General features: G+C 35.7%; 16 protein-coding genes across 30 annotated transcripts in view; 8 read left to right on the forward strand and 8 right to left on the reverse strand.

Moving 5' to 3' along the window:
- Window positions 1–3,462: 3,462 nt before the first annotated feature.
- LOC124641834 (neurofilament heavy polypeptide-like) lies at window positions 3,463–37,412 on the reverse strand. 4 transcript variants are annotated; one of them, XM_047180070.1, is made up of 11 exons: window positions 37,242–37,412; window positions 15,819–15,876; window positions 15,289–15,630; window positions 14,530–14,661; window positions 13,802–13,870; window positions 12,011–12,248; window positions 11,193–11,312; window positions 10,263–10,454; window positions 8,172–8,362; window positions 5,479–7,717; window positions 3,463–4,512 (listed from the first exon to the last, which is right to left on the reverse strand). In XM_047180070.1, the coding sequence occupies exons 2-10, from the start codon at window positions 15,867–15,869 to the stop codon at window positions 7,538–7,540; spliced, it is 1,515 nt and encodes a 504-aa protein (XP_047036026.1). In that variant the 5' UTR covers window positions 15,870–15,876; window positions 37,242–37,412; the 3' UTR covers window positions 3,463–4,512; window positions 5,479–7,537. The 4 variants fall into 4 exon arrangements, with proteins under 4 accessions (XP_047036026.1, XP_047036024.1, XP_047036027.1 ...); XM_047180068.1 differs by having other exon boundaries at window positions 14,365–14,661; XM_047180071.1 differs by lacking the exon at window positions 13,802–13,870.
- A 3,463-nt stretch (window positions 37,413–40,875) lies between these two features.
- Window positions 40,876–45,172, forward strand: LOC124641865 (nucleolar protein 12). Its single transcript, XM_047180113.1, has 6 exons — window positions 40,876–42,268; window positions 42,471–42,600; window positions 43,040–43,253; window positions 43,615–44,177; window positions 44,488–44,598; window positions 45,027–45,172. The coding sequence occupies exons 1-6, from the start codon at window positions 40,980–40,982 to the stop codon at window positions 45,087–45,089; spliced, it is 2,370 nt and encodes a 789-aa protein (XP_047036069.1). The 5' UTR covers window positions 40,876–40,979; the 3' UTR covers window positions 45,090–45,172.
- A 560-nt stretch (window positions 45,173–45,732) lies between these two features.
- Window positions 45,733–140,887, reverse strand: LOC124641764 (ABC transporter G family member 20). Of its 4 annotated transcripts, none has more exons than XM_047179957.1 (16): window positions 140,660–140,887; window positions 127,062–127,127; window positions 79,823–79,916; window positions 74,877–74,995; window positions 69,955–70,073; window positions 69,398–69,593; window positions 61,179–61,380; window positions 58,596–58,710; window positions 52,587–52,762; window positions 52,105–52,164; window positions 51,516–51,671; window positions 50,826–51,057; window positions 50,361–50,485; window positions 49,876–50,000; window positions 48,640–48,884; window positions 45,733–47,811 (listed from the first exon to the last, which is right to left on the reverse strand). In XM_047179957.1, exons 2-16 carry the CDS (start codon window positions 127,121–127,123, stop codon window positions 47,489–47,491), a joined length of 2,349 nt encoding a protein of 782 aa, XP_047035913.1. In that variant the 5' UTR covers window positions 127,124–127,127; window positions 140,660–140,887; the 3' UTR covers window positions 45,733–47,488. The 4 variants fall into 4 exon arrangements, with proteins under 4 accessions (XP_047035913.1, XP_047035912.1, XP_047035914.1 ...); XM_047179956.1 differs by having other exon boundaries at window positions 52,587–52,801; XM_047179958.1 differs by lacking the exons at window positions 127,062–127,127; window positions 140,660–140,887 and adding an exon at window positions 111,803–112,019 and having other exon boundaries at window positions 52,587–52,801.
- A 1,841-nt stretch (window positions 140,888–142,728) lies between these two features.
- Window positions 142,729–143,550, forward strand: LOC124641765 (28S ribosomal protein S18c, mitochondrial). The gene is made up of 2 exons (XM_047179960.1): window positions 142,729–142,917; window positions 143,110–143,550. The coding sequence occupies exons 1-2, from the start codon at window positions 142,881–142,883 to the stop codon at window positions 143,481–143,483; spliced, it is 411 nt and encodes a 136-aa protein (XP_047035916.1). The 5' UTR covers window positions 142,729–142,880; the 3' UTR covers window positions 143,484–143,550.
- A 364-nt stretch (window positions 143,551–143,914) lies between these two features.
- Window positions 143,915–145,569, reverse strand: LOC124641842. The gene has a single exon (XM_047180080.1). It carries the CDS (start codon window positions 145,462–145,464, stop codon window positions 143,980–143,982), a length of 1,485 nt encoding a protein of 494 aa, XP_047036036.1. The 5' UTR covers window positions 145,465–145,569; the 3' UTR covers window positions 143,915–143,979.
- Window positions 145,570–146,129: 560 nt separating this feature from the next.
- Window positions 146,130–148,415, forward strand: LOC124641843 (succinate dehydrogenase [ubiquinone] iron-sulfur subunit, mitochondrial-like). Its single transcript, XM_047180081.1, has one exon. It carries the CDS (start codon window positions 146,462–146,464, stop codon window positions 147,308–147,310), a length of 849 nt encoding a protein of 282 aa, XP_047036037.1. The 5' UTR covers window positions 146,130–146,461; the 3' UTR covers window positions 147,311–148,415.
- Window positions 148,416–158,563: 10,148 nt separating this feature from the next.
- On the reverse strand, window positions 158,564–168,285 carry LOC124641838 (biorientation of chromosomes in cell division protein 1-like 1). Of its 3 annotated transcripts, XR_006985711.1 has the most exons (6): window positions 168,048–168,285; window positions 166,604–166,764; window positions 162,781–166,112; window positions 162,274–162,375; window positions 158,767–161,967; window positions 158,564–158,719 (listed from the first exon to the last, which is right to left on the reverse strand). XR_006985711.1 is itself a non-coding variant. In XM_047180075.1 (5 exons), the coding sequence occupies exons 1-5, from the start codon at window positions 168,132–168,134 to the stop codon at window positions 161,777–161,779; spliced, it is 3,873 nt and encodes a 1,290-aa protein (XP_047036031.1). In that variant the 5' UTR covers window positions 168,135–168,285; the 3' UTR covers window positions 158,564–161,776. The 3 variants fall into 3 exon arrangements, 1 of the variants encoding a protein (XP_047036031.1); XR_006985712.1 differs by lacking the exon at window positions 162,274–162,375; XM_047180075.1 differs by having other exon boundaries at window positions 158,564–161,967.
- Window positions 168,286–169,193: 908 nt separating this feature from the next.
- LOC124641783 lies at window positions 169,194–173,303 on the forward strand. Its single transcript, XM_047179993.1, has 3 exons — window positions 169,194–169,369; window positions 171,438–171,829; window positions 172,216–173,303. The coding sequence occupies exons 1-3, from the start codon at window positions 169,282–169,284 to the stop codon at window positions 172,384–172,386; spliced, it is 651 nt and encodes a 216-aa protein (XP_047035949.1). The 5' UTR covers window positions 169,194–169,281; the 3' UTR covers window positions 172,387–173,303.
- Window positions 169,404–171,077, forward strand: LOC124641781 (glutamyl-tRNA(Gln) amidotransferase subunit A, mitochondrial). Its single transcript, XM_047179991.1, has one exon. It carries the CDS (start codon window positions 169,547–169,549, stop codon window positions 171,035–171,037), a length of 1,491 nt encoding a protein of 496 aa, XP_047035947.1. The 5' UTR covers window positions 169,404–169,546; the 3' UTR covers window positions 171,038–171,077.
- Window positions 173,304–173,933: 630 nt separating the features above from the next.
- On the reverse strand, window positions 173,934–189,826 carry LOC124641782 (upstream activation factor subunit spp27). The gene is made up of 4 exons (XM_047179992.1): window positions 189,641–189,826; window positions 188,384–188,661; window positions 178,443–178,520; window positions 173,934–175,061 (listed from the first exon to the last, which is right to left on the reverse strand). The coding sequence occupies exons 1-4, from the start codon at window positions 189,693–189,695 to the stop codon at window positions 174,789–174,791; spliced, it is 684 nt and encodes a 227-aa protein (XP_047035948.1). The 5' UTR covers window positions 189,696–189,826; the 3' UTR covers window positions 173,934–174,788.
- Window positions 189,827–191,367: 1,541 nt separating this feature from the next.
- Window positions 191,368–199,331, reverse strand: LOC124642102 (cilia- and flagella-associated protein 206-like). Of its 2 annotated transcripts, XM_047180408.1 has the most exons (12): window positions 198,974–199,331; window positions 198,505–198,746; window positions 198,110–198,287; window positions 197,777–197,951; window positions 197,354–197,546; window positions 196,900–197,070; window positions 196,353–196,463; window positions 196,067–196,209; window positions 195,811–195,935; window positions 195,564–195,673; window positions 195,102–195,333; window positions 191,368–191,503 (listed from the first exon to the last, which is right to left on the reverse strand). In XM_047180408.1, exons 1-12 carry the CDS (start codon window positions 199,179–199,181, stop codon window positions 191,379–191,381), a joined length of 2,013 nt encoding a protein of 670 aa, XP_047036364.1. In that variant the 5' UTR covers window positions 199,182–199,331; the 3' UTR covers window positions 191,368–191,378. The 2 variants fall into 2 exon arrangements, with proteins under 2 accessions (XP_047036364.1, XP_047036363.1); XM_047180407.1 differs by lacking the exon at window positions 191,368–191,503 and adding an exon at window positions 192,163–194,328 and having other exon boundaries at window positions 198,505–199,331.
- Window positions 199,332–199,646: 315 nt separating this feature from the next.
- Window positions 199,647–213,409, forward strand: LOC124642109 (nucleolar protein 14 homolog). The gene is made up of 10 exons (XM_047180417.1): window positions 199,647–199,998; window positions 200,203–200,396; window positions 200,819–200,910; window positions 201,223–201,551; window positions 208,842–208,987; window positions 209,337–209,452; window positions 209,741–210,318; window positions 210,489–211,483; window positions 211,776–211,931; window positions 213,277–213,409. The coding sequence occupies exons 1-10, from the start codon at window positions 199,804–199,806 to the stop codon at window positions 213,365–213,367; spliced, it is 2,892 nt and encodes a 963-aa protein (XP_047036373.1). The 5' UTR covers window positions 199,647–199,803; the 3' UTR covers window positions 213,368–213,409.
- Window positions 207,300–208,661, forward strand: LOC124642110. Its single transcript, XM_047180418.1, has one exon. It carries the CDS (start codon window positions 207,356–207,358, stop codon window positions 208,448–208,450), a length of 1,095 nt encoding a protein of 364 aa, XP_047036374.1. The 5' UTR covers window positions 207,300–207,355; the 3' UTR covers window positions 208,451–208,661.
- On the reverse strand, window positions 213,364–217,059 carry LOC124642112 (translocator protein-like). Of its 3 annotated transcripts, none has more exons than XM_047180423.1 (4): window positions 216,921–217,059; window positions 215,779–216,018; window positions 214,991–215,085; window positions 213,364–214,527 (listed from the first exon to the last, which is right to left on the reverse strand). In XM_047180423.1, exons 2-4 carry the CDS (start codon window positions 216,011–216,013, stop codon window positions 214,339–214,341), a joined length of 519 nt encoding a protein of 172 aa, XP_047036379.1. In that variant the 5' UTR covers window positions 216,014–216,018; window positions 216,921–217,059; the 3' UTR covers window positions 213,364–214,338. The 3 variants fall into 3 exon arrangements, with proteins under 3 accessions (XP_047036379.1, XP_047036380.1, XP_047036382.1); XM_047180424.1 differs by lacking the exon at window positions 216,921–217,059 and adding an exon at window positions 216,384–216,456; XM_047180426.1 differs by lacking the exon at window positions 216,921–217,059 and adding an exon at window positions 216,299–216,319.
- Window positions 216,728–222,213, forward strand: LOC124642111 (translocator protein-like). 4 transcript variants are annotated; one of them, XM_047180421.1, is made up of 5 exons: window positions 216,728–216,886; window positions 218,323–218,573; window positions 220,466–220,560; window positions 221,167–221,366; window positions 221,700–222,213. In XM_047180421.1, exons 2-4 carry the CDS (start codon window positions 218,336–218,338, stop codon window positions 221,362–221,364), a joined length of 531 nt encoding a protein of 176 aa, XP_047036377.1. In that variant the 5' UTR covers window positions 216,728–216,886; window positions 218,323–218,335; the 3' UTR covers window positions 221,365–221,366; window positions 221,700–222,213. The 4 variants fall into 4 exon arrangements, with proteins under 4 accessions (XP_047036377.1, XP_047036376.1, XP_047036378.1 ...); XM_047180420.1 differs by having other exon boundaries at window positions 216,744–216,884; window positions 218,316–218,573; XM_047180422.1 differs by lacking the exon at window positions 216,728–216,886 and adding an exon at window positions 216,946–217,083.
- Window positions 222,214–255,911: 33,698 nt separating this feature from the next.
- Window positions 255,912–263,099, reverse strand: part of LOC124641688 — a 12,141-nt gene continuing 4,953 nt past the window's right edge. The window contains exons 7-12 of the mRNA XM_047179857.1: window positions 262,448–262,630; window positions 261,978–262,128; window positions 260,119–260,290; window positions 257,037–257,169; window positions 256,542–256,672; window positions 255,912–256,107 (exon numbers count right to left, since the gene is read on the reverse strand). Of these exons, the coding sequence (XP_047035813.1) occupies window positions 255,912–256,107; window positions 256,542–256,672; window positions 257,037–257,169; window positions 260,119–260,290; window positions 261,978–262,128; window positions 262,448–262,630 (966 nt within the window). The remainder of the gene's footprint in view (window positions 256,108–256,541; window positions 256,673–257,036; window positions 257,170–260,118; window positions 260,291–261,977; window positions 262,129–262,447; window positions 262,631–263,099) is intronic.

A 263,099-nucleotide genomic window follows, 5' to 3' on the forward strand; every position in this document is an offset into this window, starting at 1 on the left:
TTTTCCAAATAACAATAAATTAGAGACTGTCCCAGCTAGCAAGGACTATAAATGTATATCAACTTGTACTGATTATAGTCTTTTCATTTATAAACTCATCTTCATTTTAAGCATGGTTCAAGTTTTTTCATTTACTTTATAAACGAAAAGACTATAAGGATAATCCTCTGGAAACTTGATTTGCCCATTGGGTGTAACTCACCCCTCGAAAGAAGTAGATTCATTCAAATCGTCTAGGTGTATTTATTTATTAGCCCATTTATGAATGTTGTAATAAAAAGAAAATAAAATATACTTACAATGTAATGCTGAGGACAAAAACGGTATATTCGTGAAGAGAGGAAAATGCAAGCGTCTGTTAGGCAATACCAAGCGCAGCTCAAGTTGTGTAATGAGTTGTCGACATCCACTTTACTTGTTGTTTTGTGAACAAAATATTATTTAGTAGATATACAGTCATGACACAACTAATTAAAGACACTGTTGGAATCTTAACTTACCAGGACTTTTCATCTGTATTTCTTTTTTCAGATTGCCGTTGAAACTTTCTTTTCTATTTTAAAATATTTAAAAGGGCATTGTGAAATGTTAAAACTAACGACTATATTCAATAATCCTCCGCGACTAATTTTTTTTTTCGCTTTATCCGAATCTCGGGCTGTATGATCCATAACGAGGTCTGGCCATCTAATTAAAGACACTACATTTGCTCAGAGGAAGAAATACAAATCATTAATATTATTGAAGTTACCTTTCTACAATAACATTCCCTACACTATAATATAATTAAACATTTCAATAAGTATTTATATTTCGTTTATTTCCTTTTACCTCAATAACAGAACGACATCCCTGAACGAGCAAACGGTCAGTTTTGTAGAAGTCGCTAAGGGAATTTTCTTCCATGCTTAATTAAAATCTGTGTAAAATTGATCGACGTTCCATGTACGACTTATTTCCATGGTATTTTCCGCGTATTACAAGTTTTTGTTTCATTGGATTTGCAATAGGCCAAACCAAAACCGTCATAAGTTGCCCGATCAAAGAGTAATTTTTACTACTCTTGCAGTATTTTTCAGAACTTTTCTAATTTGGAAAGTCCTAATGACCGGTAAATTATGCTTAGTTTATAACAATATGCTTGTTTCTGAAATATTATAGTACTTGAATTCGCCTATTTTTAATAATACCTTTCTGAAGGGTCTTACACTAAGCAGTGGCGAGCAGCCCCACACTATAACATTTTCGCCTCCTACGTTTGAGTACTTTCTTGGTGTACTTTAGTTCCATCACATGTTTTGGAGGTGACTAAAATCATTTTTTTTTTAGAATTTATCCAATCCCTTTATTTTATCAGATAAAAAAATCATTTTTCAATATTTGTTCAGAGCAACTTTCACCTTTGTTAGAAAACGCTAACTACAGTACGGACACGCGGTGCTTTTCCAAAAGTAACATCTTCCGATACACATGCACTACAGGTTTTCCCGATCCGGCTGTCATCTTAAAGTTCTGCAGAAACAATTTTCGTCCTTTTTAGCATCAGATGACGACGAAAAAAATAGTATCGAATAATGTGAATAGTTCTCTAATTCCTTATTTACACCACTGTAAAGTCTGTTTGCGGACAAGTTTTCCTACGCGTCGGTTTTCAGTTGTTCTCAAAACTTTGACTTTTAAGTGAGATTAACAAGGCATCTTTAATAATAAATTTATTACCATGTCCTTATTACAATTCAAGTGGTATGAATGAATCCGCATGACAAAACTTTATTTAAAAAAGCCTAAAACATTTTACTTACCAGAATTTTTGTTTTAGTCGTATTGATTAGACTAAATTGAAAAATTTTAATGAAGGGAACCTAAAGTATAACCTAATTTGTGTTCTCATAAATATTTTACTCACTTTTAAAAAAACTGTGGCGACTATTTCTATCTTTCGTTTTTTTTCTTAACTCGGCTTTTACTGTCTTTAATTAGCTGACCAGCCAAGAATCCGCTACAAAAGTTAATGTTCAGTTTCCATAGAGCGTTAAATCTAAAGTATTGAAGAAAGTAAATATTTTTTGTCCTTGATTTAAAGAATACAATGTAATGTTTGTTTTAATAATAATAACATTACATTTTATACCGTGCTTAAGCTCATGTCAGTAACATAACTATTTGTTTCACTTCGAGTCGGGGGGTGTCTTTAATTAGTTGACCATGACTGTATAGTTGAATTTCATCAGGTTCACAATAGGCATGATGACAAATTTTTAAATTCCTTTGTATGATGTAGGTATACGTCTATTTTATATGAAAAATTATTAATTTTAAGAAAATGCGAAGTTTTTTTATCAAATAATTGCATTTTTCTCTGTCCATTTTGAATCCGGCGCGAAAACGCTTGTCAGTGTCATGTCGTCACTTGTGACGTCACGACTGAAATTACAAGACGCAAGTAAACAACGCTCGTGCAAATAATTAAGTTTTTTGTGTTATTAAATATGAATTCGAAAGGGCATAGGTGTTGTGGGGTCCCCCAGTGTAAGAACACATCCAAAACAACTCCTGATAAGTTATTTGTGTACGTTCCTCACAATAAAAAAATACGAAACAAGTGGCTTAGACTTGCAAGGCGAGATTCAAAAGCAATATTGCCCAGGGTACAACTTTATTTTTGTGAAGATCGCTTTGATGTAAGTTATTACATAGTTCTCTAGATTCTAGCATAGTTTATAATGTAAATAACTATTTCGAGGTTAGGTTTCATCACTCATTGTTTTTTAATTAAACTAGTATACTTACATGGAAGTTTTAACATTTCTAAATTCAGCTGAACAAAAATCTTTATTTGATGCCAAAAACTTTCCCAGCATTATGATATCAATTCTAGGCAAATTAGCGCTGTTTGCCTTGATAAATCCGGGCTCCATAACTCGTGTTATAAACAATTAATTAATTAAAAACAAAGATCGCAGTGGAAGTTCACAATAACGAAATGTGACGTTCGCGCGCTTTCGCGCGAGTTGTTTCGAGAGATGACGTCACGAGCTCTGATTGGTGTTCAAGATATCATGGCGGATTGCCTTATTTCGTAATTTTATTTTATAAAAATACATATTATAATAATCACATTATTAATAAAGAAAACAATGCGCGTTTTATATTCCAAGCTTCAAGTTTAATTTAATAAATATATTATTTTAATGATTTTTGATTACTGTCATCATGCCTATTCAATAGGAGTTATAATAACAATTGATTGCTAAAATGTAATATTAGGAACTAGCTGTTTCCCGTGGTTTCACCCGTGTCGAAACAACTTACCGTAGCCTGAAATACAGCCTTCGTTACTCAGGGATAGGGTAACTTTTCAAGTTGATTTATGTAACCCTTGACATTTTTAAGTGCATTGTGTTAAAACTACAATGATCAATTAGAAAAAAAGCTCAATTTGGGTGAAATAAAACCAAAAAATTGGATTGCAATGATTTATTTATCAAAATTTGCAGTTTCTATAATCATTATAGTTTTATACAATTCAATTAAACTAAACTAGACCTTAACTAAGCCAAACGAAAACAATGATTTCCTAACAACGTTGAGTTTCAAACAATATTTCGCTACTTCTGTACAATAAGTTTTATCAAATTGAAGTCACTCTTCCTTTTAGGTAAAGTATAGATTTTACATACTAACATCAAAAATGTATAGAACACACAATCCTCAAAGGTTCTATTGAGCTTTCTGCTTAAGAGTATTTTCTTGACTATCCGTCGGTTGCACCATAAAAGTTAAAGCTTCATTAAATCTATTGCTATCACTTATTATCTTGTTGACAAAGAAATAGACAGCTATAGATTTAGAGAAACTTTAATAGACCTTTGTGCAACTGACGGTATGTATCAAATCTATGTTCAAACATTCTATATTAATATCGATACCACATTAAATGTTTGAAACGCAACGACAACACTACAAGCAGGGACAGTCAAAATACTGCCTTTAATTCTATTGCTATATTCTAGCTTTTCCTAGAAATATCTAGCTTTCTCGTTCAACGAGAAAACTTATTTAAAACCAAACCTTTCAATTTTAAATTTTAAGGCATTTAAATTAACCAGTATTAAAACTGTCCCTTACACCCACATCTACACTCGTAATAATACTTATTGCGATCAAAAACTACAATCTAATTTAAGTCTATTTTTATAAAAATAGAAATTCTATCGAATCTGAAACACTTATACAACCTTTTTGTATTCGGCAGTGCTTTTTTATTCGAAAAAAAATATTAGGACATCATTTCATGCCTTTTTGATGCAAAATAATAACTTTTCGGACGTAACAGACATAATAGAGGTCAAGTTTATTTAAAAATCTGATTTGTATCTACAGTTTACATTTCAAGACACACACATTCAAATAGAAATAAGCAAAAAAAACACTAAATCATTTCTGGAAGATATTCTGTAAGTAAAATAAATGTCACTTTGTGAACACAATATTGCGCGATGGTATAACATTATAGTTCGGCCATTCAGAGAATGCGTTCCTGACACGTCGCGATTGAACTGACGACGTAACTTTGCAATGGCGTTGCAGTTACGATAAAAATATTTTTGCTGGTTGTTTACCGTTTTAACAATTGAGGAGCATTAAAACAACATTATTATATCAATAATCAATGAATGTTATAATTTTGTGCCAAACTGAGTGTCAAATAACTTGGTAAACAATATTTTTCTAAATCTATACTGCGCTATTACAAGGTTATGTCAGCGGTTTATATTTTGTAGTGCTGTGCTAAAAATAACAGGCAAGTATCGTAATCTGTTCTTATACAGTTATAATATAAAATAATACGTTTTGATTTTCTTTTTAAGAATTGGAAAATAATGGACTATAAGACTTAATTATAACGTTTATGAAATATAAAAATAAAACTATGACCAAACCGCATTTTTATACTTAGATTAAAAATGGTAACCCCAAATGGCGTTATGGGCCGCCATTTTGTGACGCTAAAACAGTCGTCCGTTGTCGTTTCGTGCGCATAGACCACGTTTTTCAAGTGTTTTCGATCTGTTTTTATTTGATTACCCGGCTTTTGTTAGACCGAGATATCAGGATTGATTCTGTTATTGATAATAATATAATTATACATGTAGGCGAAGATGATGATGAAGACACCACCTCCTCAAGCAAATCGGAGTCTGATTAATATTCTGTTCGCACATTCAATTCAATGTACTTGTAACAAAGAATAAATAAAACAATTTTATTATATGAATATTACCTTTTTTTGGTTTCCACTTAAATAACTAAAATATAAAACAAATGATTCCGCCAATTTAAAACGAAAATAATCTTAAAATAATGCGGCGGTTCATTTTGAAGGAACGGTAACGAACTCAGTGTTATGTTGTGCCCATCACTAGTCGTGACTAACTGATAGGTGTCAGGAACGCATTCTCTGAACGGCCGAAGTATAGTGGTCTGATGGCAATCATTCGGTGGTTCTAATTTCTACTGTCATGAGAGAAAATAATAAAACATTTTATAGGATGAAACTGACTGAAAAAAAAGCACGAAAATTAATTTCAGGAGTGGTAATATCATAAAAATGATTAACTAAATAACGTAAGGATGATTTGTTAGTACCTTCTAACGTTTTTAAAATAAAAAATCCTGTATATTTGTATGATTGAAGTTTATTAAAAAATGCACAATATGTTGGGAACATAATAATTGTTCATTCTTTGGGTAGCCTTATAGTAATGTTCAATAATAAAAATAGAATTCCTGAAACCATATATTTACAGTTTCATTACCTAAGTATTAAACTAGCACACTTGGACATGTTTAGGACTAGAAATGAACATACATTTTTGAAACCACATTAAGGACAAGGCATTATTTTGATAAATTTTATAATATAACATTGTACATTTTAATTATTCGCGAAGACCACAATTAAAATTATTTTAAAAATAAATTGAATTTTGCAGATTAATTCAGCATCTAAAACATGCTGAGATGAAATCCACAAAATTGAGTTTATTTTTGACACGATTCTTGCCTTGTTGCATGAACTAATTTGTAGTCCCCAACATGCCCAATATAAAGTCAGTAGATAAAACGATAAAATAATTTTGCAAGTGAAACCACACATACATAATAATATTATGTACAAAACATTGCCGTTATATACTTGTCTTTTACATCTAATCATCATATATCTATTTACTATATTACAGTTTTATGTAGTTTGATTTGTTTTACAATGGAGTCTGTTTTGAGCCAGAATTTGATTCTCCCATTGACAAGATATATGAGAATCAAGTAGTGATTTTAATAGACTACAAGAAAGTCTTTCAAATTATATAATAATTGAATTTATAGTAGAACTTGTTAAGCCAACAAATGACTGACCGATTCCGATCTCTCAAAAAGAGAATTGTGTACCTAGCTACAGAAAGGTACATTTCACTCTGATTTTGATTATTAAAATATAATACATCAACACAATCAAATTGCCGGTAGGTTTGTGATTATTACATAAACACAATTGAGAGAAATCAGGTGATTGATAAAATTGATCTAATTTCGTACACTCTTACAACCATGATTTAGACTAATTTGTAGATATTTTTTTTTTATAAATTATAGCACAAAACAGACTCCAAGAACAATACTTACAAATCGGACGACGGCTTTTAGCGTCGAAGTGACCCTATGCCGTTTATAAGGAGAAAACACTCATTGTTTGATATAAGGGTACAAATATTTCTCACACACTTGTTATAAAACTTATCTAAGCTTCAGTGTTTATTCATAATACACATTTACTTAACAAATCAAGATCCAAACTTCATTTCAAACATGTTAAATAGTGAGGAATAGATTTATTAAGCAATAGTATTATAAATAATACATTTAAGCTATATTTAGATAGTCTATTTACTATCTTTAAATACGTCTTTGTACGTAACTGAGTGCATAAAATGCAAAATATTTGTCACTTCATATCTTCGCAAACGAGTCCTCTATGATACAACTTCTTACTTTGATAAAATTCTCTTCATATATCCCCTCTAAGGCATTATTATCTGGCTTACGTAAAACTTGAATATTTTCTCAGGTAGATATTCTGTAGATTGCATTCATGAGTGAAACTGTAGTTTGAGCTTTCATAAAGTTCACCGGCGAATCTTTACCACATCGCTCTGATATTGATAAAGTAGACTCGTGAAGAAGTTCTTTAAATTGTCTTATTGTTGATTTGCCTGCCTACTAGACAGGCATTTGACATATATAACTTGACATCTACCTAGCCTTTTGCCAACTACATTATGGTCGTCTTCCAGTTTAACCGAATGCAGCCGAGTACCAGCTGAGTGAGTAGTAGTAGTGTTTTGTAAATAGTACAATTCAATCTTTAGTAAGCAAACCAACAGGTAGATACGTTATTGAAATCCACAGATCAGATAAAACCTCAGTATACTTCTCATATATAGCTATCCAAAGCCAGATGTAACATACCTCCCCCTTACATGATGACACAGCGCTTGTTGTCCTGCGTGGAGGCCAGCGGCACGGCGATGGGGTCGGTGGGGGCGGGGGCGGGGGCGGCGGGGGTGGAAGTTGACGCCTTGAGGCACTCGGGGTCGAAGGGCTCGGGGGATGCTACTGGAGCGCAGAGAGGTAAGTCTGTGTTGATGCCTACGATCTGTGGAACAAAATATTATGTTTAGGAAAAAATTTAAATGCAATATAATAATTAACATACCAATCAAATAAAAAAATATTTAAAACAGCTAAATTCTATCATTCGACATGTTATTAAGAATGCTAAAAACTTCGATTAGATTAACTGATTTTGTTCTGAAAGCGAGATGAAGCCGGGTCATAATAATTAATTTTAGTTGTCAGGGCCCGGCGTGTTACCTGCCGCGGTACTTATTCGTGCCTACCCCTGTTTGTGTTTGACTTAGAGCTGATTGTTCAATCATTAGATAACCTCTAACTGAGGAATAAATATGGCGGTTTGACATATTTTCTATACAAAAGCTGCCAAAACTTCAAACTTATTCTTCAGATAAAAGTTATCTGGTGATTGGACAATCAGCCCCTGGTTACTCAATTAGTTCTACATCAAGTAATGTACACTTGGTGCCACTTACCGGAGCATTCCGTCTCTGCACAGTGGCCCTGCGGAAGGGCTGCGCCAGCCTGTCCAGCACTCGCATGCGCTTGCTGGCGCCGTGCTCGGTGGCCTCGGTGGCTTGTTCTACGTCATCGTGTTCCGGCTTGCGCTTGCGTCCTACTACTGTGCCTGTGGGGCGGGAGGTGGCGTCTGACAGGGGGGATGTTACTGGAATAGAAGAAACATATAAATGTAACGGGTTTATTACAAAACTTTTATTGTTTATACAGCAAACAATCACATTATCAGTATAGCAATATATATGTCACCGTAAGATTACAAACATCGTTAGATTACAATCTATCTCGAGAGATTGTAAACTGTCGAATTATTGTAAACTGTAACACCTGATTGCAATTTAACGCATTATTTTTCGCTATATTATAATCTATCGATGAGAAATTGTCAAATTGTCAACTGTCCGAAAGCTCTCCCTGATTGGTCAGTCTTTTTGTAAGATCGAGAGCGATGTAGAGCGGTCAAATTGTCAACTGGCGTAGAACGGAATGCATCTTGCGCGCTGATTGGTAGAACGTCAAAAAAGACAATGTTCTTTGCAACTCCCGGTGTCACAGCTCTTTGACGTGCAAAAATAAGTGACGGTTTAATTTTTTATAAAATCAAAAATTGTACTTAATTTTTAAGACTCAAATTACACACAATTAAAAATTGTATAAAAAATTGAAGTTAGTGACGAAAACGAATCGCTGCAAAACCGACTCCACGTAGTCTTGTCTGCCCTACCCCTAGAGTGCAATTCAAAACCGCGTAGGCGCGGAGGGGCGAGGCGGCCTGCGAGCTGAGGCGCAGGTAGTTTCAGCGCTCGCCGCCGCGGCTGAGGCTGGCCGGCTCTGCCGGCCAGCAAGCCGAAGCTGCGGTGGTGAGCGTGAAAACCATCTGCGACGATAAGCTCGCATGGGACCGCCGGAGCCCCGCAGCGCCGGAGCCGTGACAGAAGTTATGCTTGCTGCATGTTGCATGCTTACTTCCATGCTGGGTCAATTAATATGGGATGTGTTATATTTTAAACAAAAAACTCAGTAGGTACGAGTTAAAAAATTAGAAGGTAAATAAATATTTTTATGATGTCATTTAATAGTATTGAAGAAGTTTACTGTTAGAATGCATGCTACAAATTTAGATGCAAAAAAATAACCATCATGCTGAGTTGTATTTAGAGTGGAAGATAACTCGTGGCTAAGATAGTATTATTTAGATGCTCGACGCTTTATTAATTGTGGCTGACTTAGTAATTTAGAAGGCAACATACATTTTTGGGGGCGAATAATGATATTAAAAAGAAGCCTGTTTAATTAGCACCCCTTTTATTTTATTTTTAAATATTAGTTTGTATTTGAAGACAAAATACCTAACTGTATTTTTATAAGAGTTATTTTTATATAAATTTAATACTTGAAGAATTTTTGAAGAGCATTTATTTTATTTAACTGACACCTCTATTTCATTCCTAACTCTACGGGAACTCCATGGGAACAGAACGGCTGGTCGTGATTGGTCGATCTTACAAAAAGACTGACCAATCAGAGAGAGCTTTCGGACAGTTGACAATTTGACAATTTCTCATCGATAGATTATAATATAGCGAAAAATAATGCGTTAAATTGCAATCAGATGTTACGGTTCACAATAATTCGACAGTTTACAATCTCTCGAGATAGATTGTAATCTAACGATGTTTGTAATCTTACGGTAACATATATAAGGCATCACGCGCACTGCTGTTATGTTTACGAGCATGTGGGGCCTACTGCCATCTTGGGACCGGCAAACGGCAATGCAATACTATATATTCTTCGCGCCCTCGCTAATTAAGTTATTTTTTGGTAAATAAATCACACTCTCCAATCTCTAGTTACCACTTAGTATTATAAACCTAACTTTCATACACTATGTAATAGTTCAGAAATACCAGAAGCTGAGCAAACTAACGACCAATTCTTTTTTTTTGTTTTAAATCATTTACTTATAGAGGATTTTTATCTTTTTACGGATACCAGAAGACAAAACGTACTACGAAAACCACTATAATAATTTAAAATGTCCTCACCACTAGCGCCAGCATTGGACCGCACACTCCTGTTAGCCGCGACGTGTTTGAGAGTGATCTCCTTGAGCTGCTTGTAGGACGAGCGGCCGCGGATGCTGCGGAGCCCGCGCAGGTACGAGCTGTCGTCTAGAGGAGCGTCTTCGAGGAATGAGGATGTCTCCGTTATGTCCATCTCCATTGTTGTGTTGTTGCCTAGAAAATCAAAAGAAAAATATTAATATAGGAGTATGGCAATAAGTAGTGAAGGAAATCCTAACTAATATTATAAATGTGAAAGTAACTCTGTCTGTCTGTCTGTCTGTCTGTCTTTTCTTCACGCCTAAACTACTGAACCGATTTGTGTGAAATTTGGTACAGACATAGTTTGGAACTTGAGAAAGGACATAGGATAGTTTTTATTTCAAAAAAAAAAAAAATATTCCGGACATATAGCGCCATCTATTGGTCAAACCAAAAATATGCCGGAAGTCACTATTCCATGCGAACGAAGTCGCGGGCAAAAGCTAGTGTGTAATAAAAGCATAAGATGAAAATAAGTTTATTTTGTTATTTATTTGCACAACACGCAATCTTGAAAATAATTACAATATTTTGACTGGAAAGAAGAAGCAATGGTCAACCTGTAAGGTGAAGACAGTTAGTCCAATTCACGAGAAAGTTCCCTTGGAACGAGGTGCATTGTAAAGCGTAAGATAAGGCTAAGGTAAGATTTCTATGGAGGTATACTGGACCAAAGTCAAAAATATTCTTTCCTTGGTTAAACAGTGTCTAAAAGTCAAACACTCTATCATTGGATGATTTTTTAGAATTAGACTTTTCCCTGGTTATCACAGGATATACTGAATTTCTTTACGAGAAGCAGAAAACAACCAGAAATTTCCCGAGACGAGAGTGAAACTAACAAATAGTAAGTAAATAAATTATTCTCACCAGTATAATTAGCCTGCAGCGAGGTGTTGGTCTGGTCAGCAAGCCTCATGCTGCGGCGGTAGGGCGACACCTTGACGCGGGACTTGGAGAAGTTCGTGTCCGGCTTGCGGGACTCCTCGCCTGCAACGTGACGTCACACTACACATAACGTTAACGTATCCCATGGCTTATGTGCTAGGGGAGATGAAGGTGTGATTTATTTTTGGAATATAGACTTTCCATTTTTTAAATTCCAGTCGAAACTTTTTGTAAAAATAAACATTTTGGGAGGCAGAAATAGATATTGAATAAGTTTGTGTGATATTGAATTCTTTGAATAAGTTTTCGTCCTGTACAGAAAAAGCAAAAAATGAATTTTCGCGGTTTGTAAACCGTCCCTATGCTATTTACAAATAGGTTCATAATTGTGGTAAGTAGAGGGAAAATAAAGATAATATAAATGAACTTTACAAATAAAACCTAATGATTTTAATGTTACTAGGAAGATTAATTCAAAAATTTATGATTTCAATGTTTCCAATGGTTAGAAACCTGATTGAAATTGTAATCCACAAGCCCAATGTACAATTAGACAATGTTTGTGTTATGCAAACATTAATTCACTCCTTTCCGATTCCAACATAATTCTATCACAAAAACTATTCCTATTCTTATAGTTACATTCATCATCATTGGCCACAGAGCATCTAGGTCAGATGGTTGTGGCAGTGCTTGTCTATGCGGTTATTAGTGCCGCAAGCTCTTTCTTTTATGGCTGAATAAGCCATAGTGACGTTACAGCAAATTATTTACATAATCTAGTTATAACAATAACTTACCCTCATTAGAAGGCACTTCAAGCGTAACTTCCACCACATCATCCTTCTCCTTATCCTCTTTCGCAGCATCCTCATCTTTCTCATCCACCTTCTCCAGTCCATCCTGGGATTTCTTCGGGGAGTCCTTCTTGGGGTCTGGCTTCTTACCCTCCTGGGGTTTAGGCGAATTGGAAGAACGAAGGCGGCGGTCTGTGGGTGGTGCTGTGTCCTCTTTGAGTTTCAACAGTTTGTCTTTGGGCTGAAAATGGTGGGGAGGAATCGTTTGAGAATTTGTTTATTTATTTCGGGCGTTGAGGCCCATATCGATAGGTACATAATTTATGTAAAACTATATACATCTACATAAACGGTACCTAATAACTAATGCAGTGTGTTGCGTGTGTTTTTGGAGTGTATTATGCTACCTATCTTGTCTTAGCTGAAATGACGCGCAGTAGTGGGTACAGCATTTTAAGTGTGCATATGTTATGGTGTACTGCAATTTATGTAGCGGTAATGGGGCGCGTCGTTTCAACTTCGACGGGGTGTACATTTTATTGGTAAGTTTTGAGTATAAAATACGGAGTGGACAATGTCTATCATGATTGTAGTTGTTCTTTGTAGTGAAGTCCCAGTGTTTAGACACCCATGCATGAATCTTATCGTTGCCCATGCATTAAATTTTGTAAAATAAGTGAGAGAGTGATTAAGAGTTTGTTAAGAAATAGTTGTGTAATTATGATTGATCAAAAAACGAGTTCAAATTGAAAGTTTATAAATGTGCAAGTGAGTAATATGTTTTCAGTATGTCCATAAAAAATATCCTCAACCCTAAACAACCTGTATGAAATCTCTTCACCAATATATCACTATGTACATTATATTTACAGTAAATTATCATAATACACAATTAGGTCAGTGGTGTTAGTACAAATATGTGCAAGTTAACACACATTGTGCTGCATGTTAGCTGTGCAAATATGCACAGCGGCGCTCTATGAGTGTGGAAATTATAATGCTATTTACAGTATTAGAGGCAAATTTTAGGAATACCGTGATTTGCACTAGATTTAGTATATTATCAGAAAATTACATTTATAAACTATTGAATTTATTATATTTTGAATAAGTTATTATGTATAAATAAGATGGTAAGTAGTCATAAAAATTTTAATCTGATTTTAATCTTAATATAGATTTAGATAACAGTATTTTTCTCAATTTTTTACACATAAATGTGTCTAGGTCTAGAATGTCAAGGTTTTGTCTAGCTGCTCTTCATCTAAACACCCTATTTATAATTTTAAACTTAATTCTTTGTAAATGCATTTATTGCCACACTCATAAAAATATATTCATAACACAGAGAAGTCAACAAATGAAGTGTCCATGTGCTGCAGTCTGACAGTCAATATAGGTCAAAACTTTTGTCTTATTGCAATAAGAATCCAATCTCTTCAGTATTGATTCTTATTAAACATGTTAAAAAATAACCCTCTGGCATGTTAAAAAATATCCTCTCTACCCTTTTGGCGTAGACGGGTAAAAAAGACATTGCTCACAGATATTCTGATGTCAAAAATACTACACAACTAAGACTGGGCACAACTTGCAGGATATCACATTGACAGGATTACATAAATTGATTCTTAATAATCCGTCTTTTAGTCATATAAAGAAAGTTTAACAAGTCGTCATGTCTACAAAGACGAACATATTTTCACAACATGCCGAATGCAGCTTATATTAAAGTACACCGAGCACTCATTCGTCCACTCCTCCGTGACATACACATAGAATGCCGCGACTTACTTCGTCCGCTTCCTTGTCCGGCTTGTCGGACGCGGGGCGGGGAGTCTCGGGGGTTCGCGTCGCTTTCACCTTTACCAACAACGCTATTAGTTTAGTTAGGGGATGGACAAACAATGGGACTTACTGATGAACTGGCAACACCAAAATTTATTCACATGCAGTAACTACCATGATAAATTAATATATTTGGGTGGTAATTGCCAGTTCGCAGTAAGAAATGAACACAAAATGACACCACAAAACGAAATTATCACCAGAAACCAAAATAATCAACTATTTTCTAAGAAAAAAAAATCATCATACACCTCTAGGAATGTGACTCTAGTATTTCAAATTATGAAAAATATAAAGTTTCTGACGGTACTGTCACATGAAACGACAGAAATCGGTTTAGTAGATTAAAGGACCTGCACCAACCATCAATGTTACTATCACACTCTCATTTAATCGATTTACTATTCCAAAAATCTGAATAAAAAATCGACTAAAACATCCAATCAAAAAATAAAAAAAAACGATTAAAGAAAAACGAAGAAAGCACAACAGGTACCGAATAAAGGTACCTGCGATCGGCGCGTGAGACTCCTACTGGGGCCGTTCTCCGGCGTCGGCAGTTCGAAACAATCCCCGTCAGACGTATCTTCGTATGTCAGCTCCGGGAACAAATCGTCTTGGTCGTTGTCATCAATGACGAGCATTACGTCATCGTCCTCCGAGTCCGCACTCACCGTTCCGTTGAGAACGTCATCGGTCCCGTTCGTACCCAGTGTGACGTCTGAAACGCCATTGTGAGCTAGGCCCCGCCCGTTCTGTTTTGTCTTAGTAGGTTCTGGCTTTTTGGCGTCCGATTTTTCTGCTGGCTGGAATTTTTAAATTTTGATTGTACCAAAAGCAAAGCATGATTATAGTTGTTGATGTTTTTACAGGTATGTACAGAAAGAGGATTTTGCGCGCATATAAAATAAACAGCATTTAAAAGAGTCAGGTTTCAGGAAGGTATACCAAACTGCTTTTGTCATTTACCAAGGTCTATAGTTGAGAACAGGATTCGGAAAGGATAGATAGGACAATGATGGTTGGAACAAGGTGTTTAACAGTGTAGGAGTAAACGATAGGGTGTGTAAAGTTATCGGCACGGATATTGAGCTCTCGGCGGAAGAGTGGGGATCGCTTTGCGCACTGTACACATAAGGCAATAAACCAATAAATCGCTTCTGCGCAGGTGAAGGTCAGGGCTCAATATCCCTGCCGATGATTATATGTATTAAGCGTAATCTGTTGATGAATGAGGAAGGTATTATACAAATGAATGGCAACTACGAGAATTTTTACCATACTGCAGAATTCATTAAATATTTACTTTTTTTATTCAACCGAAATCTAAAATAAACTGATTCTATTTACACAAATTTAAATACTTTAAGCATTTTAAAAAGCTACATATAAATTAATAAAACGCAGCCAATCCGAAAAGGAAAACAAGGTACCTTTGCAGTTTTATCCTCTTTGCTGGCATCTGCTTTACTCTTCTCAGGCTGTGGTTCATTCTTCTTAACTTCTTCTTTACTCTGCTTCTTATCTGCACTCTTGTCTGGTTTCTCAGCAGCTTTCTTATCTACTGCTTTATCTTGTTTCTCTGCTTTCTTGTCACCACCTTTATCAGGCTTATTATCATTCTTCTCCGGTTTTTCCGCTGGTTTCTCTGCAACCTTCTCTACGGGTTTCTCTGTTTTGTCTGCAGGTTTGTCCGTTACCTTTTCGGCAGCCTGTTTTTCTTTTTCGGCGTTCGCTGCCATTTTCTTTTTCATTTCTTTAACTGGACTATTGCTCTGTGAATGAAAAGGGGAATGTATTAATTAAGTTGAAATACCAGGAAGTAGCTAAGCTTAGGTTTTGTTTGGTATGTGAACAAGATTAGTAGATAGAGCCGCGTACAATGGCTTCCGTAAAGAATTTGTATGAAGACAATGTGTAAGGAATTAGTTTGTTGTAATAGATTTTCTAGAATGGACTGTACCTTTTCTTTTTCTTCACTGACCGCTGTTTTGCGGGACACCTTCTGGCTCATGATTTATCTGAAACAAGAACAGCAGATTGTTAATTTCTGTAGAGGTACAGCAGTTTTGGGAAATTAAGCTAACTCAATAACCTAGTAGAAAATATTTAGACAGTAACACGAAATAAGAATTTTTTGTTAAGGAAAAGGTCTGAAAAATCGTTATTGAATTAATGCAAAGTAGTTAATTAAAATATCGTACTACTGCGGTTCAAAATTTACATAATTATTATAAATTGCATAACGGTGGTAAGCACGTATTCAAATAAGATACAAGGCAAACAGTCACGCCTAATGTCCTAGCTAGACTATTGTGTACATAGACATTAGAATATCCTTTTAGTATTTCAGACGTGTTACGTTATATTCAACACACTTTCACGTATTGCGTTAGTCACATTGAGGTTAGGAGAAACTGAAATTTTATTTTAAATGCTATGGCAGTTTTCTTGGTGGCTGCATATAAGTTAAACGAAACACTTTTTTTTAAAGAAAACCTTAGACTTTATATTCAGTGACACTAACAAAATTCGGTAACCATTCCCGCCATTTCGAAATCAACACTCCATTTTTTACCTCATCATGACCCTAAGAAATTCCACCCAATCATCATCTGCCTTACAAGGTGAATTGAACAAAATTATCAGTTTGGACCATCAAATTGCTTTAATGACATGCACTTTAAGAAAGGTATTATCAAGGTCGTGGCTATGGGAGCTTTCTCGGGGAATATTAGCTCCCTTCTAACAGAAATAGAGGCAACGGGTGAATGAACTCGGACGCACACATACGTAGCGGCGATGCTTGACGTGTGGTCCAAGTTTAAATTACTTACATAATTAACAACTCTTCTAGATAGGAAAATTATTTTGATTTACTGTAGTGGTATTTTAGCGGTATGTTGTATTTAAATATTCGTTCCATTCAATCAATAAAATTACCGAAAGAAACATATTTCTTCATAGGTTGATCACTTAACTTTATTTTTTATTATCATGACCACTTTGTAAGGTGCAAATAAAACTATTTGGACAGTTTTAGAACTCACTTGCAAAACATAGGTACTTATTCTCTGCGGTAATTTGAATTTAAATCAGAATTACCTACAGGATTTCAATTAATGTTGGTGATAGCTAAAAAAATATTATATACACCCCGTCCCGCTACCTTCCCTCTCTTGCACCACCCACCAACAGGCACTCACAAAGGCCATCAGCGCAAGGGCCGTTCATTTACCACTTGTACTAACACCGATGATATCCACCTAACACAGATATATTTATACATAGACGTAAGTACATCAAATCATGATCACTATCCGAGTTTGTTGCCGTGCGCGTATTATACCGAATTAGATTTATTTTATGTTTGGCAAAAGTAGTTTTCTCGGGACATCATATTCTTCCGAATGCCATTAAGCCACATGTTCTAAGATAGACTTATGTTTCCTTCTAGCTTGTATTATTAAAAGGAGTCTGATTAATGATGTTTCATTATTAGAACCTGTGATAATTTAGCACTCAGTCTTATAGCAAACTGGAGGGACAGTCTGTGATTTTCTGTTAGGGTCCATCAGGTACTAAAGATGAACTTCTTGACTATAATGATTTTTATTTTCAATGAGTTATAATTAGGTACTGAAATAGTAATTTTGTCGTCGTAAGTAATTTTCTCCTAATTCAACCTAAATCCAACCTTTCCACAGCTAGTGTTATAAAAGATTTTGTTTATTTATATCAGTAGTTAATATAGAAACCGCTATTTAAGTAGGTGATGACAGGTTTATTAATGGCATGTTTTGAAATAGAACACTTGTTACACAAGTATAGGGAAGTGAGAGCACACGACATGTTGACTGATGGTTTGAATCCATATAGGATTTTAGGAAAAAAATCTAACAAATTTTGGTTCTCACATTCTCATTTTAATAGATTTTTGACAGCATTATGGTCAGGTACTGTAAGTCTTTTACTTAATTTACTTACGTCGTCAAAGTTTCAATCATAATTACATATTGGGATGTTCAGATTTAAAAGAAGTTAAGAATCCTACTAATATTATAAACGCGAAAGTTTGTATGTATGGATGTTTGTTACTCTTTCACGCAAAAACTACTGAATGGATTTTAATGAAACTTTACAATAATATAGCTTATACATCAGAATAACACATAGGCTACAATTTGTAAACATATTGTTCGAAATACTAAACCTGCGCAGACCAAGTCGCGGGCACCAGCTAGTAATCTCATAAATGGATAGTTTTTAACAGATAGAAAATAAGGTCGTTAACAATGCAACGTTAATAAGGCAATGAAACCCATTTTCAATGATGAATGATTGATGACATTCTGACAGATACGTTCCTCCATCCAATAAAGGGTTTAGAATGGGATCTGATAATTAGTTTTTTTGTTATTTTAAAAGAAGAGAACCATTTATATATTTTTTTTATTGATAAATAATGAAGTTATTTTGGCAATCATAAATGAATTAATTTGGGAACTATATTTTTTGTCACCAAAATTTATATCTGTCATCAAGTTGTATCACCTAATAAATAGATCTATCGCCACGAAATATTTTCGTTCTCAGATAAACAAAGAGTGTTCCCAGGTATGAATTACCAAATTATTGTTAATATAATTTGTAAAATATGAGATGGATTACCAATAAAATTGTAGTGCATTACATGAATATAAACTTGGTTCGTATAATAATAGTTATATTACTTAAATAATAGCTTGGTGCTCAAAATGGTAGATCTGTCACCAAATAAATCGATTAATCGATCCCTGACTGCGACTCCTTTTTATTTGTTATTTTGTCATCAATACAGCAGTTACATTTTATTTCATTCAGTTATTAAAATAATGTATTCGTTACCAATTTAATACATCAGTTTATAATTTTAATGAAAATATGTTCAAAGGGAAGAGGAAGGAAAGGGAGATTGATTTTGATGACTATAAAGTTCAATGGTTCAGCAAATGGAGAGTGGGTCTACCGCACAATATTGATTGGATACATGGAAAATGCAACTGCCCTGCGTTTTATTTACAAAAATTATATGTGCAAGCATATTATCGGATTAGCCATACGCTTTAAGCTGGCCAACACTCCACCAGAAACAAAAAATCTACTTATCGGCCAGAAAAGGAAAAGGGGGCGCCCTTCAAAATCCAAACCTGCGCTGATTATTTAGTGATTGTTATTTTTAACAATAAATATTGATTATTTTGACTTTAATTAAGTGTTTTATTTACTATTCAGCTAGACATTTAATTTAAATATATTTATACTACCTGTGGAAATTAAGACCCTTGGGGGAGGCACATGGCCAGTTAAGTAGTAGACTCTTTTGGTTGAAAGGATGATGACGACCACCATACATTTTTAGACCTTCATGAAATTTTCTAGTGATATAATATATGATTTATTGGTGATCTCTTTAAATTAGTTTGCTTAAATACTATTAGGACAAACCTATTATAATACATACAAAACCATTCATTTGGGACTTGACCCCATATCTCCATGATTTTCGGTAATTTATAGTGGAATTGATTTTATATTGTTTGGTGACTACATTTTGGTGACAAATCTACTACTTTGAGGGCAAACCCTATTATTGAAGAAACACAAAATGAATTAAATTGGTGACAGCTTAAATCATACCCAATTAATTTATGTTAAAAGACGGTTGTGTTGAATAGTTTAGTAGATTTTCAGTGTATGCTAGCACAGTTTAAATTGACGTACAACATAAATATTTATACAGTTTCCACAATCCTATTCAAATACCGCATAAAGTGGTTCTAGCCAAATAAAAATTCTTTTGATGTTAACGAAACGATTTTTATGGATTATATTCCAAAAGTTTACATTTAAAGACTCTAAGCTGAGGAAATGAGTTTAGACTGCTTTTAATGTAATGTTTAGATCAAAGTTTTTCACAAAACGAGTTATTTTTAAGAAATTATATATTTTTGTTACATGTTTTCTCCTATAAACTTTCACTTCAACTAAACACACCTGTACTCATCCCGGGTCATCTACGATTAGTTCCGATGTGCGTAAGCCTTAAACGAACAAACAGTTAAATGTTTCGAATTTTTAACACTCGAAAAGAATATTAAAAACACTACTTACACGACACTATCGAAGCCGCTTACGATCCTGAATAACTCAACGAAATATCACAATCACAGCCCACTACGAAAAAACAACTAGCTTCAAAAAGTCTAGACTGAAAGTTCGGTCTACTATCACTGCACCTTGCTGCCTACACGGTGGACTAAATGCATTGCAATGCACTCCCAAATTCGTCGCACATTGTGAAAGATCATTAGGTAAGCAAAATCAATCATAAATAATAACAATGAAACTCGTATTTGTAGTTATCAAGGTATGACAAACTGGTTTTTGTACAATGTACTACGTGGGTGATTCATGAGGTTGCAATTCTCGTAATGAGCTTTCTGACAAAGCTTTTTAAGGATACTTTTATCATACCCGTGAGTCTTTCCAAAGCTATGATAAATGCTTCTCGTTATCCATTAGTTTTCAAGCGAAACACTGATAGCCCGGAATTCATGATTCAAGAGGCAAAACTATACGTACTTTGTGGGATGGGATTACAAGTGTCTACAAACATGCAGAGTAACTCAAACTTGGCTGCAAAATAGCACTTTTTAAACGACAAAATTTACAAAACACAGCCCTAAGACACCCCTCATCACTTCGTATGTCGACTGCAAGCAAGCAATACCTCCTATCTGACATTTTTGACCTTTAGATTTACCTTTAGATTTTGATCTTTAGATTGACCTTTAGATTCAAAATAAAAACAAAAAACTTTATTAATCAATACTATGCTTAGTAAAAGAAAACTTGGATTTTCAGTATCTCATTATACCTTCCTCGGAATTTTTATTGTTCCCCTTTAAAATCCACCCGGAGTCAGATAGGAGGTATTGCTTGCTTGCAGTCGATGTGTTTTTGCCAGGATGAAGAAATGGCACATTAAACTCCCCTGCAAAGAGTTTAGACATACGTTTCACGTTTTGAAGTTCTAGAACATATCGTAGTATGTTCTTCTGAATGATTTCCATAGCAATACGTGCGTAATCTCAAGATATCTACCGTTATCGGTGTACAGTTCACGTGGTTAATGTGTGTCAACGCGGAATGCCTGATAGCGACATGCAACATGCGTTTTGTTTATATTCCGGACTTGGAGATAAAGTGCACGTTGTCATGCGTACTATTTGTGTGTATTGCATAATTATAAGTGTCACTGATGCGTGGAGTACCTAGTTTCGATCAAATGCTTCAACTCGAGTTACAATCTCAGAATAATTTTAATACAGTGAAAATGATTGATATATTTTGCGCCCTCTCAATCAAGCTTTTTTTGGCTGTTTACGCAGTAGGTTACCAAGTTTTTACTTTAGGTTATTCCAAGAAATCCACAGGTAACTGAATGCGAAAGTATTAAGTTGGCATCTTTAGAGAAAATCGAAAGGAAAGTGAAGAAATCGAACTTAACATTCTGGTGGTATACAGGAAAATTCACTACACTATGTTAAGTATTAGCAATGAAAGTGAGCAATTTAGTGCTTCTTTGGTTTCTTCTTAAGGAGAGCAGTGTTATCAAGTTTTCTAGTGCAAAGGAACAACGCGGTCAATACAAACTTCACTAGAAACGAAAAGAGTCAAGTTTTCTAGGGCTAACGAATATGTATAACGCGGTCAGTAGGCACAAACTTAACCACTCAACTTCAGCTTACCTAGTTACTCTATGTAATTGGTGTTAGAAAGAAAAGGGCAACGCCCTAAAGTAGCATAGGTTCAAGTAAGGCAGGTGTCACGATCAATTAGTAAAAGTGTGTTGACGAGCTCGTGTTAAATTATTTACAGCGGATGTGATTACACTTCGCATGTGTTTGTAGAGTATGCTAAGAGAAACTGCCTGACTACTGCTGTAACTGGGGAGTTTGTTGTGTCAGTTTTTCTTCTCAAAAACAGAGGAAGTGATCCGGTCCTATGTAAATTTTGACATACGAGAGGTGCTGGTTTGGCTTTTTTTGATAAATGCTTTTAAGTGAGTGACTTCTATTTTAGCAGCTTGTTAAAATCTATTTTTTAGATCTTTGAAGTTAAAATTAAGCAATTCTAAACTATCTTCCAATAGAGTCAGTTCGACATAGAATATCTGAACAATTCAATATTTACGGCAATACAGCTAGAACACATAAACCCAAACACAGTTTACCATTGTCTTCGAACAGATAACTAGTGCACACATCGTACCTAGAACAATTAGGTCCTTCATGTACTTACGTGTAAGTAGACTTCACCAGGAGGCCTTTGTCCAGCAGTGGACGTCTTACAAGTGGCTGAAACGACGACGAAAGGTTTCCTCAATAAGTTTACCATTATGAAGCAAGCTACTAGTGCCTTCAAGATACGATCGAAGAGACAAATGGCTGCCTTCATACCAGCGAAGTTATTTGGCGAAAACCTTCAAAGGGACGGATCAATACCTTGCATAACATGAAAAACAAAGCATAGCTATTCTATTAGTAGATAGACTTCATACAACCTTGACGTATAAGTTACGTAACAAGGATGGGACAAAAAACTACGCTAATGATTTTTTATAATGAGCAAAATTGGTTAAAGACACGCGTGGGTGATTAGTTTTGCATATTCACTTCATTTTTATGGGTAAACAGGTCAGGACACCTGTTTAAGTAGATGCTTATATGATAATATGATATTGAGGTGTTTCGTGGACAGAGAATAAGACAAGCGAGATATGGATAAGGTAATCGCTATTATGGTTCAGGCTTCTCAAAGAACGCAGCACTCCTTAAAGAAAACTAGGTTAGGTATGGTCAGTAGGAAACTCTATAACTATGCCCTAGCTAGAGTTAGCTTTTAAGTAAAGGCAAAGGAAACAGGTTTTCCTCAAGTCTTCAAACATCGAAGATTAAGTTATGTTAATTCTCAAGTATGTAGATATTTTAAGATGTGTAAATAAATTGCACATTTTAAAATGTGTTATACCCAAACAATAAATACTTGACACTTTGTCATCCGAACACGAAACGAGAAAGTCTAGGCCACCGATATAACACTAATTTAGAAACCTAAACAAACATAGTCATTGTATTGCAAATATATTTAGCAATATGTCAAGACTCGCTTTTTAATATTATGTATGGCCTAAACACTGAGTCATTGACGAAAATATATTCTTTACTTAGCCTCATTTGGATGTTATTTAAATGTGTATTAGCAAGTTGTAATGCATTAATATTAGTGGCGTAATGTGTTAATTTCTCTCAGATGTCTATGACTGAACTTTTTTGTTTTACAGCATCTTTCTCGTATAATTTCGGAAAATTCATGGATTTTTTATAGAATTCATCACAATAATTTGATTAAAGCTTAGATATGATTAATCTGATGCAATGGAATGGGGTGATGAGATATACACATAATTTATTCTTCATGTTGTTAATTATTATAATGATTCTATGAATATCACACGAAATATCTGTGTGAAAAGAATCTAACAATATTTCTACAAAAGTAACAAACATCAGAAAAAAGCTAAGTGCCTTAACTTTCACATTTTTCAGACTTAACCTGCAATCAGACAAGACCCAGACAGTTCACAGTTAGATGAAATTGAACAGTACTTTTAACAAATTGACCAAGCCACTGAAAACTATTGTCCTATTTTTTGCAAATGGTCAGTTATTTTTTTCCATTTTGTTGCAGATTCGTCTGGTGCATTGATCTCTGGTGGTCGAGGTGCATTAGCGAACATTTTTGGAACAGTTAAATGATTTCACAGTTCTATGGATGAATGGGCAAACGAAAGCTTTCGATGCAGACTTGATGCTGAAAAGTTTGTCTGGAGACTTATTTTTTTTTGTATTATAAAAACAAATAGACACACAGCTTTCTTTCAAAAACATTGAAGCTATTGAAATATGATTCAGGTAAAAAAAATACTTGAAACTAAGAACATCAAACAAATCTACCAGTTCATCATAATACCAGTCAATTAGCACTCAGCAACACAATACATGTGATTGTAGTTTTTTTGGGCGGCTGCCATAAGGGTCAACGGACTACGTAATGATCCAACATAGCGTCCTTTGGACAAAACATTGGCCAAGGCTTAATCATCAAACACATTTTATAATTTTAATAAAATTAAGTACAGCGGCTTATGTGCTTCTCAATCTATCAAAAAAAGTTAATATGGCTACCAGACTTGTTGCTTATCATGGTTTGGTGGCATCAATACTCAGATTCGGAATAATATTTTGGGGAAATTGTAGTCTGAGAGAACAGGTATTCAAAGCCCAAAAAAGGTGCATAAGAGCTATGTGTAACATGAAAGTAACAGACAGCTGTGTGCCTGCATTTAAGTCCCTAAACTTACTAACACTTCCATCACTGTACATTTTCGAAATAGCTGTCTTTGTAAAATCAAATATGAAACTTTTTACTAAATTGTCAGAAAATAGGAAAAGGCCACTAAGAAGGCAATATACCAACAACTTGTGTGTTAATGAGCATAAGACAGCTTTGTATAAGAAAAGTGTTTTAGGAATGTGCCCGATTATATTTAACAAAATACCAGATAGCATTAAAAATGAACCCATGTCAATATTTAAAAAAAAGTTAACTTCCTACTTATTAAATAAATGTTATTATTCCATCTCTGAATTTATAAATGATAAAATAGACCTTTCATAATATCCAATTTTAATATTGTAATTAACCTAATGTACTAACGTAGTTAACCTATTGTAATTAATCAATGATTCTATTTTTGCATGCCTAAGTTAAGGTAGAATGTACAAGGATCGCCAATTGCATTTTTGTAACATCTGTATTTATATTGTACCTACATTCCGTTGCAAATAAACTATTATTCTATTCTATTCTATTCTATTCTACGAGAGTAAAGTGTTTTCCATATATGGAGTTTTATAAATCTAGTCTTTGTTATCAGTTGTAAGATCTATCTAATTTTATAGGGCTGATCTAAAAAACTTGCTCTATGTGCAACAAGTTATTTGTGATTTTTGAAAGTGTTTGCAGTATGCATCTCATATATTTATCCAGCTTCGAGGGGGTAATCCTACATTGGGCCAATGTTTGCATATTGGACGTACACATTGAAGATTGTACAGTAATGGATTTCTAATGGCGTGCCGCTAACGGATTAGTAATTTATTTAATTTTAAATATGATAACGGTTTGAATATGATTGACATGCCGTGAAGACATATAATTTATTATGATAGTCTATTGGAATCAACGTCTCGTTAAATGAAAAAACTTTAAAAATAGAGGATACAAAGTACAGAATTGGAGACCACGGACTAGCAAGCGTAGCGTAGGACATCCACCAACAAGGTGGACAGACGACCTTATAAAGGTCGCCGGAAGACGCTGGATGCAGGTCGCCTCCAACAGGTATCTGTGAAGATCTAAGGGGGAGGCCTATGTTCAGCAGTGGACGTCCTATGGCTGAGATGATGATGATGATGAAAGTATAGAATTTATCATCTTCCAAGCCTTTTCCCAACTGCATAATATTGGGGTTGGCTTTCATTCTAACCCAGTGCAACTGAGTAACAGTGTTGGAAGACTGGATAAACTCTAATTTCTGATTCAAATCTCAGTTAGTCACAACTTGAAATTACACACATCCACACAGACATCTATATAAAAAAAATTAATTGTTGTTCGTTAGTCTGATTAAAACTCGAGAACGGCTGGGCCGATTTAGCTGATTTTGGTTTTAAAATGTTTGTAGAGGTCCAGGGAAGGTTTGAACGATACGAAGTTCGCGGGATCAGCTAGTCTTAAATAAACTCTAGCTTATCAATAAAACACACAGTAAATCCCAATAGCCCTTCAAATACAAAGGGCTTTTCAACTGCGAAGAACTTCAGTGGTCACGACGTGTATTGAAAGATTGAAAGGACAGAGTAAATAGAACTCCGTATGCTAAATAAAGGTAAATATTACCATGTTACTGTAAATAGACTAGCGGGAGCGTTTGGCACGTTAACATCTTGCAAATGTCAAGTGTCAATAAGTTCTTGCTTGTGAATAAGTGAGGAATATCTTATGAACTGATGTATAACTTCCATGTACATAGCAATTTAAAGAGATGAAATGTAACATATTAGCATAAATTAGAAATACAAGTGCTCAGGACCCTCGACGGGTCATTTTTATATTCCGTAACAAAAAACAGTGAAGACTGAACATAGAAAGACTTTGTCTTAACTTTCTGCAATTAAAAGTTATCGACAGAATAGTCGGAAATGTACGTGACTGGGGAGAAAACCTGTTACTTCTTTATTAGTTTGACTAGCATTCCGAAGTTTATTATCAACTGGTGAATGCCAGTGATTTTTCGAGTCTCCTGAGACATCTAATAGGAACTACATATAAAAAGTTAAACTGCTGTCTGCTCCTTCGATTTCCAATGTCTCTATACCGACCATACCAACGCACTCAGAGACATTTACTGGTTAATTAAAAAAGGATTTCTGTGTCAATCCGTCACTAAGGAGTGACTTAAGTAATCATTATATGTCTCTGAGAGCGAGGGTTAATCAAAACAGTTTAAAAATGACTAATTACAATTAATATAAGAATTAATCTTCTACCAAAAAGGACCCCCAATTCGAAATTATCACAGTATGAATGACATAACCGTATTCGGCAGCGTGACAGCATGTAAAGCCAGCATTAAGCTGTGTTCAGACAGGAAGGCGGCCTATTGAGGTATGCGCGAGCGCACTGATGCGCACATGATATGCATCACAATGCGCTACGTGCAGTGTGCTCATGTCCTTAGGGAACGGTTAAGTGTTATTGGGTGTGATTGAGAGTACAATTTATTTATTGGTGCGATCGGTGGGGTCGTTCGTCGTTTCGCCCCACAAGCGATTGGCACCGCGGTGCCAATCGACGAAGTACATTTTTTGAATGGGTCGATTCGCCCCGCGGTGCCAATCGACGAACTACACATTTGGAATGGGTTGATTCGCCCCACAATATGAAACAGTTCTTCTTTTGAAATTGTGATTGTAGTTAGAGGAGATAAGCAGTTTTTATTATAACATTTTCTGTGGAGTATCATTACCTACTGAAGTTTTATCCATACTTCAAAACCGAAAAAATGCATTTTTGTATCTGAACTTTTGAACTTTTCTGGCACCCAGTTTCATCTTATGATGTACGACGCTACCGCAAGCAGTGCCGTTTAAGGGAGCAAGACGTACTCACTGCTACACAACTCAATATCAAGATCAATTATTATCAGTTCTCGCTAAGTAGTGGTCCTTATTAACTATAATAAATTCAAGGCAAAAGAATTTAAAAAAATACAATGCATGTATCACGTCAGTAATCAACGACCACTTTATTTGAAGCGGGTGGAACAACTAATTAGTCAGAATATTTTCGAAGTTCGCATAAAGTACTTTCTCTAATATTCGGGTTGTCGGAAGCCAGTAACTCTGACACCAGTCTAACCAAAGGGTTGCCCGGGTAACTGGGTTGGGGGGGGGTCAGATAGGGCAGTCGCTCCTTATAAAGCACTGGTACTCAGATACATCCGGTTAGACTGGAAGCCGACCCCAACATAGGGAATATTGAGAAAAAGGCTCGGAGGATGAGGATGAATTTGTCTAAAATGCTGAACTCCTAGTACCCAATATAAGATAGTTAAAATAATCTCAATTCTGATGCAAAAAGTAAATATAAAAAAAAACATTTTTTTATTAGGTATCTACACAGTAGTAACAAAGTTTATATTAAGAGTCCATTATTCTAGACCAAGTATTTTGCTTATAATATTTTTGATGAAAATTATGAAAAAGATCTAAGTCTTTTGGCATCCTGACGATTTTGAGCTGTGAAAAATTTCACAACTACCAGATTTCAGGAAAAATATTAAAGTGGGTCGATTTACCTACGTTACTTTCTTCTCATGGTAATCTGGCCCGTGCTTTTCAGGCCGAGTTTTCCCAACTGTTAATATTCCTAGAGTTTTACACAATTCACTCACATTTACACTTTTGCTCTCCTGGTAGATGATGTCAATTTTCGTATCGACTGTACAAATAAATAATTGGAATTGACGATATTTGAAATAAATTAACCAAATGTTTCACTGCATGGTGCAAATCGACCTATGCTTAAGATACCTTGGGCCATTCGCCCCGAATAAAACAAAAACAAAAACTGTGGTGCGAATCGACCCATTCAAAAACTGTACTTCGTCGATTGGCACCGCGGTGCCAATCGCTTGTGGGGCGAAACGACGAACGACCCGATCGGTGGCCTATCCTGTTCTAGTCTTTATATGAAGTATGTTGTTGTGAATGACAGTTGAAGATAGTTGAATGAAGTTTAACATTTCGGGGTTATGAAAAATGATGTAATGATCAACAAATAGACGTATTTTTGTTAATACTTGAGTAATGCGAGATTAATTTCCAAACTTGAATAAAAAATCCACTTTATAAAACCCAGCGTTATTTTAAATTCAGCATTTAAAAAAACGCTGCATCAATTTTTCCTTGGAACTATATTTTTTGTCACCAAAATTTATATTTGTCATCAAGTTGTATCACCTAATAAATAGATCTATCGCCACGAAATATTTTCGTTCTCAGATAAACAAAGAGTGTTCCCAGGTATGAATTAGCAAATTATTGTTAATATAATGTGTAAAATATGAGATGGATTACCAATAAAATTGTAGTGCATTACATGAATATAAACTTCGTTCTTATAATAATAGTTTTATTACTTAAATAATAGCTTGGTGCTCAAAATGGTAGATCTGTCACCAAATAAATCGATTAATCGATCCCTGACTGCGACTCCTTTTTATTTGTTATTTTGTCACCAATACAGTAGTTACATTTTATTTCGTTCAGTTATTAAAATAATGTATTCGTTACCAATTTAATACATCAGTTTATAATTTTAATAAAAATATGTTCAAAGGGAAGAGGAAGGGAAGGGAGACAAATTGGCGCGCTTTCGGGCCTCAACGAATGGGTTGTAGGTTGGTTGTAGGTACGATCATACGATGCGGGGCGCGGGCAGTGAGATTTTTAACAATAAATATTGATTATTTTGACTTTGATTAATTGTTTTATTTACTATTCAGCTAGAAATTTAATTTAAATATATTTATACTACCTGTGGAAACTAAAGCCCTTGGGGGGAGGCACATGGCCAGTTAAGTAGTAGACTCTTTTGGTTGAAATGATGATGACGACCACCCTACATTTTTAGACCTTCATGAAATTTTCTAGTGATATAATATATGATTTATTGGTGATCTCTTTAAATTAGTTTGCTTAAATACTATTAGGACAAACCTATTATAATACATACAAAATCATTTATTTGGTACTTGACCCCATATCTCCATGATTTTCGGTAATTTATTGTGGAAATGATTTTATATTGTTTGGTGACTACATTTGGTGACAAATCTACTATTTTGAGGGCAAACCCTATTATTTAAGAAACACAAAATGAATTAAATTGGTGACAGCTTAAATCATACCCTTTTTCCTTCAACACCGTTATAATGCATGTGTATTGTTTACATTTCAATATTTTCCCTACAAGTCTGCTCCGAATAGATAAGACAAACAAGTTCTACAGTTGTTTATGGAAACCATCAAGTTTTCCTATACCAGTCACGAGCCAACTTGTGAAAGTACTCTTTACTTGCTCAGACATCGTACGTGCAATTGTTTAAATATTTTGTTATTAAACAAGGCATTAATCATTAGAATGTAGAATGTATGTATTTTTCAATATCAATAATAATTAGTAAATAAACTATTCACTGGATGATACAAGTGATTGAACAGCTTTTGATTCACATTCAAAACTATCGATAAATCTATTTTGAGTAGATACTTGGTCAAGACGTTTATGATGTAATTCCAAGTTAGCAAGACAATACATTACAATGTAGGACACAGACACAGACAAATATTAATTTCAATGCAGTTTCTACGTGTTAAGAAGTAATACATCTCTGCCACCTCTATTATGTTCCAACTACGCCCCACAAATGCACACTGCAAGCTATTGACAATGCACTTACATGGCTCGTCAGCTTCCAAAGGATTTGCAAGTAAATGTACGAGCACTAATAGGTTTCAATGACCTCTAGTAACCCCTGTTCGGAATACGAGGTTTCTTACAAAGTAAAGGTATCTCAATTATGTTGCAAATTGTTGAGGAATATAGTAGGAAGGTTGCATGTCATTTCAAAAATGTTTAAATTCAAACAAAATGAGTCTCGAAAAAATACCAACACCTATAAAAAATGTACTAGGTACTTACTAAAAACTTGTTTGTAATAAGATAAGCATTTTACAACCCACATAGCACACCTTACTATTTTAATCAAGAAGCAATATACTCGTATACATAATAACAAGTAACAAGACTCATTCATTGAAAACTATGTTTTATCATTCTTTACAAGTCGGTATAACAAAACAATGCTAATACCATACATTTGTGTAACAATCGTTAGTCGTTAATGGACGTACTACTATGGTTAAACCCATTCAGTAATTGGAGCATTGGATAAAGTGAACGGAATGATTGCTAATGTTTACACATTGATTATCAATTTGATACGATATTTGTGTATGCAGGTGGCTTTAAAATTGATTTAGGTACCAGCTAAAAATTTGAAAATTCCTTTGGCCGATTATTTATTTAATAAGTTTGTTGTATAAATCATCGACCAAAGGCTCAAGTTTTATTCTGTAAGTAATCCGACTGGAACATACCAAAAAGGATTAAAGAGCACTTTACTAACTGGAATTAAAAATCACTGGAACAAAAAGCGTTCACCCTTTCGACAACAGACTATAAAAACAAAAACCCATCGTATATTATTACAAAAAACGAAGACCGGTAGTTCACTTGTTGAGCACGCCTGCGTGCGCGGGCGCCGTCACACTTCACTCGTTACGAAGGGACGGGCGATACCATTTAAATCTAGTCCTGCTTGAACTAATTGGAGATAAGGCGTTGTACCTTGCCCTTTTAGACACAAAAATTTAATCCTAAAATGAAAAGGACGGATTATGAGCCTGACACCCATAAAATGAAAATAGAAAACTCCTAGGGATCAAAATAGCGTAACTTCGGAAGATATACAAGAAATCAATCATTAAAGGTATGAAAGGCAACTTGGATGCTTTCTATTCTTGTCTAGAAATCGACTCGACCATACTTGTTAACGATTTCAAACGTCTTCAAAACATATTAAGGAAGAGTTTTGTTACGGTAGATTACTATGTCTCGGCTCATTGGTTCGAAAGGCCGGCCTATCTCGCTCCCTGATTTAACTAATTGAGCTGTTACTGCCATACTTTGTGGATTCAATATTGGGTCAACTATGACGGATATCTCATCTTGATATACAATCTTATATGGTTAACGGTGTGTAACACAGTTAAAGATAATCTGAAGCGAATACTGGAGTAAATGCTATAGATAGAGCAATACTTGTTTCTAAATATCATTTAGTAGAACTCCCACACCCAATCCATTCATGGTTATATCGCTTAAATCGCAAATAAACTAGCCCTTCACAAGGCATACAGTACTTATTGTGCAGTTACTCTTTATTCGTTTTTGATACAATCCTAATCGCTTTGTTGTGAACAAAATCAGTAGGTGACTCAGTTATTCCAAGTTTAAAAAGGGCAGAACATTAATTTTGTGGGAGATCTAAATTTTATGATGCAGCTTTACTTTAATTTTAACTTTACATTATCATCGCCCTTTTTATCGTCTCATGCTGGGCACCGGCCTCCAATCACACAGAGAAAGTTTGAGCGTTTATCAAACTTTACAGTCCTTGCCTGGCAAATATAAATATGCCCAATGCAATCAAGGAATCCAGTAACAAATCACACACACTATGGGATCTTTAAACGGCCACAATTTCTTTGCAACACGATACGAAGACATGGTACGTGCAATTTATGTTGATGAATGATGTGGGGGGGGCCGAGCGGCGTCCAAGGTCGTGCAAAAAAAGTCTACCGTCTGGACAGTACCGTGATTGGTTAGAAGTTGGCACCATTGATTATGTGAAGGCGTATTTTTTCCTCCTGTTGCTAGTTGGTATCTATGAGGAAAGTATTAGAGCTTTACTCGTCATGCTTTGCTATATAAAAATCGAATCTGTATTGTCTGACTTTATTGGCTCTTTTTGGACAAAGATTCATTAGAACGGAAAACTCTAGGATATTTGCAGTGTTATTACAATTCACATCAGGATAAGTTCAGATGAAGGCACTTTCTGGAGGACAGTGAACCTCTCCTGGGTAGTTTTTAACGCGAGGCAGCAAAATAGGGTAAATACGCCAAATGTCGGCCTCCCCCCAAACTTCGGCCGTCTGTACATTTTCAGCTTGCATTCATTCAAAAGGTAATTAAGTGTTAGTTTTGCTCCTCGAATTGCAACCTTGGTTTATACTCTATACGTACAAATCGTTACTATCCGATTCTGTCACTTACTCTTCTCATACTGAGCGTCAGTAGCGATTGCGCCGTTGAAACATCAAATTCGCACGTAAAGTAGCTTACTCGAAGTGAATACTCACATTTTGGGGATTGATATTAGAACGATAAAACATTTATTTATTTTTGTTTTAAGCTTGATTATCACTAATGGGTTATTTTTACTATATTTTAAGATAGTTTTTTCAGCGTTTTGCGTATATTTTTCAAGGAAAAATAGGAGGCCGCCATTAGGACAACAGTTTTGACTTAAAACCGGAGTCTCGGCCGTGGCCGACTTAAAGCAAATGCAGTCTATTTTATAAATTCCTATTGTACTAATTTCGTTGGCTTAACAAGAGAATTTGCAAAGCTTATAGGCAAATAGATCTATTTTACGTTTAATAGCCAAATAACGGCCGGGGTGATATTAGTTGAATCTCGAGAAATAAGGTACAAGAAATAGGGGCCGACATTAGAATCGTAAATAATCGTAATGTCGACCAGCCTCCAACTCAAGCGCCACTATACAGGCTGATGAAAAAATACTTTTATATTTTTTCATTTTCTCAAAATGAAATAATTTATTTATTATAATTCATTATATCGTATAGAAGTTAAGTTTAAATGTAAGAGTTGACAGTATTGTAGGCATGTTTATGGTAGCTTTATAGTTTGATACTTGCTATCCATTAAACCGTTCTTATTAGCTTAAAAAATATGAATGGTTGGTCGTGAATACGACTTTTTTTGTTTAGGGGAAACAAAAAAATATTTTACTATAAATTAAACAAATACAATTATAGTTCGGCCATTCAGAGAATGCGTTCCTGACACGTCGCGATTGAACTGACGACGTAACTTTGCAATGGCGTTGCAGTTACGATAAAAATATTTTTGCTGGTTGTTTACCGTTTTAACAATTGAGGAGCATTAAAACAACATTATTATATCAATAATCAATGAATGTTATAATTTTGTGCCAAACTGAGTGTCAAATAACTTGGTAAACAATATTTTTCTAAATCTATACTGCGCTATTACAAGGTTATGTCAGCGGTTTATATTTTGTAGTGCTGTGCTAAAAATAACAGGCAAGTATCGTAATCTGTTCTTATACAGTTATAATATAAAATAATACGTTTTGATTTTCTTTTTAAGAATTGGAAAATAATGGACTATAAGACTTAATTATAACGTTTATGAAATATAAAAATAAAACTATGACCAAACCGCATTTTTATACTTAGATTAAAAATGGTAACCCCAAATGGCGTTATGGGCCGCCATTTTGTGACGCTAAAACAGTCGTCCGTTGTCGTTTCGTGCGCATAGACCACGTTTTTCAAGTGTTTTCGATCTGTTTTTATTTGATTACCCGGCTTTTGTTAGACCGAGATATCAGGATTGATTCTGTTATTGATAATAATATAATTATACATGTAGGCGAAGATGATGATGAAGACACCACCTCCTCAAGCAAATCGGAGTCTGATTAATATTCTGTTCGCACATTCAATTCAATGTACTTGTAACAAAGAATAAATAAAACAATTTTATTATATGAATATTACCTTTTTTGGTTTCCACTTAAATAACTAAAATATAAAACAAATGATTCCGCCAATTTAAAACGAAAATAATCTTAAAATAATGCGGCGGTTCATTTTGAAGGAACGGTAACGAACTCAGTGTTATGTTGTGCCCATCACTAGTCGTGACTAACTGATAGGTGTCAGGAACGCATTCTCTGAACGGCCGAAGTATACAAATGTATACTTAGTATTATATTATAATTCTGCTAAAATAAATCATGTTAATAATATTTGTCACTGCCTTAATTTAAAACAGCCTATACCCGGCCGACATTTGGAAAAAACGCGACCGACCTTGGGCCGTGAATGGCCGACTTTAGGGTTTTTCTGTTCTCGACGCATCTAAGCCTTATTACTTTTTTCTTTTCGTAGAAATATCAATCTTATGCCTATAAACATGACATAGATTAATCAAACTATCCAAAACCGCATCAAAAACTATCTTTCGTTGGAAACTGACGGTGCTATAGCGAACCGCAAGCAGAAAATCGCTAAGGGGGCCGACATTTGGCGTATTTACCCTACACACTAGTTAACAATTTCATTAAAAGAATAGTGCTCATTACACAATACAAGAATATCTACCTCGTGTTCAATAGTGGCGACAATCATAGCCACGTGGGTGACTAATTATGTCGTCTCGCGCCTAAGTAGTGTTCTCTTTAGTCACGCAATGTACCACAAAGTAGTACGGACACTTCAAGGATAAATACCTTGGAAAAATCAAGGGAAAATTTACACCAAGAATGTTGAATTGTAGTACCAAAATCAAGTTTGAAATGTCTCGTGTTAAATGGCTTTAGATTCTTCAAAACATTGTAATATTTGTAGTACTATGAACACATTGTTAAAAACGCGTGTAACTAAAGGTGTGAATTTAGCTGAACCATAGAAAATCGTAAATTCCTGTACGAGTAGTTCTCATGTTACCAGTTCTTTTTTTTATGATGTAGGTTTTAAAACTATTTTTTGTTTGAAACATATTATGTTTCAGTATATTGTTGGATACTGAAAGTATTAATTTCATAAAAGAGTTTATTCAAGTTATATTAACAAAAAACTTGGTAAGAATAGGCAAGTTTTTAACTTTTTCGTGGTTTTTATTTACCAAAGACGTTTGACTGCTTTCTGAATAATATATACACATAGGATTTATCCCCAAACTCTTGAGGATCCACACGCAAAGTTTCCGAAAATGCCGAACATGCTTTTTACATGAATAATACCTATTCAAGTGGGCTGTTTACTTCAATAAAAAACATGGATAAGAAAGCTGCAGATAGACGTAACCAGTAAACTTCAAGTCTCCCCATCTTTATTGAGAGACGGGACGCAGTTTTTTTGCGCACTTGGCGCGCAAAACGCCAAAATGGGTTTATGGTTTCTTTTTTTCTTTACGAATTTGTGCAAGGAGTCAAGACCTTCTTTTTGTAAACATACAAGTGAATCCTTTTTTTTGCCTCTTAACCTGTTGTAAAATTTCGTAATGGAAATAATGTATGGTAAACTCCTCAATAATTACTTAAAATATTTCGTAATATTTTTTTGCAATAAAGATTTATTGTGATAAATTGTAGGAAGTATTTACACATTAACCTTGACTTTGTGCTGTATTTTAATGAGTTAATAAAAAATTGTTGCTATGGTACAGTCCAAACCATTGTCTTTTTTGTAGTTTCAATTAACATAATTCAATATGAACCATTAACAATAACTGATAATTTAAATTAATCTTAGCCAATTCACTCACCATACTTGTCTTATTATTGTAAACTTTCAAAACACAGAAAATAAATAAAATCCATTTATATTATCTTCAATAAATTAAAAAAATAAAGAACATTTGTTAAATATTACTTTGACATAAATGCAAAACGATTTTAAAATCTTTATCTGCTTAATAAATCCTTCTACACTGCAAACTCTGTAGTTGTAAACGCAACTTTATCAGTACGCAATATAAACAAAGTAAAAGATAGATAAAGAGGTTACGGACAGGTGCGGCCAAGATAAGTACTGTTATCTGATTGGCCACGGTCATCATCATTCATGATTTAAATCTCACGGAATAAGAAATAAAGGATGGACTTTCTTGATCAGATTAACCTGTTGTATGCCAGAGGACAGACATACGCAAGGCACAAATTGATTCTCTATTGTTTTAAAATTAGTGTCATAGAAGCAATTAAAGATTTGTACTGTTTTTTTATTGATTACTGTATTATGTTGGGAAGTAAATGCAGGAGACATTTTAAATTATTAAGCTAAAGCAAAGCCAAGACATAATCAATTTAACATAAATTGAATCACTTGCATCAACAATTTCTGAACATTTCACTAAAATAAGTTAGTGATATATTAAAATCTTAACAGTAACTTACACAAAACGACTACTGTATATCCATTTACGTCTCATTTACTTCCATACAAGGAAAATGATACCACAATACAGTTTACCGGAACACATTCAACTAAGTTTGTAAATAAACAGTTAACTGTTTTGTTAGATTATCAAGGAAACGTAAAACACACTTCACGAATTTGCAATAGGTGGACGATAGCATCGACTATTATTGTCGGCAATGCAAATAATTTTGTAGCTAAAATGTCAAGGCAAATCTAGATTAGCATCACAGAAGTTTTATACTTTAAAAATAAAAGAAAAACCACGTTGTCTTAGCATCGTAATCGAGCTATGAGCAGTGTAAAACAAGTTCTTATTTCAATATAGCTTCATAGTTTATAATGTTATACAGCCTAAGGTCAAAACAGGCTGAAAAAAACAACACCATTATTTCATTTCCTAGTCACGAATAAAGAGATCCAATTTCATTCAATTCTGTTACGTTTTACAAGGAATAGATTAGTGAAATAATGTAATTTGAGCACACTGCAAGATCGGTTTAAATTACTATATACGAACGTAATTAGAAAGACCGACGCAAACTTGTACTGGGCGTGCGCAATGTATAACCTACATAATAATTAAATACGTTTGTCAACATAAAACATGAATAACTAATTGTTTTAGGTACTTTCCGGCAAATTTTGATAACAATTCCAAGTGTTGTATTCAAGTTGGACAAATAAAAAAACATACATTGAAATGATGGCGGGCGGCACAATGGCGCGCTCAACGTTTGTTAATAAAAAACAATGAATATACTCACGCTTGATGATAAAAATCCACACACACTGTAAAATAACACTGTACGAACCAAATATCACCAGATTTGGCGTGTAACGATCAAACAAAACTAATTATTATCGAGAAAGCGTCGCTGAAACACATCGTTTTTCCGGAATAATTGGTATTGCCAGAATTCCAAAAACAAATTCCATGGCATACCGCACAGAGTTGCCACATGAGATTATTATAACTACCCAAATATTAATTAAGTACTGTTCTTTATCCAGTGTCCTAAATGGACTTTTATGCACCACGTACTCGATCCAAGCTTGTTCCCGTATCAGATGGGATTTATTCTTGGCCACCCTAGGCATGAGTACGCGTGAACATGAGGCCGCGAGCAGAGTAAGAGTGGTTTTGTATTACTTTGAGGAAAAATGCACCCTCCATCCTGATACTGTTTATATTTTATTATTTTTACATCACACTAACTATAGCTTGGCAAAAAAGAGTGTGGAATAAATGAGGTCAGCACTATCGCACCTGTGGCAACCCGGAATACTACGACTCACAGATTTTGATATTTGTTATTTTTGGAGATATTCAATCCTAAGTAGGCGATGTCCCTGGGACACTTCAATGTCCAGTATTAACGATGTTAACAATTTTTATTTGATTTTGATTTTTAGTTCCAACTGTCACCGCGTCAGACTCTTTTTTGCCAAGCTGTACAACATTAAATGGTTGGGTATTAGAGTCTGGCCAACGAAAGCTGACCACGAATTAATTTCTAAAGTTTTGATATGGCAATATTTTAGAACTGTCAAAATTGTCCCATTGACGTTTCTTAATAAAGTCGGTTTGTTATTTTATTTCATCCTATTTTCATTGGTTTTGTGTAAAATAATGCCGAAAACAATCAAAAGTTCGACGAGAAAGCTTCTATTTACTATGATTGACAAATATAAAGACCTACAAAGTGATTTGAATCAGAAATTTGCAGAGAAAATACGACGACTGGATTCAATCATTTCACTTTTAGGTTAGTTTTTTGAATTTCCATTGAAACATCTTGATACTTTTGACTTATTTGCAAAAAACGCAATAGTTTTCACGGTGTATCTACTTTTCAGATAATATTAACGGGGACAACGGCAACGAGGAAACAAAACTTACAATTGCGGAAACAGTAAAGAAATTGAAAACTCTCGAAAATAATGAAATGTTTGCAAGTGAAACACAGTACTTAGAAAAAATATCTTCAATGACAGGTTCACTACATTAATTAAAAAATTATAGATTTATCAGTCAACTTATAAGATCTATGCTTTGAGAAAAAAATGTCTTAAACCAAATGTTTTTTTTTTGTTTTTTATATATTATTGGTCTTATGGGTATTATGGTATTATTATACTCTTACACAATTTTTGTACTTGTTCTTTTCAGATATAAGTGTGAAGACCTTAAGAAGAATTAAAATTGAAGGGTCTAAAAATCAAGGACAGTGGGATACTCCAGGAAAAAAACGTCCACATTCAGCAACAGTTTCTAATTTGGATAATTTTGACATTTCTGCTATAAGAAACAAAATAAACTCATTTTATGCAGTAAAAAAACAAGTCCCAACACTGAGAAGCCTGCACAATGAACTGAAGGAAGCAATTGGATTTATGGGATGTCGTGAAACCCTTAGAAATGTTTTACATAAGAACGGATTTGACTTCCAAAACAATAAAAATGAACGGGCTTTACTCACAGAAAAATATGAAATTGCAGCATGGAGACACAGATTCTTGAGAACAATACATCAAAAGAGACTAGAAGGTAAACAGATTATTTACCTTGATGAGACATATGTACATCAGAACTATAAAGTCAAAAAATCGTGGCAAGGACCTTCAACAAGTGGTGTCACAACAAAAATTTCATCGGGTAAAAGGCATATCATTGTGCATGCGGGATCGGAGGAAGGATTCGTGCCAGGCGCATTATTGGTATTTAGTACAAAATCCAAATCAGCTGACTACCATGATGATATGAATTCTACCAACTTCATGAAATGGTTTGAAGAAATGTTGCTACCAAATCTCACAAAACCCAGCGTACTTGTGATGGACAATGCAAGTTATCATGTAAAACAAGTGAACAAACCCCCTACTATGTCTGATTCTAAATCTAATCTCCGTATATGGCTTCAAGAGAATAATATTCATTTTGAAGAATATCATACGAAATCAGAACTAATGTGTCTAGTGAAAGATAATAAACCTGCAGTTATTTACGAAGCAGAAGAAGCCCTAAAAAAATACAGTCATATCTTGAATCACGAAATTTTGTTGCTGCCACCGTATCATTGCGACCTCAACGCCATTGAGCTTGTATGGAGTGAGGCAAAGAGAAAAGTGGCAAGTAGAAATATAGGTATACCAGGGTCGGAAATGCAAAATTTAATAAAAGAATGTTTTGCATCAATAACGGCCAATGACTGGAAGAAGTACACCGATCATGTACTTCATGTTGAAGAGCAATACAAATTAAGGGATCGTCTTATTGATACCGAACTTGAACCCTTCATAATAAATGTTGGAGGCACTAGCAGTAGCAGTGAAGCCAATTCTATAATATCAGGTGTAGAGTACTTGGAATCCGATTTCAATTATGACTCCTAACTCCTTCATTGTGTTGATATAGTTGTATCGGTGCTATCTATTCCATCGAATAAACGTTTTGTAATAACTTTTTTTTTAATTCATCCCTGTGGACTTCAATGCATGCAGAAGTTAAAAAATGCCATACCCTGGCTATGCTATGGCATTTTTAGGGTTTCGTACCCAAAGGGTAAAACGGGACCTTATTGTTTTCGCTCCTCTGTCCGTCCGTCCGTCCGTCTGTCACCAGGCTGTATCTCATGGACCGTGATAGTTAGAGAGTTGAAATTTTCACGGATGATGTATTTCTGTTGCCGCTATACCAACAAATACTGAAAACTAGAATAAAATAAATATTTCGGGGGGCTCCCATACTCATTTTTGCTCGATATCTATATATAAATATATGTATGTTTATAGAATAATAGTTTGGATGGTACGGAACTCTACGAGCGCGAGTCCGACTCGCACTTGGCCGGTTTTTAAATAATGTTATTACAGTCGTAATGTTCTGATATGAAACATTGATATAAATATCGCTATAAATAACAAGTATCAACTCCGTTTAAGCAGCGTATAGCCGGGGTTGTCAGCTCTTGATTTTTTAAAATTGCCGCCTTTTTTCTTGGACAGCTTTCGTTGGCCAGACTCTATATAGTGGGTCCATTACATATGTTATGAAACTGACTAATTATTTTTGTATACAAATAAGGTAAATTAATTTTCTATTTGGCAACACATTTAGTGTTGTCAATTTCTGGATTTTTCCATAATTTGGGGAAAATAAACTATTTGAAACACAAAATACTTTGATGTCGCAATTTGTTGAGTAATTTATGACTTACCTATGGTTATTTTTAAAAGCATAAGACGAGAAAGGTTCGGTACAGGTAAAAAACATAACGTAAGTGAAAACAACAAATATGTTTTGGTGAATATAATTTGTGTCATCAACAAAAAATTTTCACAACATAACAGTAAAACTATGGGGAAAATGTTTTCAAAGTTTTTGCAACACCTTACATTAGCTGTCACAAAATGTCAAAATAAAATAACCAAAATTACCATGTGCGTTTCGGCGACACACGGTATTTGATCTATAAATAACTAATTTATGTGATTATTGTGCCATGGATTACGTGGTAGGCAGCGTGGCAGCCCTAATTACCGGAAACGTGACACCAAGCAGACCTAGACTGCTGAAAAGAGCCTTAACACCCACAAAACACCAGCCTTCACCGAACGTTACTCCTAAGAGTGAATTTGTAGAAGATAGATCCATATTTCTGTCTCCCAGTATGCAGAAGAAGAAGGCTATAGTCAAGAAGTCTCCCAAGAGGATATTCCAAAATCCTGACCCTGAGGCGATGGAAAATGGTGAGGGAAATACTAGTTTATCTAGCCCTAAGGCAGACAAAGTTAAAAAACATTTAAAGGATGATTTAGAAGCTGACACTTCTAATCAAAGCCTGACTAAATCACCCAAAATCAAAGGTAATAAAAGAGATTCAACAACAGTTCAAGAAATTAACACAAGTGTTACTGAACAAAATGTAAATGAAAGTACACCTAAGAAGAAGAAAAAGAAACATAATTCTGAGTCAGATAGTACACAGAACGTAAGTACTGAACCTACTGAGCATACAGAGGTTACACCCACAGGAAAAAGTCCAAAAAAGAACAAGCAGAGACGTAAATCCGTAGTAGACATAGAAGCAAATAAAGAAAATGACAACTCCGAAACACAAAATGCTGAGGAAAATCCTACAGAACAGAAAAATACATCTAAAATCACAGAAACTGCCCAAACGAATAACACTACACCTAAAAAGAAAAACAAGAAAAGAAAGAAAAAATCAAAAGCACAAACTGCTCAAAGCACAGTAGTAGAAGCCACTGAAAATAAAGAAACCACACCAGAGGAAACAAATAAAGAAAATATACAAAAAGAAAATCAAGAGACACCTAAAAAGAAAAATAAGAAACGCAAGAAATCAAAAGGACCTCAAAATAAACCGGAAATCATGGAGACAGATGAACCAGCAGTAATTGAAAATCGAGAAGAAAGTGATGATGAAGATATAGAATCTACAAACAAAGTCAATCCTAACGCAATCACGGATAAAGAGTCAGATTCTGAACATGACTCTGATGATGAAATAGAATCAGAAAATGAAGAAATTAACAAGAAAGTGTTAGAAGAAGAAAAAGCTGATGCTAGCTCAGATGATGAGGAAGAAGAGGAAAAAGTAGAGAAAGTGGAGAAGAAAGAAGAACAGAAGGAAGAGAGTGGAGTAGAGAGAATCACTGAGGATGAGATTAAGAGAACTCTCTTTGTAGGCAATGTGCCTTTTAGTGCTAAATGTAAGAAGGAGGTTAAGAAGATATTCAGCAAACATGGACAAATAGAAACAATAAGGTAAAGTTTTATTTTCTACCTACATATTCACTGACTAATAAAATCTGTAACATGATCTTTACAGCAAACTACTTCAAAATATAGCCATACATATAAAATATAGCATTACTGCTAGCAAGATCTTATAGAATATCCAGAAAGACAAAAACAATTCTTTACAAGCATTTTTATTTCTTCGAATTTATTATTTTTGTGTTTCCAGGATCCGCACAGTGCCCATTAAAGATGGTCGCTACACGCCGAAGCTAGCTGTCATCAAGAATGAGCTCCACCCTGAGAGGACAACTGTCAATGTGTACATTAAGTACGCTGATGAAGCTTCCATTGAAAAGGTGAACATTTATATAAATTACTATCCGTTTTACCGGGGTTTCATCCACCTCCTCGGCAACTACTGCACGTACCAGTATTAAACTATGTTACTCGAGAAGAATGTAGGTTTCCACCAGTGGAATAATTTTTCAGAGTCGTTTTAGTTTTCTAACGATTTGAACTAATCCATGCACCCAGGTAAAAAGGTAACTGTTGTCAGACTCTAAACCTGCAAGGCAACTGAATTTTTGCTCAACCTAATCCAACATTATGAGGCATCATCGTCTCATGGAAATCTGTAATATTAGCTGGCAATGTGACTTATTTCTTAAAAATATCAAATTAGCTAGCTTTTGAATTCAGCTACACCACGTTTTTCATACCTTAAATGTAATCGAAAACTCAATGATCAATTATTTTAAATCTAAATTCCAACATCAATGAACATTATTCTTCCAGGCGCTATCAGAAAACAACACACTCCTCAACGAGAACCACCTCCGAGTGTCCCGCAGCAGCAGCACAGGAGCTGAGCACGACCCTCGCTGCTCCGTCTTCATCGGCAACTTACCGTTTGCCATGGAAGATGAAGCATTGAGGGAGAAGTTCGAGAAGTGTGGGGCAATACATTCTGTCAGGATTATTAGGGATAAGAAGACTAATGCTGGGAAAGGTAAAGTATTGTTTATAAAACTTTTTGTTATTTACCTATTCCTGAGCAACAACAGATGTTGTTTGTAGCGTCACTCTTCCCAGTCATAACACTTAGTAAGTGGTGAAGGTAGGACGTTTTTGGAGACTGTCTTATGTAATACTGACTTTCAAAAATTGCTAATTTCTAGCTTACTTTGAATAAATGCGTTTTAATTTCATTTATAAAATAGTGAGCTGCAAATACCGAGGCTGTATGTAGGTAACATTCTTGTGTAAAAATTTTGTGTTTTTGTTTGTTGTTTCCAAAGTCCAGAAACATATGTATCTGACATTTTACTTAAATGGTTAACTTAAATTACACAGTACCAATTTCATTCCAGGTTTCGGTTACGTAAACTTCGAGTCAAAAGACGGCGTCGAACTAGCACTAGCGTTAACAGAAGAAGATTTAACTGTCAAGAACAGAATATTACGCGTCAAACGATGCACACAAGTAACAAACAAAAAGAAACCGGTACAAACTGGTAACAACCAGAATAACCAGCCACGAGGGGGTTTCAAAGGAAATAACAACCAGTTTAACCAACAGAGAGGTGGTTTTAGAAATAATGATAATAACCAGAGAGCTGGATTCAGAAATAATGATAACCAAAACAACCAGCAGAGAGGGAATTTCAGGCCAGGTTTTAACCGGGACAACCAGAGAGGTGATTTCAGATCTGGGAATAACCAAATGAACCAGCAAAGGAGTGGTCCTCCCAACCGTAATAATCAGGGTAACAGTCAAGGTAATAGACAGAGAAATGCAATGGGTGGTGGAAATAATCAGAATAATCAAAGAGGAGGGTTCAATAAGTTTGGTGCACAAAGGAACCAGTCACAGAAAGATGATGAGGGGCGCGAGGGAGCACACAGGAGGGTCATGAATAAGAGGAAGAATGAGGTAACTAACATGTCTAGTTATTTTAATATTGATAGGGGCTTATGTTTAGAGTAATACTTAATTTTCAAAAAAGTGATAAAGATATATTTTTTCAAGTAATAGAGACAAACCACACTAGAAATAAAGTCAAATGTAAATCTGTACAATATTTTCCCGCGGTTCACCCGCGTTTCGTGGGAACTGCTGCCCATACGGGAATAAAATATAGCCTATTGTACTCTTAAACATTGTAGAGCTATCTATCAGTGAAAGAATTTTGGAAAGATTACCCCCCATATACAAACGTCAAATTCTTAATTTATTTTTATAGGAAGGAGAAGGCGGCAATGGACCTCCAAACAAGAAACAGAAAGATATGACTCAACCCAGAGAAAAGAAAACCAGGAAGGAATTCGTTGGTATGACTGCTGAAAAGAAAAAGGTGATGTCCATACCCACTTTTTCATTTCCCAGTTAAAAAATAGTAGCGTTTAGTTACCCTTATGTGTGAAATCTATATAATATGAGCTTGATCTTTAATAAAAAGTAAAACATAACTTTCCCCCACATTATCATGATTCACGAATGTAAATCTCAAAAAGAAACGACACAATAATAGTTTTATCGATCTTAAAGAAACCTTTTCAATGTGATAATTAAACACTAAACATAGTCAGACTAAGTTATATTTTAATACTCAGCACTCAAGACATAATTATTACGTAATATTTCAAAGACACCAAAAAGAGAGTAACTTTGACCTACAACCATTTTGATTTTGCATTTTATTATGTAGGTGTTCCACAAGGTCACATGCTGGGTCCTTTACTGTTTTTTTTAAGGTGTCTAATAAAAGTATTTCCTTTTCAGAAACGCAAGGTTGACAAAGGACAAAAGAAAAAGAAGGCTTTAAGCGAGATTTTAACGAAATAGTGTGATGTGATACAATGATTCCAACTGTATGTAACTTATTGTTTTATTATGTTCATTAAAATTTAATTTTAAGACATACAAAATTTAGTTTTGTTGCTCTATCTATACCCAAAGTTTTTAATAAATAGTGCTATATTCTGAACTAGCTTCTGCCAGCGGTTTCACCCGCATCCCGTGGGAACTACTTCCCGTACCGGGATAAAAAGTAGCCTATAGCCTTCCTCGATAAATTGGCTATCTAACACTGAAATAAATTTTCAAATCGGACCAGTAGTTCTTGAGATTAGCGTGTTCAAACAAACAAACAAACTCTTCAGCTTTATAATATTAATATAGAAGAATACGTGAGCGTATTTGTTAATATGTACCAAAGTTAGCCCACATTACATATCTTTAGCTTGTCTTAGCTCGGCCGCTTATGCTTTAAATCAGATAAGGCAGCTAACGGACTTAGAAACAGCTAGACTGGTATATTTTAGTTACTTCCACAGCATCATGTCGTATGGAATTCTACTGTGGTGACGAGCTGGCATTGAATGCACATTATTTTATCTTGCAGTAGGTGCATTCACTTTCTAATCCATGCAATAACCAAGGTGCAACGATGCTGTAAACTTCGGTAAATAAATAAAAGTACAAAAAATATTTGGTACAGTATTTATTGTATAGTTGTCATTACAAAAATGTCAATGTTAGCAAAAATAATCACAGTCTGACACTTCTAAGATACAATAATTAATTCTACATGCAATCGATACACTCGACACCGACCGATTTACACAACTATTCGATGTAACATTTGCTAAGCGACATCTCTAGACCAAAATACATATAAAAAGGATATTTTATACAAAACTCCACATATAACTTAAAATCTAGACTCTACCTACCGTTTCTAGACTCCGTAACAACCTAACTTACTGTACATCACTAAAATCTATAAAATGATGTGACCATTGATTTCATCATAGATTTTGAATACCATAAAGTTTGTGTTGCCGTTTAAAAAACAAGATGGCGCTGCCGTTTACTCAATAATTATTATTTTACCAATTTCTCAGTCATATTTTTATATTCACACAGATAATAACAGAGTCAACTTAAAATAATAATCACTAAGCATTTAAAGTTCAAACCAGTTTTCTTTTTATTTTGTTCCAAAAAAGGTTTTTCGAAAAAAGTCCTTATACACCATTATGTTTATGGCACCATCTTATTCTATGGTAACTCGTTTATCAGGTATTTTCAACATTGAATGTCAAAATCTTACATATAATGTCCCTTACCGATGATAGTGATGAATTCCTGTGTTTATTTCGAGATAAGCATGTTTAAACATGCGGAGATTTGATAGTATTTTTTTTACATTGGCAACACTAATTTTCAAAATGATAGCAATACAGATTATTTAACATAAATAACTTAAGTATCCAAGATTTTTATTCTTGCATTTGAAAAATATCTCCCGTAATAAACACAAGAAAACAAATTAACCCTAAAAAGCGTTGGACCAATCATTATTGCTAACATTCCCGTTAACCCTAAGAAGTAAAACTTGACACTAACGCATAAATACAAGCTACTATTTACATTCCGACTAACAGTCAATTAGCTATAAGAACTAGGTAATTAAAAAATAGTTTTGTTCGATATTTGAGCAAAATATATGTTTATGAGGACTTGAAAGATAAAAAAAGTATATCTCACGTTATTAAATAAGAAATCAGACCAATTTTTCAATTTAATTGATTAGTTAATCGTGCTTTTTACAAATTGTAAATTGATGTTCAAAAGATGTAAGTACTTTCAGCAGAAAAGTCCTCAAAATCTTAAAAAGTGATCTATTTAATCTGCCATACAATATTAGACTTTATGGGCACTGCATAGATTACTTTTTCAGTTACATATTTGGAAAGCAAGTCGTACACTCTCGACATTTGGTGGTAACAGACATAAGCGTGAAATAGGCGTTTTGTAAAAACACCTCGTTTTTTTCTCTCTCGATTTTTTTTGTATTTTTTATTTTTTTCACAACTTATTTTTTTTAATTCGACAGTGTACTGACTGACTTTGAGTCTCCCTTCACCTTTTACATGAAGAAATAGATACTGACTATAGTAAAGGCGTGGTCCGTGAATATCTAAGTCCTATCGTAAGCCGAGTGTTCATAATAATTTACAAATATTCGTGTTTGCATTTTTGTTTGATCATATATTTTATTACAATCGGATTTTTCAATACAAATAAAATGATTTTATAATAGCTCACGATAGTATAACTCCATTTTTAAATGCTACTCTAAAACAGATACATTTAGAAAAATCTAAAGGACGGACTTTAGTCGACAAGCGACTTTCAAATAGCGGACCAGTGCCTTATTGAGCAAATGCAATGGCAAACTAGTTTCTTTTGAACTTCAAAATGGTTAACGTGACGATTAGGAATAAGGCTATCCAGGCTAGGGTTGATACGAAGCCCATGTAGACCTCAGGGTCAGTGATAGGCCACCCTCGGGTCAGGATAGACCGGAGGGAGTTGGTGGCGAGGGTTAAGGGTAGGCAGAGGGACACGTATCGGAGGACCCAAGGCATGCCCTCGATGGGCCAGATGACTCCACTCAGTAGGAGCGTGGGGTAGAATGAACCGAGGGCCAGTTGGATCGCGTTTCGTTCTAGCTCGCAAGCCGCTGATATTACGAAGCCGAAACACATGCCGCAGAGACCTGCAAATAATAATGTTATGTTAATTAATTTCGGTTTAAATTAAACATCTTATGATAAATAATACCTTGTGAATTTAAATGGCAAAAAAACTTTATGACATCGGTTTATACAACCTTGAAAATTATTAATAAAAAAAAACATTAGCATATTCTTCATCTTTGACTTTAAAATCTACGATTTTTTTGGTTCCTTAAGAACTGGTACTATGATGAGATGACCCATAGGTACGTTAAATGACAGCAAAAAATTACACATTTTCCGAGAATATTATCGTAATTCCATGAAAAACGATGCGTCATGACACGACAATTATGTACAGACATTAGCTAATGAGTAGAAAAACTGCTGTAATATCATTACTTGGTCACACTGGTCGTTAGAGTATTATGTGCAATATACCAGCGTAAATACTGTGATTGCAAAAACATAACGTCATTTAATAGGATCGCTTAAGTTTGATAGTATGTTAGGGATACTCTGAGAACCTATGTTTAGTCTCCATGTAATAGATGATGATAAATGATAGTGATGACAAGCCGTTTAGCTTTTACCTACGATTAAGAAAACTGGAATATTATTATTGTTTAAAGAGTTTCTTGTTCGGTTAATCTCTATAAGACCTCCGTTTTGGAGTTACTCGTGCCCTTTTTGGAATTCCAACTTTTGGATTCTAAAGTCATTCCATCATGGATCATCATATTGCTATTCTTAGTTTGCCCTTTCTTTACACCAAGAATGTAATCCTACCTCATTGCAATGATGCTAACGTTATCAGCCTTTCTAACTTCTACCAAAAAAAAAACATAATAAAGTACATGTTTACTTACCCTGCAACAAAGTCAGCATAATAACGAACACGATATTGCCATTATTCTTGACGCCGAACACGGAGATCATGAATATGAGCACGAGAGCGGTCTGCCCGCACATGACCACGAACTGAGTGACCACGTGAGAGAACAGGATCTCCCCGGGAGACACGCCGGCGACCCACGACCTGTCGAGCAGACCCTCCATACGTTCCACGATGAGCGCTGATGATGTGAGGGCGACGGCTAAGAAGAAGACGATGCTGGAAGATAAGGGGGTCTTGGTTAGTTTTGGATATCTTTTTGGGTTCAATGTAAGTTTTGATGTTTCGTAAGAATGTTTTAAATAGGTCTGTAAGATGTAAAAAAAACCCTTGACTATTATTTAAAATGGAAAACGATAAAAAGTAGTAGTTGCAAATATGGTGGATTTCAGTATATGCAGATGTGTGTCTTTTATTGTTTTCACAGAGAGACATACATAGTTATTGCAGTACAGAGTAGTGGTTTACATAATTGCATCTGCATCGTATTTATTTTCTTTTTGTAATTAAAAATTGGTGTCTCTTTGTCTACTGGTCTAAATCAATGGCGTAGTTTTAAGATGTATTTTCAGAATTATAAAAAACCGGCCAAGTGCGAGTCGGACTCGTGCACGAAGGGTTCCGTAAATTACAGTTAAATCAACCTATCTCAAAAACTATAAGAGATACTTTGATCAAACCAAAAATCGTTGAAAGAGTTAATTAGCATGCATCACCTCTATTTTTTTTAGAATTTTATACCCCGTAGTTATAAAAATAGAGGGGGGGGGACATACTTTTTACGACTTTGAGAGCTGATATCTCAAAAACCGTTCACTTTAAGAAAAATGTTTTTTAGAAAACTTTATATCATTTTAAAAGACCTTTCCATTGATACCCCACACGGGTATGTACATCGAAAAAAAAAATTTCATCCCTCAGTTACATGTATGGGGGGCCCCACCCCCAATTCTTTTTTTTACTATTTAGTGTCATATTTTTGTAGCGGTTCATACAACACATATTCCCATCAAATTTCATCACTGTAGTACTTATAGTTTCCGAGTAAATCGGCTGTGACAGACGGACAGACGGACAGACGGACATGACGAAACTATAAGGGTTCCGTTTTTGCCATTTTGGCTACGGAACCCTAAAAAAGGACTCTTTATTAGTTTAATCAATGAAGGTCTTAAAAATCTCCCAAATAGTGTAATATGTTGTCACTTACGTCAATATAACTCCTGGCGCGACGAAGTCAGTGAAGGAGGGGTTCTTGTTGCCGTAGATGGGGTCCATAAAGTCGATGGGGATGTCTCCAAGCTTCGGGTTGTAGTGGCATGTCTCCAACAAGTCCTGTGATAAAGATGCATAGATTTAGGATTAAGACATAGATTTATGAAAATATCGAGTAGGAAACTCATCTTTTGATTCCGTGTAGTTTAATCAAAGTGTGCATTGGGGGACTTCCCTAATGATTATGGTTAATTAATTGAAAGCTTTTCCTCCAAAGGCATCATATACCTTTTATTGTCCGCATAGTCTGGTGATCAATTGTCTCATATATCCTTTTGGAGAAACCTATAGGATGCTGAGACTGGAGACAGTGAAGGGGGTGATCATCTTTTCTGATGAATGGGTGATAGTCATTTATCCTTACTTATTTCCTTTGTTTCTCATCATTTCACATTACTAGATCCATTGAATGATAGTTACCTTAGCGAAGTCCCTGTACGAGAACTGTATGTCCCTGTTGAGCATGAGACCGATCTGTTGGTTGGACATGTCCAGCCACACCTGCACCTCCGACGACGTGATGGTCTCGTTGTCGGCCGTGTCCGCTGTGGAGTCACGTGTTTTATTGTTAGAACATCAATTTGAAAAGTTGCAGAAAATAATATGACAAAAAGCAAGTTCGATGTATTTGGCCAAGAATCTAGACTGCAACACAAGATCATCGATCTATCTCTTCTAATTTGGAGATGCTTTCCAGCAAAACATTTTTCTGATCAATATTTTTCTATTACTATTGGGGAGACCATCAAAGGACTTCCTGTTAGGTGGAAGGTAAATTACCAGGAATTGTCGTACTCTTTAAGAACTCTCTTGGGTTGTTAGTTGATATGTAATAGCTCGACTGCTATCTATCCTTAACTTCTAATCTAAGTGCTCAAAACTCACCTAAAGCCAATCTCGCAACAAGCGAATCAGTATAATTCTCATTGAAGTACAGCGCTCCCCAAGCCTCTCCATCTTCGACCGCCCGGAGAGCGTCCGTCAAGTTCGCATAATACTCCTTTATAGTGTGGTTGTTCAGATTATCCAGGTAGCGACAAGAGAGGTTCTTCATGGAGCAGGACGCGTTGTAGGGACAGTAGCCGTCTAGGATGTGCACGTCGTCGTTTACTATGGCCTGGGGAGAAGAAGTAAGGTTAAGTTAGCCTGTTGTTGGGATTTTGGAAAACGAAATGGGTCTGATAGTTTTGCAAGTTTTGCTTTCGGTGTGACTTTTGGTGATAGAAGTTAATGGTGACCTCATTTTATGTAGGCCTACCACCTCTGTTAAAGTGTGACATCATGACAAGTCGATCGATTTAAGAATCGATTGTAGTTGACTGATAGTCTAATTCGTACTTTGGATCTTAAAACTAAATGAAGATTATGTCGACGTTTGTTGACAACAATTGATTTGTATGACCTCCCCCCAGTCCAGTCTAGATTGAAGAGACCAGATAAGCAATTGTTCCATGTAAAATACTGGTACTCAGATCGTTGACGTTGGCAAAAGTCTAAGCAAATGATGACCTCCCAAATTCATTCTACAATCGCTACATAAGTAAACCTAAACAAAACACCCATCCTTCAACTTACCAGCTTCAACCCGCTCGGATCTCGTCCAATCGCGAGACAGAACAGTATGACCTGCATGACCGGCAGCACGAAGATGAACAGCATGACGCCGATGTTACGCCACATCCTCAGGAAGTTCTTCTGAATCAGCGCCTTTATCTTGCCTCGAGATGTAAACTGGAATGGAGATAGGTAGGAGATTATTATGTGAATGTTGGTAAAACTAAAATTGACTTGAAAGGTAAAAGAAAATTTATTTTGTTATGTATCTTGTACGTTGTCTTCTGTAAGGTTTAGGAGCAAATATATATGCTTCTTCTTCTTTTTATCCTATACTCAAAGTTATTTGGAGTAAGCTCAACGTGTGTTCCGCTTCCATTCTCTGTTATACGTAATCCTAACATTGACTAGGGGAGGTATTATAAGCTAAAATTATGATGATGATGCCACGTAGAGAAACTATTTTCAGTTTTTAAGTTTCTTTATCCCCATTTTAGTTTTAAGTGTATCTATGTCCAATTATGTGGAAATCTTTCTACAAAAATCATACTTGGTCATTATTAATACATTAGTTAATTTGCTACGTGTGTTGTATAAAGTCAATACTTACATTAAGACAGTCTCCGCAGTCCTCGCAGTCAGGTGTCACGTCTGTCACCTTGCCAGGAATCTGAAACGTGATGAGAATTGCGTTAGTACATATGTAATGGCAGTCTAAAGTCCAAGACAATCTTGAAGATAACAAGAGCAATTACAAGGAGCTTTTTTTCTCCTCAACCACACGAAGAAAAATGGAGCTATTCTGTTATATCTAATTTCTAACATTGAAGTTTTTTTACTAGTTCATCTTTTAGCTGTATTCGTTTGGGTCTTTATACTCAAAACAGATACATCCTAACTTCAATTTAAGACCAAATCAAATCTGATAAAAGACAATATTTCCGCTACAAACAAAACATTAAATAGAATATGCGAAAGGAGAACTTCGTCGCCTAGCACTCAACAATTTATTTTACATTATGTCTTTACTTTTATTTGATTACAAGGTAATTTGAAGTTTGTAAAAATAGAATCCCAATCCTCAATACTCACATCACCATTAGACCCGGCTCCATGGTCGACAATGAGCACCTCTTTACTCTGATGGAAGACCAGCCCCACAACCTGAGCATCCTCAGCCGCATAAGGTGCTTCCTCCCTCTTCGACATTTTGTTAAGCCCTAGGGCTCCGCCCGTCACGTTCAGCTCGACAACTTGATTGGCCTGGCCTGGAAGAGAATTTACGTTTTGTTGGCTAGGTTGCTCCACTGAAAGTAAAGGGTTCAAGACTTTAGACTTCGGTAGGTGATACCTTAGTTAATCTAAAGTGCAAGGTGTGTTTGTGCCTGTGATTTTTAAGGTGGTGGGTGGCGTTTTTACCTTGTGCGAGTGGGGTGTATGCATTAATGGTAAGGTTTATGTATTAAAGTAACGTGACGGTGCGACGATCCAGGATTGGGTGTATGGTATAGGTAATGTTTGAAGATGGTGAAGTCCTTGAGCAATCGATGGCATATCTTAGAAATATTTTCCTATTTAGGATCTCCTAGGTTCATTTCTAGATGCAACATTAGTAAAATTATTGGAATGTGTGGTGATGTTTCCGAAGTATGCGATAGAGGTACGAGAATGGTTCGATTGCTATATCTTTGGCCACATGCGTCCATCACATTCCTTTGCAAAATAGATATTTTCTACATGATCCAAACTCCTAAATCCCGAGTTTTAAATAGTTTAAATAAATTACGCCTACAAAATTCCGGTATTCAAACATACGTACCTAACTACACCTCCTTTACATAGCATCTGAAGAAGTCTGTTTTTATTGTCCCAAGTCTGTTTTTCTAGTTAACAACAAAGCAATGTTTCGCTGTCACATGCAATGAGCTAGAACTGCACGTGGCTACTTCGTGGCTCCGACGGAGAGAGTGGCTACTGTGCTACACTTGAGTGGTTAACTTAACTCTGTTGTTTCATGGTGTATGATTGGATAGCATACGGTTTTAATGTGTGCTATAGTTTCATATAACTAGCATCGTGTCGGTTCGACTTAAAAAAACAACATTGGGAATGTATAGATAGATAGGTACGTAGTGCAAAAACGAATGCATTGGAAATTATGTTTTATTTCCAGGGATGTATAGTTAGATTTCAAACGACTTTAGGCCCGGAGTTCATCTAAGTAAGGGTTCTTTATTTCACTAATGTATGTAGGTAATAGAAGACGAGCATATTGAGGTCTAAAGGCAAGAAATACATTGCTCACAAATACAACTAAAATACATAATTCCACAAGAAAAACTTGAAATGATCCTGACCCAAAAACCAATGTTACAATTCTCAGCAATTGAAAACTACTACTCAACCAAGAGGTTAATTTACATAATTAAACGTAACTTATAATCACGATCATGGACAATAATAAGAAAACCCAGGTGAATCAGTTCACTAAACAATGGATTGCCTTGATCTAACAATTTTCCATACAAACGTCAATATAGGTAGTTACTGCAACATTTATAACTAGCCGTTTTCCCGCGGTCTCACCCGCGTCCCGTAGGAACTACTGCCCGTACTGGGACAAAATATAGCCCTTGTGTCTCGGGAAGAGTGTAGCTTTCTAACAGTGAAAGAATTTTTAAAATCGGTTCAGTAGTTTCGGAGTCTTGAGGGTACAAACAAAGAAATGTTTTCTCTTTATTGCATTGGAATAGATTATACAAGTATAGATTAGCTAATTAATTAACAGAGCAATTTTTTATTAGAATAAAATAAGGGTCGGGGTTAAAGGGCTTGAACTGTTTTAAATTTTACTGAAACAAAGAACTTTTACAGTATTTTTGGTAACCTAACTATTTGGGTCTGCTAGTCTGACCATTTAGTTAATGAATGATGCTGAATTAATGTTGGTTTTGAATTTCTAATTGTCTGTATCTAGACTATTTAGCATTTTATCTAAATAATGAAATCTAAAATGTAAATAGTAAGTTATGTCAGGACCTTTTATAATAAATATCTAGTTATTAGGTGTGTAAGGACTTGATACCCTTTGTTTTTTTTATTCAAATGCAAGTTACAAAAACAAAGAACTCTATACAATTTAATAACAACCAAACATGTTTAGTATCTCACAAACATACTACCTCGCATACAAAACGCTTATTAGACATTTTAATATTATATACTCCATCAATAAAGTGATTATGTTCCTCTTACGGCACAAATAATGTTGTCCTTACACTATTCGTCAATGACAATGTACAATGACATGTGTGTATAACACGGAGGAAGGAAACAGCGGAGATGCCGTAAGGAAGGTAGGTCAGGCGCCTTCTTGTAGGTCAAGTTATATAGGTCAAGGTATCAGTTACTAGAACTAGCGAGAAATTTGAGCTCAAAACTACTCTGTCAAAGATTGGTCTTGATTGTTTGATGATTTTATTTTGAAAATAATGGGCAGGTTCATAGAAGGCGTTATGGGCGAGGCTAGTAACGTTCCTCGTCTTCCGAACACCCGCATTTTTCGAGCCTTAGGAGATTTTGCGTTATAACATCTCCGCTAGTCATTTTGTTCTCCATGGCTTGGTAACATTACTATTCCTTGAAATATGTCTCTATTTGTCATCCTTATTATAATGAAATATTATATAAATATTGAAATATTATATTATAATGATTTATGTTCTAAAGATCATGTTAAATAGACATGGTAAAAAAAATGATTATTTTTTATATTTAACCGTCATCTTTTCGAGGAATTTAAGTGTTTGCTATTAGTCATTTAGTTGTAGGCTAAAGGTTGATCGACCTGAGTTCCAAAGGTTGTTTTTATTTATGCAAGTCATTGGGTGATTAAACTAAAATCTAATTAAACAACTTTCAAATATGTATTTGTTATCCACTCTGAGGACCTTCAAAACCGCATTTTATTACCGACTTTTTTGTACGGTAGGACATCCCTACCAAATATGGACAGGTGGTACCTAAAATTATTTATCGGTACATTCACTTTATTCCTTTTAAACACTTATAGAATTTTACAATAGACCTCGACGCAGTAGACAGTTAATTAAATACACAAGAATGCTACTCAAAACTTAAACTATTGATTTTCTCCTCATGAATAATTTACCCTTGACCACAAAAGACCTTTGACCCCCATTCTCGAAGATGGGCAACTAAATAAAATTACCGTTTATGACGAAAATAATTCTCTGAACAATAGTAGCCGTGTTTACGACTGGACCTTGCATTGTGCATCGATTTCGTAAGGCCGAGCGAGCACGCAAGCCGTGTAGTAAGTAGCTAGTGATGGGCAGTGTCGATAAAGCCGAATTCGGTCTAGGATTTGGCTTGCCGACTTTTTTATTGGGAATATTTTAGCGATTGGCATGTTTTAAAAATACTTTTTAGTGATTAGGGTGCGTAAAAAATTTGAAAGAACTACTTATTTTTGTATGAAGCGTTCAATAAACATTTAGACTATCTTATATAAGTAACTCTACAACTTTTAAAAATGTATTTATGTAGCACAGATAAGTTAATTAATTACTTTCATGAAATTCCGTTTTTTTGGCCGAAATTCTTACACAACTTAAATATTTCGTCCATCTCTAATAGAAACATTAACTTGTAAAGCAATGAAGTTATTTTGCAATAACAACTGCAATATTACTAGATAGAATTAACATAGTTTACGATGTAAATGTATGTTTTACAACTTTCGGAAAAATATTAGAATAGATACATATGTATTTGATATTATATTTCAGCCATAATTCGGACATAAATCACATAATTGTATCATCACGGTTTCACTCGCTTCTCGAGACAACTACTTCTCGTACAAAAATAACAGTAGCGTATTCGATATACCTATAAGCTAAAATACGGCCCATTTTTATCAAAATCCAATTGGTAGATTTTGCATAAAAAAAGAACAAACTCCGTACATACAAACGTTTGTGTTTATAATATCAAAATCCCTTCTATTTTATAGGCTTTTTGGAATTCTCTCTGAAACCCTTTTAAATAATCTGCAAAATATATGTAGCCGTTACTGAGGTATTCTTGGTAATATGGCGAGCGTTGAACCTTAATCACGGCCATAACATAAGCATGTGATTTGAAGCCTCATTAATATTTTACAACCTCACCATTATTTTAATATTGCTTGGAAATGTGACCAATTTTACTGAAATTGGTCAACAACGGCTGGCCAGTAAGGAGACTTGAAACTTCGCGTGTTAAAGTCGAATTACTTATTATGCTAAATAATTGGGATTGTTACTCAGTTTGTAGTACAAGGTCTTAGATAGAAACAGTTGAGTATATTAGAGTATTTCTTAAAAAAAAACTTGGAAAAATCTGGATTATCACGCCATCTTATAGTATCTAGAAATAAAAATGGCAAATGAAACTGCCACTTAACACTTGGACTATGAACCTAATAAAATATTTATATTGGCAATGAATGGATAATATTCATATAAGTATGAAATCAAATAAACTAATAAACATTCAGAAATAAATTGCACAATATAGGTGTTTAAAAATTGAAAAGCAAAATGTATACTTTCTAAAATATTAATGTTCTGATATTTCATAAGATTAAGAGTTTCATGTATCATTATTCAGTGTTACATTTATCTTCAACTGAACCTGACGCACAAATTTCAATAAAGATACAAAGGAGTAAGTATGAGCGGCGTTCTTATACCTATCTTTATCAAAGAGAAGGCATCTGCATGGCTTGGAGTCATCATACCGGTGTTTTACAAGGAGCGACTGCCTATCTGACCTCCTCAACCCAGTTACCCCGGCAACCCACCCAATGGTTGCCAGACTTACTGGCTTCTGACTACCCTATCAACTGCCAAAGACGTTCAATGACAGTTCAAAGCCGGCCTCCGGTTGTTTATATTCTCCAAGTTTGTCCCCAACCCCAATGGGCAACAAAGCTATAAATTATAACGCAACTATGCGATCATAAACACGTGAGAGTTGGAAACACGAGTTTACGTTCGATAACTATTTGAGTGGCCGATAATAATGTTTATAGGCGTTTACACAATGAAGGACGCAGAGGATTGTGAGAAAACCCTGAGCGGCTTTGGTTACCTAACTATTATGACATGAGTATCTTCATTCAATATCAGCTATATTTGTTACATTGCTAGAAAAATGTAAGAGGCATTATTGTTAATTATCACGATTACTCTTGTGAAGATATATTGATTTTGTGACTTAACGACATCTTCGTCGTCGTACCCTGTTCTCAAGTTACTTGTGGTCGGAGCGATATATTTTCCGCTTCCAACTGTTATGCTAATATTCTCTCTTCTTTTTCCCTGTCTTCAAACTATCATATTACAATTTTGCAAAGGCACAAAAGATGATGCCTACATCACTACTTGGTACCTACCTATGCCGCTTGATTCTAAATACCTCGTCTGCCTATTCACTGTCCGTCAATGGTTACAAATGAATGAACCCCAATATCAAAACAAACAAATTCGCAACCATTTATCCTAATGCCTAGTCATGTTTTGACAGGTGTCAACTACACATCAAGTTCACATCGCGCGCTATAAATATTGATAGTCCACGTGGGAACAGCTGCTTCATATGTTTTGATCCCTTCATGCAATTATTATATCATTCATTCATTAAGCATGGGAGATGTTACGTTTGCAATGTTTTAGTTTTTATCGATAATCTGGGTAATGACTTTATGTCCAACCCTATGTGAGGGTAAGACCAGGTGGGTGATTTATGAAAATAATAATTACTAACTACTGTTATAAACTTTACTCCGTGTTTATTCATACGCCTTCCCCTTACTAATACACAGGGAGTAATTTTGCTCCTAGTTTAAATCAATGAAAATGGCTGGTTATTCCTTTCTTATGCCTCATGTTACTTCAATCCATGTTTATTAATAAGTTCACTATTCATGATTTTGTGCATTGTGCGATCAATCTAATTTTGACAGTGAGACAAAGTATGTTACAAAATGCGTGTGATGTTCTGTGCCAGTACAAATATGTATATGTTAATTACCTTGCTTCCTAGACAGCTTGAGGAACACATCTTCCAAGGATATGCAGCTGTACATCTGTAGTAGTGCCTGTGGTGACTCCTCGGCCAGGAGACGACCACTCCTCATAAGACCAATCTGGAAGAAGACATATGTATAGTAAGGTGCTTGAAGACATTTGTATAAATACTTATTCACGAAGACAATTATAATAATGATAATATCATAGCCGATTGTCAGCCAGGGCAACTTTTCTCATATAAGGAGATCACAGACACGGATACATTATAGATTATAGTGCACAAGCATTTGAGCAGACAGCAATCGGACACGACCGGAGAAAAATCATTACCGACGTAAGCGTGCTCTCTTATGTACGGGGAGACGAATATAGATAAAAATAATAATGTCAAAAGCACAAAGTTATTGAAAGATATTATGTATTTAATTTCAGGTAGTACTATCTTTCTACAATAATTCGAAGTTATTTGGCGTGAACTGTAACTTAATATTCTTGTTTACAACGAAAACATCAAGCATCTATATAAAATCTAAAGTCATTAACGTGGTTAAATAGCCATTCCAGCGTAACTAATCAGATAATCACGTAGAATATTCTCATAGTTTTTGCGAATAACGTCAAAATCTCGTCATAATATGAAAAAAATGTTTATGTTATGTTTTTGTTTCTATCTTCATTAGAAACTGTGGTCCATTAAGATGTTTTATCTAATAGTGTGGTTGCTACATTAAGTTCTATGACAGAAACTGACCATACGTCAAAATTGATAAAAGCTCTTCATAAAAATATAAAATGCCCATTTTTAGATTTTTATGAAGAGCTTTTAGACGGAAATTTGAATTGACAAGTTCATAGTTAAGGACAAGTGGTCATATTTTAGTAAGTAAATGTAAAAAAATCTAGTCTACCATATGCCTTGTCGATCTGTATTATCATTTTTGATATTTCCTGTTTCGGAAACCTGAATTTTGAATTTAAATTTGAATTTGAATTTAAATTTGTCATATTTTTTTATTTTTAAGCACCACATCGGCTCGCAAATCCAAGTGTTGACATTTTTTATTTAAATTGATTAATTAATTATCAAAAATTCTTGATAGACATGTTTTCGTATCAATTTTCGAGCTTTATACTGAAGTCTATTTTAACTTCATGTTGTTTCATCTCTATTTCCACCATCAAGTAAAAACAGTTCTAAGGCTTCACAGTTGACTCTAAACTTCACTTGTTACAAAATAAAAATATATAAAAACAGTGTAACGTAGTGAACATTATGCGTACGATATGCTAATGTTACGAGGAAGTCTATGGACCACCATTAGTAAGTTTTTTGATACGAAAACACGATTTTTTCAAGGAAACAGCATTCCGGAAATATTTTGTATAGTAATGTGTGTAGCTGTTGTAATATTATATTTTTTTACTTTACACAATATTAATATTGTAAGAGAAAAAAGCTTTTTTTCTTGTAAGTTTGTATGTTGTAATCTCCGCAAAATAACGCTAATTCTGTGTATGGAATTCTTGTTACTTCTTAAAGTCCTTGTGATAGATTTTATTAATATTCTTTACAAGGTTAAGGTAATAATAATTGGTTAATAATAAAATCCTCCATCAATAAAGCATGAAAAAAACAAATTTTTAGACATTTACATATTTCCGGGGCTGCGGGTTGTTCGAAAGAGATACCGCGGCCCTGGTACATAAAAGGCCTATGACGGAACACGACGGTTTTTAGTCAGTAAGAGTCTGACACTCCCTCACCGCTGCTAACCCACAGCGGGAGGGGTCATTTGATGATTTTTGACGTCGGAAAAAAAAAAAAAAAAAGACATTTACATATTTTGTTTCCATCGTTATTATATGACAAGTAACATTGACTCGAACCTTCAACTAAGATTAACAAAAACTACAAGATTTTTTTCTCAAAATTTTGCAATTTTTTGCCATTTTAACATAATGTTTACATAATACCCGTGACTTTTTTTGTTATATCATTTGTAAAGTTGTATTTTTGAAAATTCTAGCTACCTATTAGTATTTTTTTTTTATATTTTTTTGTGATTATATAACTTGTTCTAAAACACTCAGATGCATCCGGTTAGATTGTTAGCTAACTTCAACATATTTGGGAAAAGGCTAGGCAGTTGATGATAACTTGTTCTAGTACATCTTAGATAAACATTGTTACAAACACGACGAGAGACAAGATATGCGACAATGATAGTGTGACTTTCATGGAATCATTTACATAAGTTCTTTCAAAGAAATACACATCTGGACACCATTAACTGTGTAGTTAAAGATGAAACAATTAACCTCAGGAAACCTGGACTTAAAGGTCGAAAATAGCCAATCCACCTTGGGCAAGTGTGGTGATTAACGCTCATTCCTTCTCTGTATAAGAAAGAAGCCTATATCCTGCAGTGGGACATATAAAAAAGACTGATGATCATCACCATTATCATTTTCCGAGCCTTTTCCCAACTATGTTGGGGTCGGCTTCCAGTCTAACCGTATGCATCTGAGTACCAGTGTTTTTAACAAAGACTGATGATGAAACCAACTCGACATAGGTACTCACACAATGCGCCTGCCGAGCTTCTTCAATATAATGCGTGGTGATGATAACCGTCTTGTCGCCGGAGCTGGTGATGCGTACGAGGTGCGTCCAGATGGACTGGCGCAGCAGTGGGTCCACTCCCACGGTGGGCTCGTCCAGGATCAGGAGTTCAGGGTCGTGCATGAGGGCTACGGCGAAGGAGACTCGGCGTTGTTGACCACCGCTGGGGAAGAATATTGGTGATTAGTAACATTGTAATGAGATCTTCAGCAGCAGACGTCCTATGGCTGAGATGATGAACATTGTAATATGAACTTAGATTGGTGACGTACTTGTATGACAGGAAACTTGGAATATGAAAAGCACACAGTACAGTCCCACCTTTGTACATATTATTGCTTATTGCACTCACAGAGCAACAAAATCACACGAAAAGTGTTGTAAGCTAGGCTAGCGTTATGTTACTGTTTTTAAAAAGAGTCCATAAAGTCCATAGAGTTTTTTGACTAAGGCAGGCTTTGGAGGATGGACTAATTAACCAAATATTACGATCATCATCATCAACAACAACATAGTTTTTGGAACCGGTACTAAATGATTCATACCAGAAATACCCATTACCTAATGCATCAATTAATAATGCTAAAATCAGAATAAGGTGAACGATCAATGCGTTTATTAGTCCCAAATTAGGATTAAGGACGGATATTTAGGTAGCTATGGAAAATTCAATGCAACTGCCAACTTGACCTGGGTTTTTTCCAAAACATTTCTACCACAAGATCAAATCAGTTATGTATTGCCGTGGACTTTTCGCCTGACCACTGGTCAATTTTGGCATTTAAAAACCTATGGCTCTATTCAAAGAAAACCCTTTATAGATATAACCTTCATGGAAAGCATAATATCGTTTATTTAAGACCATGAGGGCAAAGTTTTTTTCTCTAATGAATAAGCAAAAAGGAACCAAATAGTGGAACCAGATAGTACATATGAACGCCTTTCTTATTTCAAAAAAAAAAGTGAAACGTTACGCAGATATATTATGATTATACAAACACAACGTAACGTGTTACTCAATCGTTATCTCAATTGTGATGTCTCTGTAATCGATTAAATTCTTCATCTACACCACTACTATTTCATAGAAGTAATTTTACGAGTGAAAGATTCGTTTGGCTGATTAATGATTTTGCACGCTCATAAAATGTTGCTATACAGCTGAAAAAAATGGTAAGATGACATTGTCATGCATTGTCATGATATTCATATTGTGTAAGTATGCTCAATTCGTCTTTTTCCTATAATTTTGGGATGAGCTTCCAGTCTCAAGGGGCGTAGCTGCGTATCAATACATGGAGCTCTGACCTCAACCCATTTATCCGGGCAACTCAATACCCCGAGATAAGACTGGTTGTCAGACTTTCTGGCTTCTGACAACCCTTATCGGTTACTAAAGATGTTCAAATGACAGCCAGAACCCACCGATTTAACTTGCCTTCCTTATGAAAAGTGCTCTATTATAGCTCATTTAAAGAAAATGGGGTTTTGGAAAGACTCGACCAAAGTTAACAGCCTGTTATCAATCATTATTAGGATCTTCAGAAACATAGCAAAAGAAATTATCTCAAACAATAACAATATCTCGTGATACAAAACAGTAAAGTCATATGAGATTTCACCTTTCGAAAATTTGTCTGACAGCTATTGTCGAACGTAAGTATTGCGAAATGTGATTGCGCAATATCATGACTTTTGAATCTGTCTAATGAAAGACGCGATTCAAATGAAGTTTTTTTGATGTAGTAGTTATAGATTAATAGATTTTCATGGTATTTATTTATTACGCATTCATTGTGGAAGGTAGGTATGTATATTACCTGAAGAAGTTTGTGAAGGTGTACTTAACAAAACTTGATATAACTTTACGAGGGGGACAAAATATTTTGAACAGTTTATAATTCACTATTAAAGTTTCTTGACCACTAAGGAATAAACGCAATATCGTATTTTATTTACCGTTTAATAATTCAGCAAAGGTATTAATAAGAAATTACTTCCTATTCAGTTCACAATGACCAGCACATAATATTTAGGTAAGAAAACCTTTATCGGTCAAGCACCCACACACAACCCGTCGAGCCTTCATTCAATGCAAGTTTTTTTACGCATATAATAGTACAATAGAATGTTTTTGTCTACAAGTACCAATAAACATAAACATCTATAATACGAACTGGGAACTCCCAGTTCATTGAACTGTGGAAACAAAACACTACCGTTGATACTGAAACTGTTTAAATAACATACCTACTAGTTGCTAGCCAGCATGGTTTCACCTGTGTCCCGAGGGAACTACATCCAGCACTCGGATAAAATATAAATACAAAAGGAAAAGATAATATTGGATAGATATGTCCACGTTTTAATTTAACACTGGCAACTCAGCTGCATTCGGTGAGACTGGAAGCCGATCCCATAATTGAGAAAAGGCTAAGCAGATGATCTATATCTACGTTTATGCTCAGAGGTACAAGTACCTACGTCTTCTCAAAATTTGAAAGTAGGTACTGAAATAACTTAATGTCGTCATATTTCCTTAATATGTTTCTTGTTAATTTCCTTATTAATAAGATTATCTTTTGACGCAACTACATAGCTTTGGTTAAAGGAAAATATCGTGGGAACGTAATTCGCCGAATTCACTAAAAACCTTGAGCAAGTTGTGGTGCAATGCTCTTGCCTTGTTTGTGAGAGTAAATGAGCTGATAAAGTAAATGGTCCTATGCATTTTTATATTCTTATTTGTAGCGATAATCTTCACAGCACCTTTTTTTTTTTTAACGACGTCAAAAATCTTCAAATGACCCCTCCCGCTGTGGGTTAGCAGCGGTGAGGAAGTGTCAGATTCTTACTGACTAAAAACCGTCGTGTTCCGTCATAGGCCTTTTATGTGCCAGGGCCGCGGTATCTCTTTCGAACAACCCGCAGCCCCGGCAGGCCTTGGTCCTGCTGGGCCCCGCTGGGGTTGCTGACATCTCTTTGAGGAGCGCGTGGAACAACGCGCGCCGTCGACACGGGTCTGTCGTCTAAGCAGACAGAGGGACGATGAGCCACCCGAACTCACCGCCCACAGACCCACGCCTACGGTGGCCGGGAGTCATCATGCGACACCCGGCGCCCATGGTGTCTACCTGGTCCAGCGCGGCGGCCGGGATGAGAGGTGCGAACTCTCTGGCGTTCCGCCTCCTCCTTCTCGAGCATGACCGCTTCGCAGAAGGAGGCGACGGCATCCCATTCCCTCTCGGTCTTCACAGCACCTTCGAGACACTTATTTCTTTAATCTCTACCAATTCTTAATGCAAAATTAATTGTCTGCCTGTAACATATTTGTTGTAAAATTTCGTTTTTTTTCTTCCAGACCCCTTTGATTACCAGGGCCGAGGTACTTAACTCTTTCGTACAATCCCGTAGCCCCGGCAGGAAAATTACAAATTCTACACTTAGGCCTGACAGTAAGGCTAATTGTTATTTGATTGCATGAAATAGTTCTTTCAAAACACCGAATTTGTTTCAATTACATTCCTCAAGAATTACTTAATTTATCAAAATCTGTGCGCTGGTAAAACCCCACATTAATATATCTTCTATTTAGTATGAAATGGAGACTAAGAAACCGCCGAGTTACCCAACAGTTGTCACGTAATCTTGCTTGCTTGAAAGTTATGATCACATTCAGTTTAATACGGATCTAGCAGCACTTGGCATTTCTCAAGTCCACTGTTCTTGTGACCCCAAATATTAGGATGTCAAGTGGTATAAACTACTATTCAAATTAGGCTGGTAAAACAGCACTTTTCGGACATCGAAACAAACACCAGAAATGCCCCTTCATCACTTCCTATGGGATTTGCGGAGAAAAATTGGCGTAACGAAAATCAACACATGTCTGTCTATTAGGTTTAAAAAATTAGGTGGATTCATATTTATAAAAAATCCAATAACAAATTATTTGCAAAAAAAAAATAGCACTAGCACTCTGAAACTTGAACGTCCAAAATAATCAACAGTTGTTTTTAGGACACTGAGGCTTTGACGGTGATTTTAGGCCTAAATGATACCCAAATTAATAGACTTTGGTTTAACAAAACCAACTAATAACATTTTAGGCCTCAATGATACTCAAATTAACAGACATTGGCATAAGTAGCACAACTAAGTTACAACAATATATGATAAATCAACAATTATCTGTATCACTAATTGTTTCCAAGATTATCTTATTATTCAATAACATTCATGACAATCCTTCGTCACGCGTGTAAGTTCACAGAGCGCGTGTCGTATGTCTAAAGCACGTGCATTTGTCACGCTTGCTGCCGGGAAAATGTACACTAATGTCTATCATTGTTTGTTTAGTTTTCTAGGGACATTGTTTTTTGTTTTTGTAGTGTTTGTGGGTAATTAGTGTGGGAAAATGTTTAAGATGGTGTGAAGAAGTTCTTCGTTTCGTTCGAATCGGTTATTCAATTTTGCAAGTTGGACAATATATTTTGAGAACGCTGCGCTGGAGGCATTTCCAAACTGACTTACCTTGCCTAAATAATAATAAAAAAAAACTTGTACTATTGATTGATTGATTAACTATTGATAGAGAAAATATGACTTTGTAAATATTTGTAATCTAAAAGAATCGTAATAATTAACGACTGATTCTTCAACGATTGCTTTTAATAATTTTATCCGATTTCCCCAAAAATAAGACTCTAGTCAAACTAGACCGCGCATATTTATCAAACTAATTTATTTTTTATATTTATCTATCTAATTTATTTATATGCGTAATTTTCAAAAATGTCAAAATTAACACATTATTTAAAATTCGAAATCCGTATTTTCCCATTAAAATAATCTTAACACCACCCCATTTGTATGTAAAACGTAATTTAATTTTACGATTACTGTGCGCAAACAATTTAGTCTGTTCACACAATCTTTGTATTATCGTAGCCCATAGTTGTAATCGTAAAATTATCGTAAACATGCATACTATTGGGTAACCAGTTACATATAATATTGAACTGTTGCATATAATTTTTACTATAACATTTTCTTTACACCGAAGCCAGAAAATCTGACAGTCTTACCAAGGAGTATTGAGTTGCCCGCAGTAACTGGGTTGAGGAGGTCAGATAGGCAGTCGGTTTATGTAAAGCACTAGTGCTCAACTGCTTTTGGTTAGACTGGAAGCTGATCTCAACATAGTTTGGATAAGCTGGGCAGATGTTTTTTAAGTACAGGAATCTCTAAAATTATCAATATCTTGGTGCAGTTGACCGCTATATTTTAATGTTATTTTAATTGATATTTAATTGGTCTGCCGTGGTTATACTCCGTTCAATATCAATTTGTCAGTACATTGCTATTAATTATTGCATAATAATCAAGTAGTGGAATCACTGAACATCAATATGTTTGTGATTAAAAAGAAAAATGTGTTTTTTGAAGTACCTATCTACATAAACGGAATACAGAAAATTTTAAACTTTTGCAGGATTCTAAATAAATTGTATTATTTTAAGCAACCAATTAAAGAGCATATGCATCTATCATGGCGTTTGATTATTGCTAATTTATTATTTTACGTCTGAGCTCGATAGGTTAATCGTAAGAATTTTGCGGAAAATTATAGATCATGTTATTTCCCGGTGATATCTACAATCCTAGAATGTTTGTCTGTTATTTTATTCCGAGAACAACCAGATTGACGCAAAATTTTACAGAAATACAGTCTTTGTAAAGGTCTATTTGCATAAATAGATACAAAATGAGATGTTAAACTATGAGTCAAGTTAGTGGAGATACCTGTTAGTAATATTTGTGAAGATTTTATGTGTACATAAGTAGGTACATAATAGATTATCGTCATGGTTTTTTCTCTGAAGGGATTGATGTGGTATTTTTCCATAAATTGTTGGAAATCTATGGGCCTACATAATGAATCTTAGAAGTCGGGACGTTTTCTGAGTAATCACTGTAGATTTGGAATCGATGTCTGTAATAATCTGTTAAACTGATTTTAGTGAAATTGACGTAAGGGAAGCTGGGTGAATACGATATTATTTTTAGCCAATCGGGAAGAGTTTCAGGATGTAAGAGCAAATACGGGAAAGCTATTTATGTATACAGAAAACTAAAAAATAATGACTACCCACATTTTTATTATAATTACGTTCGTTTTACCCAATTATAGTAATTAAGATTACCACAGATCTCGTGTTAACTTCCGTTTCCGTGTGTTTGCGTCAAGTGTTCACTATTTTATAAACAGTGCGCACGCGCAGAGCGCATGTCATTATTGTAAGTAGGTAAAGAGAGTGCAACAGGTATAGAATATTTACTAATATTCTTAGAAATTGCGGACACTAAAACCTAAATCGGTTTGCATCAAATAGACACCTACTTAATTTTTCAAAAAATGCAAGAATATTATGTTCTTAATCAATTTATGCTGTAAAATCTCTCATATTTTCTAGCTCTCTTATAATCAATCGACATAGTGTGACATTATTTATGCCTAGCCTTTTTCAAAGACTTTTGGTCGGCTTCCAGTCTAAACAAATGCAGCTAAGTACCAGATTTTTACATAGAGCGAGTGCCTCTTCAAACGCAGTTACCCCGACTACCCAATATTCCTCAGTAAGACTGGCTGTCGGACTTTCTGGCTTCCGATCAGTAAAGTGTAAATATCTGTGGCAGTCCACAGATATTTAAATGTGCCTTCCGAAACATGGAGAAACTATTCTCGGTAATACATCCACAGAATGACCGCGCCAAGCGTTGCTTGACCTTTTGAACGTAAAAAAATATACTGCAAAAAGCTATGAACGTCTGTAATATTGACAGCAAATACCATGTGACGTCACAAGCCCATATAAGTATACCAGTGTTTAAAGTGTACATAACAAAATTCACACACCAACCTTCCTGTCGCACCGCAAATACTTAGTTACTAACAGAATTACACACATTTTTGTGTAGATACATAAGTAATAATTTAAATAGTGGTTTTTGGTGTTATACCGATCTTCTGAAATGATACTGGATTTTCCGGTTTCATTCAAATCAGATAGGACGATCTTGTCGGTTTTTAAGACACCCGGTCTTGTGTTTTGCTTTTTGTTACAAAATATATTTCTACTTTGACTATGGGGTAAGTTGATTGACTATTTTATGTGTCAGAGTTGCTGACTCTACTATAGATATTAGAAGAATGAATGAAGGTTGTAAGCATTTCTACTCCGACATTAGGACTGCGTTTTTGGCACCCTATGTATGGTTTTATTTTTATTTTATTTATCTTATTTCACCAGGTAATCATCTTATATGCTAAGCCCCACAAAACCGTTGCAATGGTTTGACTGTGGGGTCAATGTGAATGTGGGATTAAACTTAAGTTGAAAGGCTTAATATGTTTGTGCTTAGTACGTTACCTACCCTTAAACCCTTCAAAGAAAGGGGAGTCATGATGTCATAAGTTGATTGATAGACCTTTTCAAATAGCATTGGTCTATTAAGGTCGGCACATGGACTCAATTACAAAAGGCCTTATAAATTTTAATTTATTACTTTTGAACTCACTTGTTCCAACCTCGTTATAGGCCTTAATGATAAAGTAAACATTTCAGAAACGTTTGTTTAGTGTTTGTATGGTTTACCTCTTAATACTGGACTTTGTAATGTAGGTGCAAAGTGCTATGTAGGTAGAAACACATCATGACTTTACGACATGTTAATTAAATATAGGTACGCAGTTTATTATTATTTTACTGTAAGAAGATAACGTTGTAGTCTGCCAATTCGGAGCTTTGTTAAAAAATGTGTAAAGAAGTTTTTCATTGCATGTTGGTCTTGATTCCAGAATAAGGGAAAGAGGGACCTATCCATTAAAACAAGGCATCTAGATATTGCCAGCGGTTTCCTGAAGTATCAATATATTACTACCGAGTGAAATCATCCAGTATTCGTTTAGCCGTTTGCAAAGCCTCTCACAAAGTTTCGCCTTTATAATGTTAGCCTAATACACCGCTAATTTGGAATCCAAACAAAATCACAGTTAAAACATTCCTATTTCTACAAAGTAGTGCCTGATTCTATACTTTATCTAAAGTCACAGAAGCTGTAAAAACCAAGCCACATGCCACATTAGAACATAAATGGGATTATTCCAATAGACTTACCTAAGATTCTTAACCATCCTATTCTCGCTGGGCAGGTCGAGGAAGTCGAGGAGGAACCGCAGTCGCTCCACGATCTCCCTGGTCTCCATGCCGAAGATCCAGCCGAAGTACATCATCGTCTCCTTGATGGTGAACTCCCCGTAGAGAGCTATCTCTTGCGGCATGTAGCCTACTCGCTTGCCTGGGACTCCCGATCCTGGGGGAAGGAGATGTATTAGAAATGTGATAGAAAACTGGAAATACATAATACTTTCGGAGAGTTTATTTCATTATTTTATACATACGCCAAAAAAGTATGGGTAGAAGGTGTTTTTAAAGGAAAAAGAAATCGTAATAGATTAACTAGATTAATGTTGGAGCAAAAGAAGAAGTCAAATACTATATAGTAAACTACATATTGATAAACATTATCGTAGTTACTGTTATTGTAATTTATTGTAGTACGACAAGGAATGCATTGGCGCATATTCTCCTTTTCATTTCGGTTGATATAATACGCTTTTGGACCATTCCCAAAGTAGTCGAACAATTACAGGCAATTCTGGACCTAGGCTTACCTTTGGTGCCAGGTTTTCCTCCGAGCACCCATATCTCTCCGCTGTTAAGTTTCCGCCTGCCCACGATGCAGGACAGCAGGGTCGTCTTGCCGCACCCTGAAGCTCCCAGAAGACCGTATCTGTGGAAGTAGACACACTATTAGTGATTGAACTGATGGAGAAGTAGACGAACTTAGCTGATGAAAGTGGTTAGATGAAAATGTTATGATAGGTAATTAAAAATAGTAGCACATAAGTAGATATGAGGAAGTAGGATAATGTCATACCTACACGTTTTATTTTACTTCTATGTATTTAAATGTATGGAAATGTCGTGGATTTTCCAAAACCATCACAGTGACACCTACAAAAGTTCTAAACAGTGGGATTGTATTACTATTTCAAGTAAAAGTAGCAGCTATTTTGAAAGTTAACCACTAAACAGATGTTACACTAAAAATGTGACCAAAAAAACACTCTTGAATTATTCAGCAACATATCTAGGCCATCATCAAAATTCTAGCTCATTCCATTGCACCACTAACATAAAATCTCAGCCATCACACGAGCATTTCCTAAAACCGTCCGAGATCGCAACGGTCGGCCGCGCAAGCGCATAGCGCAACGCACACGAGGACGAAGCATTTGCGAAACAACACCATTTACATTCTATTCCATACTAAACCAACTTATTCATACAGTCACATACACTTTTATGTCTACTGCGATAAGGTTGATTTTCCTCTGTATTTTTTTCCACATGGTCAGTGGTGGTCTTCGTTTGGTGACTCAAGAAAATGCGTTCGTAAAAGCTCTTATGTAGACGCAATAAGGTGGGTTTTTGTTAGCAATTGGCTATAGGATGGACAGTTAAGTGGTTTCTTCATTGGTTTAAGGAAAAGACGGTATTACAGTATGTGGAGGAAGGAGACAATTGTAGGCAGTCGCTGTGACTTATTTCTCAATGCTTCGAGGATGTCGTGTGCTTAGTGGCTGCGTCACGCCTGCTCGCAAGGGTGACGGAAGGATAGAAGAGCTTATATTTATGCAACTCCATATGTAAAGTAGGTAACCTTGCTGGACATATAAGTACCTCTCATTATTTACACTAGTGATTGTTGTTTTATTTGTATCCTAAGGAAACACTTCAGTCTTTTAGATAATGTGTTTTACGAAGTTTTCCAAGTTTTAGTCTATTTCCATACTACATATCATCAAAAACATTTCAGCTTTTTTATCATGAAAGACGAGCTACTTGTGTTACCATAATATTACCTAATATTCCATAACCATAATTGGTAATATCAACAAAATCATAGACCCGTAGAGGTCACTACATTTGGCGCCAAACTGCTAATAATTTCCATTAACTAAACACGAGTTATTCAGATGTATAGTAAAAACATTCATCAATATACATATATTCTTGATAATCCACCATTTTTAGGGTTCCGTAGCCAAAATGGCAAAAACGGAACCCTTATAGTTTCGTCATGTCCGTCTGTCCGTCTGTCCGTCTGTCCGTCTGTCACAGCCGATTTACTCGGAAACTATAAGTACTACAGTGATGAAATTTGATGGGAATATGTGTTGTATGAACCGCTACAAAAATATGACACTAAATAGTAAAAAAAAGAATTGGGGGTGGGGCCCCCCATACATGTAACTGAGGGATGAAATTTTTTTTTTCGATGTACATACCCGTGTGGGGTATCAATGGAAAGGTCTTTTAAAATGATATAAAGTTTTCTAAAAAACATTTTTCTTAAAGTGAACGGTTTTTGAGATATCAGCTCTCAAAGTCGTAAAAAGTATGTCCCCCCCCCTCTATTTTTATAACTACGGGGTATAAAATTCTAAAAAAAATAGAGGTGATGCATGCTAATTAACTCTTTCAACGATTTTTGGTTTGATCAAAGTATCTCTTATAGTTTTTGAGATAGGTTGATTTAACTGTAATTTACGGAACCCTTCGTGCACGAGTCCGACTCGCACTTGGCCGGTTTTTTGTGGCAAATATCAGTATTCAGTTTTTTGTGATACATCTTCGATTTTTAAGACGTCAATACAAGCTATTAATATTATATTAGTTGTAAGGTGTCCTGTTACAGTATTTGGAACTTTGAACTTTATTTCTATCGACAGTTATGTATTTTTGCTTTTAGTTGGTCATTTTATTCGCAGCTTTTAGTAGCTTAGGAAAACTACCGTCAACTTGAACAAAAAATACTACCTACAGATTTCATACCAAGTTTCTGACAGATACTCTTAAATCATGTACACTTTGTGTATTCATCGTTAAATACAAAAATGTTTTTAGACATCAATCTGTGATCCCTAATCTTTTGGAACAGCTCAAAAAACATGTACTTAGTATCCCCCTACTCATTAAACACGACCTCAATATCCCAACATAAAATTGGGTTGTAATTCGTATGTCATCCACATACAATCCATGAAAGGATTGCTATCTTGTCAGCACACTGTCTGTATGCACCAGATAGGGTAGGACAATACCCAGGGCCGGATTCCCATACTAAGTCTTAAAAACTATGTTAACTATTAACTAAATTGTATGACGCTTGAAACGGTAATTTCAGAAACGAGCCTTCGTTGCTCATCCATGGTTCAATAATTTGTGTTTACACTTTAGAAGGGGCTTAAGCATCAGTCTCGAGTTTGCTTCGGTCCTATCTGCCTCATCTAGTTCTCAAAAAAATAGGTTTGTGTAAAGTGTTTTTGTAAAACTCACTAACAAAAATAAAATATGCTTTACCAAACGTGTTCAGCACAGAAAAAGTTTCTCATCGACTGTTCGGGGTTCTTATAACACCTAATTTCGCGTCCCACAAACAAGGGGCCCGCAGCAACTACTACTCTTGCTACACCACAATCCGGGCCTGCCACCAGCATCATAAAAGTCACCAGCATTGTATGAATCTTGACGTCAGGGCGACTTCCTGATGGCATATTGTAATCACTACGTACTATTGTTACGTCGACATCAGGCCTTCATCGGGCCTATTGGCTTTGCGTCTGAATGTGGTCGTCGACTGTTTGCTTCCAGTTAAGGTATGATTATAGGCCTGTTAATGTTCATTGGTTGTTGACAAAGCCTTTGTTTTATTCGTAGTGTCGAGAAATGATCTGGAAGTTTCCATTCAGCTTCTTCTTATCGAGTAAGCTGCTGGTTTAATCACTAATGTTAAAGATTTCTCGAAAACGCTTGACGGACTCGAAAACTAAGAATTCCAAAACTATAAATAGTACCCACCAAATTGACACCTTTATCCATAGACAAATAACACACCTCTAATAAATTCAACGTACACAAACATAATAAAACCAATATTATTTTTATATGGTAAACATAATTATATTGCAGCCATACGTCAATAATAAAGGCACTCCTAGATGATCGGCGTTTGACGTCAGCGGCTGTCGTCGTAAGGACCTTTTGACGTTTGTCTATGAGCGATCATAGACTAATTGCTATCATTTGTTTTTATTAGTTTATGTCATTGTACTTTGAAATGGCAAGTTCTAGAAAAAAAGTAAAAAGTTCTAAAAGAAAGTAGTAGGAAAGTTCTAGGTCTATTGTTTTATGAGCAAACCATGGTGTAAGTCAAAATAATTAAATTACAGTCGAAAATGTCATGAGTTACCGTTGGAACCTCTTATTCTTGTTTAACAAACCATTACGTAGAAATATGTATAATGATATGCTGTTCCGGGCATTTCAATCAATTTAGGAAAAACAAGGCTTTTTAAATACAACCCACAAATGGCTTTTTAAATACAAGGCTCAAGTCCACCGTCAAAATAAGCGTCAGCTTTCTTAAAACATGTTTACTATGAATTTTCACGTTCCAAAGTAAACAATAGTTTTAAGAAAACTTTCGGTAACATAATAATAATCTTAGCCAGCTCTCATCTTTCATAAGAGACCAGAGGTAGCCCGGAAGATGTTCATTTTCCCTATTGCCAAAACTGCAAGTCTTAATGGATACTTCACTCAATCATTAGGGAAGTAAGTCCGATCTCTGAATATCCTCACTACGTGCTGATAATCGTCTCGAGTAATCGATTGTTACATTACAATTATTATAATAACGCTTGTCAGAGGTTAATAATCGTTTGTTCGACGCCCTTGCTACTTTGGCATCATGCCATACTTCCTAGTTTGATCTCTATGTGTAGATATATATGATTAGTACTGCTCCGCGGTTTTATCTGAACTTCTACCAATACACCAGTATTGCATACTTATTAACTTTTGCTCAGTAGTGATTCTTCTTCTTTCGTGTCGATGACATGTCATATATTGAGACTACACTTTGTCAGCCCAATATGCCGCCACAGCGAGAGCACGGCCGGATGCGCTCATTAGGTCCTGCCTCGAGCAAGTTTATCAGTAGTGATAGAGAAATGTAATAATTTTCTCAATACTTGGTTTAGCTTCAGTTCCAGAGATTTGTTCGACAAACAAATAAATAGACGGAATTCAAGCTTTACTTATATACATCTATACTAAGCATCTATATTATAATCTCTTGGATATCTACAAGGAAACTTAGATCTTAGATAGAGGTCCGTTATCTGATGTGGCTTCGATCCAGGACTTTGTTTGTCTAGCATAAGTTAAAGATGGATAACGAGATATCTAAGAAATGCTTTGGCAATAACAAATAATTGATTAACAATCAATAACAAGCAAACAGACAATTTAGATGTTCAAAAACAGATGTTAGATGAAAACTTTCTGTATTTGGATACAAAGATAATGTGCAATCGTTCATCTAAACACACGAGTATGGCGCACCTGCTTTCGTGAGATAAATAAATCTACATCTCATCTTGTATTATCATCTCGTTCTAGAAAAATCTGGTAAGCATGTTGGTATCATTTCCATAGAATGAGGAATATTAAATATGATACTTACATGGTGCCCTTAGCGACTGTCATGTTGAGGTTGCTGAGCACGTGGTTGGGTCGCTTCTTGGAGCCATAGTGCTTGAACGCGTGCCGCACACACACCGCCTGTTGACGTTTCTGCCACACCTGAGAATTGTACAGCTTACATTAGTTTCTAGGTAACTTTAATACAGCGTCTTCCAGCGATTTCACTGGTGTCCCGCGTTCCCTAAATACAGCAGAAATAACCTATAGCCTTCCTTGATAAATAAAACTACCTTATACTGAAATATCAATAAATAAATAATATAAATATTAATATATATAAATAATCAAATAATTGAAAACATCTATCAATAATTATAATTTTAAATAAGCTCTAGCTTCTAAACTACTAACAATATTTCGGAAGTATGTTAACACGAAATGTTTCATTTGGAAAGGTTTTTCAAATAATATATAATTTGTTACTAAAAAAGTAATGGATTAGCTTGACAGAACCTACCGATAATATAATCTTAGAAAAGCTCTAGCTTTTAAAGTACTAACAATTTGTCGGAGTTATGCTAATACAACCTTGCGCTTAAAAAGATCTTTTGATTGAAATATGGCTCATAACTTCAAGTGAGATGTTATTCCTTAACACAATGTAAAGTATCAATAATATGCCTTAGGTCAGTTATGTCTTCCAAAATACTAAGAATCGGTAAGTGGTATGTTAAGACGGAATATAAAATAAATAATATATTAATTGAGCCTAAAATTTCTGATTTCTTATTTATCATGATCAACAAATAATTCACTTATCAAAGACAAATCTGACTCCAGTAAAATTTGTTTAGTATTATATTAAAACAAAGATAAGGCACGCGCTATCAACGACTATGTTATCGAAATAATAACAATTGTAATACGATACCCATTTGTTTCACGTTCTACTAGCGGCACTGTGCCTTACAATGGGTTTTTAAAAGACTTCCCAAATAGGAGGAACTTATGTATGTTCACCGGACACTCAAAGACGCCTGCCGTGATTTTTGGCTTCACAATAACAATGACTAGATATTCGTCCACGGCAGCTGTTTTTAAATAGATCAGCCAGCTGCGCAGGACATATTATAGTACACAAGCATTTGATATAGGTGCACTCCCTATTCCTTCACTCTCATAGCGCGATGGAACAGCAATCCGACACGACTGGAGAGAGATCAGGCACAGGAAAGACATTGGTTCGAGTCATTTTCACCATATACAATAGAAGGAGGGACATGTGATTGCCGGCGGCGGTGCAGGAAGCATGTTGTCTGCTTTTTGCTGATGATCTGAAACTGTCACGCGTGGTGAGGGACGTCACTGATCCTGAAGTGCTCCAGGAGAATATAGATAAAGTAACCAAATGGAGCCAGGAAAATAAACTTTACTTCAATATCTCCAAGTGTTCAGTGATGTCATTCACTCGTGCCCGAAACCCACGACATCATCGGTATGAAATGGAGGGGGAGCCGTTAAAAAGAGTCGAGGAAGTTAGAGACTTGGGAGTTTGTTTTTCAACTGATTTAAATTTTAGGAAACATGTAGTGACCATATGTAGCAGGGCATATAGAAATTTAGGTTTTATTGTACGACAAGCGCATGATTTCAACAACATGAAGGCTTTACAAATTCTTTATGATGCTCTGGTAAGAAGTCACTTAGAATACTGTGCAGCCGTTTGGGGACCTAGTGAGGCCAAGTACAAATTCATGTTAGAGAGAATCCAAAATAAGTTCGCAAGATTTCTCTACTTAAAGCTTTATCGGGTGTACCCAGGTTATCCGTTACTATACCCGACACTTTTTGTGTTAGGCATGGTAGGATATTTTAAACTGGAGACGAGGCGAGAAGTGGCACTGGCCTCATATCTATTTAAGGTGTTACGTGGTAAAATATGTAATCCTGATATCTTGGGCGAAATTCGGTTTTGTGTACCGGATGAATACGTGGGGCGACGGCGAAGGCCGCCGCTGATGGAGGTGCCGCGCGCGCGCACCAACCTGCTGCAGCGAGCGCCGCTGACGCGCGCCGTTCGCACGCTTAATGCCATAGCCAACCGGCTGGATTTATTTACGTGCTCGCTGAATGACTTCACTGTAGTCGCTTACAGGGTGGTAAGCTACGAATCTAGTTAAGTTTGTATATGTTGATTTGTGATGTATGTGTTTTTTAGTTTAGTTTAGAATAAATTAATAAGAACCCATCTGCCGCATTAGGCAAGTCCTGTAAGGGTAGATGTAAGGTTGTGTAAATAAATAAATAAATAAATAAATGTCTCCCTAATTGGATAGAAGGTTCCAAAAATAAAAGGATAACAAGGCAAGAAAGATAAGCATTGTCCCTAAGACTCAGAAAACCCATCAACAATAACCTTAAGGAAATCACATTCCCCTTAATCAATGGTATCACCAAATGAGTCAAGGCTTATAAACAATCAGCCATCGACAACCATCTTCCTCATCACACCCTTATGGCATGTAAGTATCTATTGTGCTTAGTGCACCAGTACTCCGAAGTCAAGTGATTCATTTGCATGACAAAAATTGTAGGCTGATGACCTTTAGTTAGAATTGGTAAGACAAAGGAAAATAGGGGGAAAGCCGATTGACAAAAATTTCATTAGACCTCTCTATTGTTTGTCTGTTAGAATTGAACAGGATAAAGCTTTTTAATATTTTGAAATACCTATTATAACACCAAATGCTAAAGAAAATGCTTTTCAATCATATAAAGACAAAGCATGTACGACTTGACATTGAATTTAACAAAAAACAACGAAGTCATAATTTGGCAACTTAACGGTGGCCCGGAAAACTTACGCGCCTTGCTAAAAGCACTAAGGAAATCCTTTTTTCCTTTTGCCAAAAATGTAGTAATGTCAAGCAATGACTAAATCAAATCGTGACTAATATTCTTGATTTTTGTCCTCTACAAACCCTAGGCTCCTCAGCTTTTAGCCACTGTTCCGCTTACGTCCCGAGGGACTAGGGCTGCCATCTCGAATTTCGTCAAACCCGGACAAACATTTAAAAAAACCCGGACATTTGGCATAAATCGCATTTTTTCCCCGAACGAGTACGATTTTTTTAAAACAATATAATACCTAATTTGTAATCCGTTTACTATTAACATATACTTAAATTCAATGAGGTGCTTCTTTCATGAAAAGTGTCCGGGTTTTCCCCGGACACTTCTTGAAACCCCGCCCGGACGGCCCCCGGACGGCCTCCAAACGAGGACAAATCCGGGGAAACCCGGACGGATGGCAGCCCTACGAGGGACCTACTTGCCGCACCATGTTACAGAAATATAGGAGGTTTTTAATGATATTCGATCGGAACTCGTCACGGGTTGATGTAACCTGTGTATTAGTTCATCCTTACCATGGAAATGGGGTTTCACAAAATGGATATCAATGATAAAAGAAAACAAAGGAAAAAATTCGAGATCATCATAAGTTAAATCTTATTAATTACCCGAGTGTTAATGACTGATAATATTTTTTTATTTAATATCAAAATCCGTTATCAGACTTTTTGATATGATTATTATTTTTAGATAACTTGCATACATGCAATTTCATTCATGTTTTATGAAATCAACGAACACTATCGCGTTGACACTACTCGTTAAAGCAATAATTCTTTGTATTTAAACTATTAAAAAATGTATTATAACTGAAAACAAAATAATTTGGCTATCAATGCAATCATGTCCAAAATGCTGGCTATACGTTCACAAGCAGCACCCACCAAATCTGTCTGTATATTCGCGATAAACTCAAAAACTGCTACTCAGATTTTCATGCTGTTTAAGTTATTTAGATTGGAATAAAAGAAAATAAACTGTAGTAACTACTTCAAAGAAGATAAAAGGAACTATCATCAGATTTCTCTTTGATAGACCGCCGACCGGTTTAATTACGAGTACACTATAATAGTTAACTACAGTCGTTTGGACAATAGTTAATTATGCAACGCACCATGTAAGTACGGCGATTGACATAGTTTAAACTTATGTAGTAAGTAGTTAAAGAGAGAAATCTGCGGTTGATAATAGTTGTTGGGTTTGGACTAGATGTAATCAGAAACAAGAACAAAAAAATCTAGAGTAATATTTTGTTTGTTCGTTTAAAGTTTAAAGGCTCCCAAACTACTGAACTGATATCAAAAATTCTTTCATTACTGGGAAACTACACTCTTCCTAAATATAATAGGCTATATTTTCGACTGATACAGGCAGAAGTTCTCACGGAACGTGGGTGAAACCGCGGAAAACGGCTATTAAGAAATAAAATTAATGAGGGTAAGGCATGATGAATATGATATTAGGATATTCTTAAAAGCGAGGTGTACCTAGTCTTTAAGTTAGTTTGACGATTTAAAAGTATCTTTTTTATTTGTGTACGTGACAAAAGTCATGTTTCCTAGACTTCGATTAAAGATGAATGTCTCGTAATTATTTGTATCGTTAATTAATTATGTCACGTTATTACAAATTGATTGTTTCTCCAATTTGCTAATGCCTTTTATTTAATTTACGAAAATCTTTTTATAACCTCATAGTTCTGTGTTCTCTTGTACTTCATATGGAATAATTAAATCTTTTGGTTATTTATCCGCAGAAGGGCACAGGCCTCTTCGCATACAGAAAATGAAAGAGGGTTAATCACCAGACCTGCTCATGGCCGATTGGCAATTTCAGACTTCAGTTTTGCTTTAGATATTTTCTTTCACACATTTACTACTTGTCTTTGCTGTCCAAAATATACCACAGACGACAGCACATTAACCTAACCCAATAGATTTTCAACCTCCTCTCAATAGACGAAGGTTAATGTTCGATTGGTATAATGTGACAGATTCAGGTAGGTTGACCCAATGGCGCCTATACATATAACTTAGAAGAGTTACATAAGTATTGAAGCTTTTATATACTAACCGAGCTCTCTTGTTTTTCGAAAGGCGGTGAGAACTGTATCTGGCTCATCTTAGACTCCTTCGCGTCGCCCATTGGCGACGGAGGCGAGGTCTCTCTGTAAACAAAAGAAAAACAACGTTAGTGCTATTGATACAAGGTAACAATTACATAATAGTGGAGTTACGACAAAGAATATCAACTAGGGATGAAAAGGTCTGATGACACAATTATGTAATTTTAAACTACAGTTTAAATAAGAGGAAGGATGTTTATTTGTAGCAGTGTGTTTATTTATTTTTTCATTCTTTCGACTTTCATCGTTTATTAATTTGCTCGGTTTCGTGTTCAGTAATTTTATCTTTCTGAAACAAGAGATGTCAACAGTGTCCGAAAGTTAATACCAAAACAGTTTAAGAATAATTTAAACAATAAATTCACTTTACAAAGAATAAACAAAAACATGTTTTACCAAGTTAATTGTGTTAATCATCTCTGTGACCCAGAAATTCCAGGAAAATTGCAGAAAGTGGCACATTGAGGCATCAATCAGTCAGAAACCACCTTGACATGAGATGAGTCAGAATGTCACCTTCATAACCAAGCGTTTAAACCACAGTTTTAACCAATGGTGCAATCTGCCTCTTGACTTATGGTTGCAAGGTATAAAGTTGTGGCATCAAAGTTGTATTATTTTCAAGGTAATTCGGCAATTTTAAGAGTCAATATTTCGAAAAATTAAAAAAAAAAAATGGTTTTCAACTATTACTATTTCAACTTATGCATACTTTTCTCAGGTTCAAAAAATGAAACTTCATTGTAACTAGGTCAAAACGTATATCAGAATCATATCACATTCAATACAGAACGTAGACGCAAGCAATTAAACCAAATTAAATCATAGAAAAGCAACGTAACACACATGACGTAACGCTTAAAATAATGTAAGTACATAATGCAATATTTACATAATAATACTTTTATACACATGCGTACATTTGGCACTTTTAAACGCGGATGTGAGCCGTTTTCATTTTGCAAAGAGCTAATAAAATCTGAATAATTTTATTATACAATAGTTTTAGAGTTATTTTATGTTTTTAGTAGGTTTTATGATTGTGAATGTGACGGAGGTATATTATGGGATTATCATGGTCATATTTCAAGATTAGCAAGGCCACTACATTTGAAAAATGCGTGATGAATTCAAGATAAGTAATGCATCAGTCATGCAAGTCAGAATAACAATTAGTTATCATGTGAATTGAGAAGAGTAAAACTGGATACAAATCATTCAGTTTTCATTCGATTAGTGCCAACTTCAGGTGCTTTTGAAGCGTCAAGTGATAGGTTCTCATTTGTTAAAAAACTTGCAATTGCTTAACAGCACCACTAAGTTAATTCCATTGAACTTCTAATGGAAAACTACACAAACTCATGCAATAAGCTATATTAAATGTGCATACAAAAACCAATGACGTTACAATCGGCATATTTTTAGCCTTTTAAAGGCTTAAGATACATCGCAGAAAAAACCCGGGGCTAAGGTCAATAACCTTGGATGTAAACTGGACTGGTTTACTGTAGTTTGTAGTTTGAAGGATCTACTTGAACTTTATGTGTTGATGTTAAAATTACCGCAATACCGCTAGGATCTTATAGTGCATCATGGCTAACTGTATTCTGAATACATAAAATAGATAGTGATAAAATATGGTGAAGATAATAAGGATATAATAATTTTCAGCGTACATATTCAGATAACAGTGAGGCAAATTAAGTTGACTTTTCCATTTGTGAAATGATCTTTAAAATAGATAAAAGAAAACTTCTTCAGGGTACGTATTCATCATAGTTGGCTAGTAGATTTAATTTATGAATCAGTTTCAATTCATAATTAAAGGATTATTGCAAGTGGAAAACTAGATTATTAAGATTAATTTACAGAGAAGTTAGCCTCGAATTTACACTTTCAGTATAAATAAAAACTTTTCCAAAACATTTTCAGCATAGACTTTTCCTTACAATACAACGCAGATACACCTGACCTGATTATCAAAATTGAACCACAAAACCAATTACATAAAGTTGTTTATCGAGTGCTAAACCGCGTCATAAACCGAGATGTGTAAACTGGTTACATGTTCTTCCGCCATTTTGTCTTCCTACTACACATTATGACATATTACAGCATCGTATTGTCGCCTTGTTCACAATAGTTAAGCTGTGTAATATTTCCTTAAATGTTGGAAATATAAATGCGGGATTACACCGGTTTGTTGGACAAATGCGGCATAAATGTGCCTACTGGTATATCTCCTCGGTCTAGCAAAATGAGTGCAAACATTTCAGAAATGTCCGCGAGATTGTAATCTTTCTTCCCGAACACATGCTCCGCATGTAAGCATTTTTTGCAATGTGTGCACAAACTTGATGGAATCACAATCTTGGCTGAAAACCAGCAGTTGTAGAATGTTAACTAAGTAAATACAGCTTCTAAATCATGGGCTTCGCAGTTTTACTGAAAGAATGGCAAAATACAGTCCTGTTCTTGATACGTTATTAAATTAGATACGTTATTTAATTACTAATTTATTCACGAAGATCAATTCTAATTAACTCCCAGAGGAACTCATTAACTTATAATTTTATTGAGACATATCTTAACAGTGATTTAGCCGAGACTAGAACAAACAACAATTCCACGTGGAGTAGTTATTAGAACTTATTCGTGACGTTTTCCTTCTCAGAAAATATGTAACCTAGAACCACAAACGTAGTATCGTGACGACATATTCCACGAAAGAAGATCGGATAAATATCGAGACACGATTCGATACCTACATACTTATTTATAAAGTGACATGGTATATAACTAACTAGGTATCTTCCTGTAACACAACTCTAGTAGTTATCTTACGCAGTTAACGATTTTATCAATGATTGGTATGATAATATAATTAATATTGAAGTTGTATAGTGCCTTCATAAATAGCATGTATCTTGGCAAATATGGAATCAGCTCTTTGGCAGATCAGTAGATTCGTTAAGAAGATATTTTTAACGTACAGTCTATCGGCTAACGTTTGACTATTTTCCCTCACATAGGTAGTTTCTTATTTAACTATACATTATCCAGGAAACATCATCCATATACACATAAGTCGATTATCGATGCACTACTCGAACGTCATATCGATTAAACTCACTCGTATTGTGATGAAACGTCGTACGTATCAAGGTCACAATGACTCAGTAGACAGTAGTGCAAGTCCGCGCAAATCACGTACGGGAGTGTGAGAGACATTGAAAACGAGAGCGTTTTTTGTATACGACGATAAATTGTATAGTTGGCGTTTTGTATGTTGGTGATGACAAAAAAATCGTATTGTTCACACTGATAGACACACTGGAAAGAGATTTTGTAGGTTAGGCATAGAAAGTATTCTGGGATGTTTCTAGAGGTCTATGAAAGAGTTATACCTACCTATTTTCTTTTGAATAGATTGGAAAAGTTAAAGAGTAAAACGATAGGTTTCAAGTATTTGCACGTTTTAATTTGAAATTCGTACGTCCATAAATAAACTAACTGAACAATATAAAATAATTTAAGCCGTTCTTTTTAAAATACATACCACAGAGCTATAAGTTGCAACCCATCACACATCACAGATGATGCATTTCAATTAGTCCACGTTTCTAATTTACAAGGTATTAACAAACGTGTCAACAAATCTAAAGGCCGGTTTACACTTTGCGAAGTGTGAAGTGATAAGTGTTAAGCGTTAACTTTACGCGATAAGTCTCAAGTGTTAAGTAGTCTTTTCCATCTCCGTTTACACAGTGTTTAGGAAGAAGCTCATAGTGGTACTGTCCGTTGTGCATAGTGTCTCTAGAAATGGAAGATGAACAGAGCCTAATATTGAGACAAATAATTAAGGAGATTGTATCTGTTGTGGTATCTGATATAGAAAATGAACTCAATTTTGAAATCGGGAATTCCCATCGCTTCACTCAGTTTCAATAGGGCCGCATCTCTCAACTGTTTGTTTTTAAATTCTGCGCACTTTACATTGTATAGGCATTCAAACTTTATGTATTCTTGTACGAATTTTAAAGTATGTTGTTCCGTCCACTTCATTTTCGCTTTGAACTTGACACTGCGCACTTAACACACACGTATTTACACACTGATTAGTATAGGCAAATTGCGAGAGAGGGTAGTAGAAAAGTTGAGAGGGGGTAGTCACTTAACAACAAAAATAGACCTTGATTCTATTCACTCGCACTAATCAATAAGTACTAATCGCACGTATCACTTAACACTAATCACTTTACGCTTCCGTTCACACCTTGATTACTAAACACCTGCACTAATCACCTGCAGTGTTAACTTAACAAAGTGTAAACCGGGCATAAGAACATAGCTAACCAGTCAACTAATAAATTACTTTAAAACAAAGAGACCACTTAGCTTAGTAATACTAGGAGTCCATGAAAGAAAAGAAGTAGAAGCAATCTTAACTCCAACATCAAATTAATATCGTCTCGTCTCTCACGCACGCTGTCAAGGACAATACGTCAAAGAGAGACGGCAACATACTAATCAGGTTCGTATCGTAATCGTAATTTCGCCACGCGACCGTGAGGGCATGTCAAAACGTTGGACGCGACTGGAATCAAAATGGACGATGTCTGACTAGAATTAATTTGTTAGGACAAAGGTTTTCAATGCCTCTGATGTGTAATTAATGTTTAGGAATATTTTAAAGAGGTTCTAATGTTATTTATCAAATGTGTATAGTAAGTTCAACTCAGTCTTGCGCGCGTCCTTATGTGTGGGTAACCCTTGTACATACACAGTGACTTTGTGTGCGTGACAAGAGGTACAGTCGGGTACAAATACAGTTATTTAGGGGTTACGGCTGTTTAAAGAAAAACAGTTATTACGTAATTTAATGTTTATTTATTTATAATGATTCTGAATCGCTACTTGAAAAATCAAATGATGAATTTTCGGATTCGCTACTCTCACCGAGGTAAATTATAAATTTTGACTCCATGTCAAAATGTCTATAGTATTTTTCTTTTTTCTTTTGTACATGTCGACAAGTATTACCCAACATCCCTTCATCAATATGACTTAAACGTTCATTTATGAGTTTCATTATTTCCGTCTTATTTTGGTCGACATTATGCGAAGCAATATTATTTTTTAAAATTCCTCACACATTTTGTTTACATTATTATACTAGATTATACGTCTTTTTACATTCTTAGTCCACACTTTTATTTATTGTCCGCGTACCCCGAGCTAGAAAATATGTAAGGAGTATTTAATTCATCTAAGATATTTCACCTCATTTATTTCTTAGATACTGTCAACGTCAATTTGAAAAAACTTATGAGAAAATAATGAAAAACTGTAAAATGTAATAATAAAAAGCTTTGAATGTTGTTTCATTTTTTGAAACGCTACCTGACTCCTTAAACATTTTCTCCGTGAAGAACTAGACATTTTCGTAAACGACTGTACCCATAACAAAAAGCGATAAGAACACGTCATGCTCGGTCGACGTTACTGTCATACAAATGAAAGTTGTATATTTACAAGCCGACGCACACATAGGGCCGCGCGCAAATCTGAGTTGAACTATCTATACCTTACCAGATGTCATCATCATCCTCCGAGCCCAACTATGTCGGCTTCCAGTCTAACCGGATATAAATAAGTATCAGTGCTTTACAAGGAGCAACTGCCCTATCTGGCCACCTCAACCCAGTTACCCAGGCAACCCAATACCCCTTGGTTAGACTTGATTGGTGGTTTGGTTGGTTGTACCTTACCAGATGATACAACCGATATTAAAATATATTCTGACCTCTACAACGTCATGCCAAAAACCAGATTTGAGCAAAATGATTTTATCGCCTTGGAATTCCGAAACCTTAAAAAGGTAGACCCATATTAAGAAAAAAAGCGAAAACAGTATGCTAATTTTGCAAACCACCATGCTTTTTTTTGAATTAAACACCATGCTTTAATTAAAACTTTTATAATAAACAGACTCCATTGAAAAAATATTGGATTAAAATATACTCATAATCTTAAAAGTATTTTTATATCTCAAGATAAAATACATACCTACATGCATGAGGTTTTTGAATAAGAACTGCTGCTTCTCTGAGATTGATACAAACGTTATAAACGGCTAATTGTTTTTCCAATTAATTGTAATAAATATAAACATAGTGTTCGCAGTAATATGGTTGCTGGAGGAAACATCGGAGGTCGCTCGTGAAACGCTACACTCGCACGCTTGGGTGATCACTTGCGATATTCTTGATTTTATGAGCGCCTGGTACTTGCTGGGGCGGTTTCTTGGAAAATTCTTTTTTATTTCTATTCTTGATTGTATCTTTGTTTAATTTAGTTTGTAAATATAGTATTTTAGAAGTAGAATAGTAAGTTTGTATATAAATGTATTATTATAATATGTACTGTGTAAATATGTAATATGTATAGGTAAATGGATCAACGTTAACTATTTAATTAGAGAATATCTCAGTTACTGTTGATGAAATATGTTAGCCTGGTACTAAAAATTATATGCTAGACTCATATAAAAATACTTATTTTCGAATATTAAGAAACCAGGGAAGCTGATTTCAAAACGTACCTAATAAAAATATTAATTAGACAATAACACCGGGCGTAATTAACTTACGGCCAGTTTCTTCATCAAAAGTTAAAGTTAAAGTTATGGCTAAAGTAATGTCTAAAGTAAAAGTAACGGTTAAATTCAATTTTTCTATTCGTTTTGCTGTCACTTTAGCCTTGAAAAAACGAATTTGACCGTAACTTTTACTTTAGACATTACTTTAACTTTAACTTTTGATGAAGAAACTGGCCGTTAGCAATAAAAAATTAAGTATAAGAAGTAGAATTTTCACATACCACGGACTATATTTTTAAAACAATACACAATTTACCACATATCTAAACAATAGACAATGTACCTAAATCTCAATATACTTCTGCCTTTTCCCCCGCGGATTCGCCCGCGTCCCGTGGTAACTACTGCCAGAACCGGAATAAAACATTACCTACATATGTTACTCGGGAAAAGAGTAGCTTTTCAACAGGGAAAGAATTTTCAAATCGCTCTCGCAGAGTCGGAGCCTATCCGCACACTACAGTCGAAACAGTCGGCTGACAATTGGCTCTAAAGTTGGATTTTTCATCGAAAATCGTGAATTCAATCAAAGTTTCTAGTCGATCTGATACCGGTCAGATACTTGATCATTGTCATGCATGCACTACCATTCTATCTATTCTGAATGTCAGCCGACTAAAGTATTCAGTGCGCGGGTACTCTAAGTTCTTGGTGATCTTGGAAATGCGGCAGTTAATTAAATAAAACAGTTTAACGAAAAATATATCCTGAATGCACTTGAATGTCACAAAAACATCCGCAAATCCAACAGACATGCAGATAATATTGCCTTATTTCCTAGAACGTCAATAAAAACTAGATTGTTCAGTTAAACACATGTTTTTCTCAAGTAATGACAGATCATTGCGACATTACCTGTGGGGTCAGCATGGTTCAAAGTCAAGTGTATGCAGGCGATATTAAATTATTAGAACAAGGAAAAATATGTGCATGTAAAGTTTCTATAAGTGTCACTTATCTATCTTAGTTATTCTACATTAGTATAACAAAGAGGAAACATTTTGTTAGAGATAAACGGACGTTTATATTGTCGGAATATCCAGTTTAGTTAATGTGCGAATACTCATGGTCTCTGTAGTATAAAAATTATAATATTTATATTCAGTCTTTAATACAGCAAATGTAGATCTTAGTACTGAAAGTACCTACTCATAAGTTACTTAGTAACACGTCCTATAAAAACTTATGAGCAACGATCAATGTTAAAGTTCAAGTACAAAAACTATCTACGTAAGTGCATAATGAATTGAATACAAACTTAAAATGTAATGTGAATATATAATGTAATGTCTTATCTATTGAAAATGTGGATCCTTTGGATCTATTGAAAATAGCTGTTTTTATTAATGCATAGTGACAAACAAAACAACAAAAGTGTTAATTAAGGTAGTCAGAACGTAAAATATAAGCCAATCTATGCTATAACACTAATGAGGAATCATTTCTTGTTCGTACTTAATGCTCCAAACCTATAAAACCGATTTGAAAAATAATTTCACTATTGGGAAGCTATCCCCAAGTAACATAGGCTACATAAGGGGAAGAAGATTCCCCGGTACCTACCTACACGGGTGAAACCGTGGGGAAACCGCTAGTAATAAATATAACGCAAAGTTCGTGTCTTAAAAACATGAAGAATCCGCAGATACCTATATAAAAATAGATTGCACTTAATATAAACTTAGTTACAATAAATATTTATCTAATTAATTCATGTAATTATAAAAGGTATATATTTAATTTATTATAAGGAATTATTCACATAGATTCTTTTTATTAGTATAAAGTTGCACATTTGCTCTACCCCATCAAATCACTCTTTCACTCTAAGGTTGGCTGGAAGAGAACCCAACACTGGGTTAAGCTCGCCATTGTACATTATCTCTCTATATTCAGTGTGTCTCTCTGTATTTATGTGTGCAATAAAGAATAATAATCTATTTGATGACATTTCAAAACGCGATATTTCCCAGTATGTTGCATTAACGATAATATTATGACGTACGCAATGATTCATAAGTAATATGTTTTCCCTATCAATTAATTACCGATACTACGGGATTATATTGTATGTCTTACTTTTAATAATATGTATTTACTGATAAGGGGTCAAGTTCAATGCTCTTGTCTGGTAATGGATTAACGTATTTATTGAGTATGTTTATTTATTAATCATGTTTCTTAATCCTACTTGTAATAATAGGTACTTTTATTAAAAATTTTGACAGACAAAAAGTAAAGAAAATTCTAATGAGAGGTGAATTTTTATCTGACATTGAGAGAAAAACAAAAGATGTTTGTATTAAAATCAGCCACATTATACCAATAAGTAATTTCGCAAAACTATTATTGTAATAGCTTGGACAATTGCATTAGTATGGAGATAATTTATCAATAGGAAATAAAAAGAAAATATTGTTAACATTACTTAGGTAGGTAGGTACTACTGAAACAAAACATTTCTAACTTTCTTTTTTATTTTTTATTTTTTCCATGAACTTTGAAGACGCAAATATAGGGATTTTTATATGCGTAGAAGTAATGGAACACATTTAATTATGTTAATAAAACCATCATAAGTAAAAATTAACTAATTTAATTTTAATTTTCATCTCATAATTGCAGGTTTTCTCAGAAACACAACAGTGAAAGTAAAGATCTTATCCGATAGCGCGAAAGGGTATGCTCCGGTGGTTCCGTGTCGAAACCATAGGAGGAAGGTATATTACCGAAGAAAGATTCTAACTTTATTGTAAGAAAATGTGTCTGTGACTTGATGTTAAAAGCTACTGACATCTCAGATACCTATGAGTACCGAGTAGTATAAAGATATTTGGCACAAACTCTATATTATATAAGAAGCCATTTACCTATATTTAATGTATTATATTATTCGACTTTAACGCATACATACGTGCAATTTAAAAGGTTTTTGTCCTTACGTACATATGCCCAAATGTAAATAATAGTGTCCTCTACTTATCGTCATTAGCTCACATTGTTAATTCCTCGGATCAGCTGGTAATCTTTATAGGGATTAATGAGGACGAAAAGTTAATTGAATATTGTTGATAATTTCATTGTCTAGAATTAATTGATATGCAAAAAGTCCTAGTAAAACAAAAGAAGTAGTAATTTTTGCTTATCTTGCGTTATTTTGTAAAAAAAAATATTTATTTTAGTTTGGCAAACCAATTACTGGCTGTTTCTCGTGGTTTCACTCACATATTGTCAAGTACCTAAACAGTCATTTGGATAAATGTTTCAGATCTGGGCAGAGATTAAAATTATAGGAACCGTTTATTTTATCCAAATCGGCTTATCCATTTACCTTGAAAGAAAAGCAACCCGACAGATTTAGAAATAGGTTACGCATGTTTAATATCAATAAGTAATAGAAGCAGTTATTTAAAAAAGTTCTATCTTTACGTCTATTGTTTTTGCTGCAAAACAAAATGTGAAATTGCATGCTTGCAACAATTCAACCTTGCTTGTAATATTTACAAGGGTCAAGGGCGCCTTCTAGGAACCGTGCCTCAGCTTATTATATTATTACTTATTACAGTAATAAGGAAAACGGTTCTATTGCTTCAACTTATTGTTTCAACTAACTCGGTTCTCTGTAATTGTCGTTTGTCATTTGTTTAACTGTCCTACCTACAGCACCTACAGGCTTCTTTTCATAAAGAGTAGGAATCGCTTGCTCAAGGTGGATTGGCTATCTATACTTATAATAAATCTGTAGAGAGGTCAATTCTGTACATTAAATATTTTTCCAAAATATCTATCAGGGGGTGATTAGTGATCGATACTGATGCCAAAAATGCAATCAGTAATTTTTTTGTCTGTCTGTCTGTATGTTCGTTATGGAAACAAAAACTACTCGACTGATTTTAATGAAACTTGGCACAAATATTCTTCATACTCCTAGGCAGGTTATAAAATAATTTTCATCATGCTACGATCAATAGGAGCAGAGCAGTGATGGGAAATGTTGGGAAAACGGGAGAAGTTACTCCATTTTTTAAGCTTCCGTCGCGTGTGCAGCCGTAGTGGTTAAAGCTAAGTAGAAATAGGCCAGGTACGCATAGATTTAGATAACTATTATTATATAATAATGTTAGTTCTTCCTCTCTTTGCACAAAGTCCGAATCTAACGCGGACGAAGTCGCTGGCAGAAGCTAGTTTCAAATAAGTCTATGGAAGTATTCTAACTTACCAGCAAAACATATATTTATTATGAGTTGCGGTCGTTTTGGGAGCTGACTTATTTGAGGTTCAAACTAGGTTTGAGGACCAAACAAGATGAAAATGTTTTAAAATTTTTATTCCGCCTTATTCTTGATAGGTTAGGTTTTTGGACAACAGGTCACCCACAAAAATGCATATAATTTTATAGTTTGATAATTTTGGCTCTGTTAAAGCGTACAACTCACGTGAGAGCCTCCATCTCGTCAGATCGTGGGAGGCAGCGTCTGACTGTCTGTGCCATTCCGTCCACTGCACTATTCAAATGAATACTGAAATAATATCTTTAATTGATGTTGAATGAAGTGCATGACAAAGTGACCTTTTCGAAAATGTGTCTGAGATAACGGATTAATTTGATTATGGATTAGCTATTATAGATTGCATATATTGCACTTGCATTATAGATTGCCGTCCCACCGGGCTATGAGAGTGTAGGAATAGGGAGTGCACCTGTGTCAAAGCAAATGCTCGTGCACTATAATATGTCCTGCGTAGTTGGCTAATCTCCTTACATGAGAACAGCCGCCGTAGCCGATAATCGGCTAGGAGGACATCATCATCATATTGCACTAACTGTTCCCCTCGGTTCCAACTGTGTCCCGAGAGAACCTAATTCCCGCACCCGGATAACTAGTATTCACGCTTTCACCCTAAAACTATCAGACACCTTAAGTCTTTAACCTGAAAAATGACATAGGCTGCATATTGTATGTCGAATAGCGCAAAAAATAGCTGAGAAATGGTTTCCTAAAAAAATACTCATACATCTTAGGGCCAACTTAATTTATAAACTCTTACTTTCATACCAACTCACACATAAGTAATTACAATAAACAATGCATTAATTGTCTACAATCTACAGATAACATAATGCTGAGTGCACACAACGTGCTGCACTCGAAGTGACTCACAAAATGCATTGTATGCTAACATTCCCTCACGGACGCGTCTACTGGGTGGTATTTCTTAGTATTTTAATATGTATTGTTTTTATTTTATTATTATTTGATTGCTTTGTTCAATTGTTTAAATTTGCGGAGTAACTTTAATGTGAAATTGGTTATAAATTATTATTTGTTAACTGTATGATAAATAAATAGTATTTTATTGCTTATTAGAATCATTTCATATTATATTTCAATCAATAGCTTGTTGGTTTAATAATTTATATTCGTAGATTTCAATATCATAAAAAGATCATCACCCTCTTTAGTCGTGGTTGACGATGTTGCCTCAATTCAACCGTTGTAATAAGCAATAAAATACTATTTATTTATCATACAGTTAGCTATAAACGAGATAGGCTTTCGCGATGCGTCTCGTCTTGTCACGGTTTAAAAGATCATAGAAATAGAAAGCCTAAGAACACTTATAATATCAAATTAACTGCATTTTTTCCTACACTATGAATATTTTACTTAATTACTAAGTATAAGTTCTTTATAATAAAGTAGCAAGTATTGTGACGGTAGTTAATTACTAAGTATGTGTAGGTTCTTATAATGTTAGTAAGTATTGTGACGTGTAGGCGGATGTTTTCTCATACGTTTGGGATGGCGCAACAATCGATGCTCACTCATTATTGTGCACTCACATAATACGCGTGTGGGGCCATGGAATTGGCGGAAACTGTAGATGAAATATAAAATACTTCATAGTTATCAGAATAACATAAAATACTACTTCATTATGTCGTTATAGGTCAGAAAGTTTGACAAAAAGTTTTATCATTTGGGTTGTCCATGTAGCTGGTTGGAGGAGATCAGATAAGCAGTCGTTCCATGTAAAACACCAGTTTTCAGCTGCTGATGCCAAATTAGTTGGGAAAAGAGCAAGCATATAAGATACTCTAAAATATTAAGCCACCTTATAAGCCAAAACTGCATAAAATCCTTGATGGATACAAAAAAAATACAAAAATACAAAAAATACAAAAACCGCTACTAACTGTACTATTTAACATTTTGACCCTGTACTAGTATTTAGAAAGCGCACGCGACTCCTCTATTTTGGGCACCCCGGCTGAATCTTACGCCATTCACAACCGACTAGGCTGCCTAACTGTCAAGGTTAAACGATTGGAAAATGTGTTGAATGAAAAAGGTGGTAAGTGAAAGTTTTTACTTATTTACTGCTCATAATATTATTTTTTATTTTCCATTAGACATGTTTAATTATATTGATTTTCGCTACCTTCTTTATACTATACTTTATACAAAAAAACCGGTACCCATCATATTTTTTGTATTTCCAGTATTTTAATTTACAAAAACTAACAATATATAATTAAATATATATTTTTCATAAGTAGAAAAATCTACATCTATTGATACAAATATAATAAAGAGGAAACATATTTTGTCTGTTTGTTTGTTCCCTAAAGGAAAAACGGCTAGCAACAAATAAAAAGTGAGCTTGTATTTTAGCCGCTGTTTTCACGGCCCCAGCAGCTCAATAGACATTACCTCCCTGCTACAATCGATGTTCACATGACACTATTCCTGTGTACACACTTTACCTGCTTATATAACCTACTTAGTTCACGTTTGTCTCACAGAAGAGAATGGTTAAATATAAATGATTAATTTGAGAATGAATGTCTTAACTAACTATGAACTTAAACCCCACTTTTTTGTAACCAATGATGAGAGTGCAGTTTACCTGTGTGTAATATTCAAACTTCTTTTACCAGCTCCTACCTACGTAGGTAAGTATACAAAGTAAGAAAATATATTCATGATATTAAGACTGTATAAAAAATTTAATGGGGTTTATAAATATTTAAAAATGTTAAATGGGCTGTACCTATGTACCATTTAGCAAAAATTTCATTTACAACAATGATCCGGTTAGACTGGAAGCCGACCCTAACATAGTTGGGAAAAGGCTCGGCATATGATGATGACAACCACAAAAGGTCTCTCGTCATGAACGCAAATAACAGCAACAGAAAAATGAAAGCGTTACCCGATTTCGAAGAGAGAGTGTTGTTACTTTGCACATTTTATGTAATCTATGAAATCAATGGACTGTGCGATATAATACGACGAATTACTGCCCATTGATCAATAGTTGAATAATAAGAATAAGATATAACTTTATCAATAACTTTACCACCAGGTCAGGTATGAACCATTGCAACTTTTCTAAGTTTGTATGTACTTTCTAAGTAAGTATATATTGGACACCAATGAATGAGTAAAAGTGAAGAAAAACATCCTTAGGGAAACCTCGAATTTAGTCTAAAATCACCAATCTGTCTTGAGCAAGCATGGTGATTAATGCTCATTTCTTCTTTGTATGAGATCTATGAGAAGTAAAATATGTATGGATGTTTATTTGTTACTCTTTCACGCTAAAACTACTATGTGGATTCTGATTAAAATTGACAGCTATATAGCTTATATATCAGATTGACAGACAGGCTACTTTTTACCCATATGCGGGAATAACTTCCAACGAACATGTTTGTTATTATAAATATGTGTTACTTACACACTACACTTACTATAAGATACCTACCAGACATCGACATCACAATGCAAGCCACTAGCCACACATACAGTTGCCATGTCTGGCACAAACTTGGCAGCAACACAATGCTTTATCACGATGCAAAAATGTTGGAATTACTTACTATAAGTACCTATTTACTTATGTATGGACAATTGTCTGGGGTTTAGAATAGCTACATGTTCTCACGAAGTTATCATCGAACAATAATCTTATTAATACTTATTTTAAATGCGAAAGTAACTCTGTATGTTTATCTGTCGCTCTTTCACTGCAAAAGTGAACCGATTCTAATGTAATTTTGTAAAATGATAACCTAATTCTTGAAAGAGGACATAGGCTAATTTTTACCCGGGTGTGGTTATTAGTTCCTGCAGGACTATTCTGTAACATATCAAACACAATATTACTATTTCCCGAAGATGTTCTACAAAATTCAAGAAAATATTAAACATCTCACACATCAAAGGCTGATGATGATTGTCACACACAACCTCATAAAACCTGAATTCCTTTCAAACTATTTGCGAACACGTGACCATTTACCAAGCTAAACCAACATCGCCAATATTGGCTCCAACAGTTTGCCAAACACATCGTAAAGGTCATATTACATAATTTCGGATGTCTGATGGCACACTTACCCACTCCGGCTATGGTATGTTGGCCGTATTTCTTATACTGGTATAATATGTATATGTATATATCGGTCAAGTGCGTTATTATATATGCGGTTTCGTCACAGGTATTGTTGTTCGGATAGTTGGTGAAATAGTTTAATAAGAATGAACTATTGAGCTTGTGAAAACTATTATAATATTGGACCTTTAGCAAAAAGAAAACACACAAAACATTGATAAAGATAAGAAGAAGATAATTTAGTTGTAAAATAGTCATACAAATCTGATTAGTATTGTTCAAAATTGGACCAGTAGTTCTTGAGATTAATGCGTCCAATCAAACGCGAGGTTCAACTTTGTTACTGTACTTTTGCGTAAAAGTTTAAACTTATTTATTGGCATAAACCTGCATAAAATGAACTCGTGTTCTCAAGGTAAACCGCTGTGAGTAAACCCTTTGTTGTGACTATGAAAAGCCCTTTTAATGCATTTAAATGCAACCATAATTTTACATAAGATTTACTTACATCCGTACAAATATAATTTTGTGTTGCAATTGCTTGGCAACTTCTTTAGACCTTAGATTCTTAGGCACTTTTACTCAGCCATTAGATGATAGGTTTTGAAATCAATATAGGCACTTTAAAATGATCACGTATCGATCCACAAAAAGTTTTATCAGATTTTAGTTTTTTTTTTTTTAACTAACCTTTCAGTCAAAGAAGGTCCTCTATCAAGGATAACAAAACTATTATCGACTATTGAACACGTTTTATACACACATTCGTCACTCGTCAGCAGTAATCTTCTAAAACTCCCATTTATCTCACACCATTTGAAAATAACCATACAGATTTGCAGTACCAATAAGCTAAGGTAAAGGTATTTAGAACGGTAGGAAGTTGTAGGGACACGAAAAAAGTATCGATGCTTTGTGGTATCGAGTACATTCCAGTTCGATACCGATACTTTTGTACTCGATACTTTGCATTCGATACTTTTACTCAATAAGTACTTTTTCCCAGGTATCAGTACCTTCAGAACAATTATTTTCTAAAGCAGGAAGTACCATCACAAAAATTCGAAACCGCTTATCTCCAAAAAGGCTCAACAAACTTCTATTTTTAAGTGACTGTACGGAGGAGGAATGGGATCTTTAATCTACTACGCGGGTGAAACTGTGGGACACTGCTAGTTTTTAGTATACCTCAAATAACTTATTATTGTTTCCTTTTGCTACATTTTCGATTTGTTTCATTCATTCCATTTTCCATTTTTCTATTATTCTATTAAAGTGTACCAATACCATTTGTTTTTTATGTCCTGCTGAACTGAAGTAAAACTGACAACTGACTGATATTGACCAAGCAAATTTTGATCTAAAAAAGTACTCGATACCTTGAAGTATCGATACTTTTGTTTCGATACTTTAATGAGTACGGTACTTTGTTATCGATTTACTCATGAGTACGATATCGATACTTTTGCTTCGATACTGTGTCCCTAGGAAGTTGCAATAAATATTGACTACTAACTGACTAATTATAATTAAGACGTAAACGAACAAGTTGACAGTTGACCAATACAATTTAGTAATCTTAATCTGTGATCAATTTACAATCTTCCGGATATTAGCCAATGTTACGCTTGTTTATTCAGAATACTTTGTAAACTGTGGTTTGTAGAGATAAAACGTAAAGTCTGATGGCAATTTAAACCAAATCATATGATTGAACATTTGAATAAACATTTGAATCCATCCGCATCCTTAGGGAAGTTTTGTCAGAGACAAATGCACTGTAATAATAGGATCGTTTCTCAAGTTTATGGATATTTTCAAACTGAATTTGAAACGATTGATACTGTGAAAAAAAAATCTTTTGATTTATAGAAACTGATAAGTAGGTAGGGCTTACTGCCCTCAATCAGTTTCAGGGACTCCAATTTGAAGCTGTATTGGCTAAACCATTTCACCGTAATCTTTATGAGACATAAGTTAGGAATATTCACCCTCCTTTCCTCAAAGACAGACCATAGAATATCCTCAACAATGTTGACCCAGATACCCCATAAGAGCAACATTAAACAGCAGAGCGGAAGCCGCGAGAGCAGTTACACAATGCAGTTAACATCGACCGGTTAACGTGACATAACCGTGATGAAACCTTTGCGTCACCGCCGATAACGGACACTGTAGATCCGTCTTTAATTTGTAGTTTAATGATTGATTGGTTATTTTGAATTATTTTGTTAGAGGTATCAGGTATGCTATCTATGTTGAATGCAGGACATGGCCGCAATATTTTTTCTGTATTTTTAGTAGTGTCAAAATTACAATCATTTAGTCAAATCAGGTTAATAATTCAGCCCTTTCCGAATCATCAATAAAAGACCCCAAACAACAAACTCTTCTTAGGGTTTTGCTGGACAGACGCCGAGGCGCAAAATGTTTTCGGAGTAGTACAGTCCTATTCCATTTTTTTATAGGCTCGTTGGACTCGAACATAACTAAAATCACAATAATTTACACAAGAATTAATTGAGGCAAAAACTCGGCGCATATTTGCAGTTCAAAAATATCACTAGAGTATACAGTACTTATATAATATGGTTTATATTTTACTACAAGTTGCGCCCAGTCACTGCTCACGCCTTTCCATTTGAGTCAACCGCAATATAGAAATACTTATTTACATTGTTGCTGGATAAATATAGCTAGCCCATTTAGTATAACAGCGATGCAATCAATTTAATTGAATCAATTTGCCAGAATATAACAAATTAAGTATGGATCTCCTAGGGAGAAGATACTTAATTAAAATATCTAATAATCGAATTTATCATTAATATATTAGATAACTACTTATATCAAATAGATTACGTATAAGCGGCGACGATCATTCATCATAATCATACTAGCTAAAAGGTACTATACGCGTACATACTCAGCCTATTTATAACAAAATCTTTCAAATATCTTATCCCTTTTAAGCTAAACTTATATGTTTTAAGATTATTCTCAACTTGACGGCATACTTAATCGCGTGTTGACATTACTCATAGCCAATACAAATCAACACACAATACCATGCATATGATTTTAACTGCAACCATACTCCGTAATAGGCAATGCATATGATTAACTGATACTTGTAAATCACCTGCACATTTATCATAACACCACTATAAGTTGACCCGCGTTTACTGTGTAAGTACTACCCAAGCAGAGCTCAGGTTATACTAGTCTTTTGTAAAAACATGCAGTTGGTTGTCCACAGTCAGAGTATCTACACTCTACACACTTTTAGTCGGCCGATAGTTTGTTTGGGCTCATAAATCCGTGTGAAGATGAATGATACTACGCACATGACAAAGATCAGGTATTTAGCCGGTATTAGACGGACTAAAAAGATTGGAATCATAATTGTCTTTAAAAAAATGTGGTTGACGCTTCTCGTGACCAAAAAGCTGGCTATTACCTCGGGCAAAGGATTAGCATGGCGATCCGACGAGGTAATGCTGCCAGCCTCTTGGGCACGCTCCCAGTTGACAGCGATAGGGACGAATTTTTTGACGCTTTTTAGTTTTAGGCTTAAAAAAATGTTTACTATCGGCCGACTGTTTAGTCTACAGTTTGCGGGTAGTCTAAGTCTGATAGGTATGGACAGGATGTTCGTTATTACCTCGCAATTTGTCGAAGGGCGCCAGAGATGCAAGTGGAACGGATATCGGTTGAACTAGTGACCATATCTGACGGGTGAGAACAGAATCTATAAGCAGGAAGGTTTTGAAAGAGTCCTAGATGAATCCAACGATTTTGTTTTGATAAGGCATCTCTTCGGAAATAAAGAACTGGCCATATAATGGAGTTTGTTTTGTAGTAAGTTTGCTGCGCCATTTCTTCCCAGCAAAAACAAATTAGAAGTCGAAAAAGGGCGCGTTTTGGGGTCTATCTTTCGTAATTTTTGACTTTTAAAAAGCGTTGGTCATAAAAATGTTTGAATTAGATGGCATGTCAACGGTACAAACATTAGAATCAATCTACCGACCAACCCACTACTCAATCGACTCTTAGGATAGCCACTTAATCACCATCACCAAAGGCACTTCTTTACCTAAACCACACCACAAACATTTGCCCCAACATCCACCAACACTCCCAAAGGTCGAGCCACCAAAACTGACCGGCTCGTTTTCACCGACCTTGCAGCGTCGTTGCGATACGTGTTTATATGCGCACACGCAGGTTTGTGAAGGTTTGATGGTGCAACTTGTAGAGCTGGCAACACTGTGATGACATGTGGGGTGATGAGAATGTTGATGGGGTGAGGATGGTGGGATGGATGATGGTAGATGGGATGGTAAGAGTTTTTTGGGGTTGACTGGTAAAATCTAACTTTTTTAAGTTTCTCATTTATAAACATAATATGGACCTGTATCGTTACTGTGTGCTTGGTCCGAAATAAATATATCAATTAATTAAACCAAATAACCGTTCTTAGCACTTACTTGGTAAGTGGCTGTTTTATAGTGATATTTGCTACTTAAATTAAATATCTAAAGCTACTGTGTGAAATGACTTTGATCAATCTATGGCATATAAGATATTCTGAAGTCAGCAAAATATTTTGGGGTTAAAAATTCCTCCGAAGCGCTTTCGACAATATGACCGAAGTACGAAGTCAGATTTATGTACTTAATTTTTGTTTTTTAATATACAATTTTTGATCCTCAAGCTGAATATAGAGATTAATTACTTTCCATTCTAGCCTCTTCACAGCCTTCTCTACCATAAACAGACATGTCCGAATGTCACTTCCGAACTCAAAAACAAGATGACCATACAATTAAATTAAATTCGACTACTTTTATATAAAATGACCTCCCAGTGACCTTCATCTCAAGGTCAGACTGACCATCATTTTATAGGAATTTGTTTACCAACACTACATTTGACCGTAATGTTGGTTTTTACGTTTGTTTGTTTTTTTCTCACGATGTTTACTGTATAACCAGGTCAAAATATAGAGGTTATGTACTAAAATAGCCTTCAAGTGTGGAAGTTATATGCAGTAATGCATCCTATCGGTAAGTTGAAGAATAAATTGCAAAAAGTGAGCCAAAAAAACTTGTGGTTTAAAATGTTTTATTAATTCACTTTGCTATAGTTGGTATACGTATTCAAGTATTAGAACAACAAAATAACTATTGGGAATTTTGGAACTCAAAATACGCAATTATTATTTTTTTGTCATAGAAATCGGATAAGCTATTTTACTATATTTTTTTATTAATTTTGCTTTTACTAAAAACTTGGTACACACATCAACTTACCTCAATCTGTCAAACTTTCTTCAATAAATTTTCAACCTTATCGCAATAGTGGAAGGTTGATGTTCGATTTTTAAAACTTAACAGATTGAAGTATGTTGACTTATTGGCCTCTGTCTTTACATACAGAGTTTTGCAGTTTTTTGTAGGTAGGTAGGTAGTGTGGTTTTAACCAACGGGCTTCATATTCCTAAGATAATATTCTCTTGCAATTATTCATCTCAAATAGCAGCTAAATAATGATGCCTACACACGATCACGCACACATACATAACCTATTGTTTATTGACCCCTCTGACCTCCACACACAAAAGAATACACGCTCTTATGTCTTTAACAATAAGGTTCAAATACGAACCATCATTTTTAATAAGCGTCTTTAAGAATCAACACTCAAAAGAATATACACTCTTATGTCCCTAATTATAAAGTTCAAATTCGAACAATAATTTTTGTAAGAGTGACTTAAAGAATTGTTTTTCGTCTTTTAAGCTAGCGTCGAGAAAAATAGGTAGTTTTAAGTTGTAATTAAAAACTTAATATCAAGATGTTGTTGGAAATATACAAAGTAGTTTTATAAAAATAACTTTGGGAAATAAAGAAGATAGGTATATGCTGATAAAATGTATTAATTTGCATTTCTTATATAAATAGATTAATTCTAGAAAAGAATAGGTCAAGCGAATAAATAAATACTAAACCAATTTGAAAATTCTTACACTGTTGGAAAGCTACAGTCTTCCTGTGTAACATAGGCTATATTTTACCCCGGTACGAGCTGTAGTTCCCACAGGACGCGGAGGAAACCACGTGAAATCGGCTAGTTAATAATAATTAAGCAATATTAAACAAAAGGAACTTGTTTGATTGAACATAAAGTGAATGAGAGTTGCGCAAATTGCGTGTTCGAGTGATGTCACGCGGGTCATTGACCTCGATATAGCTTTTCGTAAAGCCTTTGGTAATGTATAATATAACTTAAAGAGGTAGTTAACTTTTAAATAATATATACTTTACTCTTGTATTTTTTTACTTCTATGAAACAGCTTTTCTATACATTTGATAGAAATAACATAATTTATAGCACCACACAACGCCTTTCAGTGTCTATCAGTCTAACAAAATTTACAGGGAAGTTTAAAAAGAACAACGAAAATTAGGCATTTTGATGCCTGTGTAAAAAGAGACCCAGAAAGTTTTTAATTTGTAACGCTTTCACCTTTAAATCAGTGGACCGATTTATATGCAATTTTGTATACAAATAGCTGAAAGTATGAACATAAACTTTTATTTAAGTGTACACAATTATTTTCAGCGAAATGAGACTAAAACCAATGTCAAAATAAAATGCGATGTGCTAAAATATTTGTGACTCGAACGCGTTGATGTCTTTTCTGTGTACAACTGTTTTCGGGAACACATTTTTGGGCTAGGCCTATAAAGCATTCGTTTGCCTATCAATATTTTGAATAACATGTAGTTTAGTTTGATTCTAATGGCCTTAAATATCGTCAAAATATTTCCATCGTCCCGTAGCACATAGATTTTATGATAAATCATATTTCTAAGAAGGTACTAAAATACAAATTAAAATACGATTACATTCGTACAATACTTATCGCAATATGTATTTCACATTCAACAAAAACGGATATCTTAACGAAAATCTAACAAATTAAATCATTTTGTCTACAGCAATCTTTCATCATATAACTAACATTATTAACTTGAAAACTTTGCAAAATTTATTATTCAAATAACTGATGGGTTTTTATGGCGTTTGACCTCACACATCAATGGTGACCCTAGTTGGCCTTACACCTTATTTACGTCACTTGGCTATATATAGGCGTTTCCTGTTTGTCACTAAGTTATTTGTTTTACAAAGAAAAACCTTATAATTAAGCCTTCGATGTATTTAACATCGCTTAGAACCTTTGTACTACGAGTTTATGGAAATTGATTCAACAGCAAAGAGTAATAGAATGATATTCTTACTTCTCCTTAAAAAAAACTTATAATGTTAGATTTCAGATTTTGCTTTATTCAAATAAGTATTTTATTAGAGTAACCCTCAGTATTTATATTCCATATTAAAACTACATATAAAAGTTTTCATAACAGGTAAAGCTAATTTTTATCTGAATCGGTCCATGCGTTACTGAGTAATAAGATACAAAGAAATTAACTACATACGTATTCATAATATAACTTACTTAAGATGTTAATCACATTATCTTAATAGCATCTGTATGACGAAAACCCTTAGAAAATATTTCCATAATAAAATAAATTCTTCACAGTGGATTATCAAGTGGAAACCAATGAGTTTCTTGGTACAATCGATAATATCAATTCTTAATGGAATCTCACTTTATCTGCCCAATAAACCAAGCAGGTTTGCTGAACTTGGGGTCCTGGGTTCGATACCCGAATCACGCAAAGGGTCAATGGAATTTTTATGTTGAGACTATACGTCAGTGGACACCTCAGGATGGACACCGCAGGCAGGGTGGGCCCCGGAAGAGATGGTGTGATGACCTTGACGCCTATTGTCGAGACTGGTGGGCTCGATCGAAAGATCGAGAAGTGTGGAAGCAAGATGGGGAGGCCTTTGCCCAGCAGTGGGACATTATGGGCTAAGAATAGTAAATAATAACTGTACGTTCATTTAATTGAACATTTGTTTTAATTTGTCAAAATTATTAATTTCATAAAATTGGCAACCTGATATTTGCATGAGCACATATAGGCTTCCCCCAACATATCTTTTTAAAATCCATTCCAAAAACATATAAGCCGAAAACGCTAGTTTTGTTTTGATACCTTTACGCTACAGAACGAACGCTCTACGCAATAATAGTACATTCTTCAAACACCCAAATCCACCTAAATAAAACTATACCGCATACTAAGTAACTCACAAGTCTGCATGTTTGTGCTAATCTCGAAAACTATTGGACCGAATTGGAACAGGCTTCGTTGTTTCGACAGCTGCCCTTCCGACCGACTCCATACATACGCATTAGGCGTTAGGTAACTTGGTCGAGTTCTCTATCATTTATGTATCACGGTTTCAACTATTTTTAGACTAATATATTTACTTTAAACATTTTTGCCGCCGATAAGATTAATGATAGATTCATCAAAACTCACACTGTATAATGCAAATGTATTATTTTCTGCACTAGTATAGTAAACACATTTTTTGTTTGTACCCCACAGGCTGAAAAACTTCTGAACCGATTTAAACATTTATTTCACTGTTGGGAAACTACATTATTTTCCAGTAACATAGGTTATACATTGTCCCTGTACGGGCAATAGTTCCCAAATCCCTCGGGACGCACGTGAAACCGCAGGAAAACATCTAGTCAGTAATCATTCCTTCATTTCGATATGAGCACAATAAATATAAAGAAAATAGGTTTTTATACTTACTTTGATTTTGACGTCTGATTGTTTGTAAATATCACAATTTAGCATTACATTTAGTATTATTTAATAACTTCATATTTTCGGATTGTTGAAACCGTCAAACAATAACTTCAGAAGAGCCTACAAGACAAGATTTGTCCAAAACACAGCAAATATTAAGACATTGTCTAGTCCGCCTACGAATATATTTGACCCACTTCTTCAACCATTATGTTCAGTTGTTTACCTTTTGCACAAACTCTTGTCCGGTGGTTTTTACTTTCAAATTCAATTATATTGTCGAACATGTTTTAGCTGCATTTCGACGGCCAATGAACATGAAAATTCTGAAAGAAGTAAGTAGTAGACTATAAATCACACAACAGTTCTTTTTTTAAATTTATTCCCATTTTTTTAACTATCATTTGTTTTTATTTGAATAGGCCTATAAGACATCAAGGTATATCCAGGGTTCCTCAGAGAAGGTCTTAGGGAGACAAACTGGCTAGTAACTATAAACACCACGAAAGAGACGCTTACATTAGTTTTCCTACAGTACAAGTTATCCATGAGAAAATTATACAATGCATGTGAAACTAATTATTATGATTTACTTGCATTATGCATAACATCTTTAAAATAACATTACACGAGACAAACTATAATATCAAAAACCCCATTGTAATTTGCATGTCACAACTCCGCCCTACGGCATTCTACCGCATTCTAAACCTATCTTTATATCTATCTTTATATCATCCGCCATCATTTCACCCTAATCAGAGCAAGAAGTAATCATTTCATTTTTCTTACATCGCTCCTTATGTAACATTCTCTCTTAGAGCACACTGCAAACTTATAGTCGCCCGACAGTTTCGGGCTCATAAATCAGTATGAAGATGAATGGTAGTACGCACATTATAGTAAGTTGAACTCAGTCTTGCGCGCGGCCTTATGTGTGGGTAACCCTTGTACATATACAGTGACTTTGTGTGCGTGACAAGAGGTACAGTCGGGTACAAATACAGTTATTTAGGGGTAGTATACGGCTGTTTAAAGAAAAACAGTTATTACGTAATTTAATGTTTATTTATTTATAATGATTCTGAATCGCTACTTGAAAAATAAATGATGAATTTTCAGATTCGCTACTCTCACCAAGGTCAATTATAAATTTTGACTACATGTCAAAATGTCTATAGTATTCTTCTTTTTTCTTTTGTATATTTGTATATGTATGTATATATCGACAAGTATTACCCAACACCCCTTCATCAATTTTACTTAAACGTTCATTTATGAGTTTCATTATTTCCGTCTTATTTTGGTATAAAAAAAAAAAATTTTAATTCCCCACACATTTTGTTTACATTATTATGCTAGATTATACGTCTTTTTACATTCTCAGTCCACACTTTTATTTATAGTCCGCGTACCCCGAGCTAGAAAATATGTAAGAGGTATTTAATACATCTTAGATATTTCACCTTATTTATTTCTTAGATTCTGTCAATGTCAATTTGAAAAAACGTATGAGAAAATAATGAAAAACTGTAAAATGTAATAATAAAAAGCTTTGAATGTTTCATTTTTTGAAACGCTACCTGACTCCTTAAACATTTTCTCCGTGAAGAACTAGACATTTTCGTAAACGACTGTACCCATAACAAAAAGCGATAAGAACACGTCATGCTCGGACGACGTCACTGTCACACGAATGAAAGTTGTATATTTACAAGCCGACGCACACATAGGGCCGCGCGCAAATCTGAGTTGAACTACCTATACAACGATCAGGTATTTAGCCGGTATCAGACCGACTTTATTTATTTATTTGACAATTTATATACACAGTTAATGAGAGAGAAAAATAGAACAATCAAGTACAAAGTACACTACTTATTTCTTAAGAAATCTCTTCCAGCAGGCCCGATTTGAACTTTTTTTTTCCAAATACAGGGCCAACTGTCGGCCAACTGTTTAGTCGGCAGTCTGTATCCACTCTTACTAATTATATAAGAAAAACAAAGATGGAATGTATCCGATCATACACTCGCGGACAAAAAAAACGACCCACTAGATTTGTTTTGTACCATGTGACGTAAATGCTTAATATTTTCGACGTTATCTCCAATTCTGCTGACGTGGGTAAAGCAAAAAGTTGTTTAGGATTAGCTAATAGGTAATACTGGTTTCGGTTCTAGAACTAAGATTTTATAGAGAGGTTTAGGTATTTCGTTTATGTGTAGATTTTATGTTCGCTGTTTTTTGAAGAGCTCTAAATATAGCTGCGAAGTAAGCTTCCTTTGTTTGTTAAACTACACATAGCATATTTAGACAAGTATATAAAAACTTTTTATCATTCTTATAACACACCTGGAGCATATAAAATAGTGTTAATGCAAGTGAAGCTTATAAAAGTGTGCCTTAAGGTACTCAATTGATTTCAAGTACATATTGTGAATAAATAATATTACGTATAAAGAATATAGAAATAAAGCAATATGTAATTACTTCTATATTGTGATAGAGTCTAGCTAGAGCCATCCAAGCGTTGATAACGCGAATAGGTGCAGGTTATTTTTCTTGCAGATAAAGTACTATTAAACTGTCATTACCCTAGTTTATCTCTTCGCTTTTTAATTAGTTGTGGAACAATTCTATGAAATCGTTTGATTTTATTTATTTCGAAGTCATTTGTATTTATAAAAAAATACGCAATAATGTTAGAAACATCTTATTGATTAATGTATTTGAAAACTAGGAAATAAGCAACCAAAAATTTTATAAAAAAATCGGCATTAAAGTGTGACGGTACTAAAACTTATCATTAAAGATTAGAACAAAAAATCTTGTTTTCTACAAGTAAACAATGGCATTAACCAAATTAAATTAGTTTTGGTTTGAATAAAGAATATTTAGCCATCATAAAAATTCTGCCTGTGTACTGCCCAAAGTCCAAACTTTAATCTATAACAAAGAACTTTATTTTTTCTTTCCTCTGCCGTCAAAGCATATTAACCATGAAAAAAAACCAAGCGAAATACGTATAACGTGATTAATTTTATAATTTACATATCAAGTACCTACCTACGTAATCATGATTTTATACACACAAAAAATACCGAGTATTTTTGGATTGTTTATTTTGACGTGTAAAATCGTAGACAAATAAATTTAAAAAATACTAAGAAAATGAAAGAACTCACGTCATTCCAATAGAATTAGATGTATAGATATCATTTTGACAGTTACATATCAACAACTCAAATATAGGGCACCTTTTGTACAGTTGACAGCTGTCAATTTCCAAGGGATAGCACCATTTTTTGTACTGATTGGCAGGACTGTCCTGCACCAAAAAACAGTCAGACTATACGTTGAAGCAATTAGTTACCATGAAGCAATGTACATTAAAACTTTGCGAAAGACACGAGTATGTCACATTGCGCAATTACGCTGACCTTACAATCGGACACAAAGGGACGTTTATTTCGTGCACTTAAACGTTTAATCTACGTAAATAATAGTTTAGAACAAAAATACAGTGCCAGGTGAGTGGCCACCAAAACAAACTACCACTTTGTTACCTCTAGACCCCAATTATTTTGCGCCCAAACCTATCTCGACTTAAACTGTGTAATTTATACTGCACGCTGGTGTAACGCAAGGCCATAGTGTCATACACTTTCATCGTAAAACAGACTTTATTACTGAAAAATTAGAGTAGGTTTTCGAGTGTAAAGTAACAGTGAATTCGAGAGAAATCATATCCTTTTAAATGAAGTATGTAATTAGTTGAGTCATAGTCTTAATGCAGTTCGTTTAACTTAATGTTTTGAGCTCGTAAAAGACTGAATTAAAAATGAGAACAATAGTCTGAATAAATACTTAATTTAAATGAGAACTGGACACTGAGATATAAGTTAAAAATATCAGGATGAAAAGCTAAGAGAAAAAAAAACTAATAAGATATAAAAAAATATTACTAATAATAAAATACTTACGTGTTTGTTTTTCTAAAGTTTTTCGATATAGACTTTAGAGCAATTTGAGCTCTATATAAAGCCTATTGTATACTTTTCAAGTATGTTATATTTGATCAGAATGCAAATAAAGATATACGCATAGTGCATATTGTTTACTGTTGAAACTTTTGTTAGAATGACTTCATCAGTTCAATAACTTTTCGGTCATGTTGTGGTTACACGGCTTTAGGGGTCAGTACGCTATTGAAAAACTTAAAAAAATAGAAGCTTGGAATTTTGAAAAACGATTGATTTGCATTTTATTAAAAATGCGTGTAAATTATATAGGAAAAATAATAATTATTTGCTCATTATGCTCACACGGAAAACAAAAACCAGATTTATGCTAATCCTACTTGCTCCCATGACTTAGCCTTAGCCTTAGCCTTTTAATACTACAAAAAAAACTAGTTATTATACAAAAATAATTACAATAATTCGTATACAAAAACATAATAATTATTACTTCCTTTTTCTGCACGACAGTGTAAAATCTTCCGACTCCGGCTTGACAATTTTTTGCGAGTTACTAAGTTCTGCCAGGTTCACTGACACAATTACTTCGAACTTTGACCGTCTGAGAAATTACTGTAGATTTTTTTTAAAGGTGCATCTAGGTGCAAGGTTACGTGCATTTTAAAAACGTGAGTATCCAGCGACTCGCGCATGTACCAAAGCTAAATACCCACCCGCGTGCTCTTGTCACTTGCGCATGTTAACTTGCTCCAGCTACATGCACCGTGTAGACGCACCTTACATAAAAGTGTGCCTAAATGAAATTGATTTAGTGCTAAACCTTGATTAATCTTGGCATTGGGTTAAATGGAATATAAATTAGTGTACTGTGGAGAAGGATAATGTGTATATTTGCATATCGGCCATGATTGCGATTGCTTTTAGATACAGACCACCCATCACTTGTGCAGTTGTTGCTACGGTATTAGAATCTGCACTTACTCTGCTATTAGTGTAAAAACCTTGTTATACTTAGCTGCAGTATATTTCATGCCTTTATGAGGTTTTGTAAATACTAGTTGTTTTAACTCAGTTTCACCCACGTCCCGTGGAAACAACTGCCCAGATCAAGACAAAATATAGCCTATGTTAGTCGGGAATAGTCTAGCTCCCGAAGAGTGAAAGATTTTTTTACATCGGTCCAGAAGTGTTTGAGTCTTTCGAGTTCGAACCAAGAAACAAAAAAAAATGTTCCTCTTTATTACACTAGTATCGATTGGTATTGTAATAATGTTAAGCGATGGATTATCTCTGGAGCTACATATTTCAAAAAATAAATTCATTCAAAAAGCTACGTTTTTCCTAGAAATCTAAAGAATCTCATTCCGAAATAAAAAGGGGTTACTACGTTATTGCACTGAACAACCACGGGAGTTAATTTGAGAATACAGTTACACACACAAATGACTCGCTATTAAAGTGAAGTCATTTCACATCATTAAGGAAAGGTTGAACTCAATGACCCGGACTTTTTGGCAACGCATGACGTCAATGCTTAAGGAAAAATGCAGTTTTAACCGATTTCAGATCAGAACGAAGTTACATATTATTATTACCTCGTAATTTCAGTTCTTTTGGTAAGCGCCAGTAAGTCTAGAAGGGTATTTTGTTGCCCGGGTAACTGGGGTCGTCTTTTGGTAAAAAAGCGCCAGTAGGTCTGATAACCAGTCTTACCAAGGGATATTGGGTTGCCCGGGTAACTGGGTTGAGGAGGTCAGGCAGGGCAGTCGCTTCTTGTAAAACACTGGTACTCAGCTGCACCCGGTTAGACTGGAAGCCGACCCCAACATAATTGGGAAAAGGCTAGGCAGAGAATGATGCAGTTCTTTCGGTACATGCTTACTTTTTTCTGTGTATGTTTCGGATTATAAGTATCGACGTTGGTCTTACAGTTCATGTACCTACGTACACTGCGGTGCAATAAAAATGAGTCAGCCATAAAATCTTTATGATATATTTAACAAGTTCACAGTGGTAAATTTTACGCTTATATATTTTATTTTCTATTGAAAATACTTTAATCGTACTAGTAGTTTTAAAATAGTCTCAATATTTTGTAATATATTGATTAGGATTGCATCAGAACCGATCATTGGTTTGATTGCAAACCCTTGATGTAGGGAAAAATATTAATTTTCCTTATCATAACTGTCAGGACAATTATATCATAATGAACTATTATCTATATAATTTCTACTTTACATTGTGATAATATGCATTATTTATCCCTTAATAAAGTGTTTTTTTATACAATTTTAAACTTCTGGTTAGTAATAGAATCAATAAGACGGAATATTCCTTCAGTTCTCGTTAATAACTAAGTACGATTAAAACACTAAGTACTAAGAACAATTAAAAATAATTATTGTATATTATTTTGCTGCGTATCACCGAGTTTGCAAGTTTTTCTTAGGTTGAAAACTAAACCTAGGTATATTTTATAGAAAAAAATGCATTTTCATCTAGAAAAATTTAAAGAGTTTCTCTATTGTATTTCAAAAATCACTGAGAGGCCCATAAAAATATTACCTAAAATATTATTTTATGATGGTTGCGAAGAAAAAATTCTTAACCAAGGATTTTAATCACCTGTGTTACTTGTATTTCTCGTATTAAAAACCAGTTTTGAATATTAGGACTTCATCCGATTTGAAGAAGAATCACGTTTTATTACATGTGAAAACGGAAAAACTTGATTTTTGGTAATTATTTTATAAAATGACAATGTTAGTAGCCTTAATAGACAATACTTAAATTTTTTATAACACAACCTGTTTCTGTCCTGTTAGGCCTCTCAATTTTTTCAAAATATTAAAAAAATGCTAGAGGTAACGCTACTAACATATTATGTCTACATCATTTTATACATACAAGGAAGACTGATTATGCAATAACAAAAAAACTATGATAGACTATCTTAATAAAATACACAAATTCTTTGAACAATGTTTACGTCACTAAGTTGACATTTATAATTTCACAAAATTATTTATTTTTTGCAACTGTTCCGGTTTTGCTTCCACCGAGTGTAGACAGACTTTAAAATTTTATTTTGTTTGATTTTGACATTACTTTTAGTAGACTTATCTGTCATTTTACATAACAGAGACCTATGTCTAGCAGTGGAACAATGCAAGCTGATGATGAAGACTCCACGTCGATCAGATTCAATCTCATCCATTACTTTGTAACCAGTCTTACCAATGGGTATTGGGTTGCCCGGGGAAACTGGGTTGAAGAGGCCAGATAGGCTGTCGCTCCTTGTAAGACACTGGTACTCAGCTGCATCCAGTTAGACTGGAAGCCGACCCCAACATAGTTAGGAAAAGGCTGGGCAGATGATAATAAAATAAATTTTCTGTAAAATTTAGTAAGGAAACCGAGCGAGATTATATTAACTATGGCAATTGTAATAACAAGGTAATTAGATTGCACAGAAAAAAACTAAAACCTTATCACGATTGCTTGAATGAACTGTTTCAGGATTATGAAAGATCGGTATAACATTGAAAACTGTAATATTCTTAGACAATGAAATCTCCTTTTTCTTCTTAGGTATATTAGAAGTACTTCAATGAGGAAAATTCCTTGCACGTTCCACAAAAAATGTACTGATAATTAAAAAATAATTTTCTCGATATTATAATTAACGTAGTTCGTAATTACAGCTATGATTAGAGCTCGTGTGGAAATTGTTTAAAAATTATCGCCTATTAAGTAAATATGAAATCGTTTGAGTAAAGGAAAATATACGTCAATATGTTTTTCCTGAATAAATCAGTGTTGCATAATGTTATCAACACATCAGCTGAGCCTTAAGAACACATACATACATAACGTTAATGCCAGTCCTAATGCAAATTACTATGAAAATAATATTTCTGGGTCAAGTCGAAAGTGTCCGAACGGCTAGACCTGACGGAAGTTTTCGCAATGCGAAACATTTTATTTGCACAAATTCTAGTCGAATTACAAATGTCGAAAGAAATGAGGTCACGAATAAATTCCTCATTTCCTTCCAAGAGTTAATGAAACTCGTAACCAATCATTAATTGGGATGCTAATCACATCACTTAATATTTAAAAACTCACGTTATAAGCATCTCGGTGGCCTTTGTCAGCTTCCTTGTATCATGTACTCGATTCACAGCACAGTACACAGAAACAAACACCAAAATTAACAAATTATATTATAAATTAAATGTAAAAACACTCACACATACACGTAACGTGGAATTTGCGTAAAGGTTTACGAAACTTTCTAATTCGTGGCGCGAATTTTGCGGCGCGAGTGGTCAAAGCGTGTGAGGTGCGGCGCGCTCAATCGCTGACTGAAGCGTTCCGTTTTCGCTCACAAGCCGCGCTGCGTTCTTTTTTTTTTAAACCGGCTTCTACAGACTATAGCAGTGTCTTAGTGGCCAGTCCAGCAGCGTGTCAAGCAAGAAGGTATGACGCAAGTAGTTTCGGCAACACTGGGTTTTTTTGTTGCTTCAATCGACACACACACACCTGTAGCTAGCTTTATTCGGTTGGTTCGCTCCCAGCTAATTTCATATATTAATTAGATTGAAAGCCTTCGGTTGACGAGTGAGGAATAATTTAAGATCACACAATGTTTTGCATAATTGTTTCCTTCTGCATTGCTTGATCATTGAGCAGAAACGAATTGATTAGATCTGAGATAGCGATGCGATCTGATCATCGTTGTAACGTGAGTTAGGCACGGTTGTGTTATGCTTATGAGCCAAGTTTTAGTGAAAGTACCATGAAGTGGCATTAATTCTGGTTCAACTGCTCACACGTGCCACAATGCAGATCTTAGAGTGACCCTAATATACGTCAGGTGTAAAAACGAAAGTAATTGTTACGTTACTGACATTCTTCACCAATTAATATGGAAATAGAAACCGGAGAGATGCAAACCATCCAATATTGAAAGCAGATATGTATTAATTATACTTACAGCTTATTATTGCTTTCTGTGGATTAGATAAATGTGGAATTTGAAAAACTGCGCTGGAATTGGTATATGTTCTAGGTTCTAATGCTAATTTAAAAAATACAATTCTTAAACACTTGTCCTAAAAATAAGGTAATGTTAAAAAATACTGACTGCACACAGCAGATCTAAACAAAGTTATATGTTTAATTAAAATTATTAAAACCTATGACCATAATTAATTCCAAACAAGTTTTTTTTGTTATGACGGTGACCATGTCTGCTGTGTTTTTGAAGATTTATCTCTTACAAGTTATTAATTGAAGTTACATTAATTTGAATATTTTACAAAAAATCTTAACAAGCCTCGTGTCAAGTTTTTGCATACTTACGTATAAAAATAACCTTAAATTAGTTTCTAAATAAGGAAATATGTATTAATTAATTTGTTCCTTATGATCTTTAATATAACTTAACTATTCATTAAAGTTGGATGCAGGTCGCTTCCAACAGGTATCTGTGGAGATCAAAGGGGGAGGCCTATGTACAACAGTGGACGTCCTATGGCTGAGACGATGATGATGATGATTCATTAAAGTTAATTATAAATTATTTGAAAAAATCCCCGATTATTATTTATATTATAAATGCAAACTTATGCATTTGGACAATGGACATGTACTTATATTATTGCAATTATTTTAGCGAAGAAAAAATTAAAACACCTTTTGGCTCAGATAAAGATTTCAGAAAGAAAGCAAAACTAAAAAGTAAAAAATACCATATTTCCTTATAGGTAAATAATGGAAACCAGCTATTAACCTTATCATACAAACCTTTTAAAAACTTAATTGAAACCATTAAAATCCTAGTGAAGCAATAAAACGCATAAAACTAAACGGTGCCCCATCTAATCAGTGACCGCGACAGGTTGCTTAACCGCGTGAATCATTTCCAACTAACATTCGTGCCAACTCATTATTTACAGGAACTATCAATATTTTCCTCTATGTGTAAGAAAAATAATAAATAAATCCTAGCAGATAGAACTTTGGCCCCAGTCAGTACCTACAAAAGTCAAACTGGTAAAAAATACAAACTAAAAATGCGAAGAAAAATACCGAAAAATAATGATGATGAGGAAAACTGTAATATTAGGCAACGTTATTTATGAGTACTCTATTAATCAATAAGTAAATCTAAAACAGGTGACCCACTCATACAAAAAAAATGAACTCAAATGTAATACCTATTTATAATGTTCGATATAAAGGAAACTTGGCACACTATACTACTAGTGATAAGGAAAATATAAGTATTACCTATGTAATTAAATTACGTTGACTTTAAATGACTTTAATATTGACATACAAAAAAATCCTAGTTTTTAATATTTCAGCTATTTCACACTTCCATTCTAATTACTCGTCACTGGTCAAAGGTAGGCCTCCGCCATATTGAATCTTCCATGACGTCACAAAGCTAGGGAAATACGTACTGATTTAGCTCATAGCTAGAAAATACTACACATTTATTCAATTAATTTATTCAAGTATTTTTATGGCCTTTTAGTTCTGTTAGAGTTGTCAAGAATAAGACTAGATTTTTTGTGTCTGAAAAACCACGAATAAATGATATGTAGAGAGTCTTATTGGATCATGAATATTCGAGAAAATTTTCGGGGAAATTCAAAAAATTAGGATAGAAATTTAGGTTTAGGTTTGACTAAATAGTACAAAAAATGAAGAGGTTTTAGACGTCGCCATGAGTAACTATTTTAATGGGCACTGTATCAAGACTGATAAATCCAAGTGTTATTTCGTATTGCCATGACAAAATATGCAATATTTATATCATGTACAAATTGCACATTGACACTTAAATAGCCTTATTTCTATGATGTAACGCAAAACATTTGTTAGAGACCATTTTGATCAAAAATGTCGCATTTTATGTGCATATTATAGGTTCATTAGTACAGTTTATTCTATTAAGGTATTAATAAATGACTTAATAGCGGCTTCATCCTGTTGACACGAATACCTTGGTGATTTACTGTGGGATGCGCCTTTGACGACTGAGATGACACAATTTCAGAAATAAATCGAATAGTTCGTCATTTGTTTCTTTTAGAAGATCTTTAAAGTAGCGAGCGAGAGGGATTATTTGATGATTTCTCATTACGTACTACGAATTGACGCCGAGTTTCAAATGATTAATTTTCTTCAGTGTAAGAATTTTTTTTAAAGCAGAAACAAACTTATTGCTTAAATGTAAATTGCATAGCATTCAATCTGCAATTTTGCGCTACATATATTTAATTCTACACCTTACCTATTTCTCTAATTTCAATAAATATTTATATAGCAATAATTTATTTATTTCTTCTTAATGATTAGAATAATTATAAGGCTGTAAAACCTTGCTGAAGCCTTCGACATCTTAGTGCTAAGTTAAAAATATGTTTAAAGGAATTTGATGAGGTCAAACAACCGGTTACCACGATAAAGAGTTAGCAAGAATATAGTTGATTCAGATAACTTATGAATGTAGAAAATATTGTGAGAATCTGATATTATTTCTTGTATGTGTAGTGGTTTTCCCTAGTATTTTTAGCACATCCTTACACATATATATATTATTAATGCAAAAGTTACTATCGCGATTTCACACCAAAACTAAAATACTGAATCCATGAAATGAAACTTCGTAAACAGATATTCTAAAGCCTGAGATAGGATGTAGGTATTTTATCTGGAAGTAGTTATCTTAGTCTTCCTCTTCCTCCGAGCCTTTTTCCCAACTATGTTGGGGTCGGCTTCCAGTCTAACCGGATTCAGCTGAGTACTAGTGCTTTACAAGAAGCGACTGCCTATCTGACCTCCTCAACCCAGTTACCCGGGCAACCCGATACCCCTTGGTTAGACTGGCGTCAGACTTACTGGTTTCTGACTACCCGTGACGTACTATCTTAGTATAGCTAGAAATAAATAGGTAGTGTCTCGCATTAAATAGGTAGTGAATAAACTTAAAAAATAATCATTGAAGAATAAACATTTATCTTTTCCAACCTTATAAATGAAGTTATTTCAAGTAACACGTGCGATTCATAGCTTTATATCTACTTTACATAATTATGTTAATCCCTATTTACCTATATATTCAATAATTTTGCAATACCACAGACAATGGCGTTTGCAAATACATAGGGATTTTTTTATATTATTCATGTAAATAAGGTTTGCATAATACATGTCAATTTAATACTTATACGTTGTTGTCATACAGTTTATTTAACGTTTAGTTAGTCAAAAAAGCTAGTTTTAAAATAAACTAGCCTTTTTCACAGTTTTATCTGTGTCCTAATTAAAATAAACCTAAACCAGAAGTGTCGGGTTTTGCCGTGAAAGTGCAAAAAAAAAAAACAAATGAACTCTTGACTTCATAACTCTATATCTTTAATAAGTCTTGTCTTGGCCTGGTCTTACTTACACTGGTAAATAGTTAGCAGTCAAAACTAGAGGTACCTAATATGATACCTACGCGGCATCGCGCTCCGCTGGTTTACGTAGAAGCTTTTGTAGTTCTAACGTTTAGGAAATTCGCGAGAACACCGTTCGACCGAGTGCTACATTGTGAATCTCGAAACCGGCTTGGTATTTATATTGACAACCATGTTATGTAACAAAGTTTTTTTTTTATGATTAATTCCAATTCCACCATATTATTAAAGAATTTACGACTAAAATTAATCGAAGTAATCAATAAATATGTCAAACTAAGGAATTGTATAATTTGTAGGTTTAATAATAAATATTCAACACATCAAGTATTGGTATAAAGACATAACCTTCGATGATTTCAAGTTTTTTTATAAACTCTGCACAAGGTTTACACTATACTTGAACTCGACAAGGTTAACTTATAACTACTTTATTTAAATTTTAAAATATAGAGACATTACTCTGCCTAACGTAACCTCTGGTGCCTGTTTGATCTTTGGCCGTCGGCGTCTTGAAAACCCAGACTTGTACAAAGTATGAAACTTCAGAATTTTGCAAAATAAGGCGAATTCAAACATCATTAATTTTAAAACAACTGAAACAATTGACTACAAACGATTTGCATTGTGACCATAAGTCAAAAATGTTACGTTATTAAGTGTGAACATTGAATTGGTTAAGTTAAGAAAATTCGACCCTTTTCATTCCTTGAGAGTAGACTCCAAGTATGTCTGTACCTATGGTGGTTACAGCGAAGAAAAACCTTATGACAAAAGACTTTCTCCCTTGTACAAAAGTTATCAAAGAAATAATGTCTTTGTACATCCATACCACATTTCCCAAAAAAACATAGACTATCGTAGCGTAGTAACCGTTCGTAGCAACCTCTACATGCGTAGTCTCGTAGCAGGTGCAGCGTAGCACGGGAACAAATTCGAGATGTCCTCGTAGCCGATTATCGGCTACGACGGCTGTTCTCGTGTAAGGAGATTAGCCAACTGCGCAGGACATATTATAGTGCACAAGCATTTGCGCAGACACAGGTGCACTCACTATTCCTTCAGTCTTTTAGCCCGATGGGACAGCAAACCGACGCGACCGGAGAGAGACCGGGATAACCAAATATAGCATGTTTTTATGGAATAATTTAGTTTTAACGTTAATTAATGTGCACAAAGTAATTGACCGTCAGAGTATGACCGTGTACGAAGATCGGTCAGGCAATTATTACGGATTAAAGGCTAAATACTGTCACGAGACACATATTAAATAATTTATGAGGAAAAAAAACAGCTAATATAACAATTTTAATTATAATTGTAGGTAATAAGTTATTTTATTTTTTTTATTTGGCTAGTTAAGATACTAATTGGCCTACTATATTTATTATTACTGTCTCTAAGCCCCATTCAATTATTCTTTTTTTTATTATATTCAATGTAGATACAGACACATTTTTTTACAGATTTAATATATGTATAGATTATAATTATAGGTAATAATGTTAGATACTAATTGGATTTCTAATAAGTATTCATTATTTTTTCTACTAAACAAAGCCAATACAAAATATATTAAAAAAAAACAAATGACGTTAAAATACTTTTTAGGACACATTTTTTTAAGTAACTGACGTTTGTGTTCTATTTATACAAGCTGTTGATTTGCATCCGTGCCATATTCAAGGAGGTAATTATGCTAATGATTCTCGACCCAAATCAATAAAAAAATTGGTACGTAATTTTTTTTCTTGAATTTTTTTTTCGGAATTCCGTAAATGTCATCTAGCCTTATTTAAACTTGGCGCGTATGTTACTGGCGTTAAAACCGTGCTGCACCCTCACACAAACGCAAACACAAAGCATACGCAACGATCACTCATAAATTTCATTCATAAAATTGGATTACTTCGGAAATACCATGACATTACAATGACAAAAAAAGCAGTGCATATTAGTTATTTCCCATCAACTGTAATTCCAATCGATTATTTACGTATTGTATGTCCTCCTCCTGAACTATGGCACAAATGCAAATCAACACCTTGTATATTTTGCTGTATCATGTTCATTTAAATACAGGTTTTATAGAAGTATTAGATGTCATTCATTCCCCTAGGTATGAAAATGTTAATTACTTTTATACTTAATTATATGCAAAGGGTGTTCATAGTTTTAATGAAGTAAATTATCGTTTCCTATAACTAATAATAAATGCTATAACTCCATATACGGGTCTGTCTGTGTTTTGCGCTTTCACGCCAAAACTACTGAACTGATTTAAATGTTTGGGTGTTCCTACCAAATATCAAGTTTTTAGCGATTAGATATTTTATTGAATTATTAGTTTAGAAATTCTGTTGAATTTAAAAAAGGATATAGGTGGATTACTTTTCATTCAGGTACACTAAGTAGTTCTCATTTGATGTAGTAGATACCGCTTTCACAAGCTATTTATTTTTAAATGGTTTATTGAAAAACTGTTTTTTTTTTTTAATATTTTAACCGATTTCAATGAATAAATCAACCCCTACTTAGAACGGGACTATTAATACTATAGTTCGGCCATTCAGAGAATGCGTTCCTGACACGTCGCGATTGAACTGACGACGTAACTACATTCATTGATTATTGATATAATAATGTTGTTTTAATGCTCCTCAATTGTTAAAACGGTAAACAACCAGCAAAAATATTTTTATCGTAACTGCAACGCCATTGCAAAGTTACGTCGTCAGTTCAATCGCGACGTGTCAGGAACGCATTCTCTGAATGGCCGAACTATAATGTCTACGCAAGTCTAATAAAATAAATTGGACCAATTTATAATATAACGATTATAATATAACGAACCAAACCCAATTATAATATAACTGCTTCTCCTACAAGAGTTTAAAGTAACCCCTTCAAAAGAATTGTTCAGTAATAAAATTAAATTATCAAAACGGAATCGCTGCCTACTGTGGCCTACTCAATATAAAATTATGATATAAACGCGTCTCCTACATAGTTTTGGCAAAGTTTCGGGGTCACGTCATTATGTCGACATTATGTAAGTACGAATAGTAGGCCACGGATGCCAGTGGACAGGCAAACACGTTTCAATTCACGTGTTGCCAAAACGTGACGGCTATCATTTGGCTGTAATATTTTAGATAACTGTGGAGGGAAAGGCTGGGCTTTTTAGGGCAGTGTAGGTTTTGTAGTAGGTAAGTGATTTGTGAACATACGTGCGGAAGTTTAAAGAAGCTAGAGTTACGTCCAAAATACGAATTCCTCTTAAGTAAGACTCAAAATACCTTAAGATTTCAGGTGCACAACCTCAGGCTTTATATTAAATTGTCATTAGTTTCCACTAACACAACAGTTTTATCTGCACCACACGAAAACTAGTGCGAAAAAAAACCACCTCGATAAATTCGAACAACCTTTCTCCTATGCTACCTAACTTTAAATTATTTTTTACAAATCTGCCCGGTTCTTCTTAAGTTTAGTGTGTGTGTAGAGCACTAACATACACATAACTAACTTAATTTTCAACTCTATAAAATCAGTATCTATAGGTAAATTAAGAAAGAATGTTACTTGTGAGATGACGGCAGATAGAAGAGTATGGAAGGAGAATACCTGTTGCGCAGACCCCAAATAAAATTGGGATAAGGGCAGCAGGATGATGATGAAGCGTGAATAGGTATATCTATACCTATCGGTGCTTCTTCAAAATAAGAACTTGACACACACATACACAAATCTAAATAACATTAATTTCTAACACTGTTCTGAAGAATAAAACTCAAACACTTCTAACACTAAACAAACAAAACGCCTGCGCGCAAGGAATCGTTCGAGAGTAAAGTCCAAACAACTGGTTGACGCAAGGACACATTTAGAGTTATTTCGATACAAAACGCGTGTTTTAGATCTTTTATTGTGTTGGGTAATTTGGCTTCATCATGTTGTCTGTGAATGTAGAGGAAAATATAACAAATTTCCCGGTAATTAGCTTTCGTAATATTGCACTTGGTTTTGTATAAACTTAGGCGGAGATACCAGGGTTTAGTAATCAAATGCATATTTTTAGAGTGTTCCAGTGTTAATCACTTATTTAGGTTGTTGCTTGAGTATTACCCCCCTCATCATCTCCCGAGCCTTTTCCCAACTATGTTGGGGTTGGCTTCCAGTCTAACCGGATTCAGCTGAGTACCAGTGCTTTACAAGGAGCGATTGCCTATCTGACCTCCTCAACCCAGTTACCCGGGCAACCCAATGCATGTTGGTAAGACATAACCTCTAATGTTATACCATTAAATATATAATCTTTGAATAAAAACAAAACATAATAACCACACATTGAATTGCTTACCAACAATAAAATAATACTACATAGTGAAAGTAAATCATATCACAATTGACCCAGTAGTTTCGTACGTTGGGCGCCAGAAACAGACAGACGTGATCTCTAAGCGTGCTGATTGCTTTGATAAAACATTAAATAATATAAATTATTATTGTATAGTATTACATGGTATGATACGTAACAGTCAACAGACTGTAAGAGTTTATTTTGTTTGAGATTGATATCTTTTTAATAAGAATAACATTTCTTAAGGTCTATTTAGTGGTAATATAATAGTTGTATTGATACTAATTTTGTATGGAAGCATAGTAATTTTATTCCTACTTGTAGGTTAATCCCGCATTGAGCAAGCATGGTGATTAATGCTCAATCCTGTGCGATCCTCTCATCAATGTGAAAGGAGGCACAGCAGTGGGACGATAAAAAGGCTGTAACTGTAGGTTAATTGTATTGAGTTTGTAAATAAAGTGTCCATATTCTTATTTAAATATAACTCGTAGGTACTATAATAATGTGTATTTTTGTTCGTTTCCACGGAAAAATTATTTTTTCATTTACACAATATCTTCAGAGTAATTTATGGTTAATTGAAACTGTATTAAATGTTATTTTACAGGAATATAGCAAAAACTCTAACAATATTATTAAAAATACGTTTGAATAAGTTACAGAAAGAAAAATAATTCCTTACTAGATAGATATTACATATTTAGATATTATATTACCAGCATAACCTCAACCGATATAATAAGTTACTACTTAAGTAATATAGTATTTTTTGCACATACCTAGTTACGTATGTCTTCCATTAATTGCGTTAATTATCATAAGTTTAGTTCTAACCTACTTACTGTGATTTCTATCAAGGTAAAAAGCCGTTGATTTTACACTTTCTGCTTACAATTGCCCACTCTCACTTCTGCTAATGAGTTTAAAAAGACAATTTTACTTTGTTTAACAAACCTTTATTTAAGCCCTCGATATCTACCGATTTTAGACTATAGTGGCTGTTCTCACACAAAGAGATCAGCCAGCTACACATGGCATATTATAGCGCTCAAGCATTTGCGTAAACACATTTGCACTCACTATTCCTTCACACTCATAGTCCGATGGGACGGCAATCCGACACCACAGGAGAGAGATTTAAGTATGACGATGATCCATACTTTTTAAGATCTATTGACCCCCTTTAATGTTATCTGAATAACCGTAATGATAGATAATAACTTATGACGCCTAAGGCGTTAAGTCCGCCATTGTACTATTTGTGCAAGAAGTATTTTAAATAAATAAATAAATAAACTTATGTTATTTCTAATTACATCTACTATTTAAGTACCAATACTGTTTTATGATTTTCCTTATCAAACACCATATTTTCTACTGATAGTTATCTACAAAAGTTCGTGTATAGAGTTAGCAGCAAAAGGTTGGTTAAAAAGCCTGGAGTGACCTCAAAGGTCAACAACCCAGACGGGGTGACTGCCCCATGTGATTAATTTACCTCAAACACGCAGAAAAATAAAAATTACCATGTTTTTTCCCACCTTTTGCTCAAAATAGCCTGTAATTAAGTACTTCGATAAATAATAATAACATTGAAAAATATTATTTTTGATAAATATCGAAAAGTACAAATAATTGTGACCGTCTTTGACGTCAAGCGTGAACTTTTTTTGGAATTAGGTACCTGAATACCGTAGCGGTCGCTGTGTAGGAATATCCGTTTTCCGCGGAATTTTGTTTACGGTTGTAGAAAATTTAGGCAATTAAAAAAATCCAAAAGACTAAATTATCAAACTTGTAATATTGGGAAAATCAAACATAATCTCTACGTAAATTATTATTTTAGTTGCTCCACGCGCTCCTCGAAAAGAGTCAGCAAACTCCACCAGGGCGAAAGTCCCGGGGCTGCGGGATTGTTCGAAAGAGTTACCGCGGCCCTCGTACATTATAGTCTGACACTTCCTTACGCTGTACTCACAGCGGGAGAGGTCATTTGATATTTTTTTTTAATACTCACAAAACTAAAAAAGTTTGTGTTTATGTGAGAATAAGAATAGAATAAGAATTTTTATTTGCAGAGACACGGTATTACAGGTGGTGTGGAACTGACAAGTTTCATGTTCTTACATACAACAAAACTATGTCCAATAACTAGTTATTTCAATTAACGTCTAACCCAACCGTCTTGTCTCACAGTAAAAATATTTCCGTAAGAAAAACGTTGTGATTATAATTATACAACTATAAGCTATAGTTTTTTTTATAGAACATCTATAAACTTAATTTGTTTACGTCAATGGGCGCCATGATACGTTGTTAGTTAATGCAGTATTGGAACAAAAAACTGGTCAAGTGCGAGTCGGATTCAGGCAGGGGTTCTATCCTGCCGGGGCTGCAGGATTGATCGAAAGAGTTACCGCGGCCCTGGTACATAAAAGGCTTACGACGGAACACGACGGTTTTTAGTCAGTAAGAGACTGACACTTCCTCACCGCTGCTAACCCACAACGGGATGATTTTTGACGTCGTTAAACTAAAAGGTCAAAAGAAGGTTTGTTGCATAAGAATCCCCTAAAATATTCATTTTATTTTAGTTTTCAGTATTTGTTGTTATAGCGGCAACAGAAATACACCATTTGTGAATTTGCGAATTTCAACTGTCTAGCTGTTACGGTTCATGAGATACAGCCTGGTGACAGAAGGACGGAAGGACATACAGAATTGAAATCTTTGCACTTAATATGGTGCTGTTTTTGGTTTGTGTTTGGTACCTTTTGGGTACTGACCCCTAAAATGACGTTTGTAGATAGCTATTGAATTTAAAAGTAAAAAATATTGTTCCTTGTTTGTCTACGGTAATATTGAAGAGTTGTTTTTAGTTGACGGCTAATAATCCGATAAATGATGGTAAGTGGTCATATCTTGTGATCACTCGTGTAATTCAAGAGGCATCTTAAATACCTGCTTAAAATGCCGCTGACTAGCCGTTTTAAATTTTCAGCTTATGAATATCAGATTTTTATGTTTGCTTGAGCGCGCTAATCTCAGGAACTACTGGCCCGATTTGAAAAATTCTTTCAATATTAGAAAACCCATTTATTTAAGAAGGCTGATATGCTATTTATGTCAATACGGGATGCAGATGAAACCACTGGCGGAAGCTGATATTAAAGAGGATAATAATTATCAACTTTACTAAACTTGTGTCTTCATAAGTCACTTAGTTAAATTAAATAAAAACATAACCTTCCTCTTCAGTCGGGTAAAAACGCGTTTATAAATAGAAATAGACATAAGTTCCTGACACCATGGTTTAAGTGACAACACGTGAGATAAATATATTATCTTTATATAACAATTTGTCGTAGACAAATTTTACCCACGGAGTAAGGAAATATAAGTGGATATGCCATAATTCAGGTAGGTCAGACGCGTTCTTCAATCTCAAATACGTAGGTACGGTGGGCATGACCAAAACGACCAGTTACGAGGCAACTAATGAAGCGTTCGGGTTCTTTGGGACTTTTTCAACGATTGTTGGTAATACAAAAAAATGGTCGGGTCCAAAGAAGGCGTGTAAGGGCGAAGACAGTAACGTTTCTCGTCCCCCGCTCACCCGCATTTTGGCGCGCTATTTTCTTAGATTTTCCGTTATGGCACCTCCGCTAATCATTTTGTTATCCATGTCCATAGTATAGTATATAACAATTTGTCGTAGATAATAGGTAGGTTTTAACGCGTCGGCCTTCAGTGGTGAACTATTGACCCGACGTGGAATTGTGAAGGCGTACTTAATAAAACTGGAGTTTGCTGCCTGTTTATGTATAAGAGAAATATTTTATGGATAGCTACATGCAACTTATGTTCACAAAATAAATTCAGCAGCAAGTTAGAGAAAAAACACTACCTACAGTAAAAAGCATTCAAAAACTATTTACCATCACCGCATTACATTGTGATTGTGATGTTATCTAAGTAATTCACTCGGTTCCTTTTGTTTTCATTTACAAGAGAATATATCTTAACTGTGAATTTATATAGGAAGAATAAGCTACAGAGGTCAAAGAAAAAAACCCTTAAAAAAATGCTGATGAAAAACGCAAACTTCAGTTCCGGAAACCCATTCATAGCCTGCCTACGTAAGGAAATCAAAAGAATGTGTTAAATGTGTGGAAATACCCATCATGTGTGGCAAACATCATTTACCTTTATATTGTTAATGTTATTAATCTAAGCGACAAAAATAAACTGATGTTATATTTAGAACGGGCAACAAAAACGTTAATGGTTAAAACAAAACATAAACAACGCTAGAATATAAAGTACCTAAGAATAATGGAGACAAAATAGTTATTAACCTTGATATACATTGCATTAGGTAAAACTACATAAAAAACTAGAAAAATTAAGATTAAAATAATTAGGTATTTCATGCTTTTATCTTCCTGCAGCTGAATTATATTAATATAATGGAGAGAAACCCTTTTTATTATTCGTTTGTACTGTAGCGCGTGGTGCGCTAGGGACCGGGGATCTTCAGGTTATTCAATTAAAACATTAAAAGGAACTTTAACTTTGGTTTATTTTCTGACTCGGGGGTGAAGTGACACACTTCAGTATCAAAACTTATTCTATTTCAATTCGAATCTATTTACATTATTGTCCGGCCAGGTATAAAATATAAAACACTAAAGAGTATCTAACTAACAACTACATCTCTACAGTACCTACCGACCCTAAAGGCTCAGAAACTACTGGGGCCCGATTCTCCTAATTTTATTAAGCGACATACGATTCACGTTCGACTCGATTCGACTGAGATCCAATCCCGACTCGATTACGATTGAAGCGTATGTGGCATTCCGCTATTTTTTCTTTGAAATAAACCTTTTTATCCTTTTCTGTCATTCAATAATGAATCATTTTGTCTGCAAATGATTTACGATTGCAAAATGATTGTACAGCAAACTAACGTATAGACCAAAATCACCAAAATATCAGACCAATCGCACACCAATCAAATGTCAATCGAATACGATTGGTCTTTAATTAGTACTGCTAAACTGCTATTGCGATCATATTGCGATTCGATTTCTATTCGATTTTGACATTATTAACTTAGGAGAATCGGGCCCCTGAACTGATTTGAAAGATTCTTCCACTGTTAGAAAGCTACACTCTTCCCGAGTAACATGAATATGCTGTATTTTATACCGGTACGGACAGTAGTTTCCACAGGACGCGGGTGAAACCGCGGGAAAACAGCTAGTAGAATATACCTATATAAGAGAAAAAGGTTTAGTTTAAAAGTAAAAACCAGAGTTCACAGCCAGTCTCAATAAAATAATTTACATATAAATTAAATAAATAAAAAACGAGCTTAAAATCTTTAATGAATGACCTCAGAGAGAGGTCGCCAACTATCTCGGTTTGGTTACAAACAACTTAAACGGAATAAAAATATCTTCATATGAACTTGAATTTATGTCTGCGCCTGAGCAATTTGGTAGGAAATTGAAAAATGATCTTTATAATTTTAGGTAGAAGGACGATATTTGTCTACCTACTACACCGTGTTATTTCAGTTTTTTCTTTTTCATAATTATGTAAGTTATGGACGCGGATGCGATTGGATACATTAATTAATTAACCAATCAAACGAAATAATTTAACTCTTATGCAATAAAACAATAAATGTATTATATACTATTAGCAGTAAAAGCTAAAGACAGTAACCAGAACTGAATACTTTTACTAAACTTCGAAAAACATATTACAAAACCTGATCTAAAAAAATGCTATGTACACAAACTTAAATAGCGCGTTAAAATACCAGTTCCGACATCTAGCAAAGGAGGACAGAACTACCAACACTACGGTCCGCGTTATGGTTCAACGGAAAGCCCACAGATGGCGCTTTTCTCAAGCATTATGTAATGTCATTTTCATACACTTGCCGCGCTCTAAAAATAGCACCTTCAATCTTATTTAAATGGCGAAAGGTATACATTTTCTATATTATACATATGGTAATTAGTTTATTGAATGAAGTCTCACAAACATCTGGGTTATTGGGCTTGCTCATCGACCTCTCGGGTGCGCGCGAAAGTCGCTTCTTGCATCATTGGACGGGTCAGAATCTCATAACGCTTGCATCATTGAGAGGAAGTTATGTGAGGCTATACGTGTTTATTTTGTCTCTGTTGCTTTATAAACCTGTTGGGTTATTAATCGTACGTGATATGGGAGCTATCGACGACGTTGTGGACGTGGTTCGTCATGAATAAATGCCTAAATGACTGGTTGTTACCTACGTCAATGTTTTGAAATGACTAGATGTCTATAACATACTTGAATACACTTTATGTAAAATTACCCACCATTATTTCGTGTTTTCTAGTTGCATATTTCTCTCTATGTATAGAAACTTGAAAGAAAGAACGTGGACAAACCTAGGTTTCCTAATCATAATAACTATTTAATTTATCAAATAGGCAGGTTTACGTATTTGAAAACTAAACGCATAAGTAGTTTATTAACTTACCCCGTAGTCCAACTAAACATTTGCTTCACCCTTTCGGATCGTAACTCTGTAGGGTGCGCCATCTTCCTGCAACAAACAGAACTAAATTTAATACAAGAAAAGTATTCCTTAATTGATTATGTACATAAAAAAACACAGTAAAGAACAATAAAGTGCACAGAGAATTTCATGGTATTATTTTTAAATTATTTAAACCGAATCTTGAGCACTAATTAAGTTGCAAAGTAAAGTAGCTTTACAATTTAATAAACGGCCAAATCTAAAGATAAGAATTACGAGTGCATTTTAGTGATTAAGAAAAACAAATCTAAAAAGTTTTCTCTTGAACAAACGAAAAATCACCCAAATAACTGCACATTTTTAGTTGCTCTCTTGCTGGATAGATGGCGTTGATCCAGTTTGGTCACGCCATAAATCACGCTATGGTTTCGTTCACAATTCAGACCTAGTCAAAACTGTGACCAATTCACAGTTATATGTAAGTATACAAATACAAAGTGTAGTATTTGTTGCCATCATTTTTAGAATTTTTGAATAGTCAGTGTCCCATGCACTGACTAATAAACTAACATCAATATTTTCCACGTTATTTCCAGCTTGTGCTAGCCTATTTGGTAATAAGCTTCCTGTGTTCTGTGGGAACTTATCCCGTAAGCCCTACTAGTTACTTCCCGCGGTTTTATTTCAGTTTCTATGTTACTCAAGCATAGTGTAACTTACCAAGTCTGTAGGTAAAGTAAAAAACAATCTATATCAAAATCTTTCGTTTTTATTATATACAGTAATATGCTATAGATTTGTATAGATAGATAATACAGTAGGTATATAATTACGAAGCTTTATGATTTCAAAGTACATCATCATCTTCCTGCCCTGTTCCCAAGTCATTTGAGGTCGGCGCAACATGTCTTTTTCTTCCATTCCTCTCTGTCAGACGTCATACTTACATCCACTCCCTTCTGCTTCATGTCCTCTTTCAGGTAATCAATCCATCTTTTCTCGGTCTACCTCTGCCTCGCCATCCCTCCACATTCATTCTTAACACACTCTTTGTATCATGCGTTTCACACCGTCTCATCACATGCCCATACCACGACTAACGCTTACCTCTCATTTTTTCAGTCACTGGCGCTACTTTCAGGCTTCCTCTGATATACTCATTCCTCACTTTGTCCATTCTGGTAACCCCACACATCCATCTCAACATTCTCATCTCTGCTACATGCACTCTTTACAAAGTACATACTTAGAACTCTTTTAAAACTTTATTTTGATTCTACCAACTTTTGTACCATATCTTTGGCTATAAATAAATACCTTCTCAAACCTTCAACGACAATAAAACAAATCAATTTAAATATACAATGACTTGACCATATTCTTCCTTATTTCAAACCACTTGCCATACTATTATAATCTTAGCATATTGTTGACTTTTCAAATAATGACATAGAATTACCGAGAGGGCATGCTCTCATGCAGTTGTCTAATGCAAATAGTAGATACAATATCATGACACCGTGGTTCTGAGGCCATGACAATGGTAATTGCAGGAAAACTACCATAATTGCGAAGTAGGTACAAGATCTGCTAGAAGCAGGTTAGGTCAAGATGCATCCGAACGTTTTCTAAAGTTAACATTGTTTATTGAAAGTGAGTTAATACAATCTGCGAATTATTTAATAAAAAATTTAAATTAATAGGTCTCCGGGAAGTGGATGTGGTTGCTAAAAATGGAGCAAAGTGGCAAACCTTGGAGGAGGCCTTTGTCCAGCAATGGATGTCTCGCCTAACAAAACGATAATTTCATAAAATTAAATAATGCGCAGTTTTCACCACTTCCTAGCTAGTGAATAGGTCGGAGAGGAACAACAGTGACTCTGAAGTTAGCTGTTAGTAGAATATTTATGAACAAAATTATTTGTCAACCGCTACGCCAACTGGCTAACTTTGGACATGTCAAGTTATTTCGTAAGTGAGGTGAGGTGCGATCGTCAAGTGTTTTATTGACGAGTTTAATTGCAATTTTAGTTTCTTGTCTTTTATCTTCCTTATGCAGATTACTTGCCTAACAATGGTTGGGTAAGTTTAGTTAGCACCTGCTGAACATATAGGATTTATGTATTTTATTCAGATATATGTATGAAATATACTTTTTTCGTCGTGGACCTTCGTTCAAGCCCATGTATAATTAATTAACATTTCAGAATCTGTAAGGCTTTTTTGGTTTTCAGTAGGTGTTAGGACCGGCTGCCAGTCTTAGCCGGATGGAACTGAGTACCAGCGTTTTACATGGAGCGGCTGTCTATAGTGTCTATCTGATCTATTCAACCTCGTCAGACTGTCTGGCTTCTGACTACCCCTAAAGACTGCCAAAAATGTTGAAAGATTTGTTGGAAATCGGCTAACGCTAAGGCTTGGTATTTAATAGTACTTTCTAGACTATTCTTTCATGGTGTCCTCAAATACAATCGTAGGTTAGGTGACAATAGATCGAATGGCAATATATCCCACGTTTTTGCTTCCTTACATAAGGCAGCTTTACTAACCTGTTAAGTAACTAGTTATATAAGTAACACTATTGTCAGTGTGTGATAATTACCAGGGATGCAGACGTGGTAGTTTTACCAGGGAATTTAAACCTGGAAGTGCTGGTACTTTGCATGGAGCTGAATGGGTTCATCTCAGCATAGCTGTTAAATGACATTTTAAGACAAATGTTAATTTTAGAGTGTGTAGAGCCTTAGCATGAGCTCATCCATGTAAGACCTAAAATCTTGTAAATTTCTGCAGTCGAGAAGATTGAATGTCCAGAACTTAATGAAACATTCTATCGAAATTTTTACCATTTCATTTTCAAGCCACTCATGATTAAAAATGACTAATATTAAATTCACTAATGATGAAAGACTCAGACAAACAATTTTATAATATTTAAAGCATCCCACTGAACAAAGAAATATTTTCTAGGAGCCACCTCACTTCATCCTAAGAAGAACTACCTGTCTCCCAGAACAAGTATATAGTATGTAAATCACCCAGTAATCAGGCTCGCTTCGGTCACTGACTGCAACCGGTTGATGGTGGTATGTCCAGCTCATTATAAAGCCGTCGGATTGCGTGACGTCGAGGGACTTCCCACGGAACTCAATCATTTTAATAGTTGATACAGGGAGGGGTAAATTGGACCTATTTGGTATGGTATAAATCTGTATTGGATTTGTAACTTGATGGTGGTTTTGTGTCAATGTTTTTTCGATATTCGGTATATTAACCTACCTAATTTATCTATCTATGAATTGAACCTTTGGCTGCTCAATGTTTTTTACATAAACTTGATTCCGTAATTCTTTTGTTCTACCGAGGCAGTAAAAATAATGTGGTATACAAGTTCCCTACCCCGTATAATACTCGTTTCTCAATGACGTCAATGACACACTGGTTTGACAAGCACCCTGTTTAAAGTATACAACCTTTTTATTGCACCTTACCAACATGAGTTTGCAGTTCTTGGTGGCGCTAGTTTCTTCGCCGAAAGGGTAAACTCAGTACGTTATATTTAGTTCCATATTTTGCCGCATGTTAATACATTTTGGTCGGTAAGTTATTGGAACCTTGTTGTCCTTTAAACTATTTTTATTGATGCCTTTTATGAATGGAACGGTTTATAAAAAAATGACGGGTTTTTTTGTCATATCCCTTATAAACAAACCAGAAGGGCAGTATAATAACTGGTTGGTGGTTTTGATTTGTTCATTTTATTATAAAAACTGTTGAGATATTGGACTCTAGAAACTGCTAAACTATAAGTTGTGATACCGCGTACCTAGACTATAAAAGGGACAATGAAACTTACGAACACTGAAATTATTTTTGAAATCGATTGCGTAGGTTCGAAACCTTTGAGGCGCTAACAAAAAATACAGATAAAAATCTAAATTGTCTATTTCAATAATCTAATTTTTAACAAAATGTAAGTGTTAGGACGCATTATAATAATGATCAACCAACCTATCTAACTCATGAATCGAGCATTAATAAAATGAGAGCCGTTCCACGCGAGCCGTTCGAAAATTCAACGAAAATCAAAACAAATTGATACAATTTCCATAATGATTACGAAACGCGGTAATTTGGCGGACATCCTTTATACTATCCACACACTGCAGCCTGAACAGTCGGCTGAGAGTTGACCTGATAAGTGGCATTTTTTTTTTAAGACAATTTTGATTCCAATTAAGTTTTCAGTCGGTCTCATTATCATCGTGTCCCGAGCCTTTTTCCAACTATGCCCACATAGTCGGTCGGGTCGGCTTCCAGTCTCCTCAGATGCAGCTGAGTACCAGTGTTTTACAAGGAGCGACTCACGACTCCCTGTCTGACCTCATCAACCCAGTTACCAGGGGCCCGATTCTCCTAAGTTAATAATGTCAAAATCGAATAGAAATCTGCTATTTTGGTGATTTGCAGACAAAATGATTCATTATTGAATGACAGAAAAGGATAAAAACGTTTATTTCAAAGAAAAAATAGCGGAATGCCACATACGCTTCAATCGTAATCGAGTCGGGATAGGATCTCAGTCGAATCGAGTCGAACGTGAATCGTATGTCGCTTAAGTAAAATTAGGAGAATCGGGCCCCTGGGCAACCCAATACCCATAGATTTGCAGTAGGTGTGATACCAGATCTTTATAATGTGCGAACTACCATTCATCTTCATACTGATTTATGAGTCCAAACAAACTATCGGCCGACTTAAAGTTTGAAGTGTGCTATCATCCTTTAATTGGATATTATTGCACAAAGCACATCCCCAATCAGTAATGTATTGTGCAACAGTTGTTAGACATGCACATTAAACACAGTTATTTATTTGCTGCACAGAGAAAAAAACTTTCCAAAACCTTCGGTAAATTATTGAGTTGAGTGCAGGAAATTAGGTGTCATAAGGTAATCTGGTTCGTTAAATTAATTGGGTGCTGTTAAATAATATGACGGCATAGTAGACAAAGAAACTTACGAAATCTGGCAGGCTGCAGATGTACAAATGCAATGAAATACCATTTTTTCAACATTTCTGATGGGACAGCAAACCAAGCAGCTGGTATAATTAACTAACTCCTATAACTACTGAACCCTCTCTTGGGAAGCTGCTCTATTCTCGAGTAACGTAGGCTATATTTTATCCAGGAATGAGAGTTCTTCGGCATGCTGGTAAATCTGTGGGAAACAGCTAGCCTGATATAAAATACCCACCTACTGATGTTAACCATCAATCAAATGCGCAGTAAATTCTACTTAATAGAGCAAGCAGTCGTAATTGTCACATTTTATTTCCCAAGAAGTCATTAAAAAATAAACATAAAATTACCAACCCTCTGAGCCTCACGCGATATACTGCGTCATACATACATATATGTACTATCGCGGACTTTTGCGCCTGACCACTCGTGAATTTTTACATTTAAAAACATGCGTCACTAATCCATGCAAAGGAAACCCTTTATAGATTTGATCTTCTAGGAAAGCGTAATGTCGTTTATTTAAAGTCATTAGGACAAAGCAGAAAATGTATAGATTGTGTGAACGTCGATATGGTTAGAAAGAATGTTACTTGTGAGATGACGGCAGATAGAAGAGAATCGAAGGAGAAAACATGCTGCGCCGACCCCAAATAAAATTGGGATTAGGGCACGAGGATGATGATAGGGCGGGCAAAACAACATTTTTTTTCTGATGAATAAGCAAAAAGGAATCTAATAGTGGTCAAGCAGGAGTGTCTCCGATAGTACATACAAACACATATACATATATTATATGTCATAAAACATACAGATCACGTACCTACACTGAGTTGAATCTTGACTGCGTACAAACAGACATACAAATATTTGTCATGTTGAGGAAACAAGAACACGTTGACCTTCAGAACGCCGTGATTGTTTTAAGTAAAGGGTTTTGGCAGGACGTTGGTGAATGCTGTCAATATCATCATACGTGGTTTATTCGAGGGCATACAGAACTTTTTTATTTTTGGACTGTTGTATTTGTCAAATCGTCGTCTTGTCAAAAGTTATGTTGAAGTTTTTGAATAGATGCAATGAAACTTAAGTACCTATGCTTATTTTTTAGTTATTTTCTGTTGGCGTTGTTATGTCTGCACCATTCTGTGTCAATTAATGATTCTCTTCATTTTTTTCTCTTCAAACCTACAGGATGCTCTCTTTGAATTCCTTCATCTGGTAAAGCGGTATCTACTGGCTTCTTTTACATTCTATTTACCTTAAGCTCTACCTCATAGCCACGAGGAGTCATATTCTTGATTTCTTTGTGTAATCCAGATTATATGTAATCTAAAGTGTTAGAGTCAATTGCACCACTTAAAACGTCATTACCATTCACAAAACAGTTCATGTACTTACAAAGCTTTCCATAAGTTAAAACTTTGAACTATTGATCCATACATTTCCAACACATGTAGTTTGTTACAACTTATTAGATGAGTAAGTACTTGTATCCTCAGTTAATAACCGATAGTGTAGGGAGAAGCAGGTAACCAAATAGTCAAATGGAATCCCGATTGGAAAGCTGTCCCAAACCCGTTGCGACAATGGATGCACTCACTTTGTAGTGTCAAGTTGCTTTTGGACTTTCCTCTGACCACTTATGCTTATCTATAATCTACAGTTTCAATATTATTTTCCAAATCCTTCAAAGTTATTACCGGTAAGTAAATATTACGTCCTACAACGTAACTACTGACGTCATATTTTGATTTTTTTGTACTTTTTCGTGCATATTGTCACAAGAATGTACATTCCCTTCGAGATTTACAAATATCAAGGCTGGAAACTTTAATTCCTCGTTGAAAATGATCTTTAATAACTGTTTACCATCTGTGACCGTCCATTCTGGAGGTGAACTGGTGAAAGACAGCTTATTAACGTTAATTTTTGTCTTATAATGGCGGGTAATGGACGCCATATTGGAATCCGACGCCATTAACTTTTGGTTGTGTCATTTGTCAAGAGTGAAGATTCGGGTTTTGCGTTGATTGTATTTTATTTAACTCATAAATTAATGGAAGTAAAGTTATGTCATAATATCAACCTGTTGATAACGTTGATTTAAAACCTGTCGGTAACCGTAAGATGAAAGATTCTTCCGATTGCTTGTAAAAGATTTCAGAAGACCTTATGAAGTCGATGTGTCTATTTGCTGCTTTGACCGACACCTAATTCGGCTTATAAGATTTATTACAGACTATTCTGGCCTTTTAAATAAATACTTTTTTTTTCTGTCACAAAGAAAAACGTAAACTAGAAATACATTTAATTTCTTTAGATTGTGCATCTATGGAAATTGTACATAGTAAGTCCTACATGTTTATGACGATGATGCTATTCTATTGTAGGAGAGATACAATGTTTTTCTACCAATCAAGAAATTTCCCAGCATTGAAGACAGCGTTTTAAATGTGCAATTTACTATTTCACGTAACATTGAGCATAGGAAGTTGAAAGAAAATAAAATAGGAATTGAAAACTCTTATCCGAAGATATTTTAAGTTTCTAAGGAATTTAAATACATAAGATAATCTCCATTCAAACAGCAAACGAGAAGTAAGGAGGGGATCGCCTGATGTGGAAAGCTTAGAACCAGATATTGTGGCGTAACTCAAACGCCTACCCAACAGATGCTTACTCATGGAAATAACCATAGAATATCCATATATTAAGCCCTTGTAAACGTAAGGCCAAGAAAGCCCTTCGCCATTTATTAATTGAAATTCGAACGTTAAACGTGACGTAATATTTTGACCAGAGATAACATGCGCCACAGATGAAAAAGGTCCCGGCAAGTGAAAGGAGTCCGTATGCTTGCGCACTGCCAGTTATTATGTGATTACATAACGAGATGCCGGTATCAAACCAGTTTGTAACTGGGACGCGTGGAAATGGTACATTTTATAGAAAAAAAAGGAATATTACCAGAATTTCTTAATCGTAAGCCTTTTATTTGAGGCCGCACGTGCGTGGATATAATTTATAATTTGTTTTTATTTTCCTCGAAATGTTTTGCTCGCATTGCGTTGGAAACATACGATTTGGAGCTTACACATTAAGTAGACAATTTAGCCTTCACATTATATCTCACGCATCCGTTTATGATCTTACGCAAGCATTTGACTCAGTCGAAACTATTTGTCATTATGAATTCTATAAATATCACATAATCTTTTAGACGCTTTTTAATATAATACATAATTTAAAGGAATTTATAATTCGAGGAACTAACAAGCCTATGATTTTTGTACTTACCGCATATACTTATAGGAGTACCCCAAGGGTGCATACTGAGTTCTACTTAAAATTAATATGTTTAAAGTTTTATTACTTTCATGAAACAAACAAGGTTGTTATTTCGTACTTTGTGACCGACTACAGCATTTTATGTATTTCTTTAATGCAAATGGCATTTTGGCTTATATGTGACATAGATCTTACCTATCATACTTCAAGGATCAAACACGTGTAGATTATTCTTATATAATAAGCTTAATTATGGTGTAATAGAAAAATAATAGCAGCATAATAACTATTTTATTGCAGATAATTGCTTGTCCATCATTAGATAGCTTGACCAGCCAGGAGTTGCAACGAATAAATATTGACATAAAACTGCAGAGACGCATTTTCCATTCAAGACAGCTACAAAGGATGGGTAATGGCTACCGTACCTACCTATGTAGGTATGTGTAAAGTATAAACTGCAAAACCATACGACAAATAAAGATCTCATGCAACAGAAGGCATCAAATATATATTCGTGTAATCAGACTTATTTCTAAGGCATTATTAGACGAAGTACGCCAAAAAGTTTATTCAGCTTTTTTCGTGAATGATTGATTAACAATTATTCAATAAAAAAAAGTTCAAAGCTCTTAAAACAGAAAGAATCTGTAAAATTAAGCATTTTCTATTTAATTCTTAGTTCCGCATAACTTTCTTTGAGAAATATGTGCTAATTTATTCTGCTGATTCAGAACTCAAGTTTTATGTTGGTTACTTTTGCCGATGGTAGGATTACCTCATTTCACATGCACGTGGCAAGCAAACATGGCTGGACCATTTAGATCTGTTTGGAAATATTAAGTGGTCAAATCTTTGTAACCAGCTGTGTGCGTTTCATCATTTGCCAGTAGTATTTGAACACCATGATCAATGGGCTATTATTAATACACGCCATTAATATTTATGTTTTTGCAACCTTTACACATTGAATCTGGACCTGAAGAATCTTAACTTTTTGGATTTTCATCCTACTTCAATCGTGTAAGAGTTGTAAACGCAGATTTCGCAGATACTGCTCACATAAGGGAACATATATCTCCTTAAAGCGTGCATTCTTAGAAAGATAATAAGCTACCAAAGTATTTTTTTACTTCAGCATCCTCTATCCCCGTCCATCTCCATAGGGCATAACACTGCTGACCACAGGCCTTCCCCTTGAGTTTTAAAATGACCGTTTGGAAGCGGCCTGTGTCCAAAGCTTACTCGCGACCTATGTCGGATCCTCAGTTAAAGTCCTCATAGCTGGATGACCGTCCTAGGACCTAACACTTGTTATATAATATTAAACTAAGTGTAGCATGAACTGAATTTCCTAATTCATAAACTGAATGTAGAACTGTAGAACTGTATTAATTAGATTGTAACTAACTATTGTACGCAAGTATCGGTGAAGTGGACTGATGCTTGCAAAATGTTCAATAGCACGTAAAACGTTATAACCAGTCGGTAATGATACTAATTACTGTATTATAATTACGTTCTTGAAGTAATCATTTAATTTATTATATGTCTTTGCAATGGCACGTCGTTGTTAAGGAGATTAATGGGTTTTGATGACAGAGTATCTAGTTAATTAGGGCAACATTATAAAAATAACTACTTGTTAGAATTATATAGGCTTATTGTATGTACATAGGTATATTGTTTTGAAGCTAAAACGCTTTTACCGATCTCGATAAAGAATGAAGTTAGAGATAACCCCTGTACAAGCACACAGGATTTTATCATTTCTATTCGGATGCATGATTTTGTTCTCTCAGGACACGAGGGAAATGGTATAACACAGCTAATTCTAAATAAACAGGATTTTTTTTACTATTGTTGTTTTGTAATGGATAAACTCAAAAACAACTTGACCGATTTAAAAATAAAACACTGTTTGTAAGTTACACTCCTCCCGAATACGTAGGCTATATATTTTACCCCGGTGCTGGCAGTATTAGCCCGGGGACACGATAAAACGTCGTGACACAGCCAGGTCTAATCAGATTGTCTGTGAAACGCATAGCCATTCATGAACAAGCAAACAAAAAGTAGGAAGATGATTATGAAGTGCAACGGTATTACGGTACCACGCATCGTGCACCAAAACCTGACATACTGTTACATGTGTATTCATGAATCAAGTGCAGTTTGCAAGGGAAATTACATTTACATTCTTATATTTTCATGCTTATCTACTCTTATGATCTGTCTAGCCTTTTCCCAGTAGGTCCATGCAGATGAACGGTAAGTGTTTGAGAAAGAGCGACTGCCTATTTAACCTCCTCAACCCTGGCAACCTGGGCAACCTTCATAAGACTTTTTATCCTTACTCTGTACTTTAGCAAAATAATGATATTCTTTGTTTTTCAACTTTCATGACTGACCGCTTTTCAGACTACGTTTACCTATGTATTAAAATCTAGCGACTTATTCACAGCAGAGTACAATTCAAACCAAATAAAAGAGTCGAAAGAGAAATAATATGTACATGCATCCTGTGAAACAAACAAACGACAATGCCTGATGCCATGTAAGTAAATTGTAAAAACAAAAGATAAATACCTACAGTGTACTCAGTATCAACAAAATGTCAACTCAATACCTACGTCTATGTTTATGCCTGTCAAAGTAATACTGGGCAGTCGGTAATGATAAGTTAATTCGCTAGAAGACAGAAATAATATCGGTATTAATCCATCTGGGTTGCCATGGACTTTTCCGTAAACAATGAAAGATTCTAGATTACAACATAATTGTAATATGAGGTCATAAATATCAAGTGGATAATAAGATCATGATTAAAGTCAATGATGATGTATCTTTATTATCATTTGTTTCTTTCTTTTAATAAGGCAACAATTTAATTCAACTCTACCTAAAGAATAAGCATTTACATACGTCATTCAAAACGTAAAGATTTTTGTAGACTTCACAAGAACAATCTTTAGATAGCGGTTTTATTAGGGCCCTGCTATAAACATTAGGTCTGGCGACATCTAAGTAGTCAGTAATCATTAATTAGCTTTTTAAAGGTTATCAGTTTCTATCTCACGCCTACGTACCTATAAGTTTCAGTGGTTTCCTGTATTTCGTAAGTTCTGTAAAAGTTATCTTAATGTGTTTACAAAAGTTCAGCCTTTTCTTGTCTTTGAAGTCCCGGTTTCCTCAATATGTTTTCTGTTTACCAGCTTCACCTTTCCTTAGTAAACTAGATCAGCATTTGACACAGGTGCATTCCCTATTCCTTCACTCTCATAGCCCGGTGGGACCGCAATCCGACACGACCGGAGAGAGATCAGACGCAGAACCGACATAAACGTGCTCTCCGATGCCCGTAGTCTGGAAGTCAGTGATTTATAGCACCGATAGCACGACTACCTTAATAAATTGTAATAGAGTTAATTCAGCTGCACTTTGACTTACAGGACTACTAAATTCTGTCGTTTATTTTAAATTTTGTCTTATCTACTGTTCCTATTTAATTCAGTAATCATTTGTCTAGTACCTGCAAATGATTGCTGCATTCTCAGCCATCCGTGGCGATAGATAGTAAGTGTGCAAGCCACAAGCTGCATACAACCTGTTTCAGTTAATTGCGTGCTGGCTGTTTGTAATCTGTGCACGCGCAACTGCGATGATCGTTGCTTAGTAAAGGGGAATTAAAAAGATAACTGTTTTGTAGTTAACTAGTTAAATTGTGAGGAGTTCGTAACAGCCGCAAGGAGAGCAACGCTTGAGGCGGTTGGCATGGGTGACCATCTATTTTATAAGAAACTAGCGACCCGCCCCGGTTTCGCACGGGATAACAGTATTTCCTCACTATTTAATGTATGTTATTATAAACCTTCCTCTTTAATCACTCTATCTATCAAAAAGCTGTGAAAATCGATTCCGTAGTTTTGAAGATTTAAGCCTACAAAGGGACATAGGGACAGAAAAAGCGACTTTGTTTTAAACTATGTAGTAGGCAGTTGCTCTAAGTAAAGTACCTACTGGTACTACTCTGCAGTCTTCGGTTAGTTGAGGCAGATAATTATGAATTAGTGGTGTTATGTTCTACTTCAGATCCATAAATGCCATCATATTTTAAAATAATAATTGGATACTCGATACTGATTGACCGGTTTGGAACCTAAATATAATTTTAGGGTTGGGTATATCTCGTTATTTATTTTGAATTCTTATTCTAAGGCAAGTATGTTTTTGCAGCAAATAAAATAAATTACCGTTAGTACCTATACAATCCAACATCCCATTTTATAGTTCTTACAGGTAGATAAAATGTTGATTCTTAGGTCCAATATGTAATTAAATAATATTTTAACGGCACCATCAGATTTCTTTCGATGAAGTTTTTTTTAATCTCCGGTTGTAAGGCACGACTAGACGAGGCAAGGGCAATAATGAAAAAATCTGCATTTATAATCAAATTCACTCTTTCCGAATTTCTCTTGGCAATTACCATCTGGAATACTAATAGCGGCCCACTGTGTTCACAGTCTACGGTACAAACTTACTAATAGTTTCCACTCACGCGCAAGTTTTCGCGCGACGAAAATAAAAGTCATTCCTGTTTATCGATAACATAATAAGTTTTTAACGTAATATCGCCCTTCCTTACATATGCAGAGGCAACGGGAAGACCCAACGATTTTTTTTTACTCATGTCTATTGCCAGAAACTTGATTTAAAAAAAGATACACCTGCGTATCAAAACTGTTTCATTTTTTATAAACAACAGATCGGTTTTTACGCAGAGCTTAATAAACCCCACGCTTTGTCCCATAGTCTTAAGTGTTACTGAGGAAGTAAAATCAATTTCTAAGCTCAAAAATGCGTCAATGAACATCGCATACCAAGATCCGGAACAGCATGCACACCATAAAGAACTTATTGAGTTTATACACACAGGTAGACACCTCGGCCACAGCTGGGTCACTTTCTCCGACAACCTTGATTCCTTTGCTCCGTACGTTAACACCGGCTACGCAAAACGATGACAATTTCAACAATACACTGCTAAAAAACTTTTACTTTTTCCCGATTTAAAAGAAAGTGCTAAGCATGAGTAATATTTAACAGATTTTCTTCCACATTTCGTAACGTAACATCGTTTGGTTATATAAATCGTATATAAAAGGATTTAATACTGCCGGAAATGGTTTTATATAGTAAACAATATACGAAAAATTTTGAGGTTTTATGTTACTTGCACTATTAATTTTTTTAAGAAAAAATTAAGGTAAAGTTGACTTACCAAAAAAATCCAAAAGGAAATGGAGAAATAAAAAAAAAGTGTCACAGCTGATCACTAAAAGTCACTGTCACAATATTTTGGCGCGAAACCGCGCGTGCACAAACACTTTCTTTTTCAATAATTAAACGGAATTAAAAAACGGAACACAACATAAACAATTTGGTACACGAGTCGGTGACTACGGTCGCCACGTACGTTACGGACAGTGGCGTCGCCGGTTGTGGTAAGACGATTTCTTGTTTACACATCAAACCGAGAAACTCCAGCTAACCGATCGCAGGGAAAAGCTATTGATGGAAATGTATTTCCGCATTTTGACGGTGTCGTTTCAATATGGCCGCGTAATAACGTTAACAAACCATATTAGCGTGGTGTCGCAATAGCTGTCTTGTCCGTTTTCGCAATTATGTCGTGCGGGTAGACAAACATTTATTTGCTAATATTTGTAATCCTAAAGTTGGAATGACAGGATACGAGTTTGTATGTGATAGGAACCAAACAAAGTTAATTTGATATCATTGTCCCTCTTTTTCTATATGAACAGTTTAAGGATCCATTTAAAAAAAAAATTAATAAGAAGTTTGTTTATTAAAACACTTTATGTACCTACCTACCTAAATTATTTTTACAAATAAGTAAGCTACCTGCTAAGATGGCCTCTGATCTGACAAACAAATTGTTTACTTAACAAATTCTATACCTACCATTGTAGATAAATTTTATTTGATGAGTAAGTATTTATTATTGTGATTCCGACTTCCGTACTTCGGATATGCAAGATATGTATGTACCCAAATCTGTGGACAACGGCCAGTAAAAACGATGTCCTTTACAAGTTCGAAATTTAAGTAACTTTTTTATGACCAGCCTAAGTCTAAAGTTCGCCTACCAATATTTTTTGACCTACAACAACAACGACTATTATAACCGTGAAACAGTACCCAGAAGGCCGCGGAAGCTCCACATAATGCTAATAGATATGCAAAATATCCGTTATGAGCCCCTTTCCGAACTGGATTAACATAAGACGCACATACCAAAGATATTAGAAGGATTTCTATGAGGCGTACATACCTACGAAATATATGGATAGGTTAAGGACCAGTTATTGTTTTTAGTTAAAAGTTCTACAACAAGAATTAAGTAATTGTGCCCGTTTATTTATAAACATGACGAAACTACACCTGCCTGACAATCCTCTGGCCACATCTTCGTTTACCATTGGTTTTCTTTTTTTATGTAAAATCTTTGAATACTCTTCTAGTTAGCTTGGATAGAACGGAATGGGTAGACGCTTATTGACTGAAACTTACTAACTTTAACGCAGTGTTAACTTCTGCAGCCCCGCCACTGTCATTCTTATAGTTAAATAATGTCCGCCATACTGGCTCACAGGGTTACTGGTTGATAAAATTAGAGTTAAAATGAGAAGTTAATGCTTAATTCACCTATGTACCTACTACAGTGCCGAAAAATTACCTAGTACCTATGTATTTCAAGTTACTTTAAACACATTTCATAAATCAAAGGGACATAGCAAACCCCATCGAGTCACCAATTTAAGTAGTGCTCTTGCATAGTTTCAGGCGTTTACACGCATTGCCTTTTTATTGGCCCTTCTCTCAGAAAAGGGAACAAACAGGATTGTTCAATATTAGTAATTTATTCTTATATTAAAACCTAGCCGTCGTATCTACTTAGCTAGGTAAATTCCGACGCAAGTGAAAGAAAGAAAGAAAGAAACATTTATTTGCTTAAAACATAGGTGGTACCCGGTTTTATGGTCATTACTTTAATGGCTTACAATTTAGTAGATTGTTGTGATTAGCCGGATATTAGGAAATGTTACATAGCACTTTACCAACTAAGTACCTATAATAATACATTAAAAATGCAACTTTAAGTGCGCCATTATTGATTAACAGTTAATTGGCCATTTAGCATTTGCATACCTATATAATTTAATCAAGAGTTAATTAACTTAAACTGAGTGTACAATAAGTGCGTTCAGGGAGGATAAATTTTTCATTTTAAAGCACAGTGGACAACGGATGAGATATGAGTGTAAATCGTAAACGAGTATCCTCGGTTAGACTGAAGCAGAAACTAAACGTAATGTCAAACTAACTTCATTCATAACTTTTTGAGGTTATGGTTATGTTGTTCTAATATTTTCTCTATTTTACACATTTTAAAGTGAAATATAAAAGAAAATACAAAAATGGCCTTAATGAAAACACTGTTGACGCGATTCGTTTGTAAGTTTATGATTCGTTTTGGTTTAAGTGTTATAATAACTTCCTTACAGGGTTGTTGAAATTATAACCCAGTTTAGAAGAATTTCAAGTTTGATAGTACTATTTATTGTTTTGTTTCGTAACAAGCAAGAAGTCAACCTCATAAGGATCAATTTAGCCAGCAATACTATAGAAATATCTTTCTATTTTTAGTGCCAACCTCGTCCAGAGCAACTGCCGTCAGATTTTCATCTTCCGAAGCAAAATTAACAACTTCCGATGACAGCCCAGTGGAAATGGAGAACCCTTACAAAAAGGAGCGTCGCCAGTGCATTCTCTGTAAACTAAATATAAAACCTGACTACAAAAACTACAGATTACTGTCTCAATTCCAGAGCCCTTACACGGGTCGCATTTACGGCCGACATATTACTGGTTTATGTAAAGCTAAGCAAGATTTGGTCGAAAATGAGATAAAAAAGGCACAGAACTGTGCTCTAATGCCTTACTACTACAAAGATAAGGTCTTCCTAAAGGATCCTAAACTCTTTGACCCCGAAAATCCCATCCGATCCCATAGATTCTAAGTTTTTGTAGTTGTAAATAGTTTTGATGTAGTAGTAAAGTTGTTATTGCAATAAATTATGTATAATATGAAGTCTTTTATTTATACAAATGAGCCTTTTACTGCTTGTATGCTGCTATTAATAGAACATCAATTGTGTCTCACTCATGTATATGTGCACTCCACAACGTAGGAAATCTATACTAATATTATAAAGCTGAAGAGTTTGTTTGTTTATTTGAACGCGCTAATCTCAGGAACTACTGGTCCGATTTGAAAAATTCTTTCAGTGTTAGATAGCCCATTTATCGAGGAAGGCTATAGGCTACTTTTTATCGGGGTTTGTGCAGAGGTTTCCACGGGATGCGGGTGAAACCACTGGCAGAAGTAGTAGTAGTATATATAATAGTAGATGCTTAGAACTAAAATATGGACTGAAAGTAAACATTGGCATTAATACTTAAAATAAAAACTTTAATTAAATTATGTAACAACTTCTTAGTATAAATTTTAAATAACTATATGCCTTCAAACTGGCCTAAAATGATGCTGGCATCATTAGGTTCATTAAAACAATCATTTTCTGCATCATATCCAACTAAGGAAGGTGGAATTTTCAATGTTTGCAACATTTGGGAGTAGTCCATGTCCTGTTTATCATGGAGTTTAGTTTTCATTAGATCTAATAATTCTATTAAAGCTTCCTGGCATCCTTTTTGCCATTTCTTTATTAGACTTCTGAGTTCCTCAGTATCAGGATTGATAGATTGAGCTAACAATAATTTCTTCTTCATTTCTATCCTCGCTCTAAGTTCATCAATGTCTTTCTGAGTTATGGAGCCAGTTGATTTAGCTTTCAACGGCTTACTAACTTTCTCGTACGTTTTTCTTATAAGTATTGTTTTTTTACTGTTATCAAAGTCATCATCGTCATCAAAAGAGGATTGTGATGATGGTTTTGGCTGTTCTTTTACTTTTTCTGGTTTGGTCTTGGTATTTTTGTTGGTTTTAAGTTTATTCTTTGAAGGTTTTGAGTCTTTATTTTTAATTGTGTTGATTTTAGTAGATTTGTCTATGAAATCATCATCTTCATTTGAATTTGGTATGGGCTCTGTCTTATTATCTATTTGTTTATGTTCAGTTACAATATCCGATTTGCTTTTAGTTTCTGTTTTATTCAGTTGTATTAAAGGCACCTCATCAGAATCTGAATCAAATAATGCTTGAGTAGACGATTTTGCGTCTTTAACTTCTTCTTTCATAGAATCTTCTGTTTTCTTAAATATTTTTCTTTGTATCACAACTATACATTCTTTTCTAAGGTCATTGGGACTCTTTTCTTTGACTTGGTAAACCATATCTGTGGTTGCTGCAGAACTTTTATCAGGTGTATCAGTACTCGCCTCATTTTGTGGATCAACAGTTATTTTTGTATCAGTTTTAGCATCTTTTGTACTTACTTTCAGTCTTGGGGATCTTTTCTTGCTCTTTTTAGACTTGGTCCTTACAGGAGTTGATACTTCTTCAATGTTTTCGTAATTTTGCCCTATTTTTTTAAGAGAAATGTCTTCATCTACAGCTACATCAATATTTTCATTATTTACCTCTGGGTGAGTAATTATGTCCTCTTGAGATTTATTAATAGATGCTAAAAGTGTCTTGGATTTCTTTCTACGAGGTAATTCTACATTTCTAGATGGTGTTTTGTCTATATCTTTACTTTCTTCCACTTCCACTTCGTCAGGGCCAGCAGTACAAGTTTCAGATGTTTTTTCAACATTATCCTCCAATACACGTTGTTTCCGCTTCCTGATCTCAACCTTCTCTTCTTTCACTTCTTGAGGAGTGCCAGACAAGGGCGATATAAACGGCGAAGGCCCTTTGTTTTTCCAATTTCGTGACAACCCAACTCTTCGACAAGGAGTTAGTAAAGACTTACTTATACCGCCCGGTGTCTTCGGCGAATTAATAGCATTAGACTTTAACGATGATGCATTCTTCATTTTGGGTTAATGACTAAAAATAAACATTTATTTGTTTGTTTTGAAATATCTCCTTTTCGCTATACGATACACCTGTCAAACTTTGAAAAGTCAAAATATAATTTCCCGCCATTGAACGAATGAACGACCTTTAATTTGACATTCATTCATCAGGGCTGCCAGCCAGCAACTAAAGATTGTGCAGCAATTATTTGAAAAATCGTCAGTGGATAAAAATATTAGTATTTAAAAATTGGATACTAACACAATCAGATGTCTTTGTAAATTATCTATATGTAATAATGTAATAAATAGAAAGCATATTTCTGTTTATTTGTACCTCAAGGCTTCGAAACTACTGACCCGATTTAATATTCGTTTTCCCTATTCGAAAGCTAGACTATCCCCGAGTAGAATATACTACATTTTCTTCGGGTACGGGAATAAGGAGGCAGGTTAAGCTCTGGGGAAACGGCTAGTTACTTGCCCGTAAAAATGCAAAAGCAACTAAATGGCAATACTGTTGAATGAAATAGAATGGCGCCAGTCGATAATTAAATTTAAAAATTATTGCACAATATTTTACAGACATTATGAAATGCGGAGTTTCTTATGTAGTTAAAGCTTAAAGACGTAAATTTATGAACCATAGTTAATAAAACAAAGTGCTGAAACTTTAAAATAGCAATGGTTTATAAACAAAATAATTTCTGAAATCGCCTTGACCGATTTTATGAGCAGGTTTCCATTCCATTCACCTCCTCAAGTTCATGGATTGTGAATGCTTTTCTTTCACTCACTCATGTTTCATTTTCATTCGCTGTTCTCCTCTCTCGCTCGTCCATCTTTCAAAAAAAATATTCCGTGCTGTGGTGATAACGATACGATTGTTATTTTTAATTAAATATTCCGACTCGAAAGCCCATATTGAACGACTGCGTGTAACTGCATAATTGAGGTGCTGTCAGTTTTTAAGGCGTGTTATTTTCACAGCTCTTGTGAATAAAAACATTACATAATGCCGCTGCTGAGGTTGACAACGGGTACTTTCGGCCAGCTACGCACTTTCGCGACGTCACCAGCCCTTGGGAAGAGAGTGAAAACCTTCGCCGTGTACCGCTGGAACCCCGATGAGCCCGACAAGAAGCCCTACACCCAGAATTATGAGGTGGATTTGGACGATTGCGCGCCCATGGTGTTGGACGCCTTGCTGAAAATTAAAAATGAAATGGACCCGACGCTGACGTTCAGGCGCTCATGCCGCGAGGGTGTGTGTGGTTCCTGTGCCATGAACATCGACGGTGTGAACACACTGGCGTGCATCAGCCACATCGATACGAACTTGAGCAAGCCTTCCAAGATCTACCCATTGCCTCATATGTACGTGGTAAAAGACCTCGTGCCAGATCTGACGAACTTTTACCGCCAGTACCAGTCGATAGAGCCGTGGCTGCAGCGCGACAAGGAGGCGGCTAAAGGTAAGGAGACTCAGCTGCTGCAGGATGTCGAGGACCGTGCCAAGCTGGACGGACTCTACGAGTGCGTGCTGTGCGCCTGCTGCTCCACCAGCTGTCCCTCGTACTGGTGGAACGGCGACAAGTACCTCGGCCCCGCAGTCCTCATGCAGGCCTACAGGTGGATCATCGACTCCCGCGACGACGCCACTGACAAACGTCTCTCCAAGCTTAAGGACACATACTCTGTGTACCGGTGTCACACCATCATGAACTGCACACGAACATGCCCCAAGGGCTTGAACCCTGGCCGTGCTATTGCCCAGATCAAGACCCTGCTGTCAGGTATTGTCAAGAAGCAGCCACCGATCATGGACCCTGCAGGTCTTGAGAAGCAGGCAGCCCACAACTAAACCTCGCACTAACTGATGAAGGCTTGACATGCTTTAGTCAGACAGTAGATGTACTTAATAGGTTCAGCAATGACAACCTCAATTAAGCTACCTTAGAAACGTTACCACGCATCTAAAACAGTAAGTAGTGATAAGATTGTTTTTGTATCCAATAAAAGTGTAAGGGCTGTAAATAATTCAAGATTTATACACAAAAGTAGTTTCAATCATGTGAAATTAGCAGCCATAAAGTAATGCCAAGTTTTTGTTTATTTATAAGCAGCGGGAACTGCTCACGTTTTCCTGAAACTTATTACAGAAAATACTTTTTGATGTTTATTGTTGGTCAGACAAACGTAATGTATTTATTTGATAGAAACCTTTTAGCATTTTTGGATCACTTTTCTTTTAAGTCTATTGAGGCAAGGTAAGGCGGGGCCTTTATTCATGATATTTTATGAAAATTACATCTGTGATCTTGCCAATATAATAATAATATGACAAATCTGACTTTAAATAGTCAAACTTGTAAAACTAATAACATTTTCAATAAACAAAAAGTGTTAAATGTATTCAAGGTCAAAAGATGACTATATTTGCATGTTTTTGTCTCGCAAGAGGTTTTTTTCTTAAAAATAACGTGAAGTATAAAGCACAATTTAAAATTAAATTAATGTAAAGTTTGTGACATCATAAATTATCGGGTCGGCCAAATACAATTATTTAAAATATAAAATAAATTAATCATTTTACTTTGACTGCCATTTTCTTACAAAATGGCTATGTGGAAAGGTAAAATATTTTCTCTTAACAGACCTTATTTCCTTATTAATCATAATTATATAAATTTTCCTCAATTTGCAATCATAGTGGTCAAATAGGTCAACGTAATGTTGATTAATTAAATCTCTAGTACAAATGGACATTTGCAATAAACTGATAATTACTTTAATGATATTAAATTGTGAAATTAAATAAAAGTATTATAGTAGAAAGTATTTTAAAGTACTGATGCAACTTCATTTTTTAAATTATTGAGCATCGCATGTTGTATTTATTGTTCATTTCATGTGTTTTGGACGCATTGAATTGTATTAAAGTTGTTAATAAATAATCATGTAAGTAAGGAATTGTGTTTTCTTTATTGCATACATGTACATAAAAGAAATAAGCCATTAATTTCAAGTGTAAATGGAATTTTGGATAATTGAAGATATTCACAGTAGTAGTAAATGTTATGTAAACTTAAAGGAAATCTGAGAGCATATGCACTGTAATGTTATGTAGTCTTCAATCAAACAATAGAAGTTATGGGCGATTGTTCACGTTATTTCAACCTGTGTGTTCCATTGAATACATGAGTGACTTCCGAGTAGATGTGCTATAAAATATTACCATCTTATAGTAATAAAAGTTGATTGTTTCTTTCCTCAACTTTGAAAACTGCTGTACTGATGCGGATGCGAGTATCCAAAAAAATGCCCAGTACATAATTAGAACTGAACAGATAAGATAGGTACATAATATTACGTCAACAAACAATTACGAAACACGAAATTACTATAGCAAAGCCTGTTTTGTTAATAACACCTACGTACGTTGTCCTATCTACGTATTTTTCGTCGTCATAGCATTTGGATATAAGCCAAACACTTTCTTTTAGCAGTGGAATTACAAGTGTAGATGCAGCATCTGAAGGTGAAACATGGTACTTAGGTACTTTAAAAATAGCACGCCGATTATAGAAAAATACTTTCATTTTGAATAGTTCTTGAAGTATATACGTATCCCGCAAAGCATCGCCTATATGTAATTAGCTACGCAGTGAATTTTAATGTCTTGGAAAAAAACATCAAACCATATCGAAATCTCGCATAGTTAATGTTTATTTTATCGCTAAAAAAGAGTAAAATCAGGTTCTTGATTGAAGCTTGCCTAGTTAAAAAGCCACGTGGCCTTAGATCAAGACGAGAACTTTCGAAATGGGTAAAAAAAACAATTACAACAGTTGAGGAAGCGAGAATCTTTGAGCAACAAAAAAAACATTAAACTCGATCATAGACAGGTAGACGAACAAGTTTTTTTTATCATTGTGGTTCCAATAACAAAAGGTAATATACATATGTACAGTCAGCATAACTGCTTCGCCTAAGGTTTCTGTTCGATTCCCGGGTGAGGGAAATTGCTACGGATATCTTTGAAGAGGCTGGAAGTTTGGACTTTTGTCTTCAATATGTCCTACCTACGGCTTTTAAAATTTTCCCAGAAAGTAGGTAATCTGTAGCATAAGATGACCAATTCTAGAAGATATACAAGTAGCTGGAATCTAACAATAGTCCTAAGACCTGAAATAAGAAATATTCGTTGAATGTGTCACCGTATCACAAGGGAAGACGGTTGTCTGCGTCTGTCATAGGTTTATTGTAAGATTGCCTGGCATTACTCTTCGTCACATGATGTGTAAATTGTCACGCAAGTCCTAGGTCAGTAGCTGTGCTATATGCCATAGGTACGTAGTTATGTACAGTGGCGGCGTAGCATCGGGTGGCACCCGGGGCGGACTACTTATCGAGCATCCCCCACCTCCCAAAAAAAAAGGACAGAATATAATCACGTAGTAAAAAAAAACCTACAGTGAGCCCCAGAAATGTTCGAGATGTAGGACACAAAAGATCCCAATTAAAAAAAAAACGGTAAATGAATCCGCGAGCATAGCGAGTGCGAAATTTTTGAGTTTGTTAACACAAAAGTACCCAAACAAGTTTGAAAAAAAGCACTGTACAGTGAAGAAGCCGCGAGCGTAGCGAGCGCGAAATTTTTGAGTTTTGGAACACAAAAGTACTCAAACAAGTTTGAAAAAAAAAACACCGGAAAGTGAGGCAGCTGTGCAAAATTGTTTGGATGTGGGATACCAAAGTCCTCCACCTCCGCTTACAAATAGCGCCTAAACAACTTAAAAATAACCACTAAAGTGAATTTTTTTAATTGTTACTTTTGAGGATTGTAATTAAGACTGGGGTCAATTCCCACTGAAAGAGCAGCGGCCGGCAGCGGCCGTAAGAGCACGGACAATGTACGAGCGCGGCGTGGCGCGGCCCAGCGCGGCGCACAGTGGATCCAAATTGAAAATTAGTGGACATAGGCAACAAAGTTCCAATATCGATTCGATATTTTTTTATGTGATTCTACATGATATTCCAGACAACTTTTACTCTTGTGAAATTTCTTCTAAAGTCGATCGTTTGTCTGAAAAAAAATAAATTAGATTTTTTTGTATGGAGCGAATCACGTTTATTTTTTTTTCTTCAATTGTACGAATATGTTAGGTCTGTGGCGTGAGTATATGATACCTAGGGTCATTCTCTATCCAAGAAAAAATATATCAGCGCCGGCCATCTGCAGCCGCGCGAGTAATCATTCGGTAAAAAAATAATATTTTCTATGACATTTTTTGCCTTTTAAGATCAATTCAAAGTATATTTTTTGTCTCACTTGGCTGTTTTCACCTTATTTTTGGTTAAATATATAGTTTTAATGGCACATTGGTACTCACAACTAGTAATTCTAGCAGAGGTTTTGTTATTATTGCATGTTATCGGTGGCACCTGCATTGTGATTGATGACTCATTTGTTTGTGCGCTCGTCTAAGCGCACAACTAATTAGTCATCGAAAAATGCTCGTCTCTGATTGGCTGTAATTTTTTTTACTACCTGCTACCTGTAAAATAAATATTATTTGTCAAATATAGGTGAAATAGTTTGATTTTTTATGGGCAAGACGTTGATAATCATTATCTACACCAGTGGTTCTTAACCTTTTTGACATGAGGGACCACTTTAACTAAAGTTTGTCTTGCCGGGGACCACCTCATCGGTTTACCTAAATTAGCACTCATTTCTTTATTATTTATCAAAAAAAAGTGAATTTTTGGGTCACTTCTAGTCAAAGCTAAACGCATGTCGGCAGTTGTGTAGGTAAGCAAATGCAAATGAAGAAAAACTTGCCTATGTAGTTTCCAAATGCGCGAGCGAAGCGAGCGCGAAATTTTTAACGGACTTCAACCAAATATTACGTAAAATTTAGCCCAAACGTGCTTAACTTTTTGTTTGTTGACAATTACAAAAATAAGGGCATATAGCTTCTGAATACGCGAGCGAAGCGAGCGCGAAATTTTTATCGGACTTCAACCAAATATTACGTAAAATTTAGCCCAAACGTACTTAACTTTTTGTTTGTTGACAAATGCAACAATGAGGGCATACAGTTTCTGAATACGCGAGCGAAGCGAGCGCGAAATTTTAATTATTTTTTAAGACTCAAAACCAAAATTACGTAAAATGAAGCTCAAACATACATTTTCATGAATGGGGGGACTAGGTACGACACACCCGATATACGTCCATACGAAAACCCCCGCTCGCATAGATAAGTCGATAAAAATTAAGTTAGATAACGTATAGCAACGTCGCGAAGATAAGCTTCGCGGACCACTTGGAATGCCTCCAGGGACCACCAGTGGTCCGCGGACCACCGGTTAAGAACCACTGATCTACACAATCAAGCGTATGTAAAGTATAGTATAAGTTATCGTACGTATGATCGAAAGAACATTGTGAAATTATTAAAGCCCTGAAAGGGGCTGTTTATCATACCAGCCCTGATGGGCTTTTGTGGGAACAGTCCAGAGCCGGATCACTTTATTTCTTATTCCAGAAGTGGGTCCGGCAAATTTTCGGACTCTGCTATGAGGCATTCTTCTTCCTCCATAATCTCGCTATCACAGGGAGGCTCGGTAGTCTGTAACAACTGATTTGCTTCAGGCAACAACTCACCATGAACCTGTTTCGTTATTTTAGGCCTTATGTAGGGTATGTGGGGATCAGAGCTTATTAGAAGTCCATGGGAGGATGTCTTCGTTTGTTGCTCTTCTGTCCGTTTTCCGAGTTTGTCTCTCTCTGACGTTTCTGAAGTCTTAAGTACTTCCATCTCGAGAGCGCAAGTGAGGTATAAAGAGCTAAGCACTTATCTTCAGAGACGGTACTTAGGCTCTGCTTTTTGAATAGTCGCTCGTGTACTTGGGATAGCGTTTCCGGATTACTGGAAAGGTATTCGACTACTTTTGCCAGATTCGTTTTGCCGTTGTCTTTCAATTTTGTTAAGTACCAGTCCTACAACTCTTCCTCTGAATTTTCTTCTACTATGGAAGTAGAACGTCTTTTTTTTTGCTTATTACATAAGTCTTCGAACGGTTTTCTGTAGAGTGTAGATGTTACCGCTTCCGTAGTACATACTGCAAGATTAGGAACATGGGAATTCACATCCACTGGCTCAGATAAGTCTACGTCCGAAAAGCCCAACTCACTTCTCAGGTCAACACTGTCAAAAACAGGCCAGTTGATATTTTTTTCCAACCAATTGCGATTATTTATACGATTCATAAAAGTTTTTTGACTTCTACTTGACTCTGTCCACTTTTTATTTAGACTTACACAAAAAAGCCGACAGAACTCCTTGATTAGGTTTTTGTCTTCTTCAGAAACTGTGGTATTCAAAACAGAAATTATACTTTCATATAGAAACATATAATTTTTCAGATCACCACCACTTGTTAATTTCACTAAAAGATCTAGGTTGGTACAAAATCCAGCCATAGTTCTAACGTAAATATTAAAACAAAAGTATTTCACCGTGTTCACAAATAAGCGACAAGAGCGAAACTAGAGGGACATAATAAATGTCTTTGTATTTATAGTCAGTGTTAATTACTCAAGTAGTGAACATATTAACATGACTAGCAGGTAGTAAAAAAATTACAGCCAATCAGAGACGAGCATTTTTCGATGACTAATTAGTTGTGCGCTTAGACGAGCGCACAAACAAATGAGTCATCAATCACAATCCAGGTGCCACCGATAACATGCAATAATAACAAAACCTCTGCTAGAATTACTAGTTGTGAGTACCTATGTGCCATTAAAACTATATATTTAACCAAAAATAAGGTGAAAACAGCCAAGTGAGACAGAAAATATACTTTGAATTGATCTTAAAAGGCAAAAAATGTCATAGAAAATATTATTTTTTTACCGAATGATTACTCGCGCGGCTGCAGATGGCCGGCGCTGATATATTTTTTCTTGGATAGAGAATGACCCTAGGTATCATATACTCACGCCACAGACCTAACATATTCGTACAATTGAAGAAAAAAAAATAAACGTGATTCGCTCCATACAAAAAAATCTAATTTATTTTTTTTCAGACAAACGATCGACTTTAGAAGAAATTTCACAAGAGTAAAAGTTGTCTGGAATATCATGTAAAATCACATAAAAAAATATCGAATCGATATTGGAACTTTGTTGCCTATGTCCACTAATTTTCAATTTGGATCCACTGTGCGGCGCCGCGCTCGCGCTCAATCCCTTGCATTTACGGCCGCTGCCGGCCGCTGCCGGCCGCTGCTCTCTCAGTGGGAATTGACCCTAAGCCGAAAATCGATCTCAGTGGCGTGCACTTGGAGAGGCCTATGTCCAGCAGTGGACTGCGATAGGCTGATGATGATGATGATGATGAGGACTGTAATTTAACTCTGAATTAAGCACAAATAAAAAGAAACCGTGACTGAAGCGAGCGTCAGTTGTTTTTGCTACTTCGGTGCTTTAAATTTTTTTTACATTGAGTACTCAAAAAGCAAGGGCAGAAGAAAATACAAATTAAGAAAGAACCGCGAGCGAAGCGAGCGGATTTTTTTTTTCTAACTTTGGGGAATTAAGTAATCAGATAAAGCAAACATATAAGAGAGGGGTGACAGTCGGACTGAGAGGGGTGACCGCCTCGATGTCTCGCGCATGCTCTGTCGTAGTTTTGTTTAAAATTTGAATATAAATAAAATGAAACTGTAAATGGTAGTGAACCTAGGCTTCGCAGATAAGAATTTGACTTGTCCCTTCTGCCCGCGCCATCCTGGTCATGCAGATATGTGTCGACCAAGATGGCACACCAAGATGGCAGATGTGGTACCCGGGGCGGACCGCCCCCTCCGCCCCCCGCTTACGCCGCTACTGGTTATGTACCTAGCGTTTGAGTTTGAACAAATTTCATGTTTATCTACATAGGTCTCTCACAGACAAGCTAATTTAACTCTAATTCTGGATCCTGGGGCCCGATTCTCCTAATTTTACTTAAGCGACATACGATTCACGTTCGACTCGATTCGACTGAGATCCAATCCCGACTCGATTACCTACGATTAGGGCTGCCATCTCGAATTTCGCCAAACCCGGACAAACATTAAAAAAACCCGGACATTTGGCGTAAATAGCATTTTTTCCCCGAACGAGTACTATTTTTTTAAACAAAATAATACCTAATTTGTAATCCATTTACTATTATCATATACTTAAATTCAATGAGGTGCTTCCTTACATGAAAAGTGTCCGGGTTTTCCCCGGACACTTCTTGAAAACCCGCCCGGACGGCCTCCAAACGAGGACAAATCCAGGGAAACCCGGACGGATGGCAGCCCTACCTACGATTGAAGCGTATGTGGCATTCCGCTATTTTTTCTTTGAAATAAATGTTTTTATCCTTTTGTGTCATTCAATAATGAATCATTTTGTCTACAAATGATTTACGATTGCAAAATGATTGTACAGCAAACTACCGTATAGACAGACCAAAATAGCAAACCAATCGCACACCAATCAAATGTCAATCGAATACGATTGGTCTCTTATTAGTAGCAGAATGCCCAATATGGATAAAACTGCTATTGAGATCATATTGCGATTCGATTTCTATTCGATTTTGACATTATTAATTTAGGAGAATCGGGCCCCTGTTGTCTTCTGTATAATCCGACCGCGTCCGTTCTCTCCTTAAAGGAGTTACTATATTACTAGGATGCTTTTTGAATTGATGTGCGAATTTTAGAAGCGATAAACGAGTTACTCATCCTATATTTTTATTATATAATAACGAGGTTTTACATAATTTATTCTTATCTGCGGACGAACAATCGAGTAATCTGGCTGACCCTGTCTGACTGCTACGTCAAAAACACGCCTCTATTTTATGTTATTAACATCTTATCTTCATCCATATTAATAGTAAGTTTATTATATGGTGAAGCACACTGCCTATAAATATATTCGTCTGTCTACTACATAAAAACTTCTAGATAAAACTTGGTCAAGAGGTCGATAGATCCCCTCGAGATAGGATAAAGAATTATTACGGGGCGAAGGCATGAATTAAGTAAATATCGTACTAACAGCACAGATTGGGTGCCTTATTAGTAAAAAGGCAGAACTTAGAGAACATCACCCAGTTCCAATCAAAGAGCACCTACGTAGGTATTTACCCAGTTCATGCTTGTTATCATTAAAGTTAGCAGTTCAAAACGGTAGGTAAGTTATAGTGCCTACCAACAATACAAAAATTGCTTCAGCAACAAAACTAAAATTACCAATTCGCATTATCATGTTTAATGTTCCAGAAACGGTTTATTCGAATGAATTTTTCCACGTAGTAAACTACAAAGTTTAATGGATTAAGCGGGTATGTATACCTACCTACTTAACAGTTGTAGGTATGTAATCATGTTGTAACTTTGTATTTTATTTTTGCATGCTTCATTGTAGAATAGATTACCTACCATGTTGTTTTGGTGTTCAGAGCTCGTCTACGGTGCACGAGCTCTTCAGTTCGATGTCCAGTTCGGGCCAAGCAGCCAGTCTTGGATCTGATGGTAAGTTAGAGCTCAGGGTCCGTGGTGGAAGAAAGAATACATATTACATACCTACCCTATTTTTATGATTATCTAATGGAGAGAGCCTTTTTTTTTCCGACGTTAAAAATCATCAAATGACCCCTCCCGCTGTGGGTTAGCAGCGGTGAGGGAGTGTCAGACTCTTACTGACTAAAAACCGTCGTGTTCCGTCATAGGCCTTTTATGTACCAGGGCCGCGGTATCTCTTTCGAACAACCCGCAGCTAATGGAGAGAGCCTCAGATCAAAGAAATAGGTTGATCTGAGGAGAGAGCAATTTTCGTCTTTAGATGTTCCTTCTCAATTAGCTACCTAAATTAAAAAAATCTTCATGTGAATCAGTGTATAACTGGAAAGTACGACAAGCAAAAAAAGTTACGATAGGCAATATATTACTTAGTACGTGTGAATGAATTAAATCCTCAATGCGGACGTATCAACGGTTACTAGGTTACTTCGCTCATATCACAATAAACAATTACAATATCAAGTTACCTCCTACATGTCCTAAGCTAATATCAACCGTAACTAGTTCGCTATAAAGTTTAAAATTGCTCGTTTGCATATTTCCTGATTGCATAATTTAATTCAAATGTGCAGTGGCAATAACCTAATGACAGAATTAATCATGACACAGAAATAGAAGCTGATGGCCAATGACCAGTTTTATTTGTTCCGTTGCGGATTTTGGAACCTACCTATATACCATAGGTACCTATTTATAATATGGTAACTAAACGATGTGTTGTAGATACCCACCTATTATAATCTTGTCGATTTACCACGAAGAGACTTACTTATTCCATCAAACTAAGGAGTCTAATAAGCATCGAACCTTTTTTTATTTGTTTTCTGAAATCTCTAAAAGTACTTTGCAGCATTGAATATCTACCTATTGTAAGAAAAAAAAGGATAACAGGAAGGTCTCATAAAGGGACCACACATACCGGCAATGACCCTTTGACGTAACCGTTCTTCGAATTGAGCTACTTAAAATTTATTAGCCGTCGAGACGAAAGTCTGACCTCAGTCTGGCATACTAAATACCTACCAGACGTCGAGTCTGCCAGCCATGACCTAGCCTAGCCATGTTTAATTGACTTGTTCCTTCCATTGACGAGTGACCCATAGACTACGGCGACGTTTGATCCATAAACTTTTAAAATGAAAGTATTATTAAAACTTTTTTGTTGTTAATTGTTTTTTATGAAACATGCAGATATCAAGATGTATATAAATTAGCATAATCAGCAGTTGTGAATGCTTTGCTTTGGTATACAAAATAAAAAAATTAACGTTTCGTAATCTCTATTAGCAGCAGACAGAAATTAATTAGAACTGTTTTATCTTGCACAATGATTTCTCCCACTCGTTCCTAGACTAGATTGGCTAGAATTAGATTGTGCACTATGAAATTCAGAAGCAGACAGTCACTGAAATAATCGATCAATGACTGTATCGCGTGCCTAATGGCGCGGTGAAATAACTGAAAGAATTTTCACGTTGTAGATCAATAATAAGTATACATGTTGAGGTAGATATGGAAATAACAATTACATGAGATTTTTTTTTATTAAAATATGAAGTAAACTTCAATCCTGGCATCGAACCTGGAACTGGAACTCAACATTTGCATTAACAACCACTGGAAGTCTAGAAACTCTGCGAGTGAATCGATCAAGATAATAATACCGCCAGAACGCCTTATCAACGACCGATAAAATGACCTTACAGGCTCTGACATTCACAGATAATGTCAAGTTTTGTGTTCCAAACACTTAATTAGTAATTACGGTGCAATTAACGAGAAGGTAGGTGTTCTGCCAGGTGCACTGGATGACCAATCAAGGGTAATTGAGAGGCTTGGGGCACGATTCTCCTAATTTTACTTAAGCGTCATACGATTCACGTTTGACTCGATTCGACTGAGATCCAATCCCGACTCGATTACCTACGATTGAAGCGTATGTGGCATTCCGCTATTTTTTCTTTGAAATAAACGTTTTTATCCTTTTCTGTCATTCAATAATGAATCATTTTGTCTGCAAATGATTTACGATTGCAAATTTGATTGTACAGCAAACTGCCGTATAGACCAAAATCACCAAAATAGCAGACCAATCGCACACCAATCAAATGTCAATCGAATACGATTGGTCTTTTATTAGTAGCAGAATGCACGATATGGTTAAAACTGCTATTGCGATCATATTGTGATTCGATTTTGACATTATTAACTTAGGAGAATTGGGCTCCTGGATGACCTGCGAGTTCGTGCTGCAGAATTATTTCTAATGTGATTACTGCGACCCTCAAGCAGAAATATATTATGTTAAATAAAAATAGTCAGTAGTAGACAAGTCTACCATATTTTTTTAAGAGACTAAACTTTTGAGACTGGAGTAGTAACTGACAAATACCTAAGTTTGTATAATCGAATCAATTAGTTTCATAATATGTACCACAAAATAAGGAAGCAGGCACGAAATTGAAAGCACAAGTACGTTCCGAATAAATTATATTTTATTATAATTATAACAACAAATTATAGTTTCACGACAAACAAACGTCGCGATTTTTATAATACAAAGGGCTGATAGAACACAGTCAAATCATTTAGAAGGTGAAGCTAACTTATACAATATTTACTATACAAATTAAAACATTTATTATCTATGTAAATAAATTGGCGGGAATCGCCATTGCAATTTGAAAATCACATGACTCCCGCCATTTCTTCGATAAAAAATCCAGATAACAAATTGGGATACTACAGTATTTAAATAGAAAGTAATACAAGATTAGCTATTGAGGAGTAAAATCATGAAAAAATACGGTGATCCTAAACATTGATACATGTTAAAATCACCGTTCGGAAGAGACAATTTTCTGAACTAATGCTAACCTTGAATACAAGTTTCTAGTTTGGTACGCTAACCTTTAGATGAGTTGTAGTAAAATTATAGACAGATTATCAAGGGGATTGATTATAGAAAATTGGACTACAGAAAAGAAAATAATCACTCCATTCTAGAATCATTCCATACAGACTTTTTTAGATTTGCAGATATTTTTGGGTGCACAACCTTAAATAAAATTGGGAACGGGGCAGGAAAAAAGATTTTAATCGATATTTTAAACACGTTTTTAGGCTATAATTTACTATAATGTTTTGAGCTTAGAACAAGAACCAGTCTAGTGGTAGTTTTAGTTACTTATTGTTTGTTCAAGTGTCCACTAACGGTTATAGTAAGTCTGTATAGTAAGTCGTTACTCTGCAATATAAATGCTGATTATTTTCCACTCTGTATTACTGTCACATATTATTTTAACATGGGATATATGTTTGTATATGTACAAAGCTTTATTATTCATATAGGCAAGTACAAGGTACTACAAAAGGATTTTATAAAGAAATAGGGAATAACATTTCTACATCAGGCAGATCATTAATACATCTTTTTTAAATCTTTTTTATACGTGGAAATCTGTAATTATTTTGTCAAGATTAAAATGAAATAAATATACCTACATAAACTTGTCTTTCTTTTGCAGTAAATTGCACATCACCTAAATATTTTTGTAACTTAAATATATTACTATGTTTAAAACCATACAGAACATATCAGGATTTTATCACACAATATCTAGTAACTATTAAAATGAAGAAAACATATAATTTCATTAGTTACTCACTTGTAATTATGTAATTTGTTTGATTAGGCACTTATTACAAACGCAAACAATCTTGATACGATTTTTTATAGAAGAATAAGTATTCAAAAAATAAACTACTGCTTAAAATTAGGATTCCATTGTTTAACTTATTGTTTTAAACATAGATTTTTAGCCATATCTAATTTTAAAATAAAAAGTCATATCACTATTGTATACCTTTTAAGTGCCTACTAAAACTTTATAGTAATAAAAGTAATAACAAAAAAAAAATCTAAATAGGGAACAGGTTGGAGGTTCCATGGTAAATGTATTCCAGAGTTTATATGGTTTTACGATTAATTAAAATATTTCATGAATATAGAAAACAACAATCTATCATAGAAATTATTCCCAGTATGGAATAATGTTAAACTGAAAGTTCCCAAATCGGGAAAAATTATATTATATGTTCCTTAATCGGGAACAGAATTTTAAATGTTCCTTGAGTGGGAACACTGATCTTAAATATTCCTAATATTCCTTAATCGGGGAAGTTTGCAAAAAAGTTAATAACAATAAGCATAAAACGTTTCCAAGTTGGTGATAGAACTTATTTGTAGAAATTCGAGTATATTGGTAAATAATTTCATTCATGCTGAACACAATCTCTGATATATGAATGTTATTTTTTATAGAAGGTAATAGGTTTTATAATAGCATGGTCGGATTATGTCACCATTTTTTTTTATATTTGTGGGCAAATTATGATTATGGAACCATAGAAAAACAAACGTTTCTCGCATATACCTGCGCTCTGACATACAGCGGTTTAATTATTACGCCATAATTTTGATAAAAAAAATTTCCCCTCAAAGCAAAATACATTAGATCATAAAATAACGAAATAGTTAATTAAAGTTTTCATAAAATATTTATTTAATTTAATACTACATCATACTTCGTCGACTTAAAATTGTTACTACATTTAAAAGTTACGTTTTATTACAAGGGATACATTCCAATTTAGATGTCCCAAAAAAAATTGCGAGTATTTCGGGGCGATTTGGAATTAGATTTTGCTGGTATCACAGTGAGAAAAAAATCTTATTCAGCAACCGATACAATCGATACAGATATTTAGATTTCTGGCAGTAATTAGATCAAAAGGCGTCACTAGGGATTACGTACACAAATATTTTAGAATTTCAGCACTAGCAAATAGCAACACTGGTTTTCATTTAACCTTTTATGGGTTACCGGAAAAGAAAATATTTTTTGCTTTTTATGAAGCAAGTTACAAAATTATTCATACTTTTGCAATCCCTAGCTAGGCTGCTTTTTGGTCGTAAATTCATTATTAACCAGAATCATTTAAGTTAAAAAATCCACATTTTATCCATAATAGTACCCTAAGCCACGATCCGAGTGTTACCCAATGAATTATAAACTTTCCGTATTTGTTCCTTCCTAAAAATAAAGGCAGGATTCATCACAAATTTCATGCCAATTTATATGCATTTTAATGTTATATTCAGTTTTTGTTTAATATGCTGAGATATATTAATTCAGGCGTGTTTTAAAATTTTACATACATTCTTACGCCTTTAGGATAAGGAAATAAAGACAATTCTACGAGCGAACATGAAATGTACACAGTACAGAAATAAGAAGCATTTTGCACTCACAAGGAAGTAAGCAACTTTCAGTACAACCTTTTTAGAGGCAAAATGAAATGTCAAAATACGTTTTTAAGTTCACTAAGATTTATAATCTCAATAAAATCTTCAAAAAGATTATGCATGAAGTTTAAGACATAACTAATATTTCTTTTATACAAATTATATTAAGCTCCAAAAATAACCTGCCAACCTTTTTTTGGTTTGGCAACACAAATTAACAATTTCATCCCCGAGTTGGCAACCTTACTTTTCAGGGTAAAATTAAACCATTGAAAGGTAAAGCAAGGTACACATTATAAGGTAAAGTGAGTTACATATATGGTACCATTTCTGGGGATGTTAGCCCACACAGAAAAATCAAGGTAAAAAACGAATGACTTAACTGATATTATTTCTTCTGGACAAATAGTGTAGTTTCGGCTTGTATAGATCAGAAGTATCGTATCTTTGAACTTTGTTCCGTGTGACAGTTTTGAATTTCCCGTTTGGCGTTTGTGCTGTAGGTGTCGCTTGGGTGTTTTGTTCATAATTCTCCACCGATTTGTCGCTTGAAGGACTGTTGGGTAAATCTGGAAATAGATGAAGAAATGTAAGCCTTTTGAGGTTGAAATAGCTGTGAAGAAATCATAGCTAACCCCAGATTAATTAAGCTAAATAACTTTGATGCTTTTTTATAGAATTTCATTTTTGTCCTAGACTAGTAACATTTTCTTTTTTTTAATTGCCTAATAATTTAGATGTCTATCTGCTATCAGCCTACCAAAAAATAAAGACTATTCTTAGGTAATAAGTGAAGGTCATCTCCTAGATGACCTTGACCTCTATAGCCTATTTTGACCTTTTTTCTTTTCAAAATGCAAAACACAAGTACTCACTATTCCTCCTAGGTCTTGCCAAGCCGACCCGTCGAGCCCTACCCAGGTACTTTGACCTAGTAGGTTGCGATACCCTATTGTTGTTCGAAATCTCTTCACTTTCTGAAATATTTAGCAAACCATCTCGTTTGAGCAACGCTTTTATATTTAAATCAATCGCAAAGACGAGATTATAGGGTACTGTGAGATTTTTTTATTAAATATCTTTTTGCTGTAGCATGTTTATGCATTGTTTTAAATAAGGGTCAACGTAAAATACATGTTTTATATTTTACATTGTATACTTGTGTTTCTCAATAGAAGTTACTCATATCCTACCAATACTTCAACTATTAAGAGAAAATTTTATATGTTTCTCCCTAGTCGCATTTTTTACATAATCTGTTCAGTGGTTCTACCTTAAAAGTATAGCAAACAGACAGATAAAAAAAAAAACGTTCGCACTAAGTACACACACATTTTACCTTAACCTTCGCAGGTGCATATAAAATACAATAAGAAACTCACCTTCGGTAGTTGATGAAATCTGATCAGAGTCACTGAGTTTCCTAACTTTCTTCAAAACGTGTTTATTATTATTCTCCGGACCATCTTCAACTATCTTCCGTTTAAGATTCAAATCATTATCAATACTGGACTCGGTACAATAATCTATAGAAGGGTTCTCATCTATAACGTTGCCAAGTATGATCTCCATCACTTCTTGGCGGGATGTTTTGTTCACCATCTCTTCTAACTTGGCATCATAATCACTTGATAATTCGAACGAACACTCAGATTTTACCGGACTGAAAACCAGTGAAGGAGATTTGGACCCACAAGAATTGTCAACAGGCAATGATATTTCTGAAGCCAAGTTTACATTTTTAATGACATTTTTAGACGTTTTTGGCAGTTTCAAATGACCGTTTTTGAAGTAGTTTATTACTTCGAAATTCCCGAACGAAGAGCAAACTTCTTTGATGATATTTTCTTCGTAAGGGTCGCAGTTTATTACGTGAATTTTGTCGGAGACTAGATTTCTTTCAGTGTAGGATTTTAGGAAGTCGCTGTATTGATGCCTTTTTAGTTCTGCATCGAATTTCTCGTGTTCAGCAAAGTATTTTAAGGTTTCTTCTTCTTTTTTGGCGGGTTCAGAAGCTTCGGGACTTGCAATTACTTCGACTTTAGGGATTTCGGTTATTTCGACTTTAGGAACTTCAACTATTTCGATTTTAATATCTTCGATTACTTCAACTTTAGGATCTTTAGATATTTCTTGTTCAGGGTTTTCGGTAATTTCAGGTTGGGGATTTTCGGGGTTTTCTATAATTTCTTGTTCAGGTTTAACCACAGCTTCAGGCATGGGTTCCGCAATAGAATCATCGGTTTCAGATAATTCTTCCGTTATGATAGTTACCTCAAAATATTCTGTGCGTTTCTTGTCATCATCAACTAAATTGTCTAACGCGTCTTTCTTATTTTTCTCTGAAGCTTTACTGTATTCTGATATTTCTTCCATGAGTTGAGAAAATGGTTTGTTTTCGTTGTAAGTTTCATTCTTGTCGGGAGTAGTAGGTTTTGTATCTGTTTCATCAAACATTTGTGAGTCGTTAGTTAGAGTTTCTTCGAGTTCATCAATAATTTCATTTGTAACTTTGTTTTTATCAGCAGTTTGCATGATTTTGGTTGTTACGTCTTTAATGTTGCTTTCAGAGTCTGTTGCTTTGGGTTCTAAAGGTACAGTTTCTTCCGAAACGTGTTCTGTTTTTGTTATTTTACTTTGAACTATGTTGTTGACTTCGTGAGCTATGCAAGCGAATTCTAACTCAGGCCCAGGAATACTAGAGTAGACCTGACTCAAACTGGGCCTAACATTAGCTTGAAATTCAAGAAGTAACGCAGCCTCTTGGTTCATTCTCTTCTGTTCTTCATCTAGGAACTTCCTCATTTTCATCATCCGTTTTGCTTCTTCCAAGTTAGCTGCGAATTTTGGTTTCTTTAACGTGACATCCGGCACGAAAGGCAGTCTCGGAGGACTTGCGATAGGAGTCTCTAAGTGATTTTCAACCCTAATAGGTTTTTGGTTATTTTTAGTCTCATTAGCTGTGATAATTCCATGTTCTTTGTCACTGGGGCTAGTAGATTCACCACTGGTAGTCGACGTATTGTCTGATTTAGAGCTTGAACCTTTCGATTCTTTCTTGTTTTCCGTCGGTTTTGTACCAGATTGATTTTGGGATCCTTTGGACGAAGAGCTGCCATCGTTTGAATCTCTATCGGTAGACCGTCTTCCGTGATTCCCTCTACCAGACAAACTGTAATGGTCGTCAGTTTCTTTCTTTTCCTTTTTCTTATCTTTGTCATCATGTTTGCTCCTACTGCTGCTACTCTTCCTATCTTTGTCTGATCGATGAGAGCTGGATTTTGAGTCCCTTTTGTCTCTAGAACTTCTGTCAGAACTTTTCTCCGAACTTCTTTCAGATTTTTGGCTAGAAGACGACTTTTTGTCATCTGAAGATCTTTTCTCACTTGAGTGCTTCTGACTGGAGCTTGAGCTTCGGTGAGATTTCGAGTCCCTGTGGCTAGAACTGCTCTTATGAGAAGAACTCCTATGTTTAGATGAATCCCTGCTATCCTTCTTATCGCTTCTCTCCCTGGACTTCTCTCTTTCCCTATGACTGGATTTAGATTTGCTGTGCTCATCTTTAGTCTTCTTGTCATGCCTGCTGCTGTCTCGAGAGTTTCCTTGTTTAGAATCAGACCTTTTATCTTTGCTGCTAGAATGCCTGTGCGAATCCCTGGACCTATGGGAGCTTTTATGGGTACTTTTCCTGTCATCACTCTTCTTATCTCTCTTGTCTTCTGAATTCTGATCGGCTTCTGGCACTTTTTCTGCGTTCAACTTGCTGTTGACGTCGCTTTCGTAATCTATATGTAAATTGTTGCTGTTTGAACTGTCGTCGTACAAAGGCGTGTTAAATGTGTTAATGTTCACTTGATTATTGAACTGATAAGCGAGGTTTGCTTGTTCAGCATCTTTCTTTTCCGGTTTTCCGTCTTGACTGTTCTCAGCAGACTTAGCATCTATAGCGAACCTAAAAGAACTAGGCTCTTTTTTGTCATTACTTTTGCTGTCAGAATCATTTTCAAAAGCTTGTTGCGCATCACATGAATTTTCGTTGTTATAATTGCGTATTGGTGTTAAAGGCGACATATTTCTACGCAAAGATGAATCGCTGCTTGAATCATCGTCACTTGGGACGCCTATTGGCTTGAAGAATTGCTCCTTATCATCCTTAGGAAGTGGTATTTCACCAGGATTCGGCACTTCAGTACCAATGTTGGGTTCTTTTGGAAGTTCGATTTTTTCAATATCAATGTTCTCGAGTTCAACTTTCGGCGGGCTATTATCAGGCGGAGGTATGTTCTCAAGCTTTATATCTTCATGCATTGTCATGGGTTTTTCTGTTTCCATATCAGAATCGGTGTTTATTTCAATGATTGTGGGTTGTGAATCTCCTTCAACTTTGGGTTTTTCTATTTCTGAAATGGAGGTTTTATCTTCATCTTTAATGTCCACATCCATTTTATTCTCTTCGCCAAAATCATCGTCCATAGCTTCTGACCTGTCATCATTGCTTTTTACTGAACCTGGGCTAACAGCTTCTAAATCTGTGGGAAGGAGATCATCTGTGCTTAGTTTTCCATTGGAAGTTTCAGCAGTGACTGATTTCTTCCGAGATATGCCTAAGTAGTTGTAAACTAGGTCTTCAACTTGTGGTATGAATACGGATGCAACCTTTGGGTTTACCACTTGATCCACAATCCTTTCGACTCCCTGCTCTAAGTAGTTGCCACTGTAATGATAGTTATGCGATTTTAGTATGAAGTGTGTAGTCTCAATATATGACATGTCATCGACACGAAGGAAGAAGAAGTATGAAGTTATTAATATTTTTAAAGTTATAACTGTAATCTTGTCCTGTTGCACATCATGACAAACTGAGGACCCACAATCTATTGGTATATTATTATGACCTATTTACCAAATGATTCACATAGCAACTAGAGACAATACTTACTTAGATGTTATAAGAAATAGTTGCTACAAGTAATTATGAATTCAACATTACAATTCATTCTTAAAAATTAAAAAGAGTAACCATGGAGTTTCTTGCCCGTTCTTCTCCATAGAAAGCTACTTTTGGAATGGGCAACTAGAATCAAACTTAGTTATATTTTTGGCGTTCATAAGTGCTTGTAAAGGCCTAAATGAAATAAATGATTTGATTTAAAACTGTTTCTTGCTGTTTGCTCAAAAAAATATTACAAATCTTTTCCAACTTACTCAAGGATATGTTTCCTAAGTTTCTCCCGCAGCTGGTTCTTGTTGAGGTCTGGCTTCCAGCACTGGCGGGACAGGAATGAGGATACGGAGTTCTCCACACGCTGTCGCAAGTTCTGGTAAGCTGGTCTTGTGTCTACGTCTGCGATGCAGTCTTTGCGGAACTGGAATAGAGACATCTTGGTCAAACACTGACTCAAAGACTAAAAATAGAACCTTTTTTGAGTTTACTGATATAATTTTAGCTAATTGGGTTTGAGTTGCGCAAGTTGAAATAGAAAAATGAAAGAAATTTAGCTAGTAGTCATCTTATATTGACATTTATTAATTATAATAAATAAATTGCTATAAATGAGCTTCAAAAATTAAAACTTAGAGATATCATCATTTTAAATAAACCAATTTAACTACTATCTCATCCATATGCAATATGAATATTTTATATCAGTGGTTCTTAACCTTCTAGTCATGAGGGACCATTTTCACTAAAGTTTGTCTTGCCGGAGACCACCCCCATCGGTTTACCTTACTCCGACTTACGACACACCCAATATATGTCCATGCGAAAACCCCCGCTCGCATAGATAAGTCGATAAAAATAAAGTTAGATAACATATAGCAACGTCGCGAAGCTAAGCTTCGCGGACCACTTGGAATGCCTCCAGGGACCACCAGTCCACACAGTGGTCCGCGGACCACTGGTTAAGAACCACTGTTTTATATGAACTGGGGATATAGAAATGTTTAGAAACAAACACTTTCAATGCTTCTTCAGGTCTAAATAATCATGAGATCTTTTATAAAAGTTAAAAGCTTCACAAAAATGTTCTATAGAAAATAGAATATAGAACTAATATAGAATTTATTATTTAGTAATTTACATAGACAGGTCTATGTATATTACTAGTTGATGTCAGATAGGCAGTAGCTCCCTGTAAAACACTGGTACTTAGTTGCATCCAGTTAGACTGGAAGTCAACCCCAACATAGTTGGGAAAATGCTGGGCAGATGATGAATTTCCAAGGACCTTTTATTCCATTTTCAGTGTTATCCAAGTTCCTGATATTACTAAATTGCAATAGAAACTGGTATATTTCCTAACAACTTTAATTAAATCTATAAAGCATAGGAAGCTTACCAGTTTGATCTGATTATATTGTGACTATAGTGAGCCAAAAGCTTAAAATCATGAACAGAGTCAAGAATCTAATTAATAAAGATCAAAGTATGCTTGAAAGGAAATTTTACAATGTATGTTGTCCTTACTTTTAGTTCGAATGGCATATACAAATACCAATAAGTATTAAATTGATGGAATTAATGGAGTTGGTACTGATGATAATGAGATTGAAGAAAGGGACACAAGGTCACAGAAAAATGGCGACTCGAGCCCTAGGTATACTCAAAGGGCCTAACTTCAAGACATGATATACTTATTTATCTCACCTGATCAAAAATACCCTTCGACTTTAACTCATAAACCAGTTGATCGACGAGACGAGGATCTCCGGGCATGTATTGCAAATGCGCCATATTTACGACATTAAATAACTTTGTTGTAAAACAATTTTTACTCTAACACTTCAAGCTATAAATTACAGCTACTATTTTAATTAATATCAGCACATAAATTATTTAAAACATCTACGAAAAAGAAATACGACAAACACAGTCAATATTTAAGGGATGCCAACTGTCACAACATGAGCGCAGAAGGTATCGATGATTGGTTTGAATCGATAATTGTGTCTACGACTATTGATCGCATGTTTAGCCTAAATAATTGATTAGACTGTTTTTTAAACTTGACTAATATGTGATGAACTGATTAATGACTGATGGAGAAATAAAAGGAAATTCCTAATCATCATGATTTTATTCCTACCCTAGGTTACCCCTCGCAATTTTATTTGAGGTCGGCGCAAGATGTTTTCATATAACATTCATATATACACATTTCTTATAAGTAAGAAAACATTATTTCAATAAAAGTTCTCAACATAGTATGTTCCTATTAAATATAATTTTGTTTTTTTTTTTACTGTACCTTTTATATATATTTGAACCAATAATCATTGTTACTATAATTGTAATAAATTCGGGCCAAATGCAAAAAGTACCTTCCGGATAATTAATTTCAAATACTAATCTAAATTTTACATATGCTGCGGGATGGTGTTTCCGTAGCATATGTAAAATTTGTATAAAGTAGGTACTGAGAGAGAATTTCGCATTTATACCGATGATCAATAATGTATTTTATTTCGGGTAGATTTGATTAAATATTAGCTAAGAAATAAATACAAAAATAAAGCACCAAGCCCATTATTCCATAATTTTTCGATATTTTTCTTCTAAGGCACAACCCTATTACTTTTTTAAGTAAAAATTGGCAGACAACGGTGTATTGATCAAACAGTCTGAGTATAAAATGTATTAAATTGTTTTGTCGCTAACGAAACTACATTTTTGAGAATAAAGAGAACAAAAATATTAATCCTAGAATAATTGTTTGTAAGCATTTATTCTATAATCAGAAAAACTTAATTGAAATAGTTTACTTTACGAAAACTAAACGCTGTGGACTGTCTGTCTAATGTCATCTGTCTTTTGTCAAGTCAAACATTTTCAAAATAGCGGTTTTAAACTTTAGATCAATTTCGAAAGAAATACGTGCAAAATGAAAACTATTTCGACGAATAATGAAGAACATAGCAGGATCCTTTCTGGTTTAATTCAGCGAGAGCAACATGAAGGCGTCGCTACGGGTAAGCAATAGAAATAACATGTTGTGTACAGCCAGCCCAAATTGTCAAAACCTTTCTGATTGACGTTTATAAATTTTTCATGTTTTGTCCTCCGCAAATCGGTAGTAAAATTTTGTAAATAACCTATGCCATCATAATTTAGTTAATAATTTGAAATAAAGCGTTTAAAACCAAAAAATGAATAAATTGACGTCATATACAATACAAAAGGTTCACAAAGCCTATTCGGACAAAATTTTGACACCAACAAGCTTCGTAGATTTAAGTCTACAAAAAGCGAAGAAGACCAGAGATTTAAATGCATTTGTGACTTTAACAGAAGATGTAGCCGAAACCCACAGTATTGAAAGTGAAAAAAGGTTTTATGTCACGAAGGATCCTCGAATGTTAGATGGCATTCCGATTGGCATCAAAGATAATTTCTGTACCAATAATATTTTGACTACCTGTGCGTCCGAAATGCTCAAGAACTTTGTGCCGACTTATGATGCGACTGTGTACTCAAGGTTGAGGCGCGCTGGTGCTTGTTTGGTTGGCAAATGTAATCTCGACGAGTTTGCAATGGGCTCAGGAACTGTGGACTCGACATTTGGTCCGACACGAAACCCCTGGTTATACGACGAACATAATTGGAGAATCGCAGGAGGCAGTTCAGGAGGTAGTGCAGTTGCAGTAGCCTCAGGGTCCTGCGTTGCAGCCATTGGGTCAGACACTGGTGGATCCACGAGAAATCCTGCAGCACTATGTGGTGTTGTCGGCTTAAAACCAACTTATGGTCTGGTATCCAGGCATGGACTGATTCCACTGGTCAACTCAATGGATGTACCTGGTATCCTAGCTAGAACTGTTGAAGATGCAACAAAGGTGTTAAATGTCATTGCTGGACCAGACGAAAATGATTCAACAACAATAAAAAAACCCTTTAGTCCAATCACATTACGAGATCATGATCTTTTAAATGTCAAGATTGGCATACCAAGGGAATATCATTGCGAGGGTATGAGCAATGAGGTCATAGAAGCATGGAGCTATGTAACAGATTTGCTTGAAAAAGAGCATGCCACAATAAGGTCTGTGTCAATGCCACATACATCAGTTTCTATAGCAGTCTACTCAATATTAAATCAATGTGAAGTGGCCAGCAACATGGCTAGGTATGATGGCATAGAGTACGGCCTCAGAGCAAATGCAAATAACTCCACCGAGGAGTTATACGCTACAACCAGGCATGCAGGCTTCAACAAAGTAGTCCGATCAAGAATCCTGGCTGGCAACTACTTTTTACTGACCAGAAACTATGTAAAATACTTCATCAAAACTCTGAAACTAAGGAGGTTGATACAGAATGATTTCAAAAATGTTTTCAATAGAGAGAATGGAGTTCATTTGCTTCTGACACCAACTACTCTGTCTGATGCTCCGTTATATGAAGACTTTATTGCTAGATATAATAGGGAACAATGTGCCCTGCAAGATTATTGCACTCAACCTGCAAATATGGCTGGGATTCCAGCTATTTCCATCCCGGTAAAGCTGTCATCAAATAAGTTACCCATATCCCTGCAACTGATGGGTCCTGCTTTATCTGAAGAATTAATGCTGAATGTGGCTAAAAAAATTCAAAGGCTTGTAAACTTCCCTATTTTACAAAGTGAACAAAATAGCTAAATAATTAATTTTGAAAATAAATTGTCTTTTAGGAAGTACATATTTTTTGTTTTATTTCTATATTTCTCAGCCTTTATTTCTAGCGTTACTACTATGTATCTGCGAGGCGAGAATATGCGACAGGCAGAAAGACAGAGCTATACATTCACATTTATATTACAGTAAGGATGTAAATGTTGGTATTCAAGTTAGGAGGATTCTCTTCTTGAATGTAATAGTTAAATTATAAATGCATATTTGATGAACATCTCAAGAGATGACAAAAATATACAGATCCTTGCTATAGAATAGATTATTATTTTGTAAGGGGTCTTCCTACACATCAATATAGGTGCTTAAACTATTAGAGAAGTAAATACTACTACTGTAGTAACTATATTTTTATTCACATATTTTCCAGCGGCACTTACATCGGAGATCCTGTCGAAACTCAACATATCCATCGATGCTTTGCCGCCAAAATGCCAGCAGCTCCTCAAACAAGCAGCCGAAGCACAGCAAGCAATGGACATCAACCAGCTAGATCCCATCGCCATATCATTACACCAAACTAAAGAAATGTCTCAAAAACTAGAGGATGAATACGAGATTTTAAAACTTAAACAGAAAAACGTTGAGCTGCAAGCAAAAATCGACCGTAATAACAAGTTTTTGGAGGAACTGAGGAAAGAATTGCAAAATTCTCGGGATTCGTTGGCGAGCCAGAATCCGAATCCTGATAACATTCAAGAGCAAATTAGACAGTTGAAGCAGAAGGTGGCTTCTTATGAAGACAGCTGTGTGAAGGCTAATGTGAGTAAAATCTACGGTCTTTTTTCTAGTTAAATCCCCTAATAAATAGTAGGGGTAGTAATGTAGGTCCATTGGTAGAAAGTTTATCAGTTCCCCTCACATATGGACACAAAAAAGGTTTCAAAAATCCTAAAAACTGCACCTTTAAATTTTCAGCTAGTCTTGATTGTCATTTAGATGTTTTTGATAAATTGGTTCCATCCAGTTTTAATAAGAGTGCTGTAGAGAGTAAACATACTGTTATTGATGCAAAATATTTGTATTTGCTGCATTGTTTAAAAAATATGCAGAAGGAAACCATACGTCAACTGATAAATTAGAAACAATAAGCATTGCAAGTCATATTAAGATCTTCTCACTTCTCATGTATAATTTTAATGTTCCAGTCGAAGTTCTCAAAGCTGTCAGTGCCGGACGCCATCTTGCCGACATCCCTCTCGGCGCTCGTGACGTCACTGGTCGCGTTGAGGGAAGAAGCGGCTTCGTTGAAACTTCGAGCTGATGATGTAGAATTGGCCAGAGAAGCTAGGGACACTTTTATTAGGTTACGAAGATAGATTTTTTGTATGAAGAAGGTATTTAAGAATTATTTAGAAAATAAAACACTACTCTTAGGGGAAGTTCATATATTACTTGAGTATATCAATGGGAAGGAGTCAAATGTAATCTCGTGGGGGAATAAAATATACTTACTCAGCATTGTTCTTCAATATGAACGTATGTGCGATGAAGTTGCTATCTTAATACTATGTATTTTTATTGTAAGATTCAATTTATAGTTAATTACGAATTAAAAGTATCATTTTCTCAAATAGTTTATTTTAATTCAACTGAACTTCACTCTGACGATTTGGATCGAAATAATGTCTGGTCTAGGCACAGGGTTGCATAAATAACACAAGCAGACAATTTTCATAATATTTATTGTATTCGTTCGTTCCTCTCGAAGAAGTACAACCTCAGTCTAGCAATAATTCGACTTACAATCAACGCCCCACAACACAACTTGCCTCAAGAGCCTCGAGGCTTCACAAACTTACAATTAAACATAACGAGATATTTTATGGATAAATTGCTGACATACAAAACTGAAATATTAACCCACACTTCCACATAACGGATCACTCACAATCACTATCTACGCAGGACAGCAGTCATCGAATTCAGTGTCAATTCCCGATTTTTAGCTTGGCAATTTATCGATAAAATCCCTCAACCTGACTATGTACAAGGTATAAGAACTTACGCTAAATGTAAAAGCTGTCGACATTAAGCAGATTAAGTAGGACAATTAAACTTGTATATTTTATCATGATTTGAATACGCTTGGTAAGCAGATCGAAACTTGTATCACTATCAAGAATTTTATTTTAACTTCTAAAATTACAATTACAGTCGCAAAGCTATCTAAAAGTAAGAATAATATCGATATGTTTATTATGGCGAATGCAGATAAAATAGTTCTACTTTAAAATTGTGGCAAGTTTTTTAACCTAAGATTTTTTTTCAGTAACCGAAATTTGCATCCTCTTATGAGACTAAAGCTTGGGTTTCCTAGGAAAGCGGTGCCGTCATATTACGGACGCAAATAGACGGTCGTCTTTACGGTGATGACATGCGGAAAGTTCCACGGCCGTTTTAACACACCGTCATAAACTTTTTGTTAGTTGTATCATACTTACTAACCTGTTTTATTTAATATTTCTCAAATTTCACGACACCAATTCTGTTTTAGTTGACTTTTTCTATAATCTTTATTTTTAATATTATATATTGCTTCGTGGTTACGAACGAAATCTGTTAAAATTTCGTCGTCCTCGCTGCTCTAAGAGTTGTAACTAATTTTCGACGTTGTTCCGAAAAAAAAACACAAATACGTATTAAAAAAGCTTCACCGCTTTCAATAAAACGTTCACCAAACTATCTGACACCGTCAAGACGGCCGTCATGCAAATGGCGGCACCGCTTTTTGAAGTTACGGTGTCAGTTACCGCTCTCTAGGAAACCGCCCCATTTTGTTTACATAGACAACGTTCTGGTGACGTCTTTCACCGCTGTATTACGGCCGCTATATGACGGCACCGCTTTCCTAGGAAACCAAAGCTTTATGCATACAGTTTTAAGGTCTAAAATTGAATGAATCATTATTATTGCTTATGAGTAAAATCTGAACTATGATATTAAAATGTTTAGAATTACAATGAAAAATGGCTCTTAAATATTCGGAATAAGGTTACTTTTTAAAATGACATCTATGACGATATGGTGAGAAATCTCACATATGCCTTAAGAAATACGTTTTATTTGCATCCAAATCCACGTGTAAAATATCAAAGATCAATATAATTTGTTTTCATATATTTAATTAGTCCTTTCAAATAAAATATCGCCTAGTTTTTGTATAATTTCAAAAACTAGCATCACTTATTCATTTTATTTTACGAAGATTTGGATACACAAGTACCATTAGCTTTAAGTTTTAAATAAACGCATTGTACAATGCAACAAATTCAATATTAGATCAAATCTAATTTATTAAAAAATAAGCAACCTTAAAATGGATAGATACGTGGAAAAATAATCATTATTGTTGAAACTTAAAGCTGCCTAACACTATAGAAAAAAGAAAACTTGTGGTTTTTACCTTTTAGGTATGTAATCTTACACAAATTGAACAAAATCACGGTTTTAAAGAAAGCTAGCACTTTAAGAGAGCCTCAAATCTATCAATATATTCAAACATTCAGATGTCGAAAAGTATTATTATTAGTATTACATTATATTGCGAGTTACACTTATGTAACCTTATGTGAAATGAATCAATCAACTACTATTAGCTTATTTTGAAAACCCCTTAAGAACATCATCAAAACAACATACGAGAGACGTACATTGTAAAAAATGCGAAGACATCACCGAATACTGACTTAGATCCATCCAGTCTTACCAACTACAAAGTTTAGTCCAAGAAATGATTTTTTAAGTATTTCATCATGCTGAACGTGTGAAAGCTCTCCTCACCTATGACTTTGAAAAGCGCTTTGTCGCAGATAGCGAACTGTCTGTTCTTGGGGTCGAAGAGTTGCTTCTCCTTGATGATTGCCCACACGCGTTTGACGACCTCGTGTCTGGGTAGTTCGCTCTCGCCCATAAGTTCTGCGAGGGCTGGGGATAGCTTGCAAGCCTTTGTGTAGCCGCTGCCCTTGCGACGTTTCGTTACTCCACCACCGCCCTGGAAATGATTGCACAATTTATTAGCTACATGTATATACATTTTATATATCAAGAAGTATTGTGCCCCAGATAGGACCAGATATTTGTAGGTGTTCCTGTTGTCTAAGGTAGAAGAGGCCAGACAGAAAGAGGGGCTTTGGGGGCGCTGTCCTTTCTATGGATTGGTTATCTTAAAGACTACTTCCATCTATGTATAGTCTACTTCGTTTAGTAATAGTATAAACACAGATTATATAAGGGTCAATTCCCACTGAAAGAGCAGCGGCCGGCAGCGGCGGTAATTGCAAGGGATTGAGCGCGAGCGCGGCGGGCCGCGCGGCGCCGCACCGCGCCGCGCTCTTACATTTTCCGTGCTCTTACGGCCGCTGCCGGCCGCTGCTCTTTCAGTGGGAATTGACCCTAATAGTTACCACGTAACAGATAAATCACCAAGGGCGGATCCAGCTTCGGCACCAGGAGGGGGTCACACAGTCGTGGTCAAGTCGCAAAAAATATTATATTGTAGCGTATAGATCTGTTAATATTAAAAGTAGTAGTATAAATACAATAAGCGCGATCGTAGCGAGCTCGAAATTTTTACGAATGTGAAAAAAAGTGTTTTCATGTAGAAAATGGCCCGAGCAGAGTGAGCGCAATTTCTCGTATTTATACTACACACGCGTGTTAAACAAAAAAGCGCGAGCGAAGCGAGCGCGAAAATTATTGTTCAGGTCGAGGACTAAGGTTAAAAAAGTGTTTTTATGTAGAAAATGGTCCGAGCTGAGCGAACGCGATTTCTTGGACAGAATCACAGACGTGAAATTGAAAAAATCATAGACGTGAAATTGAAAAAAGCGCGAGCGAAGCGAGCGCGAAAATTTTTTTTCAGTTCGAGGACTAAAAGTAGATGAAAACGCTTTCTTGCTGTATAACAAATAGACACCACAAATACAAGAAAGTGCGATCATAGCAAGCGCGAGAATTTTTTCAGGTTGAAGACTAAACGTTTGAAAAGTATTGTGTACGTAGAAAAGGGCGCGTACGTTTTTTTTATTGCAGCAACAGTAAAACATTTTCTGTGAAAACTTCAATTGAAGGGCACAGGGGAAAATCATGGTTCATGAGATCAGGGCCATCTCTAGCTCATGTAGCGCCTCGGTGCAATCATCACCCAAGCGCCACCTATGTATCTATTGAAAGATTTTGAGTAGTACATACAATATGTACTACTCAAAATCAAAAGGAATATAAATAAGAACGTTCGAACGAAAGTCACTTTTTTGGTAGGTAAAGGACTTATAAAAATGTTTCCGTATCATTGTAGGCTCAAACTGTTGGCCAGATTTAAGTTATGAAAGTCGAGACAGGACTACGTTATTGTAAAAATTAGCGCGAGCGAAGCGAGCGCGCAAATTTTTTAATTTTGGGACACAAAAAGTTCATAAGTTTTAAAAAGCGCTGTAAAGTAACAAGCAGTCGGAAGCGCAAACTGTTTTGTTTTTGAGGACTCCATTAATATTTTTTTTTGTTATATTTGACTTATGAATTTATCAAGGCAAGGTATATATGATATTGCGCGAGCGAAGCGAGCCCGAAATTTTTTGAGCCTACGACACAAAAGCACCTGATTAAATACATTGTAAAACAACAACTAGCCGCGAGCGCAGCGAGCGCGAACTTTTTTAAATTATTTGTTTGAAGACTCACAAATCAGACTGGGAATTACGTACAAATAAAAAGGAACCGGGATTAGAGCGAGTGCCATTTGTGTTCGTTGATTCGGTGCGTCATTAAAAATAATAAATAATTAGAAATACAGTACAGACATAGTCATTTACTAGAATTTTTTCACTTAGTTGGAGGATGTTAAAAGTTAAAAATAATCGAAATGATCGATCCAACAAAGCGAAGGCGACTTTTTTGTCAGTATCATGATACAATGTGGAACTTCCTTATCGAACGGGTGTAATTTCTTCGAAATTTCCTGGTGGTGGGGCGTCCCACGGCGCCCCTGAGACCGAGGCGCCCGGGTTATTCGCACACCCTGCACCATAGGTTAAGACGGCCCTGCATGAGATACAGCATGTAATGTAGACAACCCGGACAGCGGATTCTTAGTAACAGGGTCCCGTTTCCTCCTTTTGGGTACGGATAAAGAATAAATAAAGAATAGAGAGCGAGCGTTGCGAGCACGAATTCTTCAGCAAAACTACTCTACCTGTAACTATGTAGGTATCTACCTATTCACTCGGAATAAAAATTATCTTATACTTATAACAAAAACTGAAAACATCGTGTTTAACCATTTCAATTATTGGTCCTCTTAGGTCCTGAACCTGGCCCAGGGGGGAGTCATGACCTTGTGACCTACCCCCTGGATCCGCCGTTGTAAATCACTCCATACAAAAAAGTCCATACCTACTGTTATAAGCACCTACAAGTTCCCCAACTACCTAAAAATTCCTAGCTGCGTTATAAAATGAACCTTAAAAGCTCAAGCGCTTGATTGTTATTCCAATGCGATAGCACACAGTTCAGTGACCGCAACCGTGCCGTGGCCGTGCTTAGGGTTGCTTCTTACAATTTATAATATTTAAGTAGGAAAACAAAGTTACGCTTATTTTAAGATAGCCTTTTTTAATACTGAGTTTTTAAATAAAAAGTAATATCAAGAATATTTTTCTTTAGTTAACTATTGTATTGCCTACTAAAATGGAGTATGGGTACATATTACTAAATATTACCTAATACGTAAGCATAGGTAAGTACTTAAGCAAAGCTTTCGTCAAAATCAAAGGCGGTTTCCAACTATTTTCCGAGCACAAGTGCCATACCCCATATGGTACAACTCCGTCGGGTGTTGATACATACCTAAAATTGGTTACTGCGTCGCGACACGCGTAATGTTCCTAGTCGTCATTAAGTTGGAACAGAACTATGCCTACTTACATTCGAGATGTGTTTTGAGCTACAAAACTCACAATACAGTTCATATAACTAAGTAGGTATCTAAAGTAAACTAAGTACCTAATGATCTCTGTTAATCATAAAGTAGATAAGTATTAATTTATTTAAAAAAATATAGAATTACTAGATAAGTTCATACATATAAAATGTTTCTAAATCTTACAATAGTCGCATATAAACCAACACAACTCAAAATAATCCATCAGTTTGTGAGGTAGCTCAAAAAACCTAATAAAAACCAACAGCATAACATGCCACGAAATAAAAATTATAATATTGGAGCGCGCACGGCGAGTGTGACTGTTGTGCGCCCTGAGCCGCGTGGGGCTACCGGTAACCCAGCAAGCGGTAGGCATTTATCGCGCGCAAGTACAGAGAGTGACAGAGGCCTGGTATAAATAAATGCCTATTTCTTTTCTTTCTGTAAACTCACCTTCTTTGCCTTTTCTTTCTTAGATTTAGGAGCTGCTTTCTTTTTCTTTTCTTCAACCTTCTTCTTCTTGCCACCAGACTGAAACAAAATAGATGTTTTGTTACAAAACTATTAGGTATTTTTAGAGTTTACACCAAAGTTCTCTGAGTTGCCCTGAAGCTAGATGGTTCCTAAAGGCAAGAATTACAGCTGCTCTTTATTACATAAGATTGTAAAATAAACAGGTGGCTTTTAGGCAAAGAGTTACACACACCCACTCCACCCCTTATTTTTGAAGTGTTCGGTATTCCTCCAAAAAATACAGGGATTTGTAAATACACATTGAGAATCTTCTGTTTGGGAAGTTTTTTTCCCATTAGAATGCATTTAACCTTACAAAGTGTGAGTTTAACTAAACAAATTGCTAAACAGTATAAAAAAGGATCATAAAATAAAACGTAAAATTGGAATCAATGGTTTTTATTTAATGTTTAAAGTAAATGCCGACTAGGCATATGGATGGTCACAGCCGTTTGAAGATTTTTACACACGAAATCTTTGATTTGTATTATGTCTTAAACAAAATAAACGTGATATTCTTTTACAAACTTACAATCTAAATAGCTGAATTAAGGGTATAATGTAAACACTAGGTAGTTCTAGTGGTCATTTTGCTTACAAAAATATGAACTACACTTACTTTATAAAGTTGACATAGATTTAATACAGTTTCGAGCAATATTACTAGAGTGATGGTTTTCTGAGCACTTCGACAGTTTATCTGCCGGTATTTGGGTATGTTCAGAAATTGGCCATTAGAAGCTTAAGCTTATCAAATCTCTAAGGGTGCTTACATAAAGAAACAGGTTGCCGGTACAGACAAACCTGTACGGGTAGGTACCGATCAGTGCAGGTATAACATTTCAATACAATCCTATTGACTCACTTATAAAGAAACAGGTAAGTTACAACCTGTTTCTTTAGGATATAGGATAGATATAATAGGATTGTATTGAAATATTATACCTGCACTGATCGGTACCTACCCGTACAGGTTTGTCTGTACCGGTTTCTTTATGTAAGCACCCTAAGACTATAATAATATATAATAGTGAGATACACAAGTCTTATCTTATAAACTATAAATTTATCACACAAATCCTTGTTTCAAGAGTATAAGGGCGCTTTCAACCTGTGCGTTTCTTGACGGCCGGTTGCGGAGCCGAAGCCTAGTAGCGTTAGACGTACGGCATACGGACGTTCCTCTTTTTTCATACAAGAAGCACGGTGCGGCAACAGTCCAACGCACCGCAGCCGGCCGTCAAGAAACGCATAAGTTGAAAGCGCCCTAAGAGGGAATTTTATTCACACAATTTGATATCCCTAATAGTGGTGTATCGAATGTTAATTTCAGTTTTTTTTTTAATCAAAGGGCCATTTTGGCCTGCCGACACTGTTCAACAGTGTTGAAAATAGACGTCATATTGCAGATTTTCGCACAGACTTCTGTGAAGTTGGAAAAAAAATGTTGCCCTTTTCCGTTACACAAATTCGCAGGAAATGCGAATGTTCAAAAACCCGAAGCGATTATTATTCGTTACATCAACTAATCCTTTTAATAAAAGGAAATCAAATACCTGTTTTACTTACAAACTAATTTCACACGATCAATTATATTATAAGAGATCAAAAAAATCAATCTTAACCTACTTGAAAGACCAACAAAAGAATAATATTAACAAAACTTTTTCGTAGTCAGCTTAGCCTGTTTGTATTAAAACCGTGATTTTCAGCTCAGCTGAAGTTTTACTAACGAGCTACACAACCCTGATAGATTTAAGGCAAATAAGCTACTGAATATTAAGTCATTTGTAATTTATACATAGATTTCAGGAACGATTTTTTTTTTGTTATTTGTTCTGCTTCAAGCAAAACATTAATTGAATGAATTCTAACCTCACCACTCAGAGACATTTAATGATTACTTAAGTCACTCCTTAGTGACGGAATGTCATACAAATTCTTCACTAACTAAGGAATGGCATAAGTAACCATTAAATGTCTCTAAAGGAAGGTAAGACTATTTTTAAGTAAACAATAAGGCTCTAGACAGACGGACTGCATTTCATTTCGACTGCAATCCAAATGCAATTTGCAGTTCAAGGGCAGTTTGAATGCAGTTGACACGACTGCAATAGAACTGCAAATCAAACGTGCAGTCCGATTGCAGTTGGGATGCAGTCGGCGTGCAGTCGTGTTCTGAAGCGTTTGCAGTTTTATTGCAGTCGTGTCAACTGCATTCAAACTGCCCTTTAACTGCAAATTGCAGTTTGATTGCAGTCGAAATGCAGTCCCTCTGTCTAGGGCTTAAGTGACAAAAATCGTTTTCGTTTTTATAATTTACAACATCATGTATAAAGCACATAAAGTTAGGAGTATCGAATGTTTTGATCAGTTGACAGCTGTCAGTTTTCAAGGGAGAATTTCAGTTGTTTGTAATGACTGACTTTTATATGATGTTCTAATTTTCGCAAACTTTATTCTATTTACTTTGTTTGAAAAAATCATTTTTTTATTTTTACGTATTTTTCGTTTTTCTTTGTGTTAATCGACATATATTAACGCATTTCATTTTAATGTGATTATGAACGACACACACGATGTTATTATGTTAAAGGAGATCATTCAAGTCTCGAACATTTTGTACCCAAAAATGAAAGTAAAAAAAGAGCCAGAGTAAAAAAATAGTAGATTCTCGTAGAGAATAATGTCCTGAACATTTTTTACTATTACAAGAATCGTCTACAATTAACCCCCAGGCTGCTATTGGACTTTGAAAATACAAAATAAGTTTGAACATTACATAACGGCCCCAAACTGGAGGTGACAGGCGCTGCCTTCTAGCAACTCCTGCCCAACCTGAGGGGCCCAAACGCTTTGATTTTTTGTTCTTTGGGAACTCATCAAATGACCCCTCCCGCTGTAGGTCTCACTCTTACCCTTACTCTTACTCTTAGAGGTAGACTCTTACTGACTGTCTAACATTCCATCAAAGAAAAAAAAAAAAAGCGTTTGGGTTCTTCAGGTTGGGCAGGAGTTGTTTGAAGGCAGCGCTGGCCTCCTGAAGTTTGGGGCCGTAATGTGATGTTCACACATTGTGGGATTTTTTTATATTTTCAAAGTCAAATAGCAGCCTGGGGGTTAATTGTAGACGATTCTTGTAATAGTAAAAAATCTTCAGAGCATTCTTCTCTACAAGAATCTACTACTTTTTTACTCTGGCCTGCACTTTCAGTTTTAGTTACGAAATGAATGATGTCCTTAGTTTTGATTCTTAATTACATAAGGCTACACGTCTGGTAAACTTTTTCCCAAGCTTTTTCACAGATGAATATTATCGTACAGCAACTCGTCTATCTGTAGCATTACATCGTGTCTGTGTTCTTCAGGAAGCCGCCTAAGTTTCATAGCAGTCAGTTTCCCAAATAAATCTGCTTCATCTTCACAGTGCGGATTGACGCGTTTTAAAATAATTGCTTTTCTCGGGTGACTGGGCTGATGGTTTCTTGAAGAAGTGATGGTTGGTTCTTGTTCTACTGTCTGATAGTTTTCGTCTGAAGGTTCTTCGGAGAACAAGTGCCCATGATCTCCAACACTCACACAGTCAACACATCTCCAACACTGGAAGAGGAAATTGGTAATATTAACAATTGGTTTTAATGAGGAAGTAAGGCAAGGAGTGGTAGCAAACAAAAAGCAGGTAAGGTAAATTATAAAAGTGTTGATTATTGGCCTGTTGTCAATTGTTTTTTTCCTCTAAACCTAAAGAATCTATGTGAAATAATGGAGAATGAAAAGTTATCTCTATACAGTTTCGTTATAATGTTGTTGTAATGATGAGGAGATGTCTCATATAAAAAAAAGCTAAGAATGAAAGTATGGTAGGTAGCAATCAGCAAACTACGAGCCAAGCATTGTGGGTAAGGCGATGGTTTCCCATAGAAAGTGCACTTAGGTGGTCTTTATCAAAGTAATCTAATAGATTTAAAAAAAATGTAATTAATTAAATGAATAACATAGGAATGATAATGAAAGAACAGGTATTTTATACAATGGTAGGAAAAAGCTAGCTGTAAATGTATGCTGTTAAATAAAGTAGCAAAACTTAAGATTAATAGATTTTTTACATTTACATACCTCCAAAGGTTGTTAATATAAAACCCATTTTAAATTCACTGCACCAAAGTTATTACTGAAAATGGTATTGTAAACGGACAGGCCCTGTCAATTATCAGCCAAAATTCGCATAAAAAGCATTTTTTTTTGGTAGGTAAAGATGCTTTAATTCACGAAACCGGGTGACTGCTACTTTGCCATAACTATGCACTCCCGAGATTATGCACACAAAAACAATGTGAACTTTATTTGTGGAATAAAACATCTAATAGGCTGATTGTCGTGTCGTGATGGCCTAGTGGGTAAAGAACCAACCTCTCGAGTATAAGGGTGTGGGTTCGATTCCAGTTCAGGCAAGTACCAATGCAACTTTTCTAAGTTTGTATGTACTTTTTAAATATATCTTAGACACCAATGGCTGATAAAAATGTGAAGGAAAACATCTTGGGGAAACCATAAAGTCTGAAATCACCAACCTGCATTGAGCAAGCGTGATGATTAATGCTCAATCCTTCTCCATGTGAGAGGAGGCCTGTGCCCAGCAGTAGGACGATAAAAAGGCTGTAACAGTAACAGGCTGATTGACACCCTCAATCTTTCTCTGTGAGAAAGGAGGCCTGTGCCCAACAGTGGGATACTATAAAGGCTGATGATAAAGGCCAATTGTGATTCTGGGTATATTTAATCTATAATTTTTGAAAAATAACCACTGGAAGGGAGCCAATACCATATTCACTATGCAAGGCAAGTTTGTTGAAAGCTTGTAGATGTACATGTGTGGTAGATGTGTGTCTAATGGATGTCCCTAGGTTAAGTTTGCCACCAACTTCTAGGCAGATGCACCTAAAATAAGTGTGTGTTTTTGGAAGTTGGTTTTATTTTTTTGTAAAAAGTTTTTTATTTTCAGCTTTTCAGTGATACGAATAATTGTCACTATCCGGATAACTGGAAAATTCTCCTCAATACGAATAATATAAGTCCAAACACGAGGTAGTTTACATATTCGGTTGTCGAGTTCCCACCTTCTCTGGTCTCCATCATCAGGTCAGCTCCAAACCTTCACTGTTGCAAAGGTCTCGTCAATACGAAAAATATAAGCCCAAACACGAGGTAGTTTACACATTCAGTTGTCGAGTTCCCTCGATCTTCTTGGGTCTCCATCATCAGGTCAGCTCCAAACCTTCACTGTTGAATAGTGCTATCAGGCATACATATGAGTGTCAAGGTTTAACCCTATGTATGCCTAAAACTTACGAAAGTTGCCCTCGATTTCTCAGGGTTTCCATCATCACATCCTGACCTGATAACTATGGGACCAGCTGGCAGCTATTCCGCGTCGAACAAAAAAAGAATCACGTACAATCGGTCTATAAACCTCGGCGTAATCGATGCACATACATAGAAAAAAAAAACATACCGGCCGAATTGAGAACCTCCTCCTTTTTGGGAAGTCCGTTAAAAAATAAACATTTTTTTATATGAACTGACTATGCAAAGATTGATATGCACTTACTACAAAGCTGTAATTTTAATATCTATACATATAATAAATCTGTAGAAAAGTAATTTTTGTACATTGAAGAAATTGACAAAAAAAAATAGCCAGCATGTTAAAGAATAACTAACAGAACCCATTTCCATCATTTTTGTCATTTTTGTCTGTTTGTCTGTTTGTCTGTTTGTCTGTTTGTCTGTTTATCTGTTTGTTTGTTCGCGATTCACGTAAAATCTACGAATTAAATGCAGACAATGCTTATATACAAAAAATCTACGTAACTTGGGGTATTACTTAGTTTTTGTTTCATCGAAATCGATTCACTCTATCAAAAGATATGATTAATTTTGTGAATTCAAGATGTAAAATATTACGACACGCAATCTATTTGTCAAAACTGTACATTTGAATGTTGTACTTATATTAGTTGATCGGCCTATTATTAATCTTTACACAGAAAATCACACCTTTATAAGTAACTTCGGAAGAAAAAAAAAATATGAAATTTTTTTTTAGCCAAGGTTAAAGTAGCTCCATCTGTGGTAAATAAAATACATCATCAATTTGTCAAAGGAGCGAGGTGGTAATCTATACATATAATAAATCTGTAGAAAAGTAATTTTTGTACATTGAAGAAATTGACAAAAAAAAATAGCCAGCATGTTAAAGAATAACTAACAGAACCCATTTCCATCATTTTTGTCATTTTTGTCTGTTTGTCTGTTTGTCTGTTTGTCTGTTTGTCTGTTTGTCTGTTTATCTGTTTGTTTGTTCGCGATTCACGTAAAATCTACGAATTAAATGCAGACAATGCTTATATACAAAAAATCTACGTAACTTGGGGTATTACTTAGTTTTTGTTTCATCGAAATCGATTCACTCTATCAAAAGATATGATTAATTTTGTGAATTCAAGATGTAAAATATTACGACACGCAATCTATTTGTCAAAACTGTACATTTGAATGTTGTACTTATATTAGTTGATCGGCCTATTATTAATCTTAACACAGAAAATCACACCTTTATAAGTAACTTCGGAAGAAAAAAAAAATATGAAATTTTTTTTTAGCCAAGGTTAAAGTAGCTCCATCTGTGGTAAATAAAATACATCATCAATTTGTCAAAGGAGCGAGGTGGTAAATGACAATATTACCATACATTCTTTATAGAGGATTATTTTTTCAACAGATGGAGTTGTGTATTTTCCGTAATTCACCATATTTTAACACGAAGTGTAATTTTTCGATAGACATTTCAATAGTGTTTGTCAGTTTGCCGTGGCACATCAAAATCCAACTATAATTATTACCTTGATGAAAGGAATATTAATAGTTCTCGGCCAAATTTAAAACGGTGCCATCTAAATTATTTTTTGAACATTATGTCAAAAATGATGACTTTAGTGGAACAATTAATTATCATTTAAAGTTACAGATGGAGTTCATATCAGGATTTTTTCATAAACATAGTATAGGTGATCTTCACACTGCCCCGCATCACGCTGCATCTTGCGTGTCGACGCACCTACGCGCGTTCCTGCGGGAGTGCAGATCTGCATCATCGTGCGGGTTTTTCGCGCACTCACGCGCGTAGGTGCGTTTAGTAGATTCACGCACGGCGGCTCTCATAGAGTTCCATTTACAAATATACACGTCACGCCCATTCAAAATCACGCGCGGCACTGCGGGATTCAGTGTGCCATACCTTGCGTCTCGCCCCGCACCTACGCGCGGGGGTGCGTGTTTCTCCGCGTGTATGCGCGTGATCCGCATGAACGCGCGTGGATGCATTTTCAGTGTGTATGCGTGTTTTCCATACAAACGGAGATATTTACAAGCAACAGAAAAAAACGCATCCACCCACTACGCTGCATCATGCGGGGCAGTGTGATAATCGCCTTAGCTTATCTTCCACTAATGTGGTGGCCTTAAAACAAATTACTTTGAGTGAGTAGTATTAAGTAAACCTTAATTATTTTTTCTGATGCAAAATATGTAAACTTAATCCTAGAAGAAATGAGGATCTATCTCTCGCAAGCGCTGCTAAGCGTGAGGTAGGTAATGTAGGATTCTATAGCTTTAAAAACAAGCCCAGATACAAAGTGCAGATAAGAAATGGGAGCTTTCTCGATTTAATACCATACACACGTAAAATGCTTTATGCGTCTGAAAACGTACAAATTACGCTCCACATACCAGAGACATGTTAACTTTCAACTTCTGATCGCAAATACACTGTTCACGATTACGAACAGTCTCAGTAAGACCCGAGCCAAGTCTAAAAAAACACCTTTTATATAAAACTACGTTTGATGTCATTTAATCACAAAGACAGAATTGTTCTCTGTTTCAAATCCTATCCACCTATATCCTATCCTAATCCAGAATGCATTGCAGGTGTGCATTGCACAAAAACCAATGGTATCCTATTCGAGAAGTCAAAAGACTTGACCTGCTAACGTCAGCTTCTGCGCTAAGCAAGTGTTCTTAATAGTACCATCAGAATTACATTCGTCGTTGAATGAGGTGATTAAATTTTCAGAAACCACAATAACAGTAGGAGCCAAAGCGTATGATCGCTTCATAGAGCTCTGATTGGCCCCAGGTGACCAAGTCAGGTCTGATTTGTTTGTTCATCAGATCTTTGAAAGTGTTTCGGTGGATACTTACTGTCGTCCTGTTTACGTGTGACACAAAATATGGTATATAAACGTCCTCCGCAATAGCGAAATTTGCCCGGTGTGCGGTAGTGACGCATAGTATACAACACTTATGTTTCTTTTGATTTGCTGGCTCCACCAAGAAATGGCAAATTGCGAGCGTACATTTTGAAAATCTTGGCAAAACTGCAGGTTTCAAGTACGAACACATGAAGTGGACTCGCACAGATACGTACATTTTGCCTATTCGTGGAGAGTAGTATTTCGGTGGAGTCCCGGCTTAGGCCACCACATTAGGCGTGCGCGATCCTCGGGCGTGTGAGTAGCGCGGGCGCCGCGCGTGCGTCGCGAGCGCGTTGCGTGAGCGTCGCGTTTTGCTGCCGCAAATGCCGCAGGCATTTGCAGCGCGCTCGCGGCGCGCACGCGCCGCTCTCCTTGACGTTTAACTGCTAAGGCGTTTAGCGGGCGGCGGGGATAGCGGGCGAAGGGGTAAGAACGCAACTCGAGCGCCGCGTGCTCGCCGCGAGCGCGTCGCTTGCACTCTTCACACATGCCGCAGGGCAGCAAAACGCGACGTTCACGCAGCGCGCTCGCGACGCCCGCGCTACTCACACGCCCGAGGATCACGCACGCCTAATGTGGGGTCAGCCTTACCATAGTGAGTAAGTGCACAGAAAATCCCCGTCATACCTACAAGTGTTTCTCCCCAGTAGTGAAACTATCCTACCCTATGCGCCTGCTGATGATGATGACTCATTTTATCATCCATCCAGCTATTCCCCAACTATGTTGGTGTTGGCTTCCAGTCACCGAATCTGTTTGAGTACCAATATTTTGCTTGGAGCGACTACCTATCTACCTATCTTCAATCCAGTCAACTACACAAGACGATATCCATGGTAAGACTGACAGACTTTCTGGCTTCTGATTAGTCGCAGCAGCTGCAGAAAATGTACAAATGACAGCTTTGTCAGACTCAAAGCATATAGACATAGATTAAAGCTGTTTCCTGTGAAAATTACTTACGCACCATACGTAATAATTTCCCAAATTGGCTGACTAGATCCAGAGATATTCACAACGTCACAAACTTTACTTCTTTTGTTTAGGTAAATGGTCACATCCACAACACAACCTTGATCAATGAATCTATGCGACTGCTAAGTGCTAATCCTAATAACGTCACTGTCACGTGAAAGAATGCACCTACGGGATAAGTAGTATTTTGACTATTCTATATTGCCCACGCAGACGAAGTTGCGGGCAACAGCTAGTTACAAATATATACTTCAATTTTATCTATTACCTATCACAAGTTTTTTAATTTTCTTTAGTTTGAATGATTAAATCATTGAAATATAGTTATGACTCTTACTTAACATAATATCTTAGTACTAAGAATAATTTCAGACCTTCGGAAAATGTTATGAAAATTAACATGATATGTTCAAGAAAACTACCAATTTCAAAGTTCTCCGTTTTAGTAAGTTGGTAATATTTATAATAACAAACTACCTCCTATTTTTTTGTGTACCATGACAGGACCTAAATGAAGTTTTAAATTAACAAGTGATATGCAAATGCATATAATTGCAGTAAAAAATAGTAATATGTCTATTATCTACTCACCCCCCAATCACTATCATTGCTATCATCATTTTCTTCATCATCGTCATCATCATTGCGTTGTTTCTTAGACTTCTTCACCGCTTTAGGTGGTGGTGCTGGTACTTCTTCTTCATCATCCATTGAACCCTCGTCTTCCGACTCCATGTCGTTGACATAGTCCATCACCATCTGGTCGATCATTGTCTTCTTCTTAGATAAGTCTACTCCTAACTTCTGCTCCAGCTGTTGTATGACCTTCTTGGTCGAGATCTTGTCAAGACTAGCATGGTACAGGATTTCTGTTGACAAGTTAATTAATAAGATGTAAAAAGAACACCATCATCCTCCGAGCCTTTTTCCCAACTATGTCGTGGGTAGGCCTCCAGTTTAACCGGATTCAGCTGAGTACCAGTGCTTTACAAGCGACTGCCTATCTGACCTCCTCAACCTAGTTACCCGGGCAACCCAATACCCCTTGGTTAGACTGGTGTCAGACTGGATGTAAAAAGTACATGGGTTAAACACTGGTAGTCAGCTCCATCCGGTTAAATTGGAATCAAACCCAGACATAGTTGGGAAAAGGAAAGATAAGAAAACGGGTTTAATACGGGGAAAATAGTTTACTTCTATAAGTAAGGCCTTTCATCAAACCGTTTGAATTTCTCTTTATATTTATATTTATAAATAGCTTCTTAATAGATTAATCATTTGTCTACCCAATACTTTAATTTATTCAAAACTAAACGCAATTATTGTCCGCTCACCCGGCCATTTGTTTTGTTTAATTTGACAATAATAAAGTTACATTAATTTCACAAAATTATGATTACATATATCCTTTCAGAATAGGTACTACCTATTTATAATAATACTTACAATAAAAAAATACTTAACTTATAATAAAATATTACCTACTTACAAAATTTCGAGTTGTTCAATTACAGTTCAACACAAAATTTACAGGCTCATGAAAACACTATAATAGTAGTTACCTACTTATGTAAAAATAAACCAACAAAATGTCTTAAAACCCTGAATTGAGTCGAGTTAATCAGCTACTACAGAAACTAATTCCTGTGTTCATACATTTTATCCTTCATTTCATAAACGTTGTATTATTATAATAATAACAAATCAATGTTTTGACCAAAACAAGCGAAATTTTTAACTCGCTTCCATTTCACTGTAGGAAGCCATTTTAAATCCCAGAGCAGATCATTAAATTTCAGCGATTTCGTTATAATTGTTAGCAGAAACCTCCCAAATTGTTAAACTAACCTTCAATTTGTTTTTGAAGTTCCTCCTTACTAATTTCAGGCTCCGAATCAGCCATTTTTCTTCACTTCACCGGGTACTTTTCTTTCTTGAGAAACTGAGAAGAGCTAGCGTGCGCGAGCCACACAATAATATACCTACGCGCTATGTGCAACACGGCGTCGTTGCGAAATTATCCGAATACCACTTCGGGGCGCTTCGGTCGCCTTATAAAATGAAGTTTCAGGATCTTAATCGAAAAAGAATAAACCTTACTCCAAAGCAATAAAGTTTATATTTGGTTGGAGAACAAAAAAATTACACAACGATCAATCTGGTGGCAGCAGTGTTTGTTATTGAATGCGTTCAGACCATTGACATATAACTATAGTTCAGACTGTCATGACAGCAGATGAACTGCAAATTATGCAAATTGGCCATATTTTTCTTAAAACTATGTCAGCTTAGAATTTTACTTAGTAGAATCTGCACCGCAACTACAATTTCCATTGATTAATATTATAAAAGTGTAATTAGGTAAGGCAACTATTGCAAAATATAGAGAATAGGAGTTGGCACAAAGGCTAGAGGGCCATGCCATTAAAAATTTATATAAAAAAAGAGAATAGGAGAGGAAAAATGATAGGACACCTTATACGTCACGACGATTTTATCAAAAACATCGTGGAAGGGAAGATCGAAGGAAAGAGAGGAAGGGGTCGTCCACGGTCCAAGATATAGCTACATCAAGCAAATTAAAGAAAAGGTGAAGGTTGTGACGTATAAGGAAGTACAGGAGTTGGCGCTAGATAGGTGTAAATGGAAGGAGCTGCACCGACAAGAGCTGGGCTCTTAAATTAATGATGATGATGATGTAATTAGGTATTAATAATAATTGAGATGAACGCATTCCTTACTATCGAAACGTCAAAACCATGTGAGTTTTGTTTTGATGTCTGTCAATAGTGTCAATCATTCTTATTCTAACCTAGAAGAAATGCATTGATGCACCTATTTTTCTTTTGATATAGTTCCTGTTATTCTTCAACCAGCAATAGTAATTCAGTTAACAAGCATGGTCCCAAACACAAAAGCCCGAGCTCCGCAGACAATTATCTAGGTAAAGATGGAACCGTTGCCAGTTTTTTAGAACAAGAATGTCGAGGCATAACATTTATGTTAATGCCGAATAAATAATAGGAATTATCGTCACTGTATTCACATTAAACATGCTCAACTCTCAGCTGGACATCGCACGGTGATTAGACCAGTGCCTTCAAGGGCTATGTATCAGTATTGTTGCCTTATACATAGCCACTGATGATGCCTTTCTTAGGAACTTTGTTTTTAAATTCTTTGTATTTCACAAACTCAACTGGTTCCTGCAGTTACCCAATATAAAAAGTAGTAACCAGCACTAGTATGGTTTCTTCTGTGCTGTAGGTATGGGTAATATGTACCTAATCCCAATTGGTTCAACAATTTTACCAAGAAAAGTGTAATAAACATATAGGTAGGTTAACATTGCTATTTAAAATATTTTCTCATAATATGTTTCTACAGGAAGGGCATAGGCAGATACAATTGTTTTTTTTTTTTTCTTTGCCTTACTGGCTGCACTTTTTACCAACATTCCTGGGGAAAACAGTTTTTATTAAAAATCACAGAGTATCCTCTCATGTCAGATTTTGTTTAGTTAAAAAAAAAACCACAATAGTCATAATTTAATTTTAATAAAACGGAACCCTAACACAAAATATTATCAATAATCGTGGTCATCATGCTTGGGGAAGTAGAAGGTCCTGCTGTCAGCACTCATGATGGAGTAGTCATCATCCGTATCGATCTTGCCCACGCATGGCCACGTGCAGGCTGTCACGGATTCCGCTGATGACATAAATTATGGGTATATTAATAATCCTGGACACCTTTTACACATGTTCTTACCAAGGGGTATTCGGTTGCCCGGGTAACCGGGTTGAGGAGATCAAATAGGCAGTGACTCCTTCTAAAACACTGGTACTCAGCTGCATCGGGTTAGGCTAGAAGCCAACCCCAACATTTTGTTGCTGGTAAATGATGAGGAATGCTAGACGTACCATGATTTCTTGTGCACCTACTAGTAAATCCTTGGAGGAATCTTTTGGACTCGCTTGCCTTGATCGGTTGATGATTGAAATATCTTACCCCTCCAACAGTTTTGGCCTCATGTGTGTATAAAACAGTTGTGTAGCTAGATTTAGGGAAGGTCAGCTAATATACATAGTTTAGGCTATTGCCTAAGGTTCGCTTGTTAAGTGTTATGCCAGTCACAGTCCCACATAGAACAGGATAGACCCTATGCAGAACGGATGTTCCTTATCAAACACTTCAATCGAATAGATATATTTTCTATGAAAAATAGATGTAAATAATGCTATAGTGAGTACAAAAACACTTTCTGCCTTTCCCATAGGGTAGTTGACTATTTTAGAAATTATTTGTTAATACATATATAATAAAGTATAATAAAGTGCTTGAATTGTCGTGGAGAGCGAACCCTGGCAAAAACCTTAACTACGTTGGAATTTTATTTGGAATCAAAATCTAGTTAGATTTTAATACGAAAAGTAGGGTGGACAAAGAAAACAAAGAGATTTTCTTCAGGGTTTATTCTTCAAAGTCTTATCTCTAAACTAAATAACATTTTATAAATAAGTATAGTATATTAAGGAGCTGATCAACAAGGTTTTTTGCCCTTACAAAAAATGTAAAGCAAGAAAAAAATCTATCAAGTCATACCTAGATATGCAAAATTGTGAAGCTCAAATGATTTCATTTACAACGCAAAGACAGCGGAAATTTATTTTCAAAATAAATATTATTTGTATTAATATAAAATAGCCACGGAAACCTGCTATATTATAAAGTAGCTACGTATTTTTTTTTCTTGTTTAACGTGTGGAAATCCTCATGGATGTCCTGCGATTTGGGGATACCGCAGGAGTCTGTCAGACTCCTACTGACTAAAACCACACGGTGTTACGAAGGTAGACTATCCGTCACATGGGCCATGGGTTTGTTACAAATGTGAACTGTTCGTGTATGAACTACTTGCCCCCTGAATATCGCCCTCACCTCAAGTATCAAGGATATCTCAACGATTTTACATTAATTCAGACAATCGTTTGTGGAACAGTTTTTTGGGATAGAGCATTTCTGCAGGCCCAAGGACGAGCGATACAGTCATTTTAAAGGTCCCACTAAATGTAGATGCGACCTTTTTTGCCTTTGTATTTCGTCACAATCATCACACTGGAGCCCTTCTGCATTGGCATTGCTGTTTAAACTTCACAACACTTGCCCCCATGGTCCCATGCAAATTAAAGAGTGGCATTCGCGGAACACTGCGCGACGCCGACACAGGTCTTTTTATTAGACCCATTTTCGCCGACAACATAAACGACCGTTTTTCTTAAAAAAACAATTGCTTACTTTGAAAATTGAACGTAAAAATCACAATAAACAGTTGTTTTAAGATAAATGACGTGTACGTTGTTGCGAACTTGGGCCTTAGGCTCACGGACTCCCCATGTCCCTTACCCTCAGACCGATGATAATAATAATGGCTCGTCGCGGTTCCGCATGACGAAAACCTCGTGAAAGCTGAGAAAGGGACACAAATAAAGGATCTCTAGACTTAGCGCACGAGGTTTTCGCTATGTGGAATGTCGACACGGCTGTTATTGTGCTGATTGTCGTCACTGCCAATGCCACGCAAGAGCCACAACCAACACCTCATGAGGCTCTCGTCAGGCGGCTGGATCAAGGGACTGATTCAGAAGGCAGTACTCCTTGATATGTCGCGTATTGTGAGGAGGTTTCTGCCTCCGGGGCCCTATTTTCGGGTACCTTGGACCCTGTGCCCGATATCAGTGGCTGCCTATTTTTATATTTTAAATCCTTTTTTTGTCGATTGCAGCCATTACTGGCACTTTTTATTCGGAGTTACGAAGTAGGTCGTAGTCTCCATGGCACAGCTAATACCTACTGGCCATCTGACATACACCATCCATCTAGGATTTTAGGCCTTTTCCCAACTATGTTGGGGCTCGGCTTCCTATTTGGACTACCGCTTGGACCTGGACGTTTGGAGTGACTGCCTATTTGACCCCCTCAACCCAGTCACCATTGTGACTCCCGAATTCCTAGAATGGCATGAAATTTGCCCAGCCACCATAATACATCATTCCTACGAGAAATCCACCATGATCTCCATGACTGTTTTATATTCGTAATTTTAATTAATTATTAAAAATGTAAAAAATATAATTAAAATTAACGTAATATATCATCCGCTATAATATATTATATATTTTTGGATTTACTTTGATTGAATTTTTTAAAATATTTTGAGTGTATAAATAGCAATAGAGATAAAAAATATTGATTAGTTCTTTGATTGTTTAAAATAGTTTTGATTAAAACTCCCAAATAACATATACAACTATCTCTAAAAAGACTGTTATTCAGATAATCCTCGGTACCATAATGCACCATACCTATTCAAAAGTTAATTTCAGTCAGGGCAAAAAACCTTTTCGACCTAGTACCATCATAATATTGACAAAAAATCTCGTATGTTTCCTAATTCAAACAGTTGCTTTCCATCTTTAGCACCTCTGTAGAACTGGATTCGTACTCCAGACAAGGCAAGCGTATTGTACGTTCAGCTGTCAGACAAAAAGTTAGACTTTAGCCCGGAATCATGGAATAAAAATATGTCAACTACCCTATAAGTATGGTAGACAACCTACCAACTTGGAGACTCTTTTAGCTCACAGTATTCTCGAGAATCAAGCTTAATCACTCTTACATGATACATAGGCATCAAAAATTTAGATTTCTTGAAAAACTTCACGTCGCTCTGTGTGGCCCGTAACTTTACTCCATCAGGAATTCCTATAAACCTACCTTTTTTTTTTTTTTTGTTGTCGCTGGGTAAAAAATGCTATTACGCATGCCCTTCCCGTCGGGGGACGGGAGAGGGGTATGTGGGACTCCCCGGTAACGACGTTCCCGGTATACCCACTAAAAAGGCCCAGCGGCACTCCGACCTCGCCTGAGTGGAGGGGGTCTGGGAATCTAGTGCATCCAGTCCCCCACCGGCGATTGCCCGCCTCACGGCAGGCCCCTCATGCCTCCCCCCAGTGGGGAGGGGTCCCTATGATGGCCGGAGCACAAGGGGCGATCCTTGTAATGCAGGCGGTGGCACCCCCGCGCCTGTCGCCCGCTGATCACCCCCCGGGGGCCTATAAACCTACCTACGGTAGGGGACCATAACATACGGTTTTAAGGAAACTATAACTCCTATAAGTAACTGCTGGGGACCTTACGATCCTAAAAAAACTTCCCAATGACAGAAGTTGTGCCCAGAATCTAGTTAGATCTTCCTTTACGACCCTAAAACTGATGTTTAAAGAAGAATAAATAAATTGGTACGTACGTTTTAACTTCTCCGCCGAATGCTGGGGTCTAAGGTCCATGGAGTGCTGCCCATAGCCGCGTTGTCCCCTCAGACCCCATAGGAAGTAGTTATCAGGTATGGTATTAATGCCCACGTCCTTATTCGTCTGCAGACACTTGTCGCGAGGCTCCACGGTCTGACATTGTATGTCAGAACGGAGGTGACTGTAGTTCGTTTGAGTTGAGTGTGTTTGGCAGTTTACAATTGACGCCTATAAATTATAATGTTTGTCAATGAATCAGTCATTCCTTCTTAGTCCGGACTCAGGAGCTCAGTAAAGATATTGGCGGCTTTGATTCGAAACTAACCACTCGAATACGAATGACCAAATAAAACATCTATGTAGGTGGGTATTCAATTAGGTGAGAAGTTGCCTAATTACTGGTTGACCTAAAAAATTGATGTTAAATAATAAGTATGACAAATGTGATGATAACAGACCCATTGACATGCCCTCCTCTTCCACTCCCAGAGGTCCCAGGTGTAGTTCTTTGCTTTATAGGATTCCAAAGGATGATCTTCAGTCTGAATATCCTTATCAAATACCTTAGCTGCAAAATTAGAAAAAAAATCAAAAGGTACAAATATTTCAATGCTGAAGTTTGTATGTATTATTGGTTTAAAGCGTAATCTTGGGAACATAAAAGAGACTGCTTTGTTCAAAAAGTATTCAGAAATGTTAACTCACTTTTTGGCACACGAATAACAATGAGATCGTCGACGTCTTTGACGTGATACACGTTCTCCACGATGTTCAGTAAATTGATCAGATGAGGGTTGTTACGCGCGTAATTCAGGACCTCGTTGATGTACCTGGAGAAAAGAGATCACTCGCAAAAAAAGCTTTTTAAATGGGCACATAAAATTGACAATAAGGCAAGTCAGATTGTTTTATCTACTTGCTTCCATCAAAGACCAAAGATCTCAAAAGAATAACGACATACCTCTCGGGCTCCTTACTGAATCTGGAAGCCATCTTGACGTTGCAAAATCCGTAGTAGCCTCCCTTAGCCCTGATCAGGCCAAGCTTCGCGTTGCTTGGGACTAAGGCGCCCACACTCAAACATAGCGCACAAAATCCTAAAAACTGGAAGAAATAGAATAATGAAGACACTAATAGAACTCTAAAGTCGATTCCACTTGGCAAAAACGTATTCGAATAAGCCAACTGAAACCGTTCCGAGTATACCTAAGAACTCGCTATGTAATAATGATTCTGCAAATACATACTTCTGCCTGCTTTATACCGAGGATCTCGGAGCTGCTTGAAGTTGCCACGTAGTTTGATAACGAGCCTAGGGATAAGCGGTCCTGCACGCTCGGCCGGGCATTCACTCGGCTCTGATTTACACACAAATAACAATCATTAGGTTACGCGTCTCAATTTTAATAAAAACAAAAGTGTAAAAGTGGGTATAATCATCGGCAAGGATATTGAGCCCTAGCTGACCTTTACCTGCGCAGAAGTGATTTATTGGTTTATTGCCATAAGTGTACATGTACAGTGCGCAAAGCGATCCCCACTCATCCGCCGAGAGCTCATTATCCGTGCCGATAACTATAGGAAGGTATTCTATTGATAAAACATCTCGACAATAAACTTTTCCCTATGTTTTGAAAATCAAAGCGATGTCTTCTGCGTTCATTAGACATAAGATTTCGCTAAAGTTAACCATTCAAAATAAACTGTAGGCTGTAGCAAAATCCATTTCAAAGAGACCAACTAGAAATAGAGACAAATATCGTCAAATTAAGGTGTTACTCCTATGAAACTCACATGATCAGATATAACAGTTCTCCCCTTGAGCATCTTGTTGATGACCTTGGACGGCATCTTGATCTGATCCTGGATGCTGCCCATGATAGCCATGAGCCTGTTTACGGTGGATACTAGGAACATCACGTTCTGCATAGCGCGCCATACTTCCCATAGTTTGGTGAACAGAGGCTGAAATCAATTCATGTTATTGAGGACGAAAATTAGGAACTTGTTTTTTGCAGCTATTAGCAGAAAAAGAGTCGTGACACCATGTAGCTACTCCCAAAAAGAAAACCTCTTAAAGATTTGGTTTGTTAAGAAAATTCAAAACCAATGAGAGAACAAAGAGGTCTCAAAGCCACCTTCCCGAACCAAATTAATGGACTGAAGCTAACACTTTTGAAGAGGTGGATAGTGTAGTGGTGGTCAGGCGTGAGCGTCCGAGATGATTTTTTTTCACGCAAATACTCACAAAAACATTCTGAACAGGCACGGCAGCCTTATACTTGACTGCTGCATGCAACTCCTGGAGAACTGCTTTCACTCTCTCAACGTATTGAGCGCCATTATGCGTCATGGACTCCACATCAGCTAACAGCTTGCGAATGAACACCTCGTATTGGCGGTTGAATGCTAGCAGGTCGAAGATTTCTTTGTAATCCTCTCTGGAAAATTCCGAAATGTTAAAACTACCCTTCAGAAGGAGGGAGGCGATTTACGATAATGCGAACTGTGTTTCCCGAAAGCCATGTGAGTGACAAGTCTGTATCTACTACAATAAGTTTAGGAACATTTTTCTTGCAAATGTCATAACCATACATGGTCAAACACCAAATAGGCTGAAGATACCGATAAATTGTCATCCGTTTATAAATATGAACGAAGGAAATCTCACAAAGTAACTTCAGTGTTCTTCGTAATGTCTATCACAACGTTGCCGGTTTCCTCTTGTATTGTGATAGCCTCTTCAATGGCTGTCGTGAGGTTGTTGACTCGCTGCATCACCGTTATGAGGGAGTTCGAGAGAGACGCCATGCACGCCTTGCCGGCATCTACCAGGTTATGTGGTACTGAAAGAAAGGAACATGATGATTAGGTAAAAATGTGGTGGATTGACGCGATCGGCGATCTTTAGTGAAGGAAGTGGATATGATGAGAAGAAGTGCATACAAAACCTCATTGACTGCTAGCTACCTCATAATCTTCCAAGTAAAGTCTTGAAACTTACAATCAGGTATTCCCTCTCCCCCCTTCTTGCAGTCTCCATTAAACAGCCTGACTCCTGAAGTGATTCCCAGCAGTACTTCAAGTTGAGCAGTCTTCTCCTTGCGAGGCAGTGCCACGAACAGCTTCAGGTCTTCCATACCGAACACGCTTTCTAAAGCGGCCATGCCTTCTTTTAAGGTCTGAAATATTTTAAAGAAATATTGTTATTATGGTCATCATAATATCTATGTGTGGAGGAAAGGGTAAATAAAGAGAATCGAAAATAAATAAGTCACTAGTTAGAACGTGAGCACATATAACTACTTGTACTGTAACTTACTGTCTCCTTACTGGTGTCACGGAGTAATGTAGAAAATCAGAGATGTAAGAAATATGTATAATAATTATTGTACTCACAGTGATAAACCCAGGGTTCCCTAATCCACTAGCAAGTATAATATAAATTGATATTTTTCTAAACAGCTTATGGAATTCAGGTTCATTGGTCAATTCAGGGTCCATATCCAGAATCTCATTGACGAGTGGGCGCAAACACTTCTCAATGGTGTCCAAATGCTTGTCGATCAAATGTTGCAGTTTGTCGTAATTCGTTTGGAGAATAAACTGCATTTTCAATGTATTTAGTGCAGTTCCTCCATCTGGAAAATGTTTGAGGATTAATCTACGTAACAAGCCAAAAAAATCGCAGCTCACATTTTGGTCAAAACGGAGTTCTACATGTGGGTAGTCTGAACTCTAACCATTCAAGTAACGTGTACTATGCTATGTACGTACCTACTTATGTACCCGTTTAAGGATTATAGAGTTGACACTACATGAAGAAGATGGTGAACTCTCACTGTCTAAAAAGTAGGTAGGTACTTACGAGTAAGCATAGAAACACATTCATCCACAAAATAGGCCAAGTTATTCCTATTAATGGTTTTAGCGAAGAGCTTGCCGTACTTAGGGTTCAGAAGCAACAAGTCGATCATATAAATAACGAACTCAGGGTCGACGGTCAGCGCGTGGCCCTGGCAGTTCCTCGTTATTTCATTCGCCATGTTCTTAATAACGTTCTCGTTACACGCCATTTTAATAATTATATGAAATAATACTCAGAAAATGAAATAAAATGGTTGATATAAAATATATTGTGTGATACCGTTGCTAAGCGCAGTTTTTCGTTGCGTAGGTAATTTTGAAAAGTTTAATCAATGTTCTTTCTCGTTATCAAGTGGTTTCAAAATAGGTTGAATGTAAAAACAAGTATCTACTCTTCGTATGTGTATCTATACAGTTATATGTCAATGATCTATACTCCTATATAACTGTTAAAGAGTTCCTTTTTGAGAACACTAGCATCCAGCCAGGGTTTCATCCGCCAAAGTCCCGACGAAACTGCTTCCCGGTCCCTAATAAAACGTAGATGACCTACATGTTATTCACATATTAATGGCAAGTGTCATTATTTATATCTAAATAAATATTTGACAAGACACTCCTAAGACGACCCACTAACACAGTTTTGTGTTTTTAAGTTGGGAAGGTGCCATTTTTCCAAGAAAAGGAACGTAGCAATTTGAAACGTCAAAACCACGCGTGTTTTTATGTCAATGTCAGAATTCTAACCTAGAAACGCACCTTTAATTTCAGTGGATCACAGCGAGATTTATTTTCTTAATTTAATAAAGTATATAATTGTGGTATCTAAAAATGGCGAAAGTAAAAAATAAGAGAAACTCTGGCCTCGCTGACAAAGTTCACAACAAAAGGAAGACAGAAATTAACAAGAAAAAGATGAATCCATTCGAAGTTCACATTAACAGAGAGAAATTGAAGGTTTTGGGCAAAAAATCGAAGCATGACAGGGGATTGCCTGGTGTTTCTCGAGCTAAAGCTATACAGAAGGTAACTATTGCTTAAAATTGACCTCCCTATGTTTTGAATCGCTTTAAATTCAACACGTATTTTTCCAGCGCGTATTTCTGTAATTTATTCTCTAATTACGCTAACAATGTGTGAAATAACTATCCTAAAAGTACCCTAAAGAACTACAAAGCGAAGAAAACTACACTGACTTTCATTTAACATAAATTACTTTTGTTCTTACAGAGAAAAGAGACATTAGGAACAGAAATGAAATTGATGCATAAAACAAACGCGTTTATTGACCGTCGTATCGGAGAGAAGAACACTCAGTTGTCGGCTGAGGACCGCATGGTGGCCAGGTTTGCGGCTGAGAGAGCTAAACAACACAACAAGAAGAATATCTACAATTTAGCTGATGATGAGGTTCTGACGCACAGGTTTGTTCTTATTATATGCTTTTTTATTCGACAAATTTTATAATATCATTTAATAATATGTGTCCATCAATATTGGAACTTGTTCCAGAGGTTCCAAGACTATTTGTACTATTTATTGTTTGGGCTGCAGCTGTGATCTACTTATCAATATTAAAAAAAAAACAGGGCTTGGCTTGTGCAGCCATTTGCTATATAACGCAGATCATTTATGAGTTTTCAACCATTTCTTGTATTAGTATTTAGGTATTTATATACTCATAGTTATTTATATAGCTATAGTTTAGTCAAAAAACTTACATGATCCTTATAATAAAATTGTGATTAAAATATAAACAGATTTGACAAAAAACTTCTAATTTTAAATATATTTGTAATTCAAAATGAAGTATACCAACTAAAGTACATTATCTATTTCCTTCCAGAGGCCAGACACTGGAGCAGATAGAAAAATTTGATGATCCCAGATCTGATGATGAAGAGGATGAAGACGGCAGGAAGTTCGGTGGACTTGGAGGTGAGAGATGACCTCATTATCTTTTCTAATCTCTGTTGTTTTCTCCTCATAAAGTAAATATAGAAAGGATTTTGATTTAAATTTTGTGTTTTAAAACTAGCTTCCTATAGAGAAGAACGGGGAAGAAACTCATGATTACTTTGTTTAAATTACTTTTATCAATTGTTATATTGTTGTACATAAACAAAAAACATTACTCAATAACCAGTTTCCTATGGAGAAGACTGGGCAAGAAACAGAATGTTTACTTCTATTGAACTTTTGCCAATTTTTATGTTACACAATTTTCTAACTTTTTCTTTCAATCTCCAGATGATTTTGTAGCAGAAGGCCATTTTGGTGGTGGAATGCTAACCAAAACAGACTCAAAGGATGGAGCCAAATCACACAAGGACTTAATAGAGCAGCTCATAGCTGAATCAAAGAAAAGAAAAGCAGAGAAACAGAAAGAAAAAGAACAAACGCTAGATTTGACAGAGAAACTGGACACGGAATGGAAAGATCTCCAACCAGTTGTGTTTAAGAAAATGAGAACGGAAGAGAAGGAGTCGGCAATTGAGAAGTTGTTGAGTCAAGCGGAGAAGAAGAGTATGGATTACGATAAAATGATGAGGGAGCTGAAATTTGAGAAAAGAGGCACTGTAAGTAGTATATGTAACCATGTAAAATCACTACATGTTCTCATAGTAAAATCATTTTTCCATCTAGGATAATTTTCTGACTAGCTTCCTGTGAAATAAAAGAACGGGCCGTTCTTTGCGCTGAGGAAATGAAATGAAAAATAAATACGTTTATTCACGCACGCGTGTGCCACTGCCTACCGTAGAAAACTACCTCCCTTAATATAAATTAGTAAGGATAAATGTAGCCTATGTTCTTTCCCTGAAAAATCTTCTCTAAAATCTTCTCTTAGACTTTCTGTGTAACTTTCATTTAAATCAGTTCAGTATTAAGGAAATGTGTCTGCGCCATACCTACGCCTAGTGATTTTTAATAGCAACAAGTTACACTTTGATGTGATACTATCAAATAATTATTTTTTGTTTTACGTTCACCCGCAAACTTTTTATATTACTCACTTCTATATTGTACACGGTTGCGTCGCCAGAAAATCTATAATTCATTTTGTAAAATGTCAAGAATTCAGATTATTAAACCTGTATTGCGAAGAAACTGAGGTTTTCATTATTAAACTTCCAAATGTCCACCACTGGACATTAAATGGCGACCGTGACAGGACGGATTTGCAAAAATTCGGATCGACTACGAAGACAAAGGAATTCTCACTAAAAGGAAATCTACCAAAGATTCATCGTGGAGGACTACAGACGCAAGAACACTATAATAGAAGACAACTAAGCCAGCCAGGTCGGTCAGAAGAACTCGCCGCGCCCAGCCTTAGCTTCTACTCCGTCGAGGTTCACCGTCAGCCTGCCACGTCAGTCCGAGAATTTCGTCAACATCTGCGAGCAGCTCGTGTACCTATCAGTACCACAGCCACCAGCGAGGACCAGTGCAGCCAGAAGCAGCCGTCTCGCCTATCAGTTAAGTGCCATTCCTACGATTTACCCTAATACCTGAACCCATTTTTCCTATCGAAAAGGTCGCTGTTTGGTACACTCCACTTGTGTATTTCATTAGTTTAACAAAATATCTAGCAATTTTAAGGCTTATTTCAAGTAAACAATCAGTAAATCTCCTAAAATAGTACAATTAAAATCCATAATTTATTGTCAACTACCTACGTAATCATTTGTAAAATCATAAATTCATTAAAATAACAGTAATTTCATGAAAATAAGTTCATAAATAAATAATACTTGAGTATCTAAACACCTATTAGTAATTACATTCCCGATATTTTCATTCTGCTAGGTAATCTGAAGGCCTAAACTTAGCCACCCTCCCAATAGTGCGTGTCATTATTCTAGTTCACATTATTTCAAATATTTTGGCCGACTATTCCAGGGAATTCGGCGCCGCCCGACGTTGACTACCGCTAGCCGCGTTCGGGTGACGAAGCGTCTGCGCTTCGCCACGCGCCGCGCCGAGCCGCCGCCGCGCTGCTGCCGCGCTGTTACCGCGCTGCTGCCGCGTGGCTGCGTTCGGGCCCCAGGTGTCGCCGAGGGAGTATCAGATAAGAGTTGAACATATAACTTTATTCCTTCGTTTTGCATTAGTGTGTTACTGTTTAGATTACTCAATCACCTATAATACTTTCTTAAGTACTAGTTTGTCGTTTGTTGTTGTTACATACTATTAATTAATAAACAAAATGTCTTTAAGCGAAGATAAAGACAGTAATGCAAAACAATTGAAGGAGCTATTTGCTAAACGTAGCTCGGTCAAAGGTCGTTTAACGAAATTTAAAAAGTATTTAGATGTAGTATGCTCTTTAAAATTATCAAAAACCCAAATTAAAGAGTTAGAAATTAATATTGATAAAATACGAGCTATGTCTAGCAAATTCGATGAACTACAGGCTCAGATTGAGGTTATTAATTGCGATAATATGGACTCTGAGATTGATGAACGTGATGGAATTGAGCAGATCTTCACCTCACATCTGGCAATTGCTGAAGAGCAACTTGACAAGTATAAGACTACTTCTCACTATTCTGATTCGCACAATTCATCACAATGTCATCACGATCAGTCAACTCATTGTCATCATGTTGATTTTAAATTACCACAAATACAAATTGCAAAGTTCGATGGCGCTTATTTCCGCTGGCTTGAGTTCCGAGATACCTATTTGTCGCTTATTCATAACAATGAGCGTATCAAGCCTATTCATAAGTTCCATTATTTGGTATCGTATCTCGAAAATGAAGCTGCGCGAATTATTTCTAATTTAGAGATTTGCGAAACTAATTATGAAACCGCATGGCAGCTTTTGTGCGATCGTTACGATAACAAGCGCCAGCTTATAAATCAACACCTCAATTCATTGTTATATTTTGAATCGACACAGCAACAACACAAACGTGAATCAGACAAATCACTGAGGTTTCTAGTTGACCACGTAACAAAAAACTTGCGAGCATTATCAAGCTTAGCTAAACAGGATGAGCTGCTTGATATGATAATTATCAAAATTCTTATACCTAAGTTAGATAATCGTACTGCTATGAAGTGGGAAGAACACCGTAATAGTTTGTCCGATCTCCCCACTCTAAAGGACTTCAATAAGTTCCTAACTGATCGCGCTGATGTGTTAGCAACTATGTTCCAAAACAAGTCTGACACACCCAAGGCTACACAATCACGCCAAAATAATAATAATAATTCTCGTAGCACTAAGTCGTTTTCATCTACAGTTCAGAACACCGGCTCTGTCACTAAGCAGTGCGTTGTCTGTAAAGGTGACCACTGGATTTACGACTGCCCTACATTCCTAGCGAAGAGTGTTCAAGAACGACGAGACGAAGCATTTAAGTTGCACTTATGCTCCAATTGTTTACGAACTGGACATCGTGCACGTGATTGCAAGTTGGGTCCCTGTCGTGAGTGCAAGCGTAGACACAACTCACTCTTGCATTTACCTAATTCTAACAATGCTAGCACAGGTAATACTAGTACAGTCAGCAGCAATAGCACTAACACAGATCGCGGTTCAAGTGAAATATCAGTTAATAATTCGATTAGTGATAATTTCGTAGAAAATCATATTCTTTTGTCAACAGCCATGGTAAACGTTATCAATCCTCAAACAAACAAGCAATTTCGAGTGCGTGCTTTATTAGACTGTGGAAGTCAGTCCTCATTTATTAGCCAGTCACTCATGAACAAGTTATCATTACAGGTATGTACTATAAATACTATAAACGTTATTGGTATAGGCAACAACTTAGCGGAACATGTAAATAAAAGTTGCATTGCCCGATTAAATTCATTTAGCAACGACTACAGTGTTGTACAATCATTTTATGTGTTGAACCAGTTAACAGGTGCTATTCCTAAACAATCTATAGATATTAGTCAACTTAATATCCCACGAGACATACAGTTAGCTGATCCCAATTTTAATCAGCCTTCGGCAATAGACATCTTGATAGGTGCGGACCTATTTTGGGACCTATTAGGATGTGATCAGCTAGCATTAGGTCATAACATGCCCAAGCTACGTAGCTCAAAGCTAGGTTGGCTAGTCGCCGGCCCTATTTTTCCAAGTTTAAGGAATCGTTCGTTACCAAAGAGTATTCCGTGTCATGTTTCAATCAGTGATAGTGACGAATGCAATAATTCCGATATTAATTCTCAATTAACAAAGTTTTGGGAACTGGAGCAAGTTCCAGATAAGCAATATTTTAGTAAAATTGAGCAGGCTTGTGAAGACCACTTTTATCGTAATACTTACCGTTTAGAATCTGGCAGATTTTGTGTTAGGCTGCCTCTAATTGATAGTCCAGATTGTTTAGGAGATTCTTACGCAATGGCCAAGAAACGATTATTGTATTTAGAAAAACGTTTCCGTAAGAATCCAGAATTAAAGTTACAATATTCAAATTTCATTCAAGAATATTTAGAGCTAGGCCATTTAGAGGAATGTCCGATTATAAATCCCGTTCCATCCTATTATCTTTGCCATCATGCAGTGTTTAAACAAAACAGTGAAACGACAAAGACACGTGTTGTCTTTGATGGATCGGCACGAACTTCCTCAGGTTTCTCTCTGAACGACCTACAGATGGTCGGTCCCAATGTTCAAGACTCAATCTTTTCTATTTTGATTCGAGCTCGTCAGTACAAATACATTTTGACAGCCGATATTGAAAAATTCTTTAGGATGGTTGAACTAGATGAAAAGGATCGTAATTTACAATTAATACTTTGGAGAAGTGATGAGTCAAATCCTATCAAAACTTTACGTCTAAAAACCGTCACTTATGGTCTCGCAAGTGCTACATATTTAAGCACCAAGTGTTTGTCAGTATTGGCAGAGGATTGCGATGATCAATTTATAGGTAATATTATTAAACACGATCATTATGTCGATGATTTGGTCACTGGATCCAACTGTGAGTCCGAGCTGTTATACATTCAGCGCAAGGTGTCGGACACTCTAAAATCTGCAGGGTTTAAACTACGTAAATTCAGGTCGAATTTACCAAGTATTTTGTCATCATCGGTCATTGATCAAAATGACAAGGTTAGTTTAAGCGGATCCACTAATACTTTAGGATTAAATTGGAATCCTAAAACCGATACTCTTCAAATATCAATTGTAATTCCCAACAAAGGTGATGTAGTTACCAAGCGATCTATACTGTCTACATCATTCAAGATTTTTGATCCTCTCGGTATTCTCAGTCCATGCGTGATTATACCTAAAATGTTACTTCAGTCCTTATGGCTCAATAAAAAGGGCTGGGATGAACCGGTTAGCTCTGATATTTTGGAATCCTGGAACAAGTTTATTAACAATTTAAGTTTTTTATCAGATCTACAGATCCCGCGATTAACGCTATGCGAAGCTCCTAGTTATATAGAAATACATACCTTTAGTGATGCTTCCCAAGTCGCTTACGGTGCATGTGTGTACCTGCGGTCACACAACTTAGCTGGTGATGTAAAGGTTAACTTACTGTGTGCTAAGTCTAAGGTGGCGCCGTTGAAGCCGACGACAATACCGCGTCTGGAGCTTTGTGCTGCTCTGTTGGCTGCAAAATTGTGCAAGACAGTTACCAGTTCTCTACGATGTGAGGTTGATCGTATCATTTATTGGTGCGATTCAAGCGTTGTCCTCAGCTGGTTGAATGGTAATTCTGCAAAGCTAAAAACATTTGTAGCAAATAGGGTTGCCGAGATTAATGAACTTACCGATAGTTCGTCGTGGCGTTATGTGCCGACTGATCAGAATCCAGCTGACCTGATCTCAAGAGGCGTAAGTCCAGATCAAATTACCAATCTTAATTTGTGGTGGTCAGGTCCAAAATTTCTAATACAGCCTGAATCTGATTGGCCCTATTTAAATAAATTAATAAATGAAACAGACTTACCTGAGATGAAATCCACTTCCGCTGTTGTCCAGGAACCTGTAACAGAAATTCTAAAAATAGATAAATTTTCATCGTTTTTAAAATTAAGACGCATATTTGCGTATGTAAATAGATTTATACATAATATTAGACATAAAAATCCTAAAGATAAATTATTTGGTAAATTTAGTGTTACTGAATTAGAATCATCCTTTACTAGCCTATGTAAAATTGCTCAGCAAACTTCATTTGCTGTAGAGTACAATATTTTGTTAAAAAATAAAAATTTAAGTAGCAAATCATCTCTCTTGTCACTTTCACCCTTTTTGGATGATGACAAGGTGATGAGAGTCGGTGGTAGAATAGAATTATCAAATTATAATTATACTAAAAAACATCACATACTTTTACACGCCTCTCATCCACTCACCAAATTATATTTCAAACATGAACACTTACGGAACATGCATGCCGGGCCTCAACTGTTGCTGGCCTGTGTAAGAGAAACTGTGTGGCCTATAAACGGTAGGCACTTGGCCCGCCGCACAGTACATGCCTGTGTCAGATGTAGACGTATTCAAGGTAAAACATTAACTCCCATGATGGGAAACTTACCTGCACAGCGCATCACACCTGATTTTCCATTTCGTACTGTTGGCGTTGACTTCGCTGGTCCGTTCCTCACGCTAAATAGAAAGGGTCGAGGTGCACGATTAACTAAAACCTATTTATGTTTGTTTGTATGTTTTCGCTATAAATGTGTGCACCTGGAAGCCGTCAGTGATTTGTCCAAAGACGCTTTTATTATGACATTACGCAGATTTATATCGCGACGGGGCAAGCCAGCGGAGATATTTTGCGATAACGGCCGCAACTTTGTTGCAGCTGCTAAGGAAATAGGCAATTTTCTTAAAACCAATCATGAGCCTGTAGTTGATTTTGCTACCAATGAAGGTGTGAAGTTTGTGTTCTCTCCCACGTATGCTCCACATTTCGGCGGCATCTGGGAGGCTGGCGTTAAATCCGCGAAATACCACTTAAAACGCGTTATGGGAAACAATCATTTAACATTTGAGGAGATATGTACTCTTTTCACACAAGTGGAAGCTGTACTCAACAGTAGACCTTTATGCCCACTCTCCCCTTCCCCTAACGATTACCATTTCCTAACTCCCGGTCACTTTCTGATAGGGCGTGCCTTAAATGCATTGCCTGGTCCATCGCTCGAGCACGAGAACCAGAACAACCTTCAACGCTACATGAAGCTTGAACAAATACATCAACATTTTTGGCAGCGCTGGCAAAGGGAATATGTAGCAGAGCTACAGCAGCGCTCAAAATGGCGTACTAAATCAGCATCCCTAAAGGTCGGCGACTTAGTTCTTCTCCATGAGGATAATGTCCCACCACTCAGTTGGCGAATGGGACGAGTCAGCCGCCTGTTCCCGGGGCCCGACGGAGTCACGCGAGTCGCAGATGTGCAAACTACCAGAGGTTGCTTCAGGAGACCTCTCACTCGGATCTGTCCCTTGCCTACATCTTTACCGGATGAAGACTGATGTAGTTGAAAGGAGTCTTTCAACGGGGGGGAAGATGTCTGCGCCATACCTACGCCTAGTGATTTTTAATAGCAACAAGTTACACTTTGATGTGATACTATCAAATAATTATTTTTTGTTTTACGTTCACCCGCAAACTTTTTATATTACTCACTTCTATATTGTACACGGTTGCGTCGCCAGAAAATCTATAATTCATTTTGTAAAATGTCAAGAATTCAGATTATTAAACCTGTATTGCGAAGAAACTGAGGTTTTCATTATTAAACTTCCAAATGTCCACCACTGGACAAAATGAAATCGCTATAGATAGTTACTTTCGCGTTAAAAATATTATTAAGGATTACCTAGCATTCAATATTTCTTTAATTAACCTGTGGTTATATTATAGCCTTCAGATGGTTTGAAAAACGATGAAAAGCAAGCGAAGGAAGAATTAGCCCGATTGGAACAACTGGAGAAGGAGAGGCAATTGAGAATGATGGGCGATGCGGAGAAGGTTGTGGTCAAAGCTCAGCAGACTGCTACTAAACATAGGTAAGTGTAATACATAGTGTTAAATTTGACCAGTGGACTCTCGGCACATTATATTTTATTAGGATTTGTCCTATCATATAATATATCATCATGTCATGTAGACATCTAATCTGACAAATTCGACAGACACAGACATTTTTACAGATTTTTATTATTTTAATGTAAATAGTATATCGATACAGCGTGATGCTTCATGCTTGTGTCTTCCCTTATTGTAATTCAATATTATTTGAAAACAAGATCTGCGAAGTCTACATATATGTATAACTTTAAAACATTTTGGAGGCATGTTAAGAATCATAATGATTATTAGCTAAAGTGTGATTCTGGTTTATATGAATATTTACAGATCTGCAGAAGACTTGGATGATAATTTCGAGCTGGACAATGAACATGACTTTATGTTGGCTTACGATAAAGATGGAAAGCCGTTAGTACCTGAAAATGTGTTGAAAGATTTTTCAGGTTAGTCATGATTTTCTATTACATTAATATTATAAAGGCTAAAATTTGTTATTCTCGCACAAACAGCTGCACAGATTTTGATGAAGCTGAATAATTCGGCTAGGCGCGGGAAATATTTCCCTTGGGAATCATGTGATTTGTGAAACAGTAAAGAACAGTAGAACATAGAGAAATATTTTGAATATTCATGTTTATTTTGTTGCTCTTTAAGATAATTACTTTTTAATAATGCAGGACAGTTGGAGTTAACAAGAACTCTTTTATGTATTAGTGATTTAATGATTTCAGTTCCAAACGCAAAACCGAAATTTGACGATGGCATATCAGACACTTCTGATGAAGATGATGAAGGGAAAGATGCCAGTGATGAAGATGAAGATGATAATAATGATCAAAGCGAGAAAGATTCTGAAGCTGAATCTAATGACGGCAGTGACGATAGTGATGACGACGAAAAACCAACAAATAAAAGAATTAAATTAATATCTAACAACAAACATGGTGACTCTGATTCAGATGAAGAATCTAGTGATGATGAAAAACCAGAAATCAAAATTAAACCGAAAGATAAAGCAAAAGCAGTAGAAAAGGCAACTAAAAAACAAGAAAATACTGTAAAGAAAGTTGATGATGATAAGACAATTCTGTTTCAAAATTCAAAAGATGATGATGATGATTCTGGAGAAGATGAAGAAAGTAGTGAAGAAAGTGGTAGTGAGGAAGATGGGGAAGGAAATGAAATAGACTTGAATGATTTGAAGGATTTAAAGGAATCTGATGTTGAGAGTGAGGATGAAGTTTTGGAGAACGCGGAGAATATTGGGTCATTCTTCGATTTTAAAGCTGGAGAAGCTGATAAATTAAAGGTATGTAAACATATTTACCTTTGTAAATAAGTTGCTTAAAATGAATGCCCAAGCATAATTGTATAATCTTTAGATTATAAGAATAATTTATATAATGATATTCATTGAAAGGTGTATGCTGTTGCTAATGTAAGTAATGGTTTTATAATATGAACCTTTTATCTTTTCAGGAACTATTAACTGGTAAAACGCCGGCTCAACAATCCAGTGCTCTACAAAGCCTCATAAAAAGCTACGATCCAAGTCTCGCAGAAAATAACAAAGATAAACTTAGCAAACTCTTTGCGTACATGCTACAGTACATAAACGATATATTCTCTAATTTAAAAGAAGAAAGTGACGTTATCAAATCTTTCCTTATTTTTGACAGACTAGCCCCACATTTCTACGATTTAGCCCACACAAATAAAGTGTCAACAAAGAAATATATCGTAGAATTATTAAAAGAAAAATACGGTAATTTCAAAAAGAGACAAAAACGCGTCCCAGATATGGATACGTTGATATTTTTCAAATTAATATCTATATTGTATCCGACGTCGGATTTTCGACATCCAGTTACGACGCCATCTTTGATTTTCATGTCAGAAATCTTAACTTATTGTAGGTTTAACGACGCATATTCTTTATCAAGAGGTTTATTTGTTACTACATTAATTTTAGAATATACAATGCTATCTAAGAGATTGGTGCCATCAGCTATTAATTTTCTACGAGGCATATTATATTTAAGCGCGAATACCTCAATTCTAAATCCAATACAAGTCGTCCCGCCTTTTAGATTACATAAAGATTCAAATCTTTTGAATTTAGAACAGAATTGTTCTAAAATGGACGTTGATAGCAAGATGGCGGCTCGCGATTTGACTTTAACAGAATTAAACGATGATTTCAAAATACGTATTCTATCATCAAGTATGGGGATTTTAAAAGAATTTTTCGACTATTTCAATGATATAGAAGCCCAAGTTTATTTATTTGAACCACATTTAAGGTTAATAGGTAGGATTGATTTGGATATGTACCCGATTAAAGTAGCGCATAGAGTAAATCAGATTGTAAAGTATATGAAAGCTGGATTAGAGGTGAAGACGTTTACGCCTCTATGCAGAGAGAAAAAGAGACCGAAAGCTTTGAGGCTGTATGAGCCGGATATACAGGAAGTGTAAGTACAGATATCTTGTTTTTATTTTTTTGTGCGTTGCCAATAAATATGCGACAAAGGTACCAGATACCTACAAAAAAAACCTATAAAATAAAGACTAGGTGTCGACACCAGTTAACCTATTTCTGTATTTTATACCAAGTTAAAAAAAGGCTCTCAATTCGATTGTTTTTTATGTTACTCAATTTTTAAGCAATGATTCTTGATTATCAGTCCAAATATATTTCATGGCTAATAGAGTTTAAATAATAGTAAATCTAGTATACCTAATTAATTATTATTTTATTCACAGTTTCACCGGCAGCAAGAGTTCAAAACTATCTCGCGAACAAGCAGAGTCTCAACGTCTGAAGACTAAGTACAAGAAAGAAATGAAGGGAGCGCTCAGAGAGATCAGACGCGACAAGTCTTACATCGGATCTGTTAAAATACGACAGAAGATACACAGGTGAGTTTTAACGTCACTTTCGTGGTGCTCGTGATCAAGTATCGAGTCGATTGATGGTTAAGCAACATTTAAAGTGGTGGTCTTTGAGCTATCGCGGCTCTGAAACACAAGGTCCAAGTTATTATCGACATTATGTTCATATAAATAAAGTTTAAATTCAAATAACACGACTGTCTTATATAGTCGCTTCGAAACTATATGAAGCATATGTGAAAATATCGTCTAACATTATAAGGCATGCTCTGCCTCAGGAATTACTGTTTCGATTTGAAAACGTCATTCAGTCTTAGATAGTCCATAGTAGGTCAAAGTCAGAAGGTAGTCTTCAGTCAAAGTAAAATTGTTTTATTTGCGCTATTTATAACTCAAGAGCTTCTTATTGATTTCTGACACTTACGCGAATATTAGACATTTAAATAAAACTACTTTTACGGATTTTATCGCGTTATATTAATATTATTTAATCCCGACGTTTCGGATCCTTTACAGCATCCATGGTCACGGGCAGACTAAGGTGTTGGTCGTCTTGATATATTAGTTACAAACAGCTACCCTACATTTTGTTGATTATTATTGACAATCCGATTCACGCAAAACGAGCTCACTGTATCCTTAGGTCGAGCAGTTGTAGGTTTGGATTTTGATTTAATAGTTTCTATGATGGGATTCCAAGCAGGTGGTATGCACCTGCTAGGTGGTATGGTGGTGGTAGACAGTCAGCAGTTTGTGAACACACACTAGACAAGGCCCAGCATTACATCAGATTTGACAAACCACAAGTCCTTGCAAGAGAAAACCGATTCCTACCTAGGATGATTCGCGAGGCTATTGAAATTAAAAAACATCCAAATTTCAATAGAGAAGATGGCTGGTGCATACCACCTGCTTGGAATCCCATCATAGAAACTATTAAATCAAAATCCAAGCCTACAACTGCTCGACCTAAGGATACAGTGAGCTCGTTTTGCGTGAATCGGATTGTCAATAATAATCAACAAAATGTAGGGTAGCTGTTTGTAACTAATATATCAAGACGACCAACACCTTAGTCTGCCCGTGACCATGGATGCTGTAAAGGATCCGAAACGTCGGGATTAAATAATATTAATATAACGCGATAAAATCCGTAAAAGTAGTTTTATTTAAATGTCAAGAGCTTCTTCTTCTTCTGAATCGATTTGGCTGTAAATTGGTGTGGACGTAGCTTAGAACTAAAAGACAGATGACATGGGATACAGTTTGTGCCTATGCAGGTATGGAAAGTAGTTCCCTCTAGACGCAGGTGGAACCTCGGTAAACAGCCAATCTAGAATTAAAGTGCTAATGTTATTTTATCTCTTTCCAGTGACAACATAAGAAGAGAAAAGGTCAAACAGATTTACAAGGACGCGTCAATACAGCAAGGAGAGCTCAACAAAATAAAACGCGGGAAATGATAATATCTGTATATTTGTTAAATAAAATTAACTTGCTCTATATATACTAGTTTTTTGTACTTCTACATTAATTGCATAAAGAGGTAATATCAGTTAGTACGTTCGTATATGTGGGGCTGTCTTCGAAACTGCTCGATCCCCACAAAAATACCGTGGTTTTAAGTATTTCACATCAGAATGCGTGATGATAGTTCAATTGTTTTCTTTGGTCTATAGTTCTTTTCGTTTTTATAAACTATCATGCAAATATAACATGCATTTTGTAATCAAACTTTATATCGAACATTAATATTTTATGTGTGTAGTCTATTAAAAATATATTCTTCACTTTCACTTAAAAACTAATACTGTAACAAGGCCTGATTGCGCAACATCATTATTTTATTATATAAATCTAAATAAAGGCCAAATATCTTTGTTACTGACAAGCTTTAAAATACTAAGTTGTCATGAACAACGTCTACTCTAGAGAGACAAATGAAAATGACAAGTGTAAACGTCTTCAGAAAATTCGATCATAGATGATTATTATCGCTATTTACATTCATGAAAATATCATATACGTTTCGTTCCACGATTAATCGACTAGCTAGCTCCTTAGTAATGCAATCAGGCCTTTGTAAATGCACTTAGAGGCAGCTTACACTATTAATTAAATTGCGCAATACCAAAAGTTAATATTGAAGATTGCGCAATGATTTTTAGCGCATTTTTTTATTGCGCAATTTAGTTGATCATCTGGGGCTTGAATCTGTTACCTACTTTAATAATTTGTCAATTTAAATCAATGGAATTTCAATAGCAGTTTTAACCTCAGTGGGCATTCTGTTACTGGTATAAGACCAAATTACGCCTTAACTTAAGTATTTTTGTCACTCTTATTTCATACTTCATCCGTAATTGAATCTCAATTGGATATGAATTGTATGTCGCTTGTATAAAATTAGCAGAATCAAGCCCCTGCTTGCTTCTTAGTCGCCATTAACCTTCTTCTCATTAACAGGCTTATTAAGTTTCCAAATAGAGTAATTAAGGCAGGTTGCGAATGATAACCAGGCGAGGTAAGGTATCATTAGATAGCCTGACGTGGCTGATACGTTGAAGAAACTGATGGTGCAGGCTACCGCTGCCGCGTCCAGGACAAACATGTGGAGGAGACCCTGGGGATGATAAATTGGTTGTTCAGTATTTTGAGAAGTGTTCGAAAGAAATAACATGGATCTTCGTAAGAATAGTGATGTGGTTTCAATAAATAAGTTTATTTTAAAGTTCTAGCCATTTAGTATTTCTTAAGTTAGGTATTTCATCAATCCATCAACAAGCCATCTTTGTTTGGACATGGAAAGCTTCTCGACAAGATCTGTGTGCATAAATGCGCAAGGCGTCAAATCGCTAACTTCAGAAACGCAAAGTTAATAACTGCAAACTGTAAGTCAGTGTAAAAGTCTGATCTTTTCTACTCTGACCACAAATGGATATCCAATAAGAGATGTATTTAGTCCATTTAAATAATACTGCCTTTGGAGTAGGCTCACGTCAATACTGAGAGTCGAAATCACGACCACAAGCTAGCAAGGACATATCTATTAAATGGGCATATCTTTTGAAAAATAGTGTAATTACCAGTCCAATGCGATGCATGCCGAAGAACACAGGCGTCCATGTCCAGTTGAGTATGAGTTGTCCGCCATACAACGCTAGCGGTACTATGGCATCATCTGGAAATGCATTAGAAGATAAATTGGTAGGCGTCATAAAACCATTAAAAATACAAACAACATTTTTTTAATGTTAATTTTGAAAAAGAAAAACATTTGCTATTTATTTGATGGATTATAACTGCAGTAATTTTATTAATCATCCCTAAGCTCTCAGAACCTAAAAACAGATCGCGATGTTTGCATGGGGCCCGATTCTCCTAATTTTACTTAAGCAACATACGATTCACATTCGACTGCGATCCAATCCCGACTCGATTACGATTGAAGCGTATGTGGCATTCCGCTATTTTTTCTTTGAAATAAACGATTTATCCTTCTATGTTATTGAATAATGGATCATTATGTCTGCAAATGATTTACGATTGCAATATGATTGTAGAGCAAACTACCGTATTGACCAAAATCACCAAAATAGCAGACCAATCGCAAACCAATCGAATGTCGTTGGAATACGATTGGTCTTATATTAGTAGCAGAATGCCCGATATGGTTAAAACTGCTATTGCGATTCGATTTCTATTAAATTTTGACATTTTTAACTTAGGAGAATCGGGCCCCTGAGCATCGAACCCGAGATCAGCAACAGTCGATCACCAGAAGAAGTGCCTACGAGCAGGGTATTTTACGTAGGTACCTAATATTGAGAGTCTCAGGTGGCTACCTTTGTAATAAATTGATTTATTTAATTACCTGTAAAACCACCACACTCAGCATAAACAAGGTAGGACGCGTATCCCATCCCCGAATACAGCACCGTCCACGCAGGTCCGAACACCCAAGCAGGTGGGGTCCAAGTAGGTTTCTTAATTGTCTGGTACCAGGCCCTACCGTCAGGTCTCTTAACTTGGCCTCTCATTGTGAACGCGCTCACCCAACCGCCCATGTTGGGCGCCAAAATAGCTCCTAGGATACCCCAGTTCACCATTTTGTCTGGAATATTAGGAAATGTCTTTTGAGTATTTAAGTATCATTGTTTACTATTTCATGGTTAATGAAGCATTTTTTAAGGTAACTATGGTAGTAAATAGGTTATTCTTCCATGTTATAGAGACATTGCCCAAATGGTGATTGTAAGGAGCAATTTTTATACTTGGTTTGGACTGATCGAAATTAATGAATTCGATATTCGGAAGGGGTGGGGTGTAGCTATTACTAACTATACAGAGAGCGTTAAAGCAAAGCATGTAGGTACAAGTATCTATTCATTTACAGCGTAAAGAGACTATATTGTATGGTCGGTAATCCGTTATGTTTATTAATTTAGTTTACGGTTATTTATTCTCATGGCATATTACCAATTCCCGTGGGTCTGCTTCCGCTTAGATTGGAGCTGGGAGTTGGAAACGTGATGAAAATAATATTTGCGTTCCGTTTATGGCGAGTTCATGGTGTCTTACAACTTTCAGATTTTGTTAGAAAATATGTACAAAAGCATAAATTAGATACAAAAACTAATATCATTAATGAACTTTTAAATAACAGCTGTATTTACGATGGTAGAAAACAATGAATAACAGATACTTTCATCAATCTAGGTGATCGTAATTCATCTTAAAACGGAACGATGCAGTCATCTGACAATAACAGTGACATAACGTCACTCAATTATTATCCTACAAAAATAAAAAGAGCAAAAACGCCTTGAATTTCTAACAAGATTTCATTCTTTACAAATTGCTTGTGTAGTATTTGTTCCGGGAAGCTGATTTCACAATAGAAATTTTATATTCATCTTAGTTCACATTTACAAGTTTTGTACGACTATCGACAAGATTTCTTAAGCTTAAATTAATATTAGGTGAGTATTTTTTATCAATACAAAATTTTCTTACCTTTCAAGAAGTCGACCGGTTTTTGTAATGTAAATAAATTGCGTAATGTATGCCGTGTCTCACTCACGAATAACTTAACTGTGTACTAAAATTTTGCCTCAATCATCGTTGATAATAGCATAAATTACGTCACACATAATTAAGAGTCGAAGTGTTACTGGTGGTAAGTATTATTTACGTATAATGTAATCTAATCGTGGACTTTAATCGATACTTGGGGACCGGCCGCAAATTACTATCATTTATTTGAACACATTCCGGCCGGCTTACCACATAAGTGTGCTATCTTAAGTGTGTGTCGAAATATTTTGGAACTATGAGCCTGTTGGAAAACGAACATTTTGAAAGGTATGATAAGTTTAGCAAAAGTATTTTGATAAGGAATTGCAAAAGATTCATAAAATAGTAGGCAAAGTCTGTAGTGGCCACTTGAATGTATTATGTAAATGAAGGTATTAAAATTACAGAAAATTCTAGAGTTATAGCCAGAAAATCTAAATTAATGTTATTTGTAAATGAAAGGAAATTATATGAAATCTGATATGTGTTTATAATGGTTTTAAGAATTTTCCACATTTAGTAAATGTACTATTTCTTGTCTTACTGTTCTGACAGAACTACTTCAAACACATGGATATAGTTATCGGCACGGATATTGAGCCATGATCTTCACCTGCGATAGGAAGAAGCGATTTATTGGTTTATTGCTTTATGTGTACAGTGCGCAAAGCGATCCCCACTCTTCCGCCAAGAGCTCAATATCCGTGCCGATAACTATAAAACCTATTCCAATTTATTCCTCAAGTATAGTTGATGATTATTCCGAACATAGTTCAGATCTGTTCAGCCATTTTCCTATGAAAATATGACAAACAAAAAAAATACAATTTAAAGCAAAATTTTTCTTTCTTTAAAAATATTAATAGAATGATCTAGAAGTTAACATTTGGTAATATTAGGTATTAAATAAAACAAAGTCTCTGTTTAAGGCAAAACCAAGCTATTCTTATCTCTTAATCACTACAAAAGAAACTGATTGAATTGTTAATCCATGCAGACATATCACAAGTTCTTCTGAAACAAAACTTAATAAAAATATAATCCATAAATAATCACATAATACAAAATTTAATAAACAGACAATTCATCATAAACACCATCACCCTTTTTATCGTCTTACTGCTGCTCACAGGCCTCCTCTCACACAGAGAAGGATTAAGGGTTAATCACCACGCTTGCTTTCCATGAGGGTTGGTGATTTCAGACTTTATAATCCAGGTTCACTCTAGATGTTTGCCTTCATCTTTAATCAGCTGTTGTTTTCTAAGGTATAACACAACAAAAATAGACAATAATCAAGGTAAAATATTTATCAATTGATTATTCTGATATCCAATTCCAGATTCCACACTTTCATGATGGCGAACTGGTCAGCAATGGGTTCCGTAATCCTGCCCAACGTTGGCGGATGGGCTAACGGCTTATACTTTGCGGGTCAAATCCGCAAGGGTGAAGACAAAGCTTGGTACGATGAGCTGAAGAAACCGTCTTGGAACCCCCCCAAGTGGGTGTTTGGACCAGCATGGACTGTTTTGTACAGCAGCATGGGTTACGCTTCGTATTTAGTTTATGAAGAAGTTGGTGGATTCCAAGGTGAGTTTTATATGTTTTTTAGGTCTTACCTATAACTAAACTGCAGTAAATTCAAGCCTATAATGGGAATGGCCTGTATTTACTCCCTTTTTCATTGATTGTTTAAGGCAATAACTTTGTACCCTCCTCCTCCTCCGAGCCATTTCCCAAACTATGTTGGGGTCGGCTTCCAGTCTAACCGGTTCAGCTGAGTACCAGTGCCTTACAAGAAGCGACTGCCTATCTGACCTCCTCAACCCAGTTACCCGGGCAACCCGATACCCCTTGGTTAGACTGGTGTCAGACTTTCTGGCTTCTGACTACCCGTAACGTAATAACTTTGTACCCATTGACTGTAATAATAATGGCATCCCACAATCTACTGTACCCATTTACTGTAGCCATTTACTTTTGTAACAGTATTTGTATATGTACTTTTATTATCATTTTGATTCTTCCTGTATAACACATTAGGTACAAGAAAAATTGAATTGAAAGTTAAGTGTTAGACTTATATTTTATCTTATAGATAGGTAATAGTAATTCTGAAGTTTAGTACAAAGTAACAAAATCAATTAATAAGGAAAATATAGGTACTAGATTATCTTACTTATATTATAAATGTGAAAGTTTGTGAGAATGTATGGATGTATGTTTGTTATTCAATCACGCAAAAACGGCTGAACCGATTTGATTGAAATTTGGTATGTAGATAGGTGATACCCTTGATTAACACATAGACTACTTTTTATCAACACACCACGCGAGCGAAGCCGCTGGCGGAAGCTAGTCTTTTATATATGTGTAAACATACATATAAACACTACATAATCAAGATAAAACTATTTCTGCATATCTCACCTGTTATTGAGACCTGATAAGATTATCTTGGTGAAGTGAGTAAGACTTTGCTTGTTAGAAGTGAAAGCAGTCTGTACCTACTCTGTATGTATGTATAGATTTGTTTGAGCTATATGCATCAGAAATAGAAGGCCAATAGGAATAAAAAAATGCGATAAATAAAAACTAAATTTAATTTATCAATTTACCAACATCTTGTATTTGAAAAATTCTTTCACGTTGGAATGCTGGAATATTCCCAAGTAACATAGGCTATACATTTTCTGGATGAAACAGCTCGTAATAAATATGACGCTATGAAGTTTGCGAAAAAGCATTCGTGCCATTGATTGAGTGAATATTGGTAGGTAGATGTTATTTAGTCTTCAATAGTTCAATGATTCTTTCTACAGCCTTTATAAAATGTTAATCATGCGATAAATAAAGTTTTCCTCATTATTACATCAGAACTTCATTACGGTTTTTCAAATCACACCTTTGAGAGATTACATCATTTGCTTAAATGTGTCAAGTCAGTTCTCAGTTACTTAGTCATGATGACTAAAAGAATAAACAAAAAATCGAACAATATTTTTTTTACTTTGGTAAAGATAACAACTTTACCTAAAGTTACAAATTAAAGCAGATTTGATTAATTTACGTATAGTCGCAGTATTTTTTGGGATACCTACGCAATTTTCAAAAATATATGGTTACACGTCTTATTCAGAAACTCGTAGGATCCCAATACAGTACTTCTAACTAAAGTCCAATATTCAGATCTTTCTTAATCGTAATAGGCTTGCAATTCCTAGTTCGTGTCGAAATCGCTTTTTGGGTTTTGGAAACGTTTACATATCTGACCGCATTCTGCAAGAGAAATGGTCCCGTGCCTGGGAGGGCACTTAAAGCCAGCGTTTCTGAACCCTACTCAGCAGTAGGAGTCTTTCCAATTCCATGTCAGAGGCTGTTAGGCAGATTTGAGATAACTCTTACAATTGCTTATTAGGTCATTAAACCTGCAGCTCACTCGATGATACCCCTTCCTATAATTCCTATTTTGTTGGTTTCAGATGAAGCAGTGTTGCCCCTGACTCTGTACGGAGGTCAGTTGCTTCTCAACTGGGCGTGGACACCCATCTTCTTCGGCTTGAAGGACTTTAAACTGGTTTGTACTATATTCACGTTATAATTACTATTTTGTACTTGTAGAAAATAGTATAAAAGGTATATTGGGGTTACAGTTTAACTTTTACTCAAATTCATAGTTTTAGGCAGATGTGTATTAATAGAACAATACTATTGTCTGAGTTTCCAAGAATTGTTTATTAACAATGGCCTATTAAGCATTTTTTCCTCAAATATCACATAGGCCTTTTCAACTTCCCAGTGTAGGTAATGGTTGGAAAGATGACGCGATGATAAACCAATTTCTCAGAAACACACACTGTTATTCACAATTTGATTATTTTTTTAAAGTGTACATCATATGACAATTGACATTAACCCAAATAAATTGTGTACAGGACACGAATTACAAGTTTATTATCACTACATAGTACAAAACAAAGTCGCTTTTTCTGTCCCTATGTCCCTTTGTACGCTTAAATCTTCAAAACTACGCAACGGATTTTGATGCGGTTTTTTTCAATAGATAGAGTGATTGAAGAGGAACGTTTATATGTATAATAACATACATTAAATAGTGGGGAAATACTGTTACCCCGTGCGAAGCCGGAGCGGGTCTCTAGTAATCTATAAATATTATTTCCAGGCCTTCATCGAGATCTCAGTGCTGTCCGGAGCAGCCGTGGCGACCACACTGTCGTTCTTCCCCGTGAACCGCACGGCTGGGCTGCTCATGCTACCCTACTTGGCGTGGCTGGGGTATGCCAGCTCGCTGTCATACTACATCTGGAAGAACAACCCCAAGGTTGAGGTCCGGGAGATCAAGGATGAGAAGAGTCAGTGAAGGTTTGTAGGTTTCAAATAATAAACTTTAAAATGTGAAATTATTTATTATAGAAAAAGGGTATACGCATATGTAGGGTGACTGGTAATTTGTGAGCGATACTTGAGTATGTGATTCTTCTACTCATGATTACAAACAACTTTTGCAGGGAAACTTTTATCAGTCTGTTATTACCAGTCATCCTATATAAGTAAAAATATTTTAAACATCTGTTCCAAATTTAATTTCCTACAAGGACAAATGGACAAGAGACGCCGTGGTTAATCATTATAAAATCTTCATCTAGCTACCCTTTTCTCAACTATGTTTATGGATTGTAATCCTTTCTTTTACAGATAACAATCAGCAATTAAAAAAGCGCTTATAACTTAACTATTTTCTTAAGTCAACGATCAAGAACGTGTTCTTAGTTTTAGATGCATATTTCACGCGACAAGTGCAATTTCTATCAATTTATTTTAATTAATAATAATAATAACTAGGTGATAGCTTGCTATTGGTAAGGTTTTGGACTGTTAAGACAGTAAATTGGGTTAAATCTATAACATAAAGAGCATATGAAGCCTTGAATTGTGGCCTAACCATATAGGACCGTTTAAACTGACGGGTTGTAATGCGGCCTAAGTGGTTATTATGCGGCCTAGGTGGTTATTATGCGGCTTAGGTGGTTTTAATGCGGCCTAGGTGGTTATAATGCGGCCTAGGTGGTTATAATGCGGCCTAGGTGGTTATAATGCGGCTTAGGTGGTTATAATGCGGCTTAGGTGGTTTTAATGCGGCCTAGGTGGTTTTAATGCGGCCTAGGTGGTTATAATGCGGCCTAGGTGGTTATAATGCGGCCTAGGTGGTTATAATGCGGCTTAGGTGGTTTTAATGCGGTTTAGGTGGTTATAATGCGGCCTGGGTGGTTATTATGCGGCCTAGGTTGTTATAATGCTACCTAGGTGGTAAAAATGCTGCCTAGGTGGTTTTAATGTAGCTTGGATAGGTCTAGTCAACATTTATACGGCCCATTAAAATATCTATCAACACTTACAATAAAATTGCATTTTTTATAGCACAAATTAACTAAGGGAACTATATTTTTTGTCACCAAAATTTATATTTGTCATCAAGTTGTATCACCTAATAAATAGATCTATCGCCACGAAATATTTTCGTTCTCAGATAAACAAAGAGTGTTCCCAGGTATGAATTAGCAAATTATTGTTAATATAATGTGTAAAATATGAGATGGATTACCAATAAAATTGTAGTGCATTACATGAATATAAACTTCGTTCTTATAATAATAGTTTTATTACTTAAATAATAGCTTGGTGCTCAAAATGGTAGATCTGTCACCAAATAAATCGATTAATCGATCCCTGACTGCGACTCCTTTTTATTTGTTATTTTGTCACCAATACAGTAGTTACATTTTATTTCGTTCAGTTATTAAAATAATGTATTCGTTACCAATGTAATACATCAGTTTATAATTTTAATAAAAATATGTTCAAAGGGAAGAGGAAGGGAAGGGAGACAAATTGGCGCGCTTTCGGGCCTCAACGAATGGGTTGTAGGTTGGTTGTAGGTACGATCATACGATGCGGGGCGCGGGCAGTGAGATTTTTAACAATATATATTGATTATTTTGACTTTGATTAATTGTTTTATTTACTATTCAGCTAGAAATTTAATTTAAATATATTTATACTACCTGTGGAAACTAAAGCCCTTGGGGGGAGGCACATGGCCAGTTAAGTAGTAGACTCTTTTGGTTGAAATGATGATGACGACCACCCTACATTTTTAGACCTTCATGAAATTTTCTAGTGATATAATATATGATTTATTGGTGATCTCTTTAAATTAGTTTGCTTAAATACTATTAGGACAAACCTATTATAATACATACAAAATCATTTATTTGGTACTTGACCCCATATCTCCATGATTTTCGGTAATTTATTGTGGAAATGATTTTATATTGTTTGGTGACTACATTTGGTGACAAATCTACTATTTTGAGGGCAAACCCTATTATTTAAGAAACACAAAATGAATTAAATTGGTGACAGCTTAAATCATACCCATTAACTAACAACTGTTATTTATTTGACCCTAATTCACTGTCTTAAAGTTAAAATGAAATGTTGTGCATCACAATAAATTCAACACAACTTAGTGAACAAAATCGTTGTCTAAATATCGTCAGTATTTAAGCCGCATTTGATGTCAATGTTTAACATTATCTTAGAAATGGTATATGTATATTGCTTCTAACCCTTTGATGTTGTAAAAATTTAATAATTTTGTTTGTGAAACACCATAGGCTATATGCCACGACGCTAACGTCACAAACATCGACTTAGCTCAAGCTGTCAAATTTCTTCAATAGATTTTCAACCTTATCACAATAGTGGAAGGCTAATGTTTGATTGGTAAAATTTGATAGTCTGGGGTAGGTTTGTACATTTGATGTTTCACGTCGTATCATACATATGTATATTATCAATTATTGTAGATCAGTATTGTTCAATAACCAGAAGTACATTTATTTAAAGCATTTTAAGGTCATAAAGAAATACTTTTTATTTTGTGGGTCACCTACGAATAGCAATTTTTTATGATTTTTCCACTGAAAAATCAATTAATTATTACGTTTTTTGGTCATCTTAAGACAAGCAATATTCATGATGATACGAATCCCCGCAAAATAAATATTATTTCTGTTCATGTACCGTTTAATATTTTTTGCAATAACAAAGTTGTTTTTATTTATCCCTAATATATATAGATTTAAGTGAAAAGTGTCCTTCGAAGCACAATTATATATTTATATACTTTTTATGTAAGCATTCCTGCCTTGCATTTATTTCATATTTTTTGAAACCAAATTTAAACTGTAGTAGATAATCGACAAGATACTTGTAAACTGTTAATTTTTGAGTATTTATTGTTTAGAGTTATTTGAGTATCAATAAATTACTGAAATAACAATGGTTTGTTTTTATATTTTAAACTACTTAAGAAAACCTAAAAGTCAGCGGGTATTTCTCACTAGGTAGGTAAAAATAGGTCGAAACTCGAGAAAACAGTATCAGCCACTTATAAAAATCTCTAGTTATCTTCTAAGCATCATTTTAACTAATCACTACTTAAAGCTTTTTTTTTTACCGACGTCAAAAATCATCAAATGACCCCTCCCGCTGTGGGTTAGCAGCGGTGAGGGAGTGTCAGACTCTTAGGCTCAATTCACATCAAAAGCGCGGCGAAGGGCAGCGAAGCGAAGCGCGGTTTGAGTGTCATTTGAATTTTTACTTTATTCCCATTACTATAATGTATATTTTCGCATGAGAAACTCGAACGAGTCGCGCGGATGCCCGCGGCGCCGCGGGACTTCCCGCGAATTCCATGAACGGAGTCGTGCGACTGCGCGGGAACTCCCGAGAATGCTCGAGCAGTAGCGAGCGGCCGCTGGCAATATCCCGCCCCTCGCGCCCGCTCCCCGCGCGCGGCTGTTGCGAGCGCGCGAGCGAGTGGGTTTTTTCTTTTTAAACTTTTCTTTTTTCTCATTATCTCTTCGGCTTCTTCCTCTTCAATTATATGTGCAATAATGATTAAATCCAAAACACCCATGTTACTGCTTAAACACAAGTTTCCTCTTGTTTTGTTGAAAGTCAACTGCGCTAGAAGAGCGGCCCGTGAATTCATCGCGGGCGGGCTCGAAAAGGCGCGCGCAGTCCCGCGACTTCTCGAGCATTCCAGCGAATTCTCGAGCAGTCGCGGGAATCCACGCGCGTTCTCTACCGAGCGGGTCGCTGCGCTTCGCTGCCCTTCGCCGCGCTTTTGGTGTGAATCGAGCCTTACTGATTAAAAACCGTCGTGTTCCGTCATAGGCCTTTTATGCACCAGGGCCGCGGTATCTCTTTCGAACAACCCGCAGCCCCGGCAGGCCTTGGCCCTGCGACACGGGTCTGTCGTCTAAGCAGACAGAGGGACGATTAGCCACCCGAACTCACCGCATCACTACTTAAAGACTTCAGTAGTGGTTAAGTGCTAGTTGAGACATGCTTAAGCAACGTCTATAAGTAAGAATTTTCTTAAACAACCCTTAAGTATTATCTAAGTACTTATTATTTAATTCACGTTTATAAGTAAGGTTGTATGTCAATAAGACATACTGTTTTCTCGAGTTTCGCCGGCGGGCGTCCCGGTGGAATATTTTCCAGTACTTGGACAAAATATAGAATATGTTACTCAAGGATAGATTAGCTACCCACCAGTGAAAGAATTTTTCAAATCGGTTCAGTAGTTTTTTATAATGCTAGTAAAGAAAACAGTGGATCAAAAAGTCAAACGTACAGTCAAGATATATAAAAACTACTATACATTGGAAAACACCTTTTTTACGTAACTGAAGAACCATTACTTTTCAAGATTCATCTACGGCTAACCGTTTTCATAGAAAAAAAAACGCATAAAACCCTAAAACTATTATCGGCCATTTAAAACTAATGGCACTATAAATACGGCTTATCTCTTCGAATCTGGACTTACAGTCGTTGAAATATGGTCTCTTTTTGCACAAAAACTTTTCAGAGGGATTAGCCGGTCAGATTTGACGATAGATTCGAAACTTTGATTTATTTGGCTCTTACTCCTGGGTCGGAATTTTAGTTTCTGGGGACACTAGGAGCGTGATCCAGCCCTTAAAAATGGTGGCGGACAAATCTATCCAATATCGCATTCAGATGCATACAATTATCTTTATGTACCTCCTTATGTAGGTTTGTATGTACTACCACTATGTACAACCTTACGAACTTACGTATTTAGGTAATGCCCCTATATAGGCACTCCCTTATTTATTACTCCTATATAATTCTTATGTACTATCACTATGTACCTTACGGACTTCCTTATTTAGGTACCAGGTACTCCTATATGGGTAGGTACTCCCATATGTTTGACCCTTCTGTAGTTCCTCTATTTACAACTTTTAGAATGTAAATCCCTATGTACTACTAATATACCTACATATACTTCTATCTATGCACTCCACCTGCATACATCCTTGTGTATATTTCTAGTTCCAACGGAAAGCGGGTTAAACCGCTAACTATCGGCAACTAGCAAAACTTCAGAAAACTCATCAGAAATAGGTAACATACCTACTTACGTATCGCGAAGATGGTAATCTTGTAAGTATGTGAACAATTCTCCGAGACAATGTGACATGACAACTATGTTAGGTGTAAGCGCTAGTATGAACTGCGACGTAACATAGCGGGGCCTACGTGTTGGACATAATTTACTTGATGCTTGGTGCACACTGAAAGATATAGTTAGAAGCTAGCAATTCCTTTAGGCTGTGTTCAAATCAAACTGACTGTCAGCCGCCGAAGGTGAGCGAATGATAGGTACGTAGTTTATTGTAGTTCCATAGATAGCTTTTCCGTTCACATTTATCCGACGAATGTGTCGCGCGTAGCCTCGATTTGAATACTGTTTACGTGCGACAGAATCCGTTAGTGTGAAAGCGTTCTTAGCTTATGACCACGTGATTTATGGATTTTAAAATATAATGTCATTTCTATGTTTCGTTTTTCTACTAACGTTTGTTATTCGATATGCAAATAGGTACCTACGATAGTAGAAAGACGCCTAGGGGCTGATTGCTCAAATACGTTACACGTTATTTTTTTTTATAATGTCTCATTCAACATCTCGAAGTTAATCTATATATGGGTGCCGCCACTTTCTGTTCAAATATCTTTCTATCCATGAAATCAGCTACCTATTTAGCTTTTCTCGCATTTGTTCATGCTATTTAGTAAAAATGTTACTTACTTGGTACAAAACCTGATGAAACTTTGCAGTAGAATAGGCTATAGGTACATCAGAATAACATTAAGCTTTTTATCATACCTAGATAAGATAGGTAACAACCAACTATTTAGCCAAAAGCTATACCTACCTAGGTACCTACATACATGAATTTTGGGTAACCTAATCTATGGTCTACACTTCCAAAACCGAACGTTGATAATTACCTCATTACTGCAACATTGTTTGATCTAAACACGTCATTATCACTCGATAGAATCTCTTAGATGTTCGATCATGATACAAAGTGTGATGTTGATCATTTAATTAAACTTGTAATCAATTGCTCAGCCTACCGCAGTCATGTAGGTTCTTAGATCTATGGTTCTTAGTGACAGCTTCTTGCGTTTCAGGACGGATTCATTTCGAAAATGGATTGTTGAACTTGACGTTTGAGGATTACCTAACTGGAAACGTCTGTGAAATGTTGGCTTGAAAGGATATTCTATTTGTTACTCGTGTAGACTCTAACAGATGCCAATGTATTTCATAGAGTACCTACATTTGATTAGCTTATGTAAGTGACTACTGATTTCTTTTTTTGCGCACATTCTGAAGATGCATAATCAGGGTGAGCATTCATTATTTTCCATGTAGGTCTAGACACACGGCAGTGTGTCCGCCAAGTTCGAGCAAAAAAGGCGACACACCGGCCGTGGGTTATATTACACGAACCATTTCGGGCCAAATTCGACCCCCCTGTAACTCAAAATCTATTTTATTTACGCATATCAAATTTCTAGTATCTGTTGAGACCCCCTCACTTATCTAAAATACAAAATTTCATTAATATACCTATTGTAGGTCTTGAGATATTGACGTCAGAAAATCGCTATTTTTACTATACACTCACTGACTGATTCACTTATTCACTTATTCACTGATTCACTGACTCACTCATCAAAAACCTAGACCACTTCCAATGGTCGTATTGACTTGAAATTTGGCATGGAGGTAGGTCTTTATGTCAAGGTAAAGGGAAAAATCTGAAAATGGCCAAGTGTGAGTCGGTTTCAAAATAATGAAGGTGTTTTATACCCGGTGTAAATTTATACCCCTAAAGAACTAAAACGAACTAAATTTATCTATATTTATATAATATATCTTCGAATGGTACAAAGGTTTGTATTTAGTCAAAGTAAAGTAAAAATCTGAAAACGGCCAAGTGTGAATCACTTTCGAAAATAACGAATGTGTAACTTTGATCCACGAACATAATATATGATAACATGTCATGTCAGTCAGTTGGTAAATCTAGTCATAGTTAATCTAGTTCATTTCTTTGTAAGAAACATAGTGCATATTAAAAAATCTAAAAGATAGTATAAATGAGACATTTCTTTAACTAACTTCATCATAAGAAAAAAATAAAATAAACAATCTTACAAAAATAAATGAAATCCCACCCAAAACAAAAATGTGAAAGACTGCCAAGCTCGATAATATGGGAATGCTTCGCCTATAAAAGAAGTGAGATCTGAATAAGTACCAAGTTCCATACACATACCTCAGTTAAAAATAGTTACTTTTTATGATGATTACTTGGCAAGTTTTAATAGAAAATTAAATACTTGATTCATTGCGTTTAGTAGGTTTATAACAAGGTGTATGAAAACTTGCCAAGTAACATCATTAAAAAGTAACTATTTTTAACTGAGGTATGTGTATGGAACTTGGTACTTATTCAGATCTCACTTCTTTTATAGGCGAAGCATTCCTATATTATCGAACTTGGCAGTCTTTCACATTTTTGTTTTGGGTGGGATACCTTTTAAACAGAAAAGTTTGTTTCTAATTTTCCACGTTTTTATAAAGTCTAAGCTAATTTACAGGCTTTGCATTAGGTACCTAATTTCCCAAAAAATACACAGCTGCATCCAGAAGCCGACCATATTTATTTGGGTAAAGGCTAGGCAGATGATGATGATGACATTAACGAATTTTGAAAATATTCCTTTTTTTTGTCCCTAAGTTCTTACTATCGTTTCTCCATAACATATCTTCTACTACACACAAGCTCAAATGACCAAGTTATTCTCGGGGCGTGTGTTTTGGCATCTGACGTCACAACACACGAGCGCAGTAAGCGCACATACTTGCCAAGTTACTGCGCTCGGCTCAGACACATCTAGTATGCAATGATCTTGATGTTGAGTCCATTACCATATCTGTTTGAAGTTTATATTTCGTACAGATATGATTGTATTGGATTTAAATACTTACGAATCCATTTTCTCAGGACAGAACTCTTACTTTCTAGTGGAGTTGAGTAGCTAAAACCGCGAGAAAACTATTACTAGGGTAGGTACTTATTTATAATCGACCGCCAAAAAAGGAAGAATTATGAAAACAATTTTGAATGTGAATATTTTTTTTAGCTGCGATTACTCGGATGCGCTTGGGTTTGATTGATATATACCTATATTTTTAGACAGGGGGGATGTTAATATACTTTTTGAAGCTTATAGATTTCAATATGATGATCCAGGTTTTCATCACTTAGATCCTACCAAATTCTTAGAACCAACTTAGTCCTAGATATTCCCCCTTAATGCAAATAACGCCATTATATCCCAGGTTATTAAGCTACATATCAATAGCATAATCAGCTAAACAGCTAAATAGATCCGATATAATGCGATGCGTTTGTGTACCATCGGGAGCATTTAGCCAAACAACAGCGCAGCTATTAGCGAATTTCGATATTAAATGCAGTAATGGCCGTTTTCCTGTTTTCCAGTGATATTACTGCGGGTTTCATAGTTATAATCAGCTCGTAATTTGCGAAATTTTGGGCAGATTATAGTATCTATAGTTATTTGTGGGAGGCTTTCAAATTATTGCGTAGTGTGTCCAGTGAAAGAGGCAACAAAAGTACCTAATTTTATTTGTTCCAATTTAACAACAATGTTGTGTAAGTGTCTAGTTTAAATCAACAAAATAAATTAAGCTTTACAGATAAGCTGAAGCATCAAGCGTAAAATGTTCTCTAGAAGTTTATTATACGTAATTTCTTCATCTTAATTGTAGCATTAACTAGCTGCTTACAGAATCATGGTTACAGAAAGAACGTAACTTATAACCTCACTCATAACCATAGACCAGAAAATTTAAACAAAGCTAAACCATGGCATAAAGCCAGAAAACTCAACGAAGAATACTTAATCTTAATTTAATATTTAAAACAAACTTTGCAAACACTTTTTTGTGACACATTTTCTAGAAAACCACGCTCGTATCTGTGGCGGCCATCTTGGTTAGCAGTGACACAAAATGGCGGACGTGAGAAAGATAAAGCTGAGTTTACAACAGTTTTATGTCAGTAGTTAAAAACGTTTGTACATACCTACATGTATTGGAGATTACATTGTATGTTTAAACTTTATTTTCGTGTGTCGCATTTGTTTACATTATTCTACATAGTAGGTATAGGGTCTCAGGTATGCAAGGAAAGCTAGTCGTTTGACAAAGTCAGTTTAACTTGGTTGTGTTGGTGCTCTTTACAAAATCTTCTTGAAATCCCAAGAAAAGACTTGCCTTATCTAACTTCTCTTTTATAGTCTTGACTTAAAATTATTTATGTGAGATATAAAACTATCTATACCTACCTATCTATTAGTTTTTTACACCTAGACATTATAAGCTAGCTATTGCAAGTCTGAAAACAAGTGACCATCCACATTTACCATCTACCTAATATCGAAGTTCTAGACAGAAACAATAAAACAGAACGGACTGATTTGAATGTCTATAGAGTGAATCAGTATACAAAGTCCAAACAATGGTGTTGTTAGGGCAAACTTTTTAACTAGGAACGTGGGGTGGTGCTCATTTGAATAATCCAGCGCTTCAGTGATCCGTTACAGTCTATTAACGTCAACCACTTAGCACGTAACTGACGCGTTCACAATACGCTTAAGATGTTTTTAAAATTATGTTTTACATGAAAACCTTAAATTACTAGTTATTCGGTAAAACAAGTTTAATGAAAGTGGTATTTTAAGCAGATCTATAGTAAGACAAATGGCTTCCGTCCGTGGTTTCCTTAGCGTTTCGGGGAATTACTCTCATCATTTAAGTAAAAAGTAATGAGTTTCGTCTCAATCAGCCTCTTCAACGTGACTGCACGAAACTCTATAATTACAGTTAATTTATATTAGTTAGAATTAGGAGTCAGTTTTTACAAATATTCCTTATAATCTATGGCTATGCACTGCTTGCTCAAAATCTTTGAGACTCCATGACAGATTCATTTAATCTTGAAGCTGACAAAATATACTTAGTAGAAGTTCTTCGTAACGTTAGTTTCCGACATATAATTTCCGGGTGCTCTTGTTCTTAAACCCAAATAGGTATGTAAGTAAAAGCTACAGTTCATCAGCTATAAGGTTAAGCAACGCTTGGCGCGATCGGTCCGTAGATGGGTGACCGTCTTGTCATGACGAGTTCCTCCGTGTTGAGGAAGACACGTACAATATGTGGGTTGCGGCTATCATTTGAACACCTTTGACACTTTGGCAGTTGAGAACGGGTCGTCAAAAGCCAGATTGTTTATCGACCAGTCTTGCTAATGGGTATCGTGGTACCTTGGCCAATCGTCCATATAACTGGGTTGAGGAGGACAGATAGGCAGTAACTTCATGTAAAATGCTGGTAGGTACTACTTTGTTGCATCTGGTTAAACTTGAAGCTGACGCGTCAATATACGTTTTGGGAAAAGAAAGGAAGAAAGAGAGTACTTGTGAAGATGTAAATAAACAGAACAAATACTTGACGAAAACTAAAAAAAACCTAAATAGAAAAAAAAACCGCGAATCGCAATCATTTACATCCTACAAAAGCAGAAGTGTTGCGTAATTGACTTAAAAGTCGTCTCAAGAAAGTTTCCTCGGCGTGGAGCAAATTAACATGGGTAATGGTTGGAACCAGTGCATCTCTACTGTGGTAAGGTATATGGAATTGTCATCGGAATCCATTTGCCTAAGAGCGAAGCCCTTGATTATCTCTTCGTCTGAACATCGTGTTTTTGCAATCATCATCGGCGCGAGTCCACTGCTAGCATGAGTTCGCGCATACCATAATTATGTAAGTTTGAGACCATCTAGCTACGAACGAATGTAGGTACGAACGCAATTTGTTAATGTCTGCTAGAGCGACCAAGAAACATCTGAGTGCATAACAGTGTCGCACATTGGTGGAATTTGGCTCAATGGAATAGTAGTGAGGTTGTTAGTTTCACGATTCAGAATATCTTTTAGTTAACTTTAGGATTTTCGGATTTAGGATGAGATCAAACTAGAGTTACCTGCCAATAGTCAGTAGGTATTGCCACATTTAAATAACGATTATCGATTTCAATTACAAACTCTACCTACCGTGTTATGTAATTCAAATGAAATAACTGTCAAGAAAAACAAATAACAGATCCACATCTTCAAAAACAACGTTAGTTCAAGCACCATCTTCTATGTTCCTATCTTATGTTCAAGAGGTTCAACTTTCAAGGGAATTCAAGCATTGTGCTCAAAACAAAAGAAATGTCATTAGTCGTCTAAAAAGGCGAAAGTTTTTTAATCGTAAACATTGGACGACAATGGCAATTAAAACGACACTCAAAATGCTTGAAGTCAAAACTTGAAGTTGAAATCACTAAACTTCCTCAGGCCAAGGTATTTTGAAGTCAGAAAGTTCGTAACTTCAGCGAAACTGTCATTAAAAAATATTAAATGGCTTGTTTTTGCTTGAAACTTGCTTAGAGTAGGATCTTGATTAGATGTTTTGTTTGCTTGAAATATTAGAAGTATGTCATGGGAAAACACCATATTTCAAAACCTTGATAAAGAAATATAAAGCTATTTACATCGGTAACATTCAATACTATTTTCTAAGAAACTATGGAAAGGCGAACCTGCATATTCTTTTAGTAAAGATACGTCATCTTAATACTGTAACTTCAAATCAAACAAAGTCAAATGCAATAAGTACTTACAGTAATTTTTAAAATTAATGTAAATATTATGTAAATACTTCAAATAACAATAAATAAAAATGAAACTAGGTAACTAGGCACCTTATCATCTTACAGTAGTATATAGTAAAGTAGTAATACGAACGTAAAATATAATGAACTCAACTTTAAAACGAATAAATTAATCATTCGACCTAATTAATACTCTACCGTTAAACAAAGAATCTCCGTCAATAGGCCGAGATGAGGAAGATAAAATACATTTTCAATCATCATCAAATCTCAATAATGTCTAACATTCAATTAAATTCCCCCTCTAAGGCTAAATTGTAATCATTCGCTTTGGAACAAAGATATAGGGGAACCGTCTTCGAGTTTCCAGAATGGCTGGGTTAAGCTGTTATCCTATAGAGAAGTAGGTATACACCGTGACTTTTTAGTCGTCTTACAACGGCAGCCCACTTCATGTATCCAATAACTAGTAAACGTTCATATACCTAAAAAAATATTTATGAGATTTGAATAATTTAAAAATAAAAATTAATTCATTATTATGATGCATGACGTAGATTACAAGAACACCCTGTTGTGAGCGCTGCCCGAATCTTGTATCAATGGAGCGCGGCGCGTTGGGAAGGTACCTACTTTCTACCGTTTGATACGTAAACATTTTTTTTTCAGTATTTTTCTTTGCACCTATTATCTTAATTAAGTAAGGCTATAAAGTTAATAATCGTGTCTAGTGGTATTTTATGTCGGATAGATTGAAGTGGACCACCTTTGTAAGACGACTAAAAAGTCACGGTGTAGATAGAAATATTTACATACATTATAAACTAAATCTAGGTATATTTACTTAAAAGAAAGCTTAAAACTAATAAAGGGCGTAATCCTACAAGTGTTATAATAAATAGGGAAGTTTCTTTATATCAATACTAGAAATTACCTACTTGCTATATCTCGCACTTCCACCGGTGTCCTGGTGGAACTTCTTCCCGTTTCCGGATAAGAAGGGTTAAAATACACAGATTATGATATGATGATGATGTCCTCCTAGCCGATTTATCGGCCATAGCGAGTGTTCTCATCTAAGGAAATTAGCCAACAGCGCAGAACATATTATAGTGCACAAGCATTTGTGCACTTGTTGATCATGCTGATATTATGAGTATGGGAGATCAGGAATATGGTTTATCTTAGAGTTTTATCACGGAACCAACATTTCCTAGTAATGCTAAATTGTGCTTATAAAACTAGGACTTCCATTAATACTTCTTTTGCTTTTAAAACTAGGAGTTTTAGTGCGAACGTGATGTTTAAAAACGTATTTAAAGACGATTAAACTGAGTTTCGACTGAGTAATTATACAGTAACATTAAATAAATTGACTGAAGGATTTTTGTACCGAAGCTAAAAGCTGGAAGTTCGTCTTCGTTATTGTTGAAACTGTAAACTTTGGAGATATTAATTATTAAAATACATTCGTTTTGCAAAGTTTTACACCCTTTTATGGATATTTAGATTTGTATCTTTTATTATGAAGTTAAAATTAACCAGGAGGGAGGAACTGCATAAACTTTATTATGTATATATTTACGATTAGATATATCAGTTACTAGCTGTTCCCCGTACTACTTCTCATGCCCGGATAAAAAGTAGCCTATGTCCTTTGTCAACCTATACAGCCTTACTACAAAAACTTAAACATCTGTTGAACACTTGTTTAAAAAATGTGGCTGCAAAAAAGGACCTTATTTCAACATCATAATTTGTCATTTTTTTAGACAAGTGTTCAACAGACGTTTAAAAGTTTTTGTGGTACGATGCGGCGACACGGTTTGAGTCTAGACTAACAGCACAATATGGAAATCCAACATATCTTTTTAACTTACCTTCAGTGAGACTGTCATTGAAAGTATTAAATCTTTGCTTGAACTTTGCGTCAAATAAGATTTTGATTCAATTATTTTATCACCTATTACAATTATTTAAAAAAAAAACAGCTTTCAACAACCGCTATCAGTATAACTTCTAATCAGCTATACCTACTACCCTGATATGTATTTAGATGCATAAAAAATAAAAATACACAGCTCCAGCAATATCCTTAGCCACAGATCAAGTAAGTGCAGACGCGACCTTACCCTTCAAGCGACAGTATATTACCTACTCGATGCGCTGCTCTTTATAAAACCAACAGTTTTAACCTAGAACTAGTGGCATTGAGGTTCTCGTGAAATATGTCTTGAAGGATGAAGTAATAAAGCAGGAAAAGTCCTCTGTTGAGGTCTTCCTTGAAAGTTTTTAATGTAGTTTAGTAAAGTTGTCTGATCTGCAGTCTGCAGGACTTAGAGAACTACTCATATGCTGGATGAAATCTCTGTAATAATCACATTAATCCTGTTATTCTACTGATATTATAAATGAGAACGTTTGTATGTTTTTGGTCGTTTTTCAAGTAAAAACTGCTGGATGGATTTTGATAAAACTTGTAATAATATTGCTTATACATCAAAATAACATATTGGGCAGTGGCTAATCTATCTATAACCGCATCATTCACATCAATTTCACCATAAAACCAAAATAAAGAAAAGTATATTCTCAAAGAATTAGGAAAGCAATTAGGATATTGCTTACTTAAATAATTAACAAATGTAGAGTAAAAAACGCATTAGCAACATGCACTTTGCAAATATCCTCAAGTTTTCAGAAAAAAAGTATTCCCACAGAGCGGAAGTAGAGACGGCACTTCCGGTGGAACCGGAAAACAGCCAGCACCGCAGCTCTGTTGCCAAGTTTTGTGTTTTAAATATAGTTATCGTTATCCTTGTATAATTATAGGGGATAAGCTGACACCTTTAGTAGTATTAAGAGTATTTTTAACACAATGAGTTAGTAGGAGCAAAAATGTTTAAAAAAAAAACGATTTAAACATACCTGTACAAAGCTGTACAGTTTATGTGTCAGTTGGGGCGTCTGCCGTATGATGAGTCACTGTAGAAATTTAAATTATTAACACTACACTCCAGGCGTCTCTTACTTCAAGCCATGATGCTCCGTGGACTGATACATAACAGGTTTGATTGCCCTGAACTTGTGAATAATTTGTGTTATGTCGTGCCTCGAACAGTAATAAGACGAGGGGTACGCGCTTACCCGGTCTTTGCTACGACTACCTGTCGTACAAATGCGGGTGAGCGGGCGCCTCTACATAGATAAGTTAAATTGTATAACCAACATTTTGTAAATATAGATATTTTTGCCTTATCTCATAACGTATTTAAAAAAGAATTAGTTAACACTTTAGCACCTAGAATCTCTCTCTAAAAACTAGAATAAAGTTCGTTCATCCACACTTGTATGCATGTCCTTGTTTTTTTTTTGTTGTGTTTTTGTTTTTTTTTTTGTTATTATTTTATTTTCATTTTTTTTTTGTAAAAAATATGTCTATACGAGTATAAATGTACTAATAGGCTGTTTTAGTTTATAACCGTCTTACCACAAAAACTTTTTAACGTCAGTTTAAGACTTGTCTAAAAAAATGTCAAATTATGACGTTGACATGGTTCATTTTGGAGCCACATTTTTTTTAGACAAGTGTAAAACAGGGGTTAAAGTTTTTGTAGTAAGGCCATATGAGTTTTACTATTGTTTATTGCACAGACGAAAGAGACTGAGCCCCACGACACAGGGTATCCTAGTGTGGGGTTCAGTGTCATTTACATGATGGAGTGTACTTGTTTTAGAAAAATAAAGTTGTTTATTATTTATATTCCTAATCCGACTGTAATATGTGGAAACGTCGTTGACTGTACGTTAACCTAATTTTATTGTAAACCTAGATATAAGAAACAATGTGCAGTTGTTTGTTTTTCCCTAACATCTATACATATAATAAATCTGTAAAAAAACTGTGTCTGTACATTGAATATATTAAAAAAATAATTATTGGGTGGGGTTTAGAAACAGTAATGGAGCACAAATCCAAAAAAAAAATTCTGTCTGTATGTCTGTATGTCTGTATGTCTGTATGTCTGTATGTCTGTTTGTTTGTACACGCTAATCTTCCGAACTACTGAACGGATTTCAATGATTTTTTCTTTGTTGTATCAGTATTAAGCCTGGTCAACATATAGGCTATAATTTATCTTCGAAACTTGAAGACCTGATGCAGAACTCCAACAGACCAACAAAACTATAAGAGATACAAAAATGGTGCCATGGCAAAAATTGTTTCATGTGATGAGCATTTTCAGCTGAGATAATAAATTTGAAGATCTGGAACACCTGATGTGGAACCCCAAGAGCCCAGCTTCTCTGTACCATATACAGGTATGATGTTTTAGCAAAAGTTGTTCAATTTGATAAGCACTTTCTATTGACTTATACAAATTGAAGATCTAAAACACCTGATGTGGAACTCCAGGGGCCCAGCTAGACTATAGCATATGAAGATATGACGTTTTAGCAAAAGTGGTTCAATCTGATAAGCACTCTCTATTGACGTATAAACATCGAAGATCTGGAACACCTGAAGACCTCAAGAGCAATACTACACTTGAAATGTATAGAAATGAATGTTATGAAATAGGTATGGCGAATCAAAAAAAAGTAATTAGTCCGTCTTTTAGATAACCCTAAAATAGTGGACACGTATTTTTCTTTTCTCTCTCTCACAAACAAATAATAACGAAGATACAACGCGCTTGAATTTTGTGTTAAGTCACTGCTTAGTACAAATTTTACATACCTAGACGTGGCGTCACGAGCCCCCACTCTCCGACTTTGTTGCGTTATATCTCATTATTATTTTGTATGTCTCTTCCAGACCTCGGGACTACAGAGTTCCGAATTTTTGGGAGGCAAACGTGGGGCCCCGAAGCCAACACGCTGAAGCCCTTTTGAGACAACTTTAATGAAATGGTGACACAAAACCGACGATTATCCCTTTATACACTATAAAAATTAACCCAAGGACAATCAAAAGGAAAGGTTGTCTGGAAGAAATTGCTGATTAGCGATAAGACCGCCATTTGTACTCTTCTTTGTGTATTGTGATGTCCTGTGTTGTAAATTTTCTTTTTTCTTGGTGTACAATAAAGCATAATCTATCTATCTATCTATCCCCGGTGGACGTCGTTAAAAAAAGACAATCCCCGGTTCTGTGCTAAACTATTGCTAACTATGGAGGAAAAGTACTTGGGCTATTGTGATGGGATGTTAGTGGATGACAATGTATTATACTTCGGCCGTTCAGAGAATGCGTTCCTGACACCTATCAGTTAGTCACGACTAGTGATGGGCACAACATAACACTGAGTTCGTTACCGTTCCTTCAAAATGAACCGCCGCATTATTTTAAGATTATTTTCGTTTTAAATTGGCGGAATCATTTGTTTTATATTTTAGTTATTTAAGTGGAAACCAAAAAAAGGTAATATTCATATAATAAAATTGTTTTATTTATTCTTTGTTACAAGTACATTGAATTGAATGTGCGAACAGAATATTAATCAGACTCCGATTTGCTTGAGGAGGTGGTGTCTTCATCATCATCTTCGCCTACATGTATAATTATATTATTATCAATAACAGAATCAATCCTGATATCTCGGTCTAACAAAAGCCGGGTAATCAAATAAAAACAGATCGAAAACACTTGAAAAACGTGGTCTATGCGCACGAAACGACAACGGACGACTGTTTTAGCGTCACAAAATGGCGGCCCATAACGCCATTTGGGGTTACCATTTTTAATCTAAGTATAAAAATGCGGTTTGGTCATAGTTTTATTTTTATATTTCATAAACGTTATAATTAAGTCTTATAGTCCATTATTTTCCAATTCTTAAAAAGAAAATCAAAACGTATTATTTTATATTATAACTGTATAAGAACAGATTACGATACTTGCCTGTTATTTTTAGCACAGCACTACAAAATATAAACCGCTGACATAACCTTGTAATAGCGCAGTATAGATTTAGAAAAATATTGTTTACCAAGTTATTTGACACTCAGTTTGGCACAAAATTATAACATTCATTGATTATTGATATAATAATGTTGTTTTAATGCTCCTCAATTGTTAAAACGGTAAACAACCAGCAAAAATATTTTTATCGTAACTGCAACGCCATTGCAAAGTTACGTCGTCAGTTCAATCGCGATGTGTCAGGAACGCATTCTCTGAATGGCCGAACTATAGGTACATGTAAAAATGGCAGGTGGAGACTTGCCACCTCACTTACTGGGCCCCCGGGAACCAGTCACTGAATAGCAACAAGAGGGCAACAGGTACATGAGCGGCTGTAGGGTGAGGATACCTCGGTGGACTTTAAACGCTGATTACGCGCTCTCTGTGCTTACCATGAGACACCTACCCTCCGAGCAGGGCTACTAATCCTGCTCTAGCGACTCCACTCTGGACGGCCAAGCCAAGCCAGAGGCGTGAGACCTACCCCCGTCATGGTTCACTCCGACCGGCCGGAGATGGGGGACAGTATACTCTCCCTGGAGAACTCAGTATATATAGCCCCGCGGGGTCGCTACTCCCCGTCATCAGCCTCAGATGTCCTGCGGTGCCTGTATCTCATTATTATTGTCGTTATTATCTCCAGAGCCTTTGTCCCAATTATGTTAGGGTCGACTTCCAGTCACGATGCAACTGAGTACCAGTGTTTTACAAGGAGCGACTGCCTATCTGACCTCCACAACCCGGTTACCCGCTCAACCCAACACCCCTTGGTAAGACTTACTGGCTTCTGACTACCCATAACGACTGCCAAGAATGTTCAATGACAGCCGGAACCTACAGTTTAACATCCCCTCCAAATAACGGTCATTGGTATCCAAAATATACGTAGAAAGTACATACGAACTTAGAAAAGTTGCATTGGCAGGCACTTGCCAGACCTGGAATCAAAGCCGCACGCTCATACTTGAGAGATTGGTTCTCTACCCACTAAACCACCACGACCTTCACTAAGTCACCACGACTTTGTCATCTATTTAATGTTTTTTTACGTAATAATACGTGTACCTAATATTTTTGCCACTCACAAATTAAATGCGGACTAATTAGAATCACCACTTTTATCCCTATGGTCACGTCTATTGCGGTTCAGTTCTCAGCGTTTTGTTTAGTCTGCTGTGCTTTTGCCTATAAAGTACAAAAATTAAATATATGGAACGTTTCTAATGGTTATGCGTATTCCGTTGTTTCCAAGTCAACGGGCCCTTAAAATTCAATATCAGACTATTCAGATCTTTGATTTTGCTGACCCCGTAGTCGCTGGCATAAGGGACAGGATCCGCGTACGAAGTCGCGGGCAGAAGCTAGTAATAAAATAAAATAAAAATAAAATACCTAAAACCTTCTCCTAAGTCTGACATAATGCTGTGTTCAAAACTGCATCAAAGTTTGTTTCGCCAAATGTGAGATAATCGCGCATAATAAACATATGTGCACAATAACATAGCTCAAACGGAGGTCCTCCTTTTTTATTTATATATACAGTAAACACATATGTTTTTTTTAAGTTGGTTAAGAACAGACCTTTTGGAGCAATGTAAAAGAAAAGCGTGTTAAAGCGGTGATTAATTGATTGTGGATTAGGTGATTAGTTCCTTAATCCCTCGTCCAATGCTGCACTTCCCCCTATTTCGGTACCGAGTTATGTGACTGATTTATAAAAAATAATGAAGGGCATTAAATTAATAGATATAAAAAAATACACAATAAAAAATACCGAGCAATAAAATATATTTCAAAACATACAAAAACATTTCCATCATTCCATCACTGCTTGACATATTGGTGTCCCTCTCTGTCGCAGCCCCTGGGCACGATGCACGCGGGTATAGCGTGCACGCGGGCACTGCGCGCGCGCGTTGCGTCCGCGCACAGCTCCCGGAGCGCGCTCAGCGCAGCGCACAGCTCCGGCGACACTTGAGAACCTCTATTACGAGAGAAAAAAAGAAAAAAATATGAACAAAAAAAAAAGTGTGAACAAAAATGGCTGTCATTATGAAAAAAAAGAGAAAATAACCAAAACAGAAATATTCTGCAAACGACAGCGTCTTTTGATGCAATAAAGAGGAAAGTTGAACTTTCAGCCAAAATTAACAAAAAACAACGACCTAATATAGAGTGAAAACCAAATAAGACACTTAAGACCCAAACAAGAACAACAATATATGAAATATTCCAAAAAATCGCCATCATAGCTTGATATATTGGCGTCCCTCCCTGTCGCAGCCCCTGGGCACGATGCACGCTGGTATAGCGTGCACGCGGGCACTGCGCGCGCGCGTCGCGTCCGCGCACAACTCCGGGGACACTTGAGAACCTCTATTACGAGACAAGAAAAGAAAAAAATATGAACAAAAAGAAAAAAAGTATGAACAAATAAAAAGAGTGTAATTTTATAATAAGAAGAGAAAATAACCAAAAAAACAATGTTCTATAAACGACAGTGTCTTATTATTTAAAAAAAAGAGGAAAGGTGAACTTTCGGAGCAAAAAAAAACAACGTTCCACAAAAGGTTTAGAAGAAGAATAAGACACCAAAGATCCAAACAAGAATGGAGACTTGACAACCTCTATTACGAGATAAAATGAAAAAATAGAAAAAGAAATAAATGAAAAAAAAAAACAGAGGTAATTTTCAGAAAAGAATAATTAGGGAAGACAGTATCATTTTATGAGAAAAAAAATATGAAAAAAAGCAACGCTGTATTATATACCACAGTCTTTTTATGAAAAAAAAAAATGAAAATGAGTCATCGTCTTTGCGAGAAAAAAAATAACGTTCCACAAAAGGACTAGAAGAAAAATAAGATACCAAAGACCCAAAAATCACCAATATAATATAAATATTCCAAAAATCGCCGCTAATCGTTAAGATATCGCTTGGCGAGCAAAGCGCGACTCCTGGGCACGATGCACTCCGTGATAGTGTGCACGCGGTCACTGCGTATGTACACAGGGTCGGCGCACAACTCCGGCGTCATTTGAGAACCTCTTTACAAGAAAAAATATGAACAAAAAAAGGAAGAAAAATAACAAAAACAAAAAACAGAGGTAATTTTTAGAAAAGAATAAGTAGCAAAGACAGTATCATTTTAAGAGAAAAATTACAAAAAAGCAACGTTGTATAAATGACAGTGTCTTTTTATGAAAAAAAAACCGAAAAGGAAAGTCTTCATCTTAACGGGAGAAAATACAACACTAAAGAAGGATTGAAAGAAAATTAAGAATCCAAAGACCCAAACAAGAACAATATATTTAAAAAATCGCCACTAATGGTTAAGATATCGCTTGGCGAGCAAAGCTCGACTCCTGGGCACGATGCACTCCGTGATAGTGTGCACGCGGTCACTGCGAATGTACGCAGGGTCGGCGCACAGCTCTCGGAGCGCGGTGAGTGCTGCGCCTTTCTCGAATGGAGACTCCGGCCCGTCCCATATGCGGGACAGACACACAGACAGAGTTACTTTCACATTTATAATATTAGTAGGGATTAGTCGGGATTGTCGAGAAAGCCTCTCATTACAAAAATTCTTCCATTTAAAAGTTTTTTTAAAACCTCTAAATTAATTGCTACACATCACTCAAACATTGATTTACTTCGTGTATTGTACGCTCATTTTATTATGTTAATCGACTCGCCAACGCACCACCACACAGGTCGACAGTCTGACAACGACTGACTCCCCACCGCTCGATCCGGTATTTATAACCGAGTGACGTATGCGCACGAGGCGTCATAATAATGACATAACCTATACAATGATGCACATGTACCTGCATACACTACATCTCTCCCTTGTTGTTTTGATTTTAACCTTGTTTCAAAAAGTCCAACAATCAAACTCATAAATATTTTGGTAATTTCTTAAAGATCTATCAAACACCTGCAGCACAACAAAACCACGCTATCAGATCCCGATCACACTGCCATCAAACTGATTTACTTTGTTCCGTTTCCATTTCATTTCCCTTTCCATTTAAGGAGACGACAGATATCGGTGATACTGCAGGACACTACATCCCTTCCCTTGTGAAATAAACAAAAATAAAAATCCGTCCCTTTGCAGACGGTAACATACCAGCATCTGCTTCAGGCTCAACAAGACAAATTCGTAGCAGTGATATCAGGCCGGCAAGTTTAACTTCAGGTTTTGTAGCCGCTGTTCCGGCCCTGTATTATATCTACACTAGAGATGATCCGTCCATTTGGCAGACATCCCGCCAATCAGTCCATGTGAAATCAAGCAAGTCTCAAATATTGCTGTACCTTCAGATAATGAGCACTCATCTTGCTTGGTTCGACTTCACTTAAAACTGATACAGAATGCATTGTTCCAAGGTAAAAGATCGGCATTAGGGTACCTCATCAATGCTTTTCACTCATTCAAAACCGTACGAGCCGTACGAGGAAAGTAATCACATAAGATCGTCCCAATTGAATGGTGACCTAGATGGACTGTTTCCAATTTGATGATGACCATATACTTTGTCACCCATTTAATGGTGACCACATACTTTGTCTCCAATTTAATGGTGACTCCATACTTTGTCACCCATTTAATGGTGACCACATACTTTGTCTCCAATTTAATGGTGACTCCATACTTTGTCACCCATTTAATGGTGACCACATACTTTGTCTCCAATTTAATGGCGATCACATATTTTGTCACCAATTTAATGGTTTAAATTGTAGTTCTATGTACGAGTTAAGTACTTTGTGTGCCTTGTAAGCAAGAGAATGCTAACTCAACTAATTTTGGTAATATGTAGTTTTTAATTTGAGAGTGGAATATCAAAGCCTATCATTATCTCAGCAATGTAACAAACAATCTGGTCTTCAACCCTATTGATCAGCGCTGGTACTTTGCACGTTTCTGCTAGTACACTCGCTGAAATTCTGATATAGGCTTTAAATACCCTACATCAATGTATGTCCAATATCTAGTCAAGAAACTGTAAGCTTCTTAGCATTCAACACCCAACATATGAATACCTTACTGCATATAATAGTGCGATAGGAATACTTATATTTCGGTTAGGCATCCAAGAACACTATTATCACCGGACATTGCGTTCTGTAATGTTTGTTTGCTTTTCCTAATGTGGTTTTCAAAAATTTAAGTAGTCAAAGAATTATTATGCTTTGATGGTAAGCTTTTTAGTATCATGGTTACATATTGATTATAACGAAGGTGTAAAGTAACATTACGAATCAGATTTTAACTAATTAGAACCATATTATGCAACGAACGCACTTTAACAGGTGTCACTAACTTTGCACTATATATTTTGAAGCTGTGACATTCTGCATCACCATAAAATAGAAGAGTCCCTGACCCTCAACTCATGCTCTTCTTCCTTTCAACAAGGTGACAGCAGCTCACAAACAGTTTTCTAGTCGATGCAATTTTCCTTTTGCAAAACAACCGCTAACCTTTCTAAAACATCTGTCTACACATAGATAAATGTGGGATTCTAATTCTATATCTCAATTTCATGAGCAGCTATGCTGCTCTCATGTCATACTTGACCTCATCAATTTGATGATCAGCTTTGTGCTGCTTCCATTTTTAATATTTTACGCTTTTCCAATTTCATGACCGCGTATAGGTAACGTAATATTTTTTTTTTTTTTTATGTAAGTATAGTTGGCTGCATAAGTATGTTTATAGTTTCGTTCAAAAGCGCTTACCCTTTATTGCAGCTGACTTTATCTACGTTGTTTCAGTTAGACAACCAGAATATAAAAATATTATTATCTTTTATAGGGACAGCACCCCAGTAAATTTTTAAACGATTTGGTGACTAAGGGCAATTTTACTTCCTATACTTTAAGGAACACTTACTCAGATTATATTTTGCAGTAGGACTTAGGAACTTAATAATATTTTAGTGGTCATTTATTTATTTAGAACATATAATTTACATTTTTAAATATTAAATATAAAAATAAAAACATTTAAAAATATAAAAAAATAGGTTACCACCGATATCGGGCACAGGGTCCAAGGTACCGGTGGTTAGGGTCCCAGAGACAGAAACCTCCTCACAATACGTGCCGTATCAAGGAGTACTGCCTTCTAATATTTTAGTTATTATTAACCAAATGTCGACGCAACTGTGTAGTTTAATTAGCACAAAAGAGTAATAAATGTCGATAAATGTAAATAGTGATAAAGTTCTTTACCTCTCGTGCGAGTCCAATTGTCTTACGGTAACCTAAGATTGGTGTTCTAAGATCAATTATTATTAACCCTAACGCTATGGACACAAGACATTATTTTGTTAATAGATATCCATCCCACCACCCATATGGATCTTATCTTATGGGATGGGTTGAGGAAATTACACAACTTTATATTACAAGTAGGTGTGCACTTCAAGAATATATTAATGTGATGATTTATTAACTTGAGATCAATAAATGGATTCTATTTCATATATGTTCATATATGGTTATGTTATTCGCCCCTATGGAAGCATATTCTTCCACAACTCTCAATGTACTTATACTGCTTATTGGTACTGCAATACTGTAAAACATAATTTGCAAATAACAATATTATAATGAGGGCCACTTTGTTAAACTATTTGTAAACACCAATGTAAATCAATAAAAAAGAGGCTAAGATACCAATTAAAATTCATTCAAGCCTGAATCTTGAAGGTTTTAAAAGCACACGCAATCATCAACTTTTGAGAACTTGATTGCAACAATCATCCATGAGCTAATCATCATTAGACAGTTCCCAGAGTAAATATCTACATTGGAACTCCTTCCAGGTATCATCCTTAAAAGATTTTTTGTCACAGATGAGAAGGCCCAGTTGGGTAAATGATGATGATGTCCTCCTAGCCGATTATCGGCTACGGCGGCTGTACTCACGTAAGGGGATTAGCCAACTGCGCAGGACATATTATAGTGCACAAGCATTTGCGCAGACACAAGTGCACTCACTGTTCCTTCACTCTCATAACCCGATGGGACGGCAATCCGACACGACCGGAAAGAGATCAGGCGCAGGACCGACATTTACGTGCTTTCCGATGCACGGGTGTATCAATCACCAACTTCCAGGCCCGACCCGGGAATCGAACCCGAGACCTCGTGCTCAGCAGCCGCGCTTGCGACAGCTAGACCAACGAGGCAGTTGGGTAGATAAAGTAGCATTGTCAAATAAATCACAGATTGCTCCAATGCTTAGTTCCATATTCTTTTGATCTAAGAGTTTTATATCAACCTAAAGTACTGAAATTACAATTGTGAGCTAGCATGTTTACCAAAGATTCTATCTATTGGATACCAAAATTTTGATCCACATTTTCCAGCTAGTATTGCTGCTTGTATGCTGTTCTACTGTTCTGTATCTTCTGGAATATCTCTGTTGTATAACAACCTCTTTAATACAGCAAAATAAAGTAAAAGTATTGAAATTATACCTAGGGTGACTGAGCAACTGTTATAATTAACACTATTATGGGTAGGCAACCCACTAGAGGTGTTGGTGGACTTGGATGTTGTGCATAGGTGAATACATACCAGTATAGCTGGGCGAGTTCTTCAACATACATGGCCAACCTACTACGGTCCCTCAATGTGCTGTTTGTTAAACTAGATACCTAGCACATGTTTGTCATTTGTAGAACCGTTGAGTATATAACCCACCAGTTTGTTCTTGTAATATCCTCTATATTGCAAGCACTTGAATTAAGTTAGTTAAGTACCAGAACAATATAGCAGGTATAAGTTGTTGACTAGACTCTGAGAAGTTAAGTTTGGAAGCTTTTTATGATCCAAATCACCGGGCACAGAAAATATAAAAATTATCAAGATTTACTATTTAGTTGTTGCAGTAGTTGACAACTATCGCCAGATAATTTATGCGTGTACAGTCAATTGAATGACCAGTAGACGTTCACTACCGTTAACTGTCAAGCTGTCAATTTAATGACCAGTAGATATAGACTACTGCCAACTGTCAAGCTGTCAATTTAATGACCAGTAGATATAGACTACTGCCAACTGCCAAGCTGTCAATTTAATGACCAGTAGATATACACTACTGCCAACCATCAAGCTGTCAATTTAATGACCAGTAGATACACACTACTGCCAACCATCAAGCTGTTAATTCAATGACCAGTAGATATAGACTACTGCCAACAATCAGGCTGTCAATTTAATGACCAGCAGATTTTTGGAATAGAATAGGTCTTTATTTGCTTAGAATGCAGGCACTTACAAAATAGGATTGTAAACAACATAATAAGATCCGTGTACATTCCGCCTTGTTGGCATGCAAGCACAACAATTATTAAACACAATTGATTATAAGGCAAATAGGTTATTGTATTATATCCTCTAGGAAATCCCACCACTGCTAAAATCGTCTTGACGACAATTCAACAACCAGCAACTTTATATTGCTTCCAATAAATGCCTATTATTGAATAAACTTTGATGCAGGTTTAAGAATGAGTAAACTGATCACCAAGTAATGATTTTGTATTATAAATTACTCATTTGATAAATATTAACACCTGCAATAAATATTGCTACTTCCATTAGAATTGTAGCAAGGTAAACTTAAACAAAGAATTACGTAAAAAGGTTAAAATTTGTTTGCAATTCGGGTGATACATACATGAACATAAAAGTTATGTATACTTTGTCATTCTACTCTCTTCCCTTCCTTCTTTCCTTTTGCACTTTTTAATATGATTGAATATTAACATCGGTCAGAGGTTACTTGTTATCAAAGCTTATTTAGCATACATTAATTTGGTATAGGCATGAATAGGACAAATTATTTAGTATAACCTTGTATATCAAATATTTTTCTGGATCACAGAACTAATAGGTAGTTCAAAATTATAAAAATTAGATAATAGGTAACTGTTGGTCCAAACACTCACGGTTTTATCCTCGTCGCCAATGTATTGTACGCTCATTTTATTATGTTAATCGACTCGCCAACGCACCACCACACAGGTCGACAGTCTGACAACGACTGACTCCCCACCGCTCGATCCGGTATTTATAACCGAGTGACGTATGCGCACGAGGCGTCATAATAATGACATAACCTATACAATGATGCACATGTACCTGCATACACTACAGTGATTAATATGTATTTTTATAAAATAAAATTACGAAATAAGGGAATCCGCCATGATATCTTGAACACCAATCAGAGCTCGTGACGTCATCTCTCAAAACAACTCGCGCGAAAGCGCGCGAACGTCACATTTCGTTATTGTGAACTTCCACTGCGATCTTTGTTTTTAATTAATTAATTGTTTATAACACGAGTTATGGAGCCCGGATTTATCAAGGCAAACAGCGCTAATTTGCCTAGAATTGATATCATAATGCTGGGAAAGTTTTTGGCATCAAATAAAGATTTTTGTTCAGCTGAATTTAGAAATGTTAAAACTTCCATGTAAGTATACTAGTTTAATTAAAAAACAATGAGAGATGAAACCTAACCTCGAAATAGTTCTAGAATCTAGAGAACTATGTAATAACTTACATCAAAGTGATCTTCACAAAAATAAAATTGTACCCTGGGCAATATTGTTTTTGAATCTCGCCTTGCAAGTTTAAGCCACTTGTTTCGTATTTTTTTATTGTGAGGAACGTACACAAATAACTTATCAGGAGTTGTTTTGGATGTGTTCTTACACTGGGGGACCCCACAATACCTATGCCCTTTCGAATTCATATTTAATAACACAAAAAACGTAATTATTGCACGAGCGTTGTTTACTTGCGTCTTGTAATTTCAGTCGTGACGTCACAAGTGACGACATGACACTGACAAGCGTTTTCGCGCCGGATTCAAAGTGGACAGAGAAAAATGCAATTATTTGATAAAAAAACTTCGCATTTTCTTAAAATTAATAATTTTTCATATAAAATAGACGTATACCTACATCATACAAAGGAATTTAAAAATTTGTCATCATGCCTATTATGTAAGTTTGAGACCATCTAACTAAGGAATGTAGGTACGAACGCAATTTGTTAATGTCTGCTAGAGCGACCAAGAAACATCTGAGTGCATAACAGTGTCGCACATTGGTGGAATTTGGCTCAATGGAATAGTAGTGAGGTTGTTAGTTTCACGATTCAGAATATCTTTTAGTTAACTTTAGGATTTTCGGATTTAGGATGAGATCAAACTAGAGTTACCTGCCAATAGTCAGTAGGTATTGCCACATTTAAATAACGATTATCGATTTCAATTGCAAACTCTACCTACCGTGTTATGTAATTCAAATGAAATAACTGTCAAGAAAAACAAATAACAGATCCACATCTTCAAAAACAACGTTAGTTCAAGCACCATCTTCTATATTCCTATCTTATGTTCAAGAGGTTCAACTTTCAAGGGAATTCAAGCATTGTGCTCAAAACAAAAGAAATGTCATTAGTCGTCTAAAAAGGCGAAAGTTTTTTAATCGTAAACATTGGACGACAATGGCAATTAAAACGACACTCAAAATGCTTGAAGTCAAAACTTGAAGTTGAAATCACTAAACTTCCTCAGGCCAAGGTATTTTGAAGTCAGAAAGTTCGTAACTTCAGCGAAACTGTCATTAAAAAATATTAAATGGCTTGTTTTTGCTTGAAACTTGCTTAGAGTAGGATCTTGATTAGATGTTTTGTTTGCTTGAAATATTAGAAGTATGTCATGGGAAAACACCATATTTCAAAACCTTGATAAAGAAATATAAAGCTATTTACATCGGTAACATTCAATACTATTTTCTAAGAAACTATGGAAAGGCGAACCTGCATATTCTTTTAGTAAAGATACGTCATCTTAATACTGTAACTTCAAATCAAACAAAGTCAAATGCAATAAGTACTTACAGTAATTATTAAAATTAATGTAAATATTATGTAAATACTTCAAATAACAATAAATAAAAATGAAACTAGGTAACTAGGCACCTTATCATCTTACAGTAGTATATAGTAAAGTAGTAATACGAACGTAAAAAATAATGAACTCAACTTTAAAACGAATAAATTAATCATTCGACCTAATTAATACTCTACCGTTAAACAAAGAATCTCCGTCAATAGGCCGAGATGAGGAAGATAAAATACATTTTCAATCATCATCAAATCTCAATAATGTCTAACATTCAATTAAATTCCCCCTCTAAGGCTAAATTGTAATCATTCGCTTTAGAACAAAGATATAGGGGAACCGTCTTCGAGTTTCCAGAATGGCTGGGTTAAGCTGTTATCCTATAGAGAAGTAGGTATACACCGTGACTTTTTAGTCGTCTTACAACGGCAGCCCACTTCATGTATCCAATGACTAGTAAACGTTCATATACATAAAAAAATATTTATGAGATTTGAATAATTTTAAAATAAAAATTAATTCATTATTATGATGCATGACGTAGATTACAAGAACACCCTGTTGTGAGCGCTGCCCGAATCTTGTATCAATGGAGCGCGGCGCGTTGGGAAGGTACCTACTTTCTACCGTTTGATACGTAAACATTTTTTTTTCAGTATTTTTCTTTGCACCTATTATCTTAATTAAGTAAGGCTATAAAGTTAATAATCGTGTCTAGTGGTATTTTATGTCGGATAGATTGAGTGGACCACCTTTGTAAGACGACTAAAAAGTCACGGTGTAGATAGAAATATTTACATACATTATAAACTAAATCTAGGTATATTTACTTAAAAGAAAGCTTAAAACTAATAAAGGGCGTAATCCTACAAGTGTTATAATAAATAGGGAAGTTTCTTTATATCAATACTAGAAATTACCTACTTGCTATATCTCGCACTTCCACCGGTGTCCTGGTGGAACTTCTTCCCGTTTCCGGATAAGAAGGGTTAAAATACATAGATTATGATATGATGATGATGTCCTCCTAGCCGATTTATCGGCCATAGCGAGTGTTCTCATCTAAGGAAATTAGCCAACAGCGCAGAAAATATTATAGTGCACAAGCATTTGTGCACTTGTTGATCATGCTGATATTATGAGTATGGGAGATCAGGAATATGGTTTATCTTAGAGTTTTATCACGGAACCAACATTTCCTAGTAATGCTAAATTGTGCTTATAAAACTAGGACTTCCATTAATACTTCTTTTGCTTTTAAAACTAGGAGTTTTAGTGCGAACGTGATGTTTAAAAACTTATTTAAAGACGATTAAACTGAGTTTCGACTGAGTAATTATAGAGTAACATTAAATAAATTGACTGAAGGAATTTTGTACCGAAGCTAAAAGCTGGAAGTTGAAGTCTTCGTTATTATTGAAACTGTAAACTTTGGAGATATTAATTATTAAAATACATTCGTTTTGCAAAGTTTTACACCCTTTTATGGATATTTAGATTTGTATCTTTTATTATGAAGTTAAAATTAACCAGGAGGGAGGAACTGCATAAACTTTATTATGTATATATTTACGATTAGATATATCAGTTACTAGCTGTTCCCCGTACTACTTCTCATGCCCGGATAAAAAGTAGCCTATGTCCTTTGTCAACCTATACAGCTTTACTACAAAAACTTAAACATCTGTTGAACACTTGTTTAAAAAATGTGGCTGCAAAAAAGGACCTTATTTCAACATCATAATTTGTCATTTTTTTAGACAAGTGTTCAACAGACGTTTAAAAGTTTTTGTGGTACGATGCGGCGACACGGTTTGAGTCTAGACTAACAGCACAATATGGAAATCCAACATATCTTTTTAACTTACCTTCAGTGAGACTGTCATTGAAAGTATTAAATCTTTGCTTGAACTTTGCGTCGAGTAAGATTTTGATTCAATTATTTTATCACCTATTACAATTATTTAAAATAAAAAAACAGCTTTCAACAACCGCTATCAGTATAACTTCTAATCACCTATACCTACTACCCTGATATGTATTTAGATGCATAAAAAATAAAAATACACAGCTCCAGCAATATCCTTAGCCACAGATCAAGTAAGTGTAGACGCGACCTTACCCTTCAAGCGACAGTATATTACCTACTCGATGCGCTGCTCTTTATAAAGCCAACAGTTTTAACCTAGAACTAGTGGCATTGAGGTGTTCTCGTGAAATATGTCTTGAAGGATGAAGTAATAAAGCAGGAAAAGTCCTCTATTGAGGTCTTCCTTGAAAAAGTTAGTTTTTAATGTAGTTTTTGTAGTAAAGTTGTCTCGGCTTAGAGAACTACTTCATTTGCTGGATGAAACCACTGTAATAATCACATTTATCCTGTTATTCTACTGATATTATAAATAAGAACGATTGTATGTTTTTTTATCGTTTTTCAAGTAAAAACTGCTGGATGGATTTTGATAAAACTTTGTAATAATATTGCTTATACATCAGAATATTATACAGAATACGAAGGGAAGGAAGTAGCTAATCTATCTATAACCGTATCATTCACATCAGATTTGACCATTAAACCAAAAATAAAAAAAAGTCTATTCTCAAATAATTAGGAAAGCAATTAGGATATAGCTTGCTTAAATAATTAACAAATATAGAGCAAAAAATGCATTAGCAACATGCACTTTGCAAATATCCTGAAGTTTTCAGAAAAAAGTATTCCCACACCGGAAGTAGAGACGGCACTTCCGGTGGAACCGGAAAACAGCCAGCACCGCAGTTCTGTTGCCAAGTTTTGTGTTTTAAATATAGTTATCGTTATCCTTGTATAATTATAGGGGATAAGCTGACACCTTTAGTAGTATTAAGAGTATTTTTAACACAATGAGTTAGTAGGAGCAAAAATGTTTAAAAAAAAAAACGATTTAAACATACCTGTACAAAGCTGTACAGTTTATGTGTCAGTTGGGGCGTCTGCCGTATGATGAGTCACTGTAGAAATTTAAATTATTAACACTACACTCCAGGCGTCTCTTACTTCAAGCCATGATGCTCCGTGGACTGATACATAACAGGTTTGATTGCCCTGAACTTGTAAATAATTCGTGTTATGTCGTGCCTCGAACAGTAATAAGACGAGGGGTACGCGCTTACCCGGTCTTTGCTACGACTACCTGTCGTACAAATGCGGGTGAGCGGGCGCCTCTACATAGATAAGTTAAATTGTATAACCAACATTTTGTAAATATAGATATTTTTGCCTTATCTCATAACGTATTTAAAAAAGAATTAGTTAACACTTTAGCACCTAGAATCTTTCTCTAAAAACTAGAATAAAGTTCGTTCATCCACACTTGTATGCATGTCCTTGTTTTTTTTGTTGTTTTTTTTTTTTGTTATTATTTTATTTTCATTTTTTTTTGTAAAAAATATGTCTATACGAGTATAAATGTACTAATAGGCTGTTTTAGTTTATAACCGTCTTACCACAAAAACTGTTTAACGTCAGTTTAAGACTTGTCTAAAAAAATGTCAAATTATGACGTTGACATATGGTTCATTTTGGAGCCACAGTTTTTTTAGACAAGTGTAAAACAGTGGTTAAAGTTTTTGTAGTAAGGCCATATGAGTTTTACTAATGTTTATTGCACAGACGAAAGAGACTGAGCCCCATGACACAGGGTATCCTAGTGTGGGGTTCAGTGTCATTTACATGATGGATTGTACTTGTTTTAGAAAAATAAAGGTGTTTATTATTTATATTCCTAATCCGACTGTAATATGTGGAAACGTCGTTGATTGTACGTTAACCTAATTTTATTGTAAACCTAGATATAAGAAACAATGTGCAGTTGTTTGTTTTCCCCTAACATAATAAAATAAAATAAAAATAAAATACCTAAAACCTTCTCCTAAGTCTGACATAATGCTGTGTTCAAAACCGCATCAAAGTTTGTTTCGCCAAATGTGAGATAATCGCGCATAATAAACATATGTGCACAATAACAGCTCAAACGGAGGTCCTCCTTTTTTATTTATATACACAGTAAACACATATGTTTTTTTTTAAGTTGGTTAAGAACAGACCTGTTAGAGCAATGTAAAAGAAAAGCGTGTTAAAGCGGTGATTAATTGATTGTGGATTAGGTGATTAGTTCCTTAATCCCTCGTCCAATGCTGCACTTCCCCCTATTTCGGTACCGAGTTATGTGACTGATTTATAAAAAATAATGAAGGGCATTAAATTAATAGATATAAAAAAATACACAATAAAAAATACCGAGCAATAAAATATATTTCAAAACATACAAAAACATTTCCATCATTCCATCACTGCTTGACATATTGGTGTCCCTCTCTGTCGCAGCCCCTGGGCACGATGCACGCGGGTATAGCGTGCACGCGGGCACTGCGCGCGCGCGTCGCGTCCGCGCACAGCTCCCGGAGCGCGCTCAGCGCAGCGCACAGCTCCGGCGACACTTGAGAACCTCTATTACGAGAGAAAAAAAGAAAAAAATATGAACAAAAAAAAAAGTGTGAACAAAAAAGGCTGTCATTATGAAAAAAAAATAATAATAACCAAAACAGAAATGTTCTGCAAACGGCAGTGTCTTTTCATGCAATAAAGAGGAAAGTTGAACTTTCAGCCAAAATTAACAAAAAACAACGACCTAATATAGAGTGAAAACCAAAGAAGAACAACAATATATGAAATATTCCAAAAAATCGCCATCATAGCTTGATATATTGGCGTCCCTCCCTGTCGCAGCCCCTGGGCACGACATGCACGCGGGTATAGCGTGCACGCGGGCACTGCGCGCTCGCGTCGCGTCCGCAACTCCGGGGACACTTGAGAACCTCTAGACAAGAAAAGAAAAAAATATGAACAAAAAAAAAGTATGAACAAATAAAAAGAGTGTAATTTTATAATAAGAAGAGAAAATAACCAAAAAAAAAAACAATGTTCTATAAACGACAGTGTCTTATTATTAAAAAAAAAGAGAAAAGGTGAACTTTCGGAGCAAAAAAAAACAACGTTCCACAAAAGGTTTAGAAGAAGAATAAGACACCAAAGATCCAAACAAGAATGGAGACTTGACAACCTCTATTACGAGATAAAATGAAAAAAAAAAACAGGTAATTTTCAGAAAAGAATAAGTAGGGAAGACAGTATCATATTATGAGAAAAAAAAAATATGAAAAAAAAGCAACGCTGTATTATATACCACAGTCTTTTTATGAAAAAAAAAAATGAAAATGAGTCATCGTCTTGGCGAGAAAAAAAATAACGTTCCACAAAAGGACTAGAAGAAAAATAAGACACCAAAGACCCAAAAATCACCAATATAATATGAATATTCCAAAAATCGCCACTAATCGTTAAGATATCGCTTGGCGAGCAAAGCGCGACTCCTGGGCACGATGCACTCCGTGATAGTGTGCACGCGGTCACTGTGTATGTACGCAGGGTCGGCGCACAACTCCGGCGTCATTTGAGAACCTCTTTACAAGAAAAAATATGAACAAAAAAAGGAAGAAAAATAACAAAAACAAAAAACAGAGGTAATTTTTAGAAAAGAATAAGTAGCAAAGACAGTATCATTTTAAGAGAAAAATTACAAAAAAGCAACGTTGTATAAATGACAGTGTCTTTTTATGAAAAAAAAAAACCGAAAAGGAAAGTCTTCATCTTAACGGGAGAAAATACAACACTAAAGAAGGATTGAAAGAAAATTAAGAATCCAAAGACCCAAACAAGAACAATATATAAAAAAAATCGCCACTAATGGTTAAGATATCGCTTGGCGAGCAAAGCTCGACTCCTGGGCACGATGCACTCCGTGATAGTGTGCACGCGGTCGCTGCGAATGTACGCAGGGTCGGCGCACAGCTCTCGGAGCGCGGTGAGTGCTGCGCCTTTCTCGAATGGAGACTCCGGCCCGTCCCATATGCGGGACAGCCAGCGAGCTTCCACGCAACTGGAATATAGCGTTACTGGAGTCTAGAACTGTCTTACTTAGAAGACTTGAGAGATCTATTCGTCTCTTTGCTCTGGTTACTTAGTATGTCAGTGGAATAACGGTGCCCAAAGGTCCCAAACACAACAACCTTGCCACAACAAGGTGGCAGGTCTATTGATTGTGAAGTCTATGGACATTAAGGTAACTTTGTCATTGGATGACTACTTATTACATCTTTACTTTCAATCTAAAGTGCCCGTCACACAAGAACTATCTGACTGATCTGAACATGCTGTCTCTGAAAAAAAAAACGTTACGATTTCTTGGACTGCAGTTTGTCCTATCGTCCTATGTATGAATCAAATACTTATACAAACCGTGAGAGTCCTCAAACTGCATAACTTCACAAACAAATAGGTCTTCAGGTTTGTAAGTAACGATGATATACTTACGAAGGACAAGGGTCAGCGGGCACCAGAACTTCGATAGGTGTTGGTTTGAAGAAGGCAGGAGGCTCCACCTGCACCGTGTACTTCTTGAGACGAGAAGAGCTTGTCTTGTCACTCTTCTTGATGCAGTGCTCCTGTTGGGATGGGCAATAATAAGCGATTTGGAATGGTGTGTTGGTTTCTAATATTCGAGCTATTACACCGAAACTATTGACCTGATATAATCGAAATTTGTTGCACAGACTTAAACTCAAAATTATTTATTCAAATTCGGCTGCCAAACAGATACGACTATCTGAACGTCATAATTTACTAAAGACAGCTTCCAAAACGTCCACCCTTCACTACTTTCTATGTGTTCTAGCTGGGAAGAAGAAGACCGTCTGGATCCGGTGCAAGGATATAGACAACTTTCATCTTACAATAATGTCCCGTATTGCCTTTCTCCTTTTGTAGTCCTGAAGAGCACGGTTATAGTTTTGTTAATGAAGATCTTACGAAATAATAGACGTTCTCCTTGTACTCCTTGATCCTGTCGGTGATGAGGCGGAGGGAGAGGTTGAGCTGGTGCACCGAAGGTCGCTTGTCGCCCAGGAGGTGCTGGAATGGCTCCAGGCTGCAGTCTAGCATACTGGAACAAATAAGAATACGTGAGTGTTCTTGTTGGCCTTCATTGGAGTGAAAGGGATAAATAGGGAACATAATATTTTTTGGGGTGTTCAAGTTGACAATTTTGGGAGTACTGCTAACGTATGTTTGCGCACAAAAGTGCCTTTTATGCTCTTAACATTAATTAACTTTAATGCTATTAACATTGATTATTTGGTGACTGTTTTTTTTATCATTACAGGACTTTCTATTTAGAACCTGGAGATTTGAAATGTTTTTGTTAGTTATGTATATGAGGACATGGTACACGCGAATTTTATTCTGCCTTGAACAACAAATATGTATATATGGTACTTGTTTCTATTAACTCCATCAACAGCCTTAAATTCAATCACACCAAATCACAATCTGCATACAGCATTAAACAGCTATCAATAACCCATTATATATGTAGAGGGAGGTATCTCTATATCCATTACTATGCGACAATGTCGGGCTAATCCAATTAAACTGAAATTGCACCGTCCGTCCGTCGCTACAATCAATATAACTAGCTTCGTAATGAAGTCGTGTTATTGAATGTTGCTCTATGAGCTGGCATCACGCCTGGTTCCGACCTTTGTAATTGACCTAGGGCCTAGGGTTAATATAGTTCGTACCAGATCATGATATGAAGTTCTTTTAATAAGCCCAACAAGGATGTCAATTTTCTTAAAACTGTGGTTTGCTATTTTTTACGTTCAATTTTCAAAGAGAACAGTTGTGTTAAGAGAAATGGACGTTTATGTTGGCAGTGTACTTGGGTTTTGATTATCTATTGTGAATATCAGGTACATACATAGTTGAATGGGGTTGGTTGGTCTACTGATCAGATTTCAAAAAGTCTCAATGTGAGAAGCAATTTTTTGAGAATTCAGGTTTATTTGAATGTATTCCATAATGTTTATCTAGAACAACTTCATGTACTGTTTTTGATTAAACATTTCATTATAAATTCCTGAGGGATTTCTGCAAGTCTGCGGTCCGTTGCAGTGGCAGAGAAAGAAAATATTCAAAAATTTCGGTCGGAGGTTTTTTCACCTGTACCATTTTTATTATAACTTGAGCTAACATGAGATTTTTCACAATTTTCACAATTGCTACACAACAGCACTTGTGAACAAACCAATCGATCCCGTTACTGCTTATAAAATTGATCACGAGTCGACTACCACTTCGTTATTAAGAAACAGGGCCGGTCCTCACTGGTTGATTTATAGTCGTGTGATACACGGGGGAGTATTTGAAACGTACCTACTTTTTGTGGTAGTAATCAATCAATTGTATTGGTGTTGTTTTTTGAGACACTGGCTTTATAAAGTTACGGTGTTTTTTGTGTTGTGTTTGGGAATATGCTTGATATCTGTCTAGCTGTTTCAGTCGGTTTTACTCACGTCTTGGGGGAATTACTTCCTTTTCGAGTATTTATAAGAAAATAGTCTATGACTCTCACAAAATAACGTGGCTGTCTATAGGCAAAAAGCAAAAATACTAGATTTTTTATATAATGTGTTTTTAAAAATGCGTTATAAGAGGGTAAAAGTCTGTATAAACTTTAAAGTATCGAGTAACTAAGTAGCTCCTCCATATAATAATTATCATTACCGCTACAATTCATCCGCCTAGGCTTTTTCTTTTTTTTGTGGGATTGACTTAGTACCCCTTGGTAAGTCTGGTTGTCAGACTTTCTGCATAACCGCAACAATTGTTCTCACCTATATTTCCACATCAGCCGTCCACAGCCAGCAAACGCCGTATAACTCGAGTTCAAATACCTATAGTTATCCTGCATTGAATCCAACGTGCTACTGTTATATTTTAAACTTGCTCTTTAACCGGACCATTTACTAAAACGGTGTAAGATTTACGTTCTATTTTTGGGTATTTATGAGGATTTTGCTTGTGAAAGATATGGAAAAGAAATCATTTACTATGGTACAATTTTTGCACCTTTTATATTTTTAAAAGTGATGTTTATTTTTTTAATATGGCACTTTTGATTAATGGCGAAACTATAATTGTAGGAAATCTCGAACTAAAGTCTGAAATTGACCATCAGTTTTATCTGGTTATGTGAGATAATCCTTACTAATGTGATGATGAAGAAGTCTTAGAATAAAATGCCACATCTTGAGAACTTCTTCCATTTTAGAAAATTGTATAAAAAAAATTAGCTTTCAGGTATACAGAATAACATAAGGGGCAAGGTGCTGGACATTCGAAACATTACTTAGCAAAGTCCGAAAGTTTTAACTGACTTTCCAAGAAGGAGAAGGTGTTCAATTTTGATATTTCAACAATATAGAAATGCCATCAAAATCTGCCACACAACACAGGTCAAACCGTCACAGCGTTGTATAATTAATTGTGCAGTAATCACAGAGTTGTCAGCGCGGCGCGGCTTAACGCACGTTTGATGGTAATGACACACGCCTCGCTGACGCGACGTCACGCTGGGAAAATATACCAGCTATGTATGGTGGGTTAGTTTTCCAAACAATACATAGTCATATTTCATAAAATACTATGCTAAGGATTAGCTTATATGAGGAGTCCTTGACTATGTAACAGCAGAAAGGGTCATTCGATCGTAGGGTTAAGCAATGTTGGCGAAATTGGATCACCATCTTGTCACGACTAGTTCCTCCATGTTTTGGCAAACAATTTCAAGTGGTGCGTTCTAGCTGTCGTTTAAATGTCTTTGGCAATAGCTACGGCTAGTCAGAAGCCAGAACTTCTGACACCTAGTCTTATCAAGGAGTATTGGGTTGCCCAAAAAACTGGGCTGACTATGATAGAGACAGGATAAATCTTTTGCTAGAAAGCAACTATCAACATCTAAAGACACCTATGTCATTAAAATAGTGGTAATTTCATTGCCTCCCTTTTAAATGAGAAGGAGTTAGAAAGGATTGGGTGTTGTTTTACTCACGTGAACATATCATTGATTTTATTCATGACATCATGAATGAGCTGTTTCTTCTCGTCATTTCTTTTCTTCAATGCTTCTGTTTTGGCTCTCTGTGCTTCGAGACGTTCGCGCAGTATCTCAAGTTTGGTCTTTCTCCTATTTTCTTTTTGCTCGTTCCATTCTCTGCGGTCATCTGGAAAAGAAAATAAAAGAATTACTCTTGGGATTCTAGTTATTATAATAAAGCTGATAATATTGCAACTTTTTCAGCCAAGACTTCTTTGTCTCACAAAAGCAGAAATTCTTATATCGAGAAAAGTAGCAGCCTTTCTAAAAGCCTGCACCTGAAAAAAATATGCAAAAATTTTGCACTGGGATTACGCCATCAAAAAATATCCAAATACAAATGTCCAAATTGAGAACCTCCTCCTTTTTAAAATTTGGTTAAAATGTTATAAGCTAAGCTGTTTACACTTCTGTATGTTATAAATAGTAGACATTAAACTGTTTTAAACCGAACATTTGTCATTTTATCATCTTACATTCCAGCCTCCCTACTCCAAGCTATTCAAGACTATTTGCTATTTTTTCTGAAAGCCCTATGCACAGACTTGAACAAATAAGTTCTTGTAATTATAAAGCCGGTATTCTTTGCCCGGCTTGCACATACATTAATAAATAGCAACCTGGAAGGCATGGCATCTTTCTTTCATTCCCATCTTTCTTTGGGCATTTTTGTTCTTTTTTTGACACGAAAAGGCTTGTTTTACAGTTCAAGAAACTTTTTCAAAATTCAACATGTTCACAAGAAGTAATGGCGAATAAAACATTATTTTGGATGGTGCTGGATGATACTTATAGATATAAGAGATATCCAATAGCTGGCCTGTTATAGAATCAGATAAATTATACACTTAGAGGAAATTCTCATTTGATTCTGGGGTCTTCCAAAAGGCATCAGACAAACTTGTCCAGGATTATTTAGGTAGCACATATAATTGGAGAGCTGTTTAGGTATTAGCTATAACCAGACCATCACACTAGTCCTAATCTATTGAAACATCTGTGAACTAGATAAATATGAAGAAAAAATATATTTACTTATAATGCTCGTAACACTTAGATGGGAAGTAGCCAAAGGCTTCAAGTGTTGTAAACGCATCGCCAACAAAATCAATCAACAACAAAAACTCGTAACAAACAATAAATAAACTCAAAATTATTATAAATCCGCATCAATCGCGTAAACAAATTGTATAGATCGTCCAGGATAAATAAAAACATCGCTAGGGATACATTAAAAGGGAACCCGTCAAAATCCCTTTCAAAACTAGTAGAAAAAATATTAGTTCTTCATTTGTACGCGTGTCAAGATAAAATGGTCATAAAATGGACAGTTGACCTTGACAACGGCCAAATTTGACAGTGACTGTACTGTCGTATTTAAAAATGAGTTTGTGATATCGTTGAATTCTGAAGAAGGAGCTCTGGTGAAAGGAGTTTGGAATACGTAACGTAGCTTTGACTATGAATTTAGTATTAGGTGTAAGAAAGTCAGTTTCAATAATCAGAGCTAAGCACAGAAAGCAAAACGCTTATGTATATTAATTGTATTGTATTATGGTAATAGTATCCAGACTGTAAGAAAAACCTTACCTGATTATATGTATAGATTCGAAAGTAACTTTATATGTTTGTCGAACCTTCACACCAAAACTACGGCACTGATTTAAATGTTTTGTACACAGATGCATATTCTAGAGCCTGAGACCTTTCTCAGCATACTTATATAGGCTACCTTTTACCCTGTTGCAGAAAGCGTGTGAAACCGTGGGTAACAGTTAGTATATTGACTACTAAGTAAGGAATAATATTCATACGTATAGCCTGTCGAATAGCCTTCACTTCTCTGGACAAGACGTCGTTTTCAGCACAGTACTCCGTCAGCATCTGATACATGGAGAAGTTCTCCTGCTCTATCTTCTGGAATTGATCTATTATCTTGTATTGGCTGGTTTCTCCTGTGTAGTCCTGGAAAATGTATGATAAAATAGACGAATGCTCTCAGAAAAAGTTTCTTGCTAGGTTGAAAGAAGGTTAGAAAAAAGTTGAGGGACTCAAGATATTTATTGCCTATATTTATAATAAAATTGTCATTAAAATAAAAACGAGAACAATATCGAAGCATAATGTCGTAACTGCTAAATTGTTCTAAAGAATTACCACGGTTTTGGTAGGTATACAAAGGGTTCTAGAAGAAACATGGGTGAATGCAGTTAAATCTGATGCGTTAGCTCATTAAAAAAAAATACCTGGCCACGTATAGAAGTCTATGTTCATAAAAACTTACAGCAATACTATCCAGCAGATCCATGTGGTATTCATTCTGTTTCCTGCTGTTCTCCTCGTCTCTCCTCTTCTGCAACTCCTCTCTCTCCTCCTGTTTCCTGTTGACCCTGGTCAAGCCTTTTGTCGCGAGGAACGAGTACACTTTCATCTCATGGTCGAAGGCTTTTACTAGGTCTCGCATTTCCTAGAAATACTATGGGTGTTAAGAAGTATTATGATTCATAAATAATATTTTTGTCACATCAAAACCAGTGCATTTTAACTTTATATTGTTGTACAGTTAAATTATTTTTGCAGACCAATTAACTGAGGTATTTTCTATAAGCAAAATAGGTAAATATTTATAGATACGTTTAACGTATGTATGCCAACCTGAAGTAGGAATCACATTACGAATATGAGCCCATATCAACAGTTTCAATTGGTTGACGCTATCAAGTGTTATTGGTATACCCATGTTTAATAGAAATATAATATAATGAAAAAACACCTTTTCACACACGGTCGGTTAGCCCCATGGTAATTAACTTATGTTATGGGTGCTAACACAACCGAGAAACTACATAGCTACATATTTATAAATACATATTGTAACACCCAGACCACGGCCAACAAGCATGCTCATCACACAAATGTCGACCGAACCGGGTATC

Source organism: Helicoverpa zea, chromosome 23 (assembly GCF_022581195.2).
Source record: "Helicoverpa zea isolate HzStark_Cry1AcR chromosome 23, ilHelZeax1.1, whole genome shotgun sequence".
Taxonomy (NCBI): Eukaryota; Metazoa; Arthropoda; class Insecta; order Lepidoptera; family Noctuidae; genus Helicoverpa; species Helicoverpa zea.

What these genes read in the sequence shown, in the direction of transcription:
- LOC124641834 (XM_047180068.1), bottom strand. Translation starts at nt 15,869, where the DNA reads ATGAGCCAGAAGGTGTCCCGCAAAACAGCGGTCAGTGAAGAAAAAGAA. An exon ending in GCTGCAGGCTAATTATACTG is followed by an intron (nt 10,455 to 11,192) that starts GTGAGAATAATT and finishes TTGATTTTCTAG; the next exon opens with GCAACAACACAACAATGGAG. An exon ending in GTCCAATGCTGGCGCTAGTG is followed by an intron (nt 8,363 to 10,262) that starts GTGAGGACATTT and finishes CTTCTATTCCAG; the next exon opens with TAACATCCCCCCTGTCAGAC.
- LOC124641865 (XM_047180113.1), top strand. Translation starts at nt 40,980, where the DNA reads ATGGATTACGTGGTAGGCAGCGTGGCAGCCCTAATTACCGGAAACGTG. An exon ending in ATGAAGCTTCCATTGAAAAG is followed by an intron (nt 42,601 to 43,039) that starts GTGAACATTTAT and finishes TTATTCTTCCAG; the next exon opens with GCGCTATCAGAAAACAACAC. An exon ending in TGACTGCTGAAAAGAAAAAG is followed by an intron (nt 44,599 to 45,026) that starts GTGATGTCCATA and finishes TTTCCTTTTCAG; the next exon opens with AAACGCAAGGTTGACAAAGG.
- LOC124641764 (XM_047179956.1), bottom strand. Translation starts at nt 127,123, where the DNA reads ATGGCGCACCCTACAGAGTTACGATCCGAAAGGGTGAAGCAAATGTTT. An exon ending in ATGTTTAGTTGGACTACGGG is followed by an intron (nt 79,917 to 127,061) that starts GTAAGTTAATAA and finishes TTTTGTTTACAG; the next exon opens with AGAGACCTCGCCTCCGTCGC. An exon ending in AAGCTCGGCAGGCGCATTGT is followed by an intron (nt 58,711 to 61,178) that starts GTGAGTACCTAT and finishes GTCTTCTTCCAG; the next exon opens with ATTGGTCTTATGAGGAGTGG.
- LOC124641765 (XM_047179960.1), top strand. Translation starts at nt 142,881, where the DNA reads ATGGCCTTAATGAAAACACTGTTGACGCGATTCGTTT. An exon ending in ACTGTTGACGCGATTCGTTT is followed by an intron (nt 142,918 to 143,109) that starts GTAAGTTTATGA and finishes TTCTATTTTTAG; the next exon opens with TGCCAACCTCGTCCAGAGCA.
- LOC124641842 (XM_047180080.1), bottom strand. Translation starts at nt 145,464, where the DNA reads ATGAAGAATGCATCATCGTTAAAGTCTAATGCTATTAATTCGCCGAAG.
- LOC124641843 (XM_047180081.1), top strand. Translation starts at nt 146,462, where the DNA reads ATGCCGCTGCTGAGGTTGACAACGGGTACTTTCGGCCAGCTACGCACT.
- LOC124641838 (XM_047180075.1), bottom strand. Translation starts at nt 168,134, where the DNA reads ATGGCGCATTTGCAATACATGCCCGGAGATCCTCGTCTCGTCGATCAA. An exon ending in CTTAGGAAACATATCCTTGA is followed by an intron (nt 166,113 to 166,603) that starts GTAAGTTGGAAA and finishes CTATCATTACAG; the next exon opens with TGGCAACTACTTAGAGCAGG. An exon ending in GGCAAGACCTAGGAGGAATA is followed by an intron (nt 161,968 to 162,273) that starts GTGAGTACTTGT and finishes ATCTATTTCCAG; the next exon opens with ATTTACCCAACAGTCCTTCA.
- LOC124641783 (XM_047179993.1), top strand. Translation starts at nt 169,282, where the DNA reads ATGAAAACTATTTCGACGAATAATGAAGAACATAGCAGGATCCTTTCT. An exon ending in ACATGAAGGCGTCGCTACGG is followed by an intron (nt 169,370 to 171,437) that starts GTAAGCAATAGA and finishes CATATTTTCCAG; the next exon opens with CGGCACTTACATCGGAGATC. An exon ending in ACAGCTGTGTGAAGGCTAAT is followed by an intron (nt 171,830 to 172,215) that starts GTGAGTAAAATC and finishes TTAATGTTCCAG; the next exon opens with TCGAAGTTCTCAAAGCTGTC.
- LOC124641781 (XM_047179991.1), top strand. Translation starts at nt 169,547, where the DNA reads ATGAATAAATTGACGTCATATACAATACAAAAGGTTCACAAAGCCTAT.
- LOC124641782 (XM_047179992.1), bottom strand. Translation starts at nt 189,695, where the DNA reads ATGGCTGATTCGGAGCCTGAAATTAGTAAGGAGGAACTTCAAAAACAA. An exon ending in GCAATGATAGTGATTGGGGG is followed by an intron (nt 178,521 to 188,383) that starts GTGAGTAGATAA and finishes ATTTTGTTTCAG; the next exon opens with TCTGGTGGCAAGAAGAAGAA. An exon ending in AGAAAGAAAAGGCAAAGAAG is followed by an intron (nt 175,062 to 178,442) that starts GTGAGTTTACAG and finishes AATCATTTCCAG; the next exon opens with GGCGGTGGTGGAGTAACGAA.
- LOC124642102 (XM_047180408.1), bottom strand. Translation starts at nt 199,181, where the DNA reads ATGGCGTGTAACGAGAACGTTATTAAGAACATGGCGAATGAAATAACG. An exon ending in GGAACCCTGGGTTTATCACT is followed by an intron (nt 198,288 to 198,504) that starts GTGAGTACAATA and finishes AAAATATTTCAG; the next exon opens with ACCTTAAAAGAAGGCATGGC. An exon ending in TGCCTGTTCAGAATGTTTTT is followed by an intron (nt 197,071 to 197,353) that starts GTGAGTATTTGC and finishes AATTGATTTCAG; the next exon opens with CCTCTGTTCACCAAACTATG.
- LOC124642109 (XM_047180417.1), top strand. Translation starts at nt 199,804, where the DNA reads ATGGCGAAAGTAAAAAATAAGAGAAACTCTGGCCTCGCTGACAAAGTT. An exon ending in TGTGTTGAAAGATTTTTCAG is followed by an intron (nt 209,453 to 209,740) that starts GTTAGTCATGAT and finishes TAATGATTTCAG; the next exon opens with TTCCAAACGCAAAACCGAAA. An exon ending in GAGAAGCTGATAAATTAAAG is followed by an intron (nt 210,319 to 210,488) that starts GTATGTAAACAT and finishes TTATCTTTTCAG; the next exon opens with GAACTATTAACTGGTAAAAC.
- LOC124642110 (XM_047180418.1), top strand. Translation starts at nt 207,356, where the DNA reads ATGCATGCCGGGCCTCAACTGTTGCTGGCCTGTGTAAGAGAAACTGTG.
- LOC124642112 (XM_047180423.1), bottom strand. Translation starts at nt 216,013, where the DNA reads ATGGTGAACTGGGGTATCCTAGGAGCTATTTTGGCGCCCAACATGGGC. An exon ending in TGAGTGTGGTGGTTTTACAG is followed by an intron (nt 215,086 to 215,778) that starts GTAATTAAATAA and finishes ATGCATTTCCAG; the next exon opens with ATGATGCCATAGTACCGCTA. An exon ending in GCATGCATCGCATTGGACTG is followed by an intron (nt 214,528 to 214,990) that starts GTAATTACACTA and finishes TATCATCCCCAG; the next exon opens with GGTCTCCTCCACATGTTTGT.
- LOC124642111 (XM_047180419.1), top strand. Translation starts at nt 217,237, where the DNA reads ATGAGCCTGTTGGAAAACGAACATTTTGAAAG. An exon ending in GAAAACGAACATTTTGAAAG is followed by an intron (nt 217,269 to 218,322) that starts GTATGATAAGTT and finishes ATCCAATTCCAG; the next exon opens with ATTCCACACTTTCATGATGG. An exon ending in AGAAGTTGGTGGATTCCAAG is followed by an intron (nt 218,574 to 220,465) that starts GTGAGTTTTATA and finishes TGTTGGTTTCAG; the next exon opens with ATGAAGCAGTGTTGCCCCTG.